Raw genomic sequence first — 288,358 nt, 5'->3', positions numbered from 1 at the left:
TCCTTTCATTCCCATCTTGCTGAGAGTTTTTATGAACAATGAGTATTGAACTTTATCAAATATTTTCTCTGTGTCTATTGATATGACCATGTTATTTTTATTTTTCTTGTTGTTGATAGATTTATGGAATGGAAACCATCCTTGCAATCCTGGGATAATTACTTGACGGTAATGAATAATTTTCTTGATGAGGCATTGGATCCTATTTGCCAGGATTTTGTTGAGGATATTTGAATCTGTGTTCATCAAGGCTATTGGTCTGTAAATTTCTTTTTGGGCAGCATTTCTGTCTGGTTTAGGTATCAAAGTGATGTTGGCTTCATAAAAGCTATTTGGAAGTGTTCCTGTGTTTTTAATGTCATGAAAGAGCCTGGCCAGGATTGGTGGTAGTTCCTTTTGAAAGGTTTGAAAGAATTCATTAGTAAATCCATCTTGATGTGGACTTTTCTTTGGGCAGACATTGGATTACCGTTTTAATTTTCTCAATAGTTATTGTGGTGTTTAGAAATGCTACTTCCTCCTTACTCACGGAATATTATAAGAATCCAAGAATTTATCCATTTCTTCCAGCTTCTCATGTTTAGTTGCATAAAGTTTCTCAAAGTAGTTTCTGATTACCCTTTGAATCTCTGCGATATCTGTACTGATCTCCCCCCTTTTTTCTAATACAGGTTATCAAGTTTCTCTCTCTCTTAGTTGTGTGTTTTGCCAATGGTCTATCAATCTTGTTTATTTTTTCAAAAAACCAACTTATACTTTTGTTGATCTTTTGGATTGTTTTTTTGGATTTCCACTTCATTAATTTCTGCTCTAAGCTTTGCTATTTCTTTCTGTCTCCCTATTTTTGGTTCCTTTTGTTGATCATTTTCTAATTTTATAAGCTGAGTCATTAAGCTGCTCAGATATGCCCCCCTTTCCTTCCTGATGTATGTTTGCAAAGCTATAAATTTCCCTCTCAGTACTGCTTTTGCTGTGTCCTATAGGTTCTTTACTATTTTGCCAGGTTAAAAAATAATCTGTACCTTCATTGCTCTATTATCTATAAATCTCTTCCTTTTTGTTCTAATTATCATTTATCTCAAGGATCAGATTTTTGTTTTCTCTTTTTATCACACATCATATGTTACTAATGTCATTCAAAGTAAATGAGTGTTTAATGGACTGTTGCTTCTTTTGCACTCATCAGTCTATTGGAATCCAGAAAAAAATCTCCCTCTTGTGTGCATTTATATGTATAGTATTTAAATTATTTTAAATCGTAGATCATAAGATCATTTGGCTTTGATGACATCAATTTAAAATAAAACAAGTTATAATTAAGCAGTTTAACCACTAACCAAAGCAAAACCAAAGCTGGGATAACATTTAAACAGGCATGATGTGAGTTCTCTAAAGCAGCGGTTTTCAACACTGTGCCGCAACACACAATTGTGCCATGAGATATTGTCTGGTGTGCCATGGGAAAAATTGCAATCTTATCCATAGCATGCAGCTTCAGCTCTCAAATAGAACAATCATTGGATTATTTCATAATAAAGTAATTATAAAATAATTTCCTTGTTTTTATTTGATTCCTATTCAAGAGAATTACTTTATATATAGTCAATACAGACACAATTAAATTTTTTTAAATAATTTTTATTTTGACCATAGTGAATTACAAATCTTTCACAGTAAGAAAGACAACAATCAAACAATAACCACAATCTCAAAATAAAAAGAAAACTTTTTTAGGTACATAGTGACATTGAATCAGGGGCATTCCCACCACCAGTGTTTTCCTCCCTCCATCCCTATTCTCAGCATGTATCCCATATTCTCCTCCTTTGCTCCCAAGGCTGCTAGAATAGGTGGTCCCCTTTGTGTCTAGCTTGTTGTTGATTGGGTATAGATTTTGTTGCTGTTGGCTTTGGATTTGGTGTTTAAGTCTGATTCCTTTTTTATTTTTACTCAATGTTCATATGCCTATTTGGTCTTGGTACCATCCATTATTTCCCCTCAATTTATGAGGCAAAACAAGATGATTCAAGTTATGTGATTTTGTTTGAAGGAAAGAAAAAAGAAAAAAAAAGGGGGGGGGAATCCAACAACAACAACAACAACAACAAAAACCCCAGAGAAATCCATTTAGAGTTTATAAATATCAATTTGGGCCAGGAGAGATAGCACAGCGGCGTTTGCCTTGCAAGCAGCCGATCCAGGACCAAAGGTGGTTGGTTCGAATCCCGGTGTCCCATATGGTCCCCCGTGCCTGCGAGGAGCTATTTCTGAGCAGACAGCCAGGAGTAACCCCTGAGCACCGCTGGGTGTGACCCAAAAACAAAAAACAAAAAAACAAAAACAAAAACACAAAAACAAATAAATATCAATTTGAGAGGAGAAGGAAATAAGGAAGAAAAACATAATAAAAATACAAAAAAGAAAGAGAAAGAAAGGAAGAAATAAAACAAAGTATAAAAAAGAAGAAAGAGATAAGAAAGAAGAAAGAAAGAAGAAAGAAAGAAAGAAAGAAAAAAGAAGAAAGAAAAGATATAAAAAGATATAAGAAGAAAGAAAATATATCTTATATATTAGCCCCTTATTTGGTGGATATTGAGTGCATAGTTTCTATCATTCTGTGGGTGGTCTTGGTGTCCTAAACACTATTTCCTTTGTGGTACAGAAGATTCTTAGTTTAATGTGGTCCCATTTGTTTGGACAGTGCTGTTTCCTCCTTTATCTCAATGTCATAGAGTGTTTTATCTATGTTTTCTTTTATATACCTTATGGTTCCAGGTCTGATATCAAGGCCTTTAATTCATTTTGAATTGACCTGTGTGCATGGTAATAGATAGAGGGCTGACTTTGTTTTTTTGAATGTGGTCAATCAGTTGTCCCAGCACCACTTGTTGAAGAGGCTTTCCTTGCTCCATTTTGCATTGTTTGCCCCATTTTATCAAAGTTTAATTGATCGCAAGTCTAGGGAACATCCTCTGAATACCCAAGGCTATTCCATTGATCTGGGGGGATCTCTCTTTATTCTGATACCATGATGTTTTAATGACTATTGCTTTGTCATACAGTTTAAAGTTGGGAAGAGTAATGCTACCCATCTTCTTTTACCTGAAAGTTACTTAGGTATTCATGGGCATTTATTGTTACAAGTAAATTTCAGGAATATTTGACCAATTCTTTGAAGAATATCATGGGTATCCTTAGAGGAATTATATTAAATATGTACAATGCTTTGGGTGTATGGCCATTTTGATGATGTTAATCATCCCAATTCATAGAACAGAGTATGTATCTCTATTTCTTTGTGTCCTCTTTTATTTATTGAAGCAGTGTTTTGTGGTTTTCTTTGTATAGGTCCTTCACTTATTTTGTTAAGTTGACTCCTGACAGAACTTAAGAAAATAAAATATATAACCCCATCAAAAAATGGGGAGAAGAAATGAACAGATCACTTCCACAAAGAAGAAATACAAATGGCCAAAAGGCCAAGAAAAAATATTCCACATTACTAATCATCAGGGAGATGTAAATCAAACAATGTGGTACCATCTCATGCCAGAGAGATTGTCACACATCACAGAGAACAAGAACAATCAGGATTGGTGGTGATGGTGGAGAAAGGAATTCTATTTACTGCTGGTGGGTATGTCATCTAGTCCAGCCCTTATGGAAAACAATATGGAGATTCCTCAATAAAACTTGAAATTGAGCCCCCGTATTATCCAGGCAGGGAGTGGGGGAGGAGTAAGAATGGGGCATTGGTTGTGGAAAGGTTACAATAGGGAAGAGGGGTGTACTTTTTATGATAAAAACCCAACTTTAAACATGGTGCTTAACTAAAGATATTACTAACAAAAAAAAAATGAAAGAAAAGGGGTCAGAGAGATAGCACAGTGGTAGGGCGTTTGCCTTAACTAAAGATATTATTAACAAAAAAAGGGGGTCGGAGAGATAGCATGGAGGTAAGGTGTTTGCCTTTCATGCAGAAGGTCATCGGTTCGAATCCCGGTGTCCCATATGGTCCCCTGTGCCTGCCAGGAGCAATTTCTGAGCATTGAGCCAGGAGTAACCCCTGAGCATTGCCGGGTGTGACCCAAAAAAACACAAAAAAACAAAACAAAAAAAAAAAAAAAAGAAAGAAAAGAGGTCAGAGAGATAGCACAGTGGTAGGGCATTTGCCTTGCAAGCCGCCAATCCAGGACAGAGTGTGGTTAGAATCCCGGCATCCCATATGGTCCCCCGAGCCTGCCAGAAGAAATTTCTGAGTGCAGAGCCAGAAATAACCCCTGAGTGCTGCTGGGCATGACCCAAAATTAAAGAGAGAGTGAGAGAGAGAGAAACAGAGAGAGAGAAGAAAGAAAGAAAGAAAGAAAGAAAGAAAGAAAGAAAGAAAGAAAGAAAGAAAGAAAGAAAGAAAGAAAGAAAGAAAGAAAGAAAGAAAGAAAGAAAGAAAGAAAGAAAGAAAGAAAGAAAGAAAGAAAGAAAGAAAGAAAGAAAGAAAGAAAGAAAGAAAGAAAGAAAGAAAAAGAATAGATACAAAGCAGGCAGCATCTCTCTGATGCTTTACTTCTGGCCACCCGAGGACCAGCAGGCACTGCTCTGGTCATTCTGCCCTGTATCCTGCAACAGTCCAAGATTTTTCTTTTATACTTGGCATGACTGAGGATTATGTCCAAGGGGCGTGTTCAGGGGATGTGCCCAGGTTCAACAGTCATTATGGTGAAATTAACTAAGGGATGTGTCTAATTCCAACTGACAATTGGGGGTACCCAACTTCTATATACTTATGTATATAATCTCTGTAGGATTAATTTAATATATATTAACTATTGATATGATATGAGTAATTGACTCACTCAATTAGCTGCTTGACATATTTTACAATTTTCATACAAGACTTCCTGGTACCACAACATTGTAATTCTTAGAGTTTTTTTCATTACATTGGAGGGTTTTGTTGTTATAATAGATAAAAAAATATTGTGGTGTCATCAGTATTTAGGTTTATTTTTTTCAACAAGATTATCTTGATTTTTCTGAAAATGTTGCTTTTAACATTTTCATTTTTACTGAGTTTCCCAGGAGTTTTCCACAGACACAACACAAAATCCTGATTATTCTGCTGATGCCAACTTCATTAATCAATCTCTCTTTGTATTATCAAGTATCAGATCTTGGCTAGGGATAAAATACAGCTGATATAGCACTTGTGTTGCATGTGGCTGACTAAATCCCTAGCACTTCATAATGTCCCTTTGTAACCCCACCCCCTCATTCTTCCTGTGTGACCTTACCTACAAGAAAGACCTCCAATTTCTGGGAGGGGTCTTTGGTAGGTAACAAAAAGATTTGGTCTCAGGGGCAAAAGAGGATTTGCACGGATGGAGTTGGAGAAGTTAGGATGCAGGGCTGAATAAGGATCCAGCATAAAAAGCCACACATGTTGGCTAGGGCATGAACAAAGCTGACATTTCCTGGAACCTGTCTGTGGATGATTTCATCCCTTTACCTGAACCTGCTTACCCACCTGGAGGGGATTGGAGCCATGTGGCCTGGGACAGCACAGAAAGGCCCCCTCCATTCATCCCATCACCATCCTCCACCATCCAAGACCATTCAAAGGGCCTCTTTATTATTTTATTCTACACCTTGAACACCACCAATTATCCCTCTACGTAAAAACAGGAATAAGCCCTGAGTAAAGCACAATGTATCCCCAAATACAGAACAAATAACAGAAAACAAAAAAGCACCTGATGTGTGCTTGACCCCTTTTTGGACAATGTAGTCTATTAACATGGAGGAGTCTGGCTAAGGTAATAACAAGCCCATAGTAGCACAGATAAATATTTAACATTATAAGTTAAGTTGGCAGATTGACAGATACTTTTTATATCTTAATGAAAATACATTTATTATAATGTTTTTATTTTATTTTTTAACATCAGTGTATATTGGTTTTTATAAACATTGTTTAGAATAGAGTTAAAATATGGTTTTGATATGAAATCACCACACTGAGCTACCACCAAAATAACCAGATACTTTCACCATGTCCTTTTTACTTCTAGTACACCTTTTGGGTTCTATATGCAAAAAACTAAATTAGAAAAGCAGTAAAATTTTTTTAAAAAGAGAGCTCATTTAAATAGTGTCCAAAAGGGCATGGAGAGGTAGCACAGTGGGTAGGGCATTTGCTTCCATTCGGCCAACCTGGGTTAGATCCCTGGCATGCTCTATAGTTTTCCAAGACTGCCAAGAGTAATTTCTGATCGGAGTCAGATAACCCTTGACCACTGCCAGGTGTGGCCCCAAAACGACAAAAAGTGTTCAAAAATATGAGGTATTTATGATCCAATGAAGCAAAGGATGTAAAGACATATAAAATGAAAATTCAGTCACAACTTAAATAGCAGAGGACAATAGTGAGAAAATATTTAATCATTAATTGTAAGAATTAATGTTAATGTATTAGATACAAATATGGAATTTCATATAAATTCTGATGTTATTTTCAAAGGCCTAGAAAAATACCATTTTATATATTTACAAAATTATGATTTGTCCATTACTGAAACAAAATACTAACTAATGAAGATACTCAATTATTATTATTGTATATTCAGTCATTTTATTAATTGCCTGATACATTTTGGAAGGAAAATAAAATTAAGATATAAATAATAAGCAAATTGTCATATACCTAACACATATATTTCTTATGATTCTTTTTGTTTCATCATTATGTGCATAGTATAATAATCATAAAATACGAAACAAAATGTGATTACATTTAAGTAAAAATGAAAATATTCAAATGGCAATACCACATTTTATTTTAAAATTGTTCTGGATGTTTTGCTCAATATTTGGCAAAAAATGAATTGAAACCATTGTAGGAAGCTATTTTTAGTGTGTTTGGGATATTTAAAAACATGTTTGATGAAATACAATTTCCAGTTTTATTTTTATAAATTAATGTAAAGTTTCTAATAGAATTTATAGAATTTAATTTATATTTGAAGTAAATATTTTAAAATTAAGTTAAACCATTTATATCTCTGAACTTTCAGCTGGCTTCTTATTTAAATAATTACACTAATAATTCTTTGTTACTTACTGTAATTTATAAAATTATCCATAGTTGAATTCTAGAGTCAAGTGTTCCAACATCATATCCATCAGTATTGTCAATGATTCCAGTCTCCGTCTCACCCTCAAGTCTAGAGTCTTGGAAAGAAAGTTTTTAAGTTTTATTCTTGGAAATTGGGATTCTTATATGCATTTTTGTTGGTTCTTGTGTCATATATATGATATACCTCATCTCAACACTGTCCAGAGTATGAGATCCCTGCTCTGTTATCTCCCATTTCCCTCTTCATACTCCCCCCATCTTTAGTTTCCTTCCTGCTATATTCTTCTCAGTTTTATTATCCAGGGAGTAGGTTAATATAAGTATTCTTCCTTCAATACCTCGTATTATCCTTTTCTGTTATTTTAAATACTATATGCCACAATAAGTGAGATCATGAGTACATCTTTATTTTCTTTCTCGCTTAACATGGTATCCTCTAGTTCCATCCGAATTTCAGCAAATTGCATGGTTTCATCCTTTTTGCAATTTCTTAGTGTTTCCTTGTGTAGGTGTATATCCTTATTATTCACTCATATGTCACTCTAGACCTATATTAGCTCCAGATCTTGCCAATGGTGCTGTTACAATGTTTTATGACATGTCTATTTCCTTTTATTGTATTTTGTTTCTGTTTGGAGGCCACACCCCTCAATTCTCAGTAGTTACTCCTGACTCTGGGATCAGAAATCATTCCTGGTAGTCTTGGGGGAAACATATGAGATATAGGGGATCAAACTCAGGTTGGTGGTATGCAAGGAATGCTCATTATCCACTTTATTTCTCTGGCCCTGCTTTTATTCTTTTGAATTCATGTTTTTGTTTTCTGGGATTACATTCCAAAAAGTGAAATTGCCTATTATGTGAAAACTCTATTTTTGCACTTATGAGTAATCTCCATATTATTGTCCATTGAGGTTGAACCAGACAGCATTCCTAGTGGATGAGTCTTTGTGCTAACTTATTATCAGGAAAATACAAATCAAGAGAACAATGATCTATCTCACATCAGTGAAAATGGTATATATCAAAAACAAATAAAAAAACTGAGAACAATCTGTGTTGAAGAGATATAGGGGGATTTGCTCACATTAAACATTGAAAAATAATATACCCAAGACAGCAAAAAGTAGAATATCAAGGTTGATCAATTCAAAATGCCCTTCAAATGTCATTCTCAATACTTAAGAATATCATGATAATTTTTTCTCCAAAAGCACAAATTTGAAACACAAAGAGAAGTAAAATAATATGGGTTTCAGCAATATTGGCAAAGGATGCTTCATTAGGCAAGACCCTAGTAAATCATGTATTTTAGTGGGAAGATAGGACACAGTTAAACTTTTCTCTTATCTGAGAACTTTTGCTGTTCAAATCCTCTGGGCACTCTAAACTCCATCAGTCCCACTCTTTGGCAATGATCATCTAAATAAAAAATTTCACATTAGGACTAAGTTGACTGTAACTTCTAAAACATACATTCAGGAAAGTACAATAGTTTCCTAAAGAATACCATTAGTTTAGAATGGGTATTTGCAGTGAAAGCTGCACTTTATTTGTGTGATATGTTAGATTGTGATTAGCAAAGGAACTCAAATGTTGTTTAATGAGTGGGGAAAATGATCTTTATCCAGAGGCTTGGGTCACGTTTTTTTCTCATAGACTGAATAGTGATTTTAGCCCTTCAAATGTGATGTCTGATTTCTTTGTTTGCCAGAGTTACTGGACTCTTGACAATCTAATAATATAATTTTTGATGGACATTTTTGACAAGATTGTTCTAGTTTTGACCTTTGTCAAAACAACCTTTGACTAGTAGGAGAGAATGCTAAAGATACTAGTTATACATCTAAACAATGGTCCTGGAGACTATAGGTCAGCAATGGGGATAGTAAGTTATTGAAGGTCAATAAAAATTCAGGACACCAAAAACAAGAGTGAATGTCTATGGTTTATATGTATGCTGATATAGAACAACAAAAGTACTCTAAAGGTTTCCCAGAACTGCATACACTTGTGTCAGCTCTTCCTTATTTGTATATTTCATCTAATAAAACTGTATTTTCCAGGAAAAAACAACTGGCATTTGATCAGCCATTCTATCAGACTCTCAAACTTGATATAATTTCAGCAAATCTTGAATTGATAGATAGGTTTGAAATAAGGAAACCCTAGAAACTACTAATTCATGTCTAGGATCTGAAGTAAATTTTGAGTTCTAGATACTCTATTAGTTTTCCCTAAACTCTATTGCCCTTTTGAGAAATATTTTCTTTTTCCAAAGGTTGCATTTTATGAGAAATTTTATATAGTTTTAAAAAATAAAAAGGGAGCTAACTTGTCTCTAGGTTTCCATAATAAAAATGTGATATCTGTTTTTAATGTGTTTGGGATATGCAAACCATTTTATTTGGAGGATCTCTTGAGGTCTATCTAGTCACTGGAGTCTACATCTCCCATGTTGAAGGATGGGAAAGTCCCAGAGCTTTGCAGTCACTTTAATATATATATATATATATATATATATATATATATATATATATATATAATTAATCATCTTCCCTCTTTCAGTGTATCTCTTGCTTGCTGATCACATACCTATTCACACAATGAGCAAATTAATTTTTTCCTTCTTAACAACTTTAAATATAAAAATAATACTATAAACTGTATTATTCAAGTTTAAAAGAAATAAGATTTGAAAAAATGCATATGCCTATGAAGAAATCCCATGCACTATAAAACCCACAAATGGAACAACAACCCACAAATTTCAGGTCCCTTTGTTATCCATATCACTTTTCTCTTTCCCTTTAAGTTGGAAAGTCACTTGTTCTTGTCATAAAGATATATGTGTGTGTGTGTGTGTGTGTGTATCACAGAAATAAAAGTGAAATCATTCTCATTAAATATTATTTTTAGTTTAACTTCATTTTTCCAGCATAATTATTATTTGGGAAAAGGGTTTAACTAACCCAGCAATATAAACTTGGTGGTTCTAATTTAGGCTTAATGATGCAGAGCTGCTCAGAATCCATAGCGCTGGGCCACCAGATCAATACCCAAAAGGACACAGAGGCAACCAAGGTCTGTACCTGTCATATCTTGGTTAGGGGACTTGTGGTTTTAGGGATCAAAATTGGTGCATGTGAGACATGTGTTTCCTCTTTAAGCTATATTATCAGCTCCCAAATGATTATTATACATTAAGGTTAGTTTTATACATTATACATTAAGGTTAGTTATTATACATTAAGGTTAGTGAGTCACACAAGAGTTCATTGATCATACTTACTGAGTATCTTTCCATTGTATAAATTTGCAACAACATTATTCACTTTTTTGGAGCTGTGGGTTGTTTCCAGTATTTTGCTATTAAATATAACATTCACTGGCAATTACAGACATTCTTTTATTCATGAAAAGTGAATATAATAAAATGGAAAGACTGGGTTAGGTATGATATGTTTAAATTCTTTTTTTTTCTTTTTTTGGTTTTTGGGCCACACCCGGTGACACTTAGGGGTTACTCCTGGCTATGCGCTCAGAAATGGCTCCTAGTTTGGAGGACCATATGAGATGCCAGGGGATTGAACCTTAATCCTTCCTAGGTTAGCACATGCAAGGCAAATGCTTTCCACTTGTGCCACTGCTCCAGCCAATGTTTAAATTCATAAAAATCTGAAAAGTTTTATTGAAAAACTTTTATCATTTGTCAAGTATTCCAGTAATGTGTGAGTTACAGCTGTTAAACATGTGCATCATTTTAACACATCACCAAGATTTTAGTTTTGTATTTTAATAGTTGTGTAGTATCCCAATATCATTCCAATTAATACTTCTTCAGTATAATGATGTTGATCATATTTTCATATATTTATTGCCATACAAGTGTATTCCTTGATAAAATAGCGATTGTTTGTTTCCTGTCAAGTGAGCTCTAAGAATGCTCACCACCAGAGACCAAGTCAGCACTCCAACCCTGGTTGGAGAAAGAGAGAGGGGGTGGGCCTAGCTCACTCATATTCATCTCTTTAATGTATCTTTACAAAGCATCTTGCTGTCAAAAAAAAAATCAAGTCACTAGTTTGATATTGTGAACTGAGGCACCAGTTACTTGGTGAACTTAGACTACTTGGAACTCAGAGCTTTACTCTTAGCTTCCATGAATCATCAGAATTAATGGGAAAAAATGGAAGAATTTAACTATGTCAACAAATGGAAGCAGAAACCCCAGAGAGTTTTCAGAACATGAGAACTTCAATACTGCCTGAGGATGACTTCAGTATTGTAATCATCTCAATGCTCACTGAATTGAGGAAGTCATTGAAGGAAAAGTTCATAAATTCAAAGAAATTCTTATGGAAAAATGAATAAAAATTTCAGTAAAAATATCATATCAAAAGATGTAGAGAGAGTTTTGGATTACCATTTAATCCATCCACTTAAGACAAAAAGCCATAAACAAAATAGGGTAAAAAGAAATATATCTCAAGAGAGTAATGATATTTACAAAATTTCCACAGCCAGTGGGGGAAAAATGAAAAACTTCTCCTTGATGTCAGGCAGAGGGCAATGGTATCTACTTTCTCTACAAATATTCAATATAATTTTGGAAATAATTACTATACCAATTAGGGAAAAAAAGAAATCAAAAAAATCCCAATTTAAAAATAAGTGAAGTTCTCACTCTTTGTTTATGATGGAGTAATACATATGGAAAATAAACTCCACTAAAAAACTCATAGAAACAATAAACCAGTACATAAAAAACAGAAGATTATAAAGTCAATATACAACAATCTGGTACATTTTAGATTTATAAAAGTAACAGCACGAAATCAACAAAGCCATCTGTTTTAAATCATGTCTAAAATTATTAGATTCTTGGAATAAACTTAACAAAAGAAAAGAAAGCATAATATATCGAAAACTTTTGAACTATGTATAATGGAGTATATATTTGAATATATATAAATTATATAATAGAACATAATATATATTAGAAAACTAGGATTGGTGGCATACAAGGCAAGCATCTTAGATTGTATACTATATCTCCAAATAATAAAATGTTTAAAATATTTTGCTTAATTTATTGAATTATTGCGAACTCATTGAGTTTTGAGTAGTTTGCACATAACTGATACAAGTTAGTTATTAAATAAATAGGTGTAAATATCTTCTGAAATTTTTCTGTTTTGGTTTCCGTCTTTGGTCTCACCTGACTGTGCTCAGGTCTTTCTCCTGGCTCTGTTCCAAAGAAACACTCTTGGATTACTTGAAGGACCATGCTCAATATTGAGGATGGAACCTAGGTCAGATATACATAAAGCAATAACCTTAATTAATGTTCTGATCACTATTCTGACTTTCTTAGCAGAAATGCCATAAAGAGCCAAAGTTCTTAATTTTCATCATTTTCTGTTTCAACAATATCTGAACATTTATTATTCAACACAAGGTCAGAAATATTTTTTCTGAAATTTTTAAGTGATTTTATAGTTTTGATTTATATTTATGTGAACTACTTTGAGTTCATTTTGCACATATATGGAAAATCATGAAATACTTTATTTTTTATAGATTATTCTATTATTTCAGTATAACATAAAAACTCTTTTATTAATTGATTTTGTAATTTTAGAATATGATTTAGCAATTTAAGTGTATGCCTATTTATCTATAATTTTTATAGATAACAACTCTGCTTTGTTTGCTTATCTTTATTATCACCCTATAGATATTTGATCAATATTTGTATGTCCTAATGATAGTTTCAGCCATACAATCTAATTTTTAAACCCCTAAAATAAAATCAATCTTTTTATTTTTGAAAAAGAAACTTATTATACAACATTCCAATTAATGAATAATGTATGTATTTACATTTTCTTGGAAATTTTTAATCAGAGTTCTGTAATGTTCAGCTTCTAAATTTTGTATGGATTTTTCCTGTTTCTCTGAGCTACTCTTTTTTTGGAGGGAGGGAGACTAGGCCACACTTAGTAACCATCATGTATGATTCCCAGCTCAGTGCTAGAGGTTTAACTCCTGACTGTACTCAAAGGACCATGCAGCGCTGGAAACTTGGGATTCCTTAAACCAAGCACATACAATATAGCTCTGAATTCTGAGCTCTCTCTCCAGGTTCACATGGCTACTCTTAAGTCAGGAAGAATTCTGGTTCTTAGTCACAAACTTGTTCGGTATATATTCTGTGTCAAATCTTGCTCTAACCATTTCACTCTCTGAACTATGCCTCATTCATTGTTTTCATTTTTCACTTTATTCTTCTCAGACACCACTTTAGCTTATTTTACCCTGGTTTCCAGAATTATACTGTAATCATTTAACATTTTGAGATGAACTAGTATTCATCATACTAGCAGTAACAAGTCTCAGCCCTAATAGTTGGCTTTAAACATTTGATAAAATGTTTAACATTTTGATAAAATCATATTTTCTAAGTTTTAGATTTTATAATTTAGGCCTTTTACAGTTCATTTCTTTATTCAGTTAGAAAATGGCTACTGTCATCTTAGAAAACTTATATAAGCAAAACTCAAAAAAGCATTATATTAAAAATGTGAATTTGGTATATTTTGACTTTAATAAATAAAAGATTAAGGCAGAAAAAATACTCAAATAAGTGATAAATACTCCTGTGTAAAATTGTCTCTCTGCCATTTAAAATGTTACTGTTGCTTTGTTCTGTGTATTTGTGTGTATAATTGTGTCTAGTTGCTATGAAAGGGAAACTTGTATTTAATATATGGGAACGCCACATCAGCCTACGTGTCAGAAGCATCCAGATGGAGTTCAGTTCTCGAATGAGACCAGATGGTTTGCTCTCCTGCAACATTAGCTCATGATCTGAGGAGAATTGTGATACGTGGCAAACTCCACAGAGAGAAACTCCAAATCCTTGCAAAGTTCTGAATAATGACAACAACATTTTGGCAAGGAATATCAATACAAATGGTCTAGGCAGCAATCTCAAGCTCAAAAGAGTTCCACCCTTTATTTTTTCACCTACATTTTCAGTTTTGTAGCAAACTAGTCATCAATGAAGACTGGAAAGGTGTGGACAGACTAGAACCTTCTGTGTACTCTGGTTATGAATTTGTGAATGTCCACCTAGTCTATCTACTGCTTTGCTCTTAAGCCGAGGTTTAATGGGGAATGGGAATTCTTGTGTCTGTATCCTTGAAAGTTGCATTATTTTACCAAACTTTGATCAGATTTCTTATCCAATGTATCTCTTAAAGAGTGACAAGAAATGTGATCAAATTTAGAGAAAGGGAAATATTTGATGACTTTGAAGTTGTTCAAGCTGTCTGGAAATAGTAGAAGCATTATATGATTAAAAGTGCATTTTAATAGATAGTTTTAGAGTGATTGAGCACACTTATTTAACATAGTTACTGTTCTGTGAAATTTGGTTGTCTAAGGAATCACCCTCTTAGGAAGATATTAAATATAGCTAATTTTTTTTGGGCCACACCCAGTAACGCTCAGGGGTTACTCCTGGCTATGTGCTCAGAAGTTGCTCCTGGCTTGGGGGACCATATGGGACACCAGGGGATCGAACCGCGGTCCGTCCAAGGCTAGCGCAGGCAAGGCAGGCACCTTACCTTCAGCGCCACCGCCCGGCCCCAAATATAGCTAATTTTTAATGGCTTATTATGAATCCATAGTATTGATAATTGTTCCAAGAAATTTCCCATTCATTTCCAATCATGCAGTCACTTTTTGTATAATGAAAACTTTGCTGGGAAAACCAGATCAAGGTTTTGTATAATTAAAATATACAGTTAAAATAAATAGAGTTATTAAAATAGAGTTAATTTATTAAACAAATAATCGGTCAATTCATAAATATTTTCTCTCATAAGGCTACAAAAAAACCAACCTGGAGTTCTAAGTACCTGCTACTGACTGATCCAGTACCAGCTAAATCCTAGAAAGTATATTTTGTAATTAAAGCAAAAGAAAAACTAAGGACAAATATTGGTAAAGTATCTGTATATCTGCTGGGTTTTACATGTTCTTCTGTTTTCCAATTAAAAACAATACACACAGAGAGTTTTTGTAGTGGAGCTTTGTGAAGAATTTGCCTTGCAAGCAGCCAACCTGGGTTTGGGATCAGCATCCCATGCGTTCCTCTATATCCCATCAGAAGTGATTCCTATATGTAGAACCAGGAGTAAACTCTGAGCATCAGAGGATGTATCCTCCACCAAACAAACAACAAAAGAAAAAAAAAAACATAACCTCTAAACACACAAAAAAATGCTTTCTTGGGCACTCCAAATTTGTCTTCTTTTATATGTTGAATAAAATTCCAAATAACACAATAGCTTGATTGCTTTTTTTTTTGTTTGTTTTGTTTTCAGCCACACCTTATGACGCTCAAGGGTTACTCCTTGCTATGCGCTCAGAAATCTCTCCTGGCGGGAAGGAGCATATGGGACACCTGGAGATCCAACCGCCTTCCATCCTAGGCTAGAGAGTGCAAGGCAGATACCTTATGGCTTGCATCACTGCTGTGGACCCTAGATTGCCAGCATTACCATAAACATGGTAGTATGCTAAACTCCAAATGCAAGGAAACAAATAATATGAATATTTGCATGATAAAGATTCCCAATAGGGTATAAAAAGGAATGGTAAATTTAAATGTCTTTTGTTTACTGCATTGACAAAGTTCACAAGTACTAAATAGCTACAAATGGACAATAATTGATCTCTGTGCTGAACCATGTAACAGATATAAATCATTTGAATCAAATAGTGTGTTGGAATATCAGGTGAGGTGGATTGTATATGAAGATCTCTAGAGAACTATGGGGTATGGTCCGAGTAAAAACTATGGGGTATGGTCCGAGTAAAACTGGGAATTCTGGGAAGTAAGGAAAGCTATACATGAAGGAAGGAGGTGGAAAGGCCATTGCTATATCATAACTTGGCACAAAACAAGAGTATATCTGAATTTAGATCAACTTCTCAATAAAGTATGAAAAATAAATGTGTAATGAAGTAATACTGGCAGTAGGGCTAGAAACTAGAAGGGAAAATATCTGATAATATATAGGAAAAAGTTAACAGAAAACTAAATGTTCAAGGTTGATTTATTTATTGTTTAGTGTACACTTAAATAGTACTTAGTGATTGAATATTAGTTACTGATAGAAAATGCTGTTTAGAAAATAAAGAAAGGAAACAAGTCCTCATATTTGTGAAATTTAAAAACTTTGGCAATATAACAGAAAAATAAGTCCTTTGTGCAAGATAACTGAGAATAAGTAATAGAAAAGAAATAATGCAAGAAAAAGACAAATGGTAAAGATGTAAAAAGTCAAAGACATTCACTTGAGTTATATTGAGTAAAGGTCTAAAAATAAGGGAACAAATCTTGAAGATACTGGCAAGACAATGAAAGTTTTGAGAGGAGAGTCTGCCTACAGTTTATTATCCGTGTATGTTGGAAATTAAATGTTGGAAAAACAGAGTGTTTTTGTAAAAAGAAGGAAAGAACCAAAAAAGAAATCAGAATAAAGAGTACATTGATAACTAAAAAAGTAACTATTTAGATCTAATTTTTTTTGCTTGTAAATTGTATATGCTTTTTCTTTTTTTTTTTATCTTTATTTAAACACCGTGATTACAAACATGATTATAGTTGTATGATTACAGCCATGTAAAGAACACCCCCCTTCACCGGTGCAACATTCCCACCACCAATTTCCCAGATCTCCCTCCTCCCCACCCCCCTACACCTGTACTCGAGACAGGCTTTCTACTTCCCTCATTCATTCACATTGTTATGATAGTTTTCAGTGTAGTCATCTCTGCAACTTTCAGATATATTATGAAATTATGATCATCCTTTAACAGGCTCCAGCTATGCACAATCTCTCAAAGGTAAAAATTATTAATAGTTCTGAAGAACATGACTTATTTAGGGGTGAATGGTTTTATAATTTGTTTGTTTCAACTCCACATGTTTTGAGGATTCTTGGACTATGGTCCAGAAATAAGAAAGAAAAATTAGTCTTAGTTTCTTCTATCTATCCTCTTTCTACATATTTTTAGGGACTCAGGCTACAAAACAAAGAAAAGGTAAGGGTCAGCTTGCTAGGATTCAGGCTATAAAACAAAGCAAAAGGTAAGGCTCAGGTTACTAAACTGAATGCAAAACTGTTTCTTATCAAGGAGAAGGAAGAAGCATTATAAAACTCTTTATTTCTTAGAATCTATGATTGTCGGCCTCAGCATTCCTAAGAATATTCTGATACATTTAGAGAACAAGAAATGATGTCGTACCCCATCATTTCTGGATAATACATAGTAGGAAAGGTAGTATAATCATTCGAAAAGCCTATGTCAGGACAGAGTTGTAATTGTATGAACAACTTGTGTGAGGCTAAAGGATAGAAGAAATTTTATTTTGATGTTTCTTTTTGTTGAAAATTCATTCTGACATCAAAAAACTCAATAATGTGTCCAGCTGATGTTTCTGGTATTACTTTTTCATAGCATTTATTCTCTAAATTGAAATGTTTTATGTCCACCTTTCAGTCCAGATTTTAGATTTACTTGCCTTCCATGTGGGCAACCTAATTGGGTCCCTGACACCCCTTATTATCCCTCAAGCCCAACCAGAAATGATCCCTGAGCATAAAGCCCAATGTAAGTCCTAAGCATCACCAGGTGTGACCTCCAAACAAATTAAAATAGAAACAAAGCAAAAATGACTTGAAATCCATCTGTCACTAGATTCTGTGCCTTACTATGCTAGGCACTCAATAGTTTAATTCATGAACAAAAAGGTATTGCTAAATCAATATTTTTATTTACCTACTTAAATAAACCAAAATTCACCATGATTATTTTTTACTTTAGGTGCCATGATTTACAATACTACTTAATAGTGTTTGAGACAACAATACCCAAAATCCAAATATCCCACCACCAGAGTAGCAGTATTCCTCTACCAATTAAGACCTTTTCCATTTCTATCAATCCCCTTAATAAAATCAGAACTATAGGTCAAACAACTCTCAGGAGCTATTGGCATTGTTTATTTTAATATTCTTACTGTGGTTTTATATTATACACATGAGAGATAGCTCTCTATATTTCTTCCTTACCTCTTGACTAATTCAATTCAGCATGATGCCTTCTAGTTCTGTCAACCAGCAAATTGCAGGATTTCAATTTCCTCTATCTTTAAGTAAACAGTATTCCATTGTGCATATATACCACACTTTGTCAAACTCCTATGTTCTCAAATACTTGGATTGTTTTCATATCTTGGCTATTATAGATAATACTATAATGAAATATAGGAGTGCAGTGATTTTTTTAAAAATTTTTTTTAAATATTTTCAAATCCTACTATTTTTTCAAATGAAACAGTGCTGACATATTTTTCTATATCTTACAGTTCCTTGTACATTTGGGAGGGCTTGCGAAGGGATGTTTAGAGACAACACTTGTCTGTACCTAGTGCTTATTAATGGCTCTGCTCAGGGTTCATTCCTAGTGGTATTCAAAGGACCATATCAAAACAGGGATTTAATCTCGGTTAACCACATGCCAGATTTTTGCTTTACCCTATATACTATTTCAATTGCCTATATTCTTATGCCATTTTTAATAAATGCTTTACATTTATCACTCACACAGCTTTGTCACATTGGCATTAGTACATCACTATTGAATGCTAACCTAATGCATATAACTTTCTAAAACTTTGATTAAATTTTTCATTAAAAATCCCTGTGATGGGGGCTGGAGTGGTGGCACTAGAGGTAAAGCATCTGCCTTGCAAGCACTAGCCTAGGATGGACTGCGGTTCGATCCCCCAGCATCCCATATGGTCCCCCAAGCCAGGAGCGATTTCTGAGCGCATAGCCAGAAGTAACCCCTGAGCATCACAAGGGTGTGGCTCAAAACCCAAAAACAAACAAAAAATTCCCTGTGATATTACTAGCTTTTATTTACTAGCAATATTATTTCACTGGTTTTATAATACTTGCCTCAATATAACACGTGAAGGTCTTCATGTATGTAGCAAAGAATAATATAAAAAATTCTCTGAAGTAAACTGATGTGAACTCCAGTATCAAGATGAAAGCTGAACATCAGTAATTAATAATAAGCATGTGGAACTGTTCAATTTCAAGTAAATAATTTTGAAGTGTATGCCCCATAATTTTTAAATATATCCACTCTACACAAATTTTTGATGATACAGAAGTTAGCACAATATGTTTTGATGTATATGAATTGATATGTTATACACTATATATGTTTAATTCATATAAGTGATTTAAAAATAATAAAAAACAAATAAATGAATTTTAAGTATCAAATAGATTATAATCATTTAGAATTTTATTGTTATTAAATGAGAATCTGTTACTAAAATAAAAATAATGTTAAGTGTTATACACTATTGTTTTTCTGTTAAAATCTTAGCAAACTCAACATGGTGTCTTGCAAACATTGGTATTTGAATAATATGATTCATTAATGGAATAGAACTATCAATTAGGTATTATTATATGCCTAGAGATATTTATGTGAGTTGTTGAAAGATAATTTGAAGGCAAAAAAGTAGGGAGCAGAATTATTCTTAAATTCAAATTTATAAGGTAAAATCAAATGGCCCCCCTATTAAAAATTGAGGCAAAAAACAATTTAAATTATATAAACACAATTTTAAATTTAGTTATCTGCTTTAAGTTATTAAAAACATACATTATCTCCCACATAATTTTTAACTTTAAGTTAAAAATTTTGTGCACAAATGCACAGAACTTTTTAATCAATGCTTTCTATATCTTTCAATACTGAATAAGCATATATGTCAAAATTAAAATGTTGTTTGAAGATGACATTTTCTTTGGAGAAAGGTCAATATTATTCAATTTCCTTTGAAAACATGATAAAGAGAAAAAAATGGAGAGAAGATCAAACTGAGAACTATTGGAAAGTCTACAAGATACTGTTTAAAGAAAAGCCTATTATCCTTTCAGAAATATTTTTCTAAGTATGTCATTTCAGGACAGCTCCCTGCCACATATGTAGTTTAGTTGGAAACTCTATTTCTGCACTGTCAGGATAGGATCACATTGTACAGTTTACAACATGGACAGGCCCAGAGGAGAGGAACAGCCCAGATTTTTACTTTCTCATCTGCTTTGGCTAATCTTAGCTTAATATTGACTGTAATTAAACTTGAATTATTCTACTATTCAGTGAAAAATAAAACAGGATTAAAAATATATGTTGTAGTAGAAACATGAAATCTGTTCACATACAGACTAGTGATAAATAGTACACTCCTTTATATGCCAACTGCAACTCATGTCATCTAAAATGAAGACAATACAGTTATAGGGTTCTTAAGTTGTTTTCTGCATTTTAAAGTCTATCATCACTTTATTTGTTTTAAAACACTATGGACGTTAAAGAAATAGTATAAAGATTAAGTCATTAGCCATGCAGGCTAATGTCCTTGAATTTCCCTTGGAAGTGAACCCTTGGGTCTCCTGAGCAGTGTTTGGGAGACCTAAAATTAGTTTGTTTAAAAACTAAAACCAATTTTTGGATCTAGTTTATAAAATAGTTCTTAAATTTATTTTAGGATACATGTAAGAAAATATAAAATATTATATTCTTGTTTAATCTTTTAATGCAAAATTGTTTTTTCTGTTGAATACTATCAACAGATATTGATAATATTAATTATAATCCCTGAGCACTGCAGGGTGTTACTTCTTAGCACAGAGCCAGTAATAGTCCCCAGTACTGCCATGTATTTACCCACTCCGCCTCCTCCATCTCAAAAACAAAACAAAACAAAACAAAACAAAAAAAAACAAGGAAAGTATTAGATTCTGGAAACAAACCAGATTTGAATCTTGGTTTTACCATTTACTAGCCATGTGATCTTTCACAAGTAATTTTATTTATTCATTTATTTATTTATCTATCTATTTATTTATTTATTTTTGGTTTTTGGGTCACACCTGGAAGCCATGCTCAGGGATTACTCCTGGCTCTGTGCTCAGAAATCGATCCTGGCAGGCTTGAGAGGAGACCATATGGGATGCCAGGAATCAAACCTGAGTCTGTCGGGTTGACTTTGTGCAAGGCAAATGCCCTACCACAGTGCTATTGCTCTGGCCCTGCAAGTGATTTTAAACAAGTCCTTTGTAAACAAGTATAAATTAATGCATGCTTAGAAATTCTGCGGGGATAAATAAGGTGTGCTTATAATTACATTTATTTAAAAACATTAATAATGTCTAGAGAAGAATAGGTAAGCAAATAGCAAAGTATATGTATATATAATTACAGACATAACTGAATAGTAGGACTGACATAATATTATCAAACTATAATATTATATAATTTTATTATTTCTATTGCTTTGATGATATATACATACATAGCAAAATAGTAGGGCTGACATAGTATTATCAAACTATAATATTATAGAATTTTATGATTTCTATTGCTTTTGATGATGAAAAATATCTTCTGATTGCTTTAACCAGAGGAAATTATGAGCAGCTATTTTTCCATGACAAAAACTCTAATAAAATAAAAACATGCAACAATATTTTATAATTCATTTATAAAACAAAATTTGTTGAACAGAATTTTACTGTGCAACTTCAGAACCAGGGATTGCATCATTCATTAGATATTTTATATTTTTTAGATTTAATTATGAGACAATTGAAGCTCTCAACATAACACATTTTTAGAGATAAGTGCTTAAATAACACCAGCAAAAACAATTACTGAGAAGATTTTAATAGTAGAAAACACTCTTCCTTTTCCTCACTCAACCCCTTCCTTGCAAACTAACATTTACAATCCAAGTTTTTAAAAATAAGCTTAAAAACATATATCTCCCTTAGAAAATGATCCAAAGTAAACAGTTCAAATAAGATATGCTTTGGGAAAATGTTAATAAACTTGCCTTTGGCAAATTATTTGAGTTTCCTTGTATTTCTTTCACTTGGCAGGAACTTTATTTGGGAGATTAAAAAATTAGAAATAAGGAAAATGTCACAATATTTTAAAGATGAATACTTAAATTCTAAGGTTATCATTTCTCTGAAAAACAGCAATCAGGGGTGATAGTTAATTCAAATTTAAGTTATGTGAATTTTATTAAAATATAATGAAATATCCAGACATTTTTGTTCATCAATGTAGGACTAGAATCCTAGCATCTGATCACCAACTCTTTACTGGTCATTAGAGGTGCATGCTAGCTAAATACTAGAGAAACAAAGTACCAGAAAATACACAGCCTTTTCCCAGGGAGCTTATAGTCTTGCAGGAAAAATGAAATAGCAATAATAGATAATGGTGTAGATTTTTATGATAAATGAATAATGAGCAGAAAAGACATAAACATTTAGGAATATATTTGGTCATTCAATACAATACCACTCACTTTTTCAATATTTAAAAATTCCATGTTTTTTTAAGATTACTTTACCTTCAAACTCTAGATGACAGTTCTCCTAAATCCTACATGGGTGAAAAGAGGAAATGAGGATTTTTATCTTTAAAATGTTTAGCCAATGGCCAATGGGGGCTGAGGGATTTTTGTGTGGGAATTAGCATCACAATAGAACCAGGAAGACCCAAAAAGAAAACCAAGCTCTGTGATGGGGTACATGGGGACCCTGGGTGTTGATTGGCTTTTATTACTGCTATTTCCTCCAGTTTACTTGCTACAGGATGCCATATTAACAACCCTGTGGGATTTTGCTAACTATTATGGCAGTAATCATGAAAAATTTGGTCAAATTCCAAAATCCACAACATGTAGAAATTTTCCTGGATCACCTACTTGGAGAAACTCTGAAAGCAACTTAACGACACACTAAATCAGAAAGGTTGGCCTGGAAAACCATTTATGTAATTTCTCTGCTTTTGTTTTAGGGAATCTTCCAAAAGAAGTGCCTAGAGAATCAGATATAATTTTTGAGCAAAGTATGCTAACGTGGCTTCAACAATGAGTTTACTTTTCTTGTGATTTTGCACTCAACATCATTTTTTCCAGTGATGTGTCATTCTGTCCCAATTGACTGTCTGGCCATAGCTTGCACTCATGTTTGTTAGAGTAAAACGTGTGGATACATAAAATTACCTTCTTTAACTTGATGCTAATTTTAGTAGATGTTCCCCAAAATATCATCACCCTTGTTTTCTAAATCTACATGATTTGAGGGCATCCATCAGGTCTTAATTATATGTGATGAGAAAGATTCTTTGTTGTTGCCCAAGAAGTTAAGAAGCTTATTTTAATCACTAATTTCCTTTCAGCTAATATTTTTTCTTCTCTTACTCAAATAATAAAAGCATGTAATATCCATCACTTCAAGATGAGAGAGGGGCAAGTCAGATGCTCCCACAATTCTACCTAGTTTGATCACATACTGCCTCAATTACTGTTCTTCAAGCTGCAGGCTTGCTACTGCCAGTTTCACCATATATGGGATTTTAGGTGCAACTCACACCAACCAGCAGCCATGAGTAATAAAATCCTGATGAGAAGTCTTAGTCAGTTGAACAGCTTACTTTGCTGCTATTTGCCCCTCCCCAACAAAAATATAGGTCACATTTCATTAAAAAAATTAAAATTCTAGGGGCCAGAGAGACAGCACAGCGGTGTTTGCCTTGCAAGCAGCCATCCCAGGACCTAAGGTGATTGGTTCGAATCCCAGCATCCCATATGGTCCCCCGTGCCTGCCAGGAGCTATTTCTGAGCAGATAGCCAGGAGTAACCCCTGAGTGTAGCCCGGTGTGGCCCCTCCAAAAAAAATAAAATAAAATTCTAGAGAAAACCATGACCTAATGTCTATTGATTTCTTTGCGTTTTCAACTAAATATACTGTATTTCCACAACGTTCCATGAAATTTACATAATAAATCAAGCAATATCATACAAAACTTTGAACATTATATTACATTTTACATTACATTACATTTATATTACATTTTTATGTAAGGGAGGTCTTATGTTTGTGGAAGCGAAGGGAAATTTCAGTTTTGATTAGTCATTTCATCTTTTTCCTTTTTAAAAATTTGATTGAAAAAATTTCAATTGAGTGAAGTAAAATGATTCAAGCAAAAAAGTGCAAGGATCTTTCTTGAAACATTTTGTTCTTGTGATAACAATTTTTATGCCATTTTAAAGTTCTATCACCAAAATAAAATATTCAAATTATGATGTGCTTAGTTATTTAAATTCATCTTGAAAAAACTTTTTTTTTTTTTTTTTTTTTTTTACTTTTTGTCATTCTCTCCTACAATCTTTGGAAAATTAGGTGTATTTCTTTCCATCTTACAAATTTCTTTTTTCTTAGTGGTCTCCTATTGGTGATACTTGTGGTAAACAGAGTTTGACTGCTTTTAATTTGTTTGCTAAATAGTTCTATTGTGTTTTTTTCTATTTTAAAAATAAATTCATAACATCTGGAAGTTTTAAAACTCCATTATAAATCCAAAGACTTTCTATGCTGGAATGACCTTATTTTTTTCTCAGTGATGGAAATACTGGAATAATTAAGTTCTTTAGAATTCATCTAATTTTTGATGAGAATATAAAGAAAATAAATTACTTTGCATTCTTTTTTCTAGGTTAAAGTTATTTATTTTAAATTATGTGCCTTTGATATTGATGAATTATTTACATATACAAAGGGTCCAAAATATCTCTAATAGGTATAAAATAATTAATAAATCCAAATATGTCCTGGAGCATCTTTAAGTCTACTTAGAAATAAACCACCAAAAAACCACCAAAAGGCAAAAGAAATTAAGAAGCATGAGAGAAAAAAAAAAGAGAGACTTAATGAAGAAGATTAGATTTTGTGATTTAGTAATCTCTGGATTAAGTTGTAAAAATTGAGTAGGATTTAAGCATACAGAGTTTAGAAAAGATCACTGCAGACAGAGAAGTGGCATTAAAAAAGCATGGAAATAAGTTAACAGTTATTTGGAGAAAAAAGGGTCAATTGTTTAGTAAGAATGTGATACCAAGGGCCCAGTGATTGTATAGCTGTAGGGTACAAGCTGCTGACCCAAGTTTGATCCTCAACATCCTATATGGTCCCTTGTGCACCACCAGAAGTGATTCCTGAGTACAGAGCCAGGAGTAACCTCGTGCACCCTGAGCATTGCCTGGTGTGGCCCTCAAAGCTAAAAACACAACTATGTAGTACCTGCATCCAGAAAACTTGCATATTCAAATCATTCTAAAACAAAACTGAATATCATATAAGAGTGGGAGGGGAAATAGAGACAGTGACTAAATATCAAAGAAAAGAAATAAAATAAAATTAATCTACTAGATGACATTTTGCACAGGTTAACAATGTGAGAATTTAAGGTACCATAACATTGATGGCACAGAGGACAGAATGAACCACACCTGATGCTTCAGAGGGGCTTATTCCTGATTCCATATTCAGAGTTTTCCTGGCTATGCCTAAGGGAAAAGGCTTTAACCAGGTCCAAATCAGAATCTAAACCATAACAAGGCAAATCTTAGACTATCTCTCAGGACCCAAGATGATATTAAGTTTTATATGGGAAGTTTCTAGTTGTAGAGGTTCATTTGATTCTGTCAGATGCTTTGATTTAATTACTTCATGAACTATATATAACATCTTAAAAATAGTGACCTATAAAGGCATGTACCTGATAACCTTAGCAAAAAGATTGCTTAGGAATTTGGCTTAAAAATGTTGAGTCGGGGCCCGGAAAGATAGCACAGCGGTGTTTGCCTTGCAAGCAGCCAATCCAGGACCTAAGGTTGTTGGTTTGAATCCCGGTGTCCCATGGTCCCCTGTGCCTGCCAGGAGCTATTTCTGAGCAGACAGCCAGGAGTAACCCCTGAGCACCGCCGGGTGTGGCCCAAAAACAAAAAAAAAAAGTTGTGTCTATGACTTTAAATTATATCTAAATAACTATTCTATTTGTTTCTATTTCTATTTGTTTTATTATGAGGAATTGTTGCATTTTTCTGATCTTTTATATGTAAGTAGGTATTTTGTCCCAAATAATTCAGTTTTAATCGAGTTAAAATTACTTTTAAATCAAATCATTATTATGCACCTCCTCTGATTCAAAAACACACCACTAAAGTCAGTTCCTCCCCATCCTGGAAACGTTCTAGGGCCAGAATCTTCCACTTAAGTTCAAAGAAAGGCCCTAATCCCAGCAAGGTGTCATAAACCCTAGAAAACTGAAAGAGAATATCTAAAATTTAAGTATTCTATCCCAATCTAGTCATACTTTTTAAATATTTGTCAGTAACTATTGTGCACAAGAAATTGCTCTTGCTATTATACTTGGTTTTCAAAGGGGGCAATGATATCACAAAAATTTAAAAGCGGGAATAAAAAATAACTCATGCAAATATTGAGCAATCCCACTAATTTGTACACTGTCCCATAAAAGCAGAAAGCAGACTCCAATCCTTTAATTAGTCAAAAGACCCCATTAGCCACCTTTCCTGCCACAGAAACTCCAGAGAATCTAAACATTGGTATTATTCTATTAAAACAAAAATGTATCTAAATATAAAGTATCTTCAAAGAGCATTACTATACTGGGGTCCTCAAACGATGGTCCACAAGCCACATGCAGGCCACCAAGGACATTTATTCAGCGTATCAGGTGCTTTTGTCATTGCTGCCAGTCCTGCTTAGCAGCTAGCTGACTTGTCCCCAGGCCCGCAGTGCACATGTGGAAAATGTGCTCCAAACTCTCTGACTTTCCTTCTTTCTGTCTCTTGACTCCTCTCAGTTTCAGGCAGAGGTCCTCAAACTATGATTCGAGAGCCACTAATGTTCATAGTTATTTTAAAACTGAGTCCAACCCGCAATGGTCTGAGTGACAATGAACTGGCCCCTGTTTAAAAAGTTTGAGGATCCCTGACAGACATAAATGGGAGCTCTTTACAATATGGGTACATTTTTCTTCCTTTCTTCTCTCTCTCTCTCTCCCTCTCTCTCTCTCTCTCCCTCTCTCTCTCTCTCTCTCTCTGTCTCTCTCTGTCTCTCTCTGTCTCTCTCTCTGTCTCTCTCTGTCTCTCTCTCTGTCTCTCTCTCTGTCTCTCTCTCTCTGTCTCTCTGTCTCTCTCTCTGTCTCTCTCTCTGTCTGTCTGTGTCTCTCTCTCTCAGATTTGGGGCTACACATTGCTATGCTCAGTTTCCTTATAGGGTGCCAGGAATTGAATTAGGGTCAGTTACAGCAAATCAAGCACCCTACCCAATGAATCATCTCTCTGGCTCTATGGGGAAATTTTTTTTTCCACATAAGTAGTATTTCTATGTAGAGTAGTAGTAATAATAAGCTAAACATGAAGAATCTATATTTATGTTTATTAAGGAAATAAAGGCAGAGAGATCTAAATAAAATTTTATGCCTTTGGGACCAGAGCGGTGGTGCAAGCGGTAAGGCCTTGCACACTCTAGCCTACGACAGACCACAGTTCGATCACCCAGCATCCCATATGGTCCCCCAAGCCAGGAGCGACTTCTGAGCACATAGCTCAGAAACCTCTGAGCGTTATTGGGTGTGGCCGAAAAACAAAAAAACAAAACAACAAAACAAAAAAAAAAGTGTGCTCTTAAGAATTATTTGAGGGGCTGAAACAATAGCACATCCGTAAAGCGCTTGCCTTGCACACTGCTGACCCAGGACGGACAGCTGTTCGATCCCCTGGCATCCCATATGGTCCCCAAGCCAGAAGTGATTACTGAGCACATAGCCAAGAGTAACCCCTGAGCTTCACTAGATGTGATCCCAAAACCAAAATAAATAAATAAATAAATAAAAGAATTATTTGGATTAAAAATATTAAATCTGAACCCCCATGAAATATACTATTATGAAAATTATTCACAAGGATTAAAATCAGTCTCATTAGAATCAGGAAAATTCAAATTCAATGAGTTGTATTTGGACTACCTTCTGCTTCTATCAGAAGATCATAATTTCAGTCTTCTTTTTTATCTTCATACAGAATTGACTGCATTTAAAAAGCCCTTGCAGCTGTGTTGGATACTGCTGAAAAATTCCTAAGTATGAATCAGATGACAAATTATATTCGATAGAGAGTCTAGAGGGATTTACAGGGTAGAACTTCAATTCTGAGAATGATTAAGTTGAATAAAATTCCAACAGGGAATTCCTGAACTCCTACAAGATGTTGTATTACAGTGTTACCTTCATGGTAATATTTTCAAAGTTATCACACTTTTGGGGGAAGAATTGTGTGTTAGCTAAAAAGCTGAATTCCAGTGTTCTTTGAATTTTCAAATATAAATATAATAAATAAGATGACAAATCATTAGTGAAGCATAATTGCATAAAGATCATTCAGAAGACCATAACTACAGTACTAATATGTATAATTCCAAGGAGTTCAGAGATCATCAGTTTCCCCTTCTCTGATTATAAGTCTGATAAAAAAATAAGATTTAAAAACCTTAAGGAAACAAACTTTTATGAACGTAAGAGAAAACTAATAAATGTTTAATGCACTTAATGGAAAAAACTGTTATAAGAAATACAAAAAATCAATGTACTTGCATAACAAAGCAGTTGACAGATAACTTACTCAAAGGCTTTTCATCTTTAAACACATATATGTAAACATTTATATGTGTGCATTCTTATATATGATATAATGTTAATATTATATAAATTACATTAATTTGTTACTATATTAACATATGGCACACAGACACAGGTATAGACATACAAACTCCCCAATTTCTTTTAAAAACCAAATTTTAATTCTTTTGCATGCCCTATGATCTTAAACTGGACTCTATTGCTCAGCATCAATGAATAATTGAACATATTTTTACATTTCTCATAAAATGTAATCAAACATCAACACTGAAATCAAGTGGCTTTTTTAATATTGTAAATTAGCTCTACATCTTCATGGTAATATTTTTCTCTCCATCCCTTATTCTTATTTAAAATATACAAAATTAAAGAGCCAAATTTATATTTACTCAACTCCTAAATTACATAAAAATATCATTACCACAATCAGTAACTAATTCATGTGGAAAATATGATGAACAAAAAGAAAGAGTGCTATTCAATTCCAGTGACTAATCTTAAGAGTTATGTAACCTTTTTGAACTTTCTGTTGAATCTTGGGGTAATTTTCAGCCAACAATATATGCAGAAAATGCAGAACCTCAAATTTAACAACAAAGGACACAATAATAATAGATAAGACTAAAGACAATTCAGTGTTTCCAAAATGAGTATGAGTATCTACTTTTTTAAAAATAATTTCGGGGCCGGGAAGGTGGCGCTAGAGGTAAGGTGTCTGCCTTGCAAGCGCTAGCGTAGGACGGACTGTGGTTCGATCCCCCGGTGTCCCATATGGTCCCCCAAGCCAGGGGCGATTTCTGAGCGCATAGCCAGAAGTAACCCCTGAGCGTCAAACGGGTGTGGCCCATAAACAAAAAAAAATAATAATAATTTCAAGAAAGGGCTGGAGTGGTGGTGCAAGCAGTAAGTAAGATGTATGCCTTGCCCGCGTTACATCCCCTGGTGTCCCATATGGCCCCCAAATCAGGAGCAATTTCTGAGTGCATAGCCAGGAATAACCCCTGAGCAACACTGGGTGTGGCACAAAACCAAATAAAAATAACAGTAACAATAACAATAATAATAATTTCAAGAAAATGTGAGTCTTGTACAAGAAATTATTATCCATATAAACATTTTGGAACATAGCTAACCCTGCTTTGGGAACTTATAAGAAAAAAATGAAAGAAAAAGTCTTTGAGTGAATAATATGATTAATTAATTAAGAGCCTTTTTGGTCTTGTCTTACTACCATAGCAGTTTGTTTGGGGGCAAATTCAGTGGTGCTCAGAAGTTACTCCCTGCTTGCTGCTCAGGGATCACTCCTGGTGGTGTTTAGGAAAACATGCAGTGAGAGAGAAAAGGAATTAAGAGAATTACAGAGGTCCAAAGGCTGCATTTGGACCCCTTTGAATCATATTTTCAATTGGTATTTTTTCACATTTTTAAAGAGAGTATAAATCTCCAATGTTGTTTCCTCCAGGTAAATTGTGAACCAATCTAGCAAAGAAAATGTGTACTGTATTTTATGTTTACATAAAAATTGTCCCATAGTTGCTGAAATTATGCTATAGGTGCAGGACACACAATGATTTTAAAGCATCCAAAACTGTCCATAAAAATAATGCATCTCCATAGGTTAAAGTACTGCAAATGAGAAGGAACGACTTCTCATCCATGTGTTTTCAATAATGGAGATAATTGATTTTCTTATTGCTATTGTAGAGAACACTGCTGACATTTACTGGCCTACTGAGTTCATCACAGCTGAGCTTATCCATCTCTCCCATGAACCATTTTCCACTGCAATGGAAAAGATTTGCATTTTTTCAGTGGATAATCTGCCCCACCCTTGCTTTGCTTCATCTTCCCTGGCAGTCTTTGTTAATAAGAAAGTTAAAAGACATGTCTTTGTGAGCTGGTTAATATCAGCTAAGTCAAGAATGTTAGTCTTTAGTCTTTAGACTACCATGAGAATATCAATTCTTAGATTGCATGATATCATTTCCCAGTGTGTGCAAACCAGATCCATTTCAGATTCAGCACAGATCTGTACTCATCTAAAGAAATATTAACGAATAGTTTAACCTGAAAAAAATAAAAGATCAGGTGCTCAAAATGCAAAGAAACCTGATCCAAGATTGACAAATATTTAAAGTAGTAAGCAGTGCTAAGTTAGAAAATCTGCCATATGAAATTGCTCAATTCTGGATCTCCTACTATGGAAACTTTCAAATGGATGATACTTTTGCTGAAAAGTATCAGCTAACTTTTCTCAAATAAATGAATCAAGCATGCAGGTTTTTCTAAGGAGTACAAAATGTAATGTAAACGTACTAGCTGAAGTGTAAAACATTATTTTAAATGATATAGCTAATTTCTACCACTAAGAAAATTCTAATGAAGTAACTTAATTTATTGCAATTATTCTAGCCCCTGAAACAGAACAATAGATCAATTCAAAAAATAAATACTGGGGCTGATGGTGGTACTTGTGTGTACGCTCACAAATATACCAAAGGGATCAGGAGAAAAACGAATCTTATTTCTGAATTGGTTTGCACACAAGTAAACTGTCACTGAAGCATTAGACAAAGATTACTAGAAAATAGTTTTCCATATATAGTACTTGTTTTCCCTATCATCATAATCCTTTACCCAAAAGCTATAATCTAAATCATTAGAAAAGCATATATTTTTTGCCTATCAATAATATATTCCCCTCAAATAGTGACTCTAAAATCAAAAGACACACAGATCATGATCCAACTATTCTCTTCCTTCATTGGGTGATGTCATCTACTTGGGGACATCTTTGTGCTCTAGTAACCAGATCTAATGGAAGCAAACATTGTTTCTCATCTATATACTTCGTAGCTATAGACATCTAATCTATAAGCAAGCATTGCTCATGCTTAGAGGTTAGAAATCTCTTGGATTGTAGATTGAATATGAATTAAGTGAAATTGAGTAGAATTTGAAGAAAAGGAGAGGTGAAAGCAGGTGTGAAGAAAGTAATATTTGAGCTGAGCGATGGAAAATTGACTTCTATATACTGTGGTGAGGTGGAGAGAAATATGTGCCCTATATAGCATGGAGATGAGTGTGGTTTAAATTAATATCAAAAAAGAAAATAAATGTGGGTCAACTAAATTAGGATCAAAGAATCACATGTAGCACATAAATAAAAATAAAAATCTTTATAAATTGATGATTAGAGTGTAAAAAACAATTATGATTACTGCAATAGAAATATTATTTTTGCAAAAATTTATTAAAGACTTATAGCACTTGTTTCCTCTCAGGTTTGACCCAGAAATAACCCCATACATAGCTCCAGAAATACATTAAGATTTTTTGAAATATTTTTTGATGGAGTCTAGAAACTACATATATTAAAAATTAGGAGTGTTTATAGTAGAGTTTATACCAATTCAGATAAACCAAGAAGTTCTTGTACTTTTCTGATTATTTATATGATAAACTCTTTTAAATCAGGTCTCTTGCATAGTAAAACATAAAACAACTAAGATTTACTTTAGAAAAAGTTGTTCTAGCTTTCACAAGCAACTTAAAAATTGGAAAGATCACAAGACATCACTCCTTTACTAACAAAATTGGTGAGAAATTAAAATGGCAATAGCTATGCATCTAATTTTTAATCAGCCATTCAAGATAAAGTTCAAATACTAGTCTTTGGACATTTGTCTGAAATTGAACATCTAGAATCCAGAGTGGATGGATGAGTGGAAGGGATGGAGGCTTTTCTTTCAGTTAATCTTTTGCAGTTTCCTATTTAAATTGAGTTAGGGTGGATTCTGGCAAAATTCCAACATTAAAAAAAAACTTATAGGATGATAAGGTTTGCAAATTAGCCTTACCCAAGAAAAGTGAACCAAGCAATTTTTCAAAATTATGCAGTCATTAAGTGGTAGAAAAGGAAAATTTAAAAATACATGCAGTTAATTTTTATGTAAAAATCCAAGGCAGAACATTTTTGATGTCTAATCTTAAATCACACAAGTATATGTGACTGAAATATACCCTAGACTTATATATAAACAGATGCACGCAAGCTCGAGATGTGCTTTTTTTTTCTTACTGTGTTGTCTTCTATAAGGGAAAAATAAATATTAATCATTTCTTTTACTGCTAAGGGGATGGTGCTGCTCTCATATTTCAGAAAGGGGCTGGAAAGTGAGAGAAGCCAAACTTTTTCCTACTTAAGGCCAAGGCAAAGGAATCTTAGTGGCTGAGTTTTATGACGGGCCCGGTGCTGAAGGGCAGGGAACAACTGATGGTGCTACTTTGAACTGCTTTTCTTTTCTCCTTCTTGCACAAAGAGTCTCATGTCTGATATTTAGACATGATGAGCTTTGTGCAAAGGGGAACCTGGTTACTTCTTGCTCTGCTTCATCCCACTGTTATTTTCGCACAGCAGACCCAAGAAGGTGAGTATGTACTGATTTCAAAACTTTATAGGACTTTTGTCTTGGCTTTTCCTTACAAATAGGTGTTCAGAGGAAATGAGTTTCCTAAAAGATGATTTCTTCCATAAGCTTCCACTTTGTGATTCATAGAATTCACCACAGGGGCTGATGGTGATTTTCGCATCTGCTTAAAAACAATGTTATCATTTTTTGCTTTTGTAACTTTGCAGTTGTTTAAGATAAAGATGTTTTTTAACTTTCTTGTTTTGATGTGAACAGTCCAGGGAAAGGAAACTTTTAAAATGGCTTTATAAAACTCCTTTCCTGGATTGTTAACATCTTGGAATGTGTCCTTGGAAGTTATTGGTTTCTTATAATACTTTGCATGTTCTCTCTTTGTATGCTGGATTCTTTTTTAAGGGTAGAACGCTGAACATTGTTTTCCCAATAAGATAATGCATTTCAAAAATATTATGCATGGAGAATATACTGAAGAAAATACTACCCATGATTAGAATTGTTGAATAAATTTCTGCCAAGTAGAAAGAAGAGATTATTTCCAAGTTTATCCACATTTGGAAAACTGCTAAAAAAAAAAAGCATTTTATCATTTCTGTTAATATTGTTTCAAGCACTACACAATTGATTAATAAATATTATCTAATAACTTCTTAGTATTTTCTGCATGTTCTACAATTTAACAAAATTCACAGTAAAGAGAAAATATTTTAAAACTGTATTTTCATTAGGAATTTTTAAATGTTCTGTAAGCAAGGTAAAGATACTACCAATACTAGTCGACTTTAAAGGGTTGGTTTGTTGTACTTTCTAATAAATGCAAACAATTGTTTTGTACTCCAATTTCACCAAAACATGTTTTCTCATTAATTGATTGGCTGAAATTATTGTTTGAATCATGTTTCTCATAATTATGAAATTATTGAACAGATTATAATGCAAACTCTCCTAAAAATATTTAAATGCTAAAGTTAAAGAAGTTAGAAGAAATTGCACATCAATCTCTACTTGTACATTTAAAAGTGATTGCCTATAAAACAATCTCTTGTGCAAAATGAATTTAATACCATATATCTTTGATATTTATACCTATTATGTCCTCACAGGTCATATATGGAAGCAGGGGGACACCAGTAAAATTTCCCTAACTATAGTCAGTCTATGGCACAAAAGAAAAGAAACACCCAAATTCCTTGTTCTTTAACTCCCCTCCCCCCTTTCCTCCTCCTCCTCCCTTTCTTTCTCCTCCTTCTTATCTCTCCACCCCTTTGGGTCCTCAGGTCCTCCTCCTTTCTTACACTCCTCTCTCCACCCTTTCCTAGGAAGTTCCTCTCCTTTCCCCCTCACTCCACCCCTTGACTCTTCCCTATGCTTTTAGGACTTTTCTTTTCTCTTTTCTCTGGGCTTCCCTCCCTTTCTCTAAAACCTTCCTCTTTTTCTATTTTCCTTTTGCTTCCCATTAGTGCCTCCTAGAAGATGCTGCTGGGCTAACATGCCAAATGATGACCACATCAGCTCGACATCATAAATTCTCCTGATTTCTGAAAACTTGTTTTCAGTTCAAAAGATTGGAAAAATACATGAAATTGCTTATGAGTTACAATTTTTACAAGTACTGTGCTTATTTTGTTCTCATTAAAGGGGAAGAAAGCATGTTTAATCCTTGAGTACTTTACCTCAGATAAGTTTCATTTTTAGCCTCCACTTTATATTTTTTTCTCTAGAAAAGAATAAATCCGATGACATATTTTAGACACGTTTCCAAGCTGCTAAGTTAAAAGAAGTAAAGGGAATTTCTTTCAACTCTTCTATATCTAAAAACCTATTTTTCCCTAAAAAATGTGAAGTATTGTGAGATAATATATCTTATGCTCCCTATAAGTTTTACAATAAATTTCTGCTGGTGAATTAGTGCTGCCGATGTGGCTGACTATACAGTACAATGAAGACAATAATACATAATTCTGGTATATGACTTTCTTTTACTTACTTTGAGAATCTCAGAAAGAAACATACAACTCTAATGACACTAATGTCTAGTCTATTCGGAAATTCTCCATAGTGTACAATATACCCTCCCAAAGAATTTTGATATTTTACAATTCTGTAAAAGTTCTATTTAATGCTTGTATAACATTCCATCAATGGAGAAATGTGATCTGTTTTATATTTCCTGTGTTTATAAACATGCCAAAAGTTAAGCACAAAGACTTGCCACCTAGCGTCCAACTGAGAAATGTTAATATAAATGTCACACAGCTGTATCCCATAGCGTGCCATCAAATTTTGTAATATCACATATATGAGTTTTAAATATTAAATAATGCTTCATATATTTCCCAAGAATAGTTAACACAACTTTCCTAAACTCATTAGTACTGTTAATGGTAAAATATTAAAACTAAATAAACTTGTATATTTGGTAGTTAAAAAATTCTCTATAGAACTACTTTTAAAATGCTTTTCAAATCTCTGTTGTAGACCTTAAGTGATATAAGTTTACATTACTGAACATTTGATAGCTAGATAGCTTGCAGGATTTTACTGATACTGATTTAGAAAAGCTGGGAAGATAAATTTAATTACAATTAACAGTATTCTAATGTTGGTTGTATTTGTATACTTAATCTTTCTACCACAGTGATGAACTGCAGAACTTTTATTGTTTTATAATTAGATAGCTGCAATAAATTCTGAGAACCATTTTTTAATTATGAAAGATATTTTCTAGTATGCTTAGGAAGGGAATTTGTAACCTATCAAGTAATAGTCAAGATTTCTGGTTTGTGCTGTTCTTTATATTAAACATAAACAATATAAAGAAAAAGCAACATGAAAATACTAGAAGCAAGTATTCTTTTAGAGTAATATGTATAGTCACTCATATTTCATTGGTATTTTTAGTTAAGATCAGATAGCTAAGAGATGACAAAGTTACACCTAGAATCAAAATTCTGTCAATTCCTACTGAAAGGATATAAACATACATTAAACCTTGGTTTTCTAAATTTTCTTATCTTATAGCTTTTATGTTTAAAAGGAGAATTAAAAAAGTTATATGTTGTTCTAGAAGCTCTGAGATAACATATATGATATATGCAAAAAGACAGACTTTTAACACTCTGAATTGACATATATTTTTAAAAAGAGACTCATTTATGATATAACCATATGTCACCTTCAGTTCTATAATAACATAAATTCTAAGTATTAATTATATAGAACTTTGAGATTTACCTCCATGTTACCTTGCATTTCTTCTGCATCTCCAGTATATTTTACATCAGATAATGTAAGAAAATATGTACAAAAATATATTCTGATTAAATTTGGGAATTAAATATTATTATAAGAAAAGAAAAAATCAACAACACTGAAGCAATTTTGGGTAAAAAGAAAGAAAAGAATGTAATTTAACTAGTTTAGATTTCAGGGTTGATATCATCTACAGGTTTGTTGCATTATCAGATGATATATATGTTCATGGAATGTATAAATGAGTTTTGTAGCAGTTGAATTGTGATTAAAGCACCTCAGACAAACTCCCTTTAACTTCTACTGAGTCACATGTCAAGACTGTAAATTACCATTCTAAGAGAAGAGTGCCATCTACTGAAAGTCCATGTAGGGTTCCACTGTAAATGACTGGTACAGATTTGCAAATCTTAACGTAGTCCAAACGCTCTCATTTTATAACATCAAATGATATCACCACTTTGAAGAGATTACAGTGGATTTCTTAAGAGTTAGAGATTTAAAGATGAAAGATATTATGTCTTTTCAGTATATGAAGAACATTTGTAAAGCATCCAGATCTACAATAACTTTGGAAATGGCTTAGTAGACTGTTTCTTGTAAAACAGATTACCTTGGAAAAATAAAGCTCACTACTATTGGTTTCCACAAAAAAAAAAATAAAAGAGAGAGAGAGAAAGAGAAAGTTCTGAGGAAAATTGTAGAATATAAAAAGTATCTAGTTTTCAAAGGGGAAAGTTTGCCTGTTTCATGTCAAGATGGCAATGGAAAAAATGAGATAGTTATTCTTACACAAGCCATTTGCTAACTACAATTTGGGACTTACATTAACCACTAAAATTTCTGTCTGTGCTTAATGAAAACACTGCAGAAGTGGATTCCTTTCAGATTAACTAATAAAAGGCTTGTATTTTCCAGGACTGAGGTCAAGAACTGCCATTTAAAACACCATCTATAAATTAAAAGAAAAGTTCAAAGTAAGAGGCAAAACTTAAGATGCATAAAAGATGTAAAAATCACAGATAAAGAATCCAGACAGGGCTGGATTTATTTTTTTGTGGGGTTGAATATAGTCACTATGCTTAAGGTTTACTCCTGGCTTTGTGCTCAGGGATCTGTGCTCAGAATCATGGCAAGCTCAGGATGCCATATGTGGTGCTGGAGATTAAACCCAGATGGACCACATGAAAGACAAGGACCTTTAACCCTTATAGTATCTTGGCCATATTAACAGTGATTTTTTTTAAACTTGTATTGAAAATTGACTGCTTCAGAGAAATGACATTTATTTTCTATAACTTTATTTTCTTTATTATTTAGCTTGGAGGGTGGTCAACAGGAACAGTGTTTATCAAACTAAATAAAATTAAAAAAAAACTCTTAAGAGATGCATAATCATGTCCAAATTTAGAAGGGAAACTTCTAAAGAAGTAAAAGAATGTTAATGGATTTTTAAAAATGACATTTTTTTTGTAAATAAGTGTATTAGTGAGATTTCCTGAATACATTTTTGCATTAGTAGCTCAATTCTAAACATTTTTATTGTTACTGCTTGAAACATGCATCTCTGTACATGGTAAAATATATTTGGGGTTCTTCATTGCAGCTTAATCTTGATGCTGGTCTGGATGTCATTTGAGTGGCCTTGAGGCTATAATTCTTCATAGGGTCAGGAGGAAAAAGACAGCAGAGTTCAACTCTAAATATTTATCTTTCTTTTTGAGACCAGATAGAAGTGATATGTAAGAGAGTTGTTAACCCTCCACTTTTATTTAATCTGCATTTTCAGACTGTTTAGAAGTTTACCTGATTTTCAAATCACTCAGGAACAGAACTTTATAGTTGGCTCTTTTAACCCCTTACTCACTCATGAGAATGCACAAAGGGCATAGATATTAAAAGACATTATAAATACCAAAATTAGAAGCACCTTTGTTAAATTCAAATATTAGCCTAAGCCCCTGCCACATGAACTTAGATAAATTGCTTAATGTGTCACATTCCTTATTGTCAATAAGAATTATAGGTAAGCTCAAACCCATGGCATTTGGTATGACTACATCAAACAGATAGTAAATTACTCTGCTAAGTACTCAAAATAGCATCTAAAGATCATAAATTTACAAACTGCCTATTATTATACCATATTAGCAAGTAAACTAACTATAATGAAGAAATGATTCAATGAATGAAAATGATCAGATATCAAATGAAAAAGTTTGTCAAATATAATAAAATAAGCATATTATCTTTAGTTGTACTATAATTTAACACTAAACATTAAATTATGTAAACATTTGATTAATAAATATTTTTAATTATCTAAGTCTCCATCCTTATTTTAGGATAAAATATTAATCATCATATAAATATTAACAGAAGTTTACTATGGGCTACAAAATAATATATAAATAGAACAAGAAAACATTAGTAGCAATGATTCATAACACTTTTAGTTCTTACATTTGGTTTTGGTGGGGTCAAGGGTAGGTGGGGCCAAAATGAAGCAGGGTCTACCTTGTTATACAAAACAATATTTTAAAATTAAAACTATGCTTTTAAATAGGTCAAGATCTTTTGAAAAGTTCTTATTTTAAAACACATGTATCAGTTTTTCAAAGGTAGTATGATCACTAAATCAGAAAAATAAAATATTTTATAAAGTCTCTAATTTTCCTCTAACATATCCCCAAATTAAAAATAAATAAGACTATGTTGCATAGGGACTGGAAAGATAGTACAGTGTTAAAGTGCTTGCTTTGTTTGAAGTCAACATGGATGTGATCCCCTGTGTATGGTCCTCAGTGCCCGCCATGAATGAGCCTTGAATACAAAGTCAGGAGTAAGCCCTGAGCATGCATATCTAATGTGCCTCCCACAGAAAAAGATATGTTTTAGAATAGCTACATTTTGCTCCATAAATTAGATCCCAAAAGTGAAGAGTTCTAGTCTGATGTACTATTTGTATGATCTCAAATAAATTTACTGCAAGATTATATTTTGATCAAGAAACAGAAACACCTAGTGGTCTAAAGAGACAGATTTTAAAGTTAATTAAAAATTAATTAAAAATCGAAAACAACAGAGTTGGAGCAACAGTACGTTTGTTTTGCACATGGAAGGCCCAATTATATTGCCTTCACACATCCAGATTAGATCCCCTTCACAAACCCAGGTTAGATCCCCCCATAGACCCAGATTAGATCCCCTCTCAGATACAGGTTAGATCCCTATCATTGAACAAGGTCAACATTATGACCTAGTTTTAGACTAAGAATTTGGAGTTTGGATGAGCTTCACATCAGATTTCATCCTATTCTTCTGAAGTACCGAGTTTATGACTGGAACTTCCCATTAAACACCTTATATCCAGGCTAATCACAGGCAACTGAAACCATGGAAAGCAAAGGCATGAGTAATGTGGAAACAACTGTATTTTCCTCTCAAACCAAACATTCATTTCTGTGCTTTGTCAAGGAAATATTTTTTTTTTATAAATTACAAGTATCTTAAAACCAAGATACATAGAACTTAAGAAGTTTATCTTTCAGTAAAACATATAACCAGTCATGTTTTGACATTTAAAGAAAAAAAGAAGGGAAAATAAAGTTGCATGCACCTCTTCATTATTTCAATTAAGTGATTAATTTCAATTAAGTGAAAAACAAAAATGTCTCACAGCAGTCGTAAGTTTCTATGGATGCTGAATTAATAACACCAGTTTTTCAAATCTATGTAAAATAAGTTAAGGAACTATACAAAGCTGTATTAATTCTTTTAAATATTCAACTGTCTTCCTTTACTTAGGACAAAACTTTTTAAAGAGACAAAATACTAAAATAACTCAAACTTTATGGTCAGAATTCTAGTTTTAAAAGGTTTACCACATATGGTTTCTATTAAGTTTTGAATTAAGAAGTTAAATAAAAATCATGAATAAAGCATGAGTATTTTAATGAATTTTAAAAGTTGATGTTTTAACACCGAATATTGGTATTTAAATATTAATTTTAAAATTGGGTATGATGTTTGCCTTGCATGTGGCTGAAGTGGGTTCTATTGCCAGCATCCCATATGGTCTCTCTGAGCCCAGTAGGAGTGATCCCTTAGTGCAGAGGCAGGAGTAAGCCTGAGTACTATCAGATGTGATCCAAAATATAAAGTTGACTTTTTAATTTAATTTACTTATTTATTTTATTTGCTTATTTACTTCATACTTTGGATAGCAGATATAAATACTGTATTTTTGGTGACATTCCTATTGAGGGTTGACTCAATGAAGAAATTTAATTATAATACTTCACTTTGATTATAATTTATATAATATGACTACAATTGTATTGATGTAAACAGTATTGATGTACAAAGCTCTATGTCACCTCTAATCTGCTTCTCATTACCCCTGGATCTCCATCCACCCAACACTCTTAAATTGTTAATCTGAGTTTTGTGTTGTGAAGCCAACCAAGTATTTGTCATCATTTGATATTTATATTCTCTTCTTTTGTCTCTCTGCATATGTATATAACAGATAATTGAGATAATCTGTATTTGTCCTTTTTCTTCTGACTTATTTATCATTTAAAATGATACCAGACAATTCCAAGATGTTGCAACTCACTGCAAAATTCTATTTTTCATACAGCACCGTAATATTTCATTGTCTATCTATATATCTATATGCCATAGTTTCTCAATTCACTCATTTGGACTTTGTATCCATAACTAGGAAATTTTACTAAGTGATGCATTGAATATTGGTTTTCAAATGAAGTTTTAAATTAATTTTTGTGCTTTCCTCAATATAGATTAAGCACAGAAGAAGGGCATATAAGATTTATGTTAAGTTTAAGTTGAATTAAGAAGACAAGAATAGATAGTATTTTAAATATAAGATATTTTACTTAGGTTTGACTATTAAACTCATTTGTCTTTAATATGTCATCATTATTAAAGCATTGACTTTTAGGGGGGATTGGGCCACACCCAGTGATATATATACAAGGGTTACTCCTGGCTATTTGCTCAGAAATCGCTCCTGGATGGGGGACCATATGGAATGCTGTGACTCATGCTAGGTTAGCGCGTGCAAGGCAAACACCCTAGTACTTGCACCACCGCTCTGGCCCCAAGCATTAACTTTTTTTTTTTTTAATAATTATGTTACTTAAGCACTGTGGTACAAAATTGTTCATGATTGAATTTCAAGCATGCAATGTACCTTTCTCAAATCCACATTTCCCACCACCAATGTTCCCAGCTTCTCTCACAACTCTCTTGCCTCAAGAGTTAAATTTTATAACAGATTTTATTTTACTTGGAATAATTTGATTTTATTTGTTGGAATAGATAAAGGTATGATATAATACAAGTATGATACGCTACTAGTAATTGCACATTCTTATTCACATATAATTGTAAAAGTGTATCAAGGATAGATAACATTTCTTTCTAATATTCTCATGGATCTGTATCAAACATGGTAGAAGAATGAAACTCATAAAAATAAACACATTTTTAGGGGGCCAGAGAGCTAGCACAGTGGTAAGGTGTTTGCCTTGCACATGGCAGACCTGGGAAGGGCCCAGGTTCGATTCCCGGCATCCAATATGGTGCCCCGAGCTTGCCAGGAATGATTTCTGAGTGCAGATCCAGGAGTAATCTCTGAGTGTTGCCAGGTGTGGCCCCTCAAAACCCACACACACACACACACACACACACACACACACACACACACACACACACACACACACATTTTTGTCTTGGCATCTTCGTTCTTTTATGCTTTCTTTTATTCGCTGTAGATCTTTTTTTGGGAAATTTTTACACAAAACAAGAATTAATGATCAAGCTTCCTGACTCATTAAGGTTACTAAAAAACCTTAAAAAATCTGCACACATACAAAAGGAAATGAGAAATGGATACAATTTCAATATTCTGTGGAAAAGTTAGGTTCTGTAATGTAACTTTTTTTCTTCTGTGAGCTTTGCCGGTTAACCTCCATAACCCAAAATATTTAGCATAGACATTAAGTCCTGGAGTTAAAAATCTGTGTCTTTCCTGAGTCTACCAGCCACTCACCTGGCCTTGCCTGGTCAATAGGGGTGTCCTATAATAACCAAATGTAACCCAGGACCTAATTTGTGCGCTGTTTCTTTGAATTCCATCTTCTGCCCATGAAAGTAGTTGTTTTTTTCTTTCTTTTTAAGCTTTTTTGGGGTCATAGCAGCAGTGCTGTGGGATATTTCAGCTCCTTGTTTGGAGAGATTGCTTTGAACAGAACTAGGTATACCATGAGGTTTGAGGGATAGAACCCTGGCCCTATGCACAAAATATGTGCTTTCATTCTTTTTTAACTCTTGTAATTTTCCTCTTTAATAAACCACTGTTTGTGTGCACAATATTTCTTTGATATGAAATTCATATTCTAGATAGATTACACATGACTTTAAGAACATTCACTGTAATGTAGAATTCTGATGTTAAACAGAAGCAATCTTTTAAGACTAAACAGTCAGATAGTAATATTTATTTTATTTTATTTTTGGTTTTGGGGGCACACCCAGTGACACTCAGGAGTTACTCCTGGGTATGTGATCAGAAATTGCTCCTGGTGCGGGGTACCATAAGGGATGCCAGGGATCCAACCCAGGTTCGTCCTAGGTCATCCACATGCAAGGCAAATGCCCTACCACTGTGCTATGGCTCCGGCACCATATTTAGTGTATTCTTGGTAGCTGTAGAATTTTTCTTTTGACAAGTTTATTAAAGAAATCTCACATATTTAGCTAATGTAGATATAATTCTTTTCAAATCGTCTCCACTTTGGTTGTCTGAGAGTCCTGACATATACAAAATTTACATTTCAGCCAAACATAAGTAAACCTCATACTTTTCTAACTTATTTTTTAGACTATGACGGAGGATGTGCCCATCTTGGTCAGGTCTATGCAGATAGAGATGTCTGGAAACCAGAACCATGCGAAATATGTGTCTGTGACTCAGGATCTGTTCTTTGTGATGCCATAATGTGTGATGAACAGGAATTAGACTGCGAAAACCCAGAGATTCCATTTGGGGAATGTTGTGCAGTTTGCCCACAGCCTCCAACAGTTGTAAGTATAAGGAAAAATGTTTATACCATCAAGAGTCTTATGGAAGAACACAATAGCTTCTATATCATAGGAGTGTAAGAGGGCACAAAAGTAATGCCAATCAAATAACTGTTGAAATGACAGGTCAAATATTGAACTTAACAGTTAAAGCTAGAGAATGAATACAATGATGGATAAAAAGTAAATATGAAAATTGAGTTAATGGGAAAATTGTTCCATATTTTTGTTGTTTAATCTATTACTTTACTATTTATTAGCCTTCTCGAGTTCCTGGTGGATCTGGACCTCAAGGCCCGAAGGGAGATCCAGTAAGTAAATATTCTTCATTATTCATGATATGAATTAATGCTAAGAATAATTTCTGGCATTGTTTGACTTATAAATGTTTTATTCTAAAATACATTTTGTATTTAAACATGTCACCCAGAGATTTCTTTTAGACCCCTATATTTAAATGTCATAAGCTACTGAAATAGAATATATGATCATATATGAAATATTCAGATTTTCTGCTTTTAATTTGTTGATCTTTATTATCAGTTTAAAATTAAAATATAGGTTAATATGTAAGTAATAAATTACACTGAAATTATTTTCATGATATAGATAACACATTTGTAAGTTTCTACAAAGATTATCCCTTCTATTGATTCCTTCTATTACAAAGCAGAGACACTAAAGTAGTTTCACAGTAATTCTGAATAATTGGGTCTTTTACTTTTTAGGGTCCACCTGGCATCCCTGGGAGAAATGGTGATCCTGGTATCCCAGGACAACCAGGATCCCCTGGTCCTCCTGGTGCTCCTGGAATCTGTGAATCATGCCCTACTGTCAATCAGGTAATACCTTCCATTACTAAAATAATTCCGTTTTAAACTTTTAATTTCTGTTTCTGAATCAGGAAAAATTCTATAACACACCAAGTAATTATGAAATTAAAGAGACTTTTCAAAAATCAAATGAACAGAAGAAATGTTATAATCCAATATCATAAGGTTTTATAACCTAATAAATATATTTCTTGGCCTATAATTCAATATAAATATACACCAAGAAACTGCCATAGCAATAAGATCATGCAGCTTTCCCATCTTTCCATTATTCTTTTTATATGTCTTTTTGGGATTTTAATTGGAGATGAATATGTTACATATATTAGCCATGTCAGAAGATAAGATTTTTATTGTAATCATTAATTACTTAGAAACTTCAGTTGTCCTCTCCCTTTATCTTCTCAAAATGAGTATATGTTGTCAAGACTCAATCATCACAATGTCTGTGATATATATTTATAATGCTGAGGGCTTTGCTTAGAAATAATACTTTGAATAAAAGTATATAGGAGCAAATTGATATCAACATCTTATACAGATAGATGAAATATTTTTGTATCATATAAGAAAATGTTTCTGTAAGATAACCTTAAATTACAAATAAATAGGATACACAAGATAAATAACACATACCACATTTTTATGCTGCTGAATTTTTTTTCAGGATATCTTAAACTACAGATAAATAGGATACACAAAATAAATAACATACCACATTCTCTATCATGCTGAGTAATTTTTTTTTACCAGTGAACAGTAAATGTCACCTGAACTACTAATGTGTTTATAAAGACCTATAACCTGTTTTCTATTTTCTAAATCATAAATATCTTGTTTCTTTGTTCTAGAACTATTCTCCCCAGTTTGATTCATACGATGTCAAGGCTGGAGGTGGTGGAGGCGGGGGCTTTCCTGGCCCAGCTGTATGTACAAACGTTTCCTGGAACTTTAGAACATTATTTAAGTTGCCAGTATTTTTTTTTAATCTTGACTATTTGCTATTCTGATAATATGGTTTCACGGAATTGTACAAAAGAGCTTAGTCTCTATTAAAGCTGGGGAAATGGTCACATTATCTTTCTCTCGAATTCATTTTCTTCCTTATTACCACTCATTTTATCCTTTCATTATATTAATCTTATGCTTTACTCATCATAAAATCAGTGATTATCTAAGGGGTCCACTTGTCTTCGTGTTTTGGTCTTCATATTTATCTATTCTTTTATTTTAGTTTAAAAATTTTGATATTTTTTATTTGTGTGTTTTTTTCTTATTTTTCTTATTTGTGTATTCTTTACTTATTTGTCTTATTTGTGTATTTTTACACAAATAAGCTTTGTTGTAGAATTAAGAGCAATAATACTAAGGAAGGTTCTCATGACATTGTCAATAACAGACACATAAGTATAAATAACACATAGCAAGGGATTTTCTGGGATTATGGAAAATTGTTATCCACACCATAAAGTGCATAGTTGATGCCAAAGTTACAAAAGACAAACTTTTAGCAAATGGATACAAATAATAAACTTAATTCAGACTCCTGTAATTAGTATAGATTAAAAAAACACAATGTAATAAATTTTCTAAGTTTGAGGGCAGTGTATTTTATCATTTCTACCCAGAAAGAGATTATTAATATCTGATTTTATCCAGCTATATCACAAAGTATGGTGATTTTTTTAATCAGATTTGAAGGTTTTATTAAGATAAAATGAACTATTGTTAACATTCCAGAAAACAGGTTACAAGAAGTAATTCTGTTATAATATATTGCTTTATTAATTAAATACAAGTATTTCAAAATAGGTAATATTTTTACCTTTTACCTGTATTCTGAATAGCAATGAATCATGGGGATCATTTTAATTGATCATTTTTCCATGTATAATTATAAAATATCCCTCTGACCTGCAGGTTAGCATAACAATATTAGGCAGTTCCTTATACTCCTCTGTACTATCTCTTTAGCCCTGGTAATTTCTTTTATGCTGATAATCCTTTATTGAAATTATTATTATAGTTCTCATTAAAGTAAATAGGTCCATTAAAAGTCACCACATAACAAGGTATACTTGTCCTCGTTCTTAAACTAACCCTTATCATTTCCATATAAAGAGATCTTTTGATAGCTGAATAAAATGTATTTCAGATCAATTTACTTTATAAAAACATTAAAATTTATATTCCAGGGTCCTCCTGGCCCTCCTGGTCCCCCTGGTGCATCTGGTCATCCTGGATCACCTGTAAGTATATCTTAGTATTACTTTCTATGTATGTACTTTTAAATAAATCAAGTTCAATAAAATTTTACTGTAATTTTTCTATCCCTATATGTATTGCATGAATTTTACATAGAAATACAACTGAGATTAATATACTCCCCCAAAGATCTTAAAATTTCACATTTAATTTCTTCACACAAATTGATACTGCAGCTGAAACCTTAATGTAGTAATCCCATGTTTAATTTGCATGTAATATGGATAATAGTTTGGATTAGTTCTATTTCTAAAAAATGAAGTAGAAGGAATAATATAATTAAACTTCATTGTCATTTGAAATAGTTTTATTTCAAACTAAGAAACTAAAATTAATAAATAAAATTTAAAATAAAGTTTTATTTAATTTATGAATCAAAATTTTACTGGCTATAATATGTAACTAAAACATATGAAGGTTAAATTACTTTTAAAAAAATACTTACATATTATTCAATTCTCTAGGGCTCTCCAGGATACCAAGGTCCCCCTGGTGAAACTGGACAAGCTGGTCCTGCTGTAAGTAACAGTTATTAACTATGTTTAATAAATTGATATGTCTATATAAATCATTGTTTTTTTAGAGTATAACTATAGTTTCCTCCATAGTACCAATTAAGTTTATACTATTTTATAATATTGATTAGAACTTTTGTAATAGTTAAATTGGTTTTCAAATATCCTTTGGATTCTAATTGATGTGCCTGTTTTATAAGGTAGTTTGTGGTTTATTTCCTACCTAAATTTACTTCCTATTAGGACTACAAAATTTTCTCTCTTAATTTACATTAAGTATCTATTTACCTTCAGTTAATCTCATCTCTAATCTTTGAATTCATAATTTATCTGAGATAAATATAATCTTATAAAGCTCTTCAAATTAATGTGTGTAATAAACTAAGGAAGGTGATATTAAGGGAAACAGTTTTCAAACCACTTATGAACATATATATATATATATATATATATATATACCTAATTCAATATTTCAAAATGATATTTGTGTTTTGGGTATACAAATACATTAATAATATAAAACAGACATGATATTTTAAATGTATTAAAATAGTTAAACTAATACAAAAATTTATATAGAGCATAGGTTTAATATTAACTTATTTTTATGAAAATAAATTTGAAGATATTTTCCAAAATGATATTCCCTTCAGAAATATATATAATCTATTACTCTATTAAAAAGAACATGTAAAATATATTTTTATTTAATTTTAGGGTCCTCCTGGACCTCCTGGTGCTGTAGGTCCAGCTGGTCCTGCTGGAAAAGATGTAAGTTGAATGAGTGGTGATACAGAAAAATTAACATAATTTTTATTTATTATCTGTGAAATTTTCAGAGATAAAAACTTGTTTTAAAAATATATGTTTTGATTGTATGGCAGGTTGTTTATTGTGTGTTTATATTATTGTATTGGGAGAAGACTTCTCAGGGTTCCCCAGGAAACTCCTAGCATCACTTAGCCTTCTGAGCTGAATGGTCTAACACTAAGATTCAATGACATAAAACTGCTAGGACTGAATGTTGGAAGTCACTAGAATCACAACAGGTGTGTTGGGTAACCAGTGGTGCCAGGGGTAGAAATCAAAGCCTTATGGTGCATGCAAATAATATGTTTCTGATTCTTGAGCTATCTAGCTGGCACCCAAATTGGTGTCAGGTTAATGTATTTTAGCTCATATTAATCTTTGAACCTACTAGTGTTTACATAGCTATGGATAGATTTTTTTGAAATTCAAGCTAGAAGTACTCCCAAGTATTTTTAGTCTATTAAATTTGATTTTACATTAGGCAATTTTCTCATTTAATTTCTGCATAAATATTTTTTATTTTTTAAAACAAATTTATTCATAAAGTTATTCATAGTTAAATACTAGGCATAATATGTTCCATCACAAATTCTTCCACCAGTATCAACTTCTCTCCACAAATGTTCCCATGTTCTATCTCCCACCCCTCCCAGCCTGCCATTTTGAAAGTCAACTTTTTTAATTTGGCATTTCAAGTTTAGGTCTCATGATGTTAGTGTTAACTCCGTGGTTTGGATAATTATCTCTGTCTTTACTTACTACCACTGATATAACTGCACCTCCTTGCCCCTTGTTCATTGGTACTTCTCCGTTTATTTCTTACTTCTCCTATGCCAATATTTTTAATACTTTAGTGATAACTCAGCTTGAGTTGTTCAAGACATATTTAAGTTAAAGAAAGCTAGTCTCACAATTATACATTTAGTTCAAGCATTTCCATCAATCCTTTGTGAGAAAAAAATGCAAAGAAATCTGTTCTCTAATAGACTACAAGCATTTATCTATTCTTAATATTTTTTATTTAGGGGGAATCAGGAAGACCAGGAAGACCTGGAGACAGAGGAATCCCTGGACCCCCAGTAAGTCTATAGTATTCAATGCAATTATTGAAGTAATCACAGTGACCTTAGCAGAAAACTATTGTATAATTAAATTGAATTCACTAACAAAGACATTTGACTTCTAAATTGTGATTCTTTTTGCAGCTTCATTAATATCTTTTCAATTAATTTTTAGGGCATGAAAGGCCCTGCTGGCATGCCTGGATTCCCTGGGATGAAAGGACACAGAGTAAGTCTTTCTACAATGGACCTTAAGCAGTTTTATTGGGTTTGGGATTTACTAGTCAGTTTGATGACACAATTGAATTTGTGCCATCAGTAAGTCTTAAAACTAGTTGATGTGGGCCCGGGGAGATAGCACAGCGGCGTTTGCATTGCAAGCAGCTGATCCAGCACCGAAGGTGGTTGGTTCAAATCCCGGTGTCCCATATGGTCTCCCATGCCTGCCAGGAGCTATTTCTGAGCAGACAGCCAGGAGTAACCCCTGAGTACTGCTAGGTGTGGCCCAAAAACCAAACCAAACCAAAACAAAACAAAACAAAAAAAACTAGTTGATGTTTTCTATGAAATTAAACAATTTACATAAATTTATTATATTTATGAAAAATGAATAATGAGACTTTCCTTTTTCTTATCATGGTCAGATAAAAATTTAAAATGTGTTATTGAGAACTGAGTCTCAAATTTGTCAACAGTAGAAATATAGTATACAAAACTAGTATTTGCTACTCTCTAGTTACAGCAACTTCCCACTTGTACTAAATGTACATTTTTTCTTAGCTTTCATAATTTTTACAATAAAATCAATACAAATGCTCTTAATTGAAAATTATTTTAGTTATCTAAGATGATGTTCAACATAGTATTGTGACCAAACAGAATTAAGTTACTCCTGGGCCCTCAGCATTGTGTAGAGACTCCTCAACCTACTAGTTCACTGTGATAAAAGTTGTTTATAAAGAAATTCAGAGTAGGGCCAAAGCAATAGCACAGCGGTAGGGCATTTGCCTTGCACATGGCTGACCCGGGACCATATGGTCTCCCAAGCAAGGAGCAATTTCTGAACGTATAGCCAGGAGTAATCCCTGAGCGTCACCGCATGTGCCTCCTCCCAAAATAGAAATTCAGTGTAAAACTTTCATTTTGGAATATTTGTCAATTTTAGTAACATATCATTTTTATAAATTCATAGGGTTTTGATGGGCGAAATGGAGAAAAGGGAGAAACTGGTGCTCCTGGATTAAAGGTAAATCCAAAAAAATCTTTTATTTTATCAGTAAATTTATTAAAATATGTTAGCTATAAATTTATATTATGGCTTTGACTTTTTCTAAAATTTGAATTGAATTTCATACTTTAGGAACTTCCTAAGTCTCTAACTCAAATGCTCTTAATATTAAGATTTTAATAAAAATATCTTGAACTGTCTAGATTAGAAATTAATGAGAATTCTTGAATAATGAATGCATTTGTTCCTTCCTTTTAGTTCAACTTTTCAAAGTGCAGGATGTGAGATACATCAGAAATAAATAGAATAAAGGCCTACTAAAAAGTTTTATATTCTTGAGATGTGCATCTTTTGTGTAGGTTCCAGAATATTCTTCAGAAAACACTTTTAAAAGTATTAACTTATATACTTGTTACACAGAGTGCTGTGACACTTAATATTAACGTCTTATATTTTCCTAGGGTGAAAATGGTCTTCCTGGTGAAAATGGATCTCCTGGACCCATGGTAATTCTATTTATATAATATAATTTTCTGTGTTACAATAACCCTTCATCTTGCCCAAAATATGCCTGGTTGCCATCTTAAATGTTCTTAAACATGTTAAGTTTGAAGTAAAGCCCATTTATGATTTGTTTTTGTAGGGTCCAAGAGGCCTTCCTGGTGAGAGAGGAAGACCAGGACTTCCTGGAGCTGCAGTAAGTATTCTTACCGACACTATTAATTCTATTTAGAATTCCAGGGAGAATTATTGAGATCCTTGGGGAGGAACATGGAAATACCAGTGATGGGTGTGGTATTGGAATACACCCATCTATTTTTCTGATAATATAGTTGATACAATTTCTATCCTCTTAATTTTATGGAAGTATGATTTGTGACCCAGCCTGTGGTCTATCTTGGAGAAAATATTTTTCTGCTCCCTCATTAGCTGCATATATGTTTAGAAGTGTGATTTCTTCCTGATGTTATTCTTCCTGATATACTAAAATTCCTGATGTGTATATCCATTGATTATTATGAAATGACTATTTATTATAATCTTTTTGATCCTGAAATCTGTTGTCTGATATTAATATGGCCACCCTAGCTTTTTTGAGAGTGTTATTCACTTGAAGAATTGTCTTTCAACTAAGAAACCATCTTTAATAATATTGTAAAAAGAACAAATATCTTAATAATTACAGCCTCTTGAAGAGTTGGCTTGTACAAATGTTGACATTTGTTGATTTTCATTAGAATCATTAAATTATCCTTAGGTTCTATAAATCATAGACTCATATTCATGTGCAGTATAGATCATTGCTGTATATCATATTTTTACATTTTTACTTTGAGAAAAGTCAACTCAATTCAGACTTCTAATCAAAGATAAAGACTCTAATCAAAGATAAGTTGTGATAAAATATTACTTGTGAGCAATCTTTTAGTAATAAGAAAATATTTAAGATAAGCTTCTTTTTGTAGGGAACTCGAGGCAATGATGGTGCTCGAGGGAGTGATGGACAACCAGTAAGTTGCTTTTTAAAATCTAACCTTATCTTAATTAATGAAATATATACATATTTATACATATATAATTAAATATAAGCTGAAAAATATAAATTTGCATATTAATGCAGATGCAAGATTACAAGGTGATCTTCATGATGCCAAATGGAATTTAATAATTTTAATAAACCCCAAATTTTACCTTATTCATAAGTATCTCATCAAACTGCTACTGAGTACATAAACAAAATCACTATTGTGGTCCTTATTATACTTGACTCACAGTCAACATTTATATAAAAACTAAAATGTTAGTTAATATCTAGTGTGCCTGGGTAAGCTATGAAAATTAACAGATCATTAAAAAATGAAGAATAATGTTACTCTATTATATAAATAGAAAGATGTAACTAAGACATTTGTGGAAATGTGTGTAGTGATGGATAATACAGAGTTTCTAAAATAATTAAGATTTTATTTTGCTTTACTATTTTTCTTCCGTATAATATACATTCATAAACAATACATTTTAGTCTTATTTTGATAGTTATTTTTGTACTGGGGATATGATCATTTTTTATTTACAAATGTTAGCTAATAATTACTTAAGAATTTTGAAATTGCTTTTTAATTTTTCAGGGCCCACCTGGTCCCCCTGGAACTGCAGGATTTCCTGGTTCTCCTGGTGCTAAGGTAAACAATATTTATATAAATATAAAATATATATTGGAGACAACAAAAGTAAATAAATTGCTCCATAAAAGTGATTTTTAACCATTTAAATGGATACCCTTTCATCTACTCAACAATAATTCTATTCTAAATTCTAAAAAGGCTATTGATTTTGACACTCAACTATTATTTATATTTCCTTTATGTTATCACTACCACCTCTCTCTTCAAGTCTCTTTCTGGAAAACAGAGAGAACACATTTGCATACACAGTAACTACTTTTCTCTGCCTTGAAATCAATGATTCCTTCCTTGAGATAGAACTCCTTATTCCATATTTCAACAAAGATGTTTTAAACACAAGGAGTAAACTGACTGGGTGGCTAGACATGAGCATGAAATTGACCTTCATGATTTTACGTCTTAGGGTGAAAATGGACCTGCGGGATCTCCTGGCTCTAGTGGCTCCCCTGGACAAAGAGGAGAACCTGGACCCCAGGGACTTGCTGGTTCTCCAGGTCCTCCAGTAAGTAGCGAACACAACTTTGGGGAGGTACTGCCATATGTCCTTCAAGAGAGCATATGTTTTCGTGTTGTTATAAATTTTATATTTTTCTAAGAGATACTTGGAGGTATTTTTATTGTCTACACTGATAGTGATTTTATTCATATTAAAAATAATAGCTTTTGAGATTGTACAGTTTCTGAATCTATGAATTTTATGTTCACATTACAATAGAATAAAGTAGACAATGCATAGATGAATTGCCTCAAACAAATGGCATTAAGGAAAATTCAGAGATAAAACAAGTGATGAAATTGATATTCGTCATTAATAATTTAGGACTATATTCCATGCTCTCTAACTTATTCAGGTAATACTAATTTTATGCTCACATATTATGAGCTATCCTCCTAGTTAGAGATATTATTTCATTTCTACCAAGTATAAGATCCATCAATAGCTTTATTTTATAAATATCTTATTTAAATATATTTGTATTATCTATATTGTTACTATTCTCTGATGTTCTCTAGGGTCCTCCTGGCAATAATGGCAGTCCTGGTAGTAAAGGTGAAATGGTAAGATATTCACATATCTTCTTATATCCCACACACATATATCTTGGGTTTGTTCTGAAAGAACCTTCAATTTTGACTAAAATTCATCTTCTTGGGTGTGTTTTCAGGGTCCTGCTGGAATTCTTGGAGCTCCTGGGCTCCCAGGAGGCCGAGGACCTGCTGGACCTCCTGGTGCCGTTGGTGCTCCTGGACAGAGAGGTGCTGCAGTAAGTTATTTTTACTTTATTACCTAAAAATGCAATCGCAGGTTATTTCTTCCTGTTCAGATTAGTTTCTGTTGAGTCCACTCTGGTTGAATAATTGAGTTATGTGGTAATGATTTTCATTAGTATCTTATCATTGGCTTTAAACCACTAAATCATTCTGTCTAGGGTGAACCTGGGAAGAATGGTGCCAAAGGAGAGCCAGGACAACGTGGTGAACGTGTAAGTATGACACAAAGTATTGGGGCATTTCTTAGAAAATACCATTTAAATAAGCAGCAACTATAAGGAGGGATAAGGGCATAATTTTCTACTAAATGTAGTCATTATTGTTTTATATGGCACTATTTTTAGGGTGAAGCTGGTACTCCAGGCGCTCCAGGAGCTAAGGGTGAAGATGGCAAAGATGGGTCACCGGGAGAACCTGGTTCTAATGGACTCCCAGGCACTCCAGGAGATCGGGTATGTTTTCAATGTGCATGACAGGAATGTAGCAGTACATTTTACACTTGGACCTTTACCTTCAGGACGAGACAACCAAGATCTTCCAGGGCACCCCTTCTATGGATTGTTTTAAGGCGTTCTATGACACTTGAATGTCTCTATTCCCACTTAAGATATATGAGAAACTTTTAATGCATGAAACATACATTTTGACTTTCATATTTCCAGGGTGCACCTGGATTCCGAGGTGCTGCTGGAGCAAATGGCCTTCCAGGAGAAAAGGTAGGTAGATGATTGTAGTTTCAAATCTCCTAAGAGCTATATTACTAATAGGGAGAATCTTTTCTAGAATTTTCCATTAATTAAAACTAAACATCCAAAAGAAATACATTGGAATTAAAGAAACAATTCTCAAGTAAAACAGTAATTCCAAGCCAACATTTTACCCCTGTATAACTAAAGAAGTCAATTAACCTCTATGAGACTACTTTGAGTTTTATGCCAATTGATAGTTATTTTAATATCAATAACAAGTTTGTGATAATCCTGAATACTTATGTTATTTAAGAACTCTATAGTTTACAACATAATTTTATATCTATAAAGTACTTGACTTAAAAATCACAAAACTATTACTAAATATTGCTAAAATTTTTATCAGTATTCCCAGTATGGCAATCAAAATTAATAGATTACTGTGATTTTAAATAGTGCATTTCAGAAACACAAATTCTCTCTGTGTGAGCCAAAGCAGTTCTATAGCTGTAACCAAAGTACTATCAATGTATTGGTCAAAAAAGAATTTTTACATATTGTTGACTTATTTCTCCTTTTAGGGGCCTGCTGGAGAGCGTGGTGGCCCAGGTCCTGCAGGGCCCAGAGGAATTGCCGGAGAACCTGGTCGAGATGGTCTTCCTGGACCTCCGGGATTGAGGGTAAGATAGACATTGTTTTCAATGGCTCTGTGACTGGCTAACATCAAAGACAACTTAACTCATACTAAACCTACTAGCCTTTGAAAACAAAATAAGTAAAATGTGAGTATAAATGGAGGAACATAAAAGCGAAAACTTGACTGAAATATTTTATAGAAAGAAACATGCTTGCAGCAATGGGGATATATGTAAATGAGCATTTGAAGTATCAGACAATTGTACTGCATTGTTACTAATTTTTAAATTCAGTAAATACTCTCTATTTTAGGGTATGACTGGAAGTCCAGGAGGACCAGGCAGTGATGGGAAACCAGGCCCTCCCGTATGTACATTTTTATACACACCAGTCCAGTAATGATGGGATACATAATTTGGTCTATTTTGATATGTTTTTATAACCTTAATATATAAATATGCATATTTCCTATATTAATTAGGTCTTGTCAAATGTGTGTGTGTTTTCTCACTAGGGAAATCAAGGAGAAAGTGGCAGACCAGGGCCTCCAGGTCCATCTGGTCCCCGAGGACAACCAGGTGTCATGGGTTTCCCTGGTCCAAAAGGAAATGATGTGAGTTTATTCACATATTTTATCAGTATATATTTGACCAAACATTCTCTTCCATAAAGATGTGCAGAAAAAAATTTCAATCTCCACTTTAAAGCACAGAATAATATTTGATAATAAAAGTAATTAAGTTAGAAGAATGCTTATATGAAGATATTTATTTTTAGAGCTCTGGGGAAATTGACAATATTAAAACAGTGTATGAATCTAGTTAAAGAACGTGGCTTTTGATTTGGTTCTAACTATATGTATGTGCAAGATAGATACAAATAGAAACAATATGGTAAATCATTTATATTCTAGAATTACTAAATATTGGCTATGTCTTTAGGGCGCTCCTGGCAAAAATGGAGAACGAGGTGGCCCTGGTGGTCCTGGACCACAGGTATGTAGAATTCATTGATTTTCAGCTTTCTATTTTGATACTTTTGTCTCTATGCTATGTCTGCTCTACGTTATTTTTGTTAACTGAGTTCCTAACTGCACATTTTAGGGCCCTGCTGGGAAAAATGGTGAAACTGGACCTCAGGGCCCTCCTGGGCCTACTGTAAGTTTATTCCCATCAATTGAAGTTCATAGTGTGTGGGAGTGGGATAAAACATACATTTCGAATATACAATTTAGGAAAGAAATAATCTTTGAGACTGAATAATAGTTCATCATAGCAATTGTAAAGTCAAACGATAGCTAAATAAGTGCTGATATTGAGTTGTATTGTTCGTATCGCTCTTGAGTCATTTCCACAGACTGTCTCCTTAATATCATTAGTAATTAAGTTACTAAGACAGACTCTGTCTCCTTAATATCATTAGTAATTAAGTTACATGAGTTTGCTTAAATAAAAATTACATGAACTCTAAATAACAAGATACCTATAGTGGGTAATCTCTTTTTCACTATGTATATACATGTTTATATAAGTATATATATAATTATTTTTGTACAGGGACCAGCTGGTGATAAAGGGGAATCGGGAGCTCCTGGCCTAGCTGGACCACAAGTAAGAATTTATTATTTTAATGTCATTGGCCACTTATCTTACCAGACAATCATGTACTTTATTCCCTTTGATAGTTGAATTTTTTTAAGGTTATTGATAGTTCAAGTGTTGTGTGTGGTCTTGATAAATTTCAACTTAATACAAACTTAAAATCTCTGGCTTTGTCTTCTACCTTAATATAAAAATGAGAGGCAATATTAATCAGTATAATTTTCATGCTAATTTCAGAATTAGTGTATTATTAAAAATAATTAAGCTTTTATAGTTCCATAAAGTTAAATGAAATTTGATTATTTATATATAATCTAAATATATTATGATATTATATAAGCAATATAAATGTTATCATTTATATAAAATTTATGTTTAAATATATAACATCATTGTCATAAATTCTATGTATATAGATCAAAAGTAAATATTTAAAAATATACATGTAATACTTAGTGATCAAATGTTTGTTATTAAATTTTGAGTGTCACAACTTTTTTATCCGTATCAAGACTAATAAAACGGTTTTGGAACAGATTGTAGAAATACATGTATGAGAATATTTTTTTATAAGTAATGTTTGAAGTTACTATATCATGCAAATATTCTTCCTAGGGATTGCCTGGAACTAATGGCCCTCCAGGAGAAAATGGAAAACCTGGTGAAGCAGTAAGTTACAAGCCATGTATATAGTAAAAAAACAAATAATGAACATTTACCAATGTTAACTTGTTTGTTTTCTCATATCATGGTATCTTAGTTTCAACATTTAGTTTTCAAATACTGATTAATAAAACTAAAAAAATGTTTGAAGTCTCATCATTGTATGAAGATTTGCATTTTCAAGGAGACAAATACAGAAAGTACACATTATGCAAAGAATTTATTATTTATATAGATGTATGTTATATATAACAGACATTCTGCTCTAGGTCTAATCATCTAATGTCAATCTCTTAGGGTCCCAAGGGTGAACCTGGCGGACCAGGAGCTCCAGGAGTCAAAGTAAATATTAAAAATACTTAATAATTTTTTCTGCATGTTTTAAAGCATTAGTAATTTTTTTATTATTTCAAATCAAAACACTCATTTGTACCAGCAGTGCAAGTGGTCATAAAATTTTACAAGAAAAATATTTTCTTACTTAAATATATAGAAATATTATTGGGCAAAGTTTTCTATTTCTGTGTATAAATAAAACAATACTTTTATTTTATTGTTTATGATGTTACATTCTTTGAAAACACCAAACAAAACTAGATCATCAAAGTAACTGTCAAAGATAACCTGTTTAAATTCTTCCCAAGTAATTTCGAGTTTTTACTACTGGTCAAATGTATTGTTATGATTATAACAATTTCAAAATTGCTTAATAATTGAAGGTCAAAAAACCTAGTGGAATGCAGCAATTGCAGTGTTTTGCTTTATCAGTATGAGAATTTCTAACGGGGATTTTGCTTTCCTACAATAGGGTGAACCCGGTTCTCCTGGTGAACGAGGAAATCCTGGTCAACCAGGCTCTGCGGGACCTAAAGGTGCAACTGGCCCTGCCGGTCCAGGAGGACCAAAGGTAACTCCACCCATTCAGTTCACTTAGAACTTACAAAATACAGTCTCGTTTGTCTTATGATTAATTTTTTATTCATTAATTTCAGGGCCCTGCAGGGCCTCCAGGGGTGCCCGGTAATTCTGGCTCTCCTGGTCTGCAAGGAATGCCTGGAGAAAGAGGAGCTCCTGGAGGTCAAGGACCAAAGGGTGAAAAGGTGCTGACTTTCATTACTAAGATTGCATGCATACTTCATTGATGAAAGAAAAATAACACCATTGAAAAGTCATCCATAAAAAAAATCTGGCATCACTTTAAAATGAAGTGAAATTTGTTATATCAGAACACCTTTGACACAGTAAAGTGAACCTTGAAGGTAGTTTTTATTATTAGGAGTTTGTGTTTTTTTTACTTCTAATTTTCATTATATTGGTTTTATTTAATAGGGTGAGCCAGGTGGTCCAGGTGCTGATGGTGGTCCTGGGAAAGATGGCCCAAGGGTGAGTACTTGCACTGCAGAGAACAAACCTTACATCTACATGAAATAAAATACTTAGCTAGGCTCTCAATTTCTAAATTTTTTCCAAAACTTCCTGATGATCATTTTAAGCCACACTTTGTCATCTCTTGGGTATTACGAAGACTCAAATTAATTGGTTACTAAAATTCGTATTTTAGAGTCAAAGCAGGAGTAGGGAGAGTGCTTATCTTCCATGCAGTAAACACAGATTCAATCCTCAAACTGGGGTAGATCCCTGAGCTCAAAACCAGGAGTAAGCCCTAAGCAGAGTAGAGTGTGGTCCACCCAAAAGCAAAACAAACAAAAAGTCTTAATTAAAACCCATTATTACCTGATAGTTTTCAGAATAGTCATCTGAGATTACTATTATATAAATAGAATATATAAATATTATATAAAAAGTAATTACTAATAATGGTAATAGTAATACTATTAGTAAAAACAGTCATTTTCAATGATAACACGTATGATCAAGGTTAGAAAGATAATAACAAATCACTAAAATCTAAGAATCAATACTACTCATAAAATAATTTTATTTAATACAGTTATGATACTTTGGTACAACCATATAATCTAATGCACACAATCAGGAGATGCAGCATCGATGTTATAAAAAATTAAAAAAAAGATATGAGTTATTTCATTCAATTTATAACAAAAAATGATTATGTTATTGGATATATGTGTTCATTGTGGTGGAGATCATACAAGATAACTGATAAAAAAGATAAAGTCACATACTCACACAATGAAGACATGTACCCATGGTATCAGAGAGCTCTCTATAGATTGTACAAGTGACAATATTTTGATACCGATATTATATTAGAGTTGCATGTGTTTAATAATAAAAAGGGTTAGAAGCAATTTTATTTACTTTTATACTTCTTTGCACTTATCTTTGAATCTACAACACAAACGTTAAAAACAAACAAAATAGAAAATTTATAATCGGGGCTGGGAAGGTGGTGCTAGAGGTAAGGTGTCTGCCTTGCAATCGCTAGCGTAGGACGGACCGTGGTTCGATCCCCCGGTACCCCATATGGTCCCCCCAAGCTAGGGGCAATTTCTGAGCGCATAGCCAGGAGTAACCATTGAGCGTCAAACGGGTGTGGCCCAAAAAACAAAAAAAAAAAAAAGAAAATTTATAATCAAGTCTTCACATTAGCAAACATCTTCTAAAAGTGGCTTTATCAAATAATATAGAAATATACATGCATGAGCCACTATATATCATATTGTTATTTGCCTTAAAGAGATACTTGAACTTTTGGTGGAAAAACTAGTGAAACATTACCCACATCAAAGATTGCTGTTATAATATCAATTACATTAATTCATGAAAATTTAGTATCTGAAACTATCAATTTGAAAACATTGATATAAATATAAAATATTAATATGAGTCATAAATACCTTGGAGTCATGAAAAACCTTTTAAGTTATAATCAGCTGAATAAGACAATGCTCTTTCTTTTAGAAAGATATTATAGGATATTATAGGATCTATAGTACACTACTCAAGCCATAAAAAATCGTGTTTTCTAGTTTATAAAATGAATGATATGATGTTATGTTCTATTACACTTATCATAAAAGGACTTCATTTTCAAATTTTAAAATATACTTATATTCTCTTTAGGGTCCTGCTGGTCCAATTGGCCCTCCAGGCCCAGCTGGACAGCCAGGAGATAAGGTAAGGCTGAACACTACCACACTACGAATCAGCAAGAATGCCTTTAACTGTTCGGATTGTGAGAGATTGTTTTCCTTTCTCCATTCAGGGTGAAGCTGGTGGCCCCGGAATCCCAGGTGCAACTGGTCCTCGTGGTGGCCCTGTAAGTATTCGAAGAATTTTCAATATGCTGTTTTCAAATCTCATTGAGGAAACAGCTGTTTCTGCTTCTCTTTCTAGTGTTTCTAATCAAGGGTGGAACTACCTTTAAGGACCATATGATCTTCAAAGGATATTGGTGTTATTATATCAAATTCATTGAGATTTTAAGTAATAATTTTTTTCCTAAAGTAACTTTAAAAGTATTTAAATTTTAGCAATGTATGTGTATCTTCATATGAGATTACTTTTAGATTCTAGATGGTCTAACTTTAAGGTTTACAATGCATGACAAATGTAGATTCAATTTTTTATTTCCCAATTGACTCTTTGTAAAAATTTATCTTTATTTAAGCACCATGATTACACACATGTTTGTAGTTGGGTTTTAGTCATATAAAGAACCCCACCCTTCACCAGTGCAACATTCCCACCACCATTGACTCTTAAGGATTCAATTGCTAAACACTTAAAATTTTAATTACCATACCATAAGATGCAATTTTCCCCCCAAAATGATGGGGGACAATGTCTGTGCATCTTATGGAGTAAATGTTGTCTGGAGCTTAAAGCCTGAGTGCAGGGGAGGAACTCATATACTAACCATTGGTCATCCCCATTGTTACACTCCCTTTTTTGCATGGACATACCATGCAAAATCAGTAATCAGGTTAACTCACTTTCACTGTCACATATAAAGCTTTTGTTTAGAGTGTTTGATTTCTGCTGTGACTTTTTTTTTACATATTAATTATTTTTAAAATGTATTTTTAAAATGTATTTTTAAAATGGCCTCTTTTATTTTCTTGTTTTAATTTCTTTTTTTATTTTCTAATGTAAAAAGAAAAGAGTTAGGTAAATGTGTTTAACCAGCTGTGGACTGGCATACTGGCATAAATATACTTCGACCTTGAAAGCTTTTGGTTTCCAGCCACAGTGTCCTGACAGCGTCTAGTGTTGTATTTATTAAATATTTTAATACACCATTTGGTTTAAAATAGTTTTTCTTGTTTTTCCTCATCTAAAAACTATGTGTGTCTTATGGGCAGGTGCATCTTATAGAGAAAATATATGGTATTTTTTTCTTTCAAACAATATGACATTCAGAGGTCAGAATTAAGTTCTGATTTTATCAGGACTGTGTCCTGCTCATTTCTAATATTATTGAAAACTTGGAAATTTTTCAGAGTTTTAACTATGTTAGGCAGATTTCATACTTCCTTCTTTTATAGCATGATAAGGATAAGATAGCATAAAATGATGTGGACTCTGCTGAATGAAGTCTTCATGTATCTAATATGGACATTATTACTATTATAGGGTGAGAGAGGTGAACATGGGCCTCCAGGACCTGCTGGGTTCCCTGGTGCTCCAGTAAGTATAAACTTTACAATGTATATAGATCATGTCTCTCACCAGTGCCTGAATAATTACTGAAGTAATAGTAATAGCAAGTCCAGATTAATCCACATTTTCCTAGTAAATGGTTTTCACACACTTTCATTGATTTTACTTTAGCTCATTTTTAATCTTTAAAAGATGGTTAGAGAAATATGACTTGCCTTTTGTCTAGTTAATAAGGCTCATATGATATTTTAGAATGAGAGGCATTCAGAAAATGTTCTAAGTATTTCCATTATAAAACTATATAATTTAGATGACCTTACTGATATCCACATTTATGATGATGATACTTGATCTTTACATGTCTTTGGATGGTCTTCTTTTCCTGTCTGATCAACAGCTCTCCTTCCAAAGAATTATATTTTCCTTCCTTCCCCCCTTCCTTCCTCCCTCCCTCCCTCCTTTCCTTCCTTCCTCCCATCCTCCCTCCCTCCCTCCCTCCCTCCCTCCTTCCTTTCTTCCTTCCTTCCTCCCTTCCTTCCTTCCTTCCCTCTCTTCCTCCTTCCCTCTCTTCCTCCCTCCCTCCCTCCCTCCCTCCCTCCCTTCCTCCCTCCCTCCCTTCCTCCCTCCCTCCCTCCCTCCCTCCCTCCCTCCCTCCCTCCCTCCCTCCCTTCCTTCCTTCCTTCCTTCCTTCCTTCCTTCCTTCCTTCCTTCCTTCCTTCCTTCCTTCCTCCCTCCCTCCCTCCCTTCCTTCCTTCCTTCCTTCCTTCCTCCCATCCTTTTTTTTTTTGTTTCTGGACCATACCCAGCAGCTCTCAGGGGTCATTTCTACTTCTGACTCTGTACTCAGAAACCATTCCTGTCAGGCTCAGGAGGACGTATGGGATACTGGGTATTGAACACAGTGGTGCAAGGCAAATGCCCGATCCACTGTGCTATTTCTCCAGACCAAGAATTCTATTTTCTAAAAAAAAAAAAACAAGTCAAAGTTTTCTGCTCATGCTTCCTGTATCTGATTGCAGGGGCAGAATGGTGAGCCTGGTTCCAAAGGAGAAAGAGGAGCTCCGGGTGAGAAAGGTGAAGGAGGCCCTCCTGGAGTTGCTGGACCTCCTGGCGGTTCAGGGCCAGCTGTAAGTATTCTTTGCTTTTTAAGTCTTCTAATAGAAAACTCTTAGTTTTATGACTAATTTATATTTTAAATTGAGAGGACCTATTAAGATAGGTACAGCCTTATAAAAACCATCTTCTCCGTTTGAAGCATGGTAGCGAACAATTCAGTTAAGGCTTCTATCAAGTATAACTCAAAGCTCTTTGTTGTGCTTATTTATTGAAATGTTTTTATTGCTTCTATTTTTTGCTAAATACTATTAAGTTTCCCTCCCATTTTATTGAGATATAGTTGATGCCTGTTAAATTTTACCCAGTTTTATTGAGATATAATTGATATGCTATTGTTGAAAGTACACAACAAAATGTTTTATATATATATATATATATACACAGATAGATTATAAAATTGTTACCACAATTAATGCCATTTTTATAGGCTTAAATCATTCTTCCACATTTGGGAGAATAACAAGAAAATTTTGATTTTGTAAAATAAAATCATTTTAATTTTTTAATTATATTTCTATTTTTATAGGGTCCCCCTGGTCCCCAAGGTGTCAAAGGAGAACGTGGAAGTCCTGGTGGTCCTGTAAGTACTGAATTTTATAAATATAGTTTTCTAAAGTTTATTGAAAAATTGTTGCTAAACATTAGTATGTACTAAAAACTGCTTCACAAGCATAAAATCTCAAGAAGGTATGAAATCATAGTAGATTACTTATTTGTGAGTTAATTCAAAGAAGAAACAAATCCACTGGAATGCCAACCTTGAGACATATAGATGTATATATCTTTATTCATATATAAGATGTAGTACATACATACATCTATATCTAGAAATATATAGTCTAAGAATATGGATCTATATATATATATATTTGTAGTTTATATATGTCTATTGTAGATATGTCTGGCTATTTCATTGGTTCTAATTAACTTTCAAAATTTAAAAATGTATTTCTTATTTCATAGGGTGCATCTGGCTTCCCTGGTGCTCGTGGTCTTCCTGGTCCTCCTGGTAGTAATGTAAATACTTTTTTTTAAGTGATTTTACCCTATATTTCCTAAGAAAAAATGTATTTCTGCATAACATGAGAATCTTTGTTGTTGTTACTTTGCTTTTGATCCCATGTAAAATTATTTGAATGCATATGAATAGAGGGAAAGGAGACTTCTTATAAAGCACTAAAATGTCAAACACTATTTTGTAGGGCAACCCAGGACCCCCTGGTACTAACGGCGCTCCAGGTAAAGATGGGCCCGCAGGTCCACCTGGGAACAGTGGGGCTCCTGGCAACCCTGGACCATCTGGACCAAAAGGTGACGCTGGTCCGCCAGGAGAGAAAGGATCCCCTGGTAGCCAGGGACCTCCGGTAAGCAGCTTTATTTCTTTTATTGATTGCTAATATTGTTTCATTCTTAATTACAAAGTCACTGCAGTAAGTAAAGCAGCTACATCCAAAGCTCACACACTATTCTGTGTCACACAGGGATCTCCGGGCCCTCTTGGAATTGCAGGAATTACTGGAGCACGAGGTCTTGCAGGACCGCCAGGCATGCCAGGTGCCAGGGGAAGCCCCGGGCCACAGGGTATCAAGGTGAGCACCAGTAAGTGAGTAGTTTTCCATGAGTCTTGTTCACTGCCATAGGCTGCGGAGATCATGGAATTTTACAAGAGTGATATGAAGAAGTGTTTCTGTAATAGGATCTAATTGCTAATACTTTCAATATTGGAGAAGTCTGAATATTTTTAAAAGATACAGAACCTGAAACAATGACAATAGTCGCCGACCTTAAATATAAACAAATAAATTGATAGTACAGATTATATATATATACATATATATGTTTACTATCTCTTTTAGCAAACCTAGGAATAATCTTTGGCTTATTGATTATATATCTTATAGGAGAAAAATGAAGCTTTAAGATATATGAAAGCCTTTATTTTATACGTCATCCATCAACACATGTCTTTTGCATTCCTGAGTTCCTTTATATATAAATATGTATATATTTATATTTACATATCAATAGATATATATCCATTTCAGCTATCTCAACTATCTATTTCTACTATTTCAATGATTCATTTGGCTGATGAGTCAATGAGGCTGTCATCTTAGGCTCACATTTTGACACTTTGAGCAGCTCCTAAACTAAAGGCCATAAAATATAATGATAAAATTAAACTATTGAATTTGAGGAAACTCTATTTATATAAACATATATCCTATTAGGTAGAGCCAAATTTTCAATATAACCTAATTCTAGTGAACTTATTGTGATTTATAATCATCTTTTTCTTTTCATAATCATATATATGCATATCTAAATGACAGTACATTTACACAACCATTCATCTAGTACCCAGAATCACTTGGCTAAATTAGCAAATAGAAGAAAATGCTTTTTCCTAAACATTTCCCCAATGCTTGGAATAATTTCCAAAATAGATGAAAGAAAACTCAAATAAAGTCAGGCATTTCTTAGAAAATAAAGACACCTAATAACAATATAATTCATATATGAAATGACTATAGGTTCAAACACAGCATCTTACATTCTTTTGTACATAGGGGGAAAGCGGGAAACCCGGACCCAGTGGCCATAATGGAGAACGTGGTCCTCCTGGCCCTCAAGGTCTCCCTGGTTTGGCTGGTACAGCTGGTGAACCTGGAAGAGATGTAAGTACTGGTTTTATTTACAGGCTTTACCCAGATTTACTTATGCAAATTCTACCTTTTATATATGTATAAATATTGCCACCTGCTAATGAATCATTCATTCTCAAACTAGAGAGAAAGCACAGTAGTTAAGGCACAAACCAACTCTGGTCTATCCCCCTGCACTCCCTAGCATCTCGGAGTGAAGTTCTAGAGGCCACTATGCACTTCTGGGTTGGCAAGACACAGTCTAAGCATTATTGAGTTCTCTAGTCCTAGTATCTAAAGGCCATCCCAGTTGAAGAAGTGTCACCAGGAAGGTCCTCAGGCCTCTGGAGGCCATTTCCCCAAAGGAGAATCATCATTCTCTATTATTAGATTATCTTTTCTATTATAATTTTATTAATCTTAAAAGCTTTTATTAATTAATAAATATTCACTAATATCTTTAGCAAAATGAATGATTATGGTCTCTGGCTAAGAGAAATAAAATGGAGTAAGGAAAGTCCCCCAATTTATACCATTCCTCTGTGGTGAAAATATTTTGATATTTCTTTTTTTTAATATAATTTTTATTTTGATCATAGTGGCTTACATATTGTTGACAATAACATTTTAGGTACATATTTACATAAAATCAGGGGGGATTCCCATCACCAGATTCTCCTCCCTACACCTCCGTTTTTGATATTTTGATATTTCTATGTTTATTCTTAAATTATAGATTTTTATTGTCAACATCAATTACCTTTGTTCAAGTTTATATCATGTAGGATCCTTCTTAAGATATTATTTTCTGGGGCTGGTGAGGTGGTGCTAGAGGTAAGGTGTCTGCCTTGCAAGCGCTAGCCAAGAAAAGATCGAGACCGCGGTTCGATCCCCCGCTGTCCCATATGGTCTCCCCAAGCCAGGGGCAATTTCTGAGCACTTAGCCAGGAGTAACCCTTGAGCATCAAATGGGTGTGGCCCAAACAAACAAACAAACAAAAAAGATATTATTTTCTTCCTAACCATATTGCTTTCTTGCCCACTAAATTAGGTACTATATAGATACTCTCCGTATGATTTGGGCATTGTTATCCTACAAAAATCCACACTGATTGCAATATCTATAATGTATTATGGCCATAAAGCAATTTTACCTTTTTAGGGTAAAATAGCACCCATGCATCATGCATGCAGTGGTGGTCTATAAACTGTTGCAAAAAAAATGATTTCTTGACTATCTCTCTCTCTCTCTTTTTTTTTTAATAAATTAGGGAAACCCTGGATCAGATGGTCTTCCAGGCCGAGATGGTTCTCCTGGTGGCAAGGTATAATAGATGCACGTATCATAGATCTGTAGCCTGGAAACAAGAACTACTGCTCGTATTTACTTTAGGCCTATAAATTTCTCTCTAGGGTGACCGTGGTGAAAATGGGTCTCCTGGTGCCCCAGGTGCTCCTGGTCATCCTGGCCCCCCTGGTCCTGTTGGTCCCTCTGGAAAGAGTGGTGACAGAGGAGAAACTGTGAGTTCTAATAGCCATCATGTCCCTTTGCCTCAATAAAAAAACACCAGAGAGTACTGATAAAATTGTTGGTTCAGTCAGCTCAATTATTATGTTTTTATCTTTTTTATAAAACAGTTATATTTTACAATTATGATAACAATGTATGAGAAGTCTCTGGTAGTAGCCAATCATTTCTCATTAAAATGTAAAAAATGGGGGCCAGAGTGATGGCACAAGCGGTAGGGCGTTTGCCTTGTATGTGCTAACCTATCACAGACTGCGGTTTGATCCCCCGGCATCCCATATGGTCCCCAACGCCAGGAGCAAATTCTGATTGCATAGTCAGGAGTAATCCCTGAGCGTCACTGGGTGTGGCCCCAAAGGCAAAAGTAATTTCAAAAAAAATGTATTAATTATATAAGAGCATTTCCACATTTTTAAATAAGGACTTTTCTTATTTAGATGACCACTTACCACTGTCCTACACAGTTATTAATTGGGAAAGGATTTAGGAGGAGAAAATCATGTTAATTTTCAATTAGATTGTACACACTGTTTTATTACAATGAAATAATTAGCTTTTAAATTAGCCAACATTGTATCAACAAACAATTTCTTTGTGTTAAATATTCTTTAAATTTTATTTTAGGGTCCAGCTGGTCCAGCTGGAGCTCCAGGTCCTGCTGGCTCCCGAGGTGCTCCTGTGAGTCTTTTATTTCTTTTATAAATTATTACAAACTAAAAGAAATTACATTTTCTGTCATGTTCAGGAAAAGGGAATGAAGAATAGGGAGATTATTGAAAGTCTTATTTTATGATAAACAGAGAAATAAATTTGATATCTAAAACTATCAAGAGTGAACCAAAACAGAATATGTTATTGGGGTTTTAATGCTATTATTAGTTTGAAATCAAATAACTACAAAGCCAATCTATGCTTTTTAGTAATTGATATGTAATAAATATGTAATCTCTTTGTATCTCTAATAATTAATATATACATATATATCTTTAGTGTATTCTACTGATGGAAATTTCTAGCAGTTAGAATATCATAATATTTATAAAATTTTGTGTGCTTTTCCTATGTGTGTCTTTCTGACCTTTGTTTAAAATCTACTCATAAAGGGGCCACAAGGTCCACGTGGTGACAAGGGTGAAGCGGGTGAACGTGGCTCTAATGGCATCAAAGGACATCGAGGATTCCCTGGAAATCCAGGCCCCCCTGGCTCTCCAGTAAGTGTGACCATGTTAGAACATCTTTGTAATGTATTGATACTGCTGATTTAAGAAAAATTTCAGAATATGATAGTAGCAAACCACTCAGTTTAAGATCAAATGCTAAATGAGATCAGTCATGGATATGAAGATTAATTTAAATAGTTTATTATAGACAGTGGAAAGATTAAAGGAAGTCATCTCTTACCATAATGTCCATGTTTCTTGATCTGATCTTGAGTCTACAATGTCCCAAGGCTTAAAGTCTTTCCTCATACTTCATTTGCTTTCCTTTCAGGGCATTGCCGGTCACCAAGGTGCAGTGGGTAGTCCAGGACCTGCAGGCCCCAGGGTAAGTATCAAAAGAAAACATTGAAAGGTCCATAGTTTTAAATGCCTATATTTGCACTGCAGAGATATATTCTAGGATTATGATATCCTGATCATTTCTTAGGGACCTACTGGACCTAATGGACCTCCTGGCAAAGACGGAGTGAGTGGACACCCAGGTCCTATTGGGCCACCAGGACCTCGAGGTAACAGAGGAGAAAGAGGATCTGAAGTAAGATATCACTTTAGAATACGTATATTTAATTTGCTACAATAATCAGTTTTTCAGAAAATTCAACTTGATTATGAAAATTAGAAGTAGCTTTGCCATACTCCACATTGGGAGATTCTCCATCATACGCCAAGGGAAAATAAAAAAAATTACTTTTAGTTTGTTCAGTCAATAATATCAAATCAGAATCTGTAGAAAAATTTCTGAATTAAATAAACTCTACCAGTGCTGATATCAGGCCAATATGTTACATGTGGTAATCATAATGAGTTGCAAGTATATAATGCATTTTACTTCTTCAACAATTGGTATCAACAATCCTAAGGCCTCTCTAATCCACAACTTTAGTGCAAATATAATAAAAATACTTAGCCTCGCATTGTGATACTTAAAATTACAACTCAAATGATCAGCATAAAGCATTCATGACAGATCTTATATCAGAACCTAGGTTTCCTGAGCTTATTCCTTATACATTAGGGTTATTTATAATGATTTTATGATTTCAACCATCCTCTGCTAGTTTTATTTGGGGCTGGCGCGGTGGCACTAGAGGTAAAGTGTCTGCCTTGCCAGCGCTAGCCTAGGAAGGACTGCAGTTCGATCCCCCAAGCCAGGAGCGACTTCTGAGTGCATAGCCAGAAGTAACCCCTGAGAGTCACTGGGTGTGGCCCAAAAACCAAAAAAAAAAAGAGAGAGATTTTATGGAAGAAATCATCTTAGTATAGATTGTTTTCCCCTAACACCAATGACTGTTACACATTGGAATGAGAAACATTTTATAGTAGTGAATTATAGTCATTAATTATTTTGTAATTAATATATATACAATAAATATTATTTTGTGTTGGTTACTGGTTATATATATTTGTCCCATTTGATAGCAAAACAATCCAAACAAACCTTTACTAAATTAATTACAAAGCTCCAGCACATTGTTATTTGTTGTTTGGGTTTTGTTTTGGTTCTTTTGATCAATCAACATTTCTTTCAGTGGAAACCAAACCAGTACAACTGAGTGTTGCCTTCTTTTACTCATCTTAGGGCTCTCCAGGTCACCCAGGACAACCTGGCCCTCCCGGACCTCCTGGTGCCCCTGGTCCATGCTGTGGTGGGGGTGGTGCAATCTCTGGTGGAGGCGAAAAAGCTGGTGGGTTTGCCCCATATTATGGAGATGAACCTGTGGACTTAAAAATCAACACGGAAGAGATTATGACTTCACTCAAATCCGTCAGTGGACAGCTAGAAAACCACATTAGCCCTGACGGTTCTCGGAAACACCCTGCCCGGAACTGCCGGGATCTGAAGTTCTGCCACCCTGAACTCCAAAGTGGTAAGTTGAGGATGTTTTGCATTCACAGAACAATGTTGTGCCACATATTGGATTTTACAGGGAAAACCTTACAACAAAGTATTTTTAAAAAGTTCTTAATAGCTGTTGAATGAAATTCAGAGATGACCATAGGCACTTGGATAGTAACTTTGTACATCAGTACAACAAAGTATTATATTGCTAAATACAACATTATTTACTAATCTTATTGATGAATAAGATTATGCAAATATTAATTTTTATTGATTTTATTAATAATACTGTGCACGTTTTATTCATTTTATGATTACTATTAAGATTATTACAATTGGTTTTAAGATCATGCAAATCTTATTCATAAGAGTGTGCAAATTTGTATTTGAAAGGTAACATTCCAAATTTGGACAAAGAGAGAGCTCAAAAATCTGGAGCACAAACTTTGCATGTAAAGATTCTGGTTCAGTCTTTGGGTCTACAATATCCCCATTCACCACAGGAAGTGATTTCTGGGTACTATGATTGGAGTAGTCCCTGAGCATTTTTGGAAGTGATCTAGATACAAAAGCAAAATTAAATGTGAGAAACTAAGAATAGTTTATAAACATTTTTAACTCATGACCAACCTAATATACATGATAAGATTAATATATAGTATTCCAAGAGTTACTTGAGTGATTAGATAAGTTCCAAGAGTCATTTGAGTGATGTAGATAAGTATGCTTTCTGAACATTTATGTTATTTTATGCAGTTTGCAGTTTAACTTTTCTAATAATTATTTAATAAAATTTTATTTTATTATAAATTGAAGCATCAAATTTGAAATAAGAACCATTGGATAATAATTATAGACTATTATATAAAATTTAGATTAACATTGAAATAGTATAACTTTTTACATATCAGGCTACCTCTTTCTGAAAGGAAAATTTTGACATGGGACATTGACTTTGTTAAGAATAATTTTTAGAAATCAACGTAGAGGACAACTATCATCATGGGAAAATAATGTTAGATCTATTCTACTTGAGGTATTAATCTATATTAGAAAAGTAGCTTGTATAATAAAGCTAATGCCTGTCAGATAATATCATTTTGTAAAAGAAAAAAGACTATTTTTAGTAAATACAATATAGGATTTGTAATTTCTTAAGCTTATTTTCATTGTTCAGTGTCAAGACACTTCTACTATATGGTAATTTCTGATTTTTATAGCTGTTATACCTTAACAATTTTCTCTATTAGTTCTCTATTATGTTGTACTATAAAATAAAAGCATACTCTCATTCAACACAATACATGTGTTATCAGGTACATTCTAGTTCAAATCTTATTACAAGATGTTATAACCAGTTGCCACTATTTTTTAGGAGAATATTGGGTTGATCCTAACCAAGGTTGCAAGATGGATGCTATTAAAGTATTCTGTAATATGGAGACAGGGGAAACATGCATTAATGCCAATCCTTCAAGTGTCCCACGCAAGAACTGGTGGAAAGATTCTGGTGCTGCAAAATATGTTTGGTTTGGAGAAACCATGGATGGCGGTTTTCAGGTAAGAAAGGATATGCCAATCACTATTTATAAAAGTCATGTCTTTAAGTGATTAATAAACAAAAGAGTCCAAGTGGCTCAGTTGCCCCTCTATATAATAATTTGACTCTTAAGAAATAAGCTATACTATTATTTGCATAAAACTTTCCATTTTTAAGTTTTTCTTATCTCTAACATTGTATGTTAAAAATGCAATAATATATTAACATATGAAAATCATACATAAACTGTATGAACCATCTACATTAGGATGGCCATACTATACTACATTAATGCCTTGTATACAGTTTTAAGAAAAATGTTTCATGCTATCTATATGTTTCCTATCACAGTTTAGCTATGGCAATCCTGATCTTCCTGAAGATGTCCTTGATGTCCAGCTGGCTTTCCTCAGACTTCTTTCTAGCCGGGCCTCCCAAAACATTACATATCACTGCAAGAATAGTATTGCATACATGGATCATGCCAATGGGAATGTCAAGAAGGCTCTAAAATTGATGGGATCCAATGATGGTGAATTCAAGGCTGAAGGAAATAGCAAATTCACATACACAGTTCTGGAAGATGGTTGCACTGTAAGTAACATTTTTAGAAATATGGACCAGAATACTTTCAGCATTTAAAATTTTATCACAATATTTTGAAAAGTAGAAATAAAAATAATGCAGAAAATGAGAAATAGCCTTTGGTCTGACATATAGAATATACTGACTCTTTCAGATAATGCTAAATATCACAAAAATGAATATATATATATATATATATATTCTAATCCTCCAGGTGAAACCAGTCAAAAGAAATTTAATATGTAAAATAAATTTTAATGGGACATTAAGGATGGTTACAAGATTTTTTGTGTGATTGCTAGCCTATTAACTCAATATGAAATTTCTCATTTTCTTTGAATTCTAGACATATAACTAATTCTAACCCTAGTTATAAATTTATAAACAGAGTGAGAATAAATTCTGGTTTATCAACTTCCTTTTTGACAGATTTGTCTACTTTATAAACCGACTATTTATTTGTAAGCAATTAACAGAATCAGACTGAATAAAAATGCTCAGGCATACAGCTATTTCCCTACTGAGTTTACCCTGAAATCTATTAAGACTTTCAGTTATTAACAAAAGGTTTAGATACTGTAAGGATAATAAATTTGAAGTAAAGAAGGTCTTCTATATATGAAAGTTAACTTCTTCAACAAAAATTGTTTCTTTTAAACCTATCAGTCTAAATGTAATATCTAATTTAAATGTAATGATAACTGATATATTTTTCTTATTTATTTGCAGAAACACACTGGCGAATGGGGCAAGACAGTCTTTGAATATAGAACACGCAAAGCTATGAGACTACCTATTATAGATTTTGCACCCTATGATATTGGTGGTCCCGATCAAGAATTCGGTGTGGACGTTGGCCCTGTTTGCTTTTTATAAACCAAACTCTCTCTGAAACCCCAGCAGACAATTTCAAACTCCATATGTGTTCTTCTTCTAATCTTGTCAACCAGTACAAGTGCCCAACTAAATTACAGTTATTTATTTCCAAAATTTTTGGAAAACGTATAAATTGACAAAAAAAATAGATACTTTTTTTCTGTTACAACAAATACAGTTTAAGTGATTTTTTTCTATTTTTTTTACCAGTCCCAATTTCAAAATGTCTCAATGGTGCTATAATAAATAAACTTCAACACTCTTACAATAACATGGTGTTACATTCTTTGAATCCTAGCCCATTTGCTGAGCAATGACTTTGCTTGTCATTAAATGATAACCTTTCTTTTTGAAAGAGTCAAACATAAAATTAGAAAAGACTTTCCTGTTTCAACTACCTCAACCTGGTCACAAACACAGATGAATTTTGTAGATTCCAGAAGATGAAAAACAAAGTTTGCATAAATTGGCAAAATTTGTGACTTTTGTTGATTTGTTAAAATAGTGGCCAAAAAATGTAGAGTGTAGTGTAAGAATTTAAAGAAATACTTTTAAAGCCACTATTTTAATCCTGACTATCCACTATTAAAGGTGCTTTTTTTTTCTCTTTGTGGGTCATTGCTGATCAAAATTACCAATATTTGGGAAGGTTTTAAAGATATATGTTATGGTGCTAATGTAGTTTCACTTTAAAAACTTAGCTCAGAATTGTTACCTTGCATTCAAAACATAAAGACACATTTGTTCATGTCTCCTGCCAAACAGTTTTATTGGCTTGTCACTTCAGGGGACTTTCTTATCCCTTTGTCCTGTAAAAGTCAACAACAACAACAACAAAAAATTATGAGGCTGCTTTGTCATACACAGAGAATGTATTGAATTTTAACTTGTAAACTTGTATGTGGTTGTTGATCTTTTTTTCTTACAGACACCCATAATAAAACATCATGATAAAACATCTCTTGTATTTGTGTTTTTTTTTATAGATTTAGCAAAATCATGTATACACTTAGATTCCTGGGTAATTTTTATTTAAAAAGTATATTTTATTCTACTATCTTAATAATAAAATGGCTTTGAAGAGTAAGCAATAACGCAACCTATATTTAGATTATGAGTAAGGCTCAGAAATGGAATCTTAAAATTTTGTATCAAAATTTTCTGAAAGTCATGGGGCATATTAAAAACTGAAGAGAGTTCTATTTGAGTCAGGTTCTGGGAATAGTAACACAGAAAATGTTTTCAAGGTGGACTAATCAGGAAGATGCTGGTAATTTATCAGGCAATAAACAAAGTCAGATGAAATTAGCCTTGCTATTAGGAATTTAGGCTCTTTCTATACACCGTCCCCTTTTAATATACTATCACACTTTCACTCTTTCCATTATCCTGGAAATATATTATTTATAATATAACAGCTTATAATTTATAGCAAAAATAATATAATCTTACACATTTAACGTTATAATTTACAATTTTTATCACTCTTCATGGTCTATGAGCTATAAAATTAATGCATTTGATAAAATATATTTATCAAATTTTTAACTCCTCTTATTTTCCATGCTAAACCCACCACTATTAAATTTATTAACCTTCACAGGAAAACATAATTTATGGGTACAAGTCTCATTTTTTTGCATATACACAATAAAATATATTTATTGACCCTTACTTTATATACGTTTTAAGTCAGAAATATTTGATTAAGTCATTGTATCACTTTGACATTAACTTACCTCCCTTTTTCATGTATAAGGACCGATATGATAATTACATTGGGAACAACTATATAATTCACAATAATCTCCCTATCACAAAGCTAGTTGATTAGCAAACTTAATTTCAGCTATGGTTTTTAATTCTGTCTCACCTTTTCATACAACCTAATATATATTCATAGGCTCTTTGGGGCATATGTGGGAATACTTGGTGGTTATTCCATGCCACAGTATATTTCAAGAAAAATTAGATTTAAGAGTGACATCTTTTTCTCATAACACACATAAAGAACATGGCAAATTCAAATTCCTGGTTTCTTGGCAGAAGAAAAAATGGTGGTATTTCTCTAACTGTGATAAATTAAAAGCAAAAGTATTTCTTAAAGTATAGAAATGCTTTAAGAAATAAAAGCACAGGAATGAGTCAAATGAAATGAAAGAATGAATCTTAATTCTGCAGATCATCATAATTTAATATAAATCTAAGTAGATTTATATCATTATAATTTAATATAAATCTAAATAGATTTTCCAATTATGTTTGATTGATACATGGTTGGAAAGTACCAACACCCTAGGAATTTGAATGGGTATTATGAAATAAATTATTCTCAAACATTCTGACCTTACATTAAATTCCTTGGTCCATTTAAAAAAGTTAGACTGTGTATTTTTTTTCTAGTAATAATTTTACTTTACTTGAGACATTAGGAGCCTAAAGGGAAAGACCAGTTCTTCTATGTCTCATTTCTCCATTTCTTATTAAGGTTATAACTAGAATGAGATTTGCAAATACACAGTGGAGGAGAAATAATTAAAAGATCAGAAAGAAACATAAATGAACAAAAAGAGGTAATAATTTGCGTGGCCTAAAATTGATGTAATCAGTATGGTATTGAATTCTGTTACTGTTCAATTATACATTGATCTGATAATTGAAAGTTTATGACAGGCAAAATTTATCAATATGTGAATGTAGGAGAGAGTGTTTGAGAAAGTTTGAGAGAGTCTCATAATTAGTAACCTGATTGATTTTCCAGGGTTAGGACTGTGTTTGAGTAATAGATCACCTATTTTGTATATGTGATGCCCATATATGCTTATTGTTTTACCTGCCCCAACACCACAAAATAAAAAAAAGGACCAACTAAACAAACAAAAAGATAAAAAAAAAATGATTAACTGACCAAATCACATCTCACAATCAACCCAAAATAAACAAATTTAAAATATCATCACATTTCTGATAGATGGAGAGTATGTTTAAGACAAAACTTACTATGTTAGAAAAGTTTTGTTTTTTGTTGCTGTTTTGGCCACACCCAGTGATGCTCAGGGGTTACTCTTGGTTCTGTGCTCAGAAATAACTTCTGTTAGTCACCAGGAGCTATATGGAATGTCAAGGATGGGCATGTGCCAAGCAAATGCCTTATCAACCATTTTATTATCCTGGTCCCAAGATATTAAGAAAGTTCATTATATTTGCCACACTACCAAGTTTTAAAACAATATTCTCAAGGTGGATCAGCAAATATATTTAGTGATATAAATATTGATATATATGTTATCTTTGAAAGTCTCCTTGTATTATTACTCTTTTGTATCTGGAATTAGAAAGAGAAGCAAAACATCTAAAATAAATCTTTTTGTCTTAATGGAGATATTCCAGGCCAAGAATTTCTTGATTACAAGAAACAAAATGAAAATAACTGCATCAGAGAGCAGGAACAGCATGTTTTGGCAATAGCAACAACAACAACAAAAATCCCCTCCTAATCCAGAAATGCCTTTAGTTTAGAATGGAAGCAAATGTACAATGGGACTGTTAGGCTGCCTGACATTATCCTATTGGTTTTCTATAAAGAGTAAGGGCCAGGGGCCATTGTGGTGGCGCAATCGGTTATGCATCTGCCTTGTGCACGCTAGCCTAGGACAGACCACAGTTCAATCCCCCGGTGTCCCATATGGTCCCCCAAGCTAGGAGTGATTTCTGAGTGTATAGCCAGGAGTAACCCCTGAATGTCACCGGGTGTGGCTGAAATACACCTCCCCCCATACACACACACACAAAGTAAGGACCAAAATTTTCAATGCAGATTTAAAGAAGAGCTTACTTAAACAGTTACATAGACTGTTAAGCAGACATTTTCAGACTACTGATTGGTTCACCTGGAGTGATTCCTGAATACAAAGCAAGGAGTAACCTCAACCTCTGGGCTGGCTTCAGAATACAAAGCAAAGAAATAACCTCATCTAATAGCTAATTCTCTAGGTCAGGAAGAGTAAGCAGTCAACAATATTTATTAAAATTTTTTAAAAAATTTATTATAAAATTTCAAAATGTTTACATAAATTCTCAAAAATCAATCAAAGTTACTGTATTAATGGTATAATTAAAAAAGAAAAGTTTGTTTTCTTTTTGAAAAAGAAATTATAAATGATAATCAATTCCTAGGAATATAGATTGTCTACTCTAAACTGAAGTTGCTATCAGATTTTTAGGATTATTATAGTTAATGTGCCAGAATGAATGAAGGATGTATTTATTTAGTAATTTACATCATCCTAAAATGTTTATTGAGCATCTGATTATAGGAATACATTTTATTCTGTTAATTTTCTCTCATTGAAGAACATTCCTTCTCTGACAACTTCCTCTACACAGCCATTAGAATATCCTTTATTATTCTAGTATCTGTAGTTGATAATTCGAGTTAATTTAGTAACTGCAGTAATTTTAACTCACAACTTTACTTTTACATTTTATCTAACTTCACCTTTCTTTATCCTGCTTCCTTCTTTTCTTTTTACCTTTGCTTCCTTTTTTCCATCCTTGTTTTCTTCCTTCCTTTCTCATTCCTTTTTTTCTTCCTTTTTCCTTCCTTCCTTTTTCCTTCCCTCATTCCTTTATTCCTCCTCCTTCTTTCTCAATTTCTTTCTCTTTTTTTCTCTCACTATTTCTTTTTTCTTATATTTCTTTCATTCTTCCTTCCTTATTTCTTTCTGATACGTATCACATATGGTGACATAGTGAGTTTTCAGCACTTATTCCTAGCTTGGGACTCAGGAATTACTCCTGATGGGGCTTGAATGGTCATAGATGATTCTGAGAATTAAACTTGGGTGAATTGTTTGCATGGCAAAGCATCTTATTCACTGTATTATACTTGAGACTCCATTCAAATTTTTTTTCTTAAATCTAATATATGAATTTCTAGAAGATATCATTTCAGGTAGAAATATCAGAAAAATTTTAAATGTGGGAATATAGCATGTTCATGGTATGCAATAGAAAGAATAAAGAGCGCTTTGGAGAGTAGCATATAATAAAAACTCAAAACCTGAGGTTGCAAATTGCATGAAGTTTGGTAGAAGAGTGACTATAGGTTTGTCTGAGACACCAGCAGCCTAGTACATTTTCTTTTTTTCTTTTTTTTTGGGGGGGGGGTCACACCCAGCAGTGCTCAGGGGTTACTCCTGGCTCGACGTTCAGAAATCACTCCTGGCAGGCTCAAGAGACCATATGGGATGCTGGGATTCTAACCACTATCCTGCATGCAAGGAAAACGCCCTACCTCCATGCTATCTCTCCAGCCTCTATTTTCTTCTTGTATTTTAACATTTAACATTTAAACTTTTTTAGAAATATTCTAATTAATGGATATATGACCACTCTTTATTGCTATTATTTGGATATAGTTAAAGTTTTTGACCTTTACTCTCAGTGATTAAAAAGCTGTTCAATAAATGCATGGCATGATCCAGCTTGCAGCTTTATACATATTAATTGATTTTGAGATAACAGTATGTTTAACAAGACTCTATGATACAGGAGAACATATTAAAGCTCTAGGCAATAGTGGAAGAAACAAAATGTAGTTGGATTCTATCTCTATTTTCACTACAGAAGTAGTAAGATGAAATTGGTCCCATTCAGGGGGAAATGACCAACCGTATACAATGCACAAAGCCTGCTTCCCTATGTTCAATGCAACACTCTTGAAATCTTGAAATAATCTTGAAATAATCCAGGTACCCATAATGAATGAATAGATAAAGAAACTAGTACATCTACATAATTAAACACTATGTAGCTGTTAGGAAAAATGAAGTCATGATATTTGCTTACACATGTGTGGATTTCAGAGTATTATGCTGATCAAAATGAGTCACAGGGAAAGAAATAAACATAGAATAACATCACTCATTTATGAGATACTAAAAACATAGTATGTTTTTATCTATTGCCCAGAGACAATAGATAAAAAAAGGAATGAGAACCAGTCTATGGTAGAAAATTTGACACAAATACTGGGGTGGGGGGGGGTAAGTGCAGTTAAGGCAGAGAAGGACTACTATGGCAATGATAGTTGGAAATTATCACACAGGACAAGAACTGGGTACTGAAAGGAAATATAAAATGACAGGAGAGAAAGAAAGAGAGAGAGAGAGAGAGAGAGAGAGAGAGAGAGAGAGAGAATATAAACATTTTCCCCAAGGCAGGTAGGCAAGAAGGTGTGGGGGAAGCTGGGGACGTTGGTGACAGGAAATGTACAATGTACAATGTAAAGGGTATAGTACGTTACATAACTGAAATTAAATCATGACCAACTTTGTAACTATAAAAGAAATCCTACTGTGTTATGAATCCTGTAACCATAGTGTTTAAATAAAGGAATTTAAAACATATAGAAGTAGCAATAAATGTTAATAAGTTGGATATTTGGTATAAAATACTTATAGAAAATGTCATAATATGAATTCAAATTTTGATCTGAAAACTGAAATAATCAAATGGTCAATAATCAAGGTGAAATTATCAAATAAAAATATTTGAAAAGTGTAAGATTTAAATTAAACATGATTATATTTGTTTTATTTGGGTTTACTCAGGGTTTAGTGCTGACTTTGTGCTCAGGGATAACTCCTAGAGAGTTTCTGGCACCATATGTAGTGACAAGGTAGGGCCAGGTCAGTCCCTTGGCAGACAAACACCTAACTCGCTATGCTATCATTCCAGACTAGGTATATTAACACTTAGTGCATATTAATCATGTAGCTAAGAAGGTAGAATGATGATTCAACAAACTTTTGGAGGTTGTAGAGGTTAAAATTAGAGTAGTAAATTCATGCACTCATAATTTTTATTATTCTTTTTTAATATCTTTATTTAAACAACATGAATACAAACAAGACTATAATTGGGTTTTAGTCACAAAAAGAACACCCCCCCCCCCACCCTTCACCAGTGAATTCCTACTACCAAAGCACCCAATCTCTTTGGGACCACACATACCCATTTTTAGGGCTTAGTCCTGGTATTGTGATAAAGGATTAATCTTGGCAGTACTTGGGGCACTATATCTAGTCTTAGGGATCTAATAAGAATTGTCCCTGTACAATGTAATCAGCTTCCTTACTCCTTCTAGTACTATCACTATCATATGCATCATCCTATATATTGTTTTTAAGTCCATTGGCGTGTGTACTTTTGTGGTTATTTGAACAAATGCAGAAGAATTTTTAAGTAATAACTCCAAAGTTATAAATTATATTAAGGGACCCTATATTTATCTAGTATATATTATAGTTTTATTTGTCTAGATTCTATCCTAGAAGGACGTGCTTGCTTTTCAAAGTCATAAACTGTGAAAATTATTTTCATTTAAGTCAAAGCTCTTCCTTGAGTCATACTCACACAGTGAGCACGGCACAATAATGTAGAAAATATTCCATATGACAGAATGTACAAGAAACCTTCTCTATGTTGCCATATGTGGTTTGATTTGTTGAATTAATGATATATGGTTTAGAAAAAAAACAGTCACAACCAATAGTTTTTGAACAATTCTTGGAAGCTTCTTTAAAAGTATATTTACCTTATAAACCCTAAATACTTTCTCAAAAATTCATATTAGAAGAAATGAGTGCCTTCTGTGGTACATAAAAATTATATCTATGGATTCCTATTATGTTAAAACTATATTATTAGCAATGAGGAAGCAGTGCTATACTTCATAATACTTTTGAAAATGAGATATTTTGTGATAAAAAGTTGAGATAAAATAAAATGATGAAGTCTGATTATGGTTGTGTTCCTTGGAAACAGATGTTTAGGTGGAACCTCAGTGTATATTTATTTGGACCCCTGGGATATACAGAAAAACCAGCTAGGATAGGAGAAAAATATGACCCTTATGCAACTGACATTGAGTTTCAAGAAAGTCTTTCTGAAGTTCTGAAGTTGAGAGAATCCTTTACAATTATATGTTCCAGTCAAAGAATGATTCTGTAGATGCATGACTCAGATGCTCCTTGACTAAAAAGCAACCTGGAAGGGATCAGAGGTTACTGTCAGACTCATCAATGACTGAAGGAAATTTTAACAAGGTATATTAAGGTCAACTCTCAGTTACAGATGTTCCCAATGGTGAAATTTATCATTGAATAAAGAACATGGGTAAAGGAATATATTCTCTACAATAAGTTATTACTCTATGTTCAGAGTTTTGCTAAGCATTTCAGTTAAATAGAACACAATTATTACTCTTTAGGAATGTGTTGCCTGTAAGAGAAAACTTAGCCATGTGAAATAGTACAAAAATTTAAGAATAGTGAATAATAAAATGCTTATTTGTGCTGGGTTAACTGTAAGAGATATATGTAGAAGATGACAAAAGAATAGGTAGGTGATCATTATATTGTCAAGCAGTCTTAATAAAGATAAAATGTGAGTTATTTAATATAGAAGAATTATGAATTGGGTAAATAAAAAGAGAAAGATATTTCAGGTTAAGAAATGAAGAAAAGGGGCCAGAGCAATAGCACAGCAGGTAGGGTGTTTCCCTTGTATACAGCCAATCAAGGTTCAATCCTCAGCATTGCATATGGTGCCCCAAGAACTACCAGGAGTAATTTCTGAGTACACAAGCAGGAATAACCCCATACATTTTGGTGTGACTAAAAAAAGTTCAATCTCCAGCATACCATATGGTCCCTGAGCTTTCAAGAGTGATTTCTGAGATCACTGCTAGTTGTGGCTCCAAAACAAAGCAAATTTAAAAAAGAAACCAAAAATGGGGAAACAGAAGCAAGAATGTTTGTGCCATAGTAGTGGGACTATGAAATATTCAAATCACCTAGATTCATTCTTACTGTTGTTGTCATGGAAAGGAGAGGTACTCCAAGAATTTGTTATGGAATCCAAGGGTCATTCCCAGATAATTTCAGCCATTTGAAAGGTGAACTAATCGAATGCCATTACCTGAAAATTTAGTACTGCTCAGACTCTAGGCAATGTTGCAGAGGGGTATGTTCTGCTAGAAATTGAGCTAAAGAACCTTGTCCTATCTTCCCAGTCTCCTAAATATATATATATATAGTAATAAATATTAGGAATAGAGTTACAATGGGGGACTTTTGCCTTGTATGCAGCTGATCAGGATTGGATCCCTAGCATCCAATGTCATCCCTGAGATTGTCAGGACTAATTCTTGAGTGCAGAGCCCAGAGTAACCCCTGAGAAATAATGGGTATATCACAAAAGAAAAATAATCAAGATTTTTGAGTAATTATTAAATTCAAGGCTCAAAAATCCAGTGTTCAAGGAGAGTGCTTAATGAGAATAAAAGGCCATAAAGTTTAACAAATAAAATATTGCAAAACTGAATATAATAAGGTATATTCGAGAGATATAAGTATTGGAAAAGTACAAGGAAGGAACATACACATCTACCTAGTTGCAAAAAGAAAGGTTATATGAGGAGAACAGCATTTGAGGCAAAATTTAATAACAAATATTTTCATGAAGAGAGAAAATACACCAACGAAAGAGTTGTAGGATTATAAGATACATATGGTATTATAAATTCCAGTTTCATATGGACTATTATCTTAATTTTATATGGTACTATAAGAGACAAGTTATAAGGTACTGTAAGAGACAAGTAGAGTTTGCAGAGGAAAATTTAGAATGTTATGAAGACATATTTAATAATATCTTTTATTTATGCTTACAAACATGCTTCTAGTTGAGTTTCAATAATAAAAGAACACACCCCCCCTTCACCACTGCAACAGTCCCACCACCAATTAACCTGCTTCTCAATGGAGAACTTCATCTTAAAGAAAATTAGACTAAAAGTCTTAACCAGGAATCAGCAACTTCATTTCTCAAGAGAAAGTACAAATTTTCAAAGCATCACATATCTGTTGAGTAAATTGGGTTAAGAGGGGGAAATGGAGACAGCAAAAGGAGGACATCAACTGTCAGGCAACAGACACTCTTGTTTAAAAAGAAAAAAACTTTAATGGAAAGTTACACAACTCTAGCCTTACTCATAGCTCACTACGTGGCAGTTGGGAAGACTGTTTCATTTGGAAGGCTGTTGAACATGATAAAATGTGAGGGTGATTGAGAATACTAGGTCAAGGGCGGCTCAGTAGATTTGGACATTATTCTTTTACAGATGGTCGATGAAATCATCTGGCTCCAGAATGAAATCATTAGGGATTAGAACTTCCAAATAAAAGGGGGGAAAGGACAGCATATGTAAATGTGTGGTGGGGAGATGAGGCAGAGGAAGCATAATCTAGAGTCTGTTTAGACATCTTTTCCATGGTTTAAGAAAGGGAGGATTTAATTTTGAGGACTAAGGTTGTGATTAATTCAAGAGTTATGAAAACACAGGAAACTAAACAGAAGAGAATATCATTAGGACTATTGATAAAAATAATGTGGGTCTGATTTTCAAATTTCATCTTCAATTAAAACCACCTGGAGACTGTCGACAGCAGAGTCAGCAAGAAAACAGTCTTAAAGTAGTGAAGGCCAGTGTTGCCCATAATAGCCCAGGGAGGAGAGTATTAGGCAAGAAAAATGGCAGATGTTTCAGGGAGGGATTTGGTCTGAAGATCCCTTCTGAATCTTGTTGACTGCAGATGTCTTCAATTTGCTTTGCATTTTTCTCATTAAAATGACTAACAATTGCAATCATTTTATATCTCCAGCTGCCTTTTATTATAAGATCTATGTCCTAACAGTTAGAAAAAATTATTTACATTAATTATAAACAAAATTAATGTAAACAAAAATTGCTTACATTAACTGAGTTAGGAAATATTGTTTACATTAATATTACACACTTCTCATTATTTATTACTGTGAATCCATGTCTTTTGTTTTATATACTGTGTGTATATGTGTGTGTGTGTGTATCAATTTCCTATAGCACTGATGGTATTAACCCTATTGCTGTGTATCTAGCCTACATGCCATGCAATCTTTTCATTAGGATGAATCATATTATTTGATAAAAATAAGTATAATCTTTGAACTGCATTTTTAAAAGTTAAGACTATCATATGCATTATTGTGATTTAGAATCATTTGAGATTCTTAATGGAAGTTAAGAGTAAATCTAGCATAACTCCTAAATATAAATTGTAGCATGCTAACTTATTACAATTTAATCTTTAGATCATTTCAATGACCACATTCTTAATTGGTGTCTTTACCTAGAATGATTTAGACCAATTTTTTCATATTTCTTCAATTGATTTTATTGAAGTTAGTTATGCATTTTTGATATCAGAAGGGACAGCCACTTTATCACATCATGTATCAGTTTGGCAGCACAAGCACTTTGTCCCATCAGAGGTGAGTTTTAATATCATTACCAAAGTTTATGATTCACTTTTAAAATCAGCATTGAGATTCTAAGAAATATCTCTCAAATCCATCTCTTTCCCCATTCTCAGTGGCATTCACTTTTCGTTTCCTGTTTCTTTTTCTCCAACATTGTTCCAACTAATCGCAGCTTTCAATCTCATTTATTTAAAGCTTCTAAGTATTGTTGCCAATGTGATGCTTACAAATCACATGCATTTTCCCTGTTGAAAATCTTCAGTACTTTTCAGGGAAATTTCTTTTGATGTTTTAGATGGTTCAGCCTTGATATTAAGGGATTGACCTTCCAAGAAAGTTTTCAATCTCTTTGATACATCCAGAAAATGCATAAAGTAATATACAATTTTTAGGAAAATCATAAATACCCTCCTCACATATTTTTCAATGATTTTCTAAAAGGATATGATCAGACATCTGATAATTAAAAACAATTTTAAAGACAATTCCAGTTATTTTAATTCTATCTTTATATATAAGTTGCTAGTTTGATTTAACATCCTATTGCTTTATTTCCTATCCAGGCCTTACATGTAAACTATTGTCATGTCATTTCACTTGGGGTTACCCAAATAAGTGATATGTGCAAACCCTACATTATTCTTTGTTTCTGGCATGACTCAGGCAGATTTTTTTATACCTCAAAGTTCATTAACATAAACATGTCCCAAGTAGGCTTTTTTACTTCACTACCTTTCCAAATCCCAGCCTACTTTAAATGGTTCACTCCACCAGTTCCACCGGGGATACTCATTAATATCAGTTATCCTCATGTATTTATTTTGTTCAATCTTTATGGCACACTGTTTTTACTTATAAATGGTAAAAAAAAAAACAGCATGGACTGACTTCAACAATGATGGCTAAATAATCATACATTCTAACTTAAAATCATTAATATACTCATGAAATACATGTGTGAAAGATTCTTTTATGACTGAATGTGAATTTTAAGTTATGTTCTATTTCATATGTCTTTTACAAATAATATTTAATCTATAGTCATCAGGTGAGCTTTTCTCCTAACACAGCTCACTTCTAGCCACACACCACCTTACATTTCTAAGAATTCTGCATAAGCCAATTTGAGATGATGAACTGTACTTACTGCATGCAGTGGGATAAAGAAACAAATAAAAGTAAGTGCTTTCTACATTTTTTCTAACGTTCTCCTTACAAATTTATCTAGCCTGCCATATCTTTTTAAGAAAAATTATTTTCCAGGGCCCCCATTCACTTAGTATCTACCTTCTTTAAGCAAAAATGCCTCATGGAATTACAGAGAAGACAAAAACATCTTCCCTAGAGAGCCTAGCAACTTGGAAAACACAATACAATCAGACATTTTATTATTTATCAAATTCTGATAGAATGTAATAATAGTTTCAGTTTCAATATTTTTACTTTTTTACATCTAAATACCATCTGAATGTTGACTGGGGCATCATCAATAATTACCCATACTTAAATTTTCCATGTTACTAATTTCTAAGGATGCATTGAATCTTTTAATATTTATTATGTTGTTTCCTATTTAAACATACTTGTAAGCACACAATGAGTTTATTTAAAATTCACTTTTGAATAATTTAGGAATTGTTCTGCCTCCTGAATCCATAACTTTAAAGAAAAAAGTTATTTTGAAATGAACTTAGTTTTCAATGGACTAAGGAACCTGCTATCATTTGATTATTTTACTTTAACTCTGCTTTACATCATAAATTGACTCTCTTAAAAATAAATATCTATTAGTTATTTGATTCTCTTTTCTTGTTGGAATAAATTATACTGAGTCATCACAATCATAAGATGTTATGAGTTTAGGATTTTTCATAATTGTGGATTCACTTCAATTATTACTTTCTTCATTTATGTTAATTGTGGAATTTTTATTTGTTTTATATAGAGTAACAATGACTCAATGCCACTTTATTTTCTAGTTCAAAATTTCACTTCTTGAAAAACTTGAGTCAATTATTGGTCAAGAACTTCAATAATCTAAGAAGTCTATCAATCGAAAATCTAGGTAATAAATTTGGGATATTTTTAATAGCATCTGAGGTTGGATTTTATTTGCAATTTACCTTAAAAATAACTGACATTTTTATTATTGAAAATTGATAGCAGTTCTTAAGAGATTCACTATAGTAAACAACGTTGCCTTTTCGGAGGGTTGTAGAGGGAGAGTGAGAGGAGAAGAGAGGAGAGGAGGGGAAAGAAGGAAGGAGAGGAGAGGGAGGAGAAGGAATGGAGGGGAGAAGAGGAGAGGGGAAGACAAGGAGGGGAGGGGGGAGGGGAGAGGAGAAGGGAAAGGGGAAGAGAAGAGAGGGAGGGGAGGGGAGAGGAGAGGAGGAGAGAAGGGAAGAGAGGGGATGGGATGGAGGTAGAGGGGAGAGGGGAAGAAAGGGAGGGAATGGAGAGGGGAGGAAAGGGGAGGGAGGGAGAGAGAAATCTGAGCAAAGTGTTGCTTATGCAACTAGGCCAGGCCAGTCCCTGGCTCCTGCCTGCAGGCTCTCCTCTGGTCTCTTCCTGAGTCCCACTCTCCCAACAGCCAGATTTCCTTCATATTCCTGATCATTTGTCCATTACAGCGTGCCACCAGTCCATTGGCTGTTACAGGGGGCGCCATTAACTCCTAAAATGCATTAACAGTAGCATCCTCAAAGATACATTAACAGTCACCTATTTATCTAAATTTACACAATCTACACAAGCTGTACTTTAACAGAAGCTTTGATAGGAATGAAACTCACAAGTCTCTTTAAAGTAGTTAATTGGTCAAATGCAAGGATAGCTCCAAGACCACGGAAGTGTAGATGCTCAGCTCTGGTGGTAGGCACCACCATAAGAATTGAAATGATGCTTTGCTGCTTCTAGAGCTATATAATCTGTGACACTGCCTCAACATTTGTAAGGGTATAGATGTATAGGGTGATGATCTGTCACAATGCCTTCCAGAAGAATGTTGCAAGGTGATTTTCACTTGTAAATCCGGCATTAAAAATGCAGTATTTGTTTTAATTGTCTCAATATGGAGGATGAGAAAAGCCCAAGATGTGATTCTTTGTCAATCTACATGATAGTTCAAAGGGAGAGTTCAAGGATGTGTTGCTACCAGACTGGGGGGTGGGGTTCAGGGATTTCCTGAACCACCCAAGAAATTCTTTGGGTTTTCAGGACTGAATCCATGACAGTGGGAAAACTATGTGTTGGTTGGCAGGCTTCAAATCTGGGTGGATTGCATGCAAGACCTGCACCTTGAGTCCTATACTATCTCTCTTGCCCTATCTTTTAAACATATATTAAAAAAGAGATCACATATTTATTTTATTGGAAATAAAATAGCTCTCTAACATAACACAGGAATTTCACAAAATGAAAACCACTGACATGACAAAAAGCGTGCTTTTAATTAGATTCTTTGCAGAGATACATGACTAAAGTTGTGAGCATGACTTGTCCTTTGGGATGGTCCCAGCTGCTTATTCAAAGTCTAAAAGAAAATCAAAATGGAGCCAACAAAGGCAATTGGGGTGGTGGTGATGAGAAATCCTTGGAGATACAAAGAGACCTACATGTTTTGAGAAAAAAAAAACATGCAAATACATGCAAGAATTACAAAAGAACCCAGATACAGTCAGACAGAAGAAGAGTGAAAAGGCACTGGAACAAAGCTCTTTTTTTCAGAAATGGGGAGTCTAACAGTTATGTTTTCACAAGTGGTATTGATGAAACCATCTTTATTTCCAAAGAATTTTATAAAAGAAATTTTAGCACCATCATTTAAGGAAAAATAATAATACATTTTAGCCCTGCTTATCTCCAGTCTTAGAATAACAGAAGCAATAGCACCTTTTAGTATCTAAACTATAAACAAAAATAGTAAGTCCATCCCAGCTTCGAGAGATGAGGTAGCTCATACTAAGAAATGTTGGGTCATTTTTCCTATGACAGCTCAAAGGCCAAATGATTTAATTTCATTCATCACATTTCATTAGCTCCACAACTCTGAGTGTTTTCATCTTTTTCTTCATTTTAGAGTACTGGATGATGAGATTATACATGTGAAACATACTCAACTTAATCTTGGACATATGTTAAAGAAGTTATATGTTTAAATTAGTCTGTATTCAATGTCTTCTTAAACAAGGAAGTACAAATGTCTGTTCATGCAAATTCTAACAATCGAGAGAGTCTAAGAAGAAATGTAAATTTTTAAAATTTTTATGAGAAGGAAGTCTAAACTTACCTCACTTTAAAAAATTTTAGAACGTTGAAGTCATTTCAATTTGTATACCAGAATCCCATTGGATACATATTATTTAAAAAATTTATTTAGTATTGTAGTAAATTGATTCTTTTTTCAAGATATTCTAAAGTTATTTTTGGATATATCAACTCATATATGTGGATTTCAAACACAAATATAAATATTTTAATTTTGCTTTTTTTTTCTTTGAAAATGAGATCATAAAAGGATACTACTCTATTTATTTTTTTTGCAAACTTCAGTTAAGCAAAAGAAAACATGTGTTTTGTGCTGTGGCTTTTACATACCCCACTCTTTAAGCTACCTGCCAGGAAGAATATTTTTCATAAATACTAAGCAATGTTGTTATTAGATTTAAAAAAATTGAAGAAAATGGTGATTTTTTTTTATTCAATTAGTTTACTTTTTCGTAGGTGGTGGTCATTGTCACTGGTCATCTTAAACCTGGACTGCTGTATTGAAAAATATTTTAAATCAATTGAAACTTGAGGACTGTACGTAAAATAAATATTCTGAAGGATTAGGAAGCCAGGCACTTAAGACCATATGTACAAGACTGATAGGATCAGCCATTACTTCAAGAGTCTCAGGATCAGCTTCAAACAGTCAAAGTTCTTGTGAATGGTGACGTCATAGGTGGTGGGGTGGTGCTCATCATGATGTATCTCAGCTGACATTACACAAAACATACTGGTCCAATTTCAACGCCAAATTCCTGGTCTGGGCTGCCAATATCCACAGGGGCAAGATCTATGATGGGTAAACGTGCCACATTCTGTGTTCTATACTCAAAGATGGTTTTGCCTACATTTCCGTTTCGTTTCTAGAATGACATGATACATTAGGTTAGTGGAATATCCATTTTTTCCAAGTTATTAAACAACAACTTCAAAGACAATTTTACATCTGTCTTATCTTTATGGTACAACTTAAAAGAAGGAGATAATATTATGCCAGACAGGCATTTCCTTTTATATTTTAAGATGAATGCTCTTTATTCTTTTTGCAGCTAGCAACATCAGTAAGAAACCATTTTTGCTTTTCACACACAAAAAAATCAAAAGAGATTTGGATGAAAAGCTGATTTGTAGATCCCAATAATCCATTTTAGTGTTCCTTTCTTTGGCTCATGGGGGGAAAAGTAGGTACACCAGAGTTGTGCTTCATGATGCTCAGGAAAACATATAATGCTGGGATCATGTTGACTCTCTGCATGTTAGGCACATACCTTAAACCCTGTATCATTCTCACACCACCAATATTTACTGCTTTTTAAAAAAAATATTTTTACCATGCTTCATATTAGTTGATCTTAATGAGCCATAATAAACAAACTGTTGATGTACTTATATTTGGGTTAAATTGCTGTTCTCTCTAGTGTCATGGTAATATTTTTCAACAAAATATTATTTTTCAACAAGATCAATAGATATTAAAAGTACTTACAGAACATGTGTCTTCAAGAACTATATATCTGAATCTAACATTTCCCTCTGCCTTGATTTCCAAGTCATTTGATCCTTTAAGAACAACAGCTTTCTTGAGAGTCTTAGCTTGTTCATCCATGTATCCCACACTGTTTTTACAGATGTAAGTAATGTTTTGTGAGGCTTCTTTTGATAAAAGACGCAAGAAGGTCATTTGAGTAATGGCAGAATTAGGTGACTGGTGATCTCCATAAATAAACTAAAAAGAAAAATAATCTTTAAAAAGAGGATTTTATAAAGCCATAAATGCACTGAGTATTAATTCTTTTATACTTTTATACAATAAGTACATTATAAAATACATAATTATATAAAATATATTGAATATTTTCCTATGAATTCACAAGATTCCCTGTTATTTACTGCCCCAAAATTATAAAAAATAATAATTACCTTAAACTTTGAGCATTTAAAAATATTTTTAAAATTTGTTTAAAAAATCTTATGTAATTATAAGAAGTCACATATTGAAGCATTGTATTATTATTTGATTGTGTATTTCAAAGTCAAATTTTATTATCAATAATCATTATAAATTAATTCTTCAATAAATTTTTCTTTATTCGAACTGTTATATAATTTAGTGCACAAAAAATCATAAATTTTCATTAACTGGCCAAATAATGAAAATATTTTTAAATTTTTTCTACTTATCTTAAAAACAAATTTTAATGATTTCATTTGAATTTTTATTAATTACAGTAACTAATAATTAACATTATTAAAATATATCAATATCATAAATTATGTAATATTTAAAACTATAACTTTCTTGCTCATTAAAGTAAGGCATAGTCTAGCATATCCTGGGTATGTTAATATATGCTCAATAAAATTTATTCTGAATTATTATTTTTGAAGAAATCTGGATCATAGATGAAAGTTAAATTTGATTGAAGTCTTTATCAAGAGGTTCAAGATAAAATATTGACATTATAATAAAAACTGGTAAGGCTAGATTGTTTTACTGGATACTAACAGAAACAGAAGAGGTTATAGAAAATTATTGATAAAATTTATATCACATAAAGATGATTTAAATTTAAAGTTTACTTTACTATAGTTACTATAAAGTTTACAAAATGATTTGATCATTAAATACACTAAAAAGTGTTTTTTATCAAATGACAAGAAATTGTCTTGATGATAATGTGGATAATAGGAATATTTTCATACTTTGATATGAACATATGCTGGTGCTCTCGTAAAACAGGCTGGACATTATTAAAAAACTTGAAGATAATATGACCAGATATAATTTACTTATTCATTTTTTTGGTATTTACCAAAGAATAAGAAAATATTACTTTCAGGAGATAGATATATATTATGTTCATTGCAAAATATTTCAATAGTCAACATATAGAAACAACATGTCACTTAGATGAATCAATAGTGTATGTGCATTCCTTATTAGAATATCGTATTACTTGTACTAGTTGGCTCTCAAAAAATGAAAATAAAAATTTGCCTTTTGTGATAATAAAGGTGGATTAAAGGGAATTATACTAAGTGAAATAAATAAAAAAGACAAACTAAATAATTACTGTCCCTTAAAGTTTATTCCACAATTAGTGTCACATGCATTAAACCTATTAGTAAAAATAATTTTATATTTTATCTATAGAAAAAATACTAATGTTTTTTCTAATTTTCTAATTCATAGCAAAAACTATTCATGCATTAATATTGTATTATAACTAATGAGGATATATCATTTCAGAAAGTCTTGTGAATAAACATGGTCAAAACTTAATCGCATGTCCTAAATAATATATCAAAATAATAAGTAATGGTAAACAAATAAAATGAATGTTAATTACCTGAGATCCTCTATTCATATCAAGACCATACCAAACAGGCTTATTGTCAGGAGACTTGCTTGCCCACCAGGTTTTACGTGGGATACTGGAAGGGTTTGCTGAAATACACGTTTCTCCTGTTTCCATGTTGCAGAACACTTTAATAGCATCTTCAATAGATCCCTGGTTTGGATCAATCCAGTATTCACCTATTTTTCCAAAACAGAATGTTTTCAAAATAGTGATCATGTCACACATGATAATGTCACTAAGAAATTAACAGTTTTAAAAATATGAACTCATATAACTCATCTAAGGGGGCAGAAATGTTTAAAGAAGTCAAGTTTATGCCATGAATATATAAGGCCTTGGGTTGCTTTCACTGCCATTTACCATTGATGTTCCACAACAACTAATAGTAATAACAACCAGAAAACAATTTTGAAAGAGTATTCCCAATAAGAGAACACAGAGCAGTTAAAGAGAAGTAAATAAAATACAGTTGGAACCATTCTATAACACTTTTGCCAAGTCATACATGAGAAGGAAATGTTATTATAGCCATTTTATAGATGAGAGATATACCTCAAGGAGATAATTCACAGAGATTATGTAGTTTTCCCAAGATGTCTGTGTTCTCATTAATATAAAAAGTCAAAATTTAAAAGAAAAATTATGACCAGAGTAAATTGATTGTAAAGAGAATAAGGCATCCTTGAAACCATAAATGATCCCTCAAGTCCCCCTCAAATGTTCCCTAAGTACAATTAGAGTAAGCACTGAGCATAACCATATGTGAACTCAAAACAAAAGAAAGAGGAAGAATGGGAGGAAGAAAGAAAAGAAAGGAAGAAAGACGTAAGAAGAAAGAAAAACAAAAAAGAAAGAAGACAGAAGAGAAAGAATGAAAGATGAAAGAAAGAAAGAAGAAAGAAAGAAAAAAAGAAAAAGAAAAAAGAAAGAAAAAGAAAGAAGGAAGGAAGAAGAAAGAGAAAGTAAGAGAAAAAGAGTGAAAGAAAAAAGAGAAAGAAAGTAAGGAAGGGGGCCCGGAGAGATAGCACAGTGGCGTTTGCCTTGCAAGCAGCCGATCCAGGACCAAAGGTGGTTGGTTCGAATCCCGGTGTCCCATATGGTCCCCCGTGCCTGCCAGGAGCTATTTCTGAGCAGACAGCCAGGAGTAACCCCTGAGCACTGCCGGGTGTGGCCCAAAAACCAAAAAAAAAAAAAAAAAAAAGAAAAGTAAGGAAGAAGGAAGGAAGGATTATTGCTCTTAGTATATAATTGAAATATATTATTTATATGGTCAAAACATTAAAAAATAAATAAGATGAACAAATATAACACCATAAAATATCTCACTGGCTCTTAGCACATATAATAGAATCTTGAAAAGATCATACTATGCCAAGTTTTTGTGCTGTATATATAGTTAAACACAGAAAGATAATATTACTTATATGAGTATATATATAAATATACACACAGATTTCACATATATTTCAAAATTATCATATATAATACATATATTAATATATTTATATGTGTACATATAATAAGTGCACAGACTGAACATTAAGTGAAATAAATGGAGGAAATGGAATACAAAAATAAAACAGAATCAGTGTTCAAATTTTTCAAATAAAACACTTTAATTAACTATTCAAATTTTCAAATTAACAATATTTAAATAAAACTATCTCTGTCAATGTTATTTTAAAGTTTGTGGAAAATTAATAATTTTATAGATAATTCCTGAAGCCTGTAATTCATCTTCTCTAGACTTTATAAAAATACTAAGAAATTAATAAAATAAAGCAAATTTTTGTGACAAATACAAATAGAAAAGGTATTTAATTCTAAAATACTTTACAACTGCAATTAGGAGGAATCATTGAGACACAGAAGGCAGAAAGCACAAATTCTGGTAATGTGTGCAGGTGAAGAGATGAGTGATGAAAAGGATAGTTACCAATATTCGAAATCCTGGGACTTCAATAAAATATTTTTAAAAACTACCTACATTAAAATATTACTGCAACATACTCTTTCCTGTGAGGATTTCTAAATAATTATTTATAGAAACTTTAACTACCTGGAAAATGTTTATACTAAAAAAATTTGGGAATGACTACCTTAATCTACTTTGATATCCAGCAATAAATGAGATTATATTAATGACCTGAGATATCAGATAAGTAAATTGTTCACACTTATTTAATCAAATATTTTCTATATTTAGATAACCATGAAAATGACCAATATCTTAAAACTTCTAGATAAAAAGGATAATATTACCATGAAGCTGAGTCATCAATAGAATGTGACCTTCTTTATAGCTTTCATCACTTACTCTCTAAGTCACATTATTCACAGATCCACAATAAACCATCATAAACCATAAACTCTTGTGGCAGTTTTACAGTTTTCTCTCATGTCAGTTGTTTATTGAGTCAATAAAGTACTCAGGAATGCAGTTAAGACTGATACAACCAGAAGCACTAGCCTATGCTTAAATATGTCTCTCTACTCACCACTTTGCTTTGCGGAATGGCACAGCTTTAAGTCATCACATGTCCGGGCTGGGTTCTTTTTGGAGCCATCAGGACTGCGCATGGTTTCAATCTGACTACTGAGTGACTTCAGGGTAGCATGAACCCCTGGGTCAGTTTTGTTTTTATCATCAGGAAATGCCTGATCCTCAGTAAATTCTGGAAGTGGATCTGACATGCTGTCATCATAGTGCCCTATGATGTCCCCGAGAGCAGCTGTAAGGTGACCAGGTGGTCCTGGAGGGCCAGGTAAACCAGGTTCCCCAGGTGGACCCTAATTAAAAAAAAAAAGCCAGTTAACATTTTTTGACTTAGTTTTTTTTTAATTGAACATGAAGGTACTGATGGAACTTCGTGCAGAAGGAGTTAAAGTGCAACATCCTGATTTAAAAATACTGTGAACTCTGACTTACGCCTTTTGCAAGTCAATATATGAGATAATAAAGATCAAATTAGTAAACATTTGCTGATACTTACTTACAAAATTAACTATATTTTTCTAACAATGAGAAATATGCACATTAATTTTAACTATATGTGGCAGGATATATAGAAAATGTTTTGTTTGGTTTTGGTTTTTGTTTGTTTTGTTTTGTTTTGTTTTGTTTTGTTTTGTTTTCGGGCCAGACCAGGTGATGCTCAGGGGTTACTTCTGGCTATGTGCTCAGAAATTCCTCATGGCTTGGAGTACCACATAGAACGCCGGGTATTGAACCCAGGTCTATCCTGGATCTGCCGCGTGCAAGGCAAATGCCCTACCACTGCGTTATCACTCTGCCCCACCCAAATGTTTTAAAGGGATTAATTGACATCCATTGAATAAACTTATGTAGAAGAGTTGTGGGTGTCAGTTTTATAAAACTACGTCAATTCTAAGAAAATAACCACAAGAAACCATGAGAGAAATTCTCTTTCATTTAAAAATATGCAATAATAGTGTTTAGATAAAAAAATTTTCTATAGAAAGCAAAAGGTTCACAGGTATCTTTAGCCTTTTTCTTTGGAGTTTTGCTCATCTTTTTTGCCAGGCAAGAATTACTGTAGTGATATGAAGAGAAGCACAAAAATAAAAAATTTCAGATTCAATTACGTGAATTGTTACTAGTAAATCCCTTCAGCATTTTTCTAAGGAATTCAACAGTTTGAATTAATCAACAACCTGAAGAGTTGACTGGTCCAGATTTCATGTGGAGAATAGTCCTGCACTGAGAAAACTGGAATTCTAATATTGATTTTATCATATGTATTAATTGCCCTACATTTTTTTCTTTAATTTTGAGAGACATTCCTAACCTCAAAAAACTATTATTTGTCTTATTTTGTTTTTGTTTACAAAATTTATATTATGATTCCAACAATTATATATACAAATTCAGAGGAAGAGATTTTATTTTTCTTCCAAGTTGCAATGAACCATAGAAAAAGTAAGACAAGGGCAACCTAAGTCAAAGGAATTGAAATTCAGTAGCTATTTCCGTTCACAAATAAATGAAAAGGCTATATTTATTTTATTATTACAGTCATAAATCTATTTAACCCAAAATAAATAATAAATTCTGGTTAATGGAATTGTCAAAATAGTAAATGTAGAAAAGAGAGAAAGGGTAATGTGACACACTATATATGTGTATATATATCTATATATGAAGATATTTTACAAAGTGCAAACTAAAACAAAACTTTAATTACAGCTTTACATAATTTTAATATGGACATTTTATATGATTTCTATTGAATTTCATGAATATTTTAATTAAAATTCTTTCTGAATGTTATTTTCAATAGAAAAAAATTTTATATTACACCTTTTACCAACCATCATTGTATTTATTTATATATTTATTTGCTTTTAGGGCCACATCAGAGGATGTTCTGGGGCTACACCTGGTTTTGCTCTTAGGAATTACTCCTGGTGTTACACAGGGGATGTTGGGGATCTAACACAAGTCAGCTGCATTCAAGGTAAGCACCCAACCTGCTATATTACTGGGCTCTTTCCTCACATTATCACCACTCTAATAAATAAATGATTCATCAAGTATCAGAAACATTTATTAATTTTTATCTAATGTAACTTAGCATTCTTATAAATTTAATAATAAACACAATTATAATTACTACTGCTATTACTCTTCTTGGCATCATATAAATTTGAAGACTCAGAAGCTATATACTTTGAATTGCCTCTAATAAAAATATTTCTAAAAATTACAAGCCCTGATGCAACTTGTAAGTCTGTGTGAAGATCATCTTAAATCTCTGTCCATCAGGCTGCACATATTCCAAGCTATGGATATCAACAGTACTCCATATACACACACCCCTGTCACATACCTCAGGTCCTGCTTCGCCAACACTGCCCCGCACCCCAGGAGGTCCAGTAGGTCCAACTGGACCAGGGTTTCCTTCTTTCCCAGAAGGACCAACTGGTCCTGGAGGACCCTGCAAGAAACAAAATTTTAGCATAAAGAAAATATATACAAAGCTTTTCTCTCATCAAAAAACTGTTCTGCTTTTTATAAAGTATCATATAATACTTCAGATTTGTTTTCCTTTTGAACATTGACTGCATCATAAATATAAATATTCCATCAATCACATGTGCTTAATTTAAGACTAGTAAGGCTTTAATAGACTATTACTTTTATTTATTAGTAGCTATTTTATCTTGTAAATTTAAATGGAAATTCAGTTTACTATAAATACATGAGAGAAGTTGGAAAGTTTGATAGAAGTGGAATTTACATATGATTAAAATCCAAGATACTAATAATAGTCTAGAAACTCAAATGTGTTACTTACCCTTGGCCCAAATGGTCCAGGAATTCCAGCACTGCCTTGTTCACCATTTGGACCCTATGTAAGAAAAGGTTTCAAAATTATTTGCTTCCTGCATTTCTCAGCTGTCACCAACTTTAGCAGCATAAACTACATTAAGTTACAAAACACCATCAGTTTACATGAACTGATCAATTCTAAAGACAACTGTGAAAATAATAGCACATATAATCATTTTTCTCTAAAATGTGATAGCTAGTAAATGTGCAATGATATTGAACATTTGGGTAATTATATGTGACCAAAGACATATTTTTGAAATGATATTAAAATAAAAAATTCAATCATTTTATAAACAGTATTCAAGTCAAAATTCATATGTATTATTACAAAGGGCAAAATAATAGTCAAAAAGTAACTTACAGGGGGTCCAGGAAGACCCTGAAGCCCAGTAAATCCTCTGTGACCCTTCTGGCCTCGGTCGCCTCTATCTCCATGATCACCTTTGTCACCACGAGGTCCTTGGGGTCCCTTGAGATAGGGTCAGGACATTGATATAAACTTTATTTTTATATTTGACAATTGTATATACTACAGTTTTGAATACCACATTTTAAATGGTTCAACAACATTAATCATCAAAAAAAGTTAGACTACTTGAGACACAACCCCAAATATCTTTGTATATTAAAGAAAAATAAATAAACAAAACTAGGAGATTTTGTCTATTTTTTTTTTCAAGGAATGGCAAAAAATATTGTTTGAGAAAATTGAAAGAGAAACGTTAGCATTAAAGCCACTTTGTTAACAGAATGCATGGAAAAAACCAACCCTTATTGATATCTGCAGAATCTGTACAGTATCAGTAATCCTGATCTGAGAAATTAATGAAATAAACAACTAGAACATATATTATGATCAGTGAAGCTGCACCAAGAGAAGAGGTGAAAATTATCTGATGATTAAATCTGTTTCCAACTGTTTTTAAGACCTTTGTGTGTGGGAGTAAAGGGAGCAGCCTTGGAGTTTAAAGATACACAGAAAGCTTACAAGTGGCAGAAGAATCAAGAGTTCAGAGTCTGCATCTGATGTGTAAAAATTTCTCCTTAAAACTCCCTCAATCTAGAAGCCATAGAACAGCAGGTAGTTTTTTGCCTTGCATTTGACTGACCTGAGTTTGAGCCCCAGCATCTATGTGGTCCTCCTTGTCTGCAAGGAGTAATTCTGAGCTCAGAGCCAGGAGTGCTGCTGGGTGTGGCCCCCCCCAAATCAAACAAAATAAAATACCTCCCCAAACTAATTTTGGAGGAGAAATATTATTAAACCCAATATCTTTCAGGCTAACTTTTGCCTGATTAGTTTATGATTCCTGCTTTATTTGGGTCTTTTATCTTAATTTTAATTTCCTAGTTATCAAACTAAATCTTTGAGATTTAAATAAAAATAAGATTATTTTATATAGCAATTCAAAATATATCAGAATAATTCATATATATGGATATATAAGTTTTTTCTAATTTTAGAGATGACCCCAAATTCCATAATTGAAACTAAAGAAATCCAGAAAACACCTATTCATATTATTCATTAATAGCAATTTATTTATTCATTTATGTATGTTTGAGCCTCACATAGAAGTGCTCTGTCCCTGCACTCGGAATTCACTCCTTTTTGGGTTCAGGAGACCACCTACGGTGCCAGAGATTGAACTAAACAGGTCAAACGCAAGGCAAATGCTCTATCTCTTGTAATATCACTCCAGTCCCAAGAGTAAATTATTTATGCAAAATAAAATGTTGTTTTTGTAATTAACTAAAAGATCACTTACTTGACATACTATGTGTTTACAAAATCTTCACAAGTCAGACTAGTCAAAACTGAGAACTGTGATCTAACCCCACTTTATAGGCTAATTATTCCATGTGAATATTAATATTGATAATATAATGGAACTAAAAGGAATATGAACTCAGACTCTAATGAGATGAATCATTCATCTGCATTAAATCATTAACAGTAAAATAGGAGTATATTTAAAAATCTATATAAATAACTCTTTGAAATTTATACAGAACCTTTATACATACATATTTTTTTATTTGATTTTGACATTTCTTAAGAAGCAAGGACAGCTATTCTTTTTACTTGGTGGAGAAAGGTAACTATAAATGTCTTATTTATAATTCTTAAAATAATTCTGAATTCTTAAATTGTTAGTTTTAGATTTATCTTAAAATGATAAGCATAAACTGCTAAGTTTTATTTTAAATTAGCAATTATGTCCAAAATTTGAAAAATTCAAGAATTTTAATTTGTATATCTTAAATTTAAATTTTACTTCTAAAAATATTTGTAGTGTCAACATGACCTAGTTCTGTATAAAAAGCATGCACTATACCACTCAGTCTCATCCTGGCCCCTATACTTAATGGTTTTTGTAAGTATATTTCATATAATAAAAGTATTTAAACAGATAACCTACCGGCAAGCCACGTTTCCCAGCTCGACCAGGTGGTCCCATAGGACCGCGAGAACCCTAGAAGAGACATACACAAAAACTGTAAAAATTATCTTCATCACTCAATAGATGTAGATATTAACAAAATATGTGACACAAATTGGTATTAATATATGTAAATATATAAAATATGCTAAATAAAAAATATATATATCTATATTCTTAGGTCTTATGCCCTCAGTACAAGAATGGTTCAAATATGTAACTTCAATAATACTGTGACAGTGATGAGAACATGAATAATTGTAGTAATATGTACTTAACTTCAGCACAATGCAAACTTATTCTTTCTGATCAAAAAGATTGTGAAGTGACTAATATCTAGCAACAAAACTGTTGAATATTTACTCAAATTATGTTTTCCTTTAAGAAAAAATCAATTCCTAATAGACTATCATTCTTTGAAATTTGCATGTATGACCGAAAGCACACATACACACATATTCAGTGACAATAGACCAGATTGATATTGTAATGATATAATATATTCATAATATGACTGAAAATGTGAAACTAGTTTTCCTTACTGGATCTCCCCGTTGTCCTGCATCTCCTGGAGCACCAACAGGCCCAGGGGTTCCAGGGGCCCCCTGAGAGCCTGGAAGACCAGCAGGCCCAGGGTCTCCACGATCACCCTAAGGAGAAGAACCGTTATATTCCTTTAGAATGTATTTTAAAGCAATAGATTTCTATATGTTCAAATGATCATGAGAAATAAAATATATTTTTTACAAAATGTATTTTCAGTAATTTGTAATAAGGATCATCCCAGGCAGTACCACAAGCCAGCAGAGCCACACTGGAGGATGCTCCTGGGGTCATGCAGTGGTTGGGATGGAACTCATGTCTTTGTGCTTACTAGGCATGTGCTCACCCATAGAGATGTCTCCTCAACAAGTTCTTTCTGCTATTTATATTTACTTAAATGTTGTATTTATTAAAACATTAAACTGAAAAATGAAATTATTATTTTAGGTCTCCTTTTCTCATCCCTGATATATTATTCCTACGTTAGAAGTTAATGGAGAATTCTTAAATCATTCGTTTTTAAACTGAAATATCTATACAGCTGGGGTAAACAAAATTTTGACAAAGACAGTGAAAACACATAAACCTCTGAGAAAACTACTTTCCAAAGTTTTAGTTCCATATGTCATTTTTTTTAGAAAAAAATTATCTTTCAGGGTCGAAGCTGTGGCGCAAGCGGTAAGGCATCTGGTTGCCCATGCTAGCCTAGGATGGACTGCGGTTCAATCCCCCAGTGTCCCATATGGTACCCCAAGTCGGAAGCAATTTTTGAGTGCATAGCCAGAAGAAACTTCTGAGTGTCACTGTTTATGGCCCAAAAACCAAAAAAAAAAAAAAAAAAGATAAAAGGAATTTTCATTCTTCATATTCATTTATCATGTTTTCCCATTTCAGTGAGGGGGTAATAATAATATTTGTAATCTTATCATTGTGCAGTGTTCTAAGGGTCAAATGTCTCTGACCAGAAAACTAAGGAAAATTTTCAAAATGTTCATTTATTTGATAATCAAAAGGAATTTTGAAAGAGTTTGCTGTTTTATGAAGCTGACTCAGTTTTGACAAAGCTCCCTAAATATTATATCTTATTTCCTTAAATCATTAAACATGAGATGATGACTTGATGATGTTTTATAAACATCTGTTGATACAGTTATTTATCTTAAAAATTGAAGAGAATATTTTTTAATCTGGTAGAAATTAAGCCTTTTTGGAGCCAGAGCAGTAATACAGCAGGTAGGTGTTTGCCTTGTGTGAAGCAATCCAAGCTTCGATCCCCAGCATCTCATGTGTTACCCTGAGTAATTTCTGAAAACCAAGGTGGAACAACCTCTAAAGGAAGCCAAGTCTGACCATAATAAAGATAATAATAAAAAAATGACAAGAAGGAGGGAGTAAGGGAGTAAGGAAGGGAGGAAGGAAGGGAGGAAGGAAGGAAGGGAAGAAAGGAGGGAGAAAGGAAGGGAGAGAGGGAGGGAGGAAGGGAGAGAGGGAGGGAAGAAGGAAGGGAGCATGGAAGGAAGGGAGGAAGGAAGGGAGAGAGGGAGGGAGAAAAGGAGGGAGAGAGGGAGGAAAGAAGGGAAGAAAGCTGGGAGGGAGAAAAAAAGAAATCTGGGAGAAAGAAAGAAAGAAAGAAAGAAAGAAAGAAAGAAAGAAAGAAAGAAAGAAAGAAAGAAAGAAAGAAAGAAAGAAAGAAAGAAAGAAAGAAAAGATAAGAAAGGGAAGAAAGAAAGAAAGAAAGAAAGAAAGAAAGAAAGAAAGAAAGAAAGAAAGAAGGAGAGAAGGAAAGAAGGAAGGAAGGTAGGAAGGAAGGAAGGAAGGAAGGAAGGAAGGGAGAAGGAAGGAAGGAAGGAAGGAAGAGAAAGAAAGAAAGAAAGAAAGGAAAGAAAGAAAGAAAGGAAAGAAAGAAAGAAAGAAAGAAAGAAAAGAAGAAAGGAAGGAGGAAGGAAGGAAGGAGGAAGATAGAAAGAAAGAAAGAAAAAGAAAGAGAAAGAAAGAAAGGAAGGAAGAAGGAAGGAGAGGAAGGAAGAGAAGGAAGGAGAGGAGAGGAAGAGAGGAAGGAAGGAAGGAAGGAAGGAAGGAAGGAAGGAAGGAAGGAAGGAAGGAAGAAAAAAAGAAATGCCCTCCAAAATCGCTCTAAATTCTTTCTCTCATAGACACTAGAATTTATTATCAACTAGACACCATAAATGTACTTTTTAAACACAAATGACCTACAGTATAGGTGTTAAACAATTTTGATTTTTTTGAAAACTGGGATTTCAGAATTTTTTGAAGGTCACATAACTAGATAATTATTTAAAAAATCAAATATTCAATTTAAGTTTGTGTTCAAAAGTCATATTTTTATATCTTTTAGAACATGAGGAGACCTGGCCTCAGTAGCAGGAGGTTTTAATGCCATCCATGGGCTTATTTAAAAATAGGTAGTCTGAGACAATAAAGTGGCTGTTGAGAGACTGGACTTCAGGAAAGTCAGAGAAATCCTCTGCTCAGCACATGGCTAATTTAAAAAATGCATTTAATTTATAAAATTTATAAAATCACGTTTCACTTTGTCTTCATATGTAATTCAATTTCGAGGGTCATAAAAATGTTGATATCATACAGAACAATTTTTGCTTCTCTGCTTTTGTGAATGAGTTTAAAATTTAGACCATGCCATGTATAACCTCATCTAAAACTTCATGTGATGCCAAAGATGCACAAAGGATCATTCTCACACTTCAGTATTCCAGCAATTTTATCTATGCATATAACCTCAGAATGTTGAACCAATTAAATTGTCCTTACACGTTCTCCAACAGCACCGTCTCGTCCTGGGGTACCATCATTTCCAGCTGGGCCCTATAAAAATCAAATTTGAAAATGAGTGAATAGAATTGAATTGGAAAATAAATTGACCATGTTATAAAAAAATAACTTATCACAAAATTACAGATTTTGGGGGCTAAACTCTAAATTAACACTTAGGAAAATCTCAGAACAAAAGCCTGTGCCATCTCTTTTATTACTTTAAATTACTCGTACAATTAAAATTATATTAGGCTATATTATTTATTTCTATTTTTTAAATATCAATTTTAAAATACTTTTAATAAAAGATGGTAAGTAAGTAATTAAATCATTGTCTTTTATAAAAGTGAATGATTTCTCATTTACTGCTTGAGCTTTTCTAAATAACATTTAAAGATTTGAAATAGAGTAAGTGCTTAAATAATACTAAATTTTATTTTAAAATGCATTGTTTTCTCCTAAGTTTTATTTGTATGTTTTTCAGAACCATGGTTTTCTCATTTTATTTTCTTATATTTGGGGCCAAAACCAGTTGTGCTCAGGATTTGCTCCTGGATGTAGGTTCAGGGAACCATTGAAGTGTTAGGGATTGAACATCAAGTCTGCCACCCTAACCATTGTACAATCTCTCCAGTCCCTATGCTTTTAAATCATTTCAATAAAAGTGCTCTGAAGGGATACTTTTAAAAATATATGATCAATAACTATTTGGTGACTTCTTTGTTATTCTAGTTAGCAGAGAACATCAACCTACAAATCTCAAATCACTATTCTCAAACTGACTTTCCCTCAAAAGAGCTTGCCATTATGACTCATTTTATAATGACAATAAAATGACATCTACTTACTTTGCCCTTTTCTCAAGTTGTGATTCTTATATTATCACCCCAAAGCTTGGCAATTTTGACAAATATTACAGAATAAAATAGCAAATGAGGAAAGAGAACTAGAAATGCTCTTTGATCTTCAAACAGTTTGGCACCAATATCAGTGAGAGAAAATACTTGGCTCCAGACTAAATGGTCAAAGCCAAGACACCAATTTATCATTTCTTCACACCATCATCCACGTCAACTTTCTAGAGAGGTAAAACATCAAACCATATCAACAAAAAAAACTTTCATTCAAGTCAAATGTAGAATAAAATTCTCGGTCTGTATTTCAGTTAAAAAATCCTTCCAAAAAAAAAAAAAAAACAAAAACAAAATATCTACAAGACAGGTTTGTAAGTCACTAGAGTACTTACTTCAGGGCCAGGTTCTCCTACAGGACCATTGGAGCCTGGGAGTCCCACAGGTCCAGGTGGACCTTTATCACCTGTTGCTCCAGTGGGTCCTACTTTTCCTGGTGAACCCTGAAAGAAAAGTACAAAGGTCAAATCAGTACTTCCAGCACTTTAGAAGTTGAAGAAAGTTAGTTCAATGAGAGTTTTAATTATTCAAATTGCATTTCAATTCCATCTGCTATAGAAATAACAGAAGCCATGTTACTGAATGAAAATTTACTACACTCATTCATACTAGTATACATTAGACCCTTTGTCCCTAGCTCCCTGTGCTATCCCATTTGCTATGCTATGGCTCCACATTGCTAAGACATTTCTTTAATCACTTCTTTGACTGAACACTTTATTTCTGTGTCCAGAAATATTTTCCTTATCTCACTTCTGATAACAGTTAACTTTAATATCCTTTAACTCGTGTTTTTAGATCTTCAGCCATATGTTGTTAAGTTTTAGGTCTCAGTAGTACATTTTTCAATTGAAATTCCATAGAAAACATCTTTTTTGTTTTTCAGAAGCACGCAAACCTTCAGCTGTAAAGCCAGACTCCCCAAAAGTAACAGGAAATCAAACTTTCAAGTGTACTCTAGGAAACATGAGATTCTACGGTACCCTCCAGGGAACGGAGATTACTTTCAGAATTCTTTATACATCCTACTTTCAACTAAATAATTCTAGTTCAATTACTTCTTCCTTTTGAACTTTTATTAAAACTTACTCTTTGAACTAAGGAATGCAGATGTTTTACTAAGCATCTTTATTAAAAAGAAACTATGTCAAGACTATCTCCGTTTCTCTAGCTCCATGTATACATATGATCTTTTAAGAAACATGTAAGTAACCCAAATCCTTTATATCTTTACTTTGTTAGCAACATAATTAAATATATAGATATTTTTGATGACTTTATAAGGTGCTTAAAGAACTTCTAATTAATGTCAGAAGAATTTTAAGATACTCAAAATTTCTCTCTAAAGATAAAATTCAATTTATTAGGGAAAATAGCATAGTAAATTTTGTCCTTACTAATTGCCATTGTATTACATATAAAAGATGAAATATAAATAAGTGTTTTTACTCACTGCTGGGCCTGGCAGACCTGGCATTCCTCGCTCTCCACGCTGCCCAGGCATACCCACGATTCCTCTTTGCCCAGTGGTTCCAGCTGGGCCAGGAGGGCCATCTGGACCCTAATTTTAAGAATAAAAACAATAAAAATTTTCCAGGGTAAAAAACATATAAACTGTATGATAATGCTTTATAATAAATCACAGATTTCTAGGTTTCAGCATAAGAAAATTTCTCTGGTTTATAAAAATACATTATGATAATTTGCAATCCATATGAAGCCTCCAACATTATGTAAAAGTGACAATACGTCTTTAATTAGAAAACAACTTGACCATTAAGGTGAATATCAATTAAAAATGAGATTATAATTTTGAAAAGTACTTTTCTTCTTTAAAAAAAAGACCAAGTATTGCGGCCGGAGAGATAGCATGGAGGTGTAAGGTGTTTGCCTTTCATGCAGAAGGTTGGTGTTTCGAATCCCGGCATCCCATATGGTCCCCTGAGCCTGCCAGGGGTGATTTCTGAGCCTAGAGCCAGGGTAACTCCTGAGCACTGCCAGGTGTGACCAAAAAACCAAAAAAATAAATAAATAAAAATAAAAGACCAAGTATTTAAGAAATACATAAATAGTGATATCTCTGCTTTATAATGTTTAGAGGAATTTGGATATGAATGAACATCATGAACTTTAAAATCATTTCTTCACATAGTGAAGGTATTAATAATTTTTTTGGGGGGGAGGAAGGACACTTGGGTTATTGGTGATGGGAATGTTGCACTGGTGAAGGTTTTTTTTTAATATATATAAAAAAGAAAAAAAAAAGAAAAGATAAGGCCTCCTAATGCTTACCACAAGCTTTGTTCTTTACATTGTATAGAAAGAGGAGGTACAGTATATGCTCCCCATATACACCTCAAACCAGGCCCTTAGCCTAGTCTGTATTGTGAATGGGGTGACAAGAAAAATAAATATTTTTTGATTTAATGTTTGAATTCCATTGAAGTACTTTTTTATATTTCACATGTATAAAACTTATATTTTAAGCAGAGCAGAAAATTGTGAATGAAAAACCAATAGAGGAAAACATTAAAAAATCTTAGGAAAGTCCCCAATCTAGATTTTAAACAAATATTTTATTGTAGCGATTATTAGAGATTGCTATTTTCAAAAATCTCAGCAGAGGTTGTTTAGAACAAAAATGCCATACTTACAGGTTGTCCATCTTCTCCTGGGTCTCCTTTGTCTCCTGGGCCACCAGGAGGACCAGCAGGTCCTCTATCTCCTACTCGGCCATGAGAACCAGGGTCTCCATGAATACCTGGAGGACCCTCCTTCCCTGGTTCCCCTAAGGGGCCTGCTGGTCCTAAAGCTCCCTAGAATAAAAAAATAAAGGAAACTCATGAGGGCAAAAGTAGAATTTGAATCAGAAAATTTGATATGATGAACTTTGCCCCAAAGGCTGATGCCAAAGCCTCACAGATTTACTTTTCCTCTTAGCAATGATTCAGTAGATGTAACAATCCTAAATAAGACAAAGTTGTAGATTCATGTCTCAAGAGAAAATAGATTTTTCACAACATTATCTGTCATCATTTACTTAAAATATGTTGAAAGTAAACATGAGTTTTCAAACCCTATGAATTAGTCCTTATGATTTTATAACATTTAATTATTTTTGTCATGTTCTTATAATTAAAGAATAACACTTACTAAGGAATCTTTCAAAACTTCTTCCTAATTTAAAATGATGGTTAATGATGATGCAATTATTTTAATAGTTAGCAATAAAATAGACAATAGTCAAGCATTGGTACTAAAAAGTCCTTGTAATTAAACTCCAAAAAAGAACAAATTGTCAAACATGAAAGTATTTATACACAAACCAGAATAAATTAGCAGTATTAGTGTTAATAGAAGAAAACAAAGCATTAAAGAATAGAATATAAAGATAACTAATAACTCAATTAAATCCATGCATGAAGATAGGAAATGTTGACATACATGTGTTTATATATATATATTATATGTAAGTAATTACTAAAAATGATGTGAATAACTGAATTGACTTACAGTAGGTCCTGGAGGCCCGACTCTGCCAGCAGATCCTGGAAATCCTGTAGCCCCCTAGAGATATAGGAGCAATTTAAAAATACTAGATATATTTATTTATAACTGTTTGTTTCAAAGATAATTAAGTTTTTAAGGTAACTTTCCATTTTATAATGTTTGTTTCTTGTAAAAGATGTTTTTGAGAATTAATTTGAAAATTAGTTGATAGGAAAAAAAGTGTTTCTCTTCACTCCAATTTAACTGGAATTTAAACATATATTCAAATCTAGAGCTAGAATCAAAAATATATATGTATATAATATGTGTTACATAATGTGACATAAATAAATGTAATATTTGCTCATTTTTAGTCTCCTTTTAAGTAACAGTATTCATGTCAAATAAAGGGGGTCAGAATCTCCAACCTCCTATAATTTCAACCTAAATCTCAATCTTTTCCATTGTAATATAGTTGATACAAGTAAATATTCATTGTAAAAGCTTCAAGTAATATTAACTTTAAATGGGGCCTCATGTATTAGAATTTGGAACTAGATTGCATAATTTAAGAGTTTCAAATCAACTTACAGGTGGACCCTGAGTTCCTCGACCACCTTTTAATCCAGGAACACCATTAGGACCCTAAATAGTAAAGAAACAAAAGATCACTACAGAAAAGCAAAACGGAACCATCAGCTCTCCCAGGAGACAAATATGTTCATGGCATCTGAAGGCAGCACTGAGACTCCTGAATAGACTAATGACTACTTTCCACAAAGCTCACTCAGCACAGTCTTTATGGGCAGACTGCAGGGAGAAGAAACCACTGGACACAGAGCAAATTACATCTTCTATTTGCCGTGTATCCTGGGCTCATTTTCTGTGACTAGGATTAGGTACAGTTGTTTTTGTTGTTGTTGAACCTCCCCCCTCCCCAAGTCATTTGTGGGTAGGGTTGAACTAAAAGGCTGAACAGGATGAAAAATGTGATATCTAGTTCCAATATATACTATTTTGCTTTTGTTTTATAAGAAGATATTAATTATCTTCTTAGTGACACCCAGCAGAATTCAGGGGTCACTCCTGGCTCCATGCTCAGAAATCGCTCCTGATAGGCTCAGGGGACCATGTGGGATGCTGGGATTCGAACCACCGACCTTCTGCATGAAAGGCAAATGCCTTACCTCCATGCTATCTCTCCAGCCCCTTGATAATTTTTAAATGTTAGATTTGTAGACTGTTTTTCTGAACATCTTTTTTCTTTTCTACACTGAGTTGCAGTGGTTTACAGCACTCTTAAGCATAAATGGTAGAAAGCATAAATAGTAGAAATTTGACAATTGATAAAAATGGGCTAAACAAAACTTTTTTGTGTCCTTTTGGAACTTACATGAGGGCCTGGGGAGCCTGCTAGACCCTGTGGTCCTGGTGATCCGGCATCTCCCTTCTGTCCTGGCTCTCCCGGTTCACCTTTCACTCCTGGCTGCCCATCAGGACCCTATAAAATCAGGTTAATGAGGAATTTATTATTACCCTTAGAGACATGTTATTTCACAACAAATTTTCATGAATGTATTATTTTGTCAGATATTAAAATACTGTCATTAATTTTTAAAGAATAGCAGAAGAAAAAATATCCTATTTAAGTATTTGATAACAGTGAAAAAATGTTGCATACTACATTTTATTATAAAAATATAGATAATATAAATGTGCAGACCATTCATTTACGTCATGAAAATCTTTATTAAATTATTATTAAAAATGAGAATATGGCCTAGAAACTGTAAGCATTTCGACTTTTTTTTGGGTGGGGGGCAAGCCCTGTGATGCTCAGGGGTTACTCCCAGCTCTCGCTCAGAAATTGTTCCTGGCTCGGGGACCATATGGGATGCCGGGGATCTAACCAAGGCTTGTTCTAGATCGGCCGCATGCAAAGCAAACACCCTACTGCTGTGTTATCACTCTGGCCCCCCATTTCAACATTTTAATTGTAGCTTTAAATATTTAAAATTATAATCAATTAAATTCATTATTATGACAAGAGAATTGTTCATTTATAAATTATAAATATTTGTAATTGTACCTGAGGTCCAGCAAAACCAACAGCTCCAGTTGGGCCATTTTCACCACGAGAACCCTAGAAAACAAATATTAATCTTATTTTCACTATAACATACATAATAATGGCATTTTAAAATTAAATTATGTAAATATGTGGTGTCAATATGGATAGAGAAACAAATCAAAACTGTAAATTCTTTTTCTAGTTGTATCTATGTTGTAATAGTCATTTGTACCACATTGTAATATTTTATTACATGAACTCTCAATACTTCATTCTTTTTACATTTTACAAACATGCATTGTTTTGATAATTTTTATTTTTTAATTAATTAATTAATTAATTAATTTTTGGTTATTGGGCCACACTCAGCAGCGCTCAGGGGTCACTCCTGGCTCCAGGCTCAGAAATCGCCCCTGGCAGGCACAGGGGACCATATGGGATGCCAGGATTCGAACCACCGGCCTTTTGCACGCAAGGCAAACACCTTACCTCCATGCTATCTCTCTGGCCCCTTGATAATTTTTAAATCTTAGATTTGTAGACTATTTTTCTGAACATTCTTTTTTCTTTCCTACACTTTGTACTCTTAAGGAAAGTTTTATGGCTCTCATGTATACATATACATAAATGAAAAATTTGTGCTTGTGTATGTGTAGACTATAGTACTAAATGAGTGTGAGGTTGAAAGTCAAGCTTCATTTTTTCCTTTGGCCAAATTTTTAATTGACTCAACCATTTTTCTCACTCTTATGCATGACACAAATTTAATATACCCAGTGTTATTTGTAAATAATCCCATTATGATCTTTTTATTTAGTTTCAGAGTTTTGATTGAGGATATCAATTTATTTATTTTTTGTGATTGAGGACATCAATGTAATATTGTCTTTGATTATAAAAACAAATTATAATGGAGATAAAGATGATAGAGCAAAATTCCCAAGGTCAGGAGTCCTAAAGAAATCGTTTTATTTTAAAAAATAAACTGCTTACTTAGACTTACTAACGTAATTCACTGGTAATATCTTAAGTTTGATAGAAAAGTCCAAATATGGAAGTTATAAATAGCTTAAATCAATATAAAGACAATCAACCATCTTACTGCTAAATATACAAAACATCAAAATGCTGTCACTTACAGGATTTCCACGAGATCCAGGAGGCCCAACTAAACCTCGGGGACCAGGTTCACCCTAAAAAATTGTAGATTATTATTAGTTCAAAGAAATAACAAAACATATTATAAAGAGGAGGTTGGGTACTGAATGAAGAGGTACATAGCTAGTGAAACTCTGAGATGATTTAGCATAACTATCATAACTGAAACTCTATGCCCTATGCCTACATAGGAAGAGAGGTTAAAGATTTGAATACTCAGGTCTGTGTCTATTCTTCATTATCTTTGATATGGTTTTAGTCTTCAAAATTGATGAGACTAATTTTCCACAAAACTTCTATTTAACTTAATTTCTTCATAAGCACCCTTTAGTCATTAAACTACCTTAAAGCTACCAAATAGATTATTGTACATAGAATACATAATGTTTTCATTTATAACTGTACATAAAATAATTAAGAATCATTCCTTCTTTAAAAGAAATAACACTTCTCCCATTACATGGCACATACAGGATTTCTTCAAGAGGAGAGAAAAGTCTGGAGAATGGGACTGCCTGCCCCATTCAAGACTCAATCTTCTGTATCATTTCAGGAACACGGAAACCCCCTTGGATAATCAAAACTAAATTGTTCCCAAGACTTGTGGAACAAGTCTATGGCCAAGGATCTGAGGGAGCACTTTTCTGCCCCTCGTGGTTTGCTCCAAGTAGTGTCCCGGAGACCATTAAATGTTGGGAATCAAATTCAGGGTTGATACATGCAAAGAATATGCTCTAGATTTTGGAGCTTTCTCCCTGCCCCAATATCATCTCAAATCTTTATAATGAACTGTAAGGGATCTGACAGCCCCACAGTCTTGGTCTGCTTTTGCTGCTGCTTTGCAGAACTTCCTGGTATAGCTGACTTCGAGGCCTCCCGCCCTGGGGCTTAGGAAATGAGTAAATCAAGACAAAGTTAGCACAAATTGTGCTACCTAACAGGATGCCTGAGGAGGTTTGCTAAACTATGTTGCCAGCCTTGTTCCTGTTGACCTTTCAAGCATGAGTTAAGATCTAAGTTTAACTTTATGTTTAGTAAAAACATTGGGTAATTGTAAATGTTTTAAGGGTAAATGTCTTCATGTTACACATTTCTTTCGACAGGTGCCTCTTTGTGGCTTGGTATATAAGCTCTGTGAACTTTGCAATAAACAACTCTTGATCAGATTCTTGTCTTGAGTCCTGTCTGTTCCCCTCCCCAATTCTTTTACAGGTTAAGTCCTCTTCGTGACCCACGAATAACTGGGGACCCCCGTCCCTGAGGGCAGGTTTGGGTGGTTGCAATGAACAAATAAAGGAAAGAAATAGAATGAAATAAGATGTATTCAATTCTAAAATCTTTCTGTGCAAGCAGCTCTTCCAAATTCCAGATCTTTCTATTCTTAAACAGAATATACTCCCCTGAATAAACCACCCATACTTCAAGCACTCAAAGTAGATGTTAAATAATTTTTAAACAATGATTTCAAGGTGTTTAAGACTTTTTTTTTAAGAATTTGTCTTGTGTACATTACTAAAAGACATGACTCTTTGACAACTCCATGGAAAGTTTAGACAAAATTAGTATATACTAAAAAAAAAATGATTCCAAGGACTCAAAAGAACATCTTATGACATTACCTTTTCTCCAGTGGGACCTGCAGGACCTGGAGGACCCAGGGGACCTGGAAGACCCTGTTAATCAAGAGAGCAGATACATTTAAGCAGTATAAGACTATACGATTTTAATGGCTGCTTTTGCAGATATTATATGTAAAAATAATTTAAACTGTATTTCAAAATTTACTCTTAAAATACTTCTACTTGATTTTCTCAACAAGATATTCTAATTTCTTTCATATAAGTAAATTCATTGATTCATAACTTTTTAAACAGTCTAAATTGTTGCTATTCTTCACAATATTTCTTTTTCTTAGTCTAATTTTGCAATGCATATTTGAACAATCAGTAAGAGGAAGTTCTCTTTATTTATACTCTTATATTATAGTATGATAGCAAAAATCACTATTTTGTTTATTGTTTTGCTTTAGAGTTAACATCCAAGTAATCCAAGTTAACCCCAAGTGATACTGGCTATATACTAAGAATTACTATTGGTGGGGCTTGGGGGACCATATAAAATGCTGAGGATTGAACCTGGGTAGACCTCATGAAAGGCGAACACCCTACCAATTGTACTATCACTCCATGCATACAAACTGTTTCAGTTTTTAAGGAGAAATTGTGCTGAAATTTTCTACACTCTGAGATGGAAAATTGTAAGGTTGGCTTGTATAAGACAAATTATTTCATCCATGTACTAATCTCTCCAGTCTATGTTTTACTCTCATTTTTTGAAATTAATAAGCATGATTATCACCACTAAGTGTGACATTATTTCTAAAATATAAGTTTTCAAATGTATGTTTTTAAATAAAACTAATATAATTAATGTAGCAATAAATGGCTTCATGTACAGAACCAATATATTAGTAATTACTGAGTGCATTCCTAGTGATCCAGATGTTCTAGCCAGAGCACAATGATTCTATTTATAACAATCAAAACAAGTAGAAACAGGTTTTTCAGATCCTTCATTATGCAGTAATTTTCTCATCCCTAAAACTCAATATATTGATATATACTTGTCACCATGTGAGCTACTCAATAGATCTCTACTTTCCTGCATTGAAATAAGGTCTAGAAACACATATTAGAGAAATTATTTAATAAATACCACACATGAAATAAACAAATGTTAAAATAAATAATAAATATATGCTTTATTTCAGTCTCCCAACATCGACTTTTCTTTTTGACTTGCTCTAACTCGAGGTAAGCAAGATTAATAACTGTAGTTAATCAAAATTGAATACCATTTTTCATCAATTCTCCACAACAGGAATATAATAAACTATTGTTGGAAAACCTAGGTAAATTCACACACAAAAAAATAATATTGATTTTTAGCCAAAAATAAGAAAATAAAGTATTTCACTTACCCTGGCTCCATCATTTCCAGCTGAGCCTTCAGAACCTTTATCTCCTAGACCTCCCTGAGAAAACACATAAAATATTATTTTTCTCATGTATTTATTTCCACACTTACATGGATGAACCAACAGAGGAAAGGTTTGTCAAATATTCATAGCTGTAATTCCCTGGAACCATAATAGAATTGGGTTTTCTGTAATTTTATTTCTGTTATTTATTATTTATTTATATTATTTACAATAAAAATAACATTTCTATTATTTATTTCTGTTATTTTATTTCATCCAAATAAAGACATGTTTAAAGAAAAAGCAAGGGACTCTTGAAAGCAGAAATGATAGCATATTCAGGAAACTATTAGTAGAAAGTCTGCCACTCTAAACTAATGAAGTAAAAAATACCATACTTACTCTATCACCTTTTGGACCAGGAGTTCCTGCAATTCCTCTTTCTCCTGGCATACCTTGAAGACCTGGTGGGCCAGTATCTCCAGGGGTCCCAGTTGGTCCTGGATTACCCTAAAATGAATCAATAATAAAGCACCTTACCTTAAGTTAGGATTAAGCTACGGGATTTTTCTATTTTGATGAGTAACAAATATTTGAATCTCAGTTATTTCTTTTGTTTACTCTGGTGATTATATAGTATTTGAAAAAAATGATGTCAATTTCATTTTTTAATAAAAATATCTGACCTTCCATTTTATAATATTGTTTTCATATTTACAACTTTTCTCTGGGGAAATTAAGCACCCACCCCCAAAAAATTATCTTGACTTATTTATGAACCTTATTATTTCACATCAAAGGAAGTTGAATATTTAATATTACAAAACACTTGAAAATTACCTTATGATCTCTAAAAATATTAATATAATTCTGGTAAATAAGGTTTATTCACTGAGTAAACTAATTATGTCTTATGTAATCATTCTTTATCTTGGTGAAATAAGAAATATATATGATAATGAAGAACTAATTCAATGTTTGATACTAAAATTGACTACAGTATCTACTATAAATCTTTAAATGACATTAAAAGAAAATAGTACTGAATTTTGTTCTATGAAACTGCATACTTTCATGTTTAAGAAACAGAACTACTGAAACTGAGACAAGGAAAACAAAATCAATGACTTTGAATAGCTTGCTAATAAATCATACAATTTATTGTATCTTGCCTCAAATTGATCATGAAAGACATCACTAAATTTTATGTAAAAATAGGGATGGATTATATATAAGAATGTCTGACTCTATATCTGAGGCAATTATTACCAACACAAACCACCTCTTTTATATTGTCTTAGTGTTAATAAATATAACTAATTGACCCTCAATACATTTTGTTGAAGAAACAAATTATAATGTAAAATTATCTTGAAAAATACATTCAATTATAATGTTTATTAATAAAGAATTTTGCACCTTAATATGTCAAGTTCCCTACAATACGTACTTTTGGACCATCAGGACCATGTCCGCCAGCCATTCCCTTCTCACCAGGGAGTCCAGTTATTCCTGGATCTCCTCTTTCTCCTGGATTGCCTCGTTCTCCCTAGACAATGCGATATTATACAATATTATTGATTTATTCCAAAATGTAAATGGCTTTTTGTCATTTAGAAGACTGTATTCAGTAAATATCTCTAATTTCTAGCTAAATACTATAAAATATACTTAAAGAAATTACTGGTTTTATAGCATAAAGTATTTCTCAAAGATTGAATTTTATCAAACAGAAGAATTTTAATGCTTAAAGGAAAGCCCAGTTTATATAAAAGATTTTTAATCTAAAACTGATATAAAGGGATTTTTATAATGAAGAAAATACTTACTCTAGGTCCTAATGCGCCAACTGCGCCAGGATCTCCAGGAACCCCCTATAAAAATATTTTAATTATTTGATTTAAGTTTTATTTATATTTATTAAATAAATTATTATAAATATATCTATATCATAAATTAATTTTAGTGTACTAAATTGGGTAAGATATCTTTCCCCAAAATTATTTTATAGCCAAGTATTTGATTTTTAGCAATGAGAAAACGCCAAATATTCTCTTAAAAAGACAACGCGTTAAATATTTTAGAGATAAGAAACTATATGTTAAAAATCTCTTTCTTTCTCTAAGGAACAGTAAATGTTAAAATACAAAAGAGTACAATAAAACAAGATTAATTAATCAGAAGAGTCACTTTAATAAATTTAATAAAAATAAATACTTTTGATGAAAATTATTTAAAAAATAATTAGTAAATCATTTCAATTCAGCTTTGCAAATACTTCTTGAGCATATAACAGCACAATAAACCCAACAAGGAATTAAGAGTTATACCATTGCTCTTAACTAAAAGAAATTTATTCTTTCAAAGCTTCTGCCTTTGACTAAGTATATAATAATATCAAGAAGCCTTTTAGTCTTGTTCCTTGAAATTTATTTTCTTCATTGTGCCAAGAATTTCTAATTGAATGCTAATAATATCACTCTCTACTTGCTTCCCATTTCTCCAAAAATAAGGCTCAGGTTGAGGGGAGGGGGCTGCAGCCATGTCTGAAATTGTTCAAGGTTACCCCTCACCTTGTGCTTATAATTCACTCCTAGTGAAGCTGGGCTACTGTATGCAAGCAAGTGGCAACAGTGTTCGAGGGAAGTATCCTAACCCTTATTCTATCTTTCCAGTTCCTAAATGTTTAAAAGAATGCATGAAATCACAAGGAACAAAGTAAACTAAGCAAACTTAGACAAGTTTGATGAAATAGAATATTTGCTCATAGCTGCATAAAAAACCTACTAAAATATTTTAGTTATAGTAAATAGAGTAAAAGATTGAGAATAAAATCTTGGGGCGTAACCACCAAGAGTCAATCATACCAGATGTTTGACTTAGAGAAAACAACCTAACATCTTTATTTCTCACTCACTTTTGTCATTTATAAAAGGAATAATAATAGTATGAAGTACAAAGGGTTGTTGTTGGGCTTAAATTGTATACATGTTCATAGATGAATATATCTACATATGCTTATTTAAGATAAACTTATATCTAAATATAAATTACATAGTCTCATATATAATTATTGAAACTATTAATTAATTATTATAAATACTGATACTCTTAGTATATTTCACTTACTTGATCACCTGGTTTTCCTCCTTCCCCAGGAGGCCCTGGAGGGCCAGGAAGCCCCTTAAAACAAAAGTAAGATGATAAAGTTGTGAACCTATAAAAGGTTAATTGTCCACCAGCATTAACAGTTGTCTCTATGTAATTCATGGAGTCTCCATGTCTTTTAAACATAAGGGATTTATAAATACAAATTAAACTAAAAAGACTATAAAAACTAACATATTCTGACATTACAAAGAACTACTCAGTTTATGGACTTAAATTTTAATTTAAAAACTCTTTAGGAAAAAAAGAGAAGGATAGAACAGATTTTTTAGTAGATATAACAGATTTTTATAATGTAGATTCTTCATACTTTTAGTTGTTATGACTATTAAAGAAATATTTTGGTCTCTTAGAACATTATAGCAAACCAATCTGAAAAGGCATTTTTGACCTGATTATGATTATTTATGTTGCTAAATAATCTACCATGTTAAACTCCTTAGATATTACAAATATAAAAACAACTTAGGTTTGTGGCAGTAAAACTGAAGCACCCAGTATTAAACCCAAGAGCTGTTTCTCTTGGTGCCCAGTAGGCCATGCAGTGTGGCAGTGTGAGCCAGCAGTAAAATATTTCTCTAAATCTTTAAATCATTTCAAAAATTTTAAAGAGAAATCTATTCCTTCTCTTTTTAATACAACAACAACAAAAGCATCTTAATTTTACCCACATATATCTAGCTTATAACAAATAATTACTTTTCAAAATTGAAATATTTCACATCATGACCATATTTATAGGTGTTCAGGTCTTACTCCTGGCTCCACATTAAGGAATCACTCCCAGTAGGATTTGGGGATCATCTGGGATGCACAAAATCAAACTTGGGTCAGCCAGGTGCAAGCAAGCAGCCTGCCCCTGCCTACTGTACTATCTAATACTTTTTTTAAAGTTTATTTTAGCTCATAAAAGAAGAAATGGATATAAAATTATTTCATACCTGAAAACCAGTAGGTCCTGGTGGTCCTTGTTCTCCTCTTTCCCCAGCAAGACCCTAAGTCATGAAAGAAAAAAAATTCATTGCTAGAACCAGAACTTTATGCCTACTTCTGGATTATGTGAATCAAGAGAATAGTGTTCATTATATTTATTTTAACTATATGTTTTACTTTAACCATATAGCAAACTATTATTAAAAGTTATCTAAGGATATTGTTTAAAGTCCCTTTTCTAAAGCCAGTGAAGAAACTGATGGTATAAATTTACATTGTGATCCAGCCCTAAAATTCTAGAGCAAACTATAAAATGATAGAAATATTAATAAATTAAGTGTGAAAATACTGTTGAATTTTATCAAACTAATCTAAAAGGGTTATATTCCCAGAACAACGTATTAAGGTATAAAATAAATTAATTAGAGCTCCAAACTGGATCAAAGAAAACAAACAAAATTTAGGGAATATTTATACTGACATATCAGAAAATAAATAACATGCTGAAAACATTGCTGATATATATTGATTTTTAAATGCTATTATAAGTAAATATTTTAGTCAAAATGGAAGCTTAAATAAATTTACCAATACAATTAGAAGCAAGTATAATTTCTATTTCATATATTGTACATTAAACACACATAAAACACTTTACAAACACATTTTCCTTTTTGTTGTTGTTGTTGTTGTTGTTGTTGTTGTTTTGGGCCATACCCGGTGACGCTCAGGAGTTACTCCTGGCTATTTGCTCAGAAATCGCTCCCGCTTTGGGGACCATATGGGACACCAGGGGATCCAACCACGGTCCGTCCTAGGCTAGCACTAGCAAAGCAAGACATCTGCACCACTCTGCACCACCGCTCCAGCCCCACATTTCCTTATTTGACAAACTTTTCAAAAATTACACACCAGATGATAAAATAGCTTTTGTCATTATCTTGTAATATAAGAATTGGAAAATAAAAAAAAAACTAGCATTCTATTTTTAAAAGACAATAGCTCAATTATAAAAAGAAAAGATATAACTGGAATTTTTTAAATCCAGTATTTTCTTATTTGCTTTTCCTCAAATAGATTCATAGTAAAAAACTTGTGCAAAAGCCATTGAAAATATAATCTGATATATATATATTCTCCTTAAATTATCACATACCGGGGGTCCCACAGGACCAGAGGGACCAACTTCACCATCTTTTCCAGGAGCTCCCTAGAATCACACAAGAGATAATTTTTGCTTTAAGGCGATGAAAATTTGAATAACTTCATATATTTTTTTCTTCGAATAGGAAATATATAGTTACCCTTTGCCCAGGAACACCAGCATTTCCTGCTTCTCCAGGTTTTCCAAGGTCACCCTAAAAAGTAAATAAAAACTTCTTAAACATTCAAATTCCGATAATACATGCCCTCCATGTGAGTATTATTATGAAATGGCAAAAAATACATAGTATGCACTGTACTCACACTGCTACCTTTGGGGCCTGGAAGACCCATACTACCAGGTTGCCCTCTGATTCCGATGGAGCCTGGAGGACCCGGTCGTCCATCCTCTCCTGGAGCACCCTATAAAATAAAAATAAAAAAACGATGCAATATTTCTGAAAGTTCTCTCAAAATCTTGCATTAACAAATTATTGCTTTTTAGCTTCCAATATAAATTCATAATTTTCTAATTGTCTTATTTTAGATCTGAATAAACCAAAACATGGAGCAATTAAAAAAATGCCTTGAAGTGGGCCCGGAGAGATAGCACAGCAGTGTTTGCCTTGCAAGCAGCCGATCCAGGACCAAAGGTGGTTGGTTCGAATCCCGGTGTCCCATATGGTCCCCCGTGCCTGCCAGGAGCTACTTCTGAGCAGACAGCCAGGAGTAACCCCTGAGCATTGCCGGGTGTGGCCCAAAAACCAAAAAAAAAAAAAAAAAAAATGCCTTGAAGCTAATAGTACACTGATTCCCAAAGCTGATAAACTAACAAGAACAAAAAAAGTTACAGACCAGTCTCACTGATGAACATTGAAGCAAAACTCCTCAACAAAATCTTAAAAATGAATCCAAAAGCACATCAAAAATTATACATCATAATCAAATGTGACTCATCCAAGATATGCAAGGATATTTTAATATATGAAAATCAATTAACATTGATTATATTAATGATTAACATTAAACATCATATGAGTAAAATGAAACATAAAAATCTTCTGATCATATCAATCAATGCAGATTTGTCAAAATTCAACACCATTCATAATTAAAGCCCTCAGCAAAATAAGGGTAAAAAGAAGCTTCATCAAGATAATAACAGCTATGTATAAAATATACATAGCTAATATTATTCTAAATGTTAGAAAACTGGAAGTATTCCACAAAGCAAGGATGTCCATTGTCTCCACTAGAACTCAACATTGTATTATAAGTGCTAACAACAATCAGGAAGAGAAGGATCTAAATTATAAAAAAGGAGGTAAAACTATTTCTATTTGCAGATGACATGATGATATGTGTTACACTGAAAATCCTAAAAAGTCCATCAAAATAGCTCTTAGAAAAACAATAAACAATAATGCAAAATGGATGACTACAAAGTTAATAGAGAAAAATCTGTTCCATTCTTTTATACAAATAATGAGTCAGAGGATTTGGAGATCAGAATCTGCCTCATTTAAAATAGTATCAAAAAGCATCAAGTATCTAGAAGTCAACTTAACAAAACTGTTAGCAAAAAAAAATGAAGATGACTTAAGGAAATGAAAAAATATTACATTGTTATGGATCAAAAAAATCAATGTTATCAAAATGACCATTTGACCTAAACTATCCCTATACAAATTCAGACAACATTCTTTAAGGACTTAAAACAATCAATAATAAAGTTTGTGTGTAATCATAAAAAACCTGGTTACCCAAAACCATACTGAAAAAGAAGAAACTGGGAAGCATCTCATTATCTATCTTGAAGCTGTACTACAAGCCATAGTGATCAAAAGAACATGTATTGGAACAAAGATTTCTGGACCACTAGATTAGCATAGAATATCCAATGACATAGTTTTAAAGTATATATGGTCAACTAATTTTTGACAAGGAACTGAGAACATGAAATAGAATAAAGTTGGTTTCTGCAACAAATGGCGTTGGGACAATTGGATGTAAGAAATTAAATCTGGGCCCATACTTCACAATTTACACATTATCAGAAAACTCAAAATGAATGAAAAAAATCTTAACATTAGACCTGAATCCATAAAGCATACTGAGGAAAATATAGACAGACTAAGTCTTTAATGTCAAAGAAGCCTTCAACGATTTGATGCCATTGGAAAAGGCTACAGAATTATATCTGAACAAATGGGACTACATCGAACTAAAAAGTTTTAGTATTGCAAAAGAAACATGGCATAAACCTAAAAGATAGCTAACTCTGAGTGGGAGAAAACATATTTGCACTTCAGTACATCGTTAGGGGTTGATATCTAGTATATACAAAGTATTCAGAAAGATTAACTTCCAAAATACTTAAAAACCAGAGCTGGAGTGATAGCACAGTAGTAGGCCATTTGCCTTGCAGGCAGCTGACCCAGGACGGATGCGGTTCGATCCTGGCATCTCATAGGGTCCCCTGAGCCAGAACCAATTTCTGAGTGCAGAGCAAGGAGTAACCCCTGAGTGCCTCTGGGTGTGACCCCCCAAAAAAGACACCCTAAAAACCACATAAAATAATCGGAAGAGGAAATAAACAGACACTTCTCTGAAGAAGTCCAACAGATGGCCAACAGACTTATGAAAAAATACTCAATATTGCTTATCATTTGGGAAATTCAAGATGACAATGAGATATAATCTTACAGTGAGGATTGCACATATCAAACAAACTGGAAACACTCTGTTGGCAGGGATGTGGTGAAAAAAGGAACTCTCATCCATAGGTGATGAGATCCCTATGGAAAACAGTTTTGAGGGTTCTCAGTAAGCTCAGAATTGAGATGCCTTATGGCTCAGAATTCCACTGTGTGCATATATTCCCAGAAATGAAAAATATTCATTCAAAAGGATACCAGCACACTATTATTCATTGCAGAACTTAGTACAATAGCTAAGAGTGGAATGGAATCAACCTAAATGTCCAACAACAGTGGATATATGATGAAGATGATTTACATATATACAATGTAATACTACATAGTTGTAAAAAATGATTCAATGATTTAACTCATTGCAACATGAAAGTAAATAGAAGATAATATGTTAAATTAAGTTATCCAGAAGAAGAATAAATACAATTTGATATCACTTATATGTGGTATTTAAAATAACTGCATGAGGGAATACAATGGTTTAAATGGGACATATCTAGAACACTCTTGGCTCCAGCATATAGTGAGAAGGAAAGAAATTGAGTGGAGGAGAAAGACAAATGTAAAATAATGAGGAACAGGGGCCAAAGGCAATCAAGGGCACTGGTGGTATTAAGAAAGGACAGAATCAACACGAAATACATCCAAACTTTAAAAACTAAACTAAAAAACATGCCTGTTATGCTGGAAATTTGGGGTATGAGTGGTAGTGGCATGGTATAGACTCTGGGAATATTAATAAAGAGATGTTGACATTGATGGTATGGTTGGTGAGGAAATATTGCATGTCTAAAATTCAACGGTAAGTAAATTTGTAAATTATAATGCTTTAAATAAAAATTATAATATGTAAATATGAGCAGTATCCACAGGATCAAAAACATAAATTTTTGTTTTTGTTTTTGTTTTTGGGTCACACCTGGCAGCACTCAGGGATTTCTCCTGGCTCAGAAATCGCTCCTGGCAGGCGCGGGAGACCATATGGGATGCTGGGATTCAAACCATCGTCCTTCTGCATGCATGGCAAAATGCCCTACTCCAGGCTATCTCTCCAGCCCCAAATGTTTTAAAAAAATTATCTTATCTTAGTTACATATCTACTGAGTAAAATTCAAAATTTTATTTAGATAACTTACCAAAGGTCCAAGTTTTCCTTCTGGACCTTGAATACCAGGATTTCCTGTCAGACCCTGAAAATCAAAAGCAACTGTCAGTCTGTTCCTGATTTGAAATCAAACTAAATATTTTTAAAAGTTTAAAAAAAATAGCATTACATTAAATAAATTTATTGCTACTTTACAATATATTTTGGATGATCTTTAGCTTCTATAGACAAACTCACAGGATCATTATGGGCCTCACCCACCCTGGCTTAAGAAATAGGGCAAACTTCACAGCAAAATATCAGGGAGTTATTTATTAAGGGAAATTTCAGAGCATAGTCACACAACAACAGCCTCTACCACTTCTATAACAGAGGCCACATATTAGGCAATATGTCTAATAATCTATTGGCTATATTGGCTAAGAAATATTTCATCACCAATAGTAATAACTGAAGCTTGTACATTCAGAAATATATATTCATATACATATGTATGGATCCATACATATATATGGATCCATATATATGTATATATGTGTATGTATGTATATATATATGAATCTTAGCAATCAAATTGAATACCCATATGTAAGCCATTCTGAATTCATGAAAGTCAAAGCTCAGCTTCCCACCAGGTTTTCAGAATTTAGTCATGGTTCTCCAAACCTAAATACAACCTATTGTCAGGGTCATTTTTCTTATAGGCAATGATGGTTAGTCAACAGCTAAAATTCCACCTTTATCAAATGTCTAAAGAATATCTTAGCAAAGAACTCAATGCCAGTTTGTCATATGAAAGAATGATAATAATGATCTCTTACATATGTATTTAACAGGATCCAAAATAAAGAACTTATATGGGGACTAAGATATCTTTTCAGTCAACAACCTTTTGTAGAAATTCTTTCTCCTTAAGAAAAAATGTTACAATCAGAATAAAATAATTCTATAATTCACTTAAAATTCACTTAGAAGTGACATTTTATTAGTATAAAATTTCATTGGAAAAAATTTTATTGGGACATCTCTGCCAATTCAAAAAGTTATTTATTCCAAAAAATTAATCTCAAAACTGTAAAAATAACATTTTGGTGTTATTTAATAAAATATTAATATGGTTCTTTGAAAAAGGGATCATTCAAGATAAGTGATTTTAGTATCTGATTAAAGTATTTAGAAAACAATGAATACAATTAAAATCATAAATATCTAGACGGTCCAAGTAAAGCTAAATTTTAAAAATATGTTCTCTCAGTAAATTTTTTTCTGGAATGATTAGTGAATAAGTCATTGTGTTTCTTTCTTTCGGTGGATTGTGGGTGGGAGCAAGAAGGTGCCAGAAATCAAACCCAAGCCAGGGCTTCATACATGTAAGAAGCGGCTCTACTATGGAACATGTTTCTCATCCAGCTACAAACACTTGAGTTCTTACCCGAGCACCTGGAAGTCCAGGTTCACCTGGTCGTCCTGGATCACCCTGACCTCCTTTAGGCCCTGAAGAACCTACAGGACCCCTCTCTCCTTGAGCCCCCTGTTTCAAAACAAAGTAAAAAATGTCAGAAAGAAAAAAAATCCTGCATAGAAACAAAAGCAAACATATATTTTTTTGTTTTATAAATCAAGGTGTTAATAATATAGATATCTACTTTGACAAAGTGGTAACAGAGATTTGTTGTTGTTGTTCTTGTTACTTTGCCATATAATAATCACCATATTATAATCAGTATTTTTTGTAAAAAGTGGATTTTCTTTTTTTTTTTTATTTAAACACCTTGATTACATACATGATTGTGTTTGGGTTTCAGTCATAAAAGGAACACCACCCATCACCAGTGCAACATTCCCATCACCCAAGTCCCAAATCTCCCTCCTCCCCACCCAACCCCCGCCTGTACCCTAAACAGGCTCTACATTTCCCTCATACATTCTCAATATTAGGACAGTTCAAAATGTAGTTATTTCTCTAACTAAACTCATCATTCTTTGTGGTGAGCTTCCTGAGGTGAGCTGGAACTTCCAGCTCTTTTCTCTTTTGTGTCTGAAATTTATTATTGCAAGAATGTCTTTCATTTTTCTTAAAACCCTAGATGAGTGAGACCATTCTGCGTTTTTCTCTCTCTCTGACTTATTTCACTCAGCATAATAGATTCCATGTACATCCATGTATAGGAAAATTTCATGACTTCATCCCTCCTGACAGCTGCATAATATTCCATTGTGTATATGTACCACAGTTTCTTTAGCCATTCGTCTGTTGAAGGGCATCTTGGTTGTTTCCAGAGTCTTGCTATGGTAAATAGTGCTGCAATGAATATAGGTGTAAGGAAGGGATTTTTGTATTGTATTTTTGTGTTCTTAGGGTATATTCCTAGGAGTGGTATAGCTGGATCGTATGGGAGCTCGATTTCCAGTTTTTGGAGGAATCTCCATATTGCTTTCCATAAAGGTTGAACTAGACGGCATTCCCACCAGCAGTGGATAAGGGTTCCTTTCTCTCCACATCCCCGCCAGCATTGTTTGTTCTCATTCTTTGTGATGTGTGCCATTCTCTGTAGTGTGAGGTGGTATCTCATTGTTGTTTTGATTTGCATCTCTCTGATGATTAGTGATGTGGAGCATTTCTTCATGTGTCTTTTGGCCATTTGTATTTCTTCTTTGTCAAAGTGTCTGTTCATTTCTTCTCCCCATTTTTTGATGGGATTAGATGTTTTTTTCTTGTAAATCTCTGTCAGTGCCTTGTATATTTTGGAGATTAGCCCTTTGTCTGATGGGTATTGGGTCAATAGATTCTCCCACTCAGTGGGTGGCTCTTGAATCCTGGGCACTATTTCCTTTGAGGTGCAGAAGCTTCTCAACTTAATATATTCCCATCTGTTAATCTCTGTTTTCACTTGCTTGGAGAGTGCAGTTTCCTCCTTGAAGATGCCTGAAGTCTCAATGTCCTGGAGAGTTTTGCCTATGTGTTGTTCTATATATCTTATGGTTTGGGGTCGGATATCGAGGTCTTTAATCCATTTGAATTTTACCTTCGTACATGATGTTAGCTGGGGGTCTAAGTTCAATTTTTTGCAAGTGGCTAGCCAGTTGTGCCAACACCACTTGTTGAAGAGGCTTTCCTTGCTCCATTTAGGATTTCCTGCTCCTTTATCAAAAATTAGGTGATTGTATGTCTGGGGAACATTTTCTGAGTATTCAAGCCTATTCCACTGATCTGAGGGTCTGTCCTTATTCCAATACCATGCTGTTTTGATAACTATTGCTTTGTAGTAAAGTTTAAAGTTGGGGAAAGTAATTCCTCCCATATTCTTTTTCCCAATGATTGCTTTAGCTATTCTAGGGTGTTTATTATTCCAAACAAATTTCAAAAGTGCCTGATCTACCTCTTTGAAGAATGTCATAGGTATCTTTAGAGGGATAGCGTTGAATCTGTATAACGCCTTGGGGAGTATTGCCATTTTGATGATGTTAATCCTTCCAATCCATGAGCAGGGTATGTGTTTCCATTTCCACGTGTCCTCTCTTATTTCTTGGAGCAGAGTTTTATAGTTTTCTTTGTATAGGTCTTTCACATTTTTAGTCAAGTTGATTCCAAGATATTTGAGTTTGTGTGGCACTATTGTGAATGGGGTTGTTTTCTTAATGTCTATTTCTTCCTTATTACTATTGGTGTATAGAAAGGCCATTGATTTTTGTGTGTTAATTTTGTAGCCTGCCACCTTGCTATATGAGTCTATTGTTTCTAGAAGCTTTTTGGTAGAGTCTTTAGGGTTTTCTAAGTAGAGCATCATGTCATCTGCAAACAGTGAGAGCTTGACTTCTTCCTTTCCTATCTGGATTCCCTTGATATCTTTTTCTTGCCTAATCGCTATAGCAAGTACTTCCAGTGCTATGTTGAATAGGAGTGGTGAGAGAGGACAGCCTTGTCTTGTGCCAGAATTTAGAGGGAAGGCTTTTAGTTTTTCTCCATTGAGGATAATATTTGCCACTGGCTTGTGGTAGATGGCCTTAACTATATTGAGAAAGGTTCCTTCCATTCCCATCTTGCTGAGAGTTTTGATCAAGAATGGGTGTTGGACCTTGTCAAATGCTTTCTCTGCATCTATTGATATAGTCATGTGGTTTTTATTTTTCTTGTTGTTGATGTTGTGTATTATGTTGATAGATTTACGGATGTTAAACCATCCTTGCATTCCTGGGATGAAACCTACTTGATCGTAGTGGATGATCTTCTTAATGAGGTATTGAATCCTATTTGCCAGGATTTTGTTGAGGATCTTTGCATCTGCATTCATCAGCGATATTGGTCTGTAATTTTCTTTTTTCGTAGCATCTCTGTCTGGTTTAGGTATCAAGGTGATGTTGGCTTCATAAAAGCTATTTGGGAGTGTTTCCACTTGTTCAATTTCATGAAAGAGTCTTGCCAGGATTGGTAGTAGTTCCTCTTGGAAAGTTTGATAGAATTCATTAGTGAATCCATCTGGGCCTGGGCTTTTGTTTTTGGGCAGACTTTTGATTACCATTTTTATTTCATCAATGGTGATGGGGGTGTTTAGATATGCTACATCCTCTTCTTTCAACCGTGGAAGATTATAAGAGTCCAAGAATTTATCCATTTCTTCCAGGTTCTCATTTTTAGTGGCATAGAGTTTTTCAAAGTAGTTTCTGATTACCCTTTGAATCTCTGTCATATCAGTAGTGATCTCTCCTTTTTCATTCCTAATACGAGTTATCAAGTTTCTCTCTCTCTCTTTCTTTGTTAGGTTTGCCAGTGGTCTATCAATCTTGTTTATTTTTTCGAAGAACCAACTTCTGCTTTCGTTGATCTTTCAGATTGTTTTTTGGGTTTCCACTTCGTTGATTTCTGCTCTCAGCTTTGTTATTTCCTTCTGTCTTCCTATTTTTGGGTCCTTTTGTTGAGTACTTTCTAGTTCTATTAGCTGTGTCATTAAGCTACTCAGGTAAGCTCCTTCTTCCTTCCTGATGTGTGCTTGCAAAGCTATAAATTTTCCTCTCAGTACTGCTTTTGCTGTGTCCCATAAGTTCTGATAGTTTGTGTCTTTATTGTCATTTGTTTCCAGGAACCTTTTGATTTCCTTCTTGATTTCATCTCGGACCCACTGGTTATTGAGTATGAGGCTGTTTAACTTCCAGGTGTTAAAGTTTTTCTTCTGAGTCCCTTTGGAATTCACAAATAATTTCAGAGCCTTGTGGTCAGCGAAGGTAGTCTGCAAAATTTCTATCCTCTTGATCTTATGGAGGTATGTTTTATGTGCCAGCATGTAGTCTATCCTGGAGAATGTCCCATGTACATTGGAGAAGAATGTGTATCCAGGTTTCTGGGGATGGAGTGTCCTATATATATCCACTAGGCCTCTTTCTTCCATTTCTCTCCTCAGGTCTAGAATATTCTTCTTGGGTTTCAGTCTGGTTGACCTATCCAGTGTTGACAAAGCAGTGTTGAGGTCCCCCACAATTATTGTGTTGTTATTGATATTGTTTTTCAGATTTGTCAACAGTTGTTTTAAATATTTTGCTGGCCCCTCATTTGGTGCATATATGTTTAGGAGAGTTATTTCTTCCTGCTCTACATACCCCTTGATTAATATAAAATATCCATCTTTGTCCCTTACAACCTTCCTGAGTATAAAGTTTGCATTATCTGATATTAGTATGGCCACTCCAGCTTTTTTATGGGTGTTGTTTGCTTGGATAAATTTTCTCCAGCCTTTTATTTTGAGTCTATGTTTGTTCTGACTATTCAGGTGCGTTTCTTGTAGGCAGCAGAAGGTTGGATTGAGTTTTTTGATCCATTTAGCCACTCTGTGTCTCTTAACTGGTGCATTTAGTCCATTGACGTTGAGAGAAAGAATTGTCCTGGGATTTAATGCCATCTTTATATCGAAATTTGGTGTGTCTTTTGGTCAGTCTTGTCTTAGATTAGGTCTTTCAGTTTTTCTCTTAAGACTGGTTTTGAGTCTGTAAAGTTTCTGAGCTGTTTTTTGTCTGTGAAACCATGTATTCTTCCGTCAAACCAGAAAGTGAGTTTTGCTGGGTACAGTATTCTAGGTGAAGCATTCATTTCATTCAGTCTTGTCACAATATCCCACCACTGCTTTCTGGCATTTAGTGTTTCTGGTGACAGGTCTGCTGTAAATCTCAAGGATGCTTGCTTGAATGTAATTTCCCCTTTTGATCTTGCTGTTTTCAGAATTCTGTCTCTATCTGTGGGATTTGTCATTGTGACTAGGATGTGTCTTGGGGTGGTTTTTCTTGGGTCTCTTTTGGTTGGTACTCTTCGAGCATGCAGGATTTGATCACATATATTCTTTAGCTCTGGGAGTTTCTCTTTAATGATGTTCTTGACCGTTAATTCTTCCTGGAAATTTTCTTCCTGGGTCTCTGGGACTCCAATGATTCTTAAGTTGTTTCTGTTGATCTTATCATAGACCTCTATTTTCATCTGTTCCCATTCTTTGACTAATTTTTCCATTGTCTGTTCATTTGTTTTAAGTTTTTTTTCCAATCTCTCCTGTTGTATGGAATTGTTATGTATCTCATCTTCCACAGCACCAAGTCTATTCTCAGCTTCTGATACCCTGTCCCAGAGCTTATCCATTTTGTCATTCACTTCGTTTACTGATTTTTTCAGGCCTGTTATTTGACATGTTATTTCAGTTTGGAGTTTTGTGATTTCTGTCTTCATATTTTCTTGATTTTTATTAGTGTTCTGTTCTATTCTATTCATGGTTTCTTTGAGTTCTTTGAGTATATTCCATATTGCTACTCTAAAGTCCTTATCTGAGAGATTGATTAGTTGGTTGGTCGTTAACTGGTCATCAGAATTGTCATCTTCATTCTCTATGTCTGATGCTGGCCTGCGTTGTTTCCCCATTGTCACACTTGTATTGTGCGTTTTTCTACGTGTTGTGGTGGTATTCATTGGTTATATGATGCAGGCAACACACTTCTCTGGCTCCGCCCTTTCTGGATGGGCCGACTTGCCTCCAAGGTAGGGGAGTCCTCCGTGGATGAAGCCTCACACAGGATCAAATCTTAGGCCCAAGCACGCAGCAGAGAAGACAGTCTGGAGAGAAATTCTTGCTTCTGTGATCCAGTACAGTTCTTAGTGTGGTTTTTTTCTTCTTGTGATGGTGTTCTTTTTTTAGAAAGAGCGCACAGCTGCGTAGCGAAGTGGAGCTAAGTGCCTTCTGGAGCCTCTTTTCAGCCCACTCTCAGGAGGTTTACGCAACAGGATAGCAGAGAGACACACACAGGCAGCACTCACAGTTTTTCACAGTCGGGCCCCACTGGTCAGGCGTAGTTTTCACTCGCTCGCTGGGCAGCTTCAGAATGCTGTATTTTTGGGGTTCACTTCCCAGGACTCTGAGGAGAGTCACTGGCTCGCTGGGTAGCTTCCGAATGTAGTTTCTTTGGGGTTCGCTTCCCAGGGCTCTGAGGAGAGCTTCCAGAGTTCAGGAAAGACAGAGAAGGGTAGGACAGGGCTCCCTTCCGGTGCTCAGTTTCCTCAGAAGAAGCACAGCCGGGTGGAGACTCTGCAGGTAGAGCAATCAGCACTCTGCCTGGAGACCCCCACATCCAGCCATTTCTTACTCACTGGCTCGCTGGGTAGCTCCCGAATGTAGTTTCTTTGGGGTTCGCTTCCCAGGGCTCTGAGGAGAGCTTCCAGAGTTCAGGAAAGACAGAGAAGAGTAGGACAGGGCTCCCTTCAGGTGCTCAGTTTCTGGTTCGCTGGGTAGCTTCCAAATGTAGTTTCTTTGGGGTTCGCTTCCCAGGGCTCTGAGGAGAGCTTCCAGAGTTCAGGAAAGACAGAGAAGGGTAGGACAGGGCTCCCTTCTGGTGCTCAGTTCCTCAGAAGAAGCACAGCCCGGTGGAGACTCTGCAGGTAGAGCAATCAGCACTCTGCCTGGAAACCCCCACCTGCAGCATTTCTCACTCACTCACTGGCTCGCTGGGTAGCTCCCGAATGAAGTTTCTTTTGAGTTAGCTTCCCAGGGCTCTGAGGAGAGCTTCCAGAGTTCAGGAAAGACAGAGAAGAGTAGGACAGGGCTCCCTTCCGGTGCTCAGTTTCCTCAGAAGAAGCACAGCCCAGTGTAGAGTCTGCAGGTAGAGCAATCAGCACTCTGCCTGGAAACCCCCACATGCAGCCATTTCTCACTCACTCACTGGCTCGCTGGGTAGCTTCCGAATGTAGTTTCTTTGGGGTTAGCTTCCCAGGGCTCTGAGGAGAGCTTCCAGGGTTCAGGAAAGACAGAGAAGGGTAGGACAGGGCTCCCTTCCGGTGCTCAGTTCCTCAGAAGAAGCACAGCCCGGTGGAGATTCTGCAGGTAGAGCAGTCAGCACTCTGCCTGGAAACCCCCACCTGCAGCCATTTCTCACTCACTCACTGGCTCGCTGGGTAGCTTCCGAATGTAGTTTCTTTGGGGTTAGCTTCCCAGGGCTCTGAGGAGAGCTTCCAGAGTTCAGGAAAGACCGTGGATTTTCTTTATTAAAAATTCAAGTTGTGTTTATAACCTCACTACAGTAATTTTGAAAGATCTTAAATTATAAAGAGAGAAGGGGAAGGAGTGAATAGAAGGGAGAGAAGGGCATGGAAGAGAAAGGAAGAGAAGGGCAGGACAGGGCAGATAGGGAAGGGTAGAGTAGGGAAGGGCATCGAAGGGAAGGGCAAGTCAGTGCAGATAGGGAAGGGCAAGGCAGGGCAGATGGGAAGGGAAGGGAAGGGAAGGGGAGGGAAGGGAAGGGGAGGGGAGGGGAGGGGAGGGAAGGGAAGGGGAGGGGAGGGGAGGGGAGGGATGGGGAGAGGAGGGGAGGGGAGGGCAGGGGAGGGGAGGGATGGGGAATAGGAGGGAAGGGGAGGGAAGGGAGGGAAGAGGAGGGGAGGAAGGAGAAGGGAGGAGAGGGAATGCAAGGGGAGGAGAGGAGAGGGAAGGGAATCATCAGAGTTGATCGCCACCATACTGAACAATGGTATCTTTTGAGTCACTACTTACAAACTGTTAACCGTAATAGGATAACCTCACCTTTGGTCCAGGTAAACCATCAGAGCCTGGAAAACCACGATTTCCAGGGGAACCCTAAAATAATCAAAATAAGAGTCATAAATCATTAAATTTTCAAGAATTTATAATGAATAAGTACTTTCTATTTTGAGTAACATATCTAGGAATTATGATCATAGAAAACAATACAATTGATTTGTACATGAAAATATACTAGTTGTACTTGAAGTACTAGTTGTACTTGAAGACTATGTACTAAGTTAAATTATTTTTAAAATCAAGAGCTATTATAAAATATTATAATTCATTGTAAAAAAGTAGAACTACTATTAATTAGAGAGGCAAAAAATGTGGTATCATTGACACTGCAGGAGTGGGGAACTGTTTTTCTACCAAGGGATTATTTGGATAATTTGGATATTTCCATCATTTGCAGGCCATACAATATAGGTAGATAGGCCATGAGTATCCAAGAAGAGCATGCTTATTAGTTCCATCATGTACCAGGGTCAGACCACATGAGTTCTCAGCACTTTTATGGTAAGCAGGTCAAACAATATCCACTGCTAATCAACAGCAATCAAAATATCAATAATGAGATGCATTAGCACTATACATATCTGTGATGTTGCTACGTTTGTCTCTTTCATACTGATTTTATTGCTTTTCCACTTTATCCACAGCAATTTTTCTGATGTTCCTGGCCTTATGGCTTCATATTTGCTATTTACTCTGCTAAAAATATTCTTCCTACCCAAGTTATCTTGTTGGTTCATCCTCATGTTCAGGACTCAGCTAAAATTTCAAACTTTTCGGATAATTCTACTTCCTAGCCACCTAATCAAAATTCATACTATTGTAATATACTTGGTTATTTTTAACATTATTAACAATTGAATGTCCACTTATGAAACTACAGAACTATACATTTTGTGTTGTGAGATAATTTCTTAACTCCCTGCTAAAATAAATGGTGATTACAAGACCCCACAAAAGAACTGGTACAACAATATTTTTTGCTCACAGAGGTATCTGAAACACCAATGTATTAAGTTTGCATATAATCAATGTTTAATCAATATTAGGTGAATTAACAACTGTGGAGTAATTAGAAAATTATCTTCCTTAATTAATAACTATACTAAACATTGGGATGTATTTGCAAGAATTTCTCTTAATGATTCTCATTTTCTTAACTATTCTGAAAATCATAACTCCTATGATCTTAAGCACTTATTTCATTATACAAATTTTACCCGTTCTCCCAATGGACCTGGAGGACCAACTGTTCCTGGGTCACCTCGAGGACCTCTTTTGCCTTCTTCACCAGGTGGGCCTATTGGCCCCTGAGTTCCATGTGGCCCCTATTGAGAATAGAAAATTAGTTTCCAGAAAGACAAGTGCATTAACCCTTATACAAGTGCTTTAATCCTTGTAATTTCTCTCCAATCTTAAATTCATAAATATATATTTTTTTGGTTTTTGGGTCACACCTGGCAGTGCTCAGGGGTTACTCCTGGCTCTATGCTCAGAAATCACTCCTGGCAGGCTCAGGGACCATATGGGATGCCGGGATTAGAACCACTGCATGCAAGGCAAATGCTTTACCACCATGCTATCTCTCCGGCCCCAAGTTCATCAATTTTAATCTCTGTTAAACTACTTCCATGAGAAGATAATCAAACTTTCCCTATAAATATTTTAAACAGTTACATACTTTAAAGTTTCAAGATAATTATCATGTTCTCTTATATTAAAAAAGTTAAGAGACCTGAGAAATAGTGCAGCAGGTAAAGTAGTCATTCACAAACAACATAGTTTCAATCCCTGAAAATCTATATAATCTCCCCAAATTTGGTCAGTAATGACCCATAAGTGCAGAGCTAGGAGTACACCCTGAGCACTGCTGAGTGTGGCTCCAAACCAATATAAACAAAGAAACAATCAGAAATCAAAGTCTTACTGGTTCCCCTTTTGGGCCAGCTTCTCCTTTGAAACCTGGAACTCCTGGGTCACCCTAGAATTAAAATATCAATAGTTGTAAGAACCAGGACATATATTCAGTCTGACCTGATAATAATAGTGAATTTTTTCTACAACTGAATAATGTTGAATATAATTTGTATGATGCATAACTTTATAGTTTATATTTTATTTTCCAATCTTTTATAAATGTGTACATTTTATGGAATAAGTATTATTCTTCATGAATTTTACTTTTGTAATTTTTTGTATTGAATATTATAATATTTATTATTCAGGTATTACAATTTGATTTTGAAAATAAAATAAAAAAACTCATATAAATGAATCTCTAAGGTTAATTTTAGGAAATATGTTAATTCATTTAAAATCAAAATTATTTGATATTTATGTTCTACTTATTGATTATCTAAATTTTCAAATGACAATAAAACCAAATGTAAAACACCAATACAGTTTTAAAAACTATAATAATACTGTATTTTAAAACAATACAGTTTTAAAAACTGTCACATAATTTTAAAGGGTCATATCAACATCAACATAACAAATTACTTTGAACAGAATCCAATATATATTTTCCAACTAGAACTTGGAAAGAAATATTCAATTTTAAAATATCAAGCTGAAAATATTGTAAAAACAATTTTTCTTTATTTTTGCCTCTTATAGACTTATATTTTTAGTAAATTATTTTTACAAAACATGAAACTGAAAATTAACAGTATGTTGGAACCACTCTTCAAGATTACCTCTCAAGAAATTACTGTTAAACACATGTTAAGTCAAACATTATAAATGTCTATTAAAAACCCACATTTTCTTCAAATTGGCTGGAAGATAATTCCAAAATAGTTACAATTTTACTCAAAAGCTCTATGACATGAACTATAAAGTTCATGTTTTAATTGTTTAATCATGTTTATTGTTTTAAGTTTAAAATTCCAATATTTCATCTACTCAAAATTCTGGGACCTTATTATTTTCAACTTAAAATTCTTCTATTTGATTTATTATATAGTAATGTTTGACTTTTAATTTTAATGTTCAAATTGTACATTTGATTTTACTTTACAAAAAATCCCTATTTTCACTTGTTTAATTCAGGTAACTCCCATGATCTGTACATGCTATAATAGTACATGCTATTTCTGATGACATTTTTGCTTGATTTATACTAATGGAGGAATCATTTTAAGCATATTACCGGTTGACCTCTAATTCCTGGAGGTCCAGTACTACCCTGAGGTCCTTGAGATCCTGGAGGTCCCGACAAGCCTGGAGGACCTGAAGTCCCTGGAGATCCCTGCAGGACAGAGAGTGACATTATAAGCCTCTAGCGATCATCATAGCAGTCTATGGTTAATGTTCCAAGGGTCAATTACATTTGCACTTCACATGACAGATATAGTAACTCACTGTGGGGCCTTTAGCACCAGGTGTTCCATCAGTTCCCACTGTACCCTAAAATATACATAAAAAGTATATGACATATTAATCTATACATAGTGTTATAGATATGACCAGATGTTTACCCATCTTCCAAAATGAAACCAAAACCCAACTTTCATTAAAATCAATCAGAATTGTTCAGTTCATAAAACAGACTAAATTTTGTTGTTTTTTGTTTTGTTTTGTTTTGGGGCCAACCCTGTGACGCTCAGGGGTTACTCCTGGCTATGCACTCAGAAATGATCTCAATAAAAATTATTTTAAAAAAAGTTTCATATAAACATATGTAGACTACATTCTGAGAGAGAAATAATAAGTAAATTATATAAAGTAAAACCTGCTAATAACAAAATGACATTTTTTTGAGGAAAAAGAAAAAGAAAAAGAAAGAGCACTCCTGGCTTGGGCCTCCATATTCTAACCACCTTCTGTCCTGGATTGGCTATGTTCGAGGCAAACTCCCTACTGCTGTGATATCACTCTGGCCCCAAAACAGACTAAATTTTTTGTTTACTTGTTTGTTTTTTGGGCCATATCCAGTGATGCTTAGGGGTTAGTCCTGGCTCTACGCTCAGAAATGACGCCTGGTTTGAGGGACCATCTGAGACGCCGGGGATCGAATCTCAGTCAGTCCTGGGTCAGCTGTGTGCAAGACAGCTGCGTGCCCTACAGCTGTGCCATTGCTCAGGCCCAAAAAAGACAGAATTAAAAAAAAATTAAATATATGCACTTATTTGGAAGTTATGAGAGCATGTTAAAGTAAGTTGCCTCTGCTCTTATATTAAAAAACAATTCCAACTTTCTGCACCGATTCTTAAATAAAAATGTTCAGAACTTACAGGAAGACCTGAAGAGCCAACTGGACCTGGTGGTCCAGTTTCCCCCCTTTGACCTTGGGGACCTTCGGGGCCTCGTGCCCCAGTAGGTCCTGCTTCTCCCTAAAAGATATAAAGAGGAATTTTAGTTTAAGATAAATCCATATGTGGCATGATTCAGAGTTGATTGATTATTTAAAAGTTTGTATTTTAGACCTAAACATTTAAGTAAGAGAACAACACCAACATTTGCTGTTCTTGGTTTATATGTGAAAACACAAAACCATTCCTCTTCAAAGATATCTGCTATGTATTTTCATCACTACATTTAGTCAAGATATGAAAACAATGCAAATGTCTAATGACAAATGAATAGATCAAGAAGTTGTGGTATAGGCTGTGTTCTTTACACTGACTGTATAGAAAGAGGAGGTACAGTAAATGCACCCCATATACACCTCAACCCAGGCCCTTTGCCTGGTCTGTATTGTGAATTTGGGGCCAAAAAAATAAAATAAAATAAAGAAGTTGTGGTAGATAAATGTGCTAATATTATGTAGTTCTAAAAAAGAACACAGCCATGCAATTTTCATCAACATGGATAGAACCAGAGGATACTGTGTTGAATTAAGTCAGTCAAAATAAAAGACTGATGAAGAATGATCTTTCTATTAAGTTTGACTGAATGATACACAAACAATTAGCAGCAAAGGTTCGAAGGCAACATGATCATAGAACTATTCCATACAATTGAGTTTGGGGGTGGGGGGATGAGGAATGTTGAGAGGGAGGCGCTTTGGGGTTCTTAGAGAGAGAGAAGTGAGTACACTGGTCATGGGTGTAATGTTGTAATTATGTGCATGAGAAATCATTATTATCAGTATTATAAACCACAAAATCATAATCAATAAAAATAAAAAATAAGAACACAAAGCTTTGGGGCTGGAGAGATAGCATGGAGGTAAGGCGTTTGCCTCTCATGCAAAAGGTCATCGGTTCGAATCCCGGCGTCCCATATGGTCCCCCGTGCTTGCCAGGAGTGACTTCTGAGTATGGAGCCAGGAGTAACTCCTGAGCATTGCCGGGTGAGACCCAAAAAAACAAAAAAACAAAACAAAACAAAAAAAAAAACAAGAACACAAAGCTTTATGAGTATGGTAACAACTTAAGATGGGATTTCTCTACACACACATTTGTTCAGGCATATTATGTCCACAACACTGAGTAAAATGACAAAGATAAACTGATAGTTACTCTTAATTCAACCAGTAAGTAACAACAGGACTAAGTTTTCAGGTCATTTATGAAGGAGAAAACCAAAGGTCTTCCCACACCTTACTTCACAAGTGCTCATCACATGGGAAGATGGGTTAGTGAATGAATTAATGGTATCATTTCAAAAGAGCCTTATTGCTGCGGTTGTGTAATGATAACATTAGAGTGAGTCTGAAGAAAAACTTGTCTAAATGACTCACATGTTAGAATATTTGAAATGTCAGATACACACACACACACACACACACACACACACACACACACACACACATACAACTTTTAGTTTGTCTGCTTGTTTGGTGTTTGTCTTGAAGTCCAGATCCAAATTTAAATAATACTACCACATAAAAACAACTGTACAAGATTTATATAGATTTATATAGATTCTTATATTTGTCCTCTACAAAACTCCATGAGCAAAGATTTCTAGATTGAGGTAAATTACCATGATCAAAGAAATTTTTAATAGCAGAATCTTCTGAGCAAATACCTTCACGTTCAAGAAAAAAATTTCCCATGAGAAGGAAGGTGTGGGGAGAACCAAATGCATTGGTGTTCAAAATGTTTAAATAATTTGAAACTGATGTTCTAAATATATTCATTAAAATTTATTTAATATTATCTTAATTACTTCCTACTGTAATCCTGAAATTATTAGCCAAAGTATTGGGAGAAAAAAATTGTGACTTATTACAGAAGAAAATAATCCCAGAAGAATACTTTAATTCATTCCCACAATGTTAGCCAAGTAGCCTTCTCGTCCTTCCTTCAATGGTTATATAAATTTGGGTGGAAGCAAGCATAAGGGCCAAGAATGAAGGCCAGCACTGTGTGAGAAAACAGTCATTTGACAACCTCTGATTTATTTTAACCATCTATTGTTTAGCACATTCTGCTATTTATTAGTGACAGGCACTGAATCAAAAAATGAAGTTCCAATTGAGATAATAGCTTTATTTCTTGCAGCTGTTACAGTTATCTGCTTAGAGTTTTAGTGTAACAGGTTCTTTGATAATACAATTATATGATATAAGTAATTATCTTAACTATATTATATTATAATCTAATATATTTGTTTTCTTGTTTTTATCTCTAAAATAAAATTCAGTGAAAATAAAAAACTTAAAAAGTTATTTAATAGTTATTTAATTAAGTTATGTAATGAAGTTAAAAACTTCTAAAAACACAATTTTTCTTTGATTTTCATTGCACTTTTATATAAAATCTATTTGTATTTCAATAGATCACTAGACTATGTAGAAAATGAAGTCAAGGTCTAGAATCATATAAGTAAAAACAATATTTCACATAAAAATAACATTATCTATACATTTATTTATATAGTCAAATAGAGTAAAGTATATTAACATCTTACCTTCATTCCAGGATTTCCTGGAAAGCCAGGGGAGCCAGGTATTCCAAGAGGCCCCTATTAAAAGAAACCAGAACAATAATTAGACCTGTATTTAATCAATATGCAACTAAGTCATCCCTTAATCCTTGAACTTTTTTGTATTTTGACATAAAATGTAACCTAAATCCACTTTTTACCTAGAAGTCACAGTACAAGACTACTATAAAAATCTTTCAGCATAAAGACCAAAGATTGCCCTTTTGTATAAAACATGAAGAGATATTCTAGTTGTAGAAAATCAGACTATCAAACAAAAAATGTAATTTTTGAAACAATTATTTCTTTAGTTTTGTAATTTTTTGTTTTAATCAAGCTATAAGTAACAATTTGAGTAATTTAAACCAACTTTGTTAGCCTAATAAGAATTCAAATTTTAATCCTTAAAACACACCCACTTAAAATTTGAGGTTAACTTAAGCTAATATGCATGTACATGGAAATGTAAAAAACACTATGCCTCTAATGTTTAAGGAGTTACGTAAGCTTGATGGCTTTAGATTGCCTTGTGTGCTGTTAAGAAATATTATAATGTGCTACAATCTGGGGACTTGAGGGAAAAAGTAATTGCACATGGATTCTGTTTTATTTATCTTAACTTTTTTTGGTGAAAATTCAAAGTTAAGATATCAGCAAGGGGACTTCTTCTGATAATTATGTTATGGGTGATTGTCCTTCCACTGTAACTTTACCTTATCCTCTTTCTTTGCATCTTTTGTTCTCATAATTCATAATAAAAAATTATAAAAAAAAAAAAAAAAAAAAAAAAAAAAAAGAAGTGAATAAAGGTCTAAGATGGGAATTGAAAAAAAAAAAAAAAAAAAAAAAAAGAATTCAAATTTCACAACAACCAACATAAACAGCCTTCATCTTGAATTCAAGAACACGAATGGATAAAAACAAACACAAACAATGGAAAATCACTAAGCTATGAGAAAGAACAAAATCTTAACATTTGTGGTCCAAAACTAATATAGTGGATAGAGTGCTTGCCTTGCATGCTGCCTACTAATTGGTATCTCAGTCACCCTATAGATTCTTACCAAATTCCACTAGAAGTGTTCCCTGAGTTCAGAGCCAAAAGAGTAAATTCTAAGCAATGCCAGATGTGGCCAAAATAAATAAATAAATAAATAAATAAATAAATAAATAAATAAATGTAAAACTTGACAACAAGATAAAGAAGATACAATATGTATCTTACTAGAATGATGCTGTGTGAAGTGGATCAGGAAAATGAAATTAATATATAATTTCACTACCTTTTAGGATATTAAAAAATAAACCTAGCTAACAAACAAAACAAAAATATATCCTCTTAGAGTTGACAACAGAATAGTGGTGATCAGGGATGTTGAAGTGAGTAGAGCAGATAGAGGGATTAGATTGTCAATAGACGGTGAGCCAATAGACGGTGAGCCCACATTTAGCAAAGCATGTGTGATGTGACATATATGGTTTTTGAGGTGAGAACTCTACACCGGAATCTAGACAGAATTGTGAACTAATGCTCTCCAAAGCTTGAAAATGGATATGTGTCACTCTCTCACATTTTTTTTTTCATTTGGAAAGGCATGCACATAATGAAAAATGTTGATTTAAAGACTAAATTTTAAGGAAATAAGAATTCTACTCTGTATTTGGACTTCAGGAAGAAGAGTAATTTTCATTTTATAATCAGTGCAAACAATCTTCCCTGAAAGAACAAGGTCAAGTCCTGTAAAGGAGGCCTGTATCCTAGTGGGAGGTGTTCTTTATTGTTGAGCTGCTACAAAGCACCTTATTCCTTTGGGGGTACAATCACTTGTTTAGTGACAATGCATGTATATTTTTCTATCATGGGGTTAGTCATCTTTGTACTGTATATTTTCAAAAATTGTTTGCTGAAAGGTTTTGGTCACTGGGTCACTCACGTTGCATCTAAAATTATCCCCATCATTAACCATTAATTACATTGGTCATACACACTAAATATCTGATATGTAATGCCAACTCATATCCCTTACATGTCATAAATATTGTATGTTTTATTTTCTTATGGTTAGTACAATTTACAATAAAAAAGAAATTTTATTCTATATTAACCTGTTTGTTCTTTGAGTCAAATTATCCCATAAATTTGGTTTTAAATGAAGCCCTCTCAAAATGTACTTACTTCTTTTTCTTTATAGTTTGATTTTCTTTTATGAGTAAGAAAAGAATATAAAAATTCTATGGGTATTTATTGAATTACTATCAAAATATTCTAGTTCTGGTATTTGGGATAACTGATACATATACATACATATATAATTCTACACATAATATACAATCATTTATAAATATGACTCTACAATAGCTTCTTTCATAAGTTTTTTTATATGGAGTGTCCAAGATGTTACAAAGGTTAAGGCCTATTTTGTGGTCAACCCAGTTCTAATGCGCAGCGCCATATTAGCCCCAAGCATTACAAGGAACAGATAGCCTTGGAGTTCCCTGAGAACTTATACTGTGGTCCAGGTAATCCCTAGAACCATCTGAAGAGCCTATATAATACTGTGTCTTCTGGTTTTAGCACTGAGACACTGGCATGTTTAGCTGAAAATCACCAGGATTGGCCAGGCCCCTGCATACTGCTTGAGGAGTTCCCATCCACCAAAGAAAGAATTTTCTTTACTTGATGCTGTATTATCATGATTTATCTTCTCTGACTTCTCTTTCAACAAAATCACACTGCTCCATAATGTTTTAGTTAATCTCCCACTAACGACTTTGTGCTCAATTACTAAAATTATCAAATAAAAAAATGACCAGACTGGAACACCAAACAGAATAGATACCCAACCTATAACAAGCTGTAAGGCAGAGACCATTTGCAGTAGGATTCTGGGGGGTAAAGAAGGGAGATGTAGGAGACATGCTGGGAACAAGAGTGGAGGGAGGATAACATTGGTGGTGGGAATGCCCTTCATTCATTGTCACTATGTATCGTAAATAATTCTGTGTAAATGAACTTCAGTCACAATAAAAAACAACAACAACAAAAAAACATGGTTATAGAAAATATTCATAAATATGCTAATTTACTTGGTAAACCCTGCTTTTAAATTTAGCATAATAATTATCAACCTTGATGAGCCAGTGAATAACTGAAGAACTTTTAAAACACTGATTTCAAGAAGCTGGAGCAATAGTACAATAGGAGTAATTAAAGGTGAAAAAGAACTATTTTCTTTTTGTTTTGTTTTGCTTGTTTGTTATTTTGTTGTTGTTTGTGGGTCACATCTGGCAGCGCTCAGGGGTTATTCCTGGCTCTATGGTTAGACATCACTCCTGGCATGCTCAGGGGACCATGTGAGATGCCAGTATTTGAACCACTGTTCTTCTGCATTCAAGGCAAATGCCCTGCCTCCATGCTATCTCTCCAGCCCCATTTTCTTAATAAACAATAGTTTATGATTATACATATATGTATATATATTTGTATATATGATTATACAAATAGAAAGTAAGAATGTATATATGATTATACAAAAGTATGATTATACAAATAGAAAGAAAAGAAACAATAATTTATGATTATACATATATGTATAATATATACATATATATGATTATACATATATATTTGTATATATGATTATACAAATAGAAAGAAAAGAAACAATAGTTTATGATTATACATATATGTATATATGTGTATATATTTGTATATATGATTATACAAATAGAAAGTAAGTTCATAAATAAATTAATATAAATATGTTGCAACTCACCATTGGCCCAGGTTTTCCAGGCATACCATGTGCACCTCGTTGACCCTAATCAAGACAAAAAAAGGGATAAGATAGGATAGAAATATATTTATCATAGTTGCTCATAATTTACTTCATTACAAAAAAAATTATGCTAAAAATTAAAAAATAAATATTAAGAATAATTTGCAGCAATCTTAACTGGACTAACAGAAATATAGTAACAAAAATTTAAAAACTAATCATTTCAGTCTGATGTAATTCATTCTATCATATAAAAATTTAAAAGATATGCTGGGAACAGGGTGGAGGGAGGACAACACTAGTGGTGGGAATGCCCTTGATTCATTGTCACTATGTACCTTAAATATTACTGTGAAAGATTTGTAATTCACTTTGGTTACAATAAAAATTATTAAAAAAAAACAAATATTTTAAATAATTAAATATATTTAAATATTGACAAATACAGAGTATTATTTGTCAACTTTACTCAGATTTTGATGGCCTTCCTTATAAATACAAGCCAAATATTAGTACAAAGAAATACACACATACACACATTTAAGTTATAGTGGATACTGTGGATTTCACCCAGGTGCCCCTGTAAAACTAAAATTCTCATTTAGCTAGAGCTGAAAATGGAGTAAACTAAAAATTCTGAGATCTGCTCCACAAATTGTCCCTAGACAGATGAAATTAGCTCTCCCAGGGTTATGGTGAATTCAGTAGTACAAAAGATTAAACCCATTCCAAGACAATTTTGAAGAGTAAGCACAGCTCTGTAGAACTCATGGGATTGATTGTGGTTTCTGTTACAATTGCAACATAGTTAAATTTATGCCTCAGATAAACCCTGATCCTTATATTCATTTTTCTACAAGCATAGTTTCTAAAATCTCTCTCAATAAATATCTTGAGCACAAAATTTACTTTGATTATTTTCCTAGAAAATATGACCTAAGATCATCATGTCATTTGTGCCAGAAGTAGTAAAATAAATAGTTTAAAATGGAATTTTGGCACTTTCTCCACCTTGGAGATCTGTCCACATCTCAACCTGAAATGTGAAACTCTTTTCTTTTGCTTTATGGTTTATTCTCCAACTTGTAGATGCAACCACATCCCAATCTGAAATGTGTACTCTCCAATTTTTCTCTTCCAGAGGAAATTTCTCTATGTTAAAGATAAAATGTATAAATTAAAGTAGTTTATCTAAATCAAACTACATCACATCACCAAAAAAGATTTTTGTAAAGGAGGATTCCTCTCTAATTAGCCAGAGATAATGGATTGTAGATCATTTCTTCCATGCTTTGGCATTGTATTAATAAATATGTTCTTCAATGCTGAACACCGATAAGGCAAAATTAAAAGATTTGGCTATAGAAAAAAAGAGGACAGTCTATTGAAGATTTGGGCAGATATAATTATAATATTGGTTATAATTACATAGACCTTATATCTATACATTATAAAAACTGTATTATATCATGAAGGAAGAAAAAGCAAAATTTTTGACTCAAAATATTAAGATTAATATTCAAGAGTTCTTAGGAAAATTAAAGCTCAACAGCTAAAAGGTCTTTCATGCCATTGAAAAGGCTCTTTATCTGAAAGAACCTGAAATTAATGTTGAAATGTCAGGGTTAACAAATTTAACAGCTTTACAAAGAAAAATAAAATAAAATAAAAAAGCTTTGAAGCATTTAACTTAAACCTAAGCAGTTTAATAAAATTTATAATTCTAGAAAAAACTGGTAATAATTTAAGGCCATGGATTAATGGATGCATAGGATAATATACATACAAAGGAATACTAGTTATTTTTTAGGAAAGATTAGAAATCATGTCATTTGCTACAACATAAATATATTTAGACTCTGATACTTGGTGAAACATGACAGATAAAGGCAATACTGTACAATTACTTTTATGCAATATATAAAGAAAACAAAAAGATAAAATAGATTAAACAAAAATATATTTTTAAACAATTAGTTACCAGAAAAGGAGGAAGGAGTGTGTGTAAATTGGGACTAAAAGGGCAACAGTATATTGTAGAACAGAAATGGACTTAATGTCATGAATTTAATCTTATATATACATATGTTCGATTTTAATTGCACACAACTAAATCTTCCTCAATTTCTGATTAAAGTTAGTAGATAATTAACTTGCTGTTTTTATGTAAAATGTTAGCATTATGAGATGGCTGGTCAGGGGCACAATGATAATTCCAATTAAACCTAAATTTATTTTTAAAGTAAAATGTAGGTGACTGGTACTGTAATTCTTACTTAAAGGCTCATTCAACTGTTCAGTTCATTGGAGAGAGTTGAAAAGCACATACTTACAGGAGCACCCTGTGGCCCAAGTCTTCCTCTTTCTCCTGGCATTCCCCTTGGACCCTGGATAAGAAAAAGAGTAAAAACATATTTTGCAAAATGTCTTTGAATTCTATGGTGGTTTGACAAGAATACACAATCCAATCCGGACTCAATTAATTGGTCAGCAAGCAGCAGTCTTTCAAGTGGCAATTCTGGATTGGAATAAAATGTCTGCATGTGGATATTTGTAACTTACTACCTCTTACCTAAATAGATGATATTAAGCTTAACATTAGAAACTGAATAAAAAATATTGGCTTGAACACTGGCTATAGAAAAACAGTAAATAAAGAGGTTCAGAGAGAAAACATAAGGGTCTGTTTTCAATAACAGCATCACACTCCCCACCCCTAGCACTGTCCAATACAGTCTTGGTGGTTCTCGGCACTGCGGGTTTTAAGCAGTGTTGTGCCTCAGTTAGGACTAATCAGGCATTAGTCCCAAAAGGTCCTTCTGTACTGCTGGGTGCCCCTCAAAAATGTAAAAAGTCTTGGGGCTGGAGAGATAGCATGAAGGTAGGGCGTTTGCCTTGCATGCAGAAGAACAGTGGTTCGAATCCCGGCATCCCATATGGTCCCCCAAGCCTGCAAGGAGCTATTTCTGAGCATAGAGTCAGGAGTAACTCCTGAGCACTGTGGGTGTGACTCCAAAACCAAAAAAAAAAAAAATGTAGAAAGTCCTATCTCATTGAAGAGTGTATTTCTCTTAATAAACTGGTGATTAATAGCATTCCCTCAGCTAATATATGTTCTCCATACCTTTATTTTCATTTAAATTTTATTTATTTACTTTTAATTAATATCTTTATTTAAGCATCATGATTGAAAACATGTTTTAGTTGGATTTCAGTTATAAAAAAGGATACCCCCCTTCACCAGTGAAATCAATATTCCCACCACCAATTTCCCTCCTCCTCCACTCCCTGCCTGTATTCAAAACAGGCATTCTATTTCTCTCGCTCACTATCATTGTCATGATAGTTGTCAGTGTAGTTTTTTCTCTAACTGAACTTACCACTCTTTGTGGTAAGCTTCATACCATCGGCCAGTCCTTCCAGCCTTCATCTCTATTCTCTGTGTATTATTACAATAATGTCTTTTATTTTCCTAAAATTTCATAGATGAGTGAGATTATTCTGTCTTTTTCTCTCCTTCTGAATTATTTCATTCAGGACAATAGTTTCCATGTCCATCCATGTATAGAAAAAATTCATGACTTCATTTTTCTGACGGCTGCATTGTATTCCATTGTATGTGTATTTATATATGTATACATATATATATACATATATATATGAGGAATCTTCATATTGTTTTTCATAAAAGCTGGACTAGATGGCATTCCCACCAGCAGTGAATTAAGGAGATGCAAATCAAAACAATAATGAGGTAATATCTCAAGCCATAGAGACTGGCACACATCACAAAGAATAAGAACAATTAGTGCTGGCAGGGATGTGGGGAGAAAGGAACTCTCCATACTTTTAAATAACATTTAAAGTCTCTTAATATAAATTAAAAAGCACAGAAATACCAAAAATGAATTCACTTGATACTCACCATTGGGCCCATGGCACCCATTGGACCAGTAGGGCCAGCTTCACCCTAAAGCAAAAATGAGATTTTATTAGAGTTGGAGACACCTAAAAGTGATATTCATTCTGTTCAAAGTATATTTGGAAATCATACTAATAATGAGGGATCTCAAAAATGTAATTACTGCATTACATTTTATAAAAAATATAATTTCTCTTCTATAGGCATGAATAAACAATAAAACTTGAAATTTTTAAGCAGAATTAATAGAATTGCCCAGTTCTTTGCATTCATGTCAGAAAAAATTAAATATATGTTTGGTAATATTTAGCTAAATTAAAATAAATTTTCTATGAAAATAGCGTTTAACTAAGCACTTTAAACTCAATCATCCAGAATTCTTTGAGGTGATTCTGAAACACTAGCAAACATTTAAATAAAATTGTAATGCTTAACGCTATATTGGAAAACAAATATACCTTGGAACCGGTTGCTCCAATTTCACCTTTTGGCCCTCCAAGACCTTTAGTTCCCTGTTGAAATAATATAAATGTTCATATTATTACTTATTTTTTATCTCAAAAGAATTGTATCTCAAATTTAATTTACTCAAAATGTTTCCAAATCCTTCTAAAAACCTAGTAAAAAAATTCAATTAAATGAAGTTTTAATTTTCAGAGCTCTCACCATTATTTTTTTTAATTTCATAAAATTTTAATCTTTAGTAACATATTAAAAACGTATCCAATAAATTGGGGGGACTGGAGTGATAACACAGAAGGTAGTGTGCTTGCTTTGCATACTGCCAGCATGGATTTCAACCCCAGCATACCATAAGGTGCCCTGAGCATTGTCAGGAGTAATTCCTGAGTACAAAACCAGGAGTATCTCCAGATCTTTGCCCAGTGTAGCCCCAAAACCAAAAGATAAAAACATATTTTACATAATTACAGAAGATAAATTATATTCATAAGTGATATTCAAATAATAACAAATAAAAATTTATTTACTAACTTAATAACCTATTTATATTTAAATATATATGTTATTTAATAGCCTAATCAGAAGCTCATCAACTCAAAACAAAAGTAATCATAAAACATACTAATTATTTTTGGTTTGTGGGCCACACCCAGTGATGCTCACAGATTACTCCTGGCTATGCACTCAGAAATTGCTCTTGGCTTGGGGGACCATATGAGACGCTTCAGTCTGTCCTGGCCAGCTGCATGCAAGGCAAACGCCCTACTTCTGAGCTACCGCTCTGACCCAATATTTAGTCTTTGTTATAAAGTAAGAAATATTTTATATTTTTCCAAGTTTGAGTTGATAGGACTTGTGGTATTAGTTCAGTTTCTAATTTCATATCAATTATTTCATTAAGTTTTAATGTATTTTATTAAACTTATTAATTAAACTTATTAATTATAAGTTAATATTATAATAATATATACTATATATTTTATATAATAATATAACTATAATAATTTAACTTATTAATTATAAGTTAAACATGATAGTTTTCCTATTAATCACATGTTTTTTTGCAACACAGTATGAGGATATAGTGAGAACTCAAAATATGTTTGTCAAATTAAGTCAAATTCTAAGAAAATATGAAGAAAAAATTATATTTTTTATGAATAAATAATGCAACCACAGTAACTTAAAGTTAAATGACAAATAGAATTATAATGATTTTTGTCATTTATCTTAGCATTAGTATTGTACTTAAAACAATATTTACAATAGTGTTAGTAGTATAATATTGTAATAATGTTTTTGGTATTGATATAGTTATTACATTTCACCATCATCCAAGTAACAAAGACCCTATGGGGAGGGTTGAGCATCACTCGTTACTACCTACTCTTTGTTTTTATTGTTCTCTATACAGTTAATAAGTGAGATCATCAAGTATATTGTCCTTTTTCTTCTACCTTATTTTTTTTGGGTGGGGCACATCCTGTGATGCTCATGGGTTACTCCTGGCTATGGGCTCAGAAATCAATTCTGGCTTGGGGGACCATATAAGATGCCAGGCAATAGAACTTCCATCATCCTAGGCTAGCTTGTGCAAAGCAAGAGCCCTACTGCTACAGCCTTTTTTTTCTTTTTACCTTATTTCACTGAGCATGATACCTTTTGGTTCTATCTGACTTGCAATGAACTAAATTATTACATTTTTTTTTACCATTTACAATTCTTTTTCTTTTCTTTTTTTAATATATTTTATTTTAAACACCTTGATTACATATATGATTGTGTTTGGGTTTTAGTCATGTAAAGAACACCACCCATCACCAGTGCAACATTCCCATCACCAATGTCCCAAATCTCCCTCCTCCCCACCCAACCCCCACCTGTACTCTAGACAGGCTTTCCATTTCCCTCATACATTCTCATTATTAGGACAGTTCAGAATGTAGTTATTTCTCTAACTAAACTCACCACTCATTGTGGTGAGCTTCATGAGGTGAGCTGGAACTTCCAGCTCTTTCATTTTTCTTACAACTACAATAGTTGTTGTATATAAATTGTATATAAATTTGCACTCCCAGGCTTTTCTCAAGATGCCAAATATTTGAAATATTACAATAAATTGAACTTACTCGGTGACCTTTCAGGCCTTGAAGACCAGGAGCTCCAGGAAACCCTCGAGCTCCCTGTAGAGAAAAACACAAAAGGCATTTTAGTCACGAATAAGACTAGAAAATTGACTCATATCCTTCATATATATATATATATATAGAGAGAGAGAGAGAGAGAGAGAGAGAGCACATAATGTATGCTATATATCATATATATTATATATAATTTCCCCAACATGCCAAAAAGTGATAAAAAAATATATATCTTTTCCTGTCAAAACAAGTAGGTGATTGAAAATTACCAAGGCTAACTCAATTGTTAAAAATAAAAAATCACTTACACATAGACATAGACTAATGCCAAATCTTCATTTGATAACATTTAAATTTTATCAACGATATCACCTTATAAATAGTAATTAAAAGCAGAACAAAACAAGCATAGCTTAATGTGTTCAATAGCTAATTAAATACATCAGAAAAAAATGACCACTCTCTTGAGTAAAACTATACTTTCCTCCTTTAAATCAACATTTTTTGGTAGAAAGATCATTTGTAACAAACTGATATGCTTTATTTCTTTTATTTTTTATTTTGGGCCACACCCAGAGGTGCTCAGGAGTTATTCCTGGCTCTGCACTCAGAAGTTGCTTCTGGCAGGCTCGGGGGACCATAAGGGATGCCAGGGATTGAATCAGGGTTCATTCTAGGTTGTCCACGTGCAAGGCAAACACCCGAACACTGTGCTATCATTCTGTCCTGATGATATGTTTTATTTCATTCGAATCTATAAATACTAATAGCCAAACATGATTACAAATCCCATTTTAAAATTGATAACTATTTTTGGCAAAATGTTCAGGAGGAATCTTGTGTAATCATTAAAAACTAAATAAAGAATAATACAACAAAATATAAGGTCAAGAAATATGGAAAGAATGGAATTGATTATTTGACAAAATAATTTAATGAGTCTTTTCTTTTCTATTTTTTTTTTTTTTTTTGGTTTTTGGGTCACAACCAGCAGCGCTCAGGGGTTACTCCTGGCTCTATGCTCAGAAATCGCTCCTGGCAGGCTCGGGGACCATGTGGGATGCCTGGATTTGAACCAATGACTTTTGCATGAAAGGCAAACGCCTTACCTCCATGTTATCTCTCCGGCCCCAATAATTTAATAATTTTAATTTGTGTTTGCTTGAAGGACAAATGGAGCAGTACCAATGGCTCTTTCTTGTTTCTGAGCTCAGTGATCACTCTAGTGGACAGTCAAGATACCATATGGATGTAACTAGGATTGACTATATGTAAGCAAGTCCTTAACTCCTGTACTTTCACTTTGGCCCTTCAATTTTATGCATCTTCCATATAAAAATAATAAAAACAATACAAGTAAAACTTACAAATAATTTCAAATAGTACAATTATTTTAATGTGATGTTTGAACTATTTCTTTATTCTTTCCTAAACTAGTTAAGGATTAAATTATTTAATAATTCACTTCTTTTCATTGAATACATTAATTTGGTTTTGAAATGAATGTCATTATTATGGAGTCAAGTAAAATGAGCAACTTGATAGCATAAATTAATATGATCAATTATTATTTATTCTTGGCATATAATCATATTTCTATTTAGTGAGCACTTAATGAAGAAATATTAAATTAAAAATCAATGAAAAGTTAAGACCATGACCAGTAGTGCAGGTCTTAAGCAAGCAGAAGATATGCTCTTCTCCAAGACTGATAGCTGACTGAGAGAAGGAACTTTGCCTGTGTATTCAGGTGAGGATATGCCCATTGAGCCTGTTGGGCTGCAAGACAAACTCTCATCTACATAAACTCCTCTAAGACTTCCTGGCAGTGGATAGACAAAGGAAGGAGAGATTTTGAGACTGAAAAGAAACCATATAAAGCAGCATGAAATACCATAATGCCTGCAAGATGAAGATAGCAATCCTGCAAATCCAATAAAAAATAACCCCCTATATTAGCTGTATAAAATGGGGTTCAGAGGGGAGATGCTAAGTATGTTCAATAAGCTCAAAGAAATAATGGGACATATGGCCAATAAAACACAGGATTTATGGAGAAATAAATGAGAAAAATACAAAAAGAAATGTCACAACAAGAAAAATTGGTAAGCAAAATTAAAAAAATTAATTGGAAGGCTCACTAGCAATTAATAGCCAGGAGTAACCCCTAAGAGTCACTGGGTGTGGCTGAAAAACCAAAAATAAATAAATAAATAAATAAATAAATAAATAAATAAATAAATAAACAAAAGAATGTCTCACCAGAAATAATTAACCTAGCCAGACTCTTGTGCAGGTTTGAAGGAATGATAAACAGCTCCACAGATAAACAAAAACCTCAGGAACTTTATGGACTCAAAAGCATTATTGAGACTAAAGGGATCTCTTTAATTCAAGACAAACATAAACACACAAACTTCTATAGAAAGATGACCCAAAACTTTAAGGCAATAACATCTCTCCATGTTAATGGGCTAAATGCACCAATTAAGCAATGTAGAGTGACAAAATGGATCAAAGAATTGTATCTAAAATTCTGTGCCTTCATGAAACACATTTGAATAGATACAGCAAGCACAGACTAAAGTCAAGGCCTGTAAGACAATTTTCAAACAAACTTTCTTACAAAGGCTGAGGTGGACATACTAATATCAGATGAAATAAAATTCAAACTTCAAAATATTGTAAGAGACAGAGATGGTAATTTCTTAATATTCGAGGAAGAAATCACACTCTAAATATATTTGCACCCAGTGAAGGGTCAGCAAAATACTTAAAGCAACTGCTCATAGATGTGAATAGCAATATAATAGTAACTGGAGACTTTAACACTGCTATGTCAACTTTTGATAGATCAACCAGGCTAAAACTTAGTTTTATATATATAAAACATATATATATTATATATAAAGAACATATATAAAGTATTTATAAGGTTTTCACCACCAGGGTCAAATACACATTCTTCTTCAATGCACATGGGACATTCTCCAAGATAGACTACATTCTGTGCCACAAAATATACCTCAAAATAATCAAGAGAATAGAAATGTTATCAACTATATTCTCAGATAATGATGCTTGGAATATATAAACAATTATAAGTAGAAGTGAACAACTAACTCTAACATCTGGAAATTAAACACCATACTAGTGAAAAAAAATTGGGTCAAAGAGAGAATAAAAATTTTCCTGAAAATAAATGAGATTGAAGATAAAAACTTTAAGAATTTGTGGGATACAGCAAAAGCAGTATTAAGAGGAAAATATATAGCATTGCAGGTATTCATCAGGAAAAAATAAAGGCCTATATAAATAATTTAATGACACAGTTTAGGAAATGGGAAAATGACCAATAAAATGACCCAAAAGCAGGAAGAAAGAAGGAAATAATAAAATGGATGTATAAAATAATAAAAACAGTAATTAATGAATTGGATACCCAAAAACAATCCAAAAGATCAATGAAAGCAATACTTTGTGTTTTTTTTAAAAATAGCATCAATAAACTATTATTATCAAAACTCACAAAGAAAGAGAAAGAGGGAATTAAAATAAAATCAGAAATTAAAACATCCCATCACAACAGACACTACAGAAATTCAAAGGATAATCAGAGATTACTTTGAGAAAATTTATGCCACAAAACAAGAGAACCTAGAAGGAATGGATAAATCTTTAGTCTTATAAAGCCTTCAAAGGTTGAAATAGTAACCAAAAATCTTCCCATAACCCCAGGACCAGATGAATTCATCAGTGAATTCTTTCAGTCCTATAAAGAGAACCTACTGCTAATTCTTTTCAAGCTCTTCCAGGGAATTGAAGAAATAATACTTCCAGTTTCTATGATGTTAACCTAATGTTGATACCAAAAGCAAACAGAGACACCACAAAAAAAAAAAAAAAAAAGAGAGAGAGAGAGAGAGAGAGAATTATAGGCCAATATACTAGCTGAATATCAATGCAAAGATCCTCAGCAAAATACTAGCAAATAGAATCCAACAATTTATCCATACACCATAACTAAGTAGGATTCATTCTTCAGGGATGCAAGGATGGTTTACCATATGCAAGTCAATCCCCTCTATCAAGTTCAAACGAATGGGGCCTTCTTTCACCTCCAGCCTTTCCCTTAGTCTCCTTGTGGGTTCCAGTGTCAGCATTGTTCATCTGCCCTTTAGGGCTAGCCAGGCTGGTGCTAGGAAGGGAATAGGGATCCCCACTCCTTAATCCCTTCCACCAAACGCAATTGGGGTTGTCTTTTTGGGTCTTCCTCATCATCTTTCCTTTCTTCCATCAGTCCTCATTTTCCCAGTCCTCATTTTTCCAGTATATCAGGCAAATCCACTTCAATTTATATCCTGACAGTTTGGATCTAGCACTTCTTTCAACAGTCCAAGAAATACAGCACTTCAAACAACTAATTGCAAAGTTTAATGGGGAAGCTAAAGAAGACATCCTGGCAAATATCCAAGTCCACCCAAAAGCCTTAACCTTATAGATGAGGACCTAAAATCAACAATGGTTTACCAATGGAAAGCAAAGAGTCACTAACCTGTGAAATTAAGAAATTTATAGATAAACAATTCAACAAACTCAAAGAAGAACTCTTTCTTTCTTTTTTTTCTTTTCTTTTTTTTTTTTTTTTTTGGTTTTTGGGCCACACCTGGCAGTGCTCAGGGGTTACTCCTGGCTATCTGCTCAGAAATAGCTCCTGGCAGGCACGGGGGACCATATGGGACCGGGATTCGAACCAACCACCTTAGGTCCTGGATCGGCTGCTTGCAAGGCAAACACCGCTGTGCTAAATCTCCGGCCCAAAGAAGAACTCTTTCAAAAGATGAGAGAACATCCATACAAATGGAACTGAAGGAACTAAAAAGTATGTTAGCAAGCCATAATAGCACAATTACACAGGTGGAGAATCACATAGACTAACTTGACGACAAGTTATAAGCCAACTGAGATAAATAGGTCAAAACAGAAAGGAGAGGCAAAACCCTGGAAGAAAATATATGGTACATAATGAACAAAGACAGGAGAAATAATCTCCAAATTATAGGAGTCCCAGAAGGGAAAAAAACAGGAAAGGGGAAGAACAAGCAGTGAGGGAGATAATAGCAGAAAACTTCCCACCTTTTAGAAAGAGGTTTCTCTGCAAATTCAAAAGACAAAAAGAGTGCCAAGCAAAATAGACCATAACAAAACAATACCAAGACATTTGGTAATCAAAATGGCAAAAACAAACAAACAAACAAACAAAAAACCCAGAGAGATCACCTCTTTAAAGCAGCAAGAAAGAAAAAAAAACCTCAAGTGTAAAGGAAACAATGTAAGAATCAAAGAGATCTCCCATTTGAAACAATTCAGGCAAGAAAAGAGTGCAATGACATATTCAAACTACTGTATGAAAGAAACTTTCAACCCAAAGTCAACCCAGTGAAACTCTCATTTACTGGGAGGGAGGGTTAAAAACATTCTCAGATGGGGGCCGGGCGGTGGCGCTGGAGGTAAGGTGCCTGCCTTGCCTGCGCTAGCCTAGGACGGACCGAGGTTCGATCCTCCGGCGTCCCATATGGTCCCCCAAGAAGCCAGGAGCAACTTCTGAGCGCATAGCCAGGGGTAACCCCTGAGCGTCACAGGGTGTGGCCCAAAAACCAAAAAAAAAAAAAACAAAAAAAACATTCTCAGATAAAAAAGAACTCGAAATATTTGCCCAAACCAAACCAACCCTAAATGAGTTACTCAAAGAGCAATTACAGAAACAAAATCCCCAATTGTAACAAGAACCATACACAATATAAAGAAAGGTACATCTGGTTTTTCTGTCAATAATTTCCTTAAATGCCAATGGAAACTGTCTGGTCAAGAAAGCATAAAGCTGTTTAAATTGAGCAGGTATCTAATCAATCTTTATAGATGCCTATAATAATGTTCTACTGCTTTTATCCACAGAAACAGGTGCAGAATGTGTTTGGAAGTCATGGGATTCCACTACAGTACTCACTATAGGTACTTTTAATGTTTTAATTTTACTATGTTTATAACTAATTTTATTATGTTTGTAACTCCTTGATCTTTTTGTTCACAGTGGTACTTGGAAATATAGGTTGGTCACCCCAATTCCATGTTATAATGCTATACTATATTACACTCAGAAGGCAGGGCTCGTTATGATAATGTCACGACAAAAATTCTAATATATTCATTTTCTACTTGATTATGCCTGCTAATATAATCTAATGTTTATGTCCACAGATAACAATGAAATATGTAACTGCATACCATACTACAAACTCCTGTTACAGAGCTCATTCATTAAATATGTTATAATTTGTTTTCAATTGTAGGTAGTTTACCATTAAACAATAATGCTCATACATTTAGATTTATTTTAGAAAAGGGAACTGGATGTCCAAGACCCACTGGACAATAAATATTTCATAGACTTTTCTTATAGTGCTTGTTACAATATCAATTAATTTTCTAGACTTGAAAATTATGATTGTTTTTAAGAATGCTCTATACACAATCTAACACACAAACCTTTTCTTCAATAAAGTTTACCCTCACCAATCATGATTGGTCTAGAAAATGGAAAATCTTTCCATCTGACTTGTCAGTTTTATTTATTTATTTTTTAACCCACAACCATTGACGTTCATGGGTTACTACTAGCTATGCGCTCAGAAATTGCTCCTGGCTTGGGGGGGTCATATGAGATGCCAGGGGATCCAACCGTAATCCATCCTAAATTAGCACGTGCAAGGCAAATGCCCTACTGCTTGCATTACCACTCCATCCCCTGGCTTTATATTTTTTAAGCGTTCTGTCCCATTTCACCTGGTTCAGCTTTTTAACTGTTATCCATGGATCTATCCTCAGTGTCTGTCTATGTATGTACATGAGTGCATGTGTTGGTCACCTCAATGTCTGTCCAATGTTCATCTGTAATATGTAATGTCTATATTGTAATTGTCCTTCCCCTATCATATATACTTCATTCCCCCTTTGCTTGCCAACTTACCAATTCTTTTCTAGCCCTTCACTCTCTCACACCCCATATGTTATTTCCCCCCATTCAACCCCTTTTAAGCAGAGTACTTAACTCCTCATGAAGCAGAAAATTCTCCCTACCCCAGCCAGTTGCCAACCAGCTCCCCAAGTGAAAAGATAGATTCTCAGCCTGAGAAGAAGCTGATAATCTGCAGCTATTGATTTGCTCTTGGGGGCCCCCTTTCCCCCACCTCTCTTCACTGTGGAATTTTGCTTGCTACCAGAGTCAGTTTCTGAGAGGCCCCCAGCTTGAGGACATTTCCTGCTGGGAGCCAATTTTTAGACCCCACAAGACCAAATCACAGGTTGAAGCTGTGCTCCAGATTTTATCCCCCTCCCAGACTATTTCAAAAGACTTAAAGAGGACATGTGTATCTCCTTTGAATATTTCTTTAGATGTCTTTCCTTAATAGGTATAATCCTTATTGAATATTTTCTTATGTAGTGGCAATTCCCCCCATTTACCCCTGTTTTAGTAGGAAATTCTAGTAATAAGTTTCTCTAGTATTTAGAGTTCATGTTAGAACCAGATTATGGGGATTGTTGGACTTGTTACCTTGCCTCCATTATCACTAGTAATACCTTGGGCATTGTTCCTTTTTGCATAGGCATATTAAAATGGGGGAAATCTTACCTATGCAAATAAGTTCTTATTTAATAGAGATAGGAACACAAAAATTTTATACTGCAGTGGGGCCTTACACCTGAACACTTGTTATAGTGACTTGGCTTAGGTTTCAAAAGATTGGACATTGACCATTGACCCCTGAACCTTGAATACCATCTATGGAAACAACCATGGTTTTCTACACCATCACCAGAAATCAAAATTCTACCAGGGAAGACCCTACTGCTGTCCTGGCATTGACTTACTCTCAGAGGGTTCTTATGACATCCTGAGGACTGGGTAACAGCAACATCCTGCTTTCAGGGCAGAGTTCTCTGATTTGCCACCTAATGGTAAGTGAAACCAGAAGATGCTCCATGTCACCCTGACTTCGACATAGGATCTGTACAGAAACAGTATTTCTAACTACAGAAACCTGACAGCAACAGCCATGATTGTGAAGAGCTTTTACTGGACCATGAGAAAGACTTTGGGGTTGAACAACCTACTATACCTGGAGCCTGAAGTTGGTCTTATGCCAGAATACTTCATGGGAAAGGTCTCCCTATTTTTAGGCCAAAGGTTTTTCCTTTCTATTTCTCCCATATTTTCCTGTGCCTATGCAAGCAACAACAGCCACACACACACACACACACACACACACACACACTCACACACACCTTTTTTATTGTCATTTTATCTCTAATCTTTTTAAAAAAGAGCTTACTAAACCTTCTGCTATTGTATTAATGATTTATTAAAATACAATAATTTTCATAAATATACTTGCTACTGAACTTTTTTTTCTTACGTTTTATTTTCTTAGTTTTTCTTTCTATTTTCTTCCTAATTTTTAATAACTTTGCTTTTTATCATCTTGAACAAATGTATTATGATCAGTGTATCAAATATGTGATGCATTTTTTAAATAAAATAATTTTAAAAATAAAATGCAAGTCATCAACATAATACACTAGACCAATAAAAGGAAAAATAAACATTATATGATCATATAATAGAGGCAGAGAAAATATTTGACAATATACAGTACCAATTCATGATAAAAACTCTCAACATGAAAACTGAAGGGTCTTTCTTCAATATATTTAAAGCCATTTACCACAGCTCACAGCAAATATTATACTCAATAGGGTAAAGAGGGAAGCTAGAAGCCTTTCCTTTCAGATTTGGCACAATACAAGGCTGCCTACTCTCATTTTTATTCAACGTAGTATTGGAACTACTTGCAACAGCAATTAGACAAATAAAAGATATTAAGGGCATCCATATAGGAAAAGCAGAAATAAAACTCTCTCTATTTTCAATATTATAATAATATGCCTAGAAAATCTTAAAATATCTACAAAAAAACAACTTCTAAGAACAATAGACTTATTTAGCAAAGTTTCAGGCCACAAAATTAATACACAAAAATCCAAGACTTTCTATATATAAGTAATGAAAGAGAAGAAAGATATATTTTAAAAATATCCCATCCACAATTGTTCCCAAGAATATCAATTTCTTCATAATCAACTTAATCAAAAAGTTTAAGACCTATACAAAGAAAATTACAAAACACTACTTCAAAATATAAAGACAGAAGTAAATTGAAATATGACCCATGTCCATGAATTGGGAGGGGTAACATAATTAAAAAGGCAATATGACCCTAAATCATTGTTAATTCTTAATTTTATAAGAATACCCATAACATTTTAACTTTTTATTTCAGAGAAAAATGTTAATTTTTCAAAGAAATCAGTCAAATTCTGCTGAAATTCATATGGAACATAAAACTTCCACTAATAACTAAAGTTATCCTTGGTGAGAAAAATATGGGAAGCATCTCTTTCCCAAACTTAACTGTATTGTAAAGTGACAGTATTTAAAATAGTATGGTATTATAATAAAATTCAGAACCCCAGATCAGTGGAATAGACTTGAATGTCCTGAGATAAGTCCTCAGGTATATAATCAATTATTCTTTGATAAAGGAGCATGAAATATTAAGTACAGCAAGAAAAACTTCTTCAACAATTGATTCTGAAAAAGTTGGACATCTACATACAAAAAATAAACTTGGATTTCTTTTTAACACTATAAAAAGATAATATTGAAGACCTTGGTATTAGACTTGAAACTAGAAGGTATATAAAGGACAATGTAAAAAAAAAAAAACCTCTCCATTACACTGAAGCTGAGGCAGCTTCAAGGATGATACACCACTAACCAAGAAACTGAAAATAAAATTAAACAAATGGAACTACATTCATTACATTAATTTAAGAAGCTTTTGCACATAAAAAAATGAACAGAAACTTCCTCAAAGGAAAAAAAAAAGATAGCAAATGTTACTTGTTAAAATACTCCATATTTGGGCCAGAGTAATAGCACAGTGGTAGAGTGTTTGCCTTGCACACTGCTGATCTAGATGGATCAAGGTTCTATCCCTGGCATCCTATATGGTCACCTGAGCATGCCAGGAGTGACTTCTGAGCACAGAGCCAGGAGTAACCCCTCAGTGCTGCCAGGTGTGGCCCAAAAGCTAAAAAATAAAAATATAAACATATAAATGCTTCATATCATTAGTCATCAGGGTGCTGCAAATCAAAACAAGAATGAAATATCATCTCATACCAAAAAGACTGGCACACATTAAAAAAGAATAAGAAGAACCAGTGCTGGCACTGATGCAGAGAGAAATGGACTGTCATTTACTGATAGTTCATGCCTCTTTGAAAATCAATATGTACATTCCTCCAAAATCTAGGAACTGATCTCCCTTGTGACACAGCAATACTATTCCTATAAATATAATCTAGGAGCCCAAAAATACAATGCAAAGAAACATCTGCACTCTTATGTTCATCATAGCTCTATCCACATCAACTAGAATCTGGAAACAACCCAAGAGCTTGAGAATAAATGTGTGGATAAAGAAACCATGGTATAATCTACACAATAGAACACTATGTAACTATTAGGAAAATTAATTGATAAAATTTGCTAATATATAGATGGAATGGAGAATATTATGCAGAGGAAAATGAATGAGAGAGAGGGATAGACATAGAATGGTTTCACTCATATGTAGGGTATAATGAAAAAAGAGAGTATGGTATCTATATTTTTATAATATAGAAATAATACCCAAACTATACAAACAAGGTCCAGGAAGACTAGTTCATGGAAGAAGCTGCCACGAAGTATGGGGGAGTGTAGTTATGTCTGAGAAAGAACCACTATGACAATAATAGCTGAAGTGATCGGTTCTGAACAGGAATGGGGTACTGTTACTAACAATACTGCAAACCAATGTCTAAAAGGAAGGGTAATATAAGGAAGAGACAGAGAAAAGAAAGAAGTCATATAGGCAAGTAGGATAGAAGGCAGAAACCAACTTCTGGGACATTGGTAGCAGAAAATGTGCACTGGTGAATGGTGAGGTGATTGTATGACTGAAATTCAATCATGAACAACTTTGTGACTAGTGATTCAATTAAATAATTAAAAGTACATATTTAATAAATAAAGTTATTTGACATGTTTTCAAACTCTTAGGACTTCTACTAAACTTTTCCGTAGATTCTTTTGTTGTAGCACAGATGGAAAAATCCCTCTGTTCTGCATTACCTTAGAATTCACAATTAATGAAATGAATGAATAAGCTATTCAATAAATGAACTTCACATGATAAAAGCAAAGCAATTCTTCTTGTAACAGCATTGAGGGAACATGCATATAGTGTTAGGGACAGAGTAATCACTGAAGTCTTAGTAGTCTGAATAAATAAAGTCCCACTAATACTTTTTTACAGAGCTCTGCTAAGTTTCTTCAATGCCCTGCTCCCCATCACATTCTTATCAGGAAACACAGTACACATACTTAGAGAAATTACCACTGCTATATTATTTAAAATAGTTGGTTATCTTTCAAATTGTCGTAGTGTGTAATGGAATTCTCACTTTATTACATCTCTCAAGATAATAAGAAAATGAACCAGATGTACTAGTGCCTATACAATTCTCCATCTGCTGACCCTCTGCTGTCATCACACCCCAATCACACATCATTGCACTGCACTTGCAAATGCAACTGGAACTTTCTGGCAGGCTCATTTCCTCCCTGTGGAGGACTCATGCTGTGAATATGTGCTCAAGAGTGCAGCCAGGCAGGAGGTTCAAAATCAGACTCATTGACATGCACATCTGGGCTGATGACTAAACCTCCTGCCTCCTCTGCCTTTGGCTTCTCAGGTTGATGGGGGAAGAAGGGAATTAGAGAAAGCATAGTGCTTGGCCTTTGGTTTTCTATTTCTAATTGAAGACTACTTGGAGCCCGTTAAATTTCCATAATACATTGAGCCCCAATTTTCAGAGCATAAATGGTATTTCAGTGAAGCTAGATGATAGAAACTTTGTTATTTTATAGGAACTTATATAGAAGTCTAGGTCAGCTTTGGGAATGCTAGTGGAGAAACTTTCACAGCAGGAGTGTTCGGGCTAAATTTCTTCTTGTTCACGTTCTCTAATTTTCACCATTGCCTGAGTAATAAATCATAGGTCAAGCCCTACAAAATAATGTAAGTGAGGACAAAAACGTGAGTTCAGGGTACAGTCAAGTGTCAGACATTCTGCATCCTGGTGATCTGAGTTGTCAGGGTCCTATTTCTGCAGCGCATTGATGGGAAAGAAGACAGCTGTGTTGTATCTGGTGATCTGTATATTTTGTCATGAGATTTTTAGAGCTCAGAACATCAATCAGGAATTTCAGCCAATATTAAAGTTTGGGGAAGAAGCCAAAATAACATCCTGTCCACAATTTTACTATTCCTAACATATAAAAAAAAATGTCAATCACCTTCTAAGCTGTTATGCACAACATATGCAAAAATAAGATTCACAAAATCTCAGAAGATAGCAAGATTGCAATGTTGTGAACAACTATTGACACCTGTAAATAAGATAATTTATTTTGGAAAATGTCATATTAGATTAGTATTTAATTCTCTCATGCCAAGAGGGTCATTCATGTGGTACCAATACATGGTGCAATGTCCTGTTTAAAAATGTCAGCATGAAATTTACCTCCATGACTGTATGCAATGTACATACATACAATCATTTTGAAGTTAAATGTAATGTTCTTTTTGTATTTTAATGCTTCTTTTTACACCCTTGTATTGATAAGCATATACTTACCGGGGATCCTGCAAACCCCACATCACCAGGATTTCCATTTCTACCAGGCTCACCCTGTGTGGGAATAAAAAAAATGTCAGGGTGGGAAACAAAAAGTGATTAAATATGCCCCTGTGAAACTAGATGACAAATCAATTGCATATAACAAATCTCTTCTGGAAATTTCATGCTTAATCATTTTAATAGAAAATATAAACACTGGGCTTTTGGCAAATTAAGGGATCCAGAGAGGTAGTACAGTGGGCTGGGTATTTGCCTTGCATGTAGACAACCTAGGTTTGATCCCTGGTATTCAATGTGGTTCCCTGAGCTGAACATTGCAAGGAGTGATCCTTGAGAACAGAACCAGGCATAAGCCTGAGCACTACAGGGTGTGACCCAAATACAAAATGATTATTCCAACGAGTAAGCTTGTGGAATTTTTTTTATTAATTTGGGCAGAAGAAAAAAATGAGTATAAATGAAAATATCCCAGTTCTTATTCACCACTTTATTAATAGAAAAATTCACACACATAGGTATGTTACAAAATAGCAGTTACATAAGTGGTACTGATTAAAAGTGTCCCTTAAAAATAATTCCTTACATTTCTTTGCCTGTGATCAAAATATTAAGAACTATCAAAGTTGAATTCATTAGGGCCAGATTCAATATAATATTTGGTAAATAAATCTCATAACACACAAAAAAATATTTACTAGGTTCAGTATCACAAAGAAACAAGGTATACTTATGATTTTATTAATCTCAATATTGATGACTAAGAAAAATAAAACTACTGATGACACTTTTTATTATGTTCACAGAATCTGAGGTTGGGTACAAATTTTAATCAAAACTCAAGTGAAGAAATCACCTTTTCAACATTTAAAAGCATTTGGAAAAAATCTTTTTTTGTTTGTTTGTTTGTTTTTGGGTCACACCCGCAGGGCTCAGGGGCTACTCCTGGCTCTATGCTCAGAAATCGCTCCTGGCAGGCTCAGGGGACCATATGGGATGCCGGGATTTGAACCACCGTCATTCTGCGTCTAAGGCAATGCCTTACCACTGTGCTCTCTCTCCGGCAGAAAAATCTTTTTAAGTTCTATTAAGGAAGATCTCATAAGACCTTTCTTATTAAAGTATTTTTTCTTTAGATTTACTTCCAAAATACTGAAGTAGCCTAGTTTAAAATTATTGTCAACCCTAATATCTCATGGAAAAATCATAATTAAAGTAGAGAATGGTCAGGGAAGATATCATGCATAACAATAGAGCTCCATGGAAATTAAAAGCACTTAATAGATTTTGTAAAATTCCATTCTGTGTTTTCCAGTTTTAACTAAATTTAATGAAGCCAAAAGTAGAGAAAATGAAATGGAAACCAATAGATGATATCTATGTTAACTTTGCAGGGCCTTCTTACCCTCCTTCAAAATTTCACAACCCAATGAACAAAAGACAACTTACATCTTCACCAGGCTTTCCAGGGGGTCCCTCTGGCCCTCGTGCACCAGTTGGGCCCTAATAATAAAGCAAATAGAAGGAAAAAAATGTCTACTTAGTTCACACTTCCCAATGCTATGTAAAATATTGTTCATAAAAATAAGAATATTAGATAAAATAGCCTTAATAACATATGAATTTTGTTATATACCTAATATTCTGTGTTCAATAGGGAAAGAACACCTACTTTCATAAATAGAAATGATACTATTTTGTGCACTGTATTTAAGACTTAAAATATTTATACATTTTGATTAAAACGACACTGAAGAAGCAGAACTGCTAGAACCACAAAGAAAGCCTTCATCATAAGCTCCATTCCGTGAGCCGCACAGTCACCAAGATCTCTAGATACAGAGGTCTGATTTTACCATCCATGACGAAGCAGAAGTCTTCCATACACCACAAAAGTACCGAGGAAAGAGTAAATGATCATGCAAGGAGTCTATAGTAAATCCCATGACAGTATACTTCAGGGGTGGAGAAACCCTGTATCTCCTAGGCCAAGAAAATTCCCTCTATAATATCCCCAAAAGTTACTGTGCCTATGCAGGGGGGAAAAGAAAAAAAAAGCACAAAATAATCATTTTTCCACATATATATTTATTGACTGATCGATTGTTTTTTTGACGTCCTTATTTTGGTGTAGATATTGAAGTTGATGTCTCCTTTTTATTTTATTTTATCTTATCTTTCTTTTTGCACTCCGGCATGATTTGATTTCAGAACCGAGACTATTGTGTGGTGCTTGTCTTTATTGCTGGATATTTAATTTGACATTTCTTTTGTATTGTAATGGTGTTTCAATTACCTTTTTCATGTCCTCTCTCAAACTGAAGTTGATAGCCACTAGAAGGACTCTGCCCATTTACAGCATATTTTAATTTTTTTATTTTTTTTCTTCTTATTCTTTACCCCCATTTTATTGCTTTTCTTTCCCTCAAACAAAACCACATAACTCAATTTATCCCTCAAATAGAGGGAGAAACAAGGGAGGGCACCAGGATCAAACGGATATATTATCACTGATAGTAAGCTAGACAAAGAGGGGACCACCTACTCTAGCAGCCCAGGGAGTGATGGTGGGGGATATGGGTTGCAGAAAGAAACAGGGAAGTGGGGAGGACAAATTTGGTGGTGGGTATTCCCCTGATTCAATGTTAATATGTACCTAAAATACAACTGTGAAAGATATGTAAGCCACTATGATCAAAATAAAAATTAAAAAAAAGGGGGGAAGAAAAGAAAAATAAAGGAGTACAGCAACAACAACAACAAAAAGAATAATGTTAGTTATGGGCTTTATATTGATAACTGTTACTATCTGGAGGACTGTTCCTTCCACACCTATTTTGCTAAGGGTTTTAATTATGAATGGGTATAGATTTTGTCAAACGCTTTCTTTGCATCAATTAATATAACAATGTGATTTTTATCTTTCCTCTTACTGATGTTCTGTATAATGTTGATTTATTTGCATATATTGAACTACCCTTGTATCCTTGGAATGAAACCCACTTGGTCATGATGTATAATCTTTTTGAAGTGTTGTTGCATTCATTATGGTAAGATTTTGTTAAGGATTTTTGCATCAATTTTCATCAGTGAGATTAGTTTGTAGTTTTCTTTCTTGGTAGTGTGTCTATCATCTTTGGGAATGAGCATAATGTTAGCTTCATAGAAGCTATTAGGGAGGATTCCCATCTCTTTGGTATTTTGGAAGTCTAAGGGTCAGTGGTTGTAACTCTTTTTTGAATGTTTAATAAAACTCACCAGAAAAATAAATAAATAAATAAATAAACAAAAAATATTTATACATTTAAAAAATAACTTAAGCATATAGGATCTGAACTCTATTGTGATTTTTTGCTACTCTATAATAAAACTAGTAAACTAACTAACTCGTGCCATAAAAATACTAGTAAGCTAACTAACTTATGCCATCATTTTAGCGGTGGACCCATTTTAACAGGGTCTACATGCTTACTTGACATTTACCATGGGTCCAGGTTCACCAGGCTCCCCAGGAGGTCCTGTAGGTCCAGTGCCACCCTACATTGGAGATAAATTAGACAGATTATATAGTACAATTTACACAGACAAACCAAACACAACAAAATACTATATCCTATATTATTTGCAGTACAATAAAGGTGTCAATAGTGATGGTCCCACCAATTCCTAGTTGTGATATTTTGTGTGAGTTACTTAATTCACTATATCCAGCTTCATAACTTATAAAAGGAAGCGACATAGTATCCACTTCATTTTGTCATTATAGCTCTTTGACAACTAATGTGATCAAGAACCAAGAATTGCTGGAACATATGAGTGTATTATCATCTTAATTACTCATGCTAATATTTTCTCTTTAGCAGTGGCAATAATATAAACTAACTCAAATTAAAACTCCACACATGATACTGAAAGTATGGTGTCTTTGAGATAAGGATATTTTTAATCAATTTTGTGGAGCAAGAGAGATAGTACAGCGGGTAGACCACTGGCCTTGGATGTGCGTGACCCAGGTTTGATACCTTGCACCCTATATGGTTTATCAATCCCCCACCAGGCATGATCCCTGAGAATAGAGCCAGGGTCTTTAGCACTGTTGGTGTGCCCCAAAGCAAAATAAAAAATTTTAATTATTAACTATTTACAAAAAACTGTTACAAAAATTAAAACTATTTCTATTTTATTTCACTGATATTTGCTAGCTTTTAGGAATTAGAGAATTATATTCTTAAAGATTCATGTGATTATCTTGAATCTCTTTTCCAATATGTTACTTTATTAGATAATAAGCCTTCTCTGATCTGATTTCACAACATCAAATTGGCATGTAACCAATGAGGGGAGTTTTCATCATGAGAGGATTATAGTTTTCCAGAGAAAAGACATAAAAATTCCTCATATTGCAGGTCAATCACATAAAGAAACCAGATGATAAAACTTTATCTCAGTGAAGAAACTTCATTTAAAAAATACTGCATAGTTTTCTTAGTGAAAAGTGAATACAGCCCATTCAAAATAAGTGTTAACAATATTTAGTTTAGCAGTCAGTCCAAGTCATAGGTAGCTATTGCTTTATTTTCCACACTATACTAGTGTAATCACCAAAAAGACTTACTTGCTGTCCTTGTAAACCTTGAGGTCCTCTTGGACCAATAGGACCCTAAGATAAATAAGAAAAGTTTCATATTATTCATGACAAGTAGGTAAAACATTTCAAAGCTGTTATAAGAATATATAAGAATATATATATAAGAATATATAAGAATATATAAGAATATATATATATTATAAGAATATATAAGAATCTATAAGAATATAGATAGGAAAGTGAAGTTTGGATAGTGAAAGATGATGGCATTCTCCATCTACACTCGTCTGGAACACAACTATATCCAAGACAAGTAAAGCTTTCAAGCTTTAGGTCAACTTTATACACATGCATACTGTCATGAAAAAAAATAAAGAATATATCTTGCACACACCCAATATCTTTGGGATGAGAAAATTTGCAAACTTAAGAGTTGGTTCAGTTAGCAGAATATCTAACAAAAGAAAAATTTTGGCAACCATGGGAGAGAATGAGTCTATTTAATTCTGTGACTTTCCAATAATAAAAAGCACAACTTAAAGGAAATGTTAAATTAAAGTCTTATGAAATAATTGATGATGACATTATGTCATTTTAAATATAAGTTTAAAATATCTGAGGAAACTGAGTTTTCTGAATTATTTTGTTATTTTACAACATATATTTGAAGTATTCATAGACTTGCCCCATTTAATTATGAAATAATTACATTGAGGTATGGAAAAAGAAAAAAATTCAAATTAAATAAAGACTATTATATCCTATGCTATTTTTAATACACTTAAAATATATGTTACTTCTTGAATAGCTACAGACTTCTTTAATAATGGTTTTTCCACATGTAATTTAATATCTATAAAATTTACACTTACCACAGACCCAGGCATCAGTCCGACTTGACTCCCAAGCCCAGATTTTTCATCCAGACCAGCCATCTGAGCTGAAAATGGCTATAAAACAATATGTTTATATCATTCTTACAGTAGGACAGTGATATCAACATAAATGAAATTCTAAGGGAATGCTTTACTGAAGATCATTGTAAACTTCTGACTATAAAACAAGGAAAATATTTAGTTGGTTTTCATTGTGTGTGTTTGGGTCAAATAATCGTCCTCACGCATTAACAACTATGTTGTTTTAGAATAACCACTCTAATATAAAACCATGGCTCACTGTGATAGCACTTTGCACTAACTAGTAGATTTCAGTCTATATTTTTATCCAATTATATCCTATGGTTTTAGCATACCAGATATCTGAGCAAAGCCTGAAATATGTCTTCAAAACTTGTCCTAGACATGCCAGATTCCTTTTTGATTTACTTTGCTTACAAGACATTCTTTCTTTGTTTATAGCCAGTAAACTTTAGATAGCTTTATGTAAGCTGAGGAACATTTTACAATCCTTCTAATAAATCCTTGAATATTCCAAGAGTGGTTCACAGTTTTATCTATTGAATTTCATTTTGTCAGCAAAAAGACTCTAGTAACCAAATTAAGAAAATAAAAACCAAAATTGCTCACCATAGTTCTATGAATGACCAGATCTAAAAGAAGATCAATGTGTAAACTATTTTTAAGAATGTGTTAATAATTCCTTATACAACAAATTGAGAAAGAGATCATATAAAATTTGTGTTTCAGAATTCTGTCTGTTCCCTTGCTATGCTATGCAAACTACTTATTATTCCTCCATGTCTGCCACTCAGAGTTCAGAGCAGATATCAAAAGGTATTTTGCTTTATTTTACCTCTGAAAGAAAGCTACATTTTAGGGAATAATCAGAAAACATTTATATCAACATTTGACCCCTTTAAAAATTTTTAAGGGATTTTTCACTTATAGGGATAGCCCCTTTAAATCCTAATGGGATTTTTTTTTTTTTACTTTAGAGTAGAAGACGTGATACATATCTCATCTATTTAAACACTTGGAAAACATCAAAGGGTAAGGGACACAAATCCCTGCATATCCCCTTTCAGTTCATAAAGGGAGTGATGTTAGTGATTTTTTCATTATAAATAAAAAAGAAGTTCAAAGAACCCAGAAATAAAATTAAAAAAATATAAATAAATGTAGTGCTGGATTTAAAATGCTATGTTAAGGGGTGGAGAAATAGTATAGTGGATAGGGCTCTTGCTTTGCATGTGCCCAGACAGTGTTTGGTTCCTGGAACCACATATGGTTCCCAGAGCCTTGGCACAGAGCCAAGAATCAGCCCTGAGCATCTCTAGGTATGGCCCCACTAAAATTAATCAAAACCAATGGAAAAGGCTAGATTTAATTTTACAACAATTCTCCGGTGGTTTCTTAGTTTTATTACTAAGCAGAGCAGCAATGTAATAACTGACTGCTCTTGAGGGGAAACATCTGAACTAAAACATGTAGTATGTCAGCAGCAAAAAAGCATTATCTATTTTATCTTCATATCATATTCACAAATTGTCATCACTTACCCTGCTCATCCCATCAGGTCCTGTATGTGATGGATGTCCAGGAGGCCCTGGGGCACCAGGTTGACCAGGAACACCTGGTTCTCCATCAATTCCCTGAGGACCACGAGGACCCTAAAAAATAAGCCAATGTAAATTAAAGCCCATTGCCCAAACTAGGAAATAGAAAAATAAAAGCATAGACTTCTTGATGGAGATAAATAGTTAACTATTTTTAATAGCTTCATTGCATGATTCCAACTGTATAACATTTTGGAAAAGGTGAAATCGTGAAGACAGTCTAAAGTCATTGGTTACCAACGCTTGAAGTATGGAGTGACAAATTAAGAGGTCAAGCACAGGTTTGAGAAAGAGTGAAAATATTCTGCATGAGGCTCAATGATGGGTCACTGTTATAATACACTTTTCCGAATCTTCTGAATGCACAGAAAGAGGGAAGCTTGAGGCAAAATCTTGATCTTGATTGGGGAAGCCTGTAATAAATCTGGGCAGGAGTTTGATGGAAATTCACTTTGTTTTCATCTCATTTTGAAAAAACATAAGATGTGCCTGAACAATTACATTTTTTAAATATTGTAATTATCTACTATAGAGTTTTATTAGATAGGCTGAAACCTATCAGAACCAATCATGTCTCTATTATTGCAACATGTGAAATCCTGAGTAAGAACTCAACTCTTGGTATGTCAATACTTGATAATTCTTGGAATATTTGTACATTTGTACTCAGTTTATTGTAATTTAGAATAATCTTTCTTATGTAATTGAGTTTTTATGTTCAAAGGTAGTTAATCAGCTATTTCTAAATTTGTTTATCTCAGTTAATTATATTTAAAGTTAATATAGATGTTTTTATATATAATATACAAATATGTTTTCTTTACTTAACTTTCCACCCCTACCAAAAACATATATGGGTCTTTATTAGGGTTCTTTTAAAAAAATTCTAATTTTTTTTAAGTAAAGATAGTCCATTTATCAAATGGTTTTTGGAAAACTGAATAACTTCAAATAAAAAGAAGCTGGATATGTATCTCACACCCTTACACAAAAGTTATTCATAGTGGATCTGTGCTTGAGATCACACCAGAATCCATAAAATATAATAAGGAAAACGTCGGGAGAACAATGAAGGATTTTGACTTCAAAGTTGTTCTCAATGATAAATAACATCACTAAATGACTATTGGCAAAGGCAATGACAGAAGCAAAGATAAGCAAATGGGACTGCATGAAATTAAAGAATATCTGTATCGCAAAGAAAATGTTCTAGAAAACTAGACGATACAACTGTCAGAGAACTTTCATATACTCAACACATCAGATAAAATAATATCCATGATATATAAAATACAAATATCAACAACAAAATGATCCTGAAAATCTGTAAAATGGGAGAGAAAATGAACAGACACATTTCTAAGGAAGACAGATGATGACTAGTAGGCATATGAAAAAGTGTTCACTATTAATTATCAGAGAAATTCAAATCAAGACAACAATGAGATATAATCTCACACCAGAAATAATGGCATTTTTCAAAAAATCTGGGAATGGGTTCTGGAAAGACAGGACAGCATGTAGGATATTTGCTGTGAACAGGGTTGACTCAGTTTCTATCCACTGAACACCTGTTTGGTCTTCTGAGAACTTCCCTGAATGCAGAATCAGGAGTAAGCACTAAGCACCATTTTTATTTATTGTTTTTATTTTTTTATTTTTTATTTATTGTTATTTTTTTATTTATTGTTTGGGGTCTCCAAACAATAATACTGGGAACTATCTGTGTTGGTGTAGAAATGGAAAAAGGAAAAAAGAAACTCATCCATCACTGGCAGAAATGTTTTCTGGTGCAACTACTATGGAAAAACAGGAAATTAAAAATCAAGATGCCATAACATTTAGAAATACTTTCTGACATCTAAGATACAAAGATATCTAAGACACAAAAATATTCAAACAAAAGAACGCAGTCACACCATTAATCATTGTAGCACTTATTAATAGTCCTGGGAAACGGAAACACACAATTGTCCAAAGAGTAGATAATGATTGTGTGTATTATTTTTGTGTATTTCTTAACTATTAATTGTGCCTTATTTCATAATACACAAAATGAAATACTATGAAACTAAGGAATGCTGAAATCATGTAATTTAAAGTAGCTTGGATGGAACTAGAAAATATTATATTTAGTGAAGTCAAAAGAAAAGAGAAAATACTGGATGATCCACACATTTGTGGTATAGAAAATAGCAGAATGAGAGACTGTAGGTGTTAAAGAGAGGATATTTATATTACCCTGGACCCTAGAATACAAAAAGTTCGACAGAGATGGTAAAAAACCAAGGAGGGAATTAAGGAGAGGCAGAGAGAGGCAACAGGACAGAGATAAGTTATGTGTATATGCACAGATGACAGAGCCACAAGTACTGCAAAAAATGAGACCCAAAGTAAAATAAATAAATTTAAAAATGTGCCTGTTAAGTGAATGGGCTGTGGCTGTGAAGGAATTTAAGAACAATGGTGGAGGGAAGATCACACTGATGATGGAGTTGCTGATGGAATATTGGGAACACTGAATATCTGAAACTCTACTATGAACAACTTAGTAAATCATGGTGACTTCAGTTATTTTTTTAAAACCCATTATCTTAATGCTTTGTATAGTTCTTGGCACATCCCAATCATTCAATATATGCTTATTATATTTTTATAATTCAGTCTTCTGTACTGTACTAATTGAAGTCTGGTATACTTGATTTTTCTTATCACTCCTAAAGACAGGCCAAACCAATGAGAACTAGAGAAAAAGGCAAAGTGACCCAGCCAATTCTAGTTCTCAGAAAAATGAGCAATGATTTCTAGCTGCCAAATTCCACCCTCCTCCTAACCCACATTCTGAAGGCAGCTTGGGGAATAGCCACGTCCTCAGTTCTGGAAATGCTTTCTCCCCTAACCTCATCAGTCCCCAAAGTATTGCTAAGCAGAGCAGTTATTAGCTGTTTAACCCTAAAAGAGTTCTGACATATTTTAAAAGGGAAAGATTGGATTAAGAACTCAAAGGTCAGTGTAACTTTGCTGGTTAAATGTAGAAATCAATAAAAACTCATAGTAAGTGGACTGGAGTTTAATAGTAAAGGAATTTCTCATGTTTAAACATGAGTATATCTGTTGGCTCACAACAAATAACTGAAGTCACATCTAATGCAGCAAAACTAACACGGCAGAGGAAGCAAATCTGAAAGAACTGCGTGGCTCTGGGAGAGGTTTGCATAGTCATTTGGGAAGAGACTGGGCAAAAGAGCTATTCAGATGTTTAAGTGATAGTCACATATTTGTACATATGTGTTTGCTTTCTGAAAACAAAACAATCTATTCAACTAGTAGAAGTAGATAACTTGACCGGAACAACTCACATTTTTGAAAACAATCTTTCAGAAAATCATCTTCATCCATTGAAAGTAAAACCTTTTCTGACTACAAAACTACTGTCAATTCACTACTCTCTTTTCGTTATGTATAATGAAAGATGATTTTAATTGCTATTAACTATCCTGATTATATAAGTGTGGGCAGTATATACTGGAAATGATGGAATAAACAAAGGATTATTCTGATTTACTCAGAGATCTTAAGTTGAAAACTATTTTTGAAGCATTAGGTTGCTCAGAGATAACAAAAACATTGATATATAAGCCCCAAATCAGCAAAATATTACCTTTGTTCCCAGATATTTTTAAAGAGAAATCTTCAAAGTATAGATTTAATGTAAATAGAGAAGTCTGAGTAATATTAATTTCCAAATTAGTGGTTTCCTTTCCCCCACCTTCTAAAATTGGTAATCTTGTTCCAAAACCCTCTCTGAAGAAGGGAGGATATATTGAGGCATCTATTAGTGCTCAGCATTTGCTTCTGGATGAAGGGTCACTCCTGGTTGTGTGTGATTGGGGAACTATATGCAAAGATTCAACTGGCAGCAGGTATTGCAAGGACCTTTAACCTTTCTACACTCTCTTGATTCCTTAGACTGTCCAGTGGTCCTCAAACTATGGCCCGCGGGCCACATATTGTATTTGTATCTGTTTTGTTTCTTCATTGCAACATAAGATATATGCAATGTGCATAAGAATTTGTTCATTTTTTTTCAGGGAGGGACTTCAGAGCATAAAAACCGGCTATCCTTTGCAAAAGCTGGCTCCCTGTGTGTGACACCAGGCGGGGAAAATCCGCGAAAGTACACCGGCCCAGTGGGGCTCAGCTGTGAAAGACTGTGAGTGTGACCTGTCTATGTCTGTCTACTGTCCTCTTGCGTGAAACTCTTGCGAGTGGGGCAAAAAGAGCCTCCAGAAACCTCGCTCGCCCAGACGCCATTTTCAGGGAGGGACTTCAGAGCATAAAAACCGGCTATCCTTTGCAAAAGCTGGCTCCCTGTGTGTGACACCAGGCGGGGAAAATCCGCGAAAGTACACCGGCCCAGTGGGGCTCAGCTGTGAAAGACTGTGAGTGTGACCTGTCTATGTCTGTCTACTGTCCTCTTGCGTGAAACTCTTGCGAGTGGGGCAAAAAGAGCCTCCAGAAACCTCGCTCACCCAGACGCCATTTTCAGGGAGGGACTTCAGAGCATAAAAACCGGCTATCCTTTGCAAAAGCTGGTACCCTGTGTGTGACACCAGGCGGGGAAAATCCGCGAAAGTACACCGGCCCAGTGGGGCTCAGCTGTGAAAGACTGTGAGTGTGACCTGTCTATGTCTGTCTACTGTCCTCTTGCGTGAAACTCTTGCGAGTGGGGCAAAAAGAGGCTCCAGCGGAGCACGGCCGCTCCGCTTCGCTACGCGGCCGTGCACTCTTTCTAAGGAAAGAACTCCATTGCAACAAGAAGGAAAAATCACACTAAGAACGGCGCTATATCACAGAAGCAAACATTTCTCTCTGGACTGTCTTCTCTGTTACATGCTCGGGCCTAAGATTTGACCCAGTGTGAGGCTTCATCCACGGAGGACTCCCCTTCCTTAGAGGCAAGTCAGCCCATCCAGAAAGGGAGGAGCCAGAGGAGTGTGCTGCCTACATCATATAGACAATGAATACCACTACAACACGTAGAAAAACCCACAATACAAATGTGACAATGGGGAAACAGCGCAGGCCAGCATCAGACATAGAGAATGAAGATGACAATTCTGAGGACCAGATAATGACTGAACAACTAATCAACCTCTCAGATAAGGACTTTAGACTAGCAATATGGAAGGTGCTCAACAGACTCCAAGAAACCATGGATCGAGTTGAACAGAACACTAATAAGAACCAAGAAAATATGAAGGCAAAAATGACAAAACTCCAAACTGAAATAACATGTCAACTAACAGGCCTGAAAAACTCAGTAAACGAAGTGAATGACAAAATGGATAAGCTCTGGGACAGGGTATCAGAAGCTGAGAATAGACTTGGTGCTGTGGAAGATGAGATACATAACAATTCCATACAGCAGGAGAGATTGGACAAAAAACTTAAAGCAAATGAGCAGACAATGGAAAAATTAGTCAAAGAATGGGAACAGACGAAAATAGAAGTCTATGATAAGATCAACAGAAACAACTTAAGAATCATTGGAGTCCCAGAGACCCAGGAAGAAAATTTCCAGGAAGAATCAATGGTCAAGAACATCATTAAAGAGAAACTTCCAGAGCTAAAGAATATATGTGATCAAATCCTGCATGCCCGAAGAGTACCAACCAAAAGAGACCCCAGAAAAACCACCCCAAGACACATCCTAGTCACAATGACAAATCCCACAGATAGAGACAGAATTCTGAAAACAGCAAGATCAAAAGGGGAAATCATGTTCAAGCAAGCTTCCCTGAGATTTACAGCAGACCTGTCACCAGAAACGCTCAATGCCAGAAAGCAGTGGTGGGATATTGTGACAAGACTGAATGAAATGAATGCTTCACCCAGAATACTATACCCAGCAAAACTCACTTTCCGGTTTGATGGAAGAATACATGGTTTCACAGACAAAAAACAGCTCAGAAACTTCACAGACACAAAACCAGTCTTAAGAGAAAAACTGAAAGACCTAATCTAAGACAAGACTACCCAAAAGACACACCAAATTTTGAAATAAAGATGGCGTTAAATCCCAGGACAATTCTTTCTCTCAACGTCAATGGACTAAATGCACCAGTTAAGAGACACAGAGTGGCTAAATGGATCAAAAAACTCAATCCAACCTTCTGCTGCCTACAAGAAACGCACCTGAATAGTCAGAACAAACATAGACTCAAAATAAAAGGCTGGAGAAAAGTTATCCAAGCAAACAACACCCATAAAAAAGCTGGAGTGGCCATACTAATATCAGATAATGCAAACTTTATACTCAGGAAGGTTGTAAGGGACAAAGACGGACATTTTATATTAATCAAGGGGTACGTAGAGCAGGAAGAATTCACTCTCCTAAACATATATGCACCGAATGAGGGGCCAGCAAAATATTTAATACAACTGCTGACAAATCTGAAAAATAATATCAACAACAACACAATAATTGTGGGGGACCTAAACACGGCTTTGTCAACACTGGACAGGTCAACCAGACTGAAACCCAACAAGAATATACTAGACCTGAGGAGAGAAATGGAAGAAAGAGGCCTAGTGGATATATATAGGACACTCCATCCCCAGAAACCTGGATACACATTCTTCTCCAATGTACATGGGACATTCTCCAGGATAGACTACATGCTGGCACATAAAACATACCTCCATAAGATCAAGAGGATAGAAATTTTGCAGACTACCTTCGCTGACCACAAGGCTCTGAAATTATTTGTGAACTCCAAAGGGACTCAGAAGAAACACTTTAACACCTGGAAGTTAAACAGCCTCATGCTCAATAACCAGTGGGTCCGAGATGAAATCAAGGAGGAAATAAAAAGGTTCCTGGAAACAAATGACAATAAAGACACAAACTCTCAGAACTTATGGGACACAGCAAAAGCAGTACTGAGAGGAAAATTTATAGCTTTGCAAGCACACATCAGGAAGGAAGAAGGAGCTTACCTGAGTAGCTTAATGACACAGCTAATAGAACTAGAAAATGCTCAACAAAAGGACCCAAGAATAGGAAGACAGAAGGAAATAACAAAGCTGAGAGCAGAAATCAACGAAGTGGAAACTCAAAAAACAATCCGAAAGATCAACGAAAGCAGAAGTTGGTTCTTTGAAAAAATAAACAAGATTGATAGACCACTGGCAAACCTAATAAAGAAAGAGAGAGAGAGAAACTTGATAACTCGTATCAGGAATGAAAAAGGAGAGATCACTACTGATATGACAGAGATTCAAAGGGTAATCAGAAACTACTTTGAAAAACTCTACGCCACTAAAAATGAGAACCTGGAAGAAATGGATAAATTCTTGGACTCTTATAATCTTCCACGGTTGAAGGAAGAGGATGTAGCATATCTAAACACCCCCATCACCATTGATGAAATTAAAACAGTAATCAAATGTCTGCCGAAAAACAAAAGCCCAGGTCCAGATGGATTCACTAATGAATTCTATCAAACTTTCCAAGAGGAACTACTGCCAATCTTGGCAAGACTCTTTCATGAAATTGAACAAACAGAAACACTTCCAAATAGCTTTTATGAAGCCAACATCACCTTGATACCTAAACCAGACAGAGACGCTACCAAAAAAGAAAATTACAGACCAATATCACTGATGAATGCAGATGCAAAGATCCTCAACAAAATCCTGGCAAATAGGATTCAATGCCTCATTAAGAAGATCATCCACTACGATCAAGTAGGTTTCATCCCAGGAATGCAAGGCTGGTTTAACATCCGTAAATCTATCAACATAATACACAACATCAATAACAAGAAAAATAAAAACCACATGATCATATCAATAGATGCAGAGAAAGCATTTGATAAGGTCCAACACCCATTCTTGATCAAAACTCTCAGCAAGATGGGAATGGAGGGAACCTTTCTCAATATAGTGAAGGCCATCTACCACAAGCCAGTGGCAAATATTATCCTCAATGGAGAAAAACTGAAAGCCTTCCCTCTAAATTCTGGCACAAGACAAGGCTGTCCTCTCTCACCACTCCTATTCAACATAGCACTGGAAGTACTTGCTATAGCGATTAGGCAAGAAAAGGATATCAAGGGAATCCAGATAGGAAAGGAAGAAGTCAAGCTCTCACTGTTTGCAGATGACATGATACTCTACTTAGAAAACCCTAAAGACTCTATCAAAAAGCTTCTAGAAACAATAGACTCATATAGCAAGGTGGCAGGCTACAAAATTAACACACAAAAATCAATGGCCTTTCTATACACCAACAGTAATAAAGAAGAAATGGACATTAAGAAAACAACCCCATTCACAATAGTACCACACAAACTCAAATATCTTGAAATCAACTTGACTAAATATGTGAAGGACCTATACAAAGAAAACTATAAAACTCTGCTCCAAGAAATAAGAGAGGACACACGGAAATGGAAACACATACCCTGCTCATGGATTGGCAGGATTAACATCATCAAAATGTCAATACTCCCCAAGGCATTATACAGATTTAATGCCATCCCTCTAAAGATACCCATGACATTCTTCAAAGAAGTGGATCAGACACTTTTGAAATTCATTTGGAACAATAAACACCCTCGAATAGCTAAAGCAATCATTGGGAAAAAGAATATGGGAGGAATTACTTTTCCCAACTTTAAACTGTACTACAAAGCAACAGTTATCAAAACAGCATGGTATTGGAATAAGGATAGGTCCTCAGATCAGTGGAATAGGCTTGAATACTCAGAAAATGTTCCCCAGACGTACAACCATCTAATTTTTGATAAAGGAGCAGGAAATCCTAAATGGAGCAGGGAAAGCCTCTTCAACAAGTGGTGTTGGCACAATTGGATAGCCACTTGCAAAAAATTAAACTTAGACCCCCAGCTAACATCATGTACAAAGGTAAAATCCAAATGGATTAAAGACCTCGATATCAGCCCCAAAACCATATGATATATAGAACAGCACATAGGCAAAACACTCCAGGACATTACAGGCATCTTCAAGGAGGAAACTGCACTCTCCAAGCAAGTGAAAGCAGAGATTAACAGATGGGAATATATTAAGCTGAGAAGCTTCTGCACCTCAAAGGAAATAGTGCCCAGGATACAAGAGCCACCCACTGAGTGGGAGAAACTATTCACCCAATACCCATCAGATAAGGGGCTAATCTCCAAAATATACAAGGCACTGACAGAACTTTACAAGAAAAAAACATCTAACCCCATCAAAAAATGGGGAGAAGAAATGAACAGACACTTTGACAAAGAAGAAATACGCATGGCCAAAAGACACATGAAAAAATGTTCCACATCACTAATCATCAGGGAGATGCAAATCAAAACAACGATGAGATACCACCTCACACCCCAGAGAATGGCACACATCACAAAGAATGAGAATAAACAGTGTTGGCGGGGATGTGGAGAGAAAGGAACTCTTATCCACTGCTGGTGGGAATGCTGTCTAGTTCAACCTTTATGGAAAGCGATATGGAGATTCCTCCAAAAACTGGAAATCGAGCTCCCATACGATCCAGCTATACCACTCCTAGGAATATACCCTAGGAACACAAAAATACAATACAAAAACCCCTTCCTTACACCTATATTCATTGCAGCTCTATTTACCATAGCAAGACTCTGGAAACAACCAAGATGCCCTTCAACAGATGAATGGCTAAAGAAACTGTGGTACATATACACAATGGAATATTATGCAGCTGTCAGGAGAGATGAAGTCATGAAATTTTCCTATACATGGATGTACATGGAATCTATTATGCTGAGTGAAATAAGTCAGAGAGAGAGAGAAAAACGCAGAATGGTCTCACTCATCTATGGGTTTTAAGAAAAATGAAAGACACCCTTGTAATAATAATTTTCAGACACAAAAGAGAAAAGAGCTGGAAGTTCCAGCTCACCTCAGGAAGCTCAACACAAAGAGTGATGAGTTTAGTTAGAGAAATAACTACATTTTGAACTGTCCTAATATTGAGAATGTATGAGGGAAATGTAGAGCCTGTTTAGGGTACAGGCGGGGGTTGGGTGGGGAGGAGGGTGATTTGGGACTTGGGTGATGGGAATGTTGCACTGGTGATGGGTGGTGTTCCTTTTATGACTGAAACCCAAACACAATCATGTATGTAATCAAGGTGTTTAAATAAAAAAAAAATTAAAAAAAAAAAAAAAAAAGAATTTGTTCATAAGTTTTGTTTTTACTATAGTCAGACCCTCCAATGGTCTGAGGGACAATGAACTGGCCCCCTGTTTTAAAAGTTTGAGGACCCCTGCTAGACAGTTCAACTTTTATAGGAAGTGGTGTCCTCAGTAGTGCTCAGGGGCCACCAAAGCAACAGGTGGTGGGGTTCAAGAAACAGCCCAGGTTTTCATTTACTTCATGATACATTTGGTGTTTCATGGTGTCTCTTCTAAATAGCCTACATAATTTGCTTTCTTATAAACAAGTAAAAATTAATAAAATCATCTGTGAATTATCCAAAAGTAAAAATATAATAAATATAATTAAAATATAATATAAATTATTATAAAATCAATATAATATAATATAATATAATATAAAATTATAATAATCCAGGTGCAATTTCTAAAAATATTCAAAACAAAAATTGACATTTTAAAATATATTAACATATCTATTTTTGTATTTCCAAGTGTGCTCAATTCCCTAAATTGTATATTAAGACAAATAAATGACTTATATAGACATTCCTCCCTTTCACCACAAAACTCTATTAAAAGGACTTATATAGATCTTGCCACTAGGTGGCGACTTTTATACGTTCACAGTAAGGAAAATGAACCAAGACTCAAGAACTATATTCATAGTGGTTTTGTAGCAATCACACTCGGGCAAAAACTTAAAATTAGATTTGATTGTAACTGATATAATCCACATTTTAAATATGCGAAATGTGCACATATAGATTAAATTTCATGCTTAATTAATTATGGAATATCAGGAAAAGCTACCCACAATATTTTTTTCCATTAGTTATTAAACACCAGCGTAGCACTGCATTCAAGAATTAAGAGAAAAGCCATATCCTATTTGGATACATGGTAGCGCTATAAAACTGTCTTACTAAGTCTTTATAGAGAGCAACTTCATAAATTAAAGAAGGAGAGACACAGATAGGTCTAGTTTTTTACATTGTCTCAATCCTAATCAAGATAAATAAAGCACATAAAACACTAATTTGAGAAGAAAGCAAGGAAGGGAGAAGAGAAAAGGAAACAGAGAAGGGAGGAAAAAGGAAGAAAGTGAAACCCTGATGAAGATTTCTCTGATTCCTAATAATGAATTCTAGAATTCTTTTTTTGTTTTGTTTAGTATAAAGGTTGCTGCAGTATCAAAGGATCTAGTAATATGCACTGTTCCAGCACCCCAACAATAGATTGACCCTCCACAATACCCCTATATTGCCTAAATGAGTTTTCTCTCCCTATTTTCACCCAGTTCTTGTTTTGTAATACAAAGCCAAAGATTTGTCATTGTTCAATATTGTTCTTTCCCTGGTTATTTTGCTACAGACATTCTGGGATTTTGGAATTCTGACCACTATTCCTAAAGCCATTTCTTTATTAAATTAAGGAAGATACACTGATGACAATAATTCTATCGATTATTCTGGGATCAACTCTACTGTTATGCGATGATTTCTACATGACTTCCTACCCTCCACCAACTGAAATGATCATCCATATGCCTATCATTCCAGTACTTGAACAGGCATCCAGAGAGCTATCAATAGCACTTAAGCTCTCAACACTGGGGTGCTTCCGGATCAGGGGAAGAACAGTGAAGAATGACGCATAAGGTCACTGGGACCAAGCCTTACTACCCAGCTGAACTGCTACACCCAACTTTCTTACTATTGTGGCATTTCATTTTAAGGGAATGGTTATGATATCCAAACTCCAGCACCAGTTTGGGAAAAATATATAGGTATAATGGCATACTTGGTAAAATGCATAGAAGGAAAATGTACCGTAGAATCAGCAGCTAAAATTCCTAGTAACACGACCTAATATTCTTTCATTTTCATATTGAATATCTGTTGCTTCTTAGTTTATCTTTTCTTCCATTTAAATGAAGTATGTTTGGAAAACTAAGAATCCATAGATAGTAAAATAGTAAACTATTTATTAGAGAAAGCTAAACAACTCACAATTTTCTGACTGAAATACAAATTATTAATACGCAAAATAACCCAACTATTTGAAATATGAAAAATACTGTATACTGAGAATTATGTATGAAAAATAGAATTCCAAATCCTAGACCTTGTGAACAGCATGTATTCTGGTGGATAGATAAGAAGAAAAACATTAGGCATAAATTAGATATTATAATATCCTCATATTTTAACTCAAAGTTATAGAGGTAGTTTTTATATCTAAAGATATCTATTTTTCTCTAGTAGTAAATTTGTTGATATTTTGAATTTCTCCTTTGATATATCTGTAGAAGCTGCTAAGTGGAAAAGATGAATAGTTCCTTGGAAAATAATTATAATACAACCACTTGAAAGAAAAATTCTCTAATACTTTCTTTTTTTTCCTTTATCCAATTTGATGATTCCTGTAGTAACCAGAGTTCACAGTACATGAGTGTTTTATCTCAACAGAACATTCTTGGCATTATTTGCTCATGACTTATAACTTTTGAAAACAACATGAGGGATTCATTAGAGGTTCCCTGAGGTTCAGCTTTATTTTAATTTAACCTCTTGAGGGATAAATAGGATTTTGGTCTAAAAATAATAAATAATTATCACATTACTAATTTTCTCTGACTAGGAGAGATAAGCAGTGTCTATAAGCCCTGTGTATCACATTTAACGAAGGTGAGGGAGAAATAAGACCTTTGCTGCATCAGAGGGAGACAGGATAGACCTACTGACATAGAACATGGACAGATTCAGAGAGATAATTTGACTATCAGCTTACAGGTCTTCCTTTGGGGCCTCTTTCGCCTCTTGGTCCTTGTGAACCTGGAGGTCCCTAGAACAGAAGAAAGATGTTCAAGTCTAAAAAACATTTTTTTTACTTCAGATGCTTTTGGTTTGAGTGACTTCCTTGATATAAGAAATTTGTGAAATGGATACATCATACTTCTTAATTTTCCTTAGTTGAAAAGTTTTCTGTCTTTCAATATATGCACATCAATGCTCTGAGAACATAGAAAAACTTTTTGAACATTGACACTTAGAAGAATGACTTAATGAATTAGATGCTAAATCATGGTATCATAGAATCCAATAGACTGAATACATGAGATTAAACAGTCATTGGAAACTTGTAAGGTACATTTTTATAGTCTAGTCCTAGACAATACTATTTTACTAAATTATGGGCATAAAACTTTCAAATCATATCTTGAGAATGAAAACCCCAAATTACAACTTATCTGAGGGAATGTATGACAGTACATACCTCAAACTATTCATCACTGTTCAAACTGATGAAAACAATGGAAAGAAAAGCCTGTTATTCTACTACTTCTAAATGTTAAGTTTACTTGACTTAATATATTGTATCATTTCCATTGTATATCTAAATCCAACCTAAAATTCCAAACAGTGTTTTTTATTTCCTCTTAAAACAATGAAATTATTATATTTCCAAAGCAGTACTATTTTTAGTCTTTCTTTTCTGAGAAAATGGGAGTTGCCCACAAATTTTTATTTCTATTTAAAAGAAAATTTTAATTGAGTTAGCAAAATCAGACCATGAATTTTCTCAGCAGCAATATATAGTTTTGTTTAAAACAGAAAATTATGGGGCCAGAGAGATAGCACAGAGGTAGGACGTTTGCCTTGCAGGCAGCCAACCCAGGAGACAATGGTTCAAAGTTAAGATTCCCAAAGCTTGCCAAGGGCACATTTCTGAGCACAGAGCCAAGAAAACCTCCTGAGGACCATCGGGTGTGATCCAAAAACCAATAAAATAAATAAAAATAAAATAAAATAAAATTAGGACCAGAATAGATATGGTAAATGCATTACCATTTTACTTATACTTATTTAATGCCTTAAAAGTTAAGGAAATCGTGTTTCTATGTGCATTTTATTATTCTATTTACCTATGCATACTCCATCTATTCTAGTCCTCTTAGAGTAATCCAGATATATGAATTCTCTTGTATAATTTCTCAATTTTATTGCAGTATAGGATTCAAACTTAACAGTAGCTGAAGTCAAGTATTTGTTCCATCAAGCGGATCATAGGCTACTCATAATCATTGTTAAATGGCCATTGTCCAAGTTTTAATGAGTAAGGTCAAGTTACAATTAACTATGTAAAAATAAATTTTATCTTTAAGATAACATATGCTTTATTAATGGTTTATAATTTCAGAATGTGATAGTCTATGTGTTAATTGTTGCTTAAAGTCACAGATATTTCAAGATAAATTGTTTCAAGAAATCAAGTTTCATTCCTTTATATTTGATTGTCTTTTAATATGTCTAAAGTTTCTAAATAGTTTCATTATATTACGAATTTTGACACTACTTACAGAGGGCCCCTGACGACCACGAATGCCTGTCACCTAAAATATAAATAAAATAACATAATTAGATGAAGTTCTATAGAGTTTTAGAAAAGCCATTAGTCAAATAACATTAGCAACAAAATTTCCAATGAATAATTAATATATTTGGGGCTCTGGCAGGGCATGGAAAACCATTTTGTAACGCCAGGAAAGAAAATCAGATCAGCAGTAAACTAGGCAAATAGGCTACCTGCAGTAATATCTTTTTGGCCAATAACTGCTAAATTAAATAATCTAATTTATAAGCTTGTTTGATACTAAAAACATAATGATAAAATAATAAAATTCTTTTTAAGTATATATGTAGTAATATATAAATATAGCTATGCTTATTAAAGCATGTAAAAACAAATTTATTAATACTTACGACGGGCACTAATCCTGGCTCCCCTTTTTGTCCCTATGAAGTAGAAAAAAAGTTCAATTGGTAAAATATAATGTAGAGCATGAATTTAATCTATATAAAATAACATTTATGATATACAAAAAGAGGAGATAAAGTCAAATTTTTAGAGTATTTTAAGCAGACACTAGTTAGGAAAAGAACTCATCTGGAAGATATGAAAAAAATTTCAATTTGTGAAATGTACAAGCTTGTTTCACTCAGTTTTGATAGTTATCCAATCCCAGAGTGTATACAAAAACAAGAAAATACTCACCAAAAAGCAAAGTCTTAGCAAAATAGAAAAAATACTCTAAGACTAAAAATACAAAAGAAAATCCAAAACTCTGCATATACTTGAATTTGTACTCTAAAATCATATGCCACATTATCTTTGAAACATTAGATGTCATTTCTTAAACATTTGCCTCTCATTTATTAAAGCTCATGAAAGAATCTTAGAAATAATTGAGAGAAATATGTTTATTTTAAAAAAAATAATAAGAAATTTAAATAAAATATAAAATAACATTCAGATAGCTCTCAATATCTGAGAAAACTAGTGAAAATAAACATAACTGATGAGTGAGATGAGTCAGAGGGAAAGGAATAGACATAGAATAGTCTTACTCATCTGCAGTACATAAGAAAAATGAAAGAGTATGGCAATAATATCCAAAGACAATAGAGATGAGGACCAGGAGAACTAGCCCATGATATGAAAGAGCCATGAGTACAATTAGAGCAACAACCTCACTGACAACTACCATGACAATGATTGATAGTGAGAGAATCAGAATGTCTGTCTCGAAGACAAACAGGGGGTATTTGGTTCAGGGCTTACTCCTGGCACTTACTCAAGAATCACTCTTGACTGGGCTTGGGGAAACATATGAGGTGCTGGGGATTGAACTTGGGTTAGCCACATGTATGGCAAATACCACCCAACCCATCTTTATATCCTCCCAGCCACCAGTAATTCATTCCTTTAAATAATCTATACTTTTAAACCAAAGAAAGGAATGCTTGCCCTTTCCTCAGGTTTCTCTCCCTCTTACCTTTTCTTCCATTTTTCTTTACATCATTTTAACATTGATTGCACTTCTAATATGTTTACAGCATAAACATATAAGTATATAGATGCATTATACTAAATGTACTAAATGTAAAGAATACCAGGATAACCATGACACAACTTTCTGGAAGAAATCTCTATGAATAACAAAGAGGCATCTATAATTTATAATAGCACTGTATTCACAATTTTTTGTGTAGTAGTTTTAACTGTACAAGACTACCAAACACATTAAAGCATAGGTAGCACTGTGTGACTAGCATTATAATAAAAAGAAATGTATTAAATCTATAAATTAAAATTATTCAAAATAAAACTCACCTTTCTTCCTCTACCTACAAAGATAGAAAAATGTGTATTATATTATGGAAAATAATTATTAATAATCACTTATGTATTTATCTTCAATAATACAAAGTTTTGGAGTCAGAATGTAATAAACATATTGCCCTATCACCATCAGGCAGAATATAAAATTATTTTGGAGCAATATTTCCATTGGACAAAATCATGCATACTTTTGGAGAAGTTTAACATTTTAAAAATATTATTTGCTTCACTGAGTATTCAAAATTTATTTAATATTTAAAATATGAATTATCTTATATGTTCCCTTTTTGTTCTTTCTATATATATTAAAGATATAAATATATATAATTACACAGTAAAAACTTAAACTTTTTGGGCTTTGTTGAAGGAGGATTGCTTTTATTTGGACCACATTTGGACTACAGGACTTACTTACAATTTCTTCTGTCCCTTAAGAGATTGCTCCTAGTGGGGCTCAAGGTGGAAAGAATATAACCTGGTTTAGTTTCATGCAAGGCAAGAGCTTCTCTGTTGTGCTAATACTCTGGTCCCATGGTAAAATTCTTCTATCTTGACCAGTTTCCCCTCTCTCTTCTGTTACAGAACATTATTTTATTTATTTTTCTATTGTTCATCTTCCTTGTCAGGAACATTTTAAATGATCACTTGAATTAGTTCTCCTTTAAATTTTTTACATAAACAATTTTGTTTTTGTTAAATTTAGCTTTAGAAACTTTATCACACTTGTTTCATGTTAAATTTAGCTTTAGAAACTTTATCACACATGTAAAGTTACTTGTAGCAACTTTTTACATTACAGTAAACTTTAAGGTGCTTTTCTCCATCCTTTAGTACACAAGTGTTTATGTGTAGAAATTCCAGGTATTTATCTCTTCTTTGTAACTTCAATTTAGAATCAAAGTAATACTACAGAGGGTAGGGCATTTGCCTTGCAAGCATGTGACCTAGATTCTATTTCCAGCATCATATATAGTACTCTGAGCATTTCCAGGAGTGATCCTTGTGGAGAGAGCCATGAGGACTTGAACACTACTGTGTGTGTGTCTCCCAAAAAAAGCCAAATTTAAGCAAACCATAACGTTACTTTTATCTTCTGTGGATTTTGTAGGTATATTTAATATTTATTTATTTTTATTTATTATTTTTGTTTGTTTGTTTTTGGGCCACCCCCGGTGGTGCTCAGGGGTTACTCCTGGCTGTCTACTCAGAAATAGCTCCTGGCAGGCACGGGGGATCATATGGGACGCCGGGATTCAAACCAACCACCTTTGGTCCTGGATCGGCTGCTTGCAAGGCAAACGCCGCTGTTCTATCTCTCCGGGTATATTTAATAATTTTTAATTGTAGTCATAATAATAGATTTTTCTAGTCTAACACTGAATTTATAGAAAATACAGTATTAAAATTAATAACATAAGCTTAAATATAAATGTTATCTTATAAATATTTAATGCAATAATTAATTATTTAATGCATTTATAAAGAAGATAGGTATATATTTGTATTGATCTTTGTCAAGTAGCTTTCTGAGAGAAAAAAGTAATTGTTTTTATTTGTTACTATCTACTTTTTAATTACTATTTTTAAATGTGTTAATGTATGCTTTTGTAATTTTAAACAAACATTTGACATTACAGGTTTTATGTTTGTAAAGTCTGGCATCTCTTACATTGAAATATAATTTCCTTTTTCTTTTCTTTTCTTCTTCTTTTTTTTTTTTTTTTTTTTTTTTTTTTGGTTTTTGGGCCACACCCGGTGACGCTCAGGGGTTACTCCTGGCTATGAGCTCAGAAATGGCTCCTGGTTTGGGGGACCAGATAGGACGCTGGGGATCGAGCCGCAGTCAGTCCTAGGCTAGCGCGGGCAAGGTAGCGCCACCATTCAGGCCCGAAGTATAATTTCTTCAGAGAAAAACGTCAACTGCTTGCCTTCCCTTTAAAAGTTTTGTTTAAAAACTTTAAAATGCATAATAATTGTTTTTATTCTATGGTTTTGCACAACATGAAACTAACTGCCTATTTTTGAGATTTTACATACTTTACAGTTTTCTCTGTTTTTTTGAGGAAAAAATTGCTGTTTTTCTTCAAACAGAGCTAGTTTCATTCAATTCTATTTTCCTAGAAGATTTTTGATTTGTATGGGTTTTCAAATTTATCAACAAACCTATCACGCAAAAAATTTGTTGAGTCTGTTAATGTCCTTTTGTTTTCATCTTCCTCTTCTGTTTTCATCACTTATGGCTATTATATTTTTGCTTTTGTTGTATAAATTTGGAGGGAGCACTCGTAGTAACTCAGGACTTACTCATGGCTCTGTGGATGGGGAACTCCCTTGACAATGCTCAGAGACCACGCAGTGCTTCAGACAGATCCATTTTGTCCTCTTGTAAGACAAGCCCCCAACCCACTGTATTATTTCTCCCACCTATTTTCTTATATATATTTTTCTTATATTTTCTTACTTATCCTATATATATATATATATATATTCAGCTTAATGTCATTTCTAATTTTGTTATTATTTTTTACCTTTACCTTGGACTGAATTGTATTTTCCCAACCAGTATTTTCAGAAAATTATAAAGTCGCATTTATAAATATCTCTTTTTGACACCTTGCCTTCAAGTACTATTCATTGTATCCACAGATTTTCTATTACTTTATTTTGGCACTACTTTTCAGATTGTGTAGATTCAGGTAGCTCTTGATTATATCCTATTTAATTCTTCCTATTAAATTTTGAGTGTAGATATTTGTTCAAGGCACATTTGCTACTATTGCATGATACCAAGAGGAGAATTGATAAATTATTACCTAGTGTTCCATGACTACAGAGCTGAATAACATATATTTTGTTACTTGCAATGAAATTTTAGGGAAAAATAAAGCCTTAATATTATTTGAAAATAATTATATAAATGTACATACATAACAGTATATATGTGTAATTGTAATATTAGCAGAAACAAATTACTATTATTCTAAATGCTTAATATTACTTTATGAGATTAATAAGATAAATAACATTAATGTGTTTCTCTTACATAAATCTATTCTATGTACTGAACAATGCAAAATACTTAAATTAAGTCGATGCTAAAAATACGCCCCAAACTCTTTTTAACAAAAGTAATTTTATTATTATTCTTGAGTAAGTAAATCCACTGGATATTCTTGAGTTTCTTTGCCAAAATTTAGAGTAATCTATATTAATGAGTAAATATAACAGTGCTTTGACATTGAATTTCATTAATTTTTCCTTTCCCCAAAACAATGTTGATAGAAATAAGATTAATATGTTTTCTAGATCTCCTCTTGAATATTATAGGCTTTGTTACAAACCAGAAAATATCTTGGAGGAAGCTAACATAGAGTCATATGTGACCATCTTCAGTGGCATAAGGAATTGTCAGGTTAGACGTAACCACTTAAAATTCAGCCAAAAATTATTGTTTTTTTTATAAGAGGAAATTACTCTTTCCTCAATAATGTTAAAATGTGTGAATAAAATCACTAACCCCAAGATCACTGAATAGTAGTTAATTATGCTTTTGGATTGTTCAATACTGAGAGCAAAAATCACTACAATTATAAAGACACATCATTAGATTAATAACATTGGCCTTAAGCATTCTTACCAAAATTGGTACCACCACCTCCATTTGAATGTGGACAAACAGCACAACATTCTCCAGGAGGTACTACGGGATCTGCACACCCCAGCGCTTCCATACACTCTATTTTGTCACAAAGAATGGCTCCATTGTCACAGACACAGATCTGGCAAGGCGCAGGTTTCCAAATATCTCTGTTTAAGTACATATTTCCATTTTGGGTACAAGCTATTTCTTCACCATATCCTTCTGCAATAGAACAGAGAACAAAGTCAGTAAGTAACTTTCTGAAAATTTGGAATCTGGGAAATATTTATAAAGGTGAACTATCTTGTTAGTTCTAAAGAATTCTAGTCTAAGCAGTAACTTTCCCCCAAAATTCTTCTCTGAATACCATATGTTAATTGGGCTTCCTATTCTTCATCAATATTCTCAAGCACTCTAAAGAAACTCATTCATATATCCATCCATCATATATTCACTCATCCATCATGCGTTCTTTGCAAATGAACTAAAGATAACTAGAAAGGGAACGTAAGTAAACTGCCTTCATAATATGTATTGAAATTAGTATAAACGGATTCATTTGAGTTTAGTAATTTTAGCTCCTTCACTTGACTAATTAGAGTTTCATGTCTATAGGTGCTTCTAAATCTTCAACGTGATTTGCACAGAGCCAAGTTTCAACAAATATTTTTCAATGGATGAATGAATTTTTATCTATATTTCAATGGTTGAATGAATCTACACTTTTATTTACTAACTTATTGCACTAATCTTGAATGTATGAATTTCAAAAATAAAACAAAGTTTCTAAACATACTTTGATTAGCTTATAAAAGAACTTTATACTTGGAGAAGAACTTCTCTAGGTGAAAGTTCAGAACTATAGATAAAAATTTGTTTTAGAATTTTTTCAAAAATTACCTCAAATATCCATTTCCAATATTGAGAACGTTTTTCTAGTATAATATTCTTTGCATTACTTTATGAAGTACTTTGTTAATCTTTTGTCACAGATACTTAGCAAATAAGCTACTGTTTTCAGAATACCGTACCACATATTGGGCCCTTCAGAAGAAGAGCATAAAGTTTTAAGTGTCTTTCACCTTTATCAAAATGTCTTTCACTTTTATACACTTAATTTTATCACTGCAAACATTTCTATTTATTGATAAAGTAATTTCATGGGTAATTTCATTAATAATTTCATTAAGTAATTAAGTAATTTCATTAAGAAAAGCAAACAAGATACCATGTAATCCTGTCTATTTAACATTGTTTAATGGGAAAGAAAATTTCAAGATAAGTTATCCCAGTGCTCTAAAATTCCTTTAGAGTTATATTCAAAGAGACACAATCTCTTTATGAAAATCAATTTCTCTCCAAAGTTTAAAATAACCTGACCTCATTACAAGGCACAACATTTGGCTATATTACTATATTACTTTCTTTAAATAAAAATATTAAAAGTTAGCTTTGTACTGCATCATGACTATTTTTAAAAGTTAGTTTTTACTGTGTCCTGACTGTTTTTTGTCTCCTAAGAGTTTGTAATTAAGTTTAAGACAAAGTAGAAAGTATAGATGCTTTAAAATAGCAAGGAGGTGAAAATAAAAGTGTGTTCCCTTCTCTTCCCCAACACTATCATCTGTGCACAACACAGAGAGTGCAAACCCTCAGTGAACTCCCATTTTTCATATCTGAATGAAAGACACATACAAAAGAGCACAGGGCAGAAATATTTGGGGGCCTTGTGGTTTTCAGTTTTATTTATGCGAGTGTGTGCCTTGTGATTAAATTGGTCATGATGAATTTTTGTGTTTTTTTTTGTGTTTGTTTTTGTTTTGGTTTTGGTTTTTGGTTTTTGGGCCACACCTGGTGGTGCTCAGGGGTGACTCCTGGCTGTCTGCTCAGAAATAGCTCCTGGCAGGCACGGGGGACCATATGGGACACCGGGGTTCGAACCAACCACCTTTGGTCCTGGATCGGCTGCTTGCAAGGCAAACGCCGCTGTGCTATCTCTCTGGGCCCATGATGGATTTTTTAATAAAGCTATTTACTTGAACAAAAATAAAATGCACAATTATAATTTGCAGTGGAATTTTCATGACTTATTTTTTGAATAATAATATTAAAATAATGTTAATTTTAATATAAAAGACTGAGAAATCTCACTATTTTTCTTTTAACTTTATGATCTAAATAATGAAATTAATGAAATATGACATTAAACTTAAACTTAACCTGGAAATTGAAGTAAAACACTGGTCTGAAAATACATGAGCAAATAACTTTTTAAAATAAAAATCTCACAAGAAATTGAAACCCACAATATTATAACATCTATATATTTGTTCTTTATGTTTTTTTAAATTTCTTAAATTTGAAGAAAAGTGGTAAGTGCCTGGTAGAGTTGCTGTTTTCTATAATCTCCCACCATGCTGTAACTTCTAAAATATTCCTTCTAAGTTACAGAGTTCTTTTATCCTTACCAAATGTTCAAGCAAATTAAACCAATGCATTATGAAGTCAATACCACAAATAGCCTCATAATGATAGTTTAGAAAGATGTATTTTATTTGACCACATTTTATTTTCACAGTTAATTTTTCTATTTCTCATATCTACATAGATTTATCTGCTCAAAAAATTTTTTTTGTTTTTTTTTGTTTTTGAGTCATACCCGGCAGTGCTCAGGGGTTATTCCTGGCTCTCAGCTCAGAAATCGCTCCTAGCAGGCTCAAGAGACCATATGGGATGCCAGGATTAGAACCAACGACCTTCTACATGCAAGGCAAATGCCTTACCTCCATGTTATCTCTCCAGCCCCTGCTCAAAAATTTTATCTACATTTATGAGCCCAGCACACTTCTTCTGAGGAATACTACTACTTAAATTTATCTAGATTTAAACTTAGTTGTAATAATTCACTAGATGGGAAACCAAGTCCATCATCTGTTTTTAATAGCTAGAAACTCAGTCACCAAAACCGTTTCTTGACAACTCTAGCCCCACACCCTAGGTCTACATTCCTTTAGTGCAAATTTAGTACATACATGTGCAAAAAGTCCTGCATTGAATTGACTATGTTTGAAAACTTACTCTGCCAAGAAAAGATGTGATTTTATTTCTGTATTAAATTATTGGTGTCTCTTCATATTTACTTTTGTTTGCTTGTTTTGGGGTCACACCCAGCAATGCTTAGGTGTTACTCCTGGCTCTACATTTATAAAGCATTCCTGGTGATGCTTTGGAATTATATGGGATGTCAGGGATTGAACTTGAGTTGGTTGTATATGAGGCAAACTGCAATAAAAATGGAATCTTGTCATTTACTTCAACTTGGATGAAAATGGAGAATTTCTACTGAGCAAAATAAATCAGAAGAAGGACAATTCCCAAATAATCTCACTCATCCATAGAATATAAAGAGATACAGTAAAAGAAGTCTTTAACAATGACAAACCATTGGTATTGGATTACAGAACCAACCAAGCAGGGGGACTGGAAGGGGATAGGGGAATTGTTGGAGATTTGGGGGTATTTAGGTAGTGATGATATGTAATAATTTCTATATAAACATCAGAAATGTTAATACTATTGTAATTTCCTAAACTATAATAAACTAAAAATTTTAATTATATGACAGAAAATGCGGAAATCTGTGTTGAATATTCTGTAATTTAAATTTTTAACTTAATCTTTTCCTTGAATCAATAATGAAAGTTCTTACTTAAAGTTATAAATATCATGTCTCTTAATTGAAATAAGTTTTGTTCATATTACTTTAACACATGAACTGTGAATTGTCTAGGTGTAAAGAACTCAATAACCTTCACAATCAATGCCATATAACTAGTCTATTAGAAATTTTTAAACTGTATATACAGGTGAACTATGAATAAGCAAATTAAGGTATACACTAATTTGTTGATATAATTACTTTAAAAAGTTATACAGGAGGGGTGGGCAGAGAGATATCACTGGATAATGTACTTGCTTTGTGCATGGCAGACTTGGGTTATATCCCAAACAGTCCATAGAATTTCCCAAGACCACTAGTAATGATCCCTGAGAGCAAAGCCAAGAGTAAGCCTTGAGCACCACTGGGTGTGGTCCCAAAACAAACAACAATTTTATATATATATATATATATATATATATATATATATATATATATATATATATATATATATAATGCTTTCAATTTTCTTTTCCTAAACTTCTAGAAAAGATGTACATTTGGAACCTTTTGAATGAAAAGTAAATGGGTAACTTGATAGAGTTGACAAGTGTGTCACTGACATCTAGAATTCCAGAAATAAGAAAATTGTATCAGTTACAGTAATAAGTACTTCGGAAAACTTTTTAAAAATTTATAACAAGTCTTTCTAGCCCAGCTAGTCTCAGTCCCTTCTGGGATTGTGAATTTCTATGTTAATGTTACTGAAAGTTTCTCTGACTATAAAAGTCTTTGGAGTATCAGAAACATGGCACTGTGAGTTGCTGCCCTCATAGAGCAGCCCACATGTCCCTCTAGATCAGGGGTCTCAAACTCAATTTACCTGGGGGCCGCAGGAGGCAAAGTCGGGTGAGGCAGAGCAGCATAAGGGATTTCGCTTACCGAATATTCACAATAAAAAATCACATTAGTAAGAAAAAAAATCGCAAAAAATCGCATTAAACATTTGCATACCCCGAACGGAACTGCTCGGGGTATGCGAATGTTTAATGCAATTTTTTCTTACTAATGCGATTTTTATTGCGATTATTCGGTAAGCGAATACTGCGATATTTGAAGGCTGGCCGTGGGCCACAAAATGTACGGAGGGCCACAAACGGCCCACGGGCCTTGAGTTTGAGACCCCTGCTCTAGATCAAACCACAAGATGGGGTCCTTCCCAGTGCACAGCTTAACCCAGCTGCTAAAATTTGTTCCAGAAATCCTTTTAGGGCTTGCCCTCCCTTCCTTTTGCTCTCTGGCCCTGTTTATCTTTCTAACAGAGAAACAAAGGGAATAGAAAACTCAGATCTTTTAAGGCCTTCTTAGTGAATGCCAGGAATGTTTTTAGCCTTATTTTCTCTTCATTAACTGATTCCCAATGTTTAAAAAGTCAGACATATATGAAGTCATCAGGAATAAATGAAGGGATGTGTTAGAGGCTTTCACAAAGTTTTCCACCTCAGCCTCAAAGTCTTTAAGTGGTTGGGGTGGAAAAATAACTAGAAACAGTACTGTGGAGTTTTACATGCTTTTGACATTCAAAAATTTTACTTTAAGTAAATTTAACTTTGAATTTCCAAATTTATATCACATTCAAATTATTACTCTGTGTGTCCTTTTTTAAACAAGTGCGGATGCTAAATTATTATTTGAGAAGAGTTAAAAATTCCATTCCAATCTTATTATCTAAGACAATATAATTGCAATTTATTTTGAAAAATCATCTTGAAATGTTATATAGTAAAATAAAGACAATTCATAGTCCAATGAATTATACAAATAGCAAAGATTTGATAAATTGCCCACTGTTCTGGTTAGTTTCTTCTACACAGTAATTAAACACAACTCAATCTTGTCTCAATAATTATACAAGGACTTTCCAGTTTATGTGCAAGACTTCTGTTTTTACTTTTCTTAAAATGGAAAAAATAAAAAGGAAAATCCCTCATTTTAGGTACCACTTAAATTTCTTTCCATGTATCATTAGGAAAACTAAAATATTGTTGCCAAAATCTGAACAAAACTACACACATGTAATGTTCATCTATAATTCTGTCTAAAAGACAAATGTTCAGCCTAATTCATTTGACATGGATTTATTTTTCTCAAAATACATATTTCAAGTCATTGAAGAGTTGTAAAAACGATGCAAAGAGAATTGGGACTGTCTTATGTTTCATGCACCAGAAATCTCAATAGTTATTTCTGTGGCAAATAATAGTGTTATTCTCAAAAGTCAACCTCAGTGACTAAGCTAAGGCCCATCTGCAATATATCTCATGTTGCCTGCCTACCAAAACATATGAATACTTTTCAATTGTTTTAGAATCAAGTATCCTATTTCACTTCTCATTGGCATGAGAGTGTTCATGAGAAAGAGAACTAAACATCTTCCCAATCTATATCAAGAATACCAAAATATGAATGGACTCAAATGTTAATTTTTAAGACAATTTTCAATAACCAAGATCTAGATACAACCCACTGCCCAACATCAAATGTAAGAAATAAAATCTTGAAATTCACTGTAACTTAGATGGGCCGAGGGTATCATGCTAGGTGAAGTGAGAGAGGAGGACAAATTTTGAGTTGTAGAAAGACAAGCTAAAGTGGTAAATAGATCAGGGGTGGGAAACAGTTGTTTTCTTGCAAGGGCCACACTACATAGCCAGGCAGACTACTCACAGATGACATGAAACAATTGGCAGCCAATAAGACACATATGTGCCTGTCCTGTCATGCACCAGGGCCAGACCACAAGAATTTATGTTCTTAGATACCAATGGGCTGATCATTTCTCACCCCTAGAAAGACTAATAAAAATAAACCCTGAGATTCTGCCTATTGGTTTTAATCAGTAAAAGGAAGTGAAGGTAGGAAGTGACCTAGAAATAGTGATACAGTTGATAATGGCACTTCGAGGTTGAATGTTATGTGGTAATATTATTGCCTAAGAGAACAGTAATGCAATAAAAATACCAAGCTGTTATCACCTTTTGAAATGAGTTGTATGACTTTTATGTATTCTGGGAATAAACTAAGTAACAATCTTTAATTATTATATAACATCTGCATTCCGTATCCTGAATATTCTTCATATCTTAGTTCAAATGCCACTTTTTCTATATAGACTACTCTGACCTTAAATATAATGAAAATACTATACATATATACTATATCACAAGTCAATTCCTGTTACATTTTCTTCTAATGGGATATTAGTTACTTTTGAACCTATTATAATGTTGTGTTAAATTTTTGCCTCTATATGACAGAATTATGGATTTATAAGAACAGGTGCAATTTATTCTAGTTTGTGCACTAAGCCCAAAACTTATAGAAGTTTCAGGAATGTATTAGAAACTCAATAGATATTTTTTGATCTCAATGTTGACAATTAGTTTGTGTTAATTAGCTTTAAGAAGAGATATCATTCTATAATACTCCATAAGATAAAAAGAACTAATTGTAATAATACCAAAAAAAGATTTAAATATTTCGGAAGCAAACTTATTCTTAATAATCATAATTAGGTTTATATATTTAGAAAAAACAAATTTTTTTCCCACAGTTTAAATGTGGCCCATGTTACCAGTATTTAAAATATAGGGCCTAGAAAGATAGGGTGCTTTCCACTCACATTGCCAGCCCTGTTTCAATTAACAGCATCTCATGCCCCTTGAGTCTGTCAGGAGTAATGGCTGAGTGCAGTGCCAGGACTAATCCCTGAGCACCACCAAAACCCAGCACACACCCAAATATATACATATTTATATGTATATGTATATATGTAGAGAGAGAGAGAAAGAGAGAGAGCATTAAAATGGAGGTGAGAAGCAGAAAAGAAGGTTTTGAGGTAAACTGGAACAAGTGTCATTTTCCTTGAGTCACTCTATAGTGTAGAATAAAATATATCTATATTTTATATCTCTATGTCTAAACCACTAAATTCAACACTACAGTAAGCATCGAACCCAACTATCTCAATTAAACTCAAACTTTAAGTGTCAAAACTTAGGCTGGTGGATGAGAGTGGATTTGCCTTAAATTGTGAATGGATGAGGACATAGAAATAGTAGGGGTAGTGTTATTGGAGGTGGTAACATTGTATGTCTAAATATCCATGGTAAACACCTATGTAAATAACTGTGTCTAAATTAAAGAAATAAAATAGGGGCTAGAGCAATAGCACAAATGGTAGGGCATTTGCTTTGTTGCACACAAAGCAAATGACCCAGGTTGGATCCTCAGCATCCTATATGTTCCCCAAACCTGTTAGGAGTGATTTCTAAATGCAGAGCCAGGAGTAACCTTTGAGAGCCACTAAGTGTAGCTCCAAAACCAAAAAAAAAAATCAAAAAGAAAACTTTGCTTTAAGAAAAGAAGAAATATATCAAGTAAAATATCCAGTACTATATGAGAATATCCAATATTAATTAAATATTATCCAGGAAATATATCTTTAAAATAATACATTGTTATTTATATTTAGAAACCAAAACTGATTTTTGTATGACTTAGAAGATTCAGTTCTGAAATACACAAATGGATATAAAATTAAAATTTATGTAACAAGACATGTTTTTAGTCAATTTAACACTGTATCTTCTAACGTCTTTGCAACTGTAGTTTGCTTTCTTTTCTTATCTTTCTTGATACAGAAAGATATCAAAGCCTCCAGTGTAAATCCACAAGTTATAGCTAGTTTATTCCTTTTCATTTGTTCCTTATTCTTGGGTCACTGCTCTTGCCTTGATATTGGAATTGCTTTTATAGTCAACTAAACACATTTCAAAATATTCAATGGGGCACCAACCCCACTCATGTTATTGCCAAACATTCTAGAATGTTTTGAAGGCAGTCTAGAGAGAATTTGAAGAGGTAAGGTATGTCTTTTTCTACATCATTTCCTTAAAGCTACTGTCTAGAAGGGATGTTAGAATGGTAGAATTTGTACTCTAAAGTTCCTTTTCTAAATTTATTCACATAAGCAAATTTAGGTATTAACCCTTTATTTTCCTGATCTAAACTTAATTTAGGTTTACTCTGTAGTCAGAGCAATAGCACAGCTGTAGGGAGTTTGCCTTGCATGCAGCCAACCCTGTACAGACCCTGGTTCTATCCCCACTATCCCATATTGTATCCTGAACAAATCAGGAAGAATTTCTGAGAGTAGAGTGAGGAGTAATCCCTGAGCACCGCCTGTTGTGGCCCAATGCCACCACAAATTTAGAATATGAGTTTATCAAAGAACATAAAATGGATTTTACCCTTACTTATGTAACTCCCTACCAAATCGTTTTCAGAGCAGGTAACAAACTATTTAACATAAGATTAAACTATTATTTAAAAATATAAGTCCATTTATTTTCCTTATGTTTGTAAATATCAACTTCCCGGCTCTTCACATTGGCTGGATATCAGGGAAATCAAAGAAGTCCTGATACTCAAGTCTTATCATTTCCTATTTCCTCTCCTTAATATCATAATTTATAAGATTAGTTTTAGTTCTTACATGAAGGAACTAAAATCCAAATTGTTTTCTTCTGAAACTTTATTCCTAAACTAAATAATATTGCCATTCCTGGCTCATTGCTAAAAGTTGGCAATGGACTCCTCTCAGCTACTGGCCAAGATGAACTTAAAGAATTATAGGTACTTCATCTCAATTATTGCTTCCTATTTTCATTCTTAGCCATCTTTTCCCTCGTGTAAAGATAAAACCAGAGGTCTCTTGTGTCTACATCTCCTGGAGCCTCTATGTAGGTCCCTAGAGGAGAGGTGGAGCAAACCACACCGGTGATGCAAAAGCCACAGACACACATAAAACAAGGTGCCATTAATGTCTGGCAATACTGTGATGAACTGAAAATGCCTTTATCCTGATCCAATTCCACAGCCATTTGGAAATTCAGCAAAACAAATATAAATACCACTTTTCAAATTAAGATTCAACATTCTGGATTATACTGTCTTGACATTTTAGGAAGTAAAAAATTGTTGTATAATAGTTATTTCGAAAGTCACAGAGTGTTACCAATAGATGCTGGTTTATAAATAACAAAGCAGAATAAATATATCAAGAAGGTATATTTGGTGGTTAGTGAAAAAAGTAATGTGAATTAAATCATTTTAAAAGTGCATTATGTTCACTAAGTTAAATATTTTTATACTTAGCAAATCCATTTATTCATTTATACCCATTTTTATAATTTTCTTTAGTATTTATCAAATCTTTATGTTGGACAAAATCACATGCCAAAAAAAACATAATCAAAAGACACACGAGAAGTTTATGTTGAAAATAATAATTAAATGTTTCTAACAAATATATATACTAAGGTTTATCTAAAGTTTCTTCTATTAAGTCATTTTTCTGATGTTGTTTGGACTGATACAAATTGTTTGTGTATGATACTAGGATTGAGAGATGCTATGTAAGATGTCTGAAAAGACTGATTCACCAAAACTGAAACTACGAGAAGAGTAAGTGAACATAAGTGGGTTCTAAAATAGATATTGAAAAAAAAAATGGAATATATTCTAGAAAGTAGAAGACAGAAAGAATGCCTAAGAAAAAAAGCAGGAACCACCTAAAAGCATCATGGATAAAGGGCAAACATGTCATTTTTAAGGATAAGGAAGATTAAAAGAATTGAACAGTGTCTGATGCATATGTCATCCAAGAAATATCTACTGAATAAATGAAAAGGTGTATATGGCAAACACATATCTAGCTAAAACTAATACTTAAACTGGAAAGAGAGAAAAGTCCTAAAAGATGTTATAGTAAAGTTAGAAGAAATCATTGGTATTGGATCAAACGAAGTAAAATGGGAAACTCTATTAAACCCAGATAAATAAATCCAAATTTAATTAACTATAAGATAATGTATTAGAAGAAAAGTATATACTTTGGAGGCTATGAATAAATAGAGCAATTAACATTTGTTATATATGGCTATGGATTCATTTTTATCTCCTAAAGTTATGTTAAAGTTCTAACCATCAGTATCTTCTTGCCTTTATTTTTGGGTCATACATAAAAGGGTTCAGGGAATTAGTCCTGGCTCTGTGCTCAAAGATCATTTCTGGTAGTGCTTAGAGGACAACATATGGTGTAGTTGGCTGTATGCAATACAAGCACCTTAACCACTATACTATCTCTTCAATCCTATAAACTTATCTGAAAATAAACCCATTTAAGATAAAGTTACGAAGTCAACTAGAATAGGACCTTAACCCAATATGAGTATTTTTATAATAAAAAATGTGTAGATACAGGAATACTAGCACACATATGGAAGCAGAGACTAAAGTGTTCTAGGTATAAGAGAAAGAAGTTAACCAGCAACTTTAGAATCTAGGAAGATGTAAGCAGAGATTTTTCTTCCCCAGTTTCAGAAGGAGTGTGGCCTAGCTGACATATTGAATTTCTAGAACCCAGAATTGTAATTCATGCTGGCTTAAAAGTCACCAATATATCATATACCAATATATCATATGAAGCAGCAGATCTAGAAAGGTAATTCAGGTATTTCCAAGAAGAGAGAATTATCTGAAATTAAATGAGATAAAAGTTCTGGGAAAATGTAATTAAATAGTATAAATATTGATGAGATGAATGAATATTAAGAAAGAATAATTATTAAAAAATATTAAAAAGAATATTATTAAGTAATAAAACCAATACTATGTGCTGGATAATTTTATACTTAATCCTTAAGAATTTGTGACAGAATTTAGATAAAAAATTATCACATTATAGAGTAAATATCTGAACAACCACACATAAAATAATTTTTTTTGGTTTTTGGGCCACACCCAGCATTGCTCAGGGGTTACTCCTGGCTGTCTGCTCAGAAATAGCTCCTGGCAGGCACGGGGGACCATATGGGACACCGGGATTCGAACCAACCACCTTAGGTCCTGGATCGGCTGCTTGCAAGGCAAACGCCGCTGTGCTATCTCTCTGGGCCCACATAAAATAATTTTTAATGTTTAGATAATAAATCTGCAATGTTGTTAATGTTTATGGTATTGTTGTACAAAATTACTGCAACCTAGCACCACCAAAAATAGTCCAGGACCTCCTTTCTTAGGTCTATGTCACCTCTGGTCTAATGTTTAACTCATCCTAAATGAGATGATTGAATACTACTTTAAATAGAAAATAAAGGAAAGACAAAGTTTTATGCATAAAACAATCAATATATGCACTAAATGGCCTTTTAAATATGTGAGAAATATAAACTGGCAATTCACAAGAAAAATATGGAGCAGAAAAGGTATGGATTAAATTGGAAGACAAACAATTTAAGTATGGCTACCTTAGAGATAAGGAAAGTAAGGTTCTTTTTTTTTTTAAGGGGGGTGTAAAAAGAGAATTTGTTTTCCAAAGGAAGCTAGTGAAACACCCAATGTGAACCCATTCTTTCTATTCAGCTATCACCTCTAAACAGCCAAAGTTTTGTTTCCTGATGTTACACTTGTACCAAAAACTACCATCCTGTGAAATACCCCTAATTTTCCCAGGGTTTCACAGAATATGGATGGGTATAAATCATTCTCCTGATACAAATGAGCTGCAGGGTAGACACTTTTATTTTCATATTCAACTCTATTATGAGGGTATGTCTTTATTTCAGTACTATGCTGGTTTTGTTTGTTTATTATCACTATTAAAGCACCATTATTATAAATATGTTTGTAATTGAGCACTTTGATGAATGTAGATAATTGTTGATATGGCAATGACAGTTGGACTTGGACACACCCCTTGGATAATCCCAATGAATGACAGTTGAACCTAGACACACACCCTGGGCCACCTTGTCATGCCTGTATAAAAGGAAAAACTTGGACAGCTGGCGGGGAGCAGCTAGGATAGTGACCAGAGTAGCACCTGCCGGTCAATGGGGGCCAGAGATGCTGCCTGCATTGTATCTGTTTCTTTCTCTTTTTTCTTTGAACCCAGGCCTTCCCTGGCCACGTCTGGATGGTGAATCCCTCCCCTATCAAAAACCCTCAGGTGACAGTGGCATGCCTCAGACTCTAAACAGCTATGTAAATAACTGTGAAATAAAAAAGATACTTGGTTTTTCTTCCCTCTCTCTCAATCTTTGTCCACTACATGTTGGATTCCCTGGAACTTGGCCCCATCCGGCAGCTAAGCCCCACAAACCCCTGAAAACCTTGTAGTACCTGACCCTGGCAGCCTTGAGCCTCTGCAACATGGATCTCTGCAGCCCTTGGGTCTTTGCAAATAGTCAATAATTATGTGCCAACTATTATTTAGTTGGTTTTTACAGATTTGTTTATAGTGCGTAGAAAATGAAATGTTTTCCCAGAAAATTAAACTAACATTGTATTAGTACAAATTCCCTTACAGTAAAAAAATGTTTTATTTATTTACTTTATGTGAAGTAGATGAGTGATGTTACAAAAAGGCCCACCCAGTGAAAAGTTTAATAAGATTTAATATTAAAAAGATATAACTTGGGCAGGAGAGATAGCATGGAGGTAGAGCGTTTGCCTTACATGCAGAAGGACAGTGATTCAAATTGGCATCCCATTTGGTCTTCCGTGCCTGCCAGGCGCAATTTCTGAGCATAGAGCCAGGAGTAGTAACCCCTGAGCGCTGCTGGGTGTGACCCAAAAACCAAACCAAAACAAAACAAAACAAAACAAAAGATATAACTTGGGGGAGGGTGGGGAGCTGAGCAGTGGCGCAAGCTGTAAGAGGCATCTGCCTTGGGAGGGACCATGGTTCCATCCCCCGGCATCCCATAAGGTCCCCCAAGTCAGGAGCGATTTCTGAGTGCATAGCCAGGAGTAACCCCTGAGCATCACCAGGTGTGGCCCCAAAACAAACAAACAAAAAATATATATATATGTATGTATATATATAACTTAAAACAGTCTTTTGTAAAAAAAATTTTTTAGAGTTTTTATTGAGACCAATGTATATTACAAGTCTTTCATAGTTTTATTTAAGGTACATAGTGATAGTGAATTAAGACAATTCCCACCACCATTGTTGACCTTCCCATGCCACTGTTCCCAGCAGGCATCCAAGACCTCCACACATCGCCCCCTGGACAGCTAGTGTAACAGTTCCCTTTAGTGTATAGCTTGTTGTAATTTGATTCCATTGTTTACTTTGGGTTGGGTATTTAGGTCTTATTCTTAATTTTTATTTCCACTCAATGCTCATGAGACTTCTTTGCCCCTGGTACCATCCACTTATTTTTCCTTTTCTCAGTTTGTAGGAAGACAAAAAAATAAGAGGCAGAACAAGATGGTTTATGTTCTATGATTATATTTAAAAAAAAAGAAAGAAAGCAGGTGGGAGCCCCTATCGAGAAGCTATAAATATAAATTAAAAGAAAGAACAAAGAAAAAGAGATAAAGAAAAAAGGGGAGCCTTTATTTCCTCTTATTTTTCTTATGGCTAATTAATATTTACCAAAATTGCTTTCTTTTTCTTGTAATGGGGTGTTTGGTCATACCGAACAGTAGAGAGGCATGCAGGAGATTATGAGGTTTTGGGGATTAAATCTAGGACTCCTGCTTATGGGCTCCAGACTCTTGAACTACAATACTTTTAGCTGACTTTTAAATAACATTAGTTTCTGTTAAAGTCTTGACATAGGTGTTTCAAAGGATCAAAATAACAGCTTTAATTTTTCCTGTTTAAAAATTTAGTTCAGTCATAATTGAGACAAGCAATAATGACTAGAAGTTATAACATAGATAATGTAATGTGATTGCTTATTCTGTTTTATAATGATAAAAGAGAGCACATAGTATAATTAAAACAAATATAAACCAGAATGATTTGTAAATTTATTTAAATATAATTACTTGGGTAAGTCTTTTTATGTCAATAGTAGTGACTGATTAGGAAGTCTGTATTATTTAATCCCCAGCACCACATATGGTCCTGCAGGCCCTGTTAAGAATGATTCCTGAGTGGTGAGCAGAAGTAAACCCTGAGCATGACTAGGTATAACCCAAACATAAATAATGATACTACTAATTATAGCTAAATAATTTTAAGTGTTAATAAATAGAAAAATATTACATTTTAAGATCGTAAAATCTGAAATACCTAATTGAGAATCTATGTGGATTCTATATAATTATACTATTTTGTGTGATGGAAAGATACTATGGCAAATTTCTCTCAGCTAAGATTTCTAATGTGAAATTAATATCTATTATTTTTAGGAAATATTAACATTTGGACATATATTAAAGATAAATAGTTACTCCATATATTTAAGAACCATTTGCATCCATTTGTTCTTTTTATTTTTAGACTATATGCTAGACTTCAAGAAAAGTGATGGCATTTAGAAAACATGAAGTGGATCATTCTATAGAATTTTTTAGGTAGGAAATTCTTAAAAACTTTTAAAAAGAAAAAGTAAAGTAGAAGACTAAAATATTTTTTAAAACTCATGAGAAATGTTATGTTTCTTAGGAAAACCTTAAATAAAATAAAACGTATAATTTGTCATGCAAAGAACTCATTGAAATAAAATATCTTTAACTTGATAACCTTAAAAATAGCAATAACGGGGCCAGAGAGGTGGCGCAGGGCATAAGGCATCTGACTTGCATGTGCTAGCCTAGGATGGACCACGGTTCAATCCCCTGGCATCCCATAAAGTCACCCAAGCCAGGGACAATTTCTGAGCTCACAGCCTGAAGTAACCCATGAGCGCCATTTAGTGTGGCCGAAGAGCAAAAACAAACAAAGAAACAAAAAAACCCATAGAAACAGCAATAACAAAAAATATTAAGTAGTAATAACAAAAATAATAAATAAACTTCTAAAATAAAAATAATAAACAGCAGTAACAACATTTAAAATATAACAAAAATGACGAAAAAGAACAAAATATGAACAAAAATATTTTTAAATATAGCAAAAATGACCAAAAATAACAAAATACATACTATCCAGTAGTTATATCCCAAGACTTAAAAATATATATATGACATCCTATCTACAAGGAAACAGCAACAACTTGATATAAGGGCAGATTGCCCTACCTCATCAGCTAATAGTGAGATAATATCAGAAGATAATTTGTCCCTTGATCTGTGCAAAAACCAAGATCACTAAAAACAGAAGACTGACTACAACAACTGTGACTGAGCAGAACTTCTGGAACCATAAAGACTCTATTCTAGACTTTGTCCAAAGATCTGTGCAAAAACCAAGATCTCCAATTATAGTGGACTGACTTTGACAACCAGAACTGAGCAGAACATTTTCTGACACCATAAAGAAAGACTTTGGAATTCAACATCCTATATCTTTTAGGCCAAGGGAATTTCAAATTTCCCTAAAATGATGTGCCTATACCAAAAAAAAAAAAAAAAAAAAAAAAAAAACCTCTCCATACCAGCCCCCCCCTTTTTTAAATTCACATTTATAGCTTCTAGACAGGGGCTCATGCCTTCTTTTTTAAAAATTAGAACAACATAACATGAATCATATTTCTATGTCGTCCTAAAAACTGAGAAAAGGAAAAAAAAGTAGATGGTACCAGGTGCATAGAAGTCTCATGAGCATTGAGTGGAAATAAAAAATGGTCAGACTTAAATATCCAACTCAAAGTTAATGACAATAGTCAAGAGACCCAAATCACAACAGTCTATACACTAAGGACCTGATACACTAGCAGTCCAGAGGGCTAACGGTGGAGATATGGCATACATGCTGGGATAAGTGGCAGAGGGAGGTTATCACTGGTGGTGGGAATTGCCCTAATTCACTGTCACTATGTACCTAAAGTATAATTTAAGAAAGATTTGTAATTCACATTGATCTCAGTAAAAATTAAAAAAATTATGTTAGCAAGATGAAGTAACAAAGTGGAATCTACAAAGAAATATCCAGATAAGTATACCAAGGGATACTAAATAGTGATGGTAAACTCTTTATCAATAAATATTGAATGCTAATTACATGCCTATTTTCCATATTGAACAAAAGTTGAACAAAAGTTTCATTCATTTTCCCAGAGCTACAAGGAAAGAAGCTAAGAAGACAGATAATTAATTAATTGAGTTATCTACATTGATAGAAATACATGTCAGATATTAGAAGACCATTCTAATGAACTGGAGCATTTTGCCAGCTATTCTGTTGGTAGTGATATGTCAACAGAACACAGAAAATGATACATATTTTTCCCAGAGCTCATACAGTTCCGCTATGGTTATAGGAAGAGACTAAGAGAAGAGAAAGAAGACATGGAAAGATAAGCAATGATAGCAAAGAAAGAGAAGGAAGGCAAGAAACCACATATCAGGTATCTGGGATAAAGATTTTTATCTTTCTAGGCCTCTTAACTCCACTTCCACAGTAAGCAGGATTCTGCTGACAATGAGGAATAGAGATGAGAAGAGAAACTTGTGCTTCTTGTTGATATAGCTTTGCAAAGAATTTAGAATCTTAATCTACTCATTGGAACATCACAAGGCAAAGAGAAGTATGGAAACTCAGTGTTTATCTAATGACAACTTTTAAATCACCAATAGTTTTCATATATTTTTCATATATATATATAGTTCCTATATAGTTCATGTATAGTTTATATATAGTTGCTATATAGTGTTTATCTAATGACAACTTTTAGACCACTAATTGTTTTCATCTAAAACAAAATATTAGTGTATTGGAGACAAGATATAATACAGCAATTGGGACCAAATGGCAGTTTGAGGCCACCAAATGACCTCCTGAGCTCTAGGGACAACAATGCTGGTGTCTCCAGAGCACCACCAGGGTAGTTCTTTGGATCCTCACAGGGCCAAAGCTGCACTGAGACTTTGGGTCCTAGCATGGAACTAACTGTCTGAGGGAGAATGTCACCAGGAGTAGCCCCTGGACCTCTAGGTCTCTTGCAGTACCCATCCTCTACCTCTACAAGGCTATTTGGAGAATCAAACTTACAAAAAGATGCTTTGAAAAACCAATATGTTACTAATATGCACCTATTCATGAGGGCATAGATGTTTCTAGATGCCACTGGACTGCCTCAGTTCTATCTACACATACATTCAAGGACAAATTATGCTCACCTCTTGTTCTGGAAACCCGTCAGAATTTGGAGTATGAATAGGAAAGACTAAGGATCACCTGTGTATTCCTGAGGCAAAAATTCACTTATGTAGAGTTATAATCTAAGTCAAAGAATCTTTTTATCTCACACAACACACTGAGGTTAAATATGTAAAAGCCAATCTTTGGTCTGTCCACATAAATAACATAATACAAATAAGAGCAACATTCATGGGTTCCAAGCATTGTCAAGAGTAGGACAGGGGAGGTGACTTTGAAGTAGAAGAAAATTTTCCTGAATTTAGCATCCTCAAATTTGGGCAGACATTGCAGTATTAATTCCACAACACCTGAGTGACTGTCCACAGTGGTACATTTGTGTTTAATAAAATCGCAGCAAGAAAGTTCTTGAGCATAATTATATATCACTTTGCAGGTTGAGGTAGGGGCATATCTGGCTATGATCAAGAGCTATTCCTGGCTCTTGACTTGAGTGACCCTAGCTCAATGAACCATTTGTGGTACTGGGGATTTGAATCTAGTTTGGTAACATATAAGACATGTCCCTTAAGCTCCGGTCTGTCTCTGCAAACATTATATAGTATTTTTTGTTGTTGTTGTTGTTCAGAGGCCACACCCAGTAGTGCTCAAGGATTACTCTTGGCAGGCTCAGGGGATTATATGGAATGCCACAGATAGAACCCGGTCAACCACATTAAGGCAAACACCTACCCACTGTACTTCTTTTTTAGTTATTACATATTACTTTGTATTTCAATCAGTATAACCCAACCTGTGAACTGAATTCTTAAATGATAGGTGGCATTGAGTCAATAAGATTGAGATCAACTTGAGTATTATTTTTGTTTTGTTTTGTTTTTGAGTCACACCCGGCAGTGCTCAGGGTTACTCCTGGCTCTAATGCTCAGAAATTGCTCCTGGCAGGTTTGGGGGCCATATGGGATGCCAGGATTCGAACCACTGACCTTCTGCACTCAAGGCAAACGCCTTACCTCCATGCTATCTCTCTGTCCCCTGAGTATTATTTTTTGAAGTCATTTAAATTTTCAAGATATTTTTATATTTTTGATGTTTCAGTTTTTTGTGTAATAATTTTGCCCAAAATCAGTTCCATCAATATTTTTGCATCTGTAAATAATGTGTATTTAATTATCATTTATTTAATTATTTAAATAATCCTTTAAATATTTAAATATTTAAATTTATTAATTATTTTTAAAAATGAAAAATATTTTTTAAAATTTAAAGCTGTCCATTAGTTGATAGTTCTTTTGATTTTTCATCAGAGCAGTTTTATTGTTGTTGCCAATTCATGGGCTCTGCCTCTTATGATTCAAATTTTATTTGAAATTGTAATTCTTTACCTTTAAATTTCTGGTATTTTGATCCCAGATTTAGGAACAACATTGTAATTATTACAGTAAGACTCTCCAAAAAGAATGACACATTGCTTTCTTGAAATAGAACTAACATTAAGAAAATCTTGTTCCTTGATATTATTGTGTTTATCTGGAACCTTAACTTGTTTGGGATTTAGTTGTTTTGATTTTTTATTTTAATTTTTTAAATTTATCTTTTAATAAATTATATAATCACGTATGAGATATATTACAAAGTTGTTGTAAAAGAGTTTGAGTCATACAATGCTCAACACCCATCCTTTCACAGGTGCACATTTCTTGCCATAAGTATCTCCAGTTTTCCTCTAGCTCAGTCCTACCCTCTTTCCTGCCTGCCTCTATGTAGACATTTTTTGTTATTTTAGCATACTTAGACATGTTCACTCTGCCTTCAGGAATCACTTCTGGAAGTTTTCATGAGACCAGAAGCATTCCAAGAATTGAAACTGGTTTGACCACAGGCAAGGCAAGCACCCTACCCACAGCACTATCTTGTTTTTAGTCAATTGTAGATCATATATTTACTTCCTTAAATAAAATCTAAATGGCATCCTTTTTTAAACCCAGCTGTGCAGGCGTTAATCCTGAGTCTGTGCTCAGAGCTTATTCCTTGTAGTGATTGGGGACCATAAAGGATGCCAGGGATAGAACCCCAGATTGGCCAAGTGCAAGGCAAAGAGCTACCCACTGTGTTATTTATTGTTCAGGCCCCTACATCTTCACATGAGAAAGTATACTTCTGAAAACAACCATAAAGGTATGTCTGGCTTGCACTAAGTTCTGAGTTCTCCCCCCAGCCCACCAAGCCTTCTGAACACCACCAGATGTTGTCCTAAAAGCCCCCAGCATCACTGAACCTAAACTGTAATAGGCAACAAGGGAGGGCCCAGGACCCCCCCTCCCCCGAGCATTTCTTAGGAAAACCCTCCTCCCCCTGCAAAGGAAGAATTACTATAAACTTTAAATCTCACTAAACAATAAACTTTGTAAATGTCTAAACATTCTGAAATTAAAATAGTCTTTTAATCATTATGACCACTTGGTATTTTCATTGTAAATCTCCCTGGAAAAAAGAGTCCAATTTAGTCAAGAAAAGTGATTGATTCTGATGAGAATATAAAAATTAAAGCTCCCTCAGAATGTTGTTGTGCCTTTATAGTCAATTAGTGAGTTGTTTGAATTCACAAACCAAAAATGGGTCTCAAGGAAAACATGTCATAGGGCGAATTGAATAAGAAAAACAACTATCTTATAGAAAACAGATGGGTGGCATTACTGAAGCTGCTAGGCTGGAAAGCTGGAAGCTGTGCTTCAGCTAGTTCTCTGATCTTTTCTATTTGGCAGAAAGGATCTTTTAAATTTTACCAAGAGGAGCCTACTAAATTAGAGAAAGTGGTGTGATAAAACAGTTTTTTGTCAAATATAATTTTTTCATCTTTAAAAACCTCTTCTCTCTTTCATAAGATAAGCAACTAGGTGATGTTTACTTTCACAAATCACCTATTTAATCCAAAAAAGAACCAGTTAAAGTCCTGTGCCTTAGAAATATTTTAGGATAGAAATCAAAGAGTAACAATCATAGTATGTATATTAATTTATGCTTAGTCTATGGGGAAATTTAGGGAGAAACTGGGTTATATTTAATGTTCTCTATTAAGTAAAAATATTATGCAAATAAAACATATTGAGTGATTGGAGGTTTTTAATACTAGACAGTTCATGAGACATGAGGGCTTTATGTTCAAAGTTATTTTAAAACTGTGCTCTTTGAAACTCTAACTAAATTAAAAGGACTCCTCCCCAACTGGCTAGATGAATATATTTACTCATAATACTTCAAATAACAAGCTAATGCCTAAAATATGTGTAAGTATAAAACATCCAATAGAGGGTGAAGAGATAGCATGGAGGTAGGGTGTTTGCCTTGAATGCAGGACGATGATAGTTCGAATCCCATCATTCCATATGGTCCCCCAAGCCTTTCATGACCATAGAGCCAAGAGTAACCCCTGAGTGCTGCTGGGTGTGACCCAAAAACAAAAAAAATTGATTTAGGGGGGCCAGAGAGATAACATGGAGGTAGGGCATTTGCCTTGCATACAGAAGGACAGTGGTTTGAATCCCGGCATCCCATATGATCCCCCTGCTGTGCCAGGAGCGATTTCTGAGCATAGAGCCAGTAGTAACCCCTGAGCACTGCTGAGTGTGACCCAAACACCCCCCCAAAAAATCCAATAGAGCTGAGCAATGTCAAAAATATATAATAACTAGTCAAAAATGGGATTAAAAGATGAACACTTTTATGAAGATGTATAGATAGATGTCCAATAAGAATATGAAAATGTACTAATTATCATTTAGTATCAGAAAAACACAAAACAAAACTGTGTGATGCAACCTCAACTCTCATGAGAATGGCATATGTTCAAAAAACTGAAAACATGATGGTGAGGGTACAGCAAAATAGAAACCTTCTTTCCCTGTTGGTAAAAATGTCACCTGGACCAGCTTTGGTGGAAAATAATATGTAGTTTTCTCAAAAATGTAAAACTCGAGCCTCCTTTTAATACAGATCACCCACTTCTAAAGCACAAAAGGATTCATTCAAAAAGATATATATTTATTGCAACTCAGTACAACAGTGAGGATAGGGAAGTGACCAACAGACAATAATAAATACAACCAACAGGCAAATGGATAAAGATATACATATATGTACAATGGGATGCTAGAGTCCTTAGTTTAAAAGGGAGTGAATAAGAAAGCAAAAAGATTGGCTGGATGTAACACAGACATAAAAATGGAGGCTCCTAAACACAAGGGTGTGATGAGGGAGGTACAAGTATGCACCAAAATTATAAGTGTCAATCAACAAATAATAGGTTAAAAGGGTCAGAGAGAAGGAATATAGGTCTAGAGATTACATATAAATAGGCATGAGGTGGTTAGAGTATGGATCATGGACACTTATTAGTATGGATGTTCATTAATTTTGTATATCAATACCATAATTTTTAACATTAACCTTGGTACCTAAAACTGTTCAAAAGAATACAACTTAAAATTAAATTATTTTCGTTTAGGATCTGGATAAATAGTTTAGTAAATTAAATTAGAGAACTAAAGGAATAAAAAATTACATCTCTAGAAGTAATATTTTGAATAAAATATTCTGAAGATAATGAATAAAATAAAATATGATACTTAATTTTGAGTTAACTAACTTGACAATAGGTTTGATTACAAGGTATCTATTAACTCATTCATTGAGTCTCACTATCGCATCGCCATGGATTGAAATACCTGTCATTTGAAAAATGACATCATTTGGATGTACGGACATGTGATTAAACATGCTCGTGGCAAGGTTCTCTGGCCTCAAAAGGCCAAAGCCACGTTTTATATCTATTTTTATGATATGTAATCATGGCCTACTTTTTAGAGACTTAAGTAGAAGTTTCCTACCACATCAACATTCCAAAATAACAGCATCATTTTGGTACAGGCAATTTAAGAAAATCAGACCTTGTAGGAAAGCTTGTCTTAGGAAAAGTTACACATCTGAGAACATATTTGGGGAAATAAATTCCAAACCTTTGTTAAACATATCTTTAAAAATGTTGTATTTAGAGTTACATGAATAAATTTATCAGTCCTGGGTTTAAATATTATGCAATAAATATCTTTGTTGTTGCTGCTGGTAGTGCTTAGTTCTAAAAACTAATTTAATTTTTTATTGATTTGGCTGTCCTTATTTTAAAACAAATATCCTAAATAGTTTTAGGAAAGTGTAACAAAATTAATGAATTTTAAATTATCAACACAGAGAGGATAGAAATAAAAGAAGCATTTTGTGTAATTATGATATATCTTCATCTAACATTTCCAAATTTAATCAAAAAATTGAGTGTTTGTTGCCTAAATTGAGTGTTTGTTTCAGGAAACTTTAGCAATGTCAACTAGGAGACACTTCAGCAGTTCCTCAGATGAAATGTTAAAGATGAGATGTGCTTAAACGCAGTCTAGGGTTTGGTGTATATAGAGCTTTCTACTTAACAAATAAGTGGAAGAAATTTCAGAATATTTCCATCTTCTCCACTCGAAGAAAACCTGAATTCCAGTCAAGTGTGTTGTAGTTTATGTGATTAATAATTTGTGGATGGATGCACTAGCATTTGAGGACTTTTCCTTCATTGATCTTCAAAATGAACACAAAGAAGATAGAATCTCTAGAAATCATGACTTTACTGTGAGAACCAAAAAGAGAAAGATTACATGCAGCAAACCAGGCAGGTGGTCCTTACTCTGGAACCAACGAAAGTTCTCAGTGAGTATCAAAGGAGAACAAGACAAAGCAGCCAGAGAGGCCAGGAGAAGTCGAATGTTGGCTATAGACCAAGCTTATGTTTCCTCCAAGATAAAGGTCTTTGAAGAAATCTGTCATTCCCTGAAGAGTGAAAAAAAAAAAAAAACTCTCTCTTTGGGGAATTCTTTCAGCTATTTCTGAGAGAGGGGCTGAGACAGGAAACCATGACTCAGTTCCCACAGGCTTTAAAGTCTAGTGAGGACACTGTCATAAAAAATTACTCGACTACTCTGGGGAGTTATTCTGCCACAAAATAAAAAAGTAGTGATGAAAAGGATGTGCTTATGAATGCACTTTGGTATTGTCATATTCCTAGATCTAACACATCATACTGTTCTTATTCAGAGTTATCAGTATACTTTGGCCATAGTTTTATTCCAAAATAAGCCAATGATCCACTTCCCCACCTCTCATCAGCCAAGTAGTCTTTCCCAAGTTCATAGCAATTATAACCTGAGCTTTAAAGTTATTTTGTTAACACAGGTAATACATATCTTTGACAGTTTATATTGACATGAAGTTATTCTGCTTAAGATAGTAAACATAGGAGCCAGAGTGATAGAGTAGCTGTAGGGCATTTGCCTTGCACTCAACTAACATAGGACGGATTTGGTTTGATCCTGGCGTCCTATATAGTCCCCCATTCCAGAAGCGATTTCTGAGAGCATAGCCAGGAGTAACCCCTGAACATCAATGGGTGTGGCCCCAAAACAAACAAACAAAAAGATAGTAAACATATATTTGACAATTTATATTGATATATATATATATTTACAATAGATAAACATATCTTTGACAGCTTTCTAGGTTATATTGGAGTACATCATGTCAATAGTTTTGTATGAAGCAAATTAAAATTTGATTAGACTGGGGATAAAAAATAACTACATAAAACACTTTTGAAATTGAGCTACAAAACACAAACTCAAAGATAAATTAGAAATTTGGGGGAAGTAAAGAAGATTATATCTTAAATAGCATTGTAAATAAAAGTTCTATTTATATCTCTTAAACTCGTGCAAAAAGGTGGGAGATGGTGTGAATAAACAGTTTTTAGATTTTTATGAAGTGAAATACTCCATATATATAGCATAGCGATAGCACGTTTGCCTTGCATGCGGCTGACCCAGGACGAACTTGGATTCTATCCCCTGCATCCCATATGGTTCCCTGAGCCTGCCAGGAGTGTTTCTGAGCATGTAGCCAGGAGTAACCACTGAGTGTCACTGGGTGTGGCCCAAAAACAAGCACAAAAAAAAATCCCTCATTAGTTAAAACACTAGCTTTTCCACTTCTCAATACCACATGAAAAATTAATCAATATTTTAAAAAATAAAATATAAAAACAAGCCACACCAACAGTGTTCAGGGGCAACTTTCACTCATCATTCCAAGGTTGTTCCTTGGAGAAAGTTCTTGGGGTACCAGACAGTGCTAGAAATTGAACCTGAGCCTCACTCCAATGTATATATTTCTCCTACCCTACAATCTGAGAAATAATAAATTTCAAATTCATAAGTTTAATATCAGTATCATTTCCTCCAGTAGTACACCTAGGGTTAATTGGAACATATGTCAAATATGTCATATATCTTTAGCTTAGGTAATAGTTTTATTTTATTCTTTTATTTTTAACTTCAATAACATTTAGGCTTCAAGTCAAATAATATAATAATACATTATTTACAAATAAGCAACACATAATTCAAACCAATAAAACACACAACAGAATCTGTCACAGAAGTCCTGGATGTCATCAAAATTGACCATGAACAGAAAGCTAAAAATAAAATGGTAGCCCATTTTTAAGTTTGTTGCTAATAAAATCTACAAGCTAAAATGTTTTCATCATTTTAACATCACAAATATTATTACCATTCTTACATATTTAAAGGCTTCTCGGTTTCATAATGTAAAATATTTCAACAAGCGTTTGTAAAAGTTTGAAAATTTGTTTTTAAAAAATTTCTTACAAAGGTTACCAAGAGGTTACCAAAGGTTACCAATTCAATTGTGTAAGTTGATAGCAGTGATAGATGTTATCAGTTGTAACTTATATTTATTCAATATAAAGTATGTGTAAAGTAGTATTCAAACTTTTTAGATGCTTTATCTCACATAATTTTTAATATTGTACCATCCCAGAAAGTAACTGCCAGTAGCACACAACTTGTCAGGGTGTCCAGATTCCCACGTGACAGTAGAAATAGGCCCTAAATTTTAAATAAGATAGAATAATTGCAGGTGAAAGATGTTTCAAAAGTAAAAAGTAACAGTAGAGTAACAAGTCTTTAAAAATTATATGTTTTTCATCAATCACATTCACTCCTTGGACAGGCTGATACCAAGTCACCGTTAGTGATAAATGATTGCCAATAAGAGACTTAACTGAAGCTCTCTTATCTGCCCTGAAAGTCCAGGATCTTGATGGTTAGCTCAAGTCACTCACCATATTTGCTCTTTTAAATACTAATTAAAATGGCATATACTTAAAAGAAACTAATTTGTATATATAAAATCAATACATTCGACTCAAAAAAATTCTACTCAAAGAAAGTTACTTTGAATTATCAGCATTGACTAATAGAAATAGTAGTAATATATTTATAATTATATATATTTGATGAAAACCCTGCACTTATATATGCATGTAAAATATTTTAATATGTGTGCATAATGTGGTTGTGATATTTTTATTTAAGTAAATGTTTATAGGCATTATGCTAGGCACTTATATATTATTTTCTTTTTTATAATTCTATCTATGTACACAATTCATCGATGATCTTCCAAGCTCTTTCAAGAGTTATTTACAGACACCGCAAGAAGTAAGTCCTGAGATTATAGCTAAAGATGGCATAAAACAAACAATTCTTTTTTTTTTTTTTTTTGGTTTTTGGGCCACACCCATTTGACGCTCAGGGGTTACTCCTGGCTATGCGCTCAGAAGTCGCTCCTGGCTTGGGGGACCATATGGGACGCCAGGGGATCGAACCGCGGTCCGTCCAAGGCTAGCGCAGGCAAGGCAGACACCTTACCTCTAGCGCCACCGCCCGGCCCCATAAAACAAACAATTCTTTACAATATTTTTTGTGAAATAAATTGTTTTACTTAAAGAAATTTACTTAGGGAACTATGAGGAGAGAGAGAGAGAGAGTATGTGAAAGAGAGATTCATGAGATAATGAGAGAACATGGGCTTCTCCAGAGCAAAAATTCAGCATTTTTAATAATTGTTAAATAATTGTTAAAAGTTGATAATAATGGTTAAAATTGAACATCAAGTTTAAAAAAATAATGTATGTAACATAGAGAACTCAGTTTAACATATACCCATACCTTCACACAACATCAAATAAAAGCAAAATCAAAACAAATAACAGCACATAAAGAATAAACACATAACTAATATGTGTAAGACTTTAAAAATGAGAATAGTTGCTCAAGAGCTCTGAGAGAAACAGTCAGTACTCCATTTCCTTAAGTGCTTCTCCTGAGGATCAAATGCCATCTTTCTTTCCTTGGTTGGATTATAGGCAGATTAGATAATTGCTTCAAATGAATATCATTACATTTCAAATCTAGAAATACATTAGGCACTTCGTTATAAAACAAAGAAATGTTGATAGTAGAGAAAACTAGACAAAGCAATAACTGTGCACCTAACAAAGATATTAAGTGTGTATAAAATTTAGGTATGAGTGCATGAATTGACAAACATAAAAGAAAGAGAATAAAGTTTATCTTTGCTCATTATGTTTCTTTATAGGATATTACCATTACTCCTTTTCCCATATTTTTATTCTTATTTTTTCTCATTAAACAAGGCCTTAGACCTTCATAAAAGAACTGAAAGTACCAAAGTTCCCATGTGGGAAGGAGGGAGTAGTAGAAGAGGAAGACAAAGGATCTAGAACAATAGTGCAGGGATACTGGCATATGGTAGTGGCTATGGTACAATAACACTATATGAGTAAATCATAAACATTAACACTATTGTAATCATTATACAGTATTAATAATAATATTAATAAAGATTCATTTTCTTTATAATTTAAGGTATACTAATTTCTGACACTAGAAAGCCCTGCTCTTGTAATTAATTACTAACAAGGATACCTGAGTCAGTTACTTATTTTGTCCTTCCTCCTCCCTCCCTTCTTCCCTCCCTTCCCTCTCTCTTCCTTCCTTCCCTCCCTCCCTCCCTCTCTTTCTTCCTTCCTTCCTTCCTTCCTTCCTTCCTTCCTTCCTTCCTTCCTTCCTTCCTTCCTTCCTTCCTTCCTTCCTTCCTTCCTTCCTTCCTTCCTTCCTTCCTTCCTTCCTTCCTTCCTTCCTTCTTCTCTCCCTCCTTCCTTAGCATTTAATTCACAGCCTCACATATCAAGACATGTACTTCTATTCTCCCTTCCCTTTATTTTCTTTCTTCCTTACTTCATTATTTCTCCTTGAATGCACAGCCTCATGCCTCAAAACATAAGCTCTGTATCACAATGCCATGTTATAATTTTCCTAAGTTTCAGTTTTAATTTTAAAAAATAGATGTATTATCACCTCAAATAAAGCTAAATAACTTGTATCAAATATGTATCTAAGTTTGTGGGTCATATAGGCAGTGCTCAGACTTACTCTTGATTCTGTGTTCAGAGATCAGTCCAGGAAGTGGTTGGAGAACTATATGTGGTATTGGGGATGGAATCCTGAATCCCATGTGCTAAGCTAAGCAAGTGCCTTATCCATTCTCTGTATATATATACATTATCCATTCTCTGTATATATATACATTATATAAAATGTATAAAAACATTTTAAACCATCAAGTGTTGGACAGATATTCCTTGCTAAGTTATATAAATTTTACTATTGTTCTAAAATATGCTACTAAAGCATTACATGTTGCTCATTTGTTACTTTAAAGGTATTTTCAATAGAGTAATTTTTAATTAAAAATGACCATTAAATAGTCAGATGCAATCCCTTTAATAGAGGTTGTGCCTACAAAAAGTTAGTTTGGTAATTAAATAGACAGAGATGAAAGCTGAGAAATATGAGCTAAGGATTTCAGATACTTTTGTGTGGAAGCCAAGTTGAACATAGATGGAAATATAGCATGCAAGAGAATGATGAGGATAATTGGTTAATTAATGTGCTGAAGGTCAGCAGTAACAATAAGGATCATTTATTAAGTATTTGTTTCCTACAAAACATAATTTAGATGGAATCTGATAAATGACCAAGACTATTTGAGGTGGAAATAGTTCTCTCATTTTTCTACTTTACATATCAAAAGATTGGGCCTACCTGTATAACTTGCTGTCAAAATAGTTGAAGAGATAGATTTCAAATCTTATCTCTCTGCTTCCAGAAGTTGTACAACTTTCTTTCTATTACTTTAGTCAGCAACTGTCATTGATACACAGCAGAGAACCCATCTGACTTGAATGATTTATTTGTAGCTCTGGTTAAAGACCACCTCTCACCCAATAAAAAAAGCAAGTGAAAATAAACCAACATAGTCACATGGTTAAAACAACTTTTAAAGTTAACATGTTGTCATCTCCCAACATTCCATGAATTCTTGAAATTAACCAGCACTATACAGAGAGAAATGCACTGCTAAATTTCCTCTGCATTTCTAACGTGTATTCTGACCTCTAAATTATCTTAACTGGCCAATTAATTAGATCAGAGATTATAGAGTTACGAAGTGAAGCAATCTTTTTAAATAAACAGTCAGTTGTCCAATATATTTCTCTAGGTTCATTCCATAATGAAGTCAAATATCAAAGACCAAGAGTAAAGCACCACCATACAAAAGGGGAAAATAAGACACATTATGGATACTCATTTATAAGTACTCTCAAATTCTTCTGGACTCTTAAATCAATGCTAAGAAATAATAGAAAAATTTATGTAATTAACCATTAGGTTTTTTTTTTTATGTTCTAGTTTCAAAGAAATTTTTGTCTTTTTCTTTCTCTTTTTTTTTTTTCTCTTATTTTGGAGCCATACTCACTAGTTTTCAGGAGTTATTCCTGTGTCTGCAGTCAGGATTAATTCCTGGTAGTTTTCAAGGGACCATGTTAATGGCAGAAATTGAACCTGGGTGAGCCAGGTACAAGGCAAGCACCCTATCCGCTGTTCTATGGTTCTGGCCTCCTAAAAGTAATACATTTTAATTTTTTTTTAAAACAAAATTTTTGCTAGGAAATTATTTCCAACTACATTTAAACATGTATAGTTTTTCCAAATTCCTTTTGTTTTGGTTTTTAAAATGCATTTAAAATTTATATTTGTAGCTCCCATGAAGATAATCCCATATGCCTTTAGTTCACCATATATATAAAATTTTTACATTTGTATATATCATATACCATTATTTACAAATATTTTAACTTTGTATAAACAAAAGTTAAATTATTTATGAAAATCTATCACAAATTAATGCATCCATTTATCAATCTTTCAGAGAATTCTAGATAAACTTTGATTTGAGAGTATGCAACTTTCCTAATACGCAAATAAACTTACAATTTAAAACGTTGTGTTATATATTCACAAGTTATGCCAACAATTTTTGGATATAAATTTTTACTTATCTTATAGCTCATAAAAATCACATGTTTATAAATGTAAAAAATTGAATGTGACAATAAGTTTAAAAGTAATCTATATAGAGAGATTAAGATATTACATGATTCTTTGAACTTTATTGAAAGTTCTTGCAGCAGCTTAATAATTGATTATACATATTAGAAATTCAATGACTTATGCCATCTGCCTTACAAAGGGAAGGTGCTTGCTTTGCTAGCAGTCTGCCTGGAATAGACCCTAGACTCATATGGTCTGATAGCCAGTAGTAATCTCTAAAGGAGTAAGCCCTGAACAAAACCCATGTGACACAAGAACCAAGAAAAAATAATGACCTCAAAAAGTAAGTAATAATAAGCTCTTAATAAGGAATGGTAAGTTATCAGCTATTTCATATACTCCAAATAACTTAATTTTCATAGCACAAGCCAACAGATTTTGCACTAACAGTCAACTAAGTGCTTCTCTGAATACTTGAATTTCTATAATTTCCTTTCTTTATACTTTCAATATACCATAGGCTTTATGAAGCTTTATTTCTATCTAATATTGCCATTCTGAAATCTATTTCAAAATGTGTTTTCTTACACCGCACTCCCAGCGGGTCCCCCTTCCTCAAATGTCAGCATTTACCTTCAGTTGTGCTCTGTCCTGGTGAAAACAGCCATACCTTCAGGATTAGGTCACTTTCTTCATTCTGACTCTTGCTTACATCTCAAAAACTTCGTCTTATTTTTCTTTACTTACTTTACCATTATCATTATTAACTCTCAAATGATTCTTTTTTTTTTTTTTTTGGTTTTTTGGGCCACACCCATTTGATGCTCAGGGGTACTCCTGGCTAAGCGCTCAGAAATTACCCCTGGCTTGGAGGGACCATATGGGACACTGAGGGATCGAACTGCGGTCCTTCCTTGACTAGCACCTTACCTCTAGTGCCACCTCTCCAGCCCCATGATTAGATTCTTAAACTTTTTTTACATCCACCACAGTCACTCACATCTTTTAATGTATCATAATAAACAAACAAACAAACAAAACTACTCTAGTTGGGCTCAGAACAATAGCACAGCAGTAGGGTGTTGGCCTTGCATGTGGCTGACCCAGGATGGACCGTGGTTCGATCCCGGTGTCCCATAAGCCAGGAGCGATTTCTGAGCACGTAGTCAGGAGTAACCCCTGAGCATCACCGGGTGTGGCACAAAAAACAAACAAACAAAAAACCAAAAACAAACAAACGAAATAAACAACCCTAGTTTCTTGTCATCTATCTTCATGCTACTCATATGTCAAATGAATTAGCTATTACTGACATCAACCACGGTCCATTACTTGCCACAGCCTCTATTTGAGAGAACTTTTGTATATTGTTTGCACTTAAGCACTTCACAATGGCTCCAAATGACAGAGACTTTGGGACCTGGCATTCATCTCTTACGAAACCAAGCTGGAAATGGAGCTACTGGAGGAATGGTCCTATTTTTACTAACTTATAGATACTATCTGCCTACCTATGGTCACCTAAGGTTATGTCTTCCCTACTTTACACAAAAACTATGTGAAGGAGTTGGCCTTGTTAGGTTAATATTTTTCATTATGAAATTTTTGAGTAACTTCATTCCAGTCTAACATAGTTTCTCCTCCATTTTGTATTACAGTAAGACTTCTAAGACTTCTTCATGGAAGTTTTTATCCAACAACCAGGTTCTAAATATCAATTAGATGCCTTAAAATGTTACTTGTAATTTGAAAATTACACTAAAAATATTTTATAATTTATAAAATATATAATTATATTTTATAATTCAACAAATATTATATAATTAGGTGAGGAACTAAAATATACATAATTTTTTTCCTTTGGTACACACCCAGCTGTACTGAGGGTTTAGATCTGCTTCTATGCACAGGGATTACTACTGGTGGCGCTATGGGGTGCTGAGAATTGAACTCAGATGAGCTGCTTACAAGGCAAATAAATACCTTACCTACTCTACAATTTGTGGGCCCTTTAAATGAAGTATTTAAATCAATATACATCTTTATTTGGTATGAAGAGGAGTGTACTAAGATTTTTTAACTAGGAAAAAAGTATAGAAGCTTTAAGTCTTAAACCAAACTCAAAGGGGACTATACTGTGGTTGGGTTATACAAAAGAATGGAGATATTATAGAACCATGGAAAAGGTCCAGTAAGTGAAATATCATAGGTACTGTGTGTTCAGTCTCAAAAAAATCTTTAGCTGGAAAATTGAATTCCTGAAGAATTTGACATGGTAATGAAGATTAATCTAGTAAGAAACAGCAGGGTAGAATTTTAGGTTTAATCTGCTTCCTAGATCCTTAGGGGGGGGGGAGAAACCCAGTGCTTGTATTTATCATCTGCAGACCAGATGGTTATGGAAAGGGGTGTGGGATCTCAAAGGCATTCTTCTTTGCAGAAAACATGTTTCTGTGATGCAAGTCTCTTGAGCCTCTAAACATGATGAATGCAGAAATATTTGAGGGTTTTCTAAACAATTCAAGAAATCATTAGATAAATAAATAGAACAACATAGATATACAATTATGCAGCTCTTTTTTTTTAACAAGCAAATACATAGTTGGGAATTCGATTAGTTTTACCTAGTTAGGTAAGGAAACATTTTAATTTTGAGCCAATATTTTCTCAAAAGAGAGGAATAAGAAAAAGCATTGAATGCCCAATTTTTATTTAAATAAAAACTGTGCAACACATAATCTGTAGCTTCATAAGAACTTTTTGGGCTGCAAAAAGCTTATTGTAGTCCCACAATGATGAATGATGTACCAGGAGAAGTGAATGTATACACATAGATTATATGTGATGCTTACATTTAAAAAAATAAGTGCATATTATGAGTTTTTTTTACTTGCCATGAATTGTGAAAATGGTAGATGCTTCTAATTTCAACAAATAAAAACACTGAAATATGTCAACTAGTCTATTTGAGTCAAATATCTGAACAAAAAGTGCATTTTGGGAGCTGAGCAGCCCTCACTTGCTGATATGAATGAAAAATTCTCCATTTGGGCCTGAGTAGGAACAGATGCCTATTTTATTTTAGAAAGGAAATTATTCTACAGAAAGAAACTCAGCACTGCCAAATTAATAAGATAAGAGATTTCACCAACTCCTGGAAGATATTAGTACACAATTTTCTTCTTATTAGTGTGCTTTTTTTCACTGAACTAGTTCTTCTTTAAGTTTGGAGCCTCAAGGAGAGCAAAGCTAACCTACTCTACAATCAGCACTGACAGAGGAGATTGTATGAACTCAATATTGTTACTTTATGTTATAAAACAATGAAATCAACTGGGTGTTTCAATATATTCATTAAAAGGGTCATTATACAATTTTAATAAATTATATAGAAGATATAAATATTTATATCAAAAATAATGATAAATATGAATCCAATAGGTGTATAGAATTATATAATTCTATAGAATTTGTAGAAACTATACATTGAAAACAAATCTTATTTCAATGAGCATAATATTAGAAGCTGCATTCAGCTGAAATTAAAATGACAATATTTGAGTACTATTTCCTGATTTAATAATTTACATACATTTTAGGCAGTGTTTATTAATTTTCTATTTAATAGTAAAAATACAGTAATGTAAGCTGGTGCAATAGTATAGTGAGTAGGACACTTGCCTTATACATAGCCAAATTGGTTTTAATCCCCAGCATCCCATATGGTTACCTAAGCACCACCAGGAGTGATCCCTGAGCACAGATCCAGGAATAAGTTTTGAGAAGCTTCAGTATCTCACCCCAAAACAAACAAATAAAAGAAAATACAACAATTTTTATACTGTAATTTACTTTTTTTATTGGTCCATTTGGGACTAGATCAAACTGTGCATAGAGTTACTCCTAGATCTGTGCTCAAAATGACACCTGGCATGCTAAAGGAACTATTTGTGAAGAAGCAACTGTGTTGCCCACATGCAGAGCAAATGACCTATCACTCTACTATCTTTCTGCCTTGATAATTTACTTAATGCAGCTGAACCGAAGCTATAATAAATGATTAATTCACACAAGTTTGAATACCAACTTAATACACATAGTAACGAGATATATTATCACTAAAGTTATAGTTAATTTCAGGATCACACCATAGACTATCAAATCCCTTTAAAGACTTGACAGACTAAGAGAGTGGACCAACTCTTATAAAAAAGAGAAGTATGTAATGGATTGTATAGTAGCTGTGGGAATGCCATCCAATAAGGATCAGAAATCACCTGATTTTTTAGTTAGACTCTGAAGTCTGGATTACACTCGAATCTGTTCATTAGAAACTATGAAGGCAGATCTTATTTGCATCTTCATCACTACATAATAATAGCAACTATATGGGCTCTGTTATTGTGAGAATTTTAAAAAATATTGACAGGTAACAAGCTTAAGAAAATATTATTTGATAAAAAATTTTATTAGAATTTTTAAATGAGGGGCCGGGCGGTGGCGCTGGAGGTAAGGTGCCTGCCTTGCCTGCGCTAGCCTAGGACGGACCGCGGTTCGATCCCCCGGTGTCCCATATGGTCCCCCAAGAAGCCAGGAGCAACTTCTGAGCGCATAGCCAGAAGTAACCCCTGAGCATCACAGGGTGTGGCCCAAAAACAAAAAAAACAAAAAAAACAAAACAAAAAAAAAAAAAAAAGAATTTTTAAATGAAAGAATGTATATAAAGTACAGAGGGAGATCCATAAGAAATGTGAGATTAGGCTACAAAGCATATAAGATAAAGAAAATTATTTTTTCTCTGAGAAGGAAGGCAAAGGAGAAAATGATATTGTAAAAAATGAGAAAGTATGAAGAAAGTAATTGAGATGATTCTCCCTTAGAATTTTAAATACACTATTAATTTATTAATTTTTCAATGGTTCAACAAATACGACATTTATTATATACATGAGTAAAGTGCATATTTATATCTGGACTCAAAGGCAAGGAAAACTGCAAAATTACATAAGTGGAAAAGATCCATGTGCTTAGAAAAAGTTACACATGATTAAATGTGAAGTCACTTACAGTTAAACTTTTTATTACAGTGAAAACACCTCTATTTTATATGTGAATATAAAAAGTAGTGATAAAGATAGAGGAAAGTATCCAGGAAAAATCTAAGAGAAGGTACAGAGTTGTGAAATGATGCTATGCTATTTGAAAAGAACTGTTGTGGGCCAAAGAGATAATAGTGAGTAGAGCATTTGCCTTGCATGCAGCTGACCTAGGTTTAATCCCAACATTTCATATGGTCCTCTGACCCTCCAAGGAGCAATTCCTGAGCACAGAACCAAGAGTAACCCCTGAGCACCACCAGGTGTGGAAAAAAATAATAAATAAAAGATGTGTGTTGGGAAGGAAAAGGACACATATGTGAAGTAAATAAATATAAAATAATTATATAAAATAATTTCAACTTGTAAAAAGTCTTAATTGTTAAGTTAAAAAACAAGAACCTGGTGCCGGAGAGATAGTACAGCGGGAGGGCATTTGCCTTGTATGCAGCCGACCCAGGATGGACAGTGGTTCGAATCCTGACAACCCATATTGTCCCTGGTGCCTCCCAGGAGCGATTTCTGAGCACAAAGCCAAGAGTAACCCCTGAGAACTGCAGAGTGTGACAAAAAAACAAACAAACAAAATAAACAAAAAATAACCTTGTTCTCTGTTTTAAATGTATATTATTAAAAGAATTAAAATATAATAATAAAAATAAGAATATTTTATAAAGTTATGATAATGTATATTTATGTTGCTAAAGGCAGACAAAATGTATATTAGAATGTAAGAATACAGGCAATTATAAACATCTGCTTCTTTCTAAAACTGAATTTTCAAAGTCTAGACATATTTGAGCTGAAACTGATTCCTGTCAAAATATAGGTGTCCATTTCTGTCTACTCATTATTTACAACAATTAGGCTTAGCATTTGAGCAAAAGAAGGAATCCCATACAAAATAATTTAATTTTAGAAAAGACTACTTGGGATAATGTGGCTAATATTGTTTTAAACTAAAAAGGAATAGTTCAAAATAAAATAAACCACAGAAAGTCTGGAGACTTTTAAAATACACCATTAGCTCAAAATGAATTTTCTCTTATAAATCATAAAGACAAGCCAAATTGAGAAAAAAAAACTGCTTTCACAGCGAATTGTTACTGAAAAATCTGACTCCACTGAGAGTAATAGAATGTAAAGATGTCCAAATCAAGGGGCGGAGGAAAGTCTCCAAAATATAACACATTTTATACAGCTAAAAATTAGGCAGAACAGAAAAAATATTTGCAAAACTATCCTATAAGGAAAGTCAAAGTTGGAGATGAAAAATATCTTTAAAAATGTTGGATATGGCCGGAGAGATAACTCGAGAATGGAGTGTATGATTTGCACTCAAGCAACTAGGATTCAAGTTCCAGTACGATGTGGTACCAAAGCACTAACAGGAACTACTCTGAGCACAGTCATTAGTTGTTTCTAAGCACCAACTATCAAAAACAAAAACAAAGAAGCACACATGCGTGTGTGCACACATACGTGTATGCACACATACACACACACACACACAGAGTCAGAGAGAATCCAATCACAAAATTCAAAGGAATCTTAAATACAAGTAGACATATTGGAAGAATACTCAAAATGACATTATTCATTGCTTGGGTATATTTGTTTTTAAATCAAACACTTATTCAAACTGCATGTTATGATCTAACATGTTAGATCAAATTGTCAAAATTACCCAGTTTTACTCATTACAAACTGTAGCATAGATAAATACACTATTGTATCTACAAAAAATTATGAAGAGTCAGAGGAAATGTTCACATGAACAAAGAACCCTTTATTAACAAACTATAGGCCAGAGCAACAGTATAGAGGGCTGGGCTCTTCTTGTCTTGCACAAAGTTTACTCAGGTTTAATACCCAGTATTTCATATGGTTTCTCAAGCCCAGATAGGAGTGCTCACTGAACAGAGCCAGGAGTAAACTCTGAACACAGACAGATGTTCCCCAAGACAAACAAACAAACAAAACATATAAACAATGCATAAAATGTATTTCCCCAATTCATAAATAAAAGATCCAGTGAAAATTCTAGAAATCAAAAATCATTTCTCTCAGGTAATATTGTGAATTTTATCAAAGTGGATGAACAGTATACTTAATAAAAAATAATTCATTTAATGGCCCTGGAAAGGAGAAATAATATTTGACTAAACTAGTTAAAAGTTGTCATGTAATCATTTGCCATGAAAGAATGGTAGATATTATTTAGTTATGTTTTATAAAGTCTCTGGAAAAGTTCATATATAACCTACTTGAGCCCTGAGTCATCTGGTATACCACATGGCATTCTGGTAAATGTTTTGACATGCATAAGGAACCAGCTAAAAGTCAATAAACAAGTAGGTAAAAGTAAATTAGGTAGTTAAGTTCAAATCCCAGAACTTCCATGAATGGCCGAAACAATTCATGTTCAGAGAGTTCTTTACCTTTATAGAAATAACAAAGTGAATTTTATACTTTGAATCTCTCTACAAGTTTCTTCAATATCCCTACACCCAGAAAATTCTTGAGGCAGATGAATGAGAAAGAAAGAAGAGAAAAACATGGCACAGGAAGCAGAGAAGCTTAATTTCTGGATCTGAATCTCTAGCAAGTAAACTGGTATAGAATTTCTTTAATATTGTATCATGTACTATTTTATTTTTATTTTATTACACATTGCTTTATTCAGATTATTTTATTATTTATTTAAACTTGTTATTGGATAATAGTATACCTTTGTGGGGATTAAAGAAGCAAATTGTGGAACAAGAGTGATAGTGCATGGTGCCTGGGATAGGGCACTTGCCTTACACTCAGCAAACCCAGATCGCAAATGGTCCCTGAGACTGCCAGGGGTGACCCAAAATCACACACACAAAGGAAGCAAAATTTGACTAATTATCATTTTAAAAAATGCTCTTACTATAAATAAAAGTGGAAATCATATTGACAAAAAATTAATTTATTTTCTTCCATATCTACCCTATTTGGATCAGGGAGAGAGAAATTAAATAAAATTAAATTAAATTTCGCTTAGTCAAAATGTTACGGTAATGGGAAAGATTCAGAAAAAATAATATCAAAGCTTTTACAGTTTTTCCTAAAATAGTTCAGCCAAAGGCTAGTTTTGGAAGCCAAACTAGTTATGAAAAGAAAAAACTATATAAGTAAAATAATATCTGATACTTAAAGTCGTTATAGAACTGGACCTAATATATGCCATATGATTAAGTTTAAAATATCTATGGAAAATACCAGAAGGTGACCAGAATTCAGTAAAGAGCAAAATGAAGACAAGAGAGGTAATAATTCTCTGTATATATAAATCCAGGCAGAAAACAGTGCTTCTAGACTGAGAAATAAAAGCAAAGAGAGAGGCTGGTAAACTCTAGTCATACACTATGTGAATTGAGATTTAAATTTAATGAAGTTAGTAAATATATGTAAAATCAATATTAGCTTTTAATTAGGTGTTATATAAGTATAAAATAAATCAACAATCAAGGTTTAAATAAATGTGGGAAAGCTAGGTAATATTCAATGATAATTGAAAATAGATTTAAGTTTTTTAACTCCCATTATTCATAAACATACATTTCTTTTAATCTTTCTGCAGAGATTCCTCACTCTCTGTATACCAGATAGAGATTACTAAATCAGGCAAAGCCCTTAACCAAAGATAGAATTCCTAAAATATCTGAGTTATAAGTAAACTCCTTTCAGTTGTGATATGAAACATCCTTAAGAAATATTGATCAGGGGCCGGTGAGGTGGTGCGAGGTAAGGTGTCTGCCTTGCATGCGCTAGTGAAAGAAGGACCGCGGTTCGATCCCCTGGCATCCCATATGGTCCCCCCAAGCCAGGGGCAATTTCTGAGCACTTAGCCAGGAGTAGCCCCTGAGCATCAAATGGGTGTGGCTCAAAAAAACAAGAACAAAAAAAGAAATAAAAAGAAATATTGATCACACTACAATAATAGTTTTAAAAATGTCATATCTAACCAAGATCATTCTACTTTATCCTATTTTATTTATCAAAATTAGCCTTTTCTGTGGGAGGTGAGGTAAAATCCAGCTGTGCTTTGGGTTTCTAGTTATGAGCTCAAGTGCCATTCCTGTAGGTACTTGGGGAACTTTATGTAGTGCCAGGAATAGAATTTGTTTGGCCATGTTCAAGGCAAGTGCCTTACCTGTATACTATCTTACAGGCCCCCAAACTAACCTTGATAGATGAAGTTACAGTGAATATTTTCTCATTATTATGTCATAAATGTTGTTCCAGATACTAGTGGGGAAGATAACTAGAACTACATTTCTATGTAGCCCTCACTAATTAATCACATTGAACATTAATATTAGATTAGTTACTAAAACTTTGCACTCCCACAATTCAAATTATCTTTAGTATGAAGTCTGAATTACATCTAAACTGATACATACAACTTTTTTAATAAAAACAGAATGCAATTTTATTTATAGAGGTCTAACAATAAAAACTAATGCAATATTTTATGTTAACAAATAGCAATAATCTATCAAGCTAATAACTAACATTATAAAAGATAAAATTTAACTATAAAACTAAATTTAATTAAGTAAATAGCAACATTTCCTAAAAAAGTTTAATAGACCTTAAATGACCAATAAATATAAGTAAATATAAGTCATAATGAATTGTAAATAGGTTGATCCTCAATAGGATCTAAATCCTACTTTCCTTTTTCATGTTTTAGTACCAGTGGTCCTCAAACTATGGCCCGCGGGCCACATATTGTATTTATATCTGTTTTATTTCTTCATTTCAAAATAAGATATATGCAGTGTGCATAAGAATTCGTTCATAAGTTTTGTTTTTACTATAGTCAGACCCTCCAATGGTCTGAGGGACAGTGAACTGGCCCCCTGTTTAAAAAGTTTGAGGACCATTGTTAGTACTTAGGGTTTCAAGACAGTTTAGAAAGCTAGAATCATAACTATTTCTATCATCAAGTCATTTATTCCAGAATATAAAACGTGGTCTTCTACAATGACATTTTTCCTTTTGTAGCCAAATGTTTCTAAAGAAAAGCTTCATGATAACACTTATTAAAACAGAGCCTTCTATTTAGATTCTTTGTAAAGTCATAGCAGAAACTTAAACATACATTTTCTGAAATGATATACATATTACTATGTAATTTCAAACAGTGCAATGCAAAGGCTTTAAAATGCCTTTGTGAAGTATACTTTATGTACACCCTCAGTTGTTATGGTTTGCTTTAATTTATGTAATTATGTATGAGGTCAATATGGAAAACTAGCCCTCACTCATTACTGGCAAACATTCCTCAGCAATGTGTATGCCTTCAGGAATCAGACTCTCAAGCCACAGATTATAACAAGGTCAAATGAAAGCAACCAATTGTTGAGCAGCTAAAACAGTTGTGATTGCTTCCTATATTACAATTTTACTGTGGAGATGGCTTAGCAGAGAATAAATTATACTCAAAATGCTTTCAGATGATGAGCAATAGCACCTAAAGTCAAACGATTTCAGGCAAACACATGTGGTTCAATCATAAACCCTGGTCTCTCATGTCAGTATTAAAACCCTTAAGACATATAATATAGAATAAATTTCTAAATTGAATTTCAGTTAACTACAATTATTTCAGACATAAATATTTCTAAGGTGTGAATTTCAAAGTCTTTTCAGGGGTATTAGAGATTAAAATATTAGTGTAAAATGCCTTGTTCTATTGTATATTATTATTATGCATCATAAAAATGTCTAATTTTGGTTTGGATTTCATCACCTTCATTGAGAAATTCTAGAAAGATAGTTTTTCAAAGATAGTAAATGTTCCCTGATAGTCACTGAAGATTTATTTCTCAGATTTTTGTTCTTGGGTAAATTTATAGAACTTGTCTTTGATTCCTCAGACAAAATTCATTTTGCACAAAGTATCGGGGAAAAAAATTAGAAGACTCTAGTGTAATCTCTAGGGAATTCTTTTTTACATCATCCTCTCTAAGTGACTCTACAGACTCTGTTTCAATAAAAGAGGAACTCACCAGTACATTAGGCTCATTCTATGTTCAGTCAAGTCAAAGTATTAAAAACATCTTCCATATGAAATTCCACAGGGTATTTAATAACGTATTTCTGTGCCAGATGTGGAGTAAGCAGTGTTTAATGTTATTTAGCAAATTTATCATGAATTACCTAGAAATCAAATTTAATCTATCTATCCTTCTATGGATTAAAACAAATACATTTAATGTCCTTCAATGAAGATGATTCTTTTAAATATTTTAAGGTACAATAACAAAGTGCCTTGTTATCACCTTGTTATCTCACTTCTTATCTTCTCTGATATGAACTACTAAGTCCCTCATTGTTTATGATACTATTTAATTAGAGAGCTTTTCCCCAAGTACATTTTTCAAATATAATTTGTTTGTTTTTTGGCCACACCCCATGTTGCTCAGGGGTTACTCCTGGCTATGCGCTCAGAAATCTCTCCTAGCTTGGGGGATCATATGGGACACCAGGGGATCAAACTGCTGTCCATACTAGGCTAGCGCCAGCAAGGCCAAAGCCTTACTTACCACTCCGTGCCACAGCTCCATCCCCTCCAAATATAATTTCTTTTAGAAAAATAGTCTATGGAAAATGGTGTCATAATTTATATCAAAATATTTTATAATTAATAAATAACATGACCTGTTATTCATATATAACAAAAATATATTTATCAAGCAATCTTCTGAGTGCAGAAAATCTTGATAACATGCTCTCATTAAAAATGTTAGGAAATATCATTAGGCTTTGATGATTTTATTTTCTATTGTATTATAATTAAAGACATAAATATGTATATAAAAGGCTTAAGAAGTTTACTAGGTAAAACAAATATCAGCTGAGAGCAACTGAAAAAGCTTTAGCTACAGTCAAATTAAAACCAAATAATTTTGCATGTTTAATCCATAGAATTCATTGAATTGAGTGGTTTTCTTATTTGTTAAATAAATTAAGTAAACAAGAGCATTGTTGCTATTTTAGGGATGAGGTAACAAGCTTTAGAAGTTAACTGTCATTCTCAAAATCAGATAAAATAGGGTCACTTGAAGATCTGGAGTTGATTCAGAATAATTTTAGAAGTCCCCCATAAGAATATTCTACATACCTTCCTTGATCAAGCAAATATTCTGTACAGGGATTGAAATAAATTTACAGCAGTCAGAATGATCTCCAACCTTCAATCACTCCAGTAAGAACATCAAATAGGGGCTGGAGAAATAGCACAGTGGATAAGGTACAAGCCTTGCAAACTGCTGACCTGGATTTGACCCCTGTCATCCCATGTGGTCCCCCAAGCACTGCTAGGAGTGATTTCTGAAAGCAGAGCCAGGAGTATCTCCTGAACAGCACCACCCAAAAAAAAGAACATCAAATTACTGCAAAGGAATGTGAATAGATTTATTCAGAATCTCAGAGAAACACTGAAGGAAAATTAGTTTACTCTCAGTACTTTAATTCAAAATATCTCCTATAACTCTAATATACTGAGAGAGTTAAAGAAATATTCTTCTCTAAATTTTATAAAAGTAGAACCTGAAGCTAATGTGTATATAAAATAGAAGCTTTTGCAGCAAGTATATGGGGAAAGATAAGATTTAAAGCTGACATTTTCTAGGACTAATAGGTGAAGTTTATTACTTACAGACCACATAAGGCACTGATGTCAAAAATTCAAAATCATGGGGCCAGTGAGGTGGCGCTAGAGTCTGCCTTGCAAGCGCTAGCCAAGGAAGGACCGCGGTTCAATCCCCCTGTGTCCCATATGGTCCCCCCAAGCCAGGGGCAATTTCTGAACGCTTAGCCAGGAGTAACCCCTGAGCATCAAATGGGTGTGGCCCGAAAAACGGAAAAAAAAAAATTCAGAATTGTACCTTTGTGATGTTTTTTCAAAGGAATTAGATGGTAAAAGCCCTACCTGCCCAATATGTTAGTTGAAATAGCAGAAAATCTAACACTTCGTGTAGCTTAACTCAAAATTTAAAGTTCAAAGCTTCCCCAGAAAATACATACTGAAACACAACTAAGTCTCTAGGTGTAGAAAGACTAATTTCCCAGAAGTATTTTTTTCTTACTATATTAGTTGCCATTATTTTATGCCATGGGAAAATAGTTGGAACATGAATTGGGCTTCTTAATTTACAACTCCTCCAGAAACTGGTTTTTTGGAAGAGTCTGAATTTTTCTGGCCCAGGACAATGTTTAATACAAATACAATATGTGGGGGAATGGAGGATTTCTATTGCTGAAAGTATCTTGAGCAGATAGCTATAGAAGGATGATAATATATTAAAATAGTTTAGAAATAAAATTCAATAAATATCTCAAGATTGAAATGGAAAATGAAACTATGTATTTTGAACTGCTTAGAAGTGAACAGTTGACTAGTTTAGGATGGCAATTTTGAAATCAACACATCAATTTTAAAATTGTTGATATGAAAGAAGGAAAAATCATACTTAGTGTGTAAATAATGTACATACTTAAGACTAGATCTTTATTAGTAGTATAGTGCATTTTCTTCACCTTTTGTGCCCACAATCTCAAAAGTGTTTAGGATATAGATAGGACACCTAGTTTCCTATATGATTTTATTCAAAGTGCTCAGAAATTTATGCCTGCCTAAAACTGTTTAATCTATAATCCTATCAACAGTATATTCAATAAAAATTCAGATTCATAATTAAGGTAAATATTAATTCTGAAGGTTTTTCAGAAGGAAGGAAAATTCATTTTTATATACTTTATATATTTTATTGCATTTGATCTCACAATAAGCCCTTATAATGATGCTATACCCTCTTCTCTACAAATGAAGTACATAAAGTAGAATGAAAAAAATTCAGCCAATTACTGTTCTTTAGCTGGTTATTACTAAACTGGTAGTAAGTGATGAGGCAGAATTTGAAGAGAAATCTGCTGGTCTCTCAATACATGTTTTACTAACCCCATAATATCTATACTGGTATTATTAAAAAAATATTCACATCAATAGTCATAGGAGAGATAAAGTATAGAAAGAAATAACTTGAGATGAGTAGCAGTGATTACTTTGCATGAATGCCCCACTAGAGAAGCCAAGCTGCTTTCCACTCATGCAACTAATAAGGCATCAAATTTTGATCTCTTGGCTCAACTATATCCTCCTTGGATCTATACTCGCTGGATGGTGTTTGCCTACTTGCCATATGCCTGATTCCTCTTACATCAGTGCTTCATATTCCTTTTGGTTGTTCTGGAAAGACATGTTTCGGTTTTCTGCAAGAGTTGCCAAAACAAGCATTTCAACATCTGGAAATCATCCTCCATCACTTTCACCAGTGTGATGCATTTGCCTTAAAAGGTAGTTCCCATACAGACCCCCTGAGATTTTTACATTACCTTTGAATGAGAGCTTTCCAATATTCCTTAGCTATGGAAAATTGCAACCCACTGACTGCAAACTCTGGAATTTACTATTATATTCAGAGTGACATATTTTATGAGTCAAGGTTATAGAATCCTGAAGTAAAATAATTTAAAAGGAAAAACCTATAATAAATAATCAAATATCAACAACATATTATTTAGGGACAGAGAGTACAGGCAGGATGCTTTTCCTGACCCAATCTTGACTCCTGATACCCCAAATAATCCCCAGAGCTACTAGGAGTGATCCCTGATAGTATTAGAGCTTATAGCCAGGTGTGAACTCTCCCTCTAACAAACGCCCACATTATATGTATGTATATTGTTTGTGTAGGGGGACATATAACCTAAAAATGGGTCACTTAAAGGAAACAGAAGAAATTCTCTTTTTTTTAATATTATATAAGATACTTTAAAAGTTTAAAAGAAGATAGCTTAAAAGATATTAATATAAATTTTGAAATAACAATTAAATTAATACATAGCAACAACAACTAAAATACAACATGAGAATAAAGATATCATTCAATACTATTGGCAGTAAAGACTTAATAAAGTTTCCTGAAGTTACAAGCCTTATTTGGTAATAAAGTCACAAATAGGACTCTTCTTTTTTACTGATATGATTTGTTGAATAGTAAATAACTGAATGGCAATATTTTTTACAATGCCTAAAAATAAATGTCATTATGTCTTTAAAACACATTGAAAAGAAACATCCTAGACTACACTGTACTTCTCTGTTTAACTTATTTTGTAGGATTTATTGCTCTTCAATTTGTTCCTGCTGCCTAGAATACCCTTACCATGACCTCTGATGTTTCCGATTTCTTTTTCCAACTAGAATATTCAAGCAGACTGAATCTACTAGTGCCCTGGGTAGTGCCCCGACAGAATATCACTTCAAGAGATCTTTCTATGATGATGAAAATACTGTGGTCTTGGAAATGTCCAAACTTGAAGTCAACAGTCACTTACTAGCAATTATATTTTAAGTTATTCAAGCCTAAATTAAATTTAGAGCAGTAAGTGGCCAGTGAATATCACACTACTGACCTCACAATTTCCCAAACCATACTCTGTTTTGATGCTACATATAAAATATTCCCTTTTTGAAAATAAAAATCTTGTTAATAAATCTTGTCTTACCATGTTTGGTGATCAGTTTCCAATTGCCTACAGATTCAATAACAAACTATTCCAGACTCAGTGGTTAAAAAACAAAAATAGTTCTCGGCAACTATACAAGTGAAGGACATACAATAAGGCTAAGAAAACCAGATTCGATCCAGCCATACTCATAAAATAATCTTATCACACACATGCGCGCGCGCGTGCACACACACACACACACACACACACACACACACACACACACACACACACACCATCAAAGACAGCCAGTTTATCATCTTCAGTATTGGAATCAGAGGTACCAAATAACTAAAATTAAGGCACTATCTTTTGAGGAGAATCCATCCCCTTCTCTTATGCTGCCTTAGCCATGATTCTTGCTTTCAATTCCTATTTCTACTGTTACACACTTATAGTGTCTTCTAATAGCTGTAGTAATAAATCACTACAAATTCACTGTAAATTATTATCTCACAGTTTTTTCCTCAGTTCAAAAATCTCAAATGAAATTCACTGAAGCTAAAACTAATGCATGGACAGCTATGCACTTCCTCTGGAAGACAATTTAGTTCTTTGCCATATCAAGAAAATGTTTTTATTCCTTGATACTGGGCCTCTTCCTCAATTTTATTTTATATTTATTTTTTATTTTGGACACTATCCTTTACAATACAATTAATGCCTAGATGTTATATGTAGCATATTTACATATGCCCCACCATCCACCAATATTCACTCCCCTCCATCACTGACCTGGTATGGCCCCACCAGCATCCTTTTCCCTCAAACTCCCAAAACCTTGGGGTGATCCTACAACTATAAACAAGTTTCTGGTTATAGTTAACAAGTAACAAGTAGGTGTTACTCACCTAATTTGTCGCCATTTTTTTCATATTACACATATGAGAGAGATCATTCTGTTTCTGTCTCGCTCGTTTTAACTTCTCCTTTTAACTTCACTTGGTCTGATGCCCTCCAGATTCTTCCATGTAGCAGAAAATAAGATCAATTCATCTTATTTTATTAGCCAAGTAGTATTTCATTGTGTATATATACTATAATTTATTTAACTGTTCTTGGATATATAGATTTTATCTATTATGAATAGTGTTGCAATGAATATGGGAGTGCAAATGTCATTTCTGAATAGATTTTGGGCCCTTGGGGTAGATGACAAAAAGTAAATCATCTAGAATTTATTCCCTGATTTTTATAACTAGCAAAGTATCATCTTCATAGCTCTCTCTTTTCCTCTACCTTGTATGATACAGATGGCAGTACAGAGTAATAGTCACATGATAAATCATTCAATTAGTAGTAAATGTGTTTTCTAAATTTTGTGAGCCATTGCAGCAAATAAATAAAAGTAAAGAAGGGGTTCTGAGAGCCTTTAATAACAGGCAGTTTATAAGAAGCATGGCAGCAACTGGGTTTACCATTGGGCTCAGAATGTAAGAACAATTTGCTGGGACTAAAGCCTTAAATTGTCAAATCAGATCCTAATTTCAGAGTATCTAAAGAGACTTGAATTCTTGAATACCAGGAGTTGCATTTTGGTGATGTGAAAACACCTACACACACACACACACACACACACACACACACACACACACACACACACACGCACACACACACTGTAACTAGTCTAGGATCCTAGTAACACATCTGGCACTTTCAATACCCCCAAAGATAAAAACTAAAACAGTAGGGAGCTGGAGAGATATCATGGAGGTAAGGCATTTGCCTTTAATGCAGAAGGTCGGTGGTTCGAATCCCAGCATCCCATATGGTCCCCTGAGCCTGCAGGAGTGGTTTCTGAGCATAGATCCAGGAGTAACCCCTGAACGCTGCCGGGTGTGACCCAAACCCCCCCTCCAAAAAAACCAAAAACAAACAAAAAAAAAACCTAAAACAGTAGTACAGAAAAAGATTTTAAATACCCATTGAATTCACAGAAAATGCTAATTACATTAAAATTAAGCAAGTTCAAAAAGAACAGGGAAATAATTTCATCACTGAATCTAGATAACAATCACAAGTAACCTATTTTGCTATCTCTTGTACTGGAAGCGACAGTTGTACCATATGTCCACCTTGACTGGTGAGAGTAGACAACAGAGAATTCCAAATTTCCATCTTGGACTATTGTCTACTTCAAAGAACCTTTAAAGCATACCAGTAAGAGCAAGTTTGGAATGTAATGTTCTTTGGTAACAAAATAAAATGTGTGCTAATTCTTCAGTGGAACGAAATGTTTTGTGGTATTCTTGCTGGAAGTAAGACATTGCCAAGAGTTCGTTCAAAATGCCCTACACCACTTGTTATGCCCTGGTTTGAAGAAATAATATTTTTACCATCAGTGAGACACCAAAATAACAGACTTTTATTATTTGTCTTGATCCAAACAAGAAAATTATTTTATTTCTGAGTCACTTTTTGAATATTCTATTTTATTTCATTTCCCCCTTTTCTCTTGATAGCTATTTTGCTGCAAGTAAGGATCCTACACTATATAATGTGGTATCCCTACAGTGTCATATAAAACATAGAATATATTCAATAAATATTTGCTATATTTTCAGTAGAAAGATAAATATTTTAAGTTACCATGCCAGTAATAAATAAAGGAGTACATAAGAATCAGCACAGAAATAGCTACATATATAAAAAGTGATGTATTTTATAGAAATTATCTTTATTTAGTTATTTATAAAATGTTATGCTGTTTTATAAAATATTATTATAAAATATCAAATATTTTCAAATCAAAGCAGATTTTATGCAACTTAGCAACTAAATATACTAACAATGTAAACTAAAAACACAATATATTAACACTAACATTTTTTTTGTTTTGTTTTTTCAGCCACACCCAGTGATGCTCAGGGACTACTCCTGACTAGGCACTCAGAAATCTCTTGGTTTGGGGGACCATATGGGATACCAGGGAATCTATTCTCTGTCTGTCCTAGGCTAGCACGCACAAGGCAGACTTCTTACCACTTGCGTCACCACTTCGGCCCCGCTAACATTCACACTTTTATACCATATTCAGCATTACAGGAAGTTGGAAAACTAAAAATGTTAATATCATATAAAGTATCAGTCTTGACACTACTACAAATTGAAGTACTTTAACAAATAAAAAACAAATGCATTTATTAACATAGTGAAAAAATCAATTGTATTCACTCTTTAATTGATAATATGCAATATTTCCTTAGGATAACAACATAATACAGAACTAAATTAAGTGAGAAATTTTGTTAACTAGACAACCAAACTGACTATGAATGAGTTCAAAAATTAATATACTATGATATTAATAAGTTTTATTTTGAAAATTTTACATTGGTTCTTTTCTTCTTTCATAGTTAAGGTAACATTTTGACAGCAATAATAACAACACTCATGATCTTAAAGTTCACAGTTACTGTATTTCACTACTACTGAAATATCTAAGACCCTACAATATTTATCTGATATCTCTTCTAGTCCACCTCATCATTTTCTGCTTCCCACACTTCAGTTTGATACATTTAAAATAAATGTTAGTCAGGATTATGTACTGTTCACTCCCATGCTTCATTTATCTATAGTCCACAGATGGCAGAAGTCATCTACTATTTGTCATTGTCCCTCTAATTTCAATGAACATGATGTTTCCAGTTCAAAACATGCTTCAGCAATCCTTCCCTTCTTATAGCTGCCTAATTTCCCATTGTTTTAAGTGCATCTTTTGTATCCATACAATACTGTGTTAGACGAACAGTTGGCATAATTACTCTCAAATGACTTTCCTCCATTACTTTTCTTTGGACACTGTGATACAACTTTTGTTGGGATCTTTAAATAACACTGCGGAGGGTTTCCATTCACTATATTTTCCTATATCTTTTCTCTATGAAAACTATAATAATTTTCCTGAAAGCAGATTTGGGGCCGGAGAGGTGGCACTAGAGGTAAGGTGTCTGCCTTGCAAGTGCATGCCAAGGAAGGACCGCGGTTCGATCCCACCAGTGTCCCATATGGTTTCCCCAAGCCAGGGGCAATTTTTGAGCACTTAGCCTGGAGTAACCCCTGAGCATCAAATGGGTATGCCCCCCCCCAAAAAAAGAATATAGCTGAAACTGTTCCTATGTATTTTTTAAATTATTTTTCTAGTGTCTATATAAATTTTTTTTGCATTGAGTGGTACACAGCCAGCAGTGCTCAGGGCTTATTTATTCTTGACTCTCCTCTCAATGATCACTTCTGGGGGGAGAGGCTTGGTGACCCTATGAGGTACCAGGGGTCAAATCCAGGTCAACTCCATGCAAGACAAATTCCCTATCTACTATGCAATTGCTCCAACCCCTATACTCTATTTTTAGTTGAATAATGATTTACAAGTGTTTACTTTGTTACTAATTTGAAAATGTCACAATTTCAGGAACCAAAGAACTATTTTTTCAGACTAATTTTTTATTGGAAGATTGAATTTCAATAAAATTATTCATATTAACCGATAGAATATTCTTCGGGTGATTAAAACATTAATTAATTTATCACAACTTTTCATTGAAATTAAAAGAAATGACATTTGTCACTTTAGGTGCTCGTATGTGATATTTTATCGGGTTGAATAACATGTCTTTCATCCTAGCTTTAGTTCGAATCCCCATCCAGAGTACTACCAGGGATCACTCCTGAACATGGACCAGGAACAGCTTCTGAACACCAAAGAGTAAAGCCCTCAAAAAAGACATTTCACAAACAACAAGAAGAAGTTACTTAGTAAATAAATATTTGGGACAAGGAGTTGGGTCACACTAGTCAGAACTCAGGGCATGTTTGTGTTTCTGTGAACAAAAATCACTCCTCGAGGTTTCCAAAGAAATATCTTTATTGGATATCTAAACTTAAAAGATTTAAGTCGGGGCCAGCGTGGTAGCACAGTGGTAGGGCATTTGCCTTGTACAAGGCTGACCCAGGATGCACCCAGGTTTGTTCCCCCTCATCTCATATGGTCCTTCGAGCTAGGAGAAATTTCTGAGTACAGAGCCAGGAGTAACCTCTTAGCACCAGATGTGGCCCAAAAACAAAAACAAAAGATTTAACTCAAATGTCAGTCTTACAATTTTTAACTATCTCTATACTGGCACATAGGAACAAGTACATACCATTACTTATATATATCCAGCAATTCTCTTTACAAAAAGTAATGGTTAGTCCCATCTCTTCCATTTGAATGATTTCTTATTATTCTTTCTTACTGTGGCTACATACATAGTGCATAGAATTCAATGATCAGGGAAACAGTCAGTAAATATTTCATAACTGATTGTCTCATTAATTCTGTAATCAAGTGGTATATAAATAAAGAACTGAATGCCTGTCACAACACTATAATTCTTCAATGATGACTCATTGTATAACAAACCACCACCTTTCTTTCTTTTTTTTTTTTGGTTTTGGGGTAACACCTGACAGCGCTCAGGAGTTACTCTTGGCTTTAAGCTCAGAAAATGCTCCTGGGAGGCTTTTTTGGGATGCGGGAATCCAAACCACTGTCCTTCTGCATGCAAGGCAAATGTCCTACATCCATGCTATCTTTCTGGCTCCACAAACGATCATCTTTCTGTTCAAATTTCACATATTCACATTTTATTCCTTTTGGTTTTTTTGGGTTTTTTTTTTTTTTTTTTTTTTTTGGTTTTTGGGTCACACCCGGAAGCACTAAGTGGCTACTTCTGGCTCTACACTCTGAAATCGGTCCTGGCAGGCTCGGGGAATGCAGGAATCCAAACCACTGTCCTTTTGCATGCAAGGCAAAGGCCCTAACTCCATGCTATCTTTCCGGCCCCACATTTTATTCTTCCCTGCAATGTAGCCAGTAATTACACTTGGTTTTCATTTCTATGAAAACTCAAATTCACAAGATTACCTATAATATCTCAAATAAAATATTTAGCTGGGTAAATAAGAAGTTTTGTATGTCATTTCCTCTTCACTACAGGTATTCATGGAGACCACCAATTTCCATAAGGCTAAAGTAGCCAAAGCTTCTATGGTATTGATTTACATTTTCATAATAATTTTTTGGTTTTTGGGCTACACTCGGCAGCACTTAGGGGTTACTTCCGGCTCTATGCTTAGAAATCATTCCATGGGGCTGGCGAGGTGGCGCTAGAGGTAAGGTGTCTGCCTTGCAAGCGCTAGCCAAGGAAAGGACCACGGTTCGATCCTCCGGCGTCCCATATGGTCTCCCCAAGCCAGGCACAATTTCTGAGCACATAGCCAGGAGTAACCCCTGAGCATTGAAAGGGTGTGGCCCGAAAAACCAAAGGAAAAAAAAAATTATTCCTGGCAGGCTGGAGGGACCAGATGGGATGCCAGGATTCAAACCACATCCTTCTGCATGAAAGGTAAATGCCTTACCTTCATGCTATCTCTCTGGCACCACATTTTCATAATTATTGTCTGCCACATGCTTGGTCTCCTGGATTCTAAGTAACCATTAACCAGTTCTGTGTATCAAATCATATTAATTGGGCAAGGCAAATAGCCTACCCAATATACTATCCAGCCCCAAGTTTACATTTTGAGTCTGTTTTCATTGGAAATACAAATCTTAATTTTCAAAGGGTATTTTGAAGCTCCTACAACATCCTTTCAATCATGTTATTTATATTGCATTTTAATTCATTATCTGAGTCTCCTTTAGCTTTAAAATAATAAACATCTTGTATTATAATCTGACAAAAGTCACTATAAGCTAAAAGGTAAGTCATCAAATTAACATTTGTTTCAATTTCGTATTCAATGCATATTTAATTTAATGTATTTAATGAGGCTTTATACAAAAGGTACTAAATACAGATACAAAAAATATAAAGCTGGTTCTATGTTGGAAGGGAGCCTCAAAGACATGCTCAGGGAGGCCCAGAGACCATTTCTGATAGTTTAAAGACATGATATTCTATATTTGTTGTTGTTGTTTCTGTTGTTGATATTTTATTTGAGGGCCACACCCAATGTTACCCAGGGCTTTCTCCTGGCCCTGTAGTTCTAGCATGCTCAGAAACCATATGGGATGCGATCCACCCTGGATTAGCCGCATGGAAGGCAAACAGCCTACCCACAGTACTATCTCTCTGGCTACCATTGTGTGCTATTTTGAAGGAACAGTTTTCAGGTCTGAAAATGTGTTGCTCCTTGAGCACAATAATATTTTTAGGGGCTACCAGCCATATCTGGTACTAATTTCATTTTTGTTAAAGAGTACAACAATTCATATGAAAATCTAGGTGATATTTTAAGAATTATAATTAAGCAATATGATCACTAATAAAAAAATTACTTGATTTTGAACCATCAGAGAATGTCAACATTGCTGGCATTATTGACTACATGCATGTATTGAGTGGCTATAACATGTTTTGCTATCTGCATTTTGAGTAGGAGAGGTGGTCTTTATTCTTAAGGAGAATGTAATTTCAGATATTGATGGTAATTTGTTAATCAGTAAAACTAAAATGCTTACCCACACAGGAATTTTTCAGAAAAAAAAGTGTTATAGTGTGGATAAAAAGAGCAAAGATGCAATTTTAAATATATGTATACAAAGAGCAAAGATGTATGGAACATTTGAAATATATGAAAGTAACTTCACATCAGACTATTACAAGATGAAGGATTTGGTGCATTAAGGAAATGAAGGCACACAAATAGACCAAAGAAGTAAGTGAATGCATGAACAAGAATCTCTTTAGCTGATCCCCCACTCAGGCCTTTACTGCCCTTTCTCACCTCTGCCTCTCAGTTAGTATGGGCAGGAATGCCTTCAAGTGTTCTCAAACTACCTCCATCATAGTACAAATCACAAGGACCAACTACAAGGGTTTGGTCCTAGATTTTTTTTTGTCCCATTAGATGTTATATAGTCTTTGATGCTGGGGATGAAACCTGGGTTTCTTGCAGGCAAAGAAAATGCCGTAGCCCCTTACACTTTTCCAACTCCAACAAAAGAGCTTGGTTTAAGCAATGCCAATGGAGAGTCACAGAGATAGTAAAGCAAGTAAAGCACTCGCTATGCACACAAATTGGATCCATTAATTGACACCATATATTATCCCCCAAGTTCCACTTCGAGTGATCCCTGAACACAGACCTAGGAGTAAGCACTGAGAACCACTAGGTGTGGCCTAAAAACAAATTTAAAATAAAGAAAAATCGATAGAATAATGCAAGCTTTACAAATATTCATACTCAACATATGCATCTCTCCCAAATATTATTACAAACAGATTTAAAAACAAAATAAAGAATCAAGGACATGTATAAAAATCTCATAATTTCTAAAGGTAAAAGCCTTTAAATTCTGGTCTTCTTTCCCCTTCCTCTTTATTTCCCATCCTTTTGCACTTCCCTTCCCTCTACCCTTCTTTTTACCTGTAGGGCTGAACAGACAATCACTTTAGTCGTTCATATAAGTCAGTAGTACAAATTAACAGCATCACCACTACAAACACAAATTTATCAGCTATAGAGGTAATGTCTAGGAAGACATGATGCTCATTTGAGCGAAGTCTCCAGCTCCCCAAATTTTGAAACATAGTCTGCTGGCTGTAATAGAACATAATAATACATGTTACCTATTTTTCTAATTGTGAAATACAACATTAATCTGAAGTCTTTCAAACTTTGTATCAGATAGTGATTTTTTTCATAATCAACTCTTTCATAGCAATGATAAAAACATTACAAAACTATGTGCTTTCTGAGAGGAAAAAGGTCTGCAATGACTAAATAGAAAAGAGGAGCTTTGTTTTCATGAAAACAGTTAAATTGGGAAGGATGCCCACTAGTATAGACTAGAGAACAAGTTTAAAAGAACGGAAGTAGGGGTCTGGTTTTATGCCCAGCTAAGTTCGAGTGATATAAAAATCTAACATATATTCTAGTCATTTTTTTTTCAGGAAACTCATTCATCTTCCTAAGGGTTGAAAATGAACATGTAAAATGGAGGAGCATAAAATGAATATATATCACATGTACAGCAAATGGCTGAGAAACATCATCAGTATGACTTTTATTATGGAACCATAAGGAGAGGTGAATGAAGATGGAGGACATGTCCACTGTGCTATCTCCATAGATACACTCCAGATAGGACCTGTGGGCCATATTCAGTCAGAGCCAAGTGCATGTATAAAGTGACCTCGCTCAGGGAGCAATTGTCATACTTCCCAAACTATAGGCTGCAAACCAACCTGATTTACCTTTCCTGACCTGAGACAGGTAGGGGTGGGGAAAGGGGGGCGGGCATTGGTGGTGGGAATGTTGCACTGGTGAAGAGGTATATTCTGTTTATGTCTGAAACCCAACTACAATCATGCTTGTAATCACAGTGCTTAAATAAAGATTTTATATATTAAAAAAAAGAAACAAAAAGAAAACCTTCTGTTCTCTAGAGAACTGAGGGATTTGGGGGAATTTAGGCGAAAAGGAACAAAGCTTTGATAGATGAATTAGATGGAAGTGAGATAATTTTACATTAGGATTTTACATTAGGATGATTTTAAATTAGGAGCTGGGACTGGAGCAATAGCACATTGGTAGGGCATTTGCTTTGTGCATGGCTGACCCAGGTTTGATCCCTAGCATCCCAAATGTTCTTTTGAGCATGCCAGGAGCAATGTCTGAGCCAGAACCAGAAGTAACCCATGAGTGCTGCCAGCAGTGCCCCCACCAAAAAAAAGAAATTAGAAGCTGTGACCATGATATACCATAGTTAGAAAAATTTATGAGAAATCCAGATCAAAACTTCAAATCTTAATTATATACTGCAGAAGCATTTTATGCACAAGATTTATATATAATAACTCAATCTAAAACTTAAACATAATATTCTCCAGAATATTTTTCACAAACTGACCCTTTGTGATTATAACCCTATGTAGTTAATAGTCATATACTTTCTCATCAAAAAGAGAAATAGCAAAGATAGAAGAAAGAAGGCTCTAGATAAGCTATCACAGATCTCACGAAGGAAACTGAGGTCTACAACACTTCCACCAAATCACCATGTCCATCCATGATAGAGCTGCAATTAGAAAACAGATTTCCTGTGTCCTGGTTCAGTTTTAATTTAGAAACTTTTCTTTAAAATTATTTCAACAATTCATTCACAAAAGAAACAGTCTATTTAGTTGAGGCCCTCATCTCTTTAACTGCATGTTTCTGTCTGCACAAGTACAGAGTCTTAAAATACACCAAAAAGTAGACAGGCCAAGGGATGATGGGACCTTGATCTAAACACTTGGCTCTGATTGCTGTGGATATTTGTCACCAGTTGAAACTTTTAGCTCTAAGTCACCTTCTGACCCAGAGAAAGGGAATAACCATACAAACAGGCCCTTAGAGATTAACTTTGATTTTTGAGACAAGCTTCCTGAGGAGAGCTGAATAGGGGGGGAAGTAGTAATAACAGTGGATTCCATCCTGTGCCAGGAAGCTACATTTTTTTCTTGAAGAGAAACTACAGTCTAGTCATGTTAGAAAAATTATATTTTTCCATCCGTTGTATTTATCCTCCAGTCAAAGCCTCTGTTCTTGAGTTTTCTACTTGATGGCTTTCTAGATACTTGAAGGTTTCTAAATACTTATGCAAACAGTGTTTGCCTTTCCTCATGTCAAGCTTTCAAATTTTGGAAAAACTGCAGACTTTGTATATTTTCACTTAAATGAAGAATTTGCTTCTTTACTATTATTAATTTATCATTAATTTAATATAAAAAAGTTCATTTTTATTTAACTAACTGGTCATTATAATGCCATATACCATTAAAATAACAAATAATATAATGTCATATATTGTTAAAATAACAATATTACCCTTACTTATGCTTCTACAACAAGTCCAGAAATCCAGAGGTATTATGAATCTTTATTTTCAACCATTTCACAAATGACTAATTTAAGATTCCCAGCATAAGATTAGAAATCTGTAAGGGGAGTGTCGGGACTTTATTCATCTTTTAACTCATGGTCAATTGTTCTTTACCCCTTGTTTCCTTGTTGAGTTGATAGAAAATAATTCAGACACTCAGTTCTTTACTCTTCACCAGCCACTCACACAAGGTTAAATGTTTCCCCTCAAATAAACTCATCCTCCTGACACCAGTAAACTTCCAGGAAAGAAAAAGGATGTAATATGTATTGAGAACTACTTCCTTTCTTGAACGACTCTACCTCTCCAACGAAAACAAGTGCTAAAATCTCTAGAATAAAATAAAGCAAAAATTAAATAAGTAAATGAGTCACCAAGTTTGAAAAAAAAAAAGCATTTCAATATCAAAGTTCAAACAGTAGGAAAGTTGCTAGTTGTTTTTTGTTTTTATTTTTTTTTCCTAACCAGTTTTGTGACTACTCAGGAACTGACTCAGGTCTGGTCCAAAGGAAAAACATGAACATGAGGTCCAGGGAAAATTATTTTTGCCATTTCAAACCTCCAGGTATACTCCTCCCTACACTGTGATTCTGTTCCAGCTGTTGAGAAGTTATTTCCTTTTTCTATTTTTCTCTCATTTTGCTTACCTTTTGAACACGAAGAAGAAATAAAAGTGCAAAAAAGCAGTCTTTGGAAAATGTAGACTGCTAAGTAGCCCTGCTAAAGATTGTCACACCTCTGGTGTATCCAAACACTTCTAGGAGCTGCTTATAAATCCCCTCTACAGTGAAGCAGTTCTTCTCATTCCAAATGCAAACCAGAGCAAGGAAGGCAGTTTAAAATTAAGCTTCCAATTTTTATTAGAGACTTTTATGACTAGCATATTTTCAGAAAAACAAACTCCTAAACAGTCAGGTTGAGAGGGCAGGCCTGCGGATGAGGTAATTCTGGAGCATAAATTGGGTTGTGCTTGATTCGCTCCTACTAGGAATAAATCTGTCTAGGCTACAAAATAAGTGAGGAGCAGAGATGCCTGAGTTCACATGGTCATTATAAAGTCTCCTATGGAAAGAGCTGTGTTTTCACTCTTTTTTGTTACTTTTCAATAGTAAATTTACAATAGGAAAAATTCTTTTTTTTTTTTTTTTTTTTTTTTTGATGAGTTTGTTATTTACATAATTGAACAGTTTGACATGAAAATGAAATTATGTATGGTATATGGAAATGAAGTTTTTTGGGGGATAATTTGGGCCACACCAGGTGGTGCTCAGGGGTTACTCTAGGTTCTGTCCTCAGGAATTATTCCTAATGGTGCTCAGAGGACTATAGGGGATGATGAGAATTGAACCCAGGTCAGCTACATGCAAGGCATATGCCCTATTTGCTGAACTATTGCCCTGGCCTCCTTAATTTTTTTTTTTTTTTTTTTTTTTTTTTGGGTTTTTTTCTTTTCTTTATTTTTTTTTTCTTTTTTTTTTTTTTTATTTAAACACCTTGATTACATACATGATTGTGTTTGGGTTTCAGTCATAAAAGGAACACCACCCATCACCAGTGCAACATTCCCATCACCCAAGTCCCAAATCACCCTCCTCCCCACCCAACCCCCGCCTGTACCCTAAACAGGCTCTACATTTCCCTCATACATTCTCAATATTAGGACAGTTCAAAATGTAGTTATTTCTCTAACTAAACTCATCACTCTTTGTGGTGAGCTTCCTGAGGTGAGCTGGAACTTCCAGCTCTTTTCTCTTTTGTGTCTGAAAATTATTATTACAAGGGTGTCTTTCATTTTTCTTAAAACCCATAGATGAGTGAGACCATTCTGCGTTTTTCTCTCTCTCTCTGACTTATTTCACTCAGCATAATAGATTCCATGTACATCCATGTATAGGAAAATTTCATGACTTCATCTCTCCTGACAGCTGCATAATATTCCATTGTGTATATGTACCACAGTTTCTTTAGCCATTCATCTGTTGAAGGGCATCTTGGTTGTTTCCAGAGTCTTGCTATGGTAAATAGAGCTGCAATGAATATAGGTGTAAGGAAGGGGTTTTTGTATTGTATTTTTGTGTTCCTAGGGTATATTCCTAGGAGTGGTATAGCTGGATCGTATGGGAGCTCGATTTCCAGTTTTTGGAGGAATCTCCATATCGCTTTCCATAAAGGTTGAACTAGACAGCATTCCCACCAGCAGTGGATAAGAGTTCCTTTCTCTCCACATCCCCGCCAACACTGTTTATTCTCATTCTTTGTGATGTGTGCCATTCTCTGGGGTGTGAGGTGGTATCTCATCGTTGTTTTGATTTGCATCTCCCTGATGATTAGTGATGTGGAACATTTTTTCATGTGTCTTTTGGCCATGCGTATTTCTTCTTTGTCAAAGTGTCTGTTCATTTCTTCTCCCCATTTTTTGATGGGGTTAGATGTTTTTTTCTTGTAAAGTTCTGTCAGTGCCTTGTATATTTTGGAGATTAGCCCCTTATCTGATGGGTATTGGGTGAATAGTTTCTCCCACTCAGTGGGTGGCTCTTGTATCCTGGGCACTATTTCCTTTGAGGTGCAGAAGCTTCTCAGCTTAATATATTCCCATCTGTTAATCTCTGCTTTCACTTGCTTGGAGAGTGCAGTTTCCTCCTTGAAGATGCCTGTAATGTCCTGTAGTGTTTTGCCTATGTGCTGTTCTATATATCTTATGGTTTTGGGGCTGATATCGAGGTCTTTAATCCATTTGGATTTTACCTTTGTACATGATGTTAGCTGGGGGTCTAAGTTTAATTTTTTGCAAGTGGCTATCCAATTGTGCCAACACCACTTGTTGAAGAGGCTTTCCCTGCTCCATTTAGGATTTCCTGCTCCTTTATCAAAAATTAGATGGTTGTATCTCTGGGGAACATTTTCTGAGTATTCAAGCCTATTCCACTGATCTGAGGACCTATCCTTATTCCAATACCATGCTGTTTTGATAACTGTTGCTTTGTAGTACAGTTTAAAGTTGGGAAAAGTAATTCCTCCCATATTCTTTTTCCCAATGATTGCTTTAGCTATTCGAGGGTGTTTATTGTTCCAAATGAATTTCAAAAGTGTCTGATCCACTTCTTTGAAGAATGTCATGGGTATCTTTAGAGGGATGGCATTAAATCTGTATAATGCCTTGGGGAGTATTGACATTTTGATGATGTTAATCCTGCCAATCCATGAGCAGGGTATGTGTTTCCATTTCCGTGTGTCCTCTCTTATTTCTTGGAGCAGAGTTTTATAGTTTTCTTTGTATAGGTCCTTCACATATTTAGTCAAGTTGATTCCAAGATATTTGAGTTTGTGTGGTACTATTGTGAATGGGGTTGTTTTCTTAATGTCCATTTCTTCTTTATTACTGTTGGTGTATAGAAAGGCCATTGATTTTTGTGTGTTAATTTTGTAGCCTGCCACCTTGCTATATGAGTCTATTGTTTCTAGAAGCTTTTTGATAGAGTCTTTAGGGTTTTCTAAGTAGAGTATCATGTCATCTGCAAACAGTGAGAGCTTGACTTCTTCCTTTCCTATCTGGATTCCCTTGATATCCTTTTCTTGCCTAATCGCTATAGCAAGTACTTCCAGTGCTATGTTGAATAGGAGTGGTGAGAGAGGACAGCCTTGTCTTGTGCCAGAATTTAGAGGGAAGGCTTTCAGTTTTTCTCCATTGAGGATAATATTTGCCACTGGCTTGTGGTAGATGGCCTTCACTATATTGAGAAAGGTTCCCTCCATTCCCATCTTGCTGAGAGTTTTGATCAAGAATGGGTGTTGGACCTTATCAAATGCTTTCTCTGCATCTATTGATATGATCATGTGGTTTTTATTTTTCTTGTTATTGATGTTGTGTATTATGTTGATAGATTTACGGATGTTAAACCAGCCTTGCATTCCTGGGATGAAACCTACTTGATCGTAGTGGATGATCTTCTTAACGAGGCATTGAATCCTATTTGCCAGGATTTTGTTGAGGATCTTTGCATCTGCATTCATCAGTGATATTGGTCTGTAATTTTCTTTTTTGGTAGCGTCTCTGTCTGGTTTAGGTATCAAGGTGATGTTGGCTTCATAAAAGCTATTTGGAAGTGTTTCTGTTTGTTCAATTTCATGAAAGAGTCTTGCCAAGATTGGCAGTAGTTCCTCTTGGAAAGTTTGATAGAATTCATTAGTGAATCCATCTGGACCTGGGCTTTTGTTTTTCGGCAGACATTTGATTACTGTTTTAATTTCATCAATGGTGATGGGGGTGTTTAGATATGCTACATCCTCTTCCTTCAACCGTGGAAGATTATAAGAGTCCAAGAATTTATCCATTTCTTCCAGGTTCTCATTTTTAGTGGCGTAGAGTTTTTCAAAGTAGTTTCTGATTACCCTTTGAATCTCTGTCATATCAGTAGTGATCTCTCCTTTTTCATTCCTGATACGAGTTATCAAGTTTCTCTCTCTCTCTTTCTTTGTTAGGTTTGCCAGTGGTCTATCAATCTTGTTTAGTTTTTCAAAGAACCAACTTCTGCTTTCGTTGATCTTTCGGATTGTTTTTTGAGTTTCCACTTCGTTGATTTCTGCTCTCAGCTTTGTTATTTCCTTCTGTCTTCCTGTTCTTGGGTCCTTTTGTTGAGCATTTTCTAGTTCTATTAGCTGTGTCATTAAGCTACTCAGGTAAGCTCCTTCTTCCTTCCTGATGTGTGCTTGCAAAGCTATAAATTTTCCTCTCAGTACTGCTTTTGCTGTGTCCCATAAGTTCTGAGAGTTTGTGTCTTTATTGTCATTTGTTTCCAGGAACCTTTTTATTTCCTCCTTGATTTCATCTCGGACCCACTGGTTATTGAGCATGAGGCTGTTTAACTTCCAGGTGTTAAAGTGTTTCTTCTGAGTCCCTTTGGAGTTCACAAATAATTTCAGAGCCTTGTGGTCAGCGAAGGTAGTCTGCAAAATTTCTATCCTCTTGATCTTATGGAGGTATGTTTTATGTGCCAGCATGTAGTCTATCCTGGAGAATGTCCCATGTACATTGGAGAAGAATGTGTATCCAGGTTTCTGGGGATGGAGTGTCCTATATATATCCACTAGGCCTCTTTCTTCCATTTCTCTCCTCAGGTCTAGTATATTCTTGTTGGGTTTCAGTCTGGTTGACCTGTCCAGTGTTGACAAAGCCGTGTTTAGGTCCCCCACAATTATTGTGTTGTTGTTGATATTATTTTTCAGATTTGTCAGCAGTTGTATTAAATATTTTGCTGGCCCCTCATTCGGTGCATATATGTTTAGGAGAGTGAATTCTTCCTGCTCTACGTACCCCTTGATTAATATAAAATGTCCGTCTTTGTCCCTTACAACCTTCCTGAGTATAAAGTTTGCATTATCTGATATTAGTATGGCCACTCCAGCTTTTTTATGGGTGTTGTTTGCTTGGATAACTTTTCTCCAGCCTTTTATTTTGAGTCTATGTTTGTTCTGACTATTCAGGTGCGTTTCTTGTAGGCAGCAGAAGGTTGGATTGAGTTTTTTGATCCATTTAGCCACTCTGTGTCTCTTAACTGGTGCATTTAGTCCATTGACGTTGAGAGAAAGAATTGTCCTGGGATTTAACGCCATCTTTATTTCAAAATTTGGTGTGTCTTTTGGGTAGTCTTGTCTTAGATTAGGTCTTTCAGTTTTTCTCTTAAGACTGGTTTTGTGTCTGTGAAGTTTCTGAGCTGTTTTTTGTCTGTGAAACCATGTATTCTTCCATCAAACCGGAAAGTGAGTTTTGCTGGGTATAGTATTCTGGGTGAAGCATTCATTTCATTCAGTCTTGTCACAATATCCCACCACTGCTTTCTGGCATTGAGCGTTTCTGGTGACAGGTCTGCTGTAAATCTCAGGGAAGCTTGCTTGAACATGATTTCCCCTTTTGATCTTGCTGTTTTCAGAATTCTGTCTCTATCTGTGGGATTTGTCATTGTGACTAGGATGTGTCTTGGGGTGGTTTTTCTGGGGTCTCTTTTGGTTGGTACTCTTTGGGCATGCAGGATTTGATCACATATATTCTTTAGCTCTGGAAGTTTCTCTTTAATGATGTTCTTGACCATTGATTCTTCCTGGAAATTTTCTTCCTGGGTCTCTGGGACTCCAATGATTCTTAAGTTGTTTCTGTTGATCTTATCATAGACTTCTATTTTCGTCTGTTCCCATTCTTTGACTAATTTTTCCATTGTCTGCTCATTTGCTTTAAGTTTTTTGTCCAATCTCTCCTGCTGTATGGAATTGTTATGTATCTCATCTTCCACAGCACCAAGTCTATTCTCAGCTTCTGATACCCTGTCCCAGAGCTTATCCATTTTGTCATTCACTTCGTTTACTGACTTTTTCAGGCCTGTTAGTTGACATGTTATTTCAGTTTGGAGTTTTGTCATTTCTGCCTTCATATTTTCTTGGTTCTTATTAGTGTTCTGTTCAACTCGATCCATGGTTTCTTGGAGTCTGTTGAGCACCTTCCATATTGCTAGTCTAAAGTCCTTATCTGAGAGGTTGATTAGTTGTTCAGTCATTATCTGGTCCTCAGAATTGTCATCTTCATTCTCTATGTCTGATGCTGGCCTGCGCTGTTTCCCCATTGTCACATTTGTATTGTGGGTTTTTCTACGTGTTGTAGTGGTATTCATTGTCTATATGATGTAGGCAGCACACTCCTCTGGCTCCTCCCTTTCTGGATGGGCTGACTTGCCTCTAAGGGCGGGGAGTCCTCCGTGGATGAAGCCTCACACTGGGTCAAATCTTAGGCCCGAGCATGTAACAGAGAAGACAGTCCAGAGAGAAATGTTTGCTTCTGTGATATAGCGCCGTTCTTAGTGTGATTTTTCCTTCTTGTTGCAATGGAGTTCTTTCCTTAGAAAGAGTGCACGGCCGCGTAGCGAAGCGGAGCGGCCGTGCTCCTCTGAGCCTCTTTTTGCCCCACTCGCAAGAGTTTCACGCAAGAGGACAGTAGACAGACATAGACAGGTCACACTCACAGTCTTTCACAGCTGAGCCCCACTGGGCCGGTGTACTTTCGCGGATTTTCCCCGCCTGGTGTCACACACAGGGAGCCAGCTTTTGCAAAGGATAGCCGGTTTTTATGCTCTGAAGTCCCTCCCTGAAAATGGCGTCTGGGCGAGCGAGGTTTCTGGAGGCTCTTTTTGCCCCACTCGCAAGAGTTTCACGCAAGAGGACAGTAGACAGACATAGACAGGTCACACTCACAGTCTTTCACAGCTGAGCCCCACTGGGCCGGTGTACTTTCGCGGATTTTCCCCGCCTGGTGTCACACACAGGGAGCCAGCTTTTGCCAAGTTTCAGGAAAAATTCTTTAACCTCTTGTATTTGGAGAATAAAAATCAGAAATGGGCAATGGTCTCAAAGACATGACCAATAATTTTGTTTGTTTGTTTTGGTTTGGGGGCCACACCAGGCAGTGCTCAGGGGTTAGTCCTGGCTATCTGCTCAGAAATCGCTCCTGGTAGGCACGGCGGACCATATGGGATGCCACTATTCGAAGCACCTTTGGTCCTGTGTCGGCCACTTGCAAGGCAAATGCCCTACCGCTGTGCTATCTCTCTGACCCCAAGATTACTAATTCTTATGTAAAATATTCACATAGGGTCAAAATGATAATAAAGTAGTAGATGATATTTTAGGTTTTCTATTAAACTTTCATCTCTGAAGAGAAAACATTTGATTAAATATTTATATTTACAAATATATTTAAATATTAATTTATATTTTATAAATATTTTATTTTCAATCTCACTATCTACTTCAGAACTTTTGTATTCTCACTACAAACTTTTTCTAAGTACTTCATAGTTATCTCAAAGATCATTGGCTCATGCTATCAAACCTAAAGTCCTCTCTAAAATTCTTCTTCTATTTGATTCTATATCACATCTAGACATGCCAGTATTCATATTTCTTCTCATTCAATTTAGCTCAGTATTAGAGTCTAAGACCTTCTAATACTCCCATATGAGTCAAAATATGGACCCTTAGCACATTCCTATTGCCAGCCCACATATACAGTGCCAACACACATGTCACTAGTATCTCCCCTTTTAAGATGTTTATATTCATGTTTTCATACTTTCATGCTCAATGATTGCTCACACTCTCCCTAGTGTGTTTCTCTTTCTCTCTCTTTTTCTTATCTTCCTCAGAACCTTCAAATAAAACATGCTTTTACTTAGTTTTTAATATGCATATGTATGTTTAAAAATATGAACCTGAATTCATTCCTTCACACATAAAAGACATTTTAATCATATTTTCACGTCATATTCAATGCATTTATGTGCATGAAGTAGCTTATTACATGCCACAACTCTCATGCACTTCAGACATAAATGCATGACATGATTGAATTTAGAAAGTAGAAAGTAAGTAAAGGAAAAATGGTGCACTCTATTCTGAATTCACTTATACTCCATTGTGTATAATTCTTTTCTCTTACATTCAAGGATTTTTTCCATATTGTACAAGTAAAAATATTTTAGTTCATAAAAAATGTATGTATATGTGGATGCATAGATTTAGATAAGTAGACAGTAATTTTGTACTCTTTCTGACAGAGAATAATGACCAAGCTAGTCTGACTAAAATTCTAGAACTATCCCAGATCATGGAGAGTTGTATATACCATGCATATTGAACATTATTACTTCTTCAAATTATGGAAGTCCTCATTTAGGGGGCTGGAGCACTAGCACAGTGGTAGGGTGTTTGCCTTGCAAGTGGCTGACCCAGGATGGACCTAAGTTTGATCCCCAGCATCCTATATGGTCCCCCCAGCCAGGAGTGATTTCTGAGTGCATAGCCAGGAGTAACCCCTGAGCATCACCAGGTGTGGCCCCAAAACAAAACAAAACAAAACAAATCCTCATTTAAAGTTGCAAAGCCACTAAATATAAGAATAAGGATCAAAATCTTTAAATGGTGGAACCAACCAGGTTCCTTCTCCTTCTAAGGTCTATATGCCTTATATAAGTATAGTTATAATAGTACAAGTTATAATATTTAGACTACAAAAAGTGTTTCCACTGAAATGGTTATTTCCATGTTTGCTGTCAGCTTGAAGTTTAATTTAAACTTCCTGTTAAAAAAAGATCTATAAAGAAAAGAAACTATTTTTTTTCTTCCCAGATCCAATCCCTGTCCCAAAAAAAGGCACAAAAACACTTTTGATTGTGTAGTTTTATCAGATAGTTTGTAGTTATACCAGATCTAATAGTTATACAAGATACCTATACTAGAACTAGATAAGATCTGGTAGAGAGTACAACCATGTGTGCACCTCCCACATCAAATAATTAGCTATTATAATAATATTTATTTTACAAAATAATTTTAAGAATCAAATTTCAGTACTTCATTCATAATATCACTACCATTCTTCTTTATAGAGGGCAATATATAGGAAATAAAAATACTGCTTTGCTTTAACTTCCTAAATAATTTTCCTTGGATAATTTATTCAGGAAAGTGTGGTCACCTTGACTTCTTTTGAAGGATTAAATTAAGGACATCAATAAAATATACTAAAAATACACTAAGGTAACCAATATGGCCTCAACAAATCGGATAGTCTCTGAAGAGCATGAAATAAAAGTAAAGAGAATTATATATATAATTTGAATACTATTTTCCCTTTAATCCAAATCTACCATGAAAACGATGTAGGTCTTAAATTATATTTTCAGAAAATGATGGTGAACCTGCAATGGTTTATCTATAGACTTTAATTAAGCGGCCATAAAAGTGAAAGCAATAGTTAGAATAACAAGTGATTAAGAAGGTCACAGTGTGTAGTCTTGGGAGAAAAGCCAACTGGTCTACATTAAGATCAAAAGAGTGTTAGGCAAAAGCTAATACAATGGTTCACAGCAGGAACTGGATTCACATAAATTAGAAGCAACTGCACCCAAACCTACTGAACCAAGGTATGTGAAAAGTAGAGGAGCCTCTTGATATAAAGCTCTTCAGGTGATTCTTTGTGATACAGCTCAACACTAGCCTGTGGGTTACTCATCAACTAACTCAAAGAGTCATAGTCAGTATTGGTCTTAGGTTTGTCAATCTCAAGAATACACCAGGGGCCGGAGAGAGCATGGAAGTAGTGCATTTGCCTTGCATGCAGAAGGATGGTGGTTTGAATCCCGGCATCCCACTTGGTCCCCAGAGCCTGCCAGGAGCGATTTCTGAGCATAAAGCCAGGAGTAATCCCTGACTGCTGCTGGGTGTGACCCAAAAACTAAAAAAAAAAAAAAAAAAAAAAAAATACACCATTACCTATCCGTGTACCAACCCATATATAGAAATAGAAACTGACTTAAAAACACAGTCTCATGTTAGTTGGGATAAAAGTTACAGTAACTTATATCTTATCTGAAGAGAATAAGAAAGCAAATGAAAACTGAGATCCATTGAGTATACTTGGCTTCATAATCTACTCAAAAAACAACAATAGCCAGAGAAGATCTGACCACTTAAATATGGTCTATATTTGTAACCAAAAGATCTATTCCATTACAAGTAGTTGATTTTTTTTATCATTTTTGTTCATTTTGACTTCCTAAACATCATTCTTTCATTTATTTTCTTCATAATAGAAGTCCCATTTCAAGAGTAAATTTCCAGTGCCATTCAGAATAAAGATTTCATAGTTATATGAAATTATATATTTACATATTTATAGTTTTTGTACCTGTATGACTACATTTCTGCCAATTTCAAGTAATTTAAAATGATGTGTATAATCAATAGCCTTTTTAAATAATGGCATCATAGTCTTTATCTTCCATTCTCTATCCAGATGCCTGAAAAGTGTATGTAATGATTGAAGCTGTAACAGACATGTCAGACTCTATATGTAGTCAAAGATTACATTGGATTATACCCTAGGAATGTGGAAGTAGCTTCTAGAAAACAATCACATCTTGATAAATTTAGGGAATTCATTTACAAGTCTTTCCCTACTTAATTTTTAATAAGATGCTAAAGCATCTTTCTGTGTGAGAACTATACATTCTGTTCTATAATATTATATGTAGAACAAAACATGCATTATAAAAGATAACTTTGTATATCTTGTATGATACAAATATCTTTTTTATGTATTCACAATGTAGCCTACATTATGTATTCACAATCTATCATGTATAAATGATTTTATCCATGCACTATTCAGTGCTGATAGATAGATAGATAGATAGATAGATAGATAGATAGATAGATAGATAGATAGATAGATAGATAGATAGATAGATAGATAGATAGATAGATGAGAAAATTTAGACAGAAGATAATAAAAATACAAAGGAGCATGAGAGGAAAATTCTATGACTTCCTCATTTCTTAGAATCAGAAGTTGGCATAGATTCAGGATATCATCCTAGAGTTGCCATAAGAATGCAATTTATACATAGCACATGAGCCCAATTTGGCACAAAAATATATTGTATTTGGCTTATGTACTAGTTTTTTTTTTAAAGTTTGCTTTAAATGTCTGAAAGTGGATGCACATCTTCAGTTCTCCACAGGACTATCACCCATCTTCTGTTGATGCACAAAACCTTTTTCACTTGCATTATCCTCCTGGTATCTGAAAAGCACTGTCATAAGTCTCTAGAAATAAAACAATACATTTCTGATCTTTCTTGTCTACATTGATCTACTGTTATTTAAGCTAATAGTTCATATAAAAGTTTTTTTCAAAGATTATGTATTCCATTTCCAATGACAAAAATGTATAGAGACTTTTATTTAAGAATATATAAATGTTCATAAATGCAGTAGTATTTTTTCTGACAAAAACTACAACCTTTCAAAACATTTTCCACCAAAAAAAAATATCAGGAAAACCCATGGAAAACTCACTTTGTGATCTTAATGCAAGTGTTTGCTTTGTAATAGTGACCACTAAAATTAGTCCAATCCCTATACTACATCCTTTTAGTTATTAGAAATTTTTGCAGTCAATTCAATTTCTAAAAATTTATTGGAAGGGATTATGATTTGGGTATAAAAAACAGTTTTCTTTCTTTGCTTTATCTCATCATTTAAGTTTACTGTCAAGCATGCACCAGTTTATGTTTTATATTTCCAATTAATTATCGAGTTAAAGAAAAATATAACTTGATGACTTGAAGAGTATAAATAGGGCCGGGTGGTGGCGCTAAAGGTAAGGTGCCTGCCTTGCCTGCACTAGCCTTGGACGGACGGCGGTTCGATCCCCCAGTGTCCCATATGGTCCCCCAAGCCAGGAGCTACTTCTGAGCACATAGCCAGGAGTAACCCCTGAGCATTACCGGGTGTGGCCCAAAAAAAAAGAGTATAAATATATAGACATATATATTTAATATATATCTCATATATATGTTTATATGTGAAGTCTATATATAAGATATCTCTTAAGTGAGTATACAGTTCTCTGCATTTATAAAATGCAGAATATATCTGTGTATAAAGTCTATATAAATATATAAATTATTTATAGCTAAATTTTAAAAAAGTACAAGTTTTACATGTATTCTTTAAGTATTTCTTTAGTTCAAACATTCTAGGCTAAGGTTTTCCTAAATATAAAACCACCTGGTATTTCAAAATTCTGATACTCTTCATTAAGCTTCTAATGAGCCTCTACAGGAAAAATAAAGTATTGCCAAGTATATGTACAATACAACTTAAATCAAAACATATATAAGATAAAATAAGTTACAAATGTCTTAATATATTGGATGTTGATATTCTATTCTACATTATCATTAAATACGATCTTTTGTTATCGCATTTTTTATCATATATTCTCTAAGATTAAGTAATAACAGAAAAATCTACATTTTTAAGTGTGTATACAAGCTACTGCTCTTTTTTGTTGTACTGTAAGTTTAGAATTATGAATTCTATGATGTTTAGTTATTCTGGCATTTGTACTGCCCAAATGAGCTTAAGATGCCTGGTTATTTTGTAATGTAGAGGTAGAGAAGATTTAGTAAGGAGTTGTGAAATTTTTGCACCAAACATCATATTCCTACCACAAAAATTAGTACTCAGGAATATTAAAATATGTTATTTTTCCAGAAACACAGAGAATTCATAAGTATTTAGGAAAGCATTTTAATATATAACCTAGTTTACTAATGTTATGAAACATTCTTTTCTTTAGACATATGTTGAAATTTTCCATGTTTATAAAGAGCATTTGTTTTAAAATATATGAACAGAGAAATTTACATTATAGTTTAAATTAAACTGGTTGGTTTTCTTGGTTGAGAGAGTCAATTGTTTCTTTTATAATTATATTTTCTATCTCAACTATAATCTTTCAGTTTTTTTCTGATTATTACTTTCTATTCAGTCATCTTCTCTTACCCTTCAAAATGCATGCTTTCTACAACCTTACACAGAAATTCAAGAGTTTTACATTTTATAAATCATCTTGTTTTTTAAAAAAAAAAAAAAAAAAGAAATAACAACGAATGTAACATTAAAAATTCCAGATTTTAGAAAGTGCCCCCTCTATGGGACTATGGTCAGATTGTTGGTATTTATCCTAGACTCTTCATTTTCACTGGTTAAAACTGTTTCAGGAGTTAGGTCTCTAGATTAACTTTATGAATATAGTTAAAGCAAGAATACACACAAGTAGGTGCTAAAATGCGTACAGACGTGCATCATTTACATGTATATATAACATATGTAAACAACTGAAATACTTCATAAATACGGTTTTTTAGAAGCATGAACTTGATGCTGAAATTTATCAAAATCTGAAATGGCCTATTGTAAGAGTATGTGATGGTACTTGAAATTTCCTCCCTGAAGAGTAAAGATTTGTCCATTAGGGAAATCAATTTAAAGGGTTTTATTAAATTCATGGGATTCTTGCCTTTTCTTTCTTTTCTTTCTTTTCTTTTTTTTTCTTTTTATTCATTTAATTACTTTTTGCTTTACTATACCATATAATTAAACCCAAACACAGATTGAAGAGAAATTTTCGGTATCAGGCAAAATGAATGTGTGTGTGTGTGTGTGTGAGAGAGAGAGAGAGAGAGAGAGAGAGAGAGAGAGAGAGAGAGAGAGAGAGAGAGAGAGAGAGAGAGAGGAGGGAGGGAGGGAGGAAGGGAGGAAGGGAGAGAGAGAGGAAGGGAGGGAGGGAGGGAGGGAGGGAGAGAGGAGAGAGAGGGAGGGAGGGAGGGAGGGAGGGAGAGAGGAGAGAGAGGGAGGGAGGGAGAGAGAAGAAAGGATTATCTCTAAAATATAATACCCATAGAAAGCCTCCGTGATCAAATAAATTCTATGAGGCACGCCGATTTTCTGCCTTCCGTCATCCAACAGAGAACCACTGCTGTCCTAATAATCAAGTCACTGGGGTGGGAAAAATACCACTGTTGTAAGAAATCTGGCTTCTATCAGCTTCTCAGGGAGAAACAAACGAGACTATCCCTCAGTAAGCAAAAGTGATTTTAGAATCCCAAATGGAAAGAGGAGAGAGAAGTAAAAGACTGTAAAAGAAAAGAAGAAGAAGAAGCTGGTGATAATGAAGAACCAGTTAACAGACTGGCTGCAGAGGTTTTTCTAAACAAAGAATTTTATGAAGCAGCGAAATTCAGTACAAAAAAGACTCCACCCTACCCAGCCTCTGCTGCAACTTTTCCCAGTTCTGAAACTCCAGCCCCCAGAAGGGAGCTCCTCTAACTAAAAGTCTCTTTATTGCTCCGTTTCAAGTACTCTTCCCTACTTTAAAACTTCCCACTCTCTCTTTCTCCAAGAAGGCAAACAAACATTTAGCCTACACTTTCCCAGAAAACATTCAGAGATATTCTCTCTCTCTCTCTCCAACAGCGAAGATAGAAGCTCCGGATTTACAAAACAACCCCGATTGTCTTCTAAACTAATTCCCAGGTGCCAGTCCCTCAAGCCCCCTTCTTAACTTTAAACCCAGAACATCCTTTTCATGCTATGCCTGAGGCTTAACATTCCATCTCTTTCCCCAAAACCGTGCAATAAACGCCACAAGCAAAGCAAACGGCAAACTCACCGTCCTCGCCTTCGTCCTGGGCTTTTATTGAGACCAATTGCCCTAATAAAACAGTAAGAATGAGGAGAGGTCCTGCTTCTACCCAGTTTGCCATGATGTCTAAATATTAGACATGTGGGTCCTCCGGGGAAGTGAGAAGTAGATTCTAAGGGAATTGTAGCACCATGAAGTCAGCTGCGGGCTCTTCTTTCAGCACCAGCCCTAAGGCAGTCTCTTGCAGACCCCCTTTTTTCAGCACCAGCTCCAGCACAGTCTGTGAAAACTTTTTTCAAGCGATGCAGCTTTAAATAGGAAGAATGCTGCCTCCACTTCTTTTCCTGCCCCTTTTCAGCTTGTTCGGGCTCATAACCATCCAGTGTCTGCCAAGCAACCGTCTGATTGATGGTAAACAACCAAATCAGAACCCGAGGCTCCGTGCCTTGAACTGTCCCCATTTCATTTGTGTTTGAAGCGCAAATGGGGCTTCATCACAGCCACAAAGGCTTGTTTTCTCTCCTTCCTTTTTATTTGTAAGAAAGCTTGGGAGAAGGAAAAAGTCTTAGCCCTCCCTTTCGAGTCCTCCTCCTCTCTCCCCCCACACTCCTTAACTTTTCCCCTTTAAACTGAAATTAAATAGGAGGAGGGGAAATACAGTCTTTTAGGCTATTTTTTTTGGCATCAGGAGAATTTAGGATTCTCTTGTCAATCTCACACTTTCAAAGGATAATGTTTAACCCTTTGTTTTTACAAAAGAAGAAATAGTCTTATGTCCATCCCAATTCCTGGTTCTTGACTTAGACTTTGGAAAGGAATAATTAAACTTGTGAGCAGGTACAGTCTAGGTAAAAAGCAAACGTTTGGGGCAAACAAGTTTGGGGTATACCATGATTCGGAGTATGAGTGCTCTTCTTATTTCTGGCTCTCCTTCAAGAGTTCACATCTGCAGACCCCTCTTGACCCAGAGCTTTTTATTATGTAGAAACACAGCCTAGTAAACAAATATATAGGAATGGAATTACATCTGGATGCAGAAATTTCAAACAGCAGTTCTGCTACTCACTAACTTTGTACACACTCCCTATACACTCCAATTTTTTCAATTCAGTAAAGGGCTTTGTTCTGACCCCTGTACAGGGTTTCAAGACACTAAAATGAGTAATGTATTATTAAGTAGGCTTGAAATTGCAAAGAGCTACGTTTACTCTTTACTACAAAAAAGTAAATGGTGGTGTTATTATCTCTAAGCACTTTCAAATAGAAGGATGCCCCCCTCCCTTCATGATTGCACTGCCACTGGAAACAGCATCCATTGCACATGGCTGACCCCAGCTCAATCCCTAGCACCATATATGACCCTCAACTCCAATCAGGAGTGATCCCTGAGCATAGAGCCAAGGAGTAAGTCCTGAGTGCTGCTGGGTATGACACCACCACCACCAAAAAATAAGAACATGAAGAACATTTATAAATTTTGTGCCAATGCCATGCTGGCCAAGATCTGAATGGCCTCAGAGTATTCTACATAATCTTCTTGAAAAATATGTAGCTTGAAATCTATGTAAGTTTAGATCCACGTGAGCTAAACATTTTCTCCTTTACTACATCTAGAATCAGAATAGCTGCTCTGTCTAGGACATATGAATTAAATGTTTGTAATTATTCAACAATGACTCAATACCCTGCAGTGTACTGAAGGAAGGGATGGCATAAAAGAACTGAAGGATAGGCCCATTGCTTTCAAGGAACTCTATGCAGACTCTTAAAGCTTATATAAAGCTAGAAATAAAAGCTGGAAGATACAAGAATATAGGATGCAGTGTATCTAATAGAAATTTGAAGAGAGGAAATGTAAACTCAAAGAGAAGAAATACAAAGAGAGGATAAGATTAGCTTAATGATGCATGATCACAATACTTTCTAGAAAATATCCACAAATCTTTGAATTCAAACTATGCAGCAAGATTCTTTGGAGAAGTTTCCAGAGAGCAACTCCTCAAGCAGTTCTAACACTGTTTCCTTCAATATAACTTTAATGATATAAATCTCATTTTAGTTACATGTATGTATATGTAGTATATATTATGTACCTACTTGCCCCTTCTCCTGCTTTGAAAACATTTTGAAAACTAACACCTCAATAGCCCAAAAGGGGTGGCATAATGTTCAGGCAATTTGTATGGATTAGAGACAAAAATTATTTTGGAGAATATACAACTCTGAGAAATTATTCTAGATTTTGAGATTTAAAGATTAATAAAAAATTTAAGATCACAGAATCTGTAGTTAAGAATACATTCTATACAATACTTGTTCAGACGAGCATCTTAGTATATTATCAAAAAGCTATTCACAACGGAGACTGGAAGAAGTACAAGAGAAAAGATTGTGTTTTGCATGTAACAGACTTGGTTCAATCCCCAGCACCATATGGTCCCCCTGAGTATCCTCTGAGTAGGCTTTAAAGGGTCAGAAAAACTCCTAAGGGTTACCCATAATAGTTCCTAGGTCCAGCAAATGGAAGTCCAGGTAATTCTCATCACCATGGAGACCAGAACAGCACCACATTCTCTGTCATATTGAATCTGTGGATCCAGAACTGCCAGGAAGACACCAGGTATTCTGAGCACTGCTAGAAAAAATACTCCCCCCATCCCTTCCAACCACTATCTTTAAGTTACTAACATCTTATCAACACCATTATTTAAAATTTAACTAGAAAAACAGCTTTACTGATAAAACCTAAAGACAACACAACCTTTCAGAGTTCTCTCCAGTTTTAGCCTCCTGTTAACCTCATGCCCCAAACAAATGGCATAAAAGGAGCAGAAGAAATATTTCCATGAGAACTGAAATAAATTAGCTTCTCTCTTGTCCTTAAGAGTTTTGTGATGAACTTTCTCTTTGTTTTCCTTTAGAATCCTGTTATAATTTGGAAAAAAAGAATAAAACTTTTCATTGGTGTGGACCAGCTGCTTCTGGCAAGTGCGGTTAAATTAAGGAACGAGAAATCAACCATTCTTAGTCCTTGGAAAATCGATTCTAGTCCTCAGGGCTTGGATATAGGGCTCAGAAATTGTTTAGAATTTAAATAAAATTTGGCTTTGGAGGGCAAATATGTGAACTGATTGAGTAATATTTTTTTTTACCACTTTAGTTTTACATAAAAACCCTGAAAGATGGGGCCGAAGCGATAGGACAGCCGTAGGGCATTTGCTTTTCCAGGACAGACCTCGGTTCAATCTCCAGAGTCCCATATGGTACTCCAAACCAGGAGCGATTTCTGAGCACATAGCCAAAAGTAACCCCTGAGAATCACTGGGTGTGGCCCCCAAAAAAGCCCTGAAAGTTATTCCATATATAAATGTGTATATATATATATATATATATATATATATATATATATATATATATATATATATACACACACACACACACACACACATTTTTCAAAGAAATATTTCAAAGAATGTTTCAATGTTTCAAAAAAATTTACCTGCTCAAGCTTTCTTATTAAAAAGTGGCAATTTAGGATTCTATTTTTTTGAGCTGCAAATTAATAAATTGCTCAGGAGTACCTGACACCATTTCTTCTCTCCAAAGAAAAATAATCTCTCTGAGCTTCTGTATCCTATTCCACCCTTTTCACATTTCCTTCAGGATATTATTGCTGTTTACTCAAGTAAAAAGAAAGAATGATATAAAATAAAGTTAGCCTTTAACTTTTTCCACATTTTCATATGTCTGGCTTTTTTTTTCCTTGCACACATTCACCCCACAGCCATATGTTATTATTATATCTGGATTATCATTGTCCTCAACTGATATTGCACTGCAAGAGATTTGAACACCTCTGTTGATAAACCAAAAATGATTCTTTTTCCTTCTTACCATGTTTTCTACTCTATAATGAAACTCTAACATTGATGGTTTCCTGGCCCTAAACTTCCTTCTTATATCACTTGTCTTTCTGATGAAATTCCCTCTCATAATTCCTTTAAGAAAGGAGTTTTACTTCCAAGATTAGCTTTTATTCTTCCCTTACTCATTATTGTTGGATATATTAATAATCAAATCCCTTGACTTTAATTTAATCTTCGGACTAATTATTTCTATTGTAAACTTTCTGAACTGCAAAGATATATTTTGAAATACATATATTGTACATTTCCTTCTAGACAAGTGCATGAAACTCAAAGTCCAAAATAAAGCCATCATCTCCCCGTTGCTTCTTTTTAAAGTTTATTGTAAACTTTGGTTCTATTGTGATTTGAGTTCATATTTACAGTTATAGAATCAAACTCTTTATATGCTATATGACTATTTCCCATACATCAGCATAAAATGAATAAATTTTCCCAGTCCTACCTATCCATATTTTTATAATAATCACTATTTCATTCTTGTAATATAAGAAATTTTCTTTTATTTTATTGTCTACCACATAATGATAAGAATCATATAAGTTTTACTTTCCTTTCTGACTTATTGCACAAAGCATAATGCCTTCTAGGTCCATACTTTGCAAAAACTGTTCATTTTTTTCTACTGAGTAGTAGTAACTGGAATTCATACAACTCTTAGAAATAGTGTGTGTGTTTTTATTCCTTGAATAAATACCTGGAGTTGGAGTAAATGGATCATAGACACTGCTATTTATTCCAAACAACACTACTATTTTCCTAGTTACCTAAAGGTCATAAGCATGAGACAACATTCTCCCTCCTCTCAGAATACAAATCCAATTGATGTACAAGTTTTATTGGTTTTATTATGCATTTTTGGACTCAGCCACTTAAGCTGAGTAAAAATAAAATTAACAAAATATAAATAGTACAAAGAAAACATAGAATTATGATAGGTTTGTGAGTCTTTTTATTTTTTCTTTGATTGAAATTCTAATATGATTCTTTTAAAGAATTAGAAAAATAGTGAGAAGAGGAGGAAGATGAAGAGAAGGATGATAAAAAAGAAAGAAAAGAAAAGAAAGACAGGAAGAAGAGTAGAGGGGCAGAAAAACGCCTACTCCAAGGGTTATATCTTTCCATCTCCTTTTGATTTTCTCTTTTGGCTTCAACCATTGGAAACATAAATTTTCCCAGGGAATATAAACAGTTTCACACCTCAGATTTTGCTCAGACTTTGACTTTGCCTGAAATAACTACCTCCTGGTCTAATTCATTGCCTCATTCAGCAAATATTTTTAAGTGTCTTTTCTTTGCCAGGTTCTACTGAAAGAACTGAGGATATCACTGCAAAGAATACTGTGAAATGCCCTAATGGTATGGAGTTTACAAACTTGGATGGAAAAATAGAAATAAATAAGTGAGAAAATATGAAAAAGAATAATTATAGACAGTATGTGTCATACAGTATATAAACACAGTTGCTCAAGAGTTGGTGGTGGAAAAATGCTTCAGGTAGTGTCACCAACCTAAACTCATTTAAGGAGAAAACAGTGAGTTTCAGCCCTGAAAGTTAAATAAAATTACCACAGAGGATGCATTTTAGACATGAGGCAATGGTATGTTGATATTTCTATGACTGCCATAAAATTATCAAAAAGTGGAATCTTAAAATAATAAAAATGTGTTATATCACAGGTCTGTCAGTCAAAAATCTGGATCTAAGAGAAATAAAAATAAAATAATAAAGAGATGAGTCCTTTTGCTATGTGTAAAGGAGACTAGTTATGTCTTTGTCTATTGAAACTTGTAGAGCTCAATCACATGTTCATGGTTTCTTTTCCATCTTGAAAGACAGAAATATAATTCTGACACCAGTTTTTGTGACTACTGTTTATAACAAGGAAGATTTCTCTGATTTTAAAGACACATATTACTATCCAACTTCCATCTGGAAAATCCAAAATTCCCCATCTCAAGATCTCCAGTTATAGCTGGAAAACAATTCTTGACAAATAAGATAACTTATTCACAGGTAAGTTCTGAATAACAGGACATCATTAGAAAGGCCTTTATTCATCTTAATAAAGAGATGAATAAGATTTGTGTGTGCAAGAATGGAAAGAAAGCCATTATGGTGAGGCTGATGAAAATAAAAGAAAAAGTTGGAGACAAGATTGGTCATGAATTGTTATAGGTCATGAAGAGAAGCTTGAACTTAACAGTGAAAATCTAACGAAGAACTTTACATAGAGAAATGAAATATTCTAACTTCCTGATCTTTATAAAATCTGAATAGTCAATGAGACACATAATAAGATGATGGAAATGGGACACTAGTTAGGAAGAACTTTCTTTTACTACAAAAGAGAGCTGATAGGTGGCTTGAAATAGAGAAGAAGAAGAACAAGAGCAATGTACAAAAATACTTGCACATGCCTCGGATAAAATTCATGATGAATAATGAGAAGTAAAATAAAAGACAAAACTAAGGACACCAATCTGACAACTTAGTGGACAATGTTGTTTTCAAAACAAAATGTTGCTTCTTCAAATCAACCTGTTCCTTCCTAGACCTGAATATAAGTTCTGTGTAGATGTTGCACACACTCTTACCTACATATCTTCTTCGCCTGCCAGAATCAAAGTTCTCTAAAATTTTAGGGATTATTTTGATATAATTATTTCCATGTGGTATAATAAATATTCAATGAACCTTGATTAAGTGACCATTACAGAAACGGTAACGAGAGGCCAGAGAGATAATGCAGCCATAAAGAATTTGACTAGCATGAGGCAGATCAAGGTTCCATCTGGGTACCCCATATGGGCCACTGATCACATCAGGAGTAGTTTCCTGAGTACAGAGACAGGAATAATTCTTGATTACTGCAAAGTATGGCCCCAAACAAAAAAGAAGTAGTAGTGAGCATATATAAAAATGAATCTAGTGGGGCCGGGCAATGGCGCTAGAGGTAAGGTGCCTGCCTTGCCTGCGCTAGCCTTGGATGGACCGCGGTTCGATCCTCCGGCGTCCCATATGGTCCCCCAAGTCAGGAGCAACTTCTGAGCGTATAGCCAGGAGTAACCCCTGAGCATTACCGGGTGTGGCCCCCCCAAAAAATGAATCTAGTATTTTAATCCCAGGAAACTAAAAAAAATTACAGCCCTAAAGAAATACCTAAGAGAAAGAATAAATGCTGAAGCAGTAAGAGAGCCCATAAATGATCAGAAACAACTCATATGCATATGGCATAAAACAAAAAAATCATAATTTTGAACATAAAACTACTTTATGTTGTGAATTTACTTCCTTTATAGCTGAAATTCTCTGCAAAAACATGATAACAGTAGCAACAACAATAATGGTTAGAATATATTGAGTTCTTGCAATGTTTTAAATATTAGATTCATTAGATTCATATTAGATTCTAATATCATAAATATTAGATTCATGTTAACTTAATTATACCATTATGATATCAAACACACCCTATAAGTTTCCATGCTTTACAGATAAAGAAAAGAAATTGAGACTCAAGGAGCCAAATAATTTGCTTCAAGTCCTACATCAGGAAATATCTAACACCAAGTTTGGTATTCTAGTTACATAGATTTTTTTTTTATCAACTAATAGGAGTACAAAGAAAGCATCTGATGCTTATTCATTTGGTTTAAAGTCCATCACGAAATTTTTCCTAAACAAACAATAATGTGAAAACCACACAAAATTCCTTTAGTATAACATATTTTCAAAATAAATAGATGGGTACATTTATCTATAAATGCTAGTCATATCCAAACCTTATAAATATAGTTAATTCTATAATGAATATCTTCACCAATAATTCATATATTAAAATTTTGGTATCATTATAAATATTTTATACCCACCAATGCTCGAGGCCCACTAGTTTTGAGCTCAGGGATCACTCCTAGTTGGGCTTGAGGGACCATGCAAATTGCCAAGGATTGAACTAAAAAAGCTGCATGCATGGCTATCATCCTACCTGCTATACCATTATTTTGGCTATTTTTTCTTAACTTCTTAAATATGTAATTTTATTTTAATTTAGATATTTTAGAAAGGTATTCACATTTACATTTTGTTTTGTTTTTGTTTTTTGGACCACACCCATTTGACGCTCAGGTGTTACTACTGGCTATGTTCTCAGAAATCGCCTCTGCTTTGGGGGGTACCATATGAGAAGCCAGGGAATCGAACCGTGGTCTGTCCTAGACTAGTGCTTGCAAGGTAGACGCCTTACCTCTAGCTCCACCTCTCCAGCCCCTCATGTTTACATTTTTAAATATTGTCTTATCTTCTAAAGTTAGAGGATGAATCAAAATTACAAATTACAAAATACCCTATAAATCAAAATTACAAATCATGGCATAAGCATCTTATTCTTTATAGATTATTGGAATACATATATTCCTTTTAATCTTCTAAATACTACAGTAAAATAGTATGGGTAAGAGGATCATTAAAATTTTCTATTAGGATTGAGAAAAATTAAGTGATTTGTCAAAAGTCACACAAGCAAGATCTCAAACATGGGTTCCCAAGTTATAAACCTTTCTCTACCTCATGATAATTAAACTATTGTTCAAATTTTACTATGAAGATAGCATCAAAAAGAATTTTCAGACTGGGATTTTAAAGAATAGCATGGTGATTACAATAATGAGTTGTGATTTTGAAATTTTTGAGAATATGCCTTAAGAAATCTCACTGTATACAGAAATAATAGTATGTGTGGTAATGAACTCATTTTATTTATTTTACTTGATTTTAGTTATAATTCAAGAGTTTGCATATATAAAATTTCATTGTATACTTTAAATATATACAATTTTGTATGCCAATCACTACTCAATAGATCAGGATAAAACTATAGAAAAAATAAAGATGGCAGAACTACCATGATTATGATCACAGACTGAAGTCAGGCAAGCATTCACACAAATGATGACATGAGTTCTTTCTCCCATACCAAAAACATACTGAAAGTTTCAAATCCAGTCCCTCAATTTACCAGCTTGTGATAATAGGAAAGTTTCATGCTTCTTTTGTACAACCCAGTTCCTCATCTGCGAAATAAAATAATCATATTTCTACCTAACGGGATGCTAATAGACTTAAATGAACTGATGTTTGTAAAGCTCAGAGACAGAATTTGCCATAAAAATAACATAATTAACAGATTAAATAAAAAATAATTTACTATGTTAATGTTTCTTTTAAAAATATGTGGTATGTGGTGCTTTATCTTTTTTTTTTTTTTTTGGTTTTTGGGTCACACCCAGCAGCGCTCAGGGGTTCCTCCTGACTCTATGATCAGAAATCGCTCCTGGCAGGCACGGGAGACCATATGGGATGCTGGATTCAAACCAATGATCTTCTGCATGAAAGGCAAATGCCATACCTCCATGCTATCTCTCTGGTCTTATGTGTTTTGTCATTTCAATAAGCTATTTAAATTTATTTAAGTATTTTTAAAAATCAAGATAGCTAGAAAGAAATTTAATTATCCACACAATGTTATCCACTTATTCTTTCTTTTCTTCTATAGCACATTTATTATGAAATTCTTTAAATAGACTAAAAAAAATTTTATGCCCTAAGTTCTTTAAATCTTGACAAATATGCCATCACTTTACAAATACCGCAATCGAAGACATTTTCTTCTCTTCCCAGTGTTTTGGCGTAGTAATAAACCATGCCAGCTCATCACTATGCCTGCCACCATTACTGTGATTATCATTCCTATAGCCTTGTCCTCCAATTATTACAGAAGTAAAATAATTAATTTATGGTTCTGATATTTATTCATGCTGCCATCATAATTACTATTTAAAAGATGTTTCATGTTGACATGCCTCTTCTTCCGAAATAAAGGCCTAGTTCAATGCCCTCAAAGATGGGCTTTCTGGTCTACCTGAACTTGAATGAAAATGGAGCTGGAGATATCATGGAGGTGAGGCGTTTGCCTTTCATGCAGAAGGTCATTGGTTCAAATGCCAGTAACTGCCAGGAGGGATTTCTGAACGTGGAGTCAGGAGTAACTCCTGAGCACTGCCAGGTGTGACCCAAAAACCAACAACAACAACAAATAAAGAAAAGGTGCTTCTTCTTGCCTGCTACACAACCTTTCTGGTGTCTCTTGAAAGATCTATGTACGTCTTAGATTTATCTTCTCAGGAGCTTGTAGTTGATTCCTTGATACATGTTTCTGGTTTTAGACACCCTGTGCTTAGGTTAGAAGTTTTTCTTTACATTTTCCTGTGATGTGCTTATGCAAACAGCTGCTCTTTTATTATTGACTAATTTTTCTTTTAATAATTGTAGACAATATTGTTTGTTTACTAAAAACAAATGGGGGAATTGTTGTGTATGTAAATATTTTGGGGGATTACTATGTTGCTCACCCTAAACTGATTAGGTGATTGTGCCCTACCCTAGGGTGTGACCTGGCATTCTGCCCCCACCCTAGGGTAGGACCTGATTCTGCTTCCACCATTGGTTGGTATCTGATCCCACCATTGGGTGGTACCTGACTCTGGGGTATAAGAGACATTTATAAAAACATTGTTAAATTTTAACCATTCACAAACTACTACTCAGTTATTAAGTACTGAAATATAGATGAATGTATGTTAAAATAAATTATTCTCTGTAGCTAAAAATGAGCATTCAAAGGTCCCTGTGAGAAAAAAAATTTGATGACAAGACTAGGTGCAGAGTACAAAGAGGAAATTGTCTAGAAACTCAATGACACCAAAAGCCTTTTATAGCTTGCACTGCTCCATTTAGTGCATTTAAAATTTAAAAGCCTAGTTATTTTTCAACAAAATAGTCATTCAGCCCAATAGTTCTGAATTTATTCATTGTTCAATTGACAATTAAGAGGCAACTAGAGGTCTAGGGAAAGGGCCCGTGGTATGGCGAGGGCAAAAAGGGGCAAAGAAATCAAAGAAACATAATCCATCAAAGTTTACAAGTCCATCCGTATCTTGTTTAATAACATAGACTCACCTACTTGAGAAAATTACCTAATTTCTTTAGCAATTCATTTTGTATTATAGAATGGTAGTAATTTTAAGAGAAGATGCAAAAAGTTTTCAGAAATTGCCTTTTGAGAAAGTATTGTATTTTGTAAGAGCTTATCATAATTTTATTTTATATTTAATTTTCTGTATAGAGGTTGAAAAAGTTAATTGTACCAGTTGCCAATATGCCAGGTGCATTCAATACCAGTCTTTGAAACAGTTAGATAATCTAGAAGTAAAATAGACTCATCCTAGAGCTGGAGAGATCATATAGGGATTGAGAAGTGTGTCTTAAATAAATAGAACCTGATTGGATCTTCAGCATCATATGTTATACTGAGTATCTGCAAGGGCAGCCATGGCAAGCATCACTGAAATGATCCAGGTAATTTTTGGCACCACAGTCAAGCTCTTGTCTTGGATGATGGCCAGATAGGTAACAGTCACCAAAGGGTATCCTGGGCTTCCAGAGCAGCACTTAAGTCGCCTCTCTAATAATCATCTACAAAAGGAAGAAAATAAAATATTCATCCCTATTTCTCTTCCCCTAATGAAAAATGACCATCAGGGGCCGGGCGGTGGCGCTAAAGGTAAGGTGCCTGCCTTGCCTGTGCTAACCTTGGATGGACCGCGGTTCGATCCCCCGGTGTCCCATATGGTCCCCCAAGCCAGGAGCAACTTCTGAGCACATAGCCAGGAGTAACCCCTGAGCGTTACTGGGTGTGGCCCAAAAACCAAAAAACAAAACAAAAAAAAAAAAAGAAAGAAAAATGACCATCAGTAGACAAATATTAATACTGCTAAAAATTTTTTCTGTTATCACCAACCTCATGATTCTTCTTCAACATATGCAATATATTTTACTAAAATGATAGCATTTTTCTATAAAAATGTATCTGTATATTTGGCATGGCTTAAGTCACACAGTGATGTTATATTTTAAACTAAGTAAGTACTCAGAGGTTATTTCCAGTGATTTTTCAGGGAACCATAAAGTGCTAGGAATCCAACTGAGAGCCTTGCACAGAGCAGATACTCAATCATTGAGTACAACCCTAACCCAAATTCTTTTTTTTTTGTTTTGTTTTTTATTTGTGGGGGGGGGGCACACCTATTGGTGCTCAGAGGTTACTCCTGGCTATCTGCTCAGAAATCGCCCCTTGCATATGGGGGACCATATGGGATTCCAGGATTCGAACCAACCACCTTTGATCCTAGATCGGCTGCTTGCAAGGCAAACGCCACTGTGCTATGTCTCCGGCCCCCAAATTCTTAATCCATATTAAACTATTAAAATTTTCTACATTCTACATGCTATGAGGATATAGCAGTTTTTTGATTATGCCTTTTAGAAATCAGGAGCATCCCTTATATTTAGGTCATATTTCCCTAATTATTAATAATTTCAAACAAATAGATAACTACACAAAAACATGCACACATTCAAAAAGAGTTGGTAAAATAATTCATAGTGTAGGTTTGACTATGTTTTAGGTTATTACATCCTCATAAATAAATCCTCCTTCAACAACAAGGATTTGAAAATCAAAGCCTCCTGTGATCACTTACTACAAAGTTACGTGCTATTGTTCCTAATACACAGATAATAGCACAGGTTTCACCCACCAGTTGAAAAGTATATTAGCTTATATTTCATCTGAGAATGTGAATGATATCATCTCGTGAGACTTAGAGAAGCATCTGGGTCTCATTATCTTCTTTAACAGAGACAGTTTTCTATGAAAAAATAGTGATAAATAAAGCATAATGGATGAGTGAGATTTATAAAATGTTCCTTGTCTCCTTTTTATTATCTCAACTTCCATCATTATGGAATGAAAGGAATCTGGAAAATTATTTCTTTAACATCGGAATTTTCTTTTCCAGAAATATAATACATAGTTCAAATAATCAAGGGAAACAGAATAGTTAGTGATCTCTCTCCTCCCTACTATTCTAAAATTGAGTTTCATTCATTTATTTATTAGAAAAACAATGTATTCCAATTAATATATTAATGGTCTGTGGAGACCTCATTACCCTTAATTAACTAAGTTTACATTAGATTTTGCTTAATTTTTCTGAATAAGTTAAAAATCTCTCCAAATTACTTTAATTATTTGGTACATGAGATAAAAGCAAAAACAACCACATTTTCACTTCACATATGAGTTACTCATCCTAATGCATTTTAACCTACTTAAAAAAGAGAATACTCTGATTTCAAAAAAAACATGCAATTTAAGAGGACTGGAGAGATAGTACAGAAAATAAACTTTGCCTTGCATACAGCTGTCCAGAATTCAAATTCCCAGTGCTACTTGGTTTCCAAAACAACTTTAGGAGACACTCCTGAATACAGAGCCAAAAATATACCACGGGCACCACAAAATGTGGTCCAACACACACACATTTTTAATATCTTCAATACAAAACAATATACATATATTTAAAGATTACTTTGAAGATATAAATATATTTTGAGGATGGAACTTTATTCCTGACCCCACAGGTGTCACCTGATTTGATGGCGATTAACACAGCACTGATATCTATGATCTACACAATACTAGAATGATTTTTTAATATAGCAAAATATAGAGTATTATAAGAAAGGGGTAGGTTTACAAAAAGACTTACAGTCATAAGTAATGCAAAAAATATTACAGATGTAGAAGCACAATTTCAAAGAATGTTAGTACTCCAACAATAAGTAGAGGATAAAATGTAGAATTTTCACAAAGCAACCTCACTTCATTTAAGTTTTCCCAAATGTTTGTTACCATTTTGAGTAAACAGAGGAAGGGGAACAAAAACCATTTATCTGTAAGTCTTATCAAATCATGTCAAAGCCTTAACTGTTACTAAACCTGTAAAGCTAAGTCACAATTATCAATTGTGAAGAAAAAATCTAAATGAATGAATGAATATCTGGTATGAGCAATGTAAATTCAGATTTGAAATCAAATCAACTAAAATCATCATGTATCACTAAGAAATAGGTAATAAGTGTGATATCTCTATAAGGAACAGTTCTACAGTAAATTATTCCTGTAGTTATATGCTAAGAGGAATATAAGCTCAAGTATTATTCAGACAGCTGCCAACAAAAAGAACTTGAAGAAAATAGCATGCAGCATTAAATCTCCATTCCTTGTTTTCAAAATGAGATGGTCAATGCTCTTTCACGTTTCTAAGGATTGTTACAGGTTGGGGTCTGAGCAGTAGAACAACTTCCCAGGTCTCAAACTCAATTTACCTGGGGGCCGCAGGAGGCGAAGTTGGGGTGATCCTTGAGTGCAAAGTCATTAGTAAGCCTTGAACATTGAGGGGTGTGACCCAAACAACTAAAACAAAACAAAACAAAACAAAAAAAGATTCCTCTAGGGCAGGGCCACAATATGTTGTACGAAGGGCCGCAAGTTTGAGACCCCTAGTAGAGTGTGTAACTGGCAAGCCAACATGGGTTCAGTTTCCAGCACACCATATGAAACCACCAGAAGTGATTCCTAATTAGGCACCAAGCCAAGAATAAGCCTTGACTCATGCCAGGTATGCTTCCAAACAAAACAAAACTTTTATAATAAATTAAAAGTACAGGAACACATAATTAGTGACTTTTATGAATTCTAGAAATTAGTAAAAAAAAAATCGTGTCCTTAATGTTAGTAGTATATTTAATCGAATTAAGTGCATATGCTTATTGACTGATGAAAGAAAATCTTACATGTTCTTTAACAGTAGATCCTAAATTTATTAAAGTCATTAAAAGTACTTTCGGGGTCAGAGAGATCGCATGGACTTAAGGCATTTGCCTTTCATGTAGAAGGACCACAATATGTTGTACGAAGGGCCGCAAGTTTGAGACCCCTAGTAGAGTGTGTAACTGGCAAGCCAACATGGGTTCAGTTTCCAGCACACCATATGAAACCACCAGAAGTGATTCCTAATTAGGCACCAAGCCAAGAATAAGCCTTGACTCATGCCAGGTATGCTTCCAAACAAAACAAAACTTTTATAATAAATTAAAAGTACAGGAACACATAATTAGTGACTTTTATGAATTCTAGAAATTAGTAAAAAAAAAATCGTGTCCTTAATGTTAGTAGTATATTTAATCGAATTAAGTGCATATGCTTATTGACTGATGAAAGAAAATCTTACATGTTCTTTAACAGTAGATCCTAAATTTATTAAAGTCATTAAAAGTACTTTCGGGGTCAGAGAGATCGCATGGACTTAAGGCATTTGCCTTTCATGTAGAAGGACAGTAGTTCGAATTCGACATCCCATCCTGAGCCTGCCAGGAGCAATCTGAGTGTAGAGCCAATAGTCTCCCCTGGGCAGTGCTGGGTGTGACCCAAAAACCAAAAAAAAAAAAAAAAGAAAGAAAAGTACTTGTCAATGGGTAAGCCACATGACAAAGTGATATGCAAGTGTTCCTGTGTTTGACAGTATCTCCTTCAAACTGCTGAAATTCAAAAGAAATTCCAACCTGACCACTGACCTACAAGTGATCCAATAGAAGACTGATTTTTGAGGAGAAAGACAGAAAGGAATAATAAGGGAGACATTTGACATCCTGCTGGAAAAAATGTAGCATACAGAATTCAAATAACAAATTTCTTTGTTAATCATCATGATCATAAAGCTTCGAATACAACTAATATAAAATTATATTTTTGATTAAATAGAGCAAAAATTCTGTGTTGTGTCCCAAGTATAAAAACCACAAGGGCCTTTCAAACATCTGATAATTTTCCCAGCTGCATAGTATAATGCATATCTCTCTTTACTAATAACTTAGAAAAAAATTGAGCAACTTAAAAAAATCACACAATTGGTAACTACATCACTCAGATTCCAAATCCAGATTTAAATCCAGTTCTTTGTCAGTTTTTGATGGAGATCTAAGCATTCTGGGTTGTTCCCCAACCTTTTATATTGGTAGTTAGTGTGAATATGTGAGGACTTCATTTCTTTTTTTTTCTTTATTTAAACATCTTGATTACAAATATGATTGTGATTAGGTTTCAGTCATGTAAAGAACACCTCCCCCTTCACCAGTGCAACATTCCCACCACCAATGTCCCAAATCTCCCTCCATTTCATCCCCCCCCCCACCTGCACTCTAGATAGGCTTTCCAGTTCCCTCATTCATTCACAAATCAGGGGTCCTTAAACTATTTAAACGGGGAGCCAGTTCACTGTCCTTTAGACAGTTGGAGGGCCAGATTATAGTAAAAACAAAAATTATGAACAAATTTCTATGCACACTGCATATATCTTATTTAGAAGTGAAGAAACAAAATTAAAATAAATACAATATGTGGCCCATGGGCCATAGTTTGAAGACCCCTGATTCAGATGATTGTGGTAGTTCTCAGTGTAGTTATTTCTCTAACTGCACTCACCACTCTTTGTGGTGAGCTTCATGAAGTAAGCTGGAATTTCCAGACCTCCTCTATTTGTCTCTGAGGAATGTTGCAAAGATGACTTTTGATTTCTTAAAACCCATAGATGAGTGAGACTATTCTACGTCTCTCACTCTCTCTCTCTCTCTCTCTCTCTCTCTCTCTCTCTCTCTCTCTCTCTCTCTCTCTCTCTCTCTCTCTCTCTCTCTCTCTCTCTCTCTCTCCCTCTGACTTATTTCACTCAGCATGATAGACACCATGTACATCCATGTATAGGAAAATTTCATGACTTCATCTCTCCTGAAGGCTGCATAATCTTCCATTATGTATATGTACCACAGTTTCTTTATCCATTCGTCTGGTGAAGAGCATTTTGGTTGTTTCCAGAGCCTGACTATTGTGAATAGTGCTGCAATAAATATAGGTGTGAGAAAGGGGTTTTTGTGTTGTATTCTTGTCTTCTTAGGTATATCACTAGGAGTGGAATAGCTGGGTCAAATGGGAGCTCAATTTCCAGCTTTTGGAGGAATCTTCATATCACTTTCCATAGAGGTTGGACTAGATGGCATTCCCACCAGCAGTGGATAAGAGTTCCTTTCTCTCCACATCCCCGCCAGCACCCATTGTTCTCATTCTTTGTGATGTGTGCGGATCTCTGTGGTGTGAGATGGTATCTCATCATTGTTTTGATTTGCATCTCCCTGATGATCAGTGATGAGGAGCTTTTTTTCATGTGCCTTTTGGCCATTTGTATTTCTTTTTTATCAAAGTGTTCATTTCTTCTCCCCATTTTTTGATGGGATTAGAATTTTTTTCTTGTAAAGTTCTGTCAGTACCCTTTATATTTTGGATATTAACCCTTTATCTGATGGGTATTGGGTGAATAGTTTCTCCCACATGGTGGGTGGCTCTTGTATCCTGGGCACTATTTCTTTTGAGGTGCGGAAGCTTCTGAGCTTAATGTATTCCCATCTGTTTTTCTCTGCTTCCACTTGCTTGGAAAGTGCAGTTTCCTCCTTGAAGACACCTTTAGTCTCAATGTATGAAGTATTTTACCTACATATTTTTCTATATACCTTGTTGAATCAAATAATTAATAAAGGTGGCGGATGGTGATGGATGGAGAAGAATGGAGGCCTTTGTCCTTAGGCCCCGGCCACGTGGCTTCATCCCCCATGAACCGGTGGGTCTGGGGTTCAGGAAAGCGACGGGTATTGAACTCACTCACAGGCAGGTATCAGAAAGCATCAGTTTTATTCATGCCCTATCCACCACATGTGTGGCCTCTATCCTAACCTTTCAAGCATTTAGCCATTCTTAGCTAGCCCTGCATCTTAACTTTTTTCAGCCATCTCCCTTTGACCTCCATGCAGGTCAAAGACCAAAAGAGGCAAAGACCAGCCAAAAGCCAAAAAGGCAAAAGACCTTTATCCCCTGGGTCAAAGGCTTTATATAACCTTCCAAGACCACTCCCCAGAATGGGAGGGGTCTTGCAGGTAAGGTTACACCTAATATCCAGTTCCCAAGACCCCTCCCAGAAAAGGGCGGGTCTCAGGTGGGCACACCTAAATCCAGGGTGGAGTTACAATACCTTATGGTATCAGGTATAATATCAAGGTCTTTAATCCATTTGGATTTTACCTTCGTATATGATGTTAACTGGGAGTCTATGTTTGCTGTTTTGCAAGTGGCTAACCATTTCTGCCAGCACCACTTGTTGAAGAGGTTTTCCCTGCTCCACTTAGGATTTCTTGCTCCCTTGCCAAAAATTAAGTGATTGTATATCTGGAGAACATTGTCTGAAAACTCAAGCCTATTCCACTGATCTGAGGGTCTGTCTTTATTCCAATACCATGCTGTTTTGATAACTATTGCTTTGTATTACAATTTAAAGTTGGGGAAAGTCATGCCTGCCATTTTCCTTTTCCCTAGGAGTGCTTTAGTTATTCGAGGGTGTTTATTGTTCCAGATGAACTTCATAACTGTTTGATCCACTTCTTTAAAGAATGTCATGTGTATCTTTAGAGGGATCGCATTAAATCTGTACAATACTTTGGGGAGTGTTGCCATTTTAATGATGTTAATCCTGCCAATCCATGAGCAGGGTATGTGTTTCCATTTCCGTGTGTCCTCTCTTAATTCTTGAAGCAGGGCTTTATAGTTTTCTTTGTATAGGTCCTTCACGTCTTTGGTCAAGTTGACTCCAAGATATTTTAGTTTGTATGGCACTAATGTGAATGGGATTGCCTTCTTGACGTCCATCTCTTCCCTACTATTATTGGTGCATAAAAAGGCCATTGATTTCTGTGTGTTAATTTTATGGCCTGCCACCTTGCTATGTGAGTCTATTGTTTCTAGAAGCTTTTTGGTAAAGTCTAAAGTAGAGTATCATGTCATCTGCAAACAGTGAGAGCTTGACTTCTTCCTTTCCTATCTGGATTCCCTTGATATCTTTTTCTTGCCTAATTGCTATAGCGAGTACTTCCAGTGCTATCTTGAATAGGAGTGGTGAGAGCGGACAGCCTTGTCTTGTACAAGAATTTAGAGGAAAGGCTTTTAGTTTTTCTCCATTGAGGGTAATATTTGCCATTGGCTTGTGGTAGATGGCTTCAACTAGATTGAGAAAGGTTGCTTCTATTCCCATCTTGCTGAGAGTTTTGATCAAGAATGGGTGTTGGACTTTATCAAATGCTTTTTCTGCATCTATTGATATGATCATGTGATTTTTATTTTTTGTTGTTGTTGATTTTGTGTATGATATTGATAGATTTATAGATGTTAAACCATCCTTGCATTCCTGGGATGAAACCTACTTGGTTGTAGTGTATGATCTTCTTGATGATGCATTGGATCCTATTTGCCAAGATTTTGTTGAAGATCCTGGTATCTGCATTTATCAGGGATATTGGTCTATAATTTTCTTTTTTGGCAGCATCTCTGTCTGCTTTTGGTATCAAGATGTTGGCTTCATAAAAGCTGTTTGGGAGTGTTCCTGTTTTTTCAATTTCATGGAAGACCCTGGCTAGCATTGGTAGTAGCTCCTCTTGAAAGGTTTGAAAGAATTCATTAGTAAATCCATCTGGGCCTGGGCTTTTCTTTTTGGGCAGATGTTTGATTACAGTTTCAATTTCCTCAATAGTGATGGGGGTGTTTAGATATGCTATATCCTCCTTACTTAACTGTGGAAGGTTAAAAGTGACCAAGAATTTATCCATTTCTTCTAGGTTCTAATGTTTAGTAGCATAAAGTTTCTCAAAGTAATCTCTGATTACCCTTTGGAGCTCTGCAGTATCTGTCGTGATCTCCCCCTTTTCATTTCTGATATGTGCTATCAGATTTCTCTATCTCTTTCTTTGTGAGTTTTGCCAAAGATCTATCAATCTTGTTTATTTTTTCAAGAACCAACTTCTGCTTTCATTGATCTTTCAGATTTGGGGGGGGGGTATCCACTTCTTTGATTTCTGCTCTCAGCTTTGTTATTTCCTTCTGTCTCCCTATTTTTGGATCCTTTTGTTGAGCACTTTCGAATTCTATGACCTGTGTCATTAAGCTATTCAGGTAGGCCCCTTCTTTCTTCCTGATGCATGCTTGCAAAGCTATAAATTTTCCTCTCAGAACTGCTTTTACTGTGTCCCATAGATTCTGGCAGTTTGTGTCTTCATTATCATTTTTTCCAGGAAAGTTTTGATTTCCTCTTTGATTTCATCTCGGATCCACTGGTTGTTCAGTAGCAGGCTGTTTAATTTTTTTTTTTTTTTTTTTTTTTTTTTTTTTTTTTTTTTTTTTTTTGGGTTTTTGGGCCACACCCTGTGACGCTCAGGGGTTACTCCTGGCTATGCGCTCAGAAGTTGCTCCTGGCTTCTTGGGGGACCATATGGGACGCCGGGGGATCGAACCGCGGTCCGTCCTAGGCTAGCGCAGGCAAGGCAGGCACCTTACCTCCAGCGCCACCGCCCGGCCCCCCAGGCTGTTTAATTTTCAATTGTTAAAGTTTTTCTTCTGTGTGACTTTGTAGTTCACATCTAATTTCAGAGCCTTGTGGTCAGAAAAGGTAGCCTGCAAGATTTCTATCCTCTTGATTTTATGAAGGTATGTTTTATGTGTCAGCATGTGGTCTATCCTGGAGAATGACCCATATACATTGGAGAAGAATGTGTATCCAGGTTTTTTGGGGTGGAGTGTCCTATATATCTACTAGTCCTGCTTTTTCATTACTCTTTTCAGGGCTAGTATTTTTTTGTTGGGTTTCAGTCTGGTTGACCTATCAAGTGTTGACAGGGCCGTGTTGAGGTCTCCCACAATTATTGTGTTATTATTGATGCCTTCTTTCAGATTTGTCAGTAATTGTATTAGATAATTTGCTGGTCTCTCATTGGGTGCATATATGTTTAATAGTCTGATTCTTCCTGTTGCACATATCCCTTAATTAGTACATAGTGTTCATCTTTGTCCCTTACAACTTTTCTGAGTATAAATTTGGTGTCATCAGATATTAATATGGCCACCCCAGCTTTTCTAAGGGTGTTGTTTGATTGGATGATTTTCCTTCTGCCTTTGATTTTGAGTCTATGTTTGTTCTGACTATTCAGGTGTGTTTCTTGTAGGCAGCAGAAGTTTGGATTCATTTTTTGACCCATTTTGCCACTCTGTGTCTTTTAATTGGTGAATTTAGTCCATTGACACTGAGGGAGATGATTTCCATAGAATTTAATGTCATCTATGTAGATAAGTTTGTCATGTTTGTTGGTCTCTCTTGTCTTAAAGTAGACCTTTCAGTTTTTCCTTTAAGGCTGGTTTTTCATCTGTGAAGTTTCTGAGCTGTTGTTTATCCATGAAGCTATGTATCCTTCCTTCAAACCTGAACGTGAGTCAGGCTGGGTGCTGTATTCTCGGTGAGGCATCCATTTTATTCAGTCTTGTCAAAATATCCCACCACTGTCTTCTGTCCTGGAGAGTTTCTTGTGACATATCTACTGTAAGTCTTAGGGATGTTCCTTTGAATGTAATTTCCCTTTTGGATCTTGCTGCTTTCAGTATTCTATCTCTATCTGTGGGATTTTCCATTGTAACAAGGATGTGTCTTGGGGTGTTTTTCTTTGGGTCTTTTTTAGCTGGTACTCTTCGGGCATGCAGGATTTGATTGCATGTAGTCTTTAACTCTGGGAGTCTCTCTTTGATAATGTCTTTGACAGTTGATTCTTCCTGGAGATCTCCTACCTGGGCTTCTGAGACTGCAATTATTCTTATGTTGTTTCTGTTGAGTTTATCAAAGACTTCTATTTTCACCTGTTCACATTCTGTGAGTACTTTTTCCGTTGCCTGATCCTTTGTCTTAAGGTTCTTTTCCAATTTCTTCTGTTGTGTTGAGTTTTTCTGTATCTCATCTTCCAGCGCGCCGATTCTGTCCTCAGCTGCTGTTACCCTGCTGGCGAGGCCATCCACTGAGTTTTTCAGTTCAGCTACCGTGTTTTTCAGATCTGTTATTTCAGTTTGGAATTTTCTGATTTCTGTCTTAGTATTCTGTTTAGATTGATCTATGCTTTCTTTGAGTTCTACAAATATCTTCTATATTGCTACTCTAAACTCCTTATCAGAGAGGTTAATCAGATGGTTGAGATTTTTTAGGTCATCCGAGCTACCATCTTCATTCTCTGTGCATGGTGTTTGCCTGTGAGATTTTCCTATTGTCACGCTTGTATTGTGATTTTTTTCTGCGTGTTGTGAGAGCTATTTTTCTGGGCCCTTTTCGGCCCACTCCCAAGAGGTTTCGGAGACAGGACAGTGGAAAAACACACACAGGCAACACTCACAGTCGGGAATCACTGGGTGGGCATAGATCTTCCCAGCCTGATGTCACAAACAGGGGACCTTCCTTTCTGCAGAATACTGCCGATAACCGGTTTTCATTGCCAGACACAGTTACTTCGTGCTCTGGTCCTTGGATGAGCCTGTGGGAGAGCTATTTTCTGGGCCCTTTTTGTCCCACTCCCAAGAGGTTTTGGAGACAGGATAGTGGAAAAACACGCACAGGCAACACTCACCTCCTTTTCTTATTACATATCTGTATTAGGATTAAATATTTTCATACACTTAAATTATAGTCACATATGCAAATATAAGGAGCTTTTTGTATGTCAGTATTCAAAAGATTTTCCATAATCTGAAATAATGTCACTTTTCTCATTAACTTTTAGTTTTGGTAAATATAGCTACTTTCATAAATACATTATGTTAGTAGATTAGTATATTGCTATAATTTAAGTAATTAACTTTTAAAATATAATCTTCAACTTATAAATTGGTAAATTGGTAATATGCATAGCCTTCTAAATGTTAGTTGAGTTCCTCAATAAATTGTAAGAACAAAAAATTCCTGAAAACAAATCAAAAGTGTTAGAAAAATGCTTCACACACAATCATCCAAGCATGTCTACTTTCATCTACATTTTGTAAAATATTTCATTTAAGGTTACAAAAGAAGTTCATGTTTTTCCTCTCATTTCTAAAAACAAAAGGGTTAGAGAGCCAAATAAAAAATAACTTCACTAATAGTCCCTAATGTCATTACTTATAATATTTACATTTCTCTTTAAGAAAGGTTTTCTTGGGTTAAATAAATTTTAAAATAGATATGATCCTTCCTACATGTGGCCAACCTTAGTTCAATTTAGTCTTCAGAACTACATATGGTCTTTTGAACACCAGCAGGAGTGACTCATGAGCGCTACTGGTGTGGCCCAAAACATCTCCCTGATTTGGGTTTTCTTACAGAAAGTTTAACATGCAAATTTTACCAACATCTCTTGCTTTATTAACTATTATTCTTTTTAAAGTAACGCAATGATATAAGGGTTTAACTCATTCTCAAATTTTATTAACACCTCACTAAGTTAAAGAACAACATTCTAACATATGTACAATCAATAACTTATTTAGCCATTTTCCAATGGTTAAATAATTAAACTATTCCCCAATTTACTCTTTATAAAGAAAGAAAGATGGGTGGAGTTCTGGTAAAAAGTGAAATTTCTGAGGAAATATGAACTAAAATCATTTAATTGATTTTAAGTGAATATTTATTTAGGTGTATTTGTTTAGCTTTATTTTTTAGTTTTACTAATGATATTCAAGTTGAGATTCAAATAATAAGAAGTATATGTAGCCAGGAGAATTTTTAAGGAAACTTCCAGCAAAGGATGATCTAAATTACAGATCCATTGTGAGGATTCACTTTTTTACATATACTTGAGAATAAAAATGACTGTTATGATTAGATACTTCATGTACTGTTTTTCTATCCAGTGGAATATTTCTTTTATGGGGTGGGGGACACCCTTTAATGCTCAGGGGTTACTCCTGGCTATGCACTCAGAAATCACTTCTGGCTTGGGGTAAAATATTGGACTCCTGGGGATCGAGCCATAGTTCGTCCTAGTTCAGATGCATGTAAGGCAAATGTCCACGGCTGTGCCACTGCTCCGATCCATCAGTGGACTATTTATCATGGTCCATTTTTGCTTTTTATTCTATTAACATAATCTCTAATAAAATATTTATGTATAGTATATCTAATGTAAGAGAAATATTTGATATTATTTTATCCTCATTCTCCAAGTAAAAACTTGGAGGATTTATATATGGTTCTATGTAAATACATAATAAATGTATATAATATAAATATTCATATTTTAAATATAATAAGGGAGTTCATAACTGTGAACTCTCATCAGGCAATAATTCATTATCTATAATACTGTCATAGTACAGCGATATCTTACTCTTATTCTGATTAAATGTGAGCAAAGAACCCATGAATACAAGCAGTATAAAGTTTAGCTATAACTGAATGAATGTAAAGCAAAAGTGTGTGATAGAAGATTCTAACTTTTGGAGAAATTTTGTGATAATGAGAGGTGAGATCAGTTTGTAGAAAGATTGTTAGTGTTTTGAGGAAAGGAAGGCATACACTGATCAGTCATTTATCAAACTGTATTTTTAATATTGCTGCTAACTCAATTCTGTCATTAACAAAGTAGTCCTGTAACAGTAAATATAAAACAAATTAAAATTCTGAAAGTTAAGCCCAGAGGTAGTACAGGGTTAAGATGTTCACTTTGTATGTGGCCAACACAGGTTCAATCCCTGGCACTGCTTATGTTCACCCCTGAGCACAGGACAGGAGTAAGACCTGAGCACCACCAGGCATGGCCCCAATACAAAAAAAAAAAAAAAGTAAACACACTTTACTTGCTCTTTTAAACAGTGAAAAATATATGTTTTCTTTTGAGATACATAGATAAATATTCATTAAAATAATGGTGAGAATCCAGATTATCTTAACATAAATCATTTCAGCAATAGTATGCTTTTAGATTCCAGTTAATAAGCAATACAAAAGTAATGATTCTTATTTTCAGTTATTTTATTCTTATTTATTAGTCGTCCATCGACTACTTAATTTATACATTGTCTCATTTAGTCATGGCAATTTATTTTCTCTGAAATCTATACTTAATGAACAAAACTGCTAATTCTACACATTATATGTGCTGATATGTGTATTGTACAAATTATTATGATTTTTCAGATCTTTAGTAGCCTAAAAATCAAAAGAAATTAAAACTGATTTTTAAAATTTTTTTATTATCTGTATACTCAGATACTAATAATATGAATTTGGAGTTAAATTCAGAATTAGGTTTCATTAACTTTTATTCTATTCTTACTGAACAAACCCAACCCATAATTGCTTGTTAGAGATAAGTCAAAAGATGATGTCATAAGTAACTGTAATGTAAATGTTAGTAAGATAGCATTTAATCAAAGCTTTTCCTTTATAATCTACAACTCACAAAGGCACTGTGCATTTAGAGATTATAAAATTATTAAAATGTAGAATGTCTATAAACTATACTGAAAATCAAAAATTTGAGTGGATAAAAGCTATTCAATATACTGACAATTTGTACACACTATAGAACTTTTACTATTAGAATATATATGCCATTTAACCAACAAATGTAGCTGTTTTCTGCCTTTGCCCATATTTCTTTGCATTTTTTTTGACCCAAGACAGTGACATTTACAAATTGCTTCAATAAATAATCAGATCTTCTGTCTTACACATGATGGCTTCACCATTGGGAGTTCAGTAAAGGACTGGAAAGTAGGGATAAAATTAGGTTCAAATACTTACTCTCCTGGCCCTCTCCTGCCAGAAGTGGCCACAAAATGGCTGTTTTCCTGTGGAAAACTATTCCCAACTATTCCCAAAGTTCCAAGTGCTTGTTCTCTTATGTTTCTTCCTTGGTCCTATGAAAGGCAAACACAAGTCCTGCTGTTTCATCATTTGAATTTATTTTCCACCTCTCACCTTCCTCCCCTGAATATCTCAACTATTTTTAATTAGAATTCTAGTAAGTAATATCTATCAAACATAAAATGCCTCCAAGATTTGAATATTGACAAAGATTGCTGAGAAATACAGGATAAAGATTACTAAAAAATGATAATCTGCATGAGATTAATACATATAGACATTGGCTTGAGTTGAATATGTTAAACATTTCACCAATTTATAAACTATAATTGAATTAGTAATTAAAATCAAAGCCCTAAAATAAAAATAATGGCATTATAAGATTTGCTCAACACATTTTGGCAAGCATTCTACTTAGTGATGTTTGGATGTTATTTTATTTTATACAAACACCTTCTAAAAATAAGTTCAAAGCTAAGAAAATCAAACCTTAGAGAGATTAAGCATCAAACAAAGAGATAGACTTTGAAACTAAGATCAACCCCTGGAATCTTTGACTCCAAAGTCAATGCTCTTGATTGCAACAAAATACTAATAACTGGTAGTTACTAATTTATATAATTTCAAAATATTTTAAATTGTTTTGCATGCATTTTCACATGAGAACTTAATAGAACTTAATCAAATTGTATATATTATTTTACAGATAAAATCTCAGAAAGTCTATAAAAATTAGAGGAAAATAGAATGGGTACTTTACCATAACTGTTACTAGTAGTCATCTCATGACCAGTGAAAATTAGGTAGGATTATACTGAAAGGAGTGAACAAATAAATAAACCCAAATCATGCCATATGCACTTCTCTCTAATTTGTTTGCTACTCTAGTTCTGATCTTTATTTTTTCAGAAAATTTCTATCTTCATTACTGCCAGTATAAAAGGAGAAAGAAATACAAGCTGAAGGCATAGAGGAATACCAAAGAAAGCAAAGCATAATTTAAACAGAGTTCTTCAGAGTTGTTGTAAAAAATAGTATATGCTATTAATAGTATGTGCTATTAATAAATTACACAAAGAATAAATCATGATGGTGAAAACATTAGTACATTAACAAGAGATAGAAAATGATCTTATAGGGTCCAAAAATAAAAAGAAGGGGATGAAATGATAGAGTAGGGTGCTTGCCTTGCACTAGTTCATCTGGATTTGATCCCTGGCTTCCCATATGTCCCATTAATAACAACAGGAGTAATTCTTGAACACAAAACCAGGAGTAATCCCTGAACAGTGCTGGATATGATACAAAGCCTGGAAAAGGAGAAAAATAATAATAATATTTATAGAAAACGTTAAAATGAAGATGAATGAAAAATACTTTTATTTTATTATTATACTTAAATTACAATTGAATGTCCAAATCAACAAGAAGCAATTGTGGCCTATATAAAAGAAAACTATGTTAAAGGTAGCATAAAGGATGGAAAGAGGAATTAAAATAATATAGATGCAAAGGTTTATAGTCTGATATTTGACCTTGAATT

The 288,358-nt window shown here is 34.1% G+C and overlaps 2 protein-coding genes and 2 non-coding genes across 4 annotated transcripts; 3 read left to right on the top strand and 1 right to left on the bottom strand.

The window, feature by feature from the left end:
- Nucleotides 1-33,070: 33,070 nt before the first annotated feature.
- COL3A1 (collagen type III alpha 1 chain) lies at nt 33,071-74,268 on the top strand. Its single transcript, XM_049773331.1, has 51 exons — nt 33,071-33,249; nt 43,415-43,617; nt 43,875-43,925; nt 44,343-44,456; nt 45,299-45,373; nt 46,643-46,696; nt 47,177-47,230; nt 47,945-47,998; nt 49,063-49,116; nt 49,274-49,327; nt 50,291-50,344; nt 50,788-50,832; nt 50,970-51,023; nt 51,793-51,837; nt 52,456-52,509; nt 52,916-53,014; nt 53,527-53,571; nt 53,679-53,777; nt 53,943-53,996; nt 54,129-54,236; nt 54,447-54,500; nt 55,055-55,153; nt 55,422-55,475; nt 55,624-55,722; nt 56,051-56,104; nt 56,213-56,266; nt 56,666-56,719; nt 57,326-57,379; nt 57,671-57,715; nt 58,182-58,280; nt 58,366-58,473; nt 58,703-58,756; nt 60,422-60,475; nt 60,564-60,617; nt 61,934-61,987; nt 62,980-63,087; nt 63,603-63,656; nt 64,040-64,093; nt 64,279-64,440; nt 64,558-64,665; nt 65,647-65,754; nt 66,993-67,046; nt 67,135-67,242; nt 67,874-67,927; nt 68,353-68,460; nt 68,741-68,794; nt 68,897-69,004; nt 70,049-70,337; nt 71,685-71,869; nt 72,201-72,443; nt 73,164-74,268. The coding sequence occupies exons 1-51, from the start codon at nt 33,165-33,167 to the stop codon at nt 73,308-73,310; spliced, it is 4,389 nt and encodes a 1,462-aa protein (XP_049629288.1). The 5' UTR covers nt 33,071-33,164; the 3' UTR covers nt 73,311-74,268.
- Nucleotides 74,269-88,102: 13,834 nt separating this feature from the next.
- COL5A2 (collagen type V alpha 2 chain) lies at nt 88,103-261,311 on the bottom strand (the record flags this gene model as incomplete). Its single annotated transcript, XM_049772928.1, has 54 exons — nt 88,103-89,809; nt 90,433-90,672; nt 92,297-92,484; nt 94,807-95,098; nt 97,159-97,266; nt 97,627-97,680; nt 98,026-98,133; nt 100,085-100,138; nt 100,648-100,755; nt 103,439-103,492; nt 104,688-104,795; nt 105,806-105,913; nt 107,007-107,168; nt 107,866-107,919; nt 108,433-108,486; nt 109,235-109,342; nt 109,931-109,984; nt 111,052-111,105; nt 112,690-112,743; nt 114,051-114,104; nt 114,453-114,560; nt 115,501-115,599; nt 115,880-115,924; nt 117,180-117,233; nt 118,160-118,213; nt 119,308-119,361; nt 119,456-119,509; nt 119,619-119,717; nt 123,145-123,198; nt 124,546-124,644; nt 132,155-132,208; nt 133,390-133,497; nt 134,097-134,150; nt 135,324-135,422; nt 135,536-135,580; nt 136,408-136,506; nt 139,034-139,087; nt 142,825-142,869; nt 145,161-145,214; nt 146,753-146,797; nt 147,208-147,261; nt 149,341-149,394; nt 162,220-162,273; nt 163,669-163,722; nt 165,703-165,756; nt 166,835-166,879; nt 167,680-167,757; nt 169,266-169,376; nt 182,327-182,380; nt 183,897-183,929; nt 184,300-184,332; nt 185,711-185,724; nt 189,357-189,581; nt 261,209-261,311. Coding segments are annotated over 54 exons (4,506 nt in total), but the record flags the coding sequence as incomplete, so codon positions are not given.
- Nucleotides 106,628-106,756, top strand: LOC126010155 (small nucleolar RNA SNORA51). The gene has a single exon (XR_007496288.1). It is a non-coding gene; the product is annotated as a small nucleolar RNA SNORA51 (small nucleolar RNA).
- Nucleotides 136,765-136,890, top strand: LOC126010193 (small nucleolar RNA SNORA51). The gene has a single exon (XR_007496320.1). It is a non-coding gene; the product is annotated as a small nucleolar RNA SNORA51 (small nucleolar RNA).
- Nucleotides 261,312-288,358: the final 27,047 nt, after the last annotated feature.

This window comes from Suncus etruscus, chromosome 5, assembly GCF_024139225.1.
Source record: "Suncus etruscus isolate mSunEtr1 chromosome 5, mSunEtr1.pri.cur, whole genome shotgun sequence".
NCBI lineage: Eukaryota > Metazoa > Chordata > Mammalia > Eulipotyphla > Soricidae > Suncus > Suncus etruscus.
Note: the sequence above shows the minus strand (reverse complement) of the source record. Positions and strands in the feature narration are given on the sequence as shown.

Bases quoted from the DNA above. Each gene is read 5' to 3' on its own strand.
- COL3A1 (XM_049773331.1), top strand. From the start codon at position 33,165: ATGATGAGCTTTGTGCAAAGGGGAACCTGGTTACTTCTTGCTCTGCTT. The intron at 49,328-50,290 runs GTAAGTCTTTCT...ATAAATTCATAG, and splicing joins CTGGGATGAAAGGACACAGA to GGTTTTGATGGGCGAAATGG. The intron at 65,755-66,992 runs GTAAGTACTGGT...TTAATAAATTAG, and splicing joins CTGGTGAACCTGGAAGAGAT to GGAAACCCTGGATCAGATGG.